We start from the raw sequence: 288,358 nt of genomic DNA on the forward strand, positions 1-288,358 counted from the left end.
TGCCCCCCCCCCACCACCAATGGGTGCATACTGAGTCCCCTACTGTACTCACTAAATACCCATCACTGCATCACCAAACACCAGACTAATGCCATTTACAAGTTCGCTGACGACACCACCATAGTCGATCGAATCTCAAATGGCGACGAAACAGACTACAGAAGGGAGGTGGAATACCTGGAAAATTGGTGCACTGAGAACAACCTAGCTCTCCATACTGGCAAAATCAAGGAACTCATTATTAACTTTCGGTAGGATGTTACTCATGCACCCCTACACATTAACAGCACAAAGGTGGAACAAGTGGAGAGTATCAAGCTCCTGGGAGTGGTCACTAACAACAAGCTTTCTTGGATTTTTCATATGGACGCACTGGTTACAAAGGTTCAACAACACACAGCTGAGGAAATTTGACATGACGGCGAATACCCTTGCGAACTTTTATAGGTGGGCTATCGAGAGCATTCTGTCCAAATGTATCACTACCTGGAATGGCAACTGTACCATTCAAGATCGGAGATGATTACAGAGAGTGGTGAACTTGGCCCGGACAATCGCAAAGGCCAACCTCCCATCTATAGAATCCATCTACCAGGCCCGCTGTCAAGGAAAGGCCGCCAGCATTCTCAAAGATCCATCCCACCCTGGCAATGTTTTTTTACAGCCTCTACCATCTGGGAGAAGGTACAAAAACCTGAACACACGCACCAGCCGGTTTTGTAACAGTTTCTACCCTACTGTTGTTAGAATACTGAATGGACTCACGAACTCTTAACATTCGCCTGTACCTGTGGTTCTGTTTTACCGCTGTTTACCTATTATTTATTATCTATGTTACTTAACACTGTGATCTGCCTGTATTGCTCACAAGACAGATTTCCACTGTGCCTCAGTACATGTGACAATAAATTCAGTTCAATTCCTTACAAAAGTCGCCTAACAAATGGCCTGTACATGGCATCCCAGCTCCTCGACTCAATGCACTGACCAATAAAGGCAAATGTACCGAATGCCTTATTCACTATCCTGTCTATCTGTGACTTCACCTTCAAGAGAACGTGAACCTTCTGCATATTCTTGTGCTCAGAATGAGGTTTCTGCATGGAATTCCAACCCACAGCACTGCTCACTGTGTTGGATTACCTCTGATTGCCGCCACTTGCACCTTGTACCTGCCAACGGGTCAGCCATTCAGAGTGACAGCTGTTTCACATAGACATTCCTGATGCAGGGCTTATGCCTGAACTGTCAATTCTCCTGCTCCTCGGATGCTGTCTGATCTTCTGTGCTTTTCCAGTAGCATACTTTTTGACTCACATGGTGCACTGCCACCAATCCTCCTCTGTCTAGGGCCTGTATAATATCGCCATGGTCTATACAAAAGACACACTAGAACATAGAACATAGAACAATACAGCACAGAACAGGCCCTTCGGCCCACGATGTTGTGCCGAACTTCTATCCTAGATTAAGCACCCATCCATGTACCTATCCAAATGCCGCTTAAAGGTCGCCAATGAATCTGACTCTACCACTCCCACGGGCAGCGCATTCCATGCCCCCACCACTCTCTGGGTGAAGAACCCACCCCTGACATCTCCCCTATACCTTCCACCCTTCACCTTAAATTTATGTCCCCTTGTAACACTCTGTTGTACCCGGGGAAAAAGTTTCTGACTGTCTACTCTATCTATTCCTCTGATCATCTTATAAACCTCTATCAAGTCACCCCTCATCCTTCGCCGTTCCAACGAGAAAAGGCCGAGAACTCTCAACCTATCCTCGTATGACCTACTCTCCATTCCAGGCAACATCCTGGTAAATCTTCTCTGCACCCTCTCCAAAGCTTCCACATCTTTCCTAAAGTGAGGCGACCAGAACTGCACACAGTACTCCAAATGTGGCCTAACCAAAGTCCTGTACAGCTGCAACATCACCTCACGACTCTTGAATTCAATCCCTCTGCTAATGAACGATAATACTCCATAGGCCTTCTTACAAACTCTATCCACCTGAGTGGCAACCTTCAAAGATCTATGTACATAGACCCCAAGATCCCTCTGTTCCTCCACCTGACCAAGAACCCTACCATTAACCCTGTATTCCGCATTCTTATTTGTTCTTCCAAAATGGACAACTTCACACTTGGCAGGGTTGAACTCCATCTGCCACTCCTCAGCCCAGCTCTGCATCATATCTAAGTCCCTCTGCAGCCGACAACAGCCCTCCTCACTGTCCACAACTCCACCTATCTTTGTATCATCTGCAAATTTACTGACCCACCCTTCGACTCCCTCATCTAAGTCATTAATAAAAATTACAAACAGCAGAGGACCCAGAACTGATCCCTGCGGAACTCCACTTGTAACTGGACTCCATGCTGAATATTTACCATCTACCACCACTCTCTGACTTCGACCGGTTAGCCAGTTTTCTATCCAATTGGCCAAATTTCCCTCTATCCCATGCCTCCTGACTTTCCGCATAAGCCTACCATGGGGAACCTTATCAAATGCCTTACTAAAATCCATGTACACTACATCCACTGCTCTACCCTCATCCACATGCTTGGTCACCTCCTCGAAGAATTCAATAAGACTTGTAAGGCAAGACCTACCCTTCACAAATCCGTGCTGGCTGTCCCTAATCAAGCAGTGCCGTTCCAGATACTCGTAAATCCTATCCCTCAGTACCCTTTCCATTACTTTGCCTACCACAGAAGTAAGACTAACTGGCCTGTAATTCCCGGGGTTATCCCTATTCCCTTTTTTGAACAGGGGCACAACATTCGCTACTCTCCAGTCCCCTGGTACCACCCCCGTTGCCAGTGAAGACGAGAAGATCATTGCCAACGGTACTGCAATTTCCTCTCTTGCTTCCCACATAATCCTAGGATATATCCCGTCAGGCCCGGTTAATATCAGTTAACAAGATATCTCACTGCAGGATAGGAATAAATTTATTGTTTACATTACTAATCAGGCATAGGAACGGGGACTCTCAGGAACTTTCGAGGATATATGCTCCCTATGAAGGCTATTGTAGAACTCGCTGTCTCTACCCACACACTATGGATACAATAATGACATCATTACAATGGGAAGAGCTCAATGTAGCATTAACCTTTAATCCTTCAGAGCAATTACCTCAAACAACACACGTTTCTTTGAAATAAATTCTATGTGCAAGTTTTCATACCATCATAGAGTCATAGAGGCCTACAGCATGGAGACAGGCCCTTCGGCCCAAACTGGTCCATGCCGACCAAAACGTTCATCCACACTAACCACAATTCCCTGCACTTGGCCCATATCCTTCTAATCCTTTCCTATCCTTGTATTTGTCCAAATGCCTTTTAAATGTTGTTAATGTACCTGCCTCAACCACTTCCACTGGCAGCTCATTCCATATGCGTACCACCATCTGTGTAAAATAGTTGCTCCTCAGGTTCCCTTTTATTCCTTCCCCTCTAATGTTAAACTGATGCCCTCTAGTTCTCGATTCCCCAACTTTGGGAAAAAGACTGAGTGCACTCACTCTATCTGTGTCTGTCATGGCCTTATACACTTCTACAAGATGCCCCCCTCAGTCTCCAACACTCTAAAGAAAAAAATGTCCTATCTTGTCCAGCCTCTCCCTATAATTCAGAGTATTGACTCCTGAGAACATTATTATAAATTTCTTCTGCACTCTTTCCAGTTTAATAACATCCTTCCTATAAAGAGGTGACCAAAACTGAACACAATACTCCAAGTGCAGCCTCAGTAATGTTTCGTACAACTGCAACATAACTTCCCAACCTCTGAACTCAATGCCCTGACGAAAAGCCTCCTTCGCTGCCCTGTCTACCTGGGACTCCATGTCAGTGAACTGTGAACCCGAACTCCAAGATCCCCCTGTTCCACTACTCTCTTTAAGGCCCTACCGTTTACCATGAAACACATACTAGATTTGACTTTCCAAAATGCAAGACCTCACACTTATCCATATTAAGCTCCATTTACCATTTCTCGGCCCACTTCCCCAGTTGATTAAGGTCCTGCTGCAATCTCTAATACCTTCCTCACTGTCCACGATACTTCCTATTTTAGAGTCATCAGCACACTTACTAATTATGATGAAGGGCTTTTGCACGAAACGTCGATTTCAAAGCTCCTTGGATGCTGCCTGAACTGCTGTGCTCTTCCAGCACCACTAATCCAGAAACTTACTAATCATGACTTGTACATTCACACCCAGATCATTGATATAGATAACAAACAGTAATGGGCCCAGCACCAATCCCTGAGGCACTCCAATAGTCAGAGGCCTCCAGTTCGACAAGCATCCTTCCATTATTGCCCTCTGCTTCCTACCATCAAGCTAATTGTGGATCTCCCTGGATTCCATGGGACCTAACCTTCCAGAGCAGCCTACCAGATGGAACCTTATTAGATTAGATTAGATTACATTACACTACAGTGTGGAAACAGGCCCTTCGGCTCAACAAGTCCACACTGACCCGCCGAAGCGCAACCCACCTCTACATTTACCCCTTACCTAACACTACGGGCAATTTATCATGGCCAATTCACCTGACCTGCACATCTTTGGACTGTGGGAGGAAACCGGAGCACCTGGAGGAAACCCACGCAGACACAGGGAGAACATGCAAACTCCACACAGCCTGAGGCGGGAATTGAACCCAGATCTCTGGTGCTGTGAGGTAGCAGTGCTAACCACTGTGCCACTGTGCCGCCCAGAAAAGGCCTTACTGAAATCCAAATAGTCTATGTCTACCGGTCTGCCCTCGTCAACCTTCCTGGTCACTTCATCAAAGAGCTCTAACAAATTTGTGAGACATTATCTCCCACACTCAAAGCCATGCTGATTACTCCTAATCAAACCCTGCCTTTCCAAATTCAAGTATATCTTATCCTTCAGAATCTTCACAAGTAACTTACCTACCACTTACTGATCTATAGTTTCAAGGTTTTTCTTTGCAGCCCTTCTTGAATAAGGGCAAAACATTCACTGTCTTCCAGTCTCCAGGACCTCACCCACGACTAACTTTGATGCAAATACATCAGCCAGGGCCCCCGCAATTTCTTCTCTCATCTCTTGCAGTGTTCTTGGATATATCTGGTCAGGACCAGGAGCTTTATCTACCTGCATACATTCTCATACTTCCAACACCTCCTCTACTGTGATATCAACTATCCCCAAGATATCACCACTAACTTCCCCAAGTTCCCAAATCTCCATGTCTTTCTCCACAGTAAACACAGAGGTGAAATATTCATTGAGAACCCCGCCCATCTCCTGCGGTTCCACACACATGTCCACTTTGGTCCTTGAGGGGCCCCATTCTCTCTTTAGTTATTCTTTTTTCTTTAATTTACATAAAGAACCTCTTTGGATTCACCCTAATCTTCTCAGCCAAGGCTATCTCATGCTCCCTTTTCACCCTCCTGATTTCCTTCTTCATTCGATTTCCTTTCATTGCTGTATTGGAGTCATAAAGTCATAGAGATGTACAGCATGGAAACAGACCCTTCAGTTCAACCCGTCCATGCCGACCAGATATCCCAACCCAATCTAGTCCCACCTGCCAGCATCCGGCCCATATCCCTCCAAACCCTTCCTAGTCATATACCCATCCAAATGCTTCTTAAATGTTGCAATTGTACCAGCCACCACCACTTCCTCTGGCAGCTCATTCCATACATGTACCACTCTCTCTGTGAATTTGTTGCCCCTTAGGTCTCTTTTATATCTTTCCCCTCTCACCCTAAACCTATGCCCTCTAGTTCTGGACTCACCAATCCCAGGGAAAAGACTTTGTCTATTTATCCTATCCATGACCCTCATAATTTTGTAAACCTCTATAAGGTCACCCCTCAGCCTCCAACACTCCAGGAAAAACAGCACCAGCCTGTTCAGCCTCACCCTATAGCTCAAATCCTCCAACCCTGGCAACATCCTTGTAAATCTTTTCTGAACCCTTTCAAGTTTCACAACATTCTTCTGATAGGAAGGAGACCAGAATTGCTCACAATATTCCAACAGTGGCCTAACCAATGTCCTGTACAGCCGCAACATGACCTCCCAACTCCTGTACTCCATATTCTGACCAATAAAGCATGCCAAACATCTTCTTCACTATCCTACCTACCTGTGACTCCACTTTCAAGGAGCTATGAACCTGCACTCCAAGGTGTTCAATTAAACTCCTGTAATCCCTGTGTACCTCCAGGGATTCCCTTGATCCCAGATTCCTTCTTTTTTCTAGTTAAACCTCGATACCTCAATATTTTTGCCTACGTGATAGCCGATCGATATCTTCTAGCAATGTACAGATTCCATCCTTATCACCAAACACATGAGTAAGTGTGAATCTTCTGTGAACCTCTTAATTATGTTCTCTACAATTGAACCTGTCATTGACATACACAGTTTGCCATCTGGGACCTTATTCAAAGGCTTGTTAAAATCAATGTGGACAAAATCAAATATTCAAAGTAATTTTTCTCCTCAAAATGCTGAAGCACGTTAGTAAGACATCAGACCTTTCCTAACAAATCAATGTTGGCAGCTCCTGATTCATTTTTGCCTCTCTAAACGATGTCATGTCAAAATATTTTCCAATAATTTCCCCATCATTGGCGATGTCTGTTTGGCCTGTAATTACTCAGTCTCAGCCTTTCTACCTTTTATAAAACAATGGGACAGCATTTCTATGTTCCAACTCTGTGGCTCAGATGGCTGGATAACTGGTTTTGATACAAAATGATAATTGCAGCCCAGCTTCAATTCAGTCTTTGATTGAGGTCTCTGTGAAGGTTTTGCATGACGTGTGGTGACCCACAAATAAAAATCACCACTGGTTGTCCCTCTCTGATAACAGAATTGCCTCTGGGACAATGGTGACTTTCACTTCACTTCTTTGTCATTAGAGAGGATTGAAAATCATTGTTGAAGCTACAGTTGTTGCTTCATTTACCAACCTGGAAGACATTTCATCAGGTTGTAATAGTTATCTATTTTCAAAGATGCTAAATACATTTCTTCTCTCACTACACAGGGTGGCATGGTGGCTCAGTGGTTAGCACTGCTGCCTCACAGCGCCAGGGTCCCAGGTTTGATTCCAGCCTTGGGAGAATGTTTATGTGGAGTTTGCACTTTCTCCCTGTGTCTGCATGGATTTCCTCCCACAGTCCAAAGATGTGCAGGTCAGGTGAATTTGCCATGCTAAATTGCCTGTTGTGTTAGGCAGTGGGAAATGGGTCTGGGTGGGTTGTTCTTCGGAGGGTTGGTGTGAATTTGTTGGGCCGAAGGGCCTGTTACCACACTGTAGGGAATCTAAACTATACCATTCAATATTTCACTGTTCTCATCTGTAACTACAGTGCATCATCTTGTTCTTTTATGATGTGAAAGCATTCATCTTCCATCTCCACACACAAGTTCACTTTCTTAGTCTCTAATATGTCCTACTCTTTCATTACACTTTCCACCAAGGGTCCTTAGACAACACCTTCCAAACACATGACCACGGCCAATCTAGGAGGGTAAGGGCAGTAGATACATGGGAGCATGGAACCACCTGCATGTTCCTCACCAAGAGACTCACTTTCCTGATTTGGACTGTTCCTTCAGTGTCGTGGGGTCAAAATCCTGTAAGCCCCTCTTTAATGGCTTTGTGCACCTATCTACAGCACATGGACTGCAGCAGTTCAAGAAGGCAGCTCACCTCTGCATTCTCAAGGGCAGCTAGGGATGGGCAATGAATGCTGATCTTGCCAGTGAAGCCCACATTGCACAAATGAATAAAACATTTTGTCCCTTTCTCTTTATCGACTGATACCACATTTTTGGATTTTATTTTATTTATCTGTTTTCTTCCTGGGAGCATATTTGTTCTGAACCTTCTCTATTTTCCTGAATGTCTGCTTTAAATCTTTCAATCCTTGCCAAAGCTGGGGGGGGTTTGAGCTTCCGGGAAAGGCTGAATAGGCTGGATCTGTGTTCCCTGGAGCATTGGAGGCTGAGGGGTAACCTTATAGAGGTTTATTAAATCATGAGGGGCATAGATAGGGTAAATAGACAAGGTCTTTTCCCTGGGATGGGGGAGTCCAGAACTAGAGGGCATAGGGTTTAGGGCGAGAGGGAAAAGATATAAAAGAGACCTAAGGGGCAACCTTTTCACGCAGAGGTGTATGGAAGAGGAAGTTATGCAGGCTAGTCCAATTACAGCATTTAAAAGATATCTGGATGGGTATATGAAAAGGAAGGGTTTAGAGGGATATGGGCCAAGTGCTGGCAAATGGGACTAAATAATTTAGGATATCTGGTCGGCATGGATGAGTTGGACCGAAGGGTCTGTTGCTGTGCTGTACATCTCTATGACTCTATGACTCTAAGGGACCTGAAAGTTTCTGTTTCCTGTCCCCTGTTGCCAAATCACATTTCAGTTTTAAAACTTGTCCTTTTCCCTAGTTTGAAACACATTTTTGAGCTATGCCTGCCCTTTTTCCTGTGGCCATCTTTCCCCAAGCCCCAAGTTTGAATCCACAATATGGTGTTGACCAAAGCATTTGTTATGTTCTTTCCTTCAAAGTGAGCACGGCTGGTTAAGTCAGCATTTAATGCCCACCCTCAGTTGGCCTTGTATTGTGTCAGAGGATAATTGAGAGTTAACCACGTTGCTGTGGTCCTGGAGTCATATGTAGGACAGGCCAGGTAAGGATGGCAGATTTCCTTCCTTAGAGGGTATGCATGAACAGATGGTTTTTCACTGTTTTCATAATCACCATTAGATTAACTTTTAGTGCCAGATTTTCTTTCCTTCATTGAATTCAAATTTCATCATATGAAGTGGAAGGATTTGTATTCATGTTGCTAGGGGCCCAAGAATGCTCATCCAGTGACTTCAGCACCACACCACTGCTTCTCCACTGCTCCCTAGCTGGCTGGGACATTGCTTACCTGGTTACATTCTTATCCATTTTAACATATCCAGAGAATCACTTGCAATGGTTTCTCTCTCACCACTGTACCGTCTCATTTAGTGATATTACTCTACTCCCAATAAGATCCATCCTCAGCTTTCTCCTTTTACATACTGCTCCTTAAAAAAAATGACACAAAAAGTCTCAGAGTCCACCTTTGCCCCCAGTCTGATCTCATCAGGATATCCCACAACTCCTCCAATAATTCCATCCCTCCAATAATTTTAATGTCCAAAATGGTCTCAAATTGCCCTATCTATATCCTTTCCTCCATTCCCACGCTCCAGCCAAGTATCAGTGTTTCTCTAATTCGTTCTCTTCAAACTTAGCCATTCTGCCAATGATGACCATGTCTTCACATGCCTGGATGCTAAGGTCTTGAATTTCTCCTTAACCCTCCCAGCTTCTCTCCTCCTTTTTTTAAATTGCAGGGAATGCAGCTGTTGTATGGGTGAAACAGGCCATTTGGCCTGTCATGTCTACACCAGGTCTCCAACCGAGGTTCACCCCCTGATCCTCTGCCTATAGCCTTGCCTAAACTTCCTGGTCGGACATCAAGCCAATTCCCTTTTGTAAGTCTTGACTAATCTGCCACCATCACACCTACCAGACGCTAAGCACTCACTGTGTGAAACAATTATTCACCACATCACTATTGCTTCTTTTACCAATCACATTGAAGCTTTCAACCATAAGACCATATGACCATACGACATAGGAGCAGAGGCCATTCAGCCCATCGAGCCTGTTCCACCATTCAATCATGGCTGATAAATTTCTTAACCCCATTGTCCAGCCTTCTCCCTGTAATCCTTGATCCCCTTAATACTCAAGAGCCTATCAGTCTTTAATACAATCTCTAGAGTGTGGAAACAGGCCCTTCAGTCCAACAAGTCCACACCAACCCTCCGAAGAGTAACCCACCCAGACCCATTCCCGCTACTTATCTCTGACTAATGCATCTAACCTACACATCCCTAAACACTATGGGTAATTTTGCATTTCCAATTCACCTAAGCTGCACATCTTTGGATTGTGGGAGGATAGAGCCGAAAATGTGTTGCTGGAAAAGTGCAGCAGGTCAGGCAGCATCCAAGGAGCAGGAGAATCAACGTTTCGGGCACGAGCCCTTCTTCAGGGGGCTCCTCATTGTGGGAGGAAATCGGAGTACCCAGAGAAAACCCACGCAGACACAGGGAGAATGTGCAAACTTCACACAGACAGTCACCCAAGGCTGGAATCGAACCTGGGTCCCTGGTGCTGTGAGGCAGCAGTGCTAACCACTGAGCCACCGTGTCACCCCAGTCATAAATACATTCAATGACCTGGCCTCCACAGCCTTCTGTGGCAGTGAATTCTATTGATTCACCACTCTCTGGCTGAACAAGTTTTTCCTTATCCCCGTTCTTAAGGGTCTTCCCTTTACTTGAAGGCTGTGCCCTCGGGTCCTAGTCTCTCCTACTAATGAAAACTTATGGGTGGCATGGTGGTACAGTGGTTAGCACTGCTGCCTCACAACGCCAGAGACCTGGGTTCAATTCCTGCCTCAGGCAACTGTCTGTGTGGAGTTTGCACATTCTCCCTGTGTCTGCGTTGGTTTCCTCTGGGTGGTCCAATTTCCTCCCACAGTCCAAAGATGTGCAGGTTAGATGAATTGGCCATGCTAAATTACCCGTAGTGTTAGGTGAAAGGGTAAATGTAGGGGAATGAGTCTGGGTGGGTTGCTCTTTGGACAGTTGGTGTGGATTTGTTGGACTGAAGGGCCTGTTTCCACACTGTAAGTAATCTAATCAAAACATCTTCCCAACATCCACTCTGTCCAGGCCATTTAGTATTCTGTATAATTCAATTAGATTCCCCCTACCACCGCGCAACCCCCCTCCCCCCCACCCCATCCTTCTAAATTCCATCAAGTATAGACCCAGAGTGCTCAAACATTCCTCAAATGTGAAGCTTTTCCTTCCTGCGACCATTCTTGTGAACCTCCTCTGTACACACTTCAGGGCCAGTACATCCTTCTTGAGATATGGGGCCCAAAACTGTGCACAATATTCCAAATATCGTCTGACTAGAGCCTTATATAGCCTCAGAAGTACATCCTTGCTTTTATATTCAAGTCTTTTTGATTTTCAGGGTCTCCTTTTAATTCTTATATTTCTCCTTTAGTATATAATGAAATTGTTTAGTAATATTACCTTCTGTTATTTGTGTTGACATATGGGGGATTTAAGCACAATCAGGAGTAAAATCAGAAAAATATAGGTATCATCTCTATTCCACTGAACCTTAACACCACAACAAACAATTTAAAAAATCAATTTCCTGAACAAAACAGTGTATAGAAATAATACATAGGTTAGAAACAACATTTTTTTTGGAAAACGTAACTGAGACGGATTTCTATATGCAAAACTTTATCACATTAAACACATTGATGATGTCATGTTTGTCTCTAACAGTCACTGTTGAACCCTAACCCTAACCTCAATTAATTCACTGCACGTGTGACCCTTTGAGATATGACCACACATAAATACAAATTGTTACGAAAAGAAACTGGGGTGGCACAGTGGCTCAGTGGTTAGCACTGCTGTCTCACACTGCCAGGGACCTAGATTCTTAGTCAGTGTGGAATAGAATAGAATCCCTACAGTGTGGAAACAGGTCACTTGGTTCAACAAGTCCACACCGACCCTCCGAAGATTAACCCATCCAGACCCATTCCCCATTGCTCTACATTTACCCCTGACCAATGCACCTAACCTGTGCATTTCTGGACATTGGACCATTTAACATGGCCAACTCACCTAGCTTGTATATACTCGGATTGTGGGTGAAAACCCACGCAGATGTAGGGAGAATGTGCAAACTCCACACAGACAGTGACCCGAGGCTGGAATCAAATGCAGATCCCTGTCACTGGGAGGCAGCAGGGCTAACCACTGTGGAGTTTGCATATTTTCCCCGTGTCTGTGTGGATTTCCTCCGAGTGCTCCGGTTTCCTCCCACAATCCAAAGATGTGCAGGTCAGGTAAAATGGCTGTGCTAAATTCCGATAGCATTCATGGATGTGTAGGCTAGTTGCATTAGTCAGAGCTATAGGGTAGGGGAATGGATCTGAGTGGGTTACTCTTTGGAGGGTTGGTGTGGACTTGTTGGGCCGAAGGGCCTGTTTCCACACTGTTCAGTAGTAAATTATCCATGGAAATATAGTAACTCAGAACAGGATTAGCTATTTGGGCCCTTCAAGCCTACTCCACCACTCAATAGGATCACAGCCTGTATCCTGTATATTAATCTCTGAATTAGTGGTGCAGGAAGAGCACAGCAGTTCAGGGCGCATCCAAGTAGCTTCGAAATCGACGTTTCGGGCAAAAGCCCGAAGCTCCTTGGATGCTGCCTGAACTGCTGTGCTCTTCCAGCATCACTAATCCAGAATCTGGTTTCCAGCATCTGCAGTCATTGTTTTTACCTCCTGTATATTAATGTCACATTATTGCTTTCTCCCCATGCCCTTGAAGACTTTAAAATCTAAATTTTTTTTGAATTCTTTCCTGAATATATTCAGTGAGTAAACCTCCCTAGCGTTCTGTGGCTGAGAATTCCACAGGTTTACTGTCCTTTGAGTGAAAAATTGTTTCTTCAGCTTAGTCCTAAGTGTTCTATCCCATCATTCTAGACTCCCCAACCAGGAAAAACATCTGCATTTCATCTAGTCCATCCAAACCTTGTTAGAGTTTCATACATTCTAATCAGATCCCATCTCATTCTTCTAAACCCTAGTGAATACCAGGTCCAGTTTAACTGGTATTTCCTTGCAGGACAGTCCTGTCTTCCCAATCTCAACTGAGTGAACCTCCTCTGCACCCCTCTTTGATAAGTGAATCCTTTCTTAGGTAGGGAGACCACAGCTGCACACATTATAACAGTGTGGTCCCACGAAGGCTCTGTGTAACTGTGCTCTTACAATTGACATAATGTTTATTATTATTCATTACATGCACCCCCTCATGGTATTGCCTGAATTGATGTGGCCTTAAACTAGAAATTCCACACATATTTGCAAGTAACTCTAAGTAATTCTAAGCAAGTAGCTTAGAATTCCATTGGTGGTCAATTTAAAATTGCTTTCTTCCCCTTGGGACCCTAACGCCCCTCAACTCTATTTTCCTGTCATTTCCTATAAACCCTTACTGACTAAAAATCATTTTATTTCCTCACTGATTAAATATCGGTCTACCTCAGCCTTGAATATACTTAATAAGCCAGATTTAACGTTCCACAGATTCACAACTCTCTGAGAGAAGAAATTCCTCCTCACTTCTGTCTTAAACAGACAACTCTTTATTCTGAGATCATGCCCTCTGGTCCTAGACTCCCCTCCTCAAGAGGGAAACAACCTCTCAGCATTGAACCTATCAAGTCCTGTAAGAATTACATTTCAATAGAGTTACCTTTCATTATAAATCCCAATGACCCAAACTACACAACATCTCCTCACAGGACAGAGCCTCCGGACCTGTTAAAAAATCTTGTGAACTGCCTACAATGCCGATGTATCTTTATTTAAATAAGGGGCCCAAAACTGCTCACAGCATCCAGTTGTAGTCTGACTAGTGCCTTGTTCTTTTTTTTTACAGAACTTCCTTTCAATCCTTTGATGCAAAAAGTCAACATTCGATTTGTAGCAAGACAACATTGCAGAGGAGAGTGGGCCCAGGAGGGGGGAGGCTGATACACGTGGGGTAGAGACTGAGCCCAGCGCAGGGGAGAGTTCAAGCCCAGTGAGGGGGGAGGGAGAGAGATTGAACCAGTGAGGGGGGAGGGGGAGGGGGAGAGATTGAGTCCAGTGTGGGGGGAGGGATTGAGCCCAGTGTGGGGGGAGGGATTGAGCCCAGTGAGGGGGGAGAGATTGACCCAGTGACGGGGGAGAGGGAGGGGGAGAGATTGACCCAGTGTGGGGGGAGGGATTGAGCTCAGTGAGGAGGGAGGGATTGAGCCCAGTGAGGGGGGAGAGATTGACACAGTGTGGGGGGAGGGATTGACCCAGTGTGGGGGGAGGGATTGAACCTGTGAGGGGGGAGAGATTGACCCAGTGAGGGGGGAGAGATTGAGCCCAGTGTGTGAGATAGAGCCCAGTGAGAGGGGAGAGATTGACCCAGTGAGGGGGAGAGATTGAGCCCAGTGTGTGAGATAGAGCCCAGTGAGAGGGGAGAGATTGACCCAGAGTGGGGGGAGAGATTGCGCCCAGTGAGGAGGGACAGTTTGTGCCCAGTGAGGCGGAGGGATTAAGGCCAATGAGGGGGGAGGAGGAGGGATTGACCCCAGAGTGGGGGGAGGGATTGCGCCCAGTGAGGGGGGAGGAATTGAGCCCAGTGTGGGGGGAGGGATTGAGCCCAGTGAGGGGGGAGAGATTGAGCCCAGTGAGGGGGGTGGGATTGAGTCCAGTGAGGGGGGAGGGATTGAGCCCAGTGAGGGGGGAGGGATTGAGCCCAGTGAGGGGGGTGGGATTGAGTCCAGTGAGGGGGGAGGGATTGAGCCCAGTGAGGGGGGAGGGATTGAGCCCAGTGAGAGGGTGAGAGATTGAGCCCAGTGTGGGGGGAGGGATTGAGCCCAGTGAGGGGGTGAGAGATTGAGCCCAGTGAGGGGGGAGGGATTGAGCCCAGTGAGAGGGGAGCGATTGAGCTCAGTGTGGGGGGAGAGATTGAGCTCAGTGTGGGGGGAGAGATTGAGCCCAGTGTGGGGGAAGCGATTGAGCCCAGTGTGGGGGGAGGGATTTAGCCCAGTGAGGGGAGGGGGGAAGAGATTGAGCCCAGTGAGGGGGGAGGGATTGAGCCTAGTAAAGTGGGAGGGATTGAGCCCAGTGTGGGAGGAGAGATTGAGTCCAGTGAGGGGGGAGAGATTGAGCCCAGTGAGAGGGGAGGGATTGACCCAAGTGTGGGGGGAAAGATTGAGCCCAGTGTGGGGGGAGAGATTGAGCCCAGTGAGAGGGGTGGGATTGAGCCCAGTGAGGGGGGAGAGTTTGAGCCCAGTGTGGGGGGAGGGTTTGTCCCAGTGAGGGGGGAGAGATTGACCCCAGTGAGGGGAGACGGATTGAACCCAGTGTGGGGGAGTGATTGAGCCCAGTGAGGGGGACGGGTTGACCCCAGTGTGGGGGGAGAGATTGAGAACAGTGAGGGAGGAGAGATTGACCCCAGTGTGGGGGGAGAGATTGAGAACAGTGAGGGAGGAGAGATTGAGCCCAGTGTGGGGGGAGGGATTGAACCCATTGAGGGGGGAGGGATTAAGCCCAGTAAGGGGGGAGAGTTTGAGCCCAGTGAGGGGGGAGAGATTGAGGCCAGTGAGGAGGGAGGGTTTGACGCCAGTGAGGGGGGTGGGATTGAGCCCAGTGAGGGGGAAGGGATTGAGCCCAGTGTGCGGGTGTGATTGAACCCAGTGTGGGGGGAGAGATTGACCCAGCGAGAGGGGAGGGATTGAGCCCAGTGTGGGGGGAGAGTTTGAGCCCAGTGTGGGAGGAGGGTTTGACCCAGTGAGGGGGGAGAGATTGACCCCAGTGAGGGGGGATGGATTGAACCCAGTGTGGGGGAGTGATTGAGCCCAGTGAGGGGGAAGGGGTTGACCCCAGTGAGAGGTGACGGATTGAACTAGTGAGGGGAGAGAGGGAGAGATTGAGCCCAGGGTGGGGGGAGGGATTGACCCCAGTGTGGGGGGAGGGATTGAGCCCAGTGAGGGGGGAGAGATTGAGCCCAGTGAGGGGGGAGGGATTAAGCCCAGTAAGGGGGGAGAGTTTGAGCCCAGTGTGGGGGGAGGGATTAACCCAGTGAGGGGGGAGACATTGACCCCAGTGTGGTGGGTGAGAGATTGAGCCCAGTGAGGGGGAAGGGATTGACCCAGCGAGAGGGGAGGGATTGAGCCCAGTGTGAGGGGAGAGATTGACCCAGTGAGAGGGGAGAGATAGACCCCAGTGTGGGGGGAGAGATTGAGCCCAGTGTGAGGGGAGAGATTGACCCAGTGAGGGGGGAGAGATTGACCCTAGTGTGGGGGGAGAGATTGAGCCCAGTGTGGGGGGAGGGATTGAGCCTAGTGTGGGGGGAGAGATTGAGCCCAGTGACGGGGGAGAGATTGAGCCCAGTGTGGGGGGAGGTATTTAGCCCAGTGAAAGGGGGAGGGAGAGATTGAGCCCAGTGAGGGGGGAGGGATTGACCCTCGTAAGTGGGGAGGGATTTAGCCCGGAGTATGAGGAGGGATTGCGCCCCGTGAGGTGGGAGGGGTTGACCCCAGTGTGGGGGAAGAGATTGAGCCCAGTGAGGGGGGAGAGATTGAGCCCAGTGAGGGTGGAGGGATAGACCCTAGTGTGGGGGGAGAGATTGAGCCCAGTGTGGGGGGAGGGATTGAGCCCAGTGACGGGGGAGAGATTGAGCCCAGCGAGGGTGGAGGGATTGACCCTAGTGTGGGGGGAGAGATTGAGCCAAGTGTTGGGGGAGAGATTGAGCCCAGTGTGGGGGGAGGGATTGAGCCCAGTGAAGGGGGAGGGATTGAGCCCAGTGAAGGGGGAGAGATTGAGCCCAGTGAGGGGGGAGAGATTGAGACCAATGAGGGGGGAGAGATTGAGCCCAGTGTGGGCTGAGGGATTGAGCCTAGTGAGAGGGGAGAGATTGCGCCCAGTGTGGGGGGAGACATTGAGCCCAGTGTGGGGGGAGGGATTGAGCCTAGTGAGAGGGGAGAGATTGAGCCCAGTGTGGGGGGAGAGATTGAGCCCAGTGAGGGGGGAGAGATTGAGACCAATGAGGGGGGAGGGTTTGACCCAGTGAGGGGGGGGAGATTGACCCCAGTGAGGGGGGAGAGATTGACCCAGTGAGAGGGGAGAGATAGACCCCAGTGTGGGGGGGAGAGATTGACCCCAGTGTGGGGGGAGAGATTGAGCCCAGTGAGGTTGGAGGACTTTAGCCCAGTTAGTGGGGGGGGGAAGAGATTGAGCCCAGTGAGGGGGGAGTGATTGAGCCCAGTGAGGGGGGAGAGATTGAGCCCAGTGTGGGGGGAGGTATTTAGCCCAGTGAAGGGGGGAGGGAGAGAATGAGCCCAGTGAGGGGGGAGGGATTGACCCTCGTAAGTGGGGAGGGATTTAGCCCGGAGTATGAGGAGGGATTGAGCCCCGTGAGGTGGGAGGGGTTGACCCCAGTGTGGGGGAAGAGATTGAGCCCAGTGAGGGGGGAGAGATTGAGCCCAGCGAGGGTGGAGGGATTGACCCTAGTGTGGGGGGAGAGATTGAGCCCAGTGTGGGGGGAGGGATTGAGCCCAGTGAAGGGGGAGAGATTGAGCCCAGTGAGGGGGGAGAGATTGAGCCCAGTGTGGTGGGAGGGATTGAGCCTAGTGTGGGGGGAGAGATTGAGCCCAGTGACGGGGGAGAGATTGAGCCCAGCGAGGGTGGAGGGATTGACCCTAGTGTGGGGGGAGAGATTGAGCCCAGTGTTTGGGGAGAGATTGAGCCCAGTGTGGGGGGAGGGATTGAGCCCAGTGAAGGGGGAGGGATTGAGCCCAGTGAAGGGGGAGAGATTGAGCCCAGTGTGGGGGGAGGGATTGAGCCTAGTGAGAGGGGAGAGATTGCGCCCAGTGTGGGGGGAGAGATTGAGCCCAGTGTGGGGGGAGGGATTGAGCCTAGTGAGAGGGGAGAGATTGAGCCCAGTGTGGGGGGAGAGATTGAGCCCAGTGAGAGGGGAGAGATTGAGCCCAGTGTGGGGGGAGAGATTGAGCCCAATGAGGGGGGAGAGATTGACCCCAGAGTGGGGGAAAAGGAAGAGTGATTGAGCCCAGTGTGGGGGGAGAGATTGAGCCCAGTGATGGGGGGAGGGTTTGACCCAGTGAGGGGGGGGAGATTGACCCCAGTGAGGGGGGACAGATTGAGCACAGTGTGGGGGGAGAGATTGAGCCCAGTGTGGGGGGAGAGATTGAGCCCTGTGTGGGGGGAGGGTTTGACCCAGTGAGGGGGGAGGGATTGAGCCCAGTGTGGGGGGAGGGATTAACCCAGTGAGGGGGGAGACATTGACCCCAGTGTGGTGGGTGAGAGATTGAGCCCAGTGAGGGGGAAGGGATTGACCCAGCGAGAGGGGAGGGATTGAGCCCAGTGTGAGGGGAGAGATTGACCCAGTGAGAGGGGAGAGATAGACCCCAGTGTGGGGGGAGAGATTGAGCCCAGTGTGAGGGGAGAGATTGACCCAGTGAGGGGGGAGAGATTGACCCTAGTGTGGGGGGAGAGATTGAGCCCAGTGTGGGGGGAGGGATTGAGCCTAGTGTGGGGGGAGAGATTGAGCCCAGTGACGGTGGAGAGATTGAGCCCAGTGTGGGGGGAGGTATTTAGCCCAGTGAAAGGGGGAGGGAGAGATTGAGCCCAGTGAGGGGGGAGGGATTGACCCTCGTAAGTGGGGAGGGATTTAGCCCGGAGTATGAGGAGGGATTGCGCCCCGTGAGGTGGGAGGGGTTGACCCCAGTGTGGGGGAAGAGATTGAGCCCAGTGAGGGGGGAGAGATTGAGCCCAGTGAGGGTGGAGGGATAGACCCTAGTGTGGGGGGAGAGATTGAGCCCAGTGTGGGGGGAGGGATTGAGCCCAGTGACGGGGGAGAGATTGAGCCCAGCGAGGGTGGAGGGATTGACCCTAGTGTGGGGGGAGAGATTGAGCCAAGTGTTGGGGGAGAGATTGAGCCCAGTGTGGGGGGAGGGATTGAGCCCAGTGAAGGGGGAGGGATTGAGCCCAGTGAAGGGGGAGAGATTGAGCCCAGTGAGGGGGGAGAGATTGAGACCAATGAGGGGGGAGAGATTGAGCCCAGTGTGGGCTGAGGGATTGAGCCTAGTGAGAGGGGAGAGATTGCGCCCAGTGTGGGGGGAGACATTGAGCCCAGTGTGGGGGGAGGGATTGAGCCTAGTGAGAGGGGAGAGATTGAGCCCAGTGTGGGGGGAGAGATTGAGCCCAGTGAGGGGGGAGAGATTGAGACCAATGAGGGGGGAGGGTTTGACCCAGTGAGGGGGGGGAGATTGACCCCAGTGAGGGGGGAGAGATTGACCCAGTGAGAGGGGAGAGATAGACCCCAGTGTGGGGGGAGCAGGAGGTATTGACCACAGTGTGGAGGTAGGGATTGACCCCAGTGTGGGGGGAGAGATTGCGCCCAGTGAGGGGGGAGAGATTGAGCCCAGTGAGGGAGGAGGGATTGAGCGCAGTGAGGGGGGAGAGGGAGGGATTGACCCCAGTGTGGGGGGGAGAGATTGACCCCAGTGTGGGGGGGAGAGATTGACCCCAGTGTGGGGGGAGAGATTGAGCCCAGTGAGGTTGGAGGACTTTAGCCCAGTTAGTGGGGGGGGGAAGAGATTGAGCCCAGTGAGGGGGGAGTGATTGAGCCCAGTGAGGGGGGAGAGATTGAGCCCAGTGTGGGGGGAGGTATTTAGCCCAGTGAAGGGGGGAGGGAGAGAATGAGCCCAGTGAGGGGGGAGGGATTGACCCTCGTAAGTGGGGAGGGATTTAGCCCGGAGTATGAGGAGGGATTGAGCCCCGTGAGGTGGGAGGGGTTGACCCCAGTGTGGGGGAAGAGATTGAGCCCAGTGAGGGGGGAGAGATTGAGCCCAGCGAGGGTGGAGGGATTGACCCTAGTGTGGGGGGAGAGATTGAGCCCAGTGTGGGGGGAGGGATTGAGCCCAGTGAAGGGGGAGAGATTGAGCCCAGTGAGGGGGGAGAGATTGAGCCCAGTGTGGTGGGAGGGATTGAGCCTAGTGTGGGGGGAGAGATTGAGCCCAGTGACGGGGGAGAGATTGAGCCCAGCGAGGGTGGAGGGATTGACCCTAGTGTGGGGGGAGAGATTGAGCCCAGTGTTTGGGGAGAGATTGAGCCCAGTGTGGGGGGAGGGATTGAGCCCAGTGAAGGGGGAGGGATTGAGCCCAGTGAAGGGGGAGAGATTGAGCCCAGTGTGGGGGGAGGGATTGAGCCTAGTGAGAGGGGAGAGATTGCGCCCAGTGTGGGGGGAGAGATTGAGCCCAGTGTGGGGGGAGGGATTGAGCCTAGTGAGAGGGGAGAGATTGAGACCAGTGTGGGGGGAGAGATTGAGCCCAGTGAGAGGGGAGAGATTGAGCCCAGTGTGGGGGGAGAGATTGAGCCCAATGAGGGGGGAGAGATTGACCCCAGAGTGGGGGAAAAGGAAGAGTGATTGAGCCCAGTGTGGGGGGAGAGATTGAGCCCAGTGATGGGGGGAGGGTTTCACCCAGTGAGGGGGGGGAGATTGACCCCAGTGAGGGGGGACAGATTGAGCACAGTGTGGGGGGAGAGATTGAGCCCAGTGTGGGGGGAGAGATTGAGCCCTGTGTGGGGGGAGGGTTTGACCCAGTGAGGGGGGAGGGATTGAGCCCAGTGTGGGGGGAGAGTTTGAGCCCAGTGTGGGGGGAGGGTTTGACCCAGTGAGGGGGGAGAGATTGACCGCAGTGAGGGGGGATGGATTGAACCCAGTGTGGGGGTGTGATTGAGCCCAGTGAGGGGGAAGGGGTTGGGCCCAGTGAGGGGGGAGAGATTGAGCCCAGTGAGGGGGGAGGGATTGAGCGCAGTGAGGGGGGAGAGGGAGGGATTGACCCCAGTGTGGGGGGGAGAGATTGACCCCAGTGTGGGGGGGAGAGATTGACCCCAGTGTGGGGGGAGTGATTGAGCCCAGTGAGGTTGGAGGACTTTAGCCCAGTTAGTGGGGGGGGGGGAGAGATTGAGCCCAGTGAGGGGGGAGAGATTGAGCCCAGTGTGGGGGGAGGTATTTAGCCCAGTGAAAGGGGGAGGGAGAGATTGAGCCCAGTGAGGGGGGAGGGATTGACCCTCGTAAGTGGGGAGGGATTTAGCCCGGAGTATGAGGAGGGATTGAGCCCCGTGAGGTGGCAGGGGTTGACCCCAGTGTGGGGGAAGAGATTGAGCCCAGTGAGGGGGGAGAGATTGAGCCCAGCGAGGGTGGAGGGATTGACCCTAGTGTGGGGGGAGAGATTGAGCCCAGTGTGGGGGGAGGGATTGAGCCCAGTGACGGGGGAGAGATTGAGCCCAGCGAGGGTGGAGGGATTGACCCTAGTGTGGGGGGAGAGATTGAGCCCAGTGTTGGGGGAGAGATTGAGCCCAGTGTGGGGGGAGGGATTGAGCCCAGTGAAGGGGGAGGGATTGAGCCCAGTGAAGGGGGAGAGATTGAGCCCAGTGAGGGGGGAGAGATTGAGACCAATGAGGGGGGAGAGATTGAGCCCAGTGTGGGCTGAGGGATTGAGCCTAGTGAGGGGGGAGAGATTGCGCCCAGTGTGGGGGGAGACATTGAGCCCAGTGTGGGGGGAGGGATTGAGCCTAGTGAGAGGGGAGAGATTGAGCCCAGTGTGGGGGGAGAGATTGAGCCCAGTGAGGGGGGAGAGATTGAGACCAATGAGGGGGGAGAGATTGACCCCAGAGTGGGGGAAAAGGAGGAGGGATTGAGCCCAGTGTGGGGGGAGAGATTGAGCCCAGTGATGGGGGGAGGGTTTGACCCAGTGAGGGGGGGGAGATTGACCCCAGTGAGGGGGGACAGATTGAGTACAGTGTGGGGGGAGAGATTGAGCCCAGTGTGGGGGGAGAGATTGAGCCCTGTGTGGGGGGAGGGTTTGACCCAGTGAGGGGGGAGAGATTGACCCCAGTGAGGGGGGACGGATTGAACCCAGTGTTGGGGAGTGATTGAACCCAGTGTGGGGGGAGGGTTTGACCCAGTGAGGGGGGAGGGATTGACCCCAGTGAGGGGGGATGGATTGAACCCAGTGTGGGGGTGTGATTGAGCCCAGTGAGGGGGAAGGGGTTGAGCCCAGTGAGGGGGGAGAGATTGAGCCCAGTGAGGGGGGAGGGATTAAGCCCAGTAAGGGGGGAGAGTTTGAGCCCAGTGTGGGGGGAGGGATTAACCCAGTGAGGGGGGAGAGATTGACCCCAGTGTGGTGGGTGAGAGATTGAGCCCAGTGAGGGGGGAGGGTTTGACCCCAGTGAGGGAGGTGGGATTGAGCCCAGTCAGGGGGAAGGGATTGACCCAGCGAGAGGGGAGGGATTGAGCCCAGTGTGAGGGGAGAGATTGACCCAGTGAGAGGGGAGAGATAGTCCCCAGTGTGGAGGGAGCAGGAGGTATTGACCACAGTGTGGAGGCAGGGATTGACCCCAGTATGGGGGGAGAGATTGCGCCCAGTGAGGGGGGAGAGATTGAGCCCAGTGAGAGGGGTAGGGATTTAGCCCAGTGAGGGGGGAGAGGTTGAGCCCATTGCGGGGAGAGAGATTGAGGCGAGTGAGGGGAGAGGGGTTGACCCCAGTGAGGGGGGAGAGATTGAGCCCAGTGTGGGGGGAGAGATTGAGCCCAGTGAGGGGAGAGAGATTGAGCCCAGTGTGGGGGGAGAGATTGACCCCAGTGAGGGGGGAGGGATTGAGCCCAGTGTGGGGGGCGGGATTGAGCCCAGTGTCGGGGGAGAGATTGAGCTCAGTGAGAGGGGAGAGATTGAGCCCAGTGAGGGGGGAGAGATTGAGCCCAGTGTGGGGGGAGAGGTTGATCCCGGTGAGGGGGCAGAGATTGAGCCCAGTGAGGGGGGAGGGATTGAGCCCAGTGAGGGGGGAGTGATTGAGCCCAGTGTGGGGGGAGAGATTGAGCGCAGTGAGGGGGGAGAGATTGAGCCCAGTGTAGGGGGAGGGTTTGAGCCCAGTGTGGGGGGAGCGATTTACCCAGTGATGGGGGAGAGATAGACCCCAGTGTGGGAGGTGAGAGATTGAGCCCAGTGTTCGGTGTGAGGGGGAGATTGAGGCCAGTGGGTGGGGAGAGATTGAGCCGAGTGAAAGGGGAGAGATTGAGACCATTGCAAGGGGAGACTTAGCTCTCGTGGGGAGTGTGGACAATTGTGGGGAAGTCCACCTGCAGGCCCATGGCTAAAGAAGTCCTGTAATTTTTTTTCCTACTTTATACTTTGAAAGACTGTAATGGAAGGGGAGGGAGGTGTCCGAGATGGTCCAGGTGTATTTGAGGTCGGGGTGAAAGGTGATAGTGAAGTTTAACCTCCTTGTGATAGCATAAGGTGCTGCTGATACAGTCATCAATGTATCTATCCACTCCACCCTTCTCTTGGACCTATCACAATCACCCCCCAACTTCATCCAGGAGAAAGGGTGGACTGTAGATGCTGGAGATTAGAGTCTAGAGTGTGCTGCTGGAAAAGCACAGCAGGTCAGGCAGCATCCGAGGAGCAGGAAAATCAACATTTCGGGCAAAAGCCCTTCATCCCCACCTTCATCCAGCTATCACATTCCCAGCTACTCTCCCACCAGCCCCAACCCCTTTCCATATCTCTCAGCACCCCTCCCCCCCCGCCCACAAGCCTGATGAAGAGCTACGCCCGAAACGTCGATTCGCCTGCTCCTCAGATGCTGCTGTGCTTTTCCAGTACCACACTCTCAACTCTGATCTGCAGCATCTGTAGTCTCCACTTTCGCCTATCAGATTCGCCTATCAGTCCAAAGAAGACCTGATTCCTGAGAAAGATGCTCAGGTAGTGATTGAAACAGAAGTTCAGAATTAGCACGTTCTAAAAGGAGAACATCAACTTCACAGAATATCAATAGAGCCACTCAGTCTTTAAGGTACAAAATTAGAAACAACATACATAAGAAATCAATACAACAGGTAAAACAGGCACAACACAAAAAACCCTCCTTAGTCCTATGAAGCAAAGAAACTTTATCAGGTCAGACAGTGCCCAACTATTGAAATTGAAAGCTTTCTCTGTCACACAATAGGTCACTTTCAGGAAAGGCACAGACATGTGACACAGTTTCAGAAAAGCAAGACACCTACACAAAGAGATTCATGTGGTACAACAGAAAGTGTTACTAATGGAAATAAGTTTTCCACACCTTACACTTTGGCAAGCCAATATTATTGTCAATGATCATCTCACAAGTTCCAAGTTAGACACAGGGGTGAGCCTCACTATATTATCAGATAGAAAGCCATATTTAAGAAAATACTGTACTATCTGCACTCTACAACACTGCAACTACATGGGCCAGGAGGCCTAAGATTAAAGATATGTTACAAGCAACTCACCAATACAGGGACAGCACATAGAAGAAAATCTGTACACATTACAATAACGAATTCTCGTTCTAGCGTAGGAAGGCATTAATCTTCTTCAAATGGAGGAAGGAGCTAACGCATATTCAGTTAAGGAATATCAGGAAGGTGAAGAACCTATCAAAGTATATTCAGTGAAAGATTTTATAGAACTATCTAGACTCAGGGCAGAACCTTATCCATCAAGATTTTGGCATCAGAAATTTACTTCATATTGTCAATGAAATGGGAACCTGTGATTATACTGGCTTCAAATATTTTCCACTGCTATTGTACTCAGGGTATAAGAACTAGCAACATTTATGAAGAAAAAATAAGCAGTGTGATGGCCAGTAAACAGAACAGAGCCAATTGGTGAATCTATAATGATGTACCTCAAAGTGCCACACGGCTTGGTGAACAAATAGATCTGGTAAATTCAAGGCTGACCTTAGACACTGAAGTGATTCAGACAATATGAGTTCAAGCAGAACATTTCACCTGATCTCTTTATGAAGAATCCTCAATCACTGTGACAGAGGTCAACAAGCACTCTTCAATTAGCAGAATGAAGGGAATCACCCAGTTTAAAGAGATCTGGGGCTATCAGAAGAAGAATCAAAGGCAAAGGTCTTTACTATCCAGTTGCTAGCCTTCCAGTTCCAATCAGGAAATATTATGAGAGAATAATGGAACCTTCAGCTTACCTGTATTTTTAAATCAGAGACTCACAGGAGATGAGCTCATAGTAAATGCAATTATGTAAACAAATGTATTGTATTAATAATGGAAAAGAAGCTGAGGGGCAGGGGAATGTTTTATGTGGGTCTGAAAGGATTTGAAAGGGTTAACAGATAAAAATGCCAGAGCATCATTATAAGTACTATGATAATTTCATATATGCTTGTGGGTATGACACCTCAAAAGAGTGAGACATAACACTCCTTCAAGTCCCTGTGACAATGTCTAACATAGCTATGTAATCTGTAACTAGTTGCCTACTAGCAGTAAAATATGTGATGTTAATTACAAAACTCACTTCCAGTTGGTTTTATTAACTCATAGGATGTAGGATTCACTATCTAAGCCAGCATTTATTGCCAATTACTAATTGCCCAGTGGGCAGTTAAGAAACAACTACATTGCTGTGTAGAATCAAATGTAGGTCAGACCAGGTAAGGATGGCAAATTTCCTTCTCAAAAATACATCAGAGAAGCAGGTGGATTTTTCCTGACATTCAATAATTATTTCATATTTCCAGATTATTATTGATTCAAATTCCACCATCTGTCATGGCGGGATTTGAACGCAGGTCCCAGAACATTACCTGAGTCTTTGGATGTATAGTCCAGCGATGGTGTAACTCTAAATGTACTAGACCAAACAGTCTCTGTGATTTCCTATATTCAAGACGATGACAGTAGCAACCTGTATTCATGGCCACTGCTCACCCAGTGGACTCAGCATGACCTTTCCACAGAACGGGAGATAATAATGCGCAAAATAATATTTTTAACAGGAAGAATAAAGAAAGGCAATACAAACTAAAGTATGCAATTATAAAGAAACATGCAGTAACAGAAAGAACTGGGTGTATATGTAAGTAAATCATTGATGGAGAGAGGACAGATTAAGGAATGACTAAAAATGCATACAGCATCCTGGACTTCATAAACAGATCAAACATCCAGATAGTATAGTGCAAGTTCACAAGAGACAATGACAACATCAACTGAAGACAATCCTGCAGACCATGCTTTGGGTAGGCTGAAAATACCTCAGAGAGGTTGCAGAAAAGAGAAGAGAATAATTCCAGACTGAGGGACTTCAGCAAGATGGCCAAACTGGAGAAATTCTACTCAGACAAGGTTGAGATGAGATTGAATGGAAAATCACCAGAGGGCTGGATAGGATACTTAAAGAGAAGCTGTTCATATTAGTGAGAAAGATGAGAAGTGGAGGACATCAATCTAAGGTGAGTGGTAAAAGAAACAAATAGGATGCGAGAAAACGTCCTGTTACTCAAAAGTGATCAGGATCTGGAATGCACAGCCACATAGTGTGGTAGAGGCAGGTTTAATCATAGCTTTCACATCGGAACTCACACACCTGAAGGGAAAATATCTGGGGCAAAGGCAGGTCCTGAGGACGTGGATCAGTAACACCAGCTATGCTGTTCTTACACAGAGCTGGCTAAAGCTCTCTGTCATCCTGTAACCTTTCTAAAATCCCCTCAGGCTCAAAGGGCAAAAGAGGTGGACTAAAGTTTGAATGAACTTCATTACTATGGCAGAAACTGACTTAAAGTGCGCAGAACCGGATTAATTTATGAGAAACTGAACTAAAGTGTTAAGAACCAAGCAAATGTTTGATGAACAGGAACTGTCCATGTGTGAAAAACTGGACTAAAGGCTGGATCTGTTTGAGAAGGTCTTGGCTGATCTGTGATAAATTGGTCTAATGTGTGAAGGAACTGAATTAAATTGGAACTGACCTAATATTTGACTAACTGTTCTAATGTGGGAAGATCTAGACTAATGTTTGAAGAAATGGAATAATGTGTGAGCAAGTGTTATTAATATGTGAAGGAACTGAACTAATGTAGAAGTTATTGAGATAATGCACACAGATCGTTATTAACATGGGAAAGATATTTTTATTTGTGAAATTTGAGAATTGCTGGCATAGTCAGCATTTATGGCACACCCCTCATTACTGTCCTTACCTGGTCTGACCTCCATGTGACTCCAGGCCCGCAGTGACTCTGAACAATCTTCTGAAATGGCCTAGCAAGCTATATGGCTGTATCAATCTGTTACAGAGTCTGAACAAAAGAATGAAACTAAATGGAACATACACAATAACCTAGGCACCAGAAACAACAACAAATCAAAACCTGCTGCCTCTGCAAAGTCTCCTTAATTACATCTGGGAGGATTCAATCTGCCAAAATTGGGAGAACTGCCCTCAGACTAATCAAGCCTGATACAATCACACTCATGGAATCAGACTTTGGTCAATACAATTGGAAAGCTGGTGGTTTGAAAGTTCTCAATATTGACTCAATACCTTACAGTGTCTTGTGACACATGGTTAAAAATGGACAAGGAAACATCAGAGAGACATATAGAATAAAAATGGGCCCATTGACCCACCATGTCTACACTGACCAATGAACACCAAACTACACTAATCCCATTTACCTGCACTTTGGTCCCCTGGCATTTTAAGTGTTTATCCAGATGCTTCTTGAATATTGTGTGAGTCCCTGCTTCCAATACTCTCTCGGGCAGCATCTTCCATATTTCTCCCACTCTCTGGGTGAAAACATTCTTCTCAGATCCTCCCAAAACCATTTGCTCCTCACCTTAAACATATGCCTTCTGGTCGTAGGCACGTCTAACATGGAGAAGAGACTCTCACAAACCACCCTGCCTATACCTCTCGTAATTTTGTATACCTCAGTCAGGCTGACTGTTCTCCTCTATGTTGAACTCGACTTGGAGGTAGCACTGAGGGGCTGGGGTAAGACCCAGAATGCACTTTGCATGGGGGATATCAATGTCCATCACCCAGACTGGCTTGGTAACACCACTACTGACTGGGATAGTCAGGTCCTAATGGACTAGACCTGTAACAAGTGGTGAAGGAGCCAACAAAATGCGATGAACGATAGTAATGTGTGAAGAACTATACCAAAATGCGAAGTAAATAGGCTAGTGTGAGAATATAAAGAATAGGTCAAAATGTGAAAGAACTGCAATAATGGAAGACCAATCCAATTAAAGGATTCAGACTGGAACTATTGTGTGGTAAACAGAACTAAGGTGATAAGGATGGACCATTTGATAAAAACTGAACTGTAGATGTGAAGGGAATCAGTTAATGTGCAGAGTAAGTTCTAATACAATTGAAATGTGATGAAATGGGAGAATGCACAAAGGAAGGGAGTCAGTGTCTGAAGGAATAGCCCCACAAGCTTCATTCCTGATGAAGGGCTTATGCCCGAAATGTCGACTCTCCTGCTCCTCGGATGCTGCCTGACTGGCTGTGCTTTTCCAGCGCCACACTCTTGATTCTGATCTCCAGAATCTGCAGTCCTCACTTTCTCCTAGTCGTATGAAGGACTAGGCTAATCTTTGAAGAAGTTGAATAATTTGTGAAAAACAAGGAATGGATTAATGTATGAAAAATTAATGTGTGAGGAATTAGCCTAAATGGAGTGTGATGTAGCAGCCTGGTAAAAATAGGAAAACAGAACATATTTAAGAAAACACAAGATCTTTAAATGTTGATGTTCAAACAGATCTGAGTGCAATCCTACAAGGGCCTGAAAATTAGTATGGAGGTACAGCAGACAATTTAGAATGAAATTACATTCTGAGCTTTATTACACAAGACTGGAGTACGAGAAGATAAAGTATTGTTACCATTGTATAAGGCTTAAGACCATTACACCATAAGACATAGGAGCAGAAATTAGGCCATTTAGCCCATCAAGTCAGCTCCACCATTCGATCATATTCTCCTGCTTTCTCCCTGTATCCCTTGGTCTCCTGGATACTCAAGAACCTATCTAGCTCAGTCTTAAATATACTCAATGGGCCTGGCCTCCACAGCCTTCTGTGACAGTGAATTCCATCGATTCACCACACTCTGACTGAAGAAGGTTCACCTTATCTCCATTCTAAAAGGTGTTTCCTTTACTCTAAGGCTGGGCCCTCGGGCCCTAGTCTCTTCCACCAATCTTCCCAACATCCAGTCTGTCCAAGCCATTCAGTATTCATTAAGTTCCATTAGATCCCTTCCTCATCCTTCTAAACTCCAATCAGTATACACCCAGAGTGCTTCGGTGACAGTACATTTGGAGGACTGTGCACGATATTAGACTCTTTGTCCAATGAAGTCTAATGAAATCTTGGAGGGACTACAACAAGAGTGTACCTGAGGGGCTCCTGTGCTGAGAATGTTATCTATGAAGATCGATTAGGTGAAATGGGTTTAGTCTCTTTGGCATTTCAAAGGATGAAAGGTGATCGATTTGAAACACACAAGATTCCGAAGAGAAGTGACTGGTTAGGTGCTGAGAAGTGCTTCGTTGGAAAATCTGCAAGATGGGTATCACCACTGAATATATTTAGGGCTAGGATTGTCAGATTCCTGATCGTCAGGGAATCAAGGGATATCGGGATTGGGCAAGAAAATAGGGTAGAGACAGAAGAGAACCAATGCTGCACTTGCCAACAGAGCAGTCTCGACAGGCCAAATGGTCCACTCCTGCTCCAATTTCTTATGTTCTTAGAGTATGAAGGCACTGGAGTTTTGAGGTACTTCAAACTTAAAGGCTAGGTAAGAATTGACCTAATGTGTGCACGATCTGGGGCAATTGCACTAAACTACGCAACCAAATGAGTTTGCGAAGAACTGAACTAATGTATGAAGAATTGGACTAACACGTTACAAAGTAGGCTACTTTGTGAAGGGTTGGACTACAATTTGAAGAATTGAATCAATTTGTGAAGAACTCAAATACTGTGTTAGGAACTGGAGTGAAACATGTAAAAACTTGGACTAACACATTAGGAGTTGGACCAATGTATGATGGATGTGTAGTTAAGTGTGAAGAAAGGATTGAACTACAATTTTGGAACATATTTTAGAACCAGAATAAAATGTGAAGAATTGAACTGAGTTATGAAAACCAGGCTCATGTTTTAAGAATTAGACAAATGTATGAAGGGACTAGGCTAAAATGTGACAATGCAAATTTCATAGCTGAGGCGATAAGGAACTGAAATAAAATGTGAATAACTGAACTAATTGGTGAAGAAACTGACCAAAAGCATGAAGGAATAGTCTTAAGTCTGACATGGAATAACTTGGTTCTGTTGTCTGAAGAATGGTTTGACATGTAAATAAAACAGGACGACTTGGCAACAAATTGGATTGAGATTTAAGGAACTGGTTTAATTAATCACAAGCTGTCTTTAAGAGTGAAGAAGTAGGCTAATGTTTGAAATATTGAACGAGAGTTTGGAAATGAACTTAAAAGTGACAAACTGACCTGATGTGTGAGGAACTGAACTAATTTGTAATGAAGTGGATTATCATGCGAAGAATCGGGGCCGAGGAGTTAGAAACTGGAGCACTTTGTGAGCACATGGAACTATATGGGAAAAATTGGATTAATGTGTGATGGAACTGTAGTAACGTGTGAACTAGTAAGTCTGATTTGGGGGAACAGGATCAATTTATGAAGAATTTGACTGAAGCGTCTGATTGAACTAGATTAAGGTGTGAAGAAATAAGTAAGTATGGAATGGACTCTGATCAAGAGGATGAGAGAAGTGGGCTGTTCTTTAAGGGACCTGCGAATGTATGAAGAGCTACACTAACCTGTATAACAACTGCACTAAACTGTGAGAAACTAGAGCCAAGAGCCATAGCCACAGTTGTAACATTTAAAAGACATTTCGGTAAGTACATGAATAAGAAATGTTTGGAGGGATATGAGTTGAGAGTGTGTTGCTGGAAAAGCACAGCAGTTCAGGCAGTATCCGAAGAGCAGGAGAATTGACGTGAAAGGCTCCTGCCTGAAACATCGATTTTCCTGCTCCTCGGCTGCTGCCTGACCTGCTGTGATTTTTGAGCAACACACTGTCCACTCTGATCTCCAGCATCTGCAGACCTCCCTGTCTCCTGGAGGGATATGGGCCAAGTGCAGGCCGGTGGGACGGGTTTAGTTTGGGATTATGGGCTGGTTGGACTGAAGGGTCTGTTTCTGTGATGTACGACTCTATGACTTTTATGACTCTATATGAAGAGCTGCACCAAAGTGTGAGAAACTGGAATAAAGTGATAAATGAGGAAAATGTGAAGAAACTGGATCAAATGTGAAAGACTGGAGTGGAAAGGAAAGGACTGATGAACAATCCTGATTTGTTACCACAAAATGTGCAAAATATTTGGACTAATGTGCAAAGAACCTTGTTAATGCATGAAGGACTGGCCTCGTGCCTGGAGAGCTGGGTTAAGGTAACTGGACTCACTGGTGAAGAAATGGAACCAATGTGTGGGAGGAACCAATGTGGTAGGAATAGTTGTGAAAGTGTGAGAAACTAGAGTAGTTTGTGAGAAACTAGATAAATCATTTAATCATACAATAGCGAAGAGGCCTTTCAGCCCATGAAGTCCATGCCATCCCAGGTTCTAGCACTAGGCCCATAGCTTTGAATATTAGGACCCCTCAAGTGTTCATCCAAGTACTTTATGAAGGTTGTGAGATTACCTGTCTCAACCATCTTCCCAGGTAGTGCATCCCAGATCCCCCCCCACAACCCTATGAGTGTAAAGCTCTTTCTACAAGTCCCCTTTAAATGTCCTGCCTTTGACTTTCACAGAGTGCATCCTTGTTCTTGACCCTTTAACCGAGTGGTTGGAAATGTGAGGCAGTTGCGCGGAGGTGTGAAGAGTCGGAGTGTTATTTGAGGAACTGAACTGGAGTCAGAATCAGAGAATGGTTGCACCATTGAAAGAGGCCATTCAGCCAGCTGTGTCAGTACTTCCCATAGGGTCCTCCCATTTCTTCCCCTGCAGGCACTAATCCATTTCATTCTAAAATTCACAATTGAACCTGGACCCACCACACTTTCAGATTGTATTTTCCAGATCCTAATTCCTCCCTTTGTAAAATAAGGCAGTCTTCTTGTCACCCTTTGTCCTTTCAGCAACAACTTCCAATCATGGCCATGGGTTCTTTACCTTTCCACAATGAGCAAAATCTCCTCTCTATCCATTCCATCCTGACACCTTGTGTTCTTGCATAACCTTGTTGAATATTCTGTCAATTTCCTCGTATCTAACACCCACAATCATCAATCTATCCATGTAACTGAAGTATGTCAACTTGGAACCAATCTGATAGATCTTTTCAGCACCCCTAAAACCATCACATCCTTCCTGAAATGTGGTGCTCAAAGTTGGAGTCAAAGCTCTAATTGAGATTGAACTATTTTAGCAAAGGTTCATCCTAATTTCCTTGCTCTTACACTCTATGCCTCCATTTATAAAGCGCAGGATGCCTTGTTCATCAACTTCTCAACCTGTCCTGACACTTTCAGTTGTTTATATACAGATATGTCCAAGGCCCACTGCTCCTATACATCACCTTTAGAATTACATAAAGTCATAGAGATGTACAGCATGGAAACAGACCCTTCGGTCCAACTCATCCATGCCGACCAGATATTCCAACCCAATCTAGTCCCACCTGCCAGCACCCGGCCCATATCCCTCCAAACCCTTCCTATTCATATACCCATCCAAATGCCTCTTAAATGTTACAATTGTACCAGCCTCCACCACTTCCTCTGGCAGCTCATTCCATACCCGTACCACCCTCTCCGTGAATTTGTTGCCCCTTAGGTCTCTTTTATATCTTTCCCCTCTCACCCTAAACCTATGCCCTCTAGTTCTGGACTCCCCCCACCCCAGGGAAAAGACTTTGTCTATTTACCCTATCCATGCCCCTCGTGATTTTATAAACCTCTATAAGGTCACCCCTCAGCCTCCAACATTCCAGGGAAAACAGCCCCAGCCTGTTCAGCCTCTCCCTGTAGCTCAAATCCTCCAACCCTGGCAACATCCTTGTAAATCTTTTCTGAACCCTTTCAAGTTTCACAACATCTTTCCGATAGGAAGGAGACCAGAATTGCACGCAATATTCCAACAGTGGCCTAACCAATGTCCTGTATGGCTGCAACATGACCTTCCAACTCCTGTACTCAATACTCTGACCAATAAAGGAAACTATACCAAACACCTTCTTCACTATCCTATCTACCTGTGACTCCACTTTCAAGATCCTTCACTTGATACTGTTTCTCATTATTCATCCAACCAAACTTCAAACTTTTCTGTATTAAATTTCATCTGCCTTATGACCGCCCATTTTGCCAGTTCATCTGTGTCCTACCACTATCCTCCTTAGAGTTCAAATACTTCCAAGATTTTGGTCATTAGTAAATTTTTTAATTCTGGCCTGTACGTCCAAGTCTAGATTATCCACAAAGATCCAGAGAAACAGAGATCCTAATGTTGGTCTCTCGGGGACATCAATTATGTCTTCCACCGGTCTGAAATGCAACTATTCATCACTACCTTGTTTCCTTGCCCACAATTAACTTTGTATCCACTGCCACTGTCCCCTTGTCCTCTGTCCATGGGCTTTAACTTTACTGATAGCCCTACTCTGTGGCACTTCATCAAATGTCTTTAAGAAGCTGATATACATCACAAAATCTTGATTAGCATTAACAACTCTACCTGGTATCACATGAAACAAACCTCTATAAAGTTACTTCAACATAATTTGCCTTCAACAAATCTGTGCTGACGTTCTTTAAATATTTCACACTTGTCCAAGTAGCTGTCAACTTTGTTCCAAAGTCAGAAGTCACACGACACCAGGTTATAGTCCAACAGATTTATTTGAGGTCACAAACTTCTGGAGCACTGCTCCTTCATCAGGTGAAGTTCATTTCTGACTTTGTCTACCCCAGTCCAACGCCGGCCCCTTAACAACTTTGTTCCTGTTTATTGTCTGTAATATGTTTTGCAATATTAAATCTAAACTAGTCTGCACCTGCTGTGTTTACCATTACCAAGGATGTCATATTGGCAGCTTTCCGGATGACTAGCATACTCTATTTTTTCTGGAGGACTGAAAGATTATGTCCACTGTCTTTTCAACATCTCCCTCACTTTCCTCGGTCACCTTGGTTGCTTCCCATCTGACCATGTGCGCAACAAAGTGTGACTGAAGTGTGAGCAGCTAGATTAATGTGTGATGGATCTGCACCACAGTGTCAGGGAATTCGAGTGATATGTAACAACTGGACTTCAATTGTGGAACGGGATCAGTGCATGAAGAGCTGAAAGCACGTGAAGAACCAAATTAAGCCGTGAGAAATCAGTGGGAAAGGGTGAGCAACTGTTCTGGTGTGCACAGAATAGGACTTCTACCGTGAAGAATTTGAATGATGTGTTAGGAACCAGAATACTTTGTCAGTAGGTTGGGCCAAATTGGATACATGCCAGTTGGAACTTTTACAAAGTGTGAAGGATCTGGATGAGTAAGAAACCAGTCTAATGTTTAGATAAACTGGTCAAATGTATGCAGGGACTGGTCTGACATCTGACGGGTCGGACTAATATGTGCAGAAACTGGAGTAAAGTGTGAGTAACTGCACTAAAATGTGGACAACTTGATCCATACTTGAAAAACTGAATCCATTTGCAAAGAACTGGATTAAGGTGAGAGGAATAGGATCAGTTTGCAAAAAGTTTGTCTGATGTGTTAAGAATGGGAGTAAAGCCTAAAGATTTGGACTAACATGTAAAGGATTGGATGGAAATACAACAGAACAATATACAGTGTAAAGAACTGTGCAAATTTGTGAAGGAATTAAACTCATGTGAAGATGAACGAATGTGCAAAGAAACTGGACTAAAATGTGATTGATGTGATGGAGAAACTGCAATAAGGTCTGAAGGACTGAAGTATGAAAGACTGAGATGTATCACAGGCCAGAATGCAGTAGTCTTACCCATCAACCAGAGAGTCAGAGCGTCCCCAGCCCTTGAAACAAGGATTAAATTTATCTTATTCCAACAATTAGTCACCTGAAGCTGCTTCCAGCCTTCTGAGGCTACATGTCCCACCTAGCCAGGTGGACTGACTATTGGTGAGGTCAACTGAGGGCTGTATTGCATTGCCAACATTAAACAAGTGGGTGACAGAGAGAACGTGAAGGGTTTAATGGGAGTTGCAGTAACAGGAGGGGGTCTTCCCAAGAGGCCAGCTGGAAAGACCTCTGTAGGTGACAGCCTCCCAATGATAACGCCTCAAGGTGGGCTCGCCTTCCTCAATGACAAACTGCTTCCCACCTGTGCCATGCTAAAGTACCAGCTGCAGCCAGGGAGAGGTCATTATTTAACACACAAGGCTCTCCATTGGCCTAAAAGTTCAAGGGCCGTTCACCATTGCCCTCACCACTGGTAAAACACTAAAGGAACCAGATACTGATGGGTATTATAAACCCCACAACATCTCCCCATGTCCCACCTAATTGTTATTTCCCAACCTACCTTCCATTGAAGAATACAATCCTAACCGTGATATCACAGGGTGGTTACAGTACAGAAGGAAGCCATTCAGCTCACTCTAGCCATGCTGACACTCTGCAAAAGCAACTCAATTGGTCCCATTGCTTTGCCATTTCTCTGTCACCTCTTATCTCCCCCCCCTAATCAGGTGCCAATCCCATTCCATTTTGAGAACCATAATTGAATCTGCTTACATCATTTTCAACCTTTTGTGGAAATACACCACCCAGGTTCCATTGCCCCTGTACGTCCTATGGATTTTGGACATCCAGGTGCACTTGCATCCCTTTTGTTATGTTAAATCAGCCAAACCAGACAAACAGAAGATTGGACTTAACAAATCTGTGCTGACTTTCCAAAGTAGTTCACATATATCAGTGTCTTGTGGAACAAATGCTAGTGGCCCCACTGCTAGGCTCAACTTCCCACCTGAAGAAGGGCCCATGCCCGAAACGTCGATTCCTGAAGAAGGGCTCATGCCCGAAAAGTCGATTCTCCTGCTCCTTGGACACTGCCTGACCTGCTGCGCTTTTCCAGCAACACATTTTCAGCTCTGATCTCCAGCATCTGCAGTCCTCACTTTCTCCTCAACTTCCCACCCTACTTCCCACCCACCCTGGAAGTCTGATCAGGTTGGTTTATAAAAAGGAATTTAGTTTTGTTACAAATTGGCATTACCAAAAGTCTAGGCTGAGGAACTGGAGGAAAACTGATGGAACTGAGCTAATTTGTAAATAAGTGTTGAGATTAGAGTGGGGCTGGAAAAGCACAGCAGATCAGGCAGCATCCGAGGAGCAGGAAAATCGACGTTTTGGGCAAAGGCTCTTCATCAGGAGTCCTCACTTTCTCTTAATTTGTAAATAATCTTGAGGATGGAGAGATAATGATTAAATGGACTAATGTGTGAAGAGCTGAACTCAATGTGCAACATTGGACTAAAGTCTGTTGGAACCTTACAAATGTGTGAATGAACTGTATTAATGTTAAGGAACTGGACCAGTTCAGGAAGGAACTTGAATAGGATCTGAAGCAAATGGATAAGATACTGCCTGAATTGGATTGTAAGTGAAAAGCAATTGGACTAATATATGATGAACTAGACCTGTCAGTGTAGAAACTGGGTTAAGTGAAGGGGATTTGGATTAAAGTGTAAAGGAACTGCATTTACGTGCACAGACTAGGAATAATGTGGATTGAAGCTCAGCTAACTTGCAAGGAATTGGATTTAAAGATCAATTCACTGGGTAAGGCATGAAGGAGCTGAAATCATTTTTGAAGAATTAAGCTGAAGGGCAGGGTATTATTCTAACTCATGCATTAGGAACTGTCCTAAGAATAACGTTGATCTTAGATTAAAATAAATGCTCAGCCCAACATTGTGGGTCTAAGGGCCTGTACTGTGCTCCACTGTTTGATGTTCTATGTTCTATGTGAGGAACAGCACACAATAGGACACACTAGACAGGTGTATGAAGAACTGCACTGGTGCTGCTTTAGAATTAAACTGCGAGGAACAACTCATGGACGATACGGTGGCTCAGTGGTTAGCACTGCTGCCTTATAGTACCAGGGACCTGGGTTCGATTCCAGCCTCAGGTAACTGTCTGTGTGGAGTTTGCACATTCTTCCCGTGTCTGCGCGAGTTTCCTCCCACAGTCCAAGGATGTGCAGGTCAGGTAGTTTGGCCATCCTAAGTTTCCTCAAAATGTGCAGGTTAGCCATGGGGATAAGGTGGGAGAGCTGGGTTTGGGTGGGATGTGTTTTGGAGGGTTGATGGAGACTCAATGCGCTGAGTAGCCACTTCCTGCACCATAAGGATTCCATGATTCAAAGGGGAATCCATCTGTGAACTAGGCTAAGGACTAAAGAACTGAACTGAAGCACAAGAAATTATCCTGATCTATGAGGAAATGCATTACTTTGTAACAAACTGCACTAATATGCCAGGGATATCAACTCAATGGGAAGAATTGGGTAAATGTGTGAAGAGCTGGAATCGTGTGTACAGAAACTGGAATAAACTGTGGAAAACTACATTCTGCTAAAAGGGACAACACTGAGTCTGGTACTGAGGAACGTGACGTATCAAGGAACCAAGTGTCTGTGAGTTACTTGAGTAAGAGTAATCATTGTTTCATAAGATTTAGCCATGCAAAAAAACAGAAGGACCGATCTAGAGTAGAATTCTTTAAAATTAAAGAAGTTTCACTTCAATAGGATGAGAGGAAATTGAGCCAGGGCAAATCCAAAGCAAACAATGGAAAGATTCTGAAGGAAAAGAAATCTCCATTTAGAGAGGCACATTTTGGTCAAGTATATCAGGGGGACATAACGTCTAAAAAATCTGGTTGAATGTTTTAAAGCAATCTGTGTAGATGAAGTTGTTTATATGGATTTCAGTAAGACCTTCGACAATGTCTCACACAGGCAGCTGATAAAGAAGGCAAAATCGATTGGGATCCACGGTAACTTGGGAGGTTGGGTCCAAACTTGGCTTAATGGCAGGAGACAGAAGGCTGTTTGTGACTGGAGGCTGGTATCCAGTGGCGTTCCACAGTGATCAGTGAGGATTGCAGATACTGGAGATTAGAGTCGAGAGTGTGGTGCTGGAAAAGCGCAGCAGGTCAGGCAGCATCCGAGGAGCAGGAGAATCGACATTTTGGGCATAAGGCCTAATGATTCTCCTGCTCCTCGGATGTCGTCTGGCCTGCTGTGCTTTTCCAGCACCACACTCTCAACACTGGGTGCCTTACTGTGTTTTATACACATATGTGTATATATAAAATATACAGATGAGAATGTAGGCGGGTGGGGTGTGATAAGTAGGTGACATGAAGATTGGACAGGTGCCTGACAGCAAGGAAAGTCTTAGGTTACAGAAGAACATAAACAGATTGGTCAGACAGGAAGATCACTGCCAAATAGAATTTACCTCTGGTAAGTGTGAGGTGATGCACTTTGGCAGAATTAACAAGACAAGGGAGTACTCAGGACAAGAGGAAACTCAGAGAAACAGAGAGATCTGTTTGTCCACAGATCCCTGAAAGCAGCAGGACAGGTTAAAAGGATGGTTATAGAACATAGAACAATACAGCACAGAACAGGCCCTTCGGCCCATGATGTTGTGCCGAACATTTGTCCTAGCTTAAGCACCCATCCATGTACCTATCCAATTGCCGCTTAAAGGTCACCAATGATTCTGACTCTGCCACTCCCACAGGCAGCGCATTCCATGCCCCCACCACTCTCTGGGTAAAAAACCTACCCCTGACATCCCCCCATACCTTCCACCCTTCACCTTAAATTTATGTCCCCTTGTAACACTCTGTTGTACCCAGGGAAAAAGTTTCTGACTGTCTACTCTATCTATTCCCCTGATCATCTTATAAACCTCTATCAAGTCACCCCTCATCCATCGCCGTTCCAATGAGAAAAGGCCTAGCACTCTCAACCTATCCTCGTACGACCTATTCTCCAGTCCAGGCAACATCCTGGTCAATCTCCTCTGCACCCTCTCCAAAGCTTCCACATCTTTCCTAAAGTGAGGCGACCAGAACTGCACACAGTACTCCAAATGGTTGAGAAAGCGTACAAGACCCTTGCCTTTATTGGTAAAGTTATAGATTATAAGAGCAGGGAGGTGATGTTGGAGCTGAACAGGATTTTAGTGAGGCCACAGCTGGAATACTGTGTGCAGTTCTGGTCGTCACATGATAGGATGTGATAGGGCCTGGAAACGGTGCAGAGGAGATTCAGCAAATGTTGCCTGAGATGAAGCATCTTAGCCACGATAAGAGGTTGGATTAGCTCAGATAGTTTTTCTTTGGAGCAGAGAAGGTTGAAGGAGGACCTGATAAAGGTGTACAAGATTCTGAGGGACATGGGCAGGGTGAATAGAAAGCAACTGCTCCCCTTCTTGAAAGGTCAACAACAAAGGAGAAAAGCTGGAGGTTTAGAGGGGTCTGGGGGAAACCATGTTTTTACCCAGAGGGCTTTGGATTTCATTGTCTGTGAGTGTAGCTGAGGTGGATAACCTCACAATCTTTAAAAAAATACTTGAAGTGTTACAACAGTCGAGGCTATGGGTCAAGTGTTGGAAAATGGGACTAGTGTAGATTTAATGTATTTTGGGGAGTGCAGATTCGATGGGCCAAAGTACCTCTTCTGTACAATATGATTCAATGATTCAATGGTTTAGAAGGGGGGATGAGGAATACAGTAATGGAACAATGGATAATCTTTAAGAAAGCGATGCTTACGGTACAGGTAAGATAGGTTCCAATAAAAGGAAAGACCCAAGAAGCCAAATCCAGGATGACAAAGGAAATAAAACAAGAATTATGCATGTCAAGTGAATTTTTGAAGCAAGAATTAAGATTAGATTACTTACAGTGTGGAAACAGGCCCTTCGGCCCAACAAGTCCACACCGACCCTCTGAAGAGCAACCCACCCAGACCCATTCCCCTACACCTAACACTGCGGGCAATTTAGCATGGCCAATTCACCTAAGCTGCACATTTTTGAATTGTGGGAGGAAACCGGAGCACCCGGAGGAAACCCACACAGACACAGGGAGAATGTGCAAACTCCACACAGTCAGTCGCCTGAGGCAGGAATTGAACCCAGGTCTCTGGCACTGTGAGGCAGCAGTGCTAACCACTGTGCCACTGTGCCACCCCAATTAAACAAAGCACAATAATTTTAAAAGGGGAATATAATAACGAAAATAACATTGGCAAAGAGACAATACAACAATAGAACTGTAGAATCATAGAATCCCAACAATGTTGAAGCAGGCCATATGGCCCATTGAATCCACAGTGACCCTCCAAAGATCATCTCATCCAGAAAGCCCTCACACCCTATCACTGTGAACTGGAATTTCCAATGGATAATTTACTTAACTATACAACTGAGGCATTATGGGCTGAGGTTAAAAACAGGAAAGGAGAGGTCACCCTGTTGGGAGTTTTCTATAGGCCTCCGAATAGTTCAGAGATGTAGAGGAAAGGATAGCAAAGATGATTCTCAATAGGAGTGAGAGAGACAGGGTAGTTGTCATGGGGGACTTCAACTATCCAAATACTGACTGGGATCACTATAGTACGAGTACTATAGATGGGTCAGTTTTTGTCCAATGTGTGCAGGAGGGCTTCCTGACACAGTACGTAGACAGGCCAACAAGGGGTGAGGCCACATTAGATTTGGTACTGGGTAACGAGCCCGGCCAGGTGTTAGACTTGGAAGTAGGTGAGCACTTTGGTGATAGTGATTGCAATTCTGTTATGTTTACTTTAGTGATAGAAAAGGATAGGTGTATACCACTGGGCAAGAGTTACAGCTGGGGGTAAGGCAATTACGATGCGATTAGGCAAGATTTAGGAAGCATAGGAAGGGGAAGGAAACTGCAGGGGATGGGCACATTAGAAGTGTGGAGCTTATTCAAGGAAACGCTCCTGTGTGTCCTAGATAAGTATGTACCTGTCAGGCGGGGAGGAAGCTGCAGAGCGTGGGAGCCGTGGTTTACGAAGGAAGTGGAATCTCTGGTCAAGAGGAAGAAGAAGGCTTATGTTAGGATGAGATGTGAAGGCTCAGTTAGGGCACTTGAGGGTTACAAGGTAGCCAGGAAAGACCTAAAGAGAGAGCTCAGAAGAGCCAGGAGGGGACATGAAAAGTTGTTGGCGGATAGGATCAGGGTAAAACCTAAGGCTTTCTATAGGTATTTAAGGAATAAAAGAATAACGAGAGTAAGATTAGGGCCAATCAAGGATAGTAGTGGGAAGTTGTGTGTGGAGTCAGAGGAGATAGGGGAAGCACTAAATGAGTATTTTTTGACAGTATTAACTCTAGAAAACGACAATGTTGTCGAGGAGAATACTGAGATACAGGCTACTAGACCAGGTGGGATTGAGGTTCACAAGGAAGAGGTATTAGAAATCCTGCAGAGTGTGAAAATAGATAAGTCCCCTGGGCCGGATGGGATTTATCCTAGGATCCTCTGGGAAGCCAGGGAGGAGATTGCCGAGGCATTGGCACTGATCTTTAAATCATCATTGTCTACAGGAATAGTGCCAGAAGACTGGAGGATAGCAAATGTGGTTCCCCTGTTCAAGAAGGGGAGTAGAGACAACCCTGGTAATTATAGACCAGTCAGCCTTACTTCAGTTGTTGGTAAAGTGTCGGAAAAAGTTATGAGATGGGATTTATAATCATCTAGGAAAGAATAATTTGATTAGGGATAGTCAGCACGGTTTTCTGAAGGGTAGGTTGTGCCTCACAAACCTTATTGAGTTATTTGAGAAGGTGACCAAACAGGCAGATGAGAGTAAACCAGTTGATGTGGTGTATATGGATTTCAGCAAGACGTTTGATAAGGTTCCCCACAGTAGGCTATTGTACAAAATGCGGAGGAGTGGGATTGTGGGAGATATAGCAGTTTGGATCAGTAATTGGCTTGCTGAAAGAAAACAGAGGGTGGTGGTTGATGGGAAATGTTCATCCTGGAGTCCAGTTACTAGTGGTGTACCGCAAGGGTCGGTGTTGGGTCCACTGCTGTTCGTCATTTTATAAACGACCTGGATGAGGGCGTAGAAGGGTGGGTTAGTAAATTTGCAGATGACACTAAGGTCGATGGAGCTGTGGATAGTGACGAAGGATGTTGTTGGTTACAGAGAGACATTGATAAGCTGCAGAGCTGGGCTGAGAGGTGGCAAATGAAGTTTAATGCGGACAAGTGTGAGGTGATTCACTTTGGTCGGAGTAACCGGAATGCAAAGTACTGGGCTAATGGTAAGATTCTTGGTAATGTCGATGTGCAGAGAGATCTCGGTGTCCATGTACACAGATCCTTGAAAATTGCCACCCAGGTTGACAGGGTTGTTAAGAAGGCATACAGTGTTTTAGCTTTTATTAATAGAGGGATCGAGTTCCAGAACCATGAGGTTATGCTACAGTTGTACAAAACTCTGGTGCGGCCGCACTGGAGTATTGTGTACAATTCTGGTCACCGCATTTTAAGGAGGATGTGGAAGCTTTGGAAAGGGTGCAGAGGAGATTTACTAGGATGTTGCCTGGTATGATGGGGAGGTCTTACGAGGAAAGGCTGAGGGACTTGAGGCTGTTTTCATTGGAGAGAAGAAGGTTGAGAGGTGACTTACTAGAGACATATAAGATAATCAGAGAGTTAGATAGAGTGGACAGGGAGAGCCTTTTTCCAAGTATGGTGACGGTGAGCACGAGGGGGCATAGCTTTAAATTGAGGGTGATAGATATAGGACAGATGCCAGAGGTAGTTTCTTTACTCAGAGAGTAGTAAGGTTGTGGAATGCTTTGCCTGCAATGGTAGTAGATTCGCCAACTTTAAGTGCATTTAAGTCGTCATTAGATAAGCATATGGACGTACATGGAATAGTGTAGGTGGGATGGGCTTCAGATTGGTATGATTGGTTGGCGGAACATCAAGGGTGTACTGCGCTGTAATGTTCTATGTTCTATGTTCTATCTCTGGACACTATTGCCAATCAACCTAATCTGCACACCCTTTGTCGTTAACATAAATGGTGACTCCAAACTTTCCTCCCAGCATGTAAACAGTAAGCAGGTTCTAGGAGTTGGGGGAGTGAAACCTATAAATAAGTCCAGAAGATGTAAAAGCAGGAGTAGACCATTCACTAATCAAGTCTACTCCACCATTCAATGAGATGGTGAGTGGTCTGATAACCGTCAACTCTATTTTCCTGCCTTAACTCCATAACCTTTGATTCCCTCACTGATCAAAAATCTATCTATCTCAGCCATGAATATACAGGGAAAAAGAAAATGATGCATATTTAGAGGCATAAAGCAAGACTCAAATGGTAAATTTGTATTGGTATTTGAAATGGAAAAGAAGACTGACAAAATATTGGGAGAGTTGAATGGTCAAAACAATAGATGGGGAGGAATCAACGATGAAGGTGTATTGTTAGGACTGCCAATAAGTCGAGTAGATAAATCACCTTGTCAGGGGGCCAGATAGTGGGATTATCCAGACCTATCAAGTTGTTACCTCATTAGGCCTCATGTGAGGTCCAGCCAGAACAACTGCATTCACAAGTTCCATCTCGGAGATGGAGGCTCCATCTCTTTCCTATTCATTTTCTTGGACAGCCTGTCAGGAAATTCCAAAATTTGATCCCAGATGAGACTCCATGTCAACCCCGGGTCAGATGCTAATTAGACTTTCTGTTTATCCTGAGTCAGACTCCCGGTCTAACCCGGGTTAGAGACTCACTGTCTAGCCAAGATTAGAGACTCCTGTTTATCCTGGGTCAGACTCCCTGTCTAGACTAGATGAAAGACTCCCTCCCTGTCTGTCTGGAGATGGTGATAATGATATTAATGTCAATTTAAAACAGAAGTCCTCCCAATGGGATGGTTTCTGTGTGAGAGTGAAAGTGGCAGTAATTACAGAGCTGAGAATGATCCAAATCCAACACCACTGCAAAAAGAAAACTTGCCAATAAAATGCCAGCTGGGCACAGCAACTCCGGCTGCCCCTGCCTCAAACAGCAACCAACTGATCAGAGAAATGTCTGTAAGAGACTGAAAGGGAGAGAGCTCAGTCCGCCCAGGCTGCAGGAGCTGCTGCTGTGCCGATGAGGGGCTGGGAAACGCTGCCTCATCCCAGCCGCTGCTCGCCTTCCAGCCAGATGGTACTGTGAATCGGAGTGGTTCCTGCTCTGGGGGAGGGAGGCAGGGAGGGGGCTGCAGCCTCAGTCCGTGTAGATGATAAATCCCGAAAACGTGCTGTACTTGTTGTAGTTGCCCCCGTGAGCTTTGCCACCGTCCAGTTTGATGTATACCTCATCCCCCGCGTCCAAGTGCAGAATGACACTGTTACTGGCGTAGTCATAGTTCTGGTCAGCATCCTGGGCAATGGCACTGGAGCGGACCTGAGAAAGGAATGGATTGGGTCAGGGCCATCAGCCATACTGGGTCTGGGCACAGAGGCAGGACAGGGGGGATCAGAGGGAGAGTAAGGGAGTAGTGCAACAGACAGAGAGGGAGACAAGGTCAAATTCTGAGAGACATTGAGGTAAAATGAAATATGAGAAGGAGCTCACAATGGAGAGAGGAGACTACAAACAACAGAGATAAGAGACAGTGAACAAGGGAGAGAAAAGAGAGTGAACGAGGGAGAGAGAAGACAGTAAACAAGGGAGAGAAACAACCGTGAACAGCGGAGTGAGGAGACAGTGAACAAGAAAGAGAGAGAAGACAGAGAACAAAGGAGAGAGGAGACAGTGAGCAATGGAGAGAGGAGACAGTGAACAAGGGAGAGAGGAGACAGTGAACAACAGAGAGAGGAGACAGTGACGAGAGAGAGAAGATAGTGAACAGTGGAGAGAGGAGACAGTGAACAAGGGAGAGAGGAGACAGCGAACAAGAGAGAGAGAAGACAGTGAACAAGGGAGAGAGGAGACAGTGATCAGGGAAGATCGGAGACAGTAAACAACGGAGACAGGAGGCAGTGAACAAGGGAGAGAGGAGATACCAAACAAGGGAGAGAGGAGACAAAAACAAGGGAGAGTGGAGTCAGTGAACAAGGGAGAGTGGAGACAGTGAAGAAGGGAGAGAGAAGACAGAGAGCAACAGAGAGAGAGGACACTGAACAACGGAGAGAGAAGACAGTGAACAAGGGAGAGAGAAGACAGTGAACAAGGGAGATCGAAGACAGTGAACAGCTGAGAGAGGAGAAAGCGAACAAGGGAGAGAGAAGACAGCAAACAAGGGAGAGAAACGACCATGAACAGTGGAGTGAGGACAGAGTGAACAAGAGAGAGAGAAAACAGTGAACAGCGGAGAGAGGAGACAGTGATCAAGGGAGATCAGAGACAGTGAACAACGGAGAGAGAAGACAGAGAGCAACGGAGAGAGGAGACAGTGAACAACAGAGAGGAGAAAGTGAAAAAGGGAGAGAGGAGACAGTGAACAAGGGAGAGAGAAGACAGTGAACAGCGGAGAGAGGAGACAATGATCAAGGGAGATCGGAGACAGAGAACAACGGAGAGAGAAAGAAACAGAGAACAACGGAGAGAGGAGACAGTGAGCAACGGAGAGAGGAGACAGTGAACAAGGGAGAGAGGAGACAAAGAACAAGGGAGAGAGGAGACAGTAAACAAGGGAGAGAGAAGACAGTGAAAAAGGAGGAGAGGAAACAGTGAACAAGGGAGAGAGAAGACAGTGAACAAGGGAGAGAGAAGACAGTGAACAGTGGAGAGAGGAGACAGCAAACAAGAGAGAGAGAAGACAGTGAACAGCGGAGAGAGAAGACAGTGAACAAGGGAGAGTGGAGACAGTGAACAAGGGAGAGAGAAGACAGTGAACGACGGAGAGAGGAGACAGTGAACAAGGGAGAGTGGAGACAGTGAACAAGGGAGAGAGAAGACAGTGAACAATGGAGAGAGGAGACACCAATCAAGGGAGAGAGGAGACAAAGAACAAGGGAGAGTGGAGTCAGTGAAAAAGGGAGAGAGAAGACAGAGAACAACAGAGAGAGAAGACAGTGAACAACGGAGAGAGCAGACAGTGAACAAGGGAGAGAGAAGACAGCGAACAAGTGAGAGAAAAGAGAGTGAACAAGGGAGAGAGAAGACAGTGAACAGCAGAGAGAGGAGACAGTAAATAAAAGAGAGAGGAGACTGAGAACAAGGGTGCGAGGAGACAGTGAACAACGGAGAGAGGACGCAGTGAACAAGGGAGAGAGAAGACATAGAACAAGAGAGAGGGGAGGCAGTGAACAAGGGAGAGAGAAGACAGAGAAAAATGGACAGAAAAGTGACTGAAAAGGGAGAGAGAAGACAATGAACAGCGGAGAGAGGTGGCAGTGAACAAGGGAGATCAGAGACAGTGAATAATGGAGAGAGGAGACAGCATACAAGGGAGAGAGGCGACAGTAAACAAGGGAGAGAGAAGACAGTGAACAGAGGAGATAGGAGACAGTGAACAAGGGAGATCGGAGACAATGAACAACGGGGAGAGAAGACAGAGAACAATGGAGAGAGGAGACAGTGAGCAATGGAGGGAGTAGACAGTGAACAAGAGAGAGAGGAGAAAGTGAACAATGGAGAGAGGAGACAGTAAACAACAGAGAGAGGAGACAGTAAACAACAGAGTGAGAAAACAGTGAACAGGGGACAGAAGAGACGGTGAACAAGGGAGAGAGGAGACAGTGAGCAATGGAGAGAGGAGACAGTGAACAACAGAGAGAGGAGACAGTAAACCAGAGAGTGAGAAGACAGTGAACAGGGGAGAGAAGAGACAGTGAACAAGGGAGAGAGGAGACAGTGAACAAGGGAAAGAGGAGACAGTGAACAAGGGAGAGAGGAGACAGCGAACAAGGGAGAGAGGAGCCAGTGAACAAGGGAGATAGAAGACAATGAACAGCGGAGAGAGGAAACAACGAACAAGGGAGAGAGGAGACAGTGAATAATGGAGGGAGGAAACAGCGAACAACGGAGAGAGGAGACAGTAAACCAGGGATAGAGAGGACAGAGAACACAAGCGAGCGGAGACAGTGAACAAGGGAGAGAGAAGACAGAGAAAAATGGACTGAAAAGTGACTGAACAAGGGAGAGAGAAGACAGTGAAGAACGGAGAGAGATGACTGTGAACCAGGGAGCGAGAAGGCAGTGAACAATGGAGAGAGGAGACACCAATTAAGGGAGAGAGGAGACAAAGAACAAGGGAGAGTGGAGTCAGTGAAAAAGGGAGAGAGAAGACAGAGAACAACAGAGAGAGAAGACAGTGAACAACGGAGAGAGCAGACAGTGAACAAGGGAGAGAGAAGACAGCGAACAAGTGAGAGAAAAGAGAGTGAACAAGGGAGAGAGAAGACAGTGAACAGCAGAGAGAGGAGACAGTAAATAAAAGAGAGAGGAGACTGAGAACAAGGGTGCGAGGAGACAGTGAACAACGGAGAGAGGACGCAGTGAACAAGAGAGAGAGAAGACAGAGAAAAATGGACAGAAAAGTGACTGAAAAGGGAGAGAGAAGATAGTGAACAGCGGAGAGAGGTGGCAGTGAACAAGGGAGATCGGAGACAGTGAATAATGGAGAGAGGAGACAGCGTACAAGGGAGAGAGGCGACAGTAAACAAGGGAGAGAGAAGACAGTGAACAGAGGAGATAGGAGACAGTGAACAAGGGAGATCGGAGACAATGAACAACGGGGAGAGAAGACAGAGAACAATGGAGAGAGGAGACAGTGAGCAATGGAGGGAGTAGACAGTGAACAAGAGAGAGAGGAGAAAGTGAACAATGGAGAGAGGAGAAAGTAAACAACAGAGAGAGGAGACAGTAAACAACAGAGTGAGAAAACAGTGAACAGGGGACAGACGAGACAGTGAACAAGGGAGAGAGGAGACAGTGAGCAATGGAGGGAGTAGACAGTGAACAAGAGAGAGAGGAGAAAGTGAACAATGGAGAGAGGAGAAAGTAAACAACAGAGAGAGGAGACAGTAAACAACAGAGTGAGAAAACAGTGAACAGGGGACAGACGAGACAGTGAACAAGGGAGAGAGGAGACAGTGAGCAATGGAGAGAGGAGACAGTGAACAACAGAGAGAGGAGACAGTAAACCAGAGAGTGAGAAGACAGTGAACAGGGGAGAGAAGAGACAGTGAACAAGGGAGAGAGGAGACAGTGAACAAGGGAAAGAGGAGACAGTGAACAAGGGAGAGAGGAGACAGTGAACAAGAGAGAGAGGAGACAGCGAACAAGGGAGAGAGGAGCCAGTGAACAAGGGAGATAGAAGACAATGAACAGCGGAGAGAGGAAACAACGAACAAGGGAGAGAGGAGACAGTGAATAATGGAGGGAGGAAACAGCGAACAAGGGAGAGAGGAGACAGTAAACCAGGGATAGAGAGGACAGAGAACACGAGCGAGTGGAGACAGTGAACAAGGGAGAGAGAAGACAGAGAAAAATGAACAGAAAAGTGACTGAACAAGGGAGAGAGAAGACAGCGAACAAGTGAGAGAAATGACCGTGAACAGTGGAGTGAGTAGAGAGTGATCAAGAGGGAGAGAAGACAGTGAACAGCAGAGCGAGGAAACAGTGAACACGGGAGATCGGAGACAGTGAACATCGGAGAGAGGAGACAGTGAGCAATGGAGAGAGTAGACAGTGAACAATGGAGAGAGAAGACAGTAAACAAGGGTGAGAGAATTTAGGGAACAAGTGAGAGAAAAGAGAGTGAACGAGGGAGAGAGAAAACCGCGGACAAGAGAGAGAAATGACCGTGAACAGCGGAGTGAGGAGAGAGTGAACAAGAGAGAGAGAAGACAGTGAACAGGGGAGAGAGGAGACAATGATCAAGGGAGATCGGAGACAGAGAACAACGGAGAGAGAAAGAAACAGAGAACAACGGAGAGAGGAGACAGTGATCAATGGAGAGAGGAGACAGTGAACAACGGAGAGAGAAGACAGTACACAAGGGAGATCGGAGAAAGTAAAGAAGGGAGAGAGGAGACAGTGAAGAAGGGAGAGAGGTGACTGTGGACAAGGGAGAGAGGAGACAGTGAACAAGGGAGAGAGGAGACAGTTAACAAGGGAGAGAGGAGACAGTGAAAAAGGGAGAGAAAAGAGAGTGAAAAAGGGAGAGAGAAGAGAGTGGACAAGGGAGAGAGGAGACCGTGAGCAACGGAGACAGAAGACTGCGAACAATGGAGAGAGAAGACAGTGAAGAAGGGAGAGAAGAGACAGTGAACAAGGGAGAGAAGAGAAAGTGAACAATGGAGAGAGGAGACAGTGATCAAGGGAGATCAGAGACAGTGAACAACGGAGAGAGAAGACAGAGAGCAACAGAGAGAGGAGACAGTGAACAACAGAGAGGAGAAAGTGAAAAAGGGAGAGAGGAGACAGTGAACAAGGGAGAGAGAAGACAGTGAACAGCGGAGAGAGGAGACAATGATCAAGGGAGATCGGAGACAGAGAACAACGGAGAGAGAAAGAAACAGAGAACAACGGAGAGAGGAGACAGTGAGCAACGGAGAGAGGAGACAGTGAACAAGGGAGAGAGGAGACAAAGAACAAGGGAGAGAGGAGACAGTAAACAAGGGAGAGAGAAGACAGTGAAAAAGGAGGAGAGGAAACAGTGAACAAGGGAGAGAGAAGAGAGTGGACAAGGGAGAGAGGAGACCGTGAGCAACGGAGACAGAAGACTGCGAACAATGGAGAGAGAAGACAGTGAAGAAGGGAGAGAAGAGACAGTGAACAAGGGAGAGAAGAGAAAGTGAACAATGGAGAGAGGAGACAGTGAACAAGGGAGAGCGGAGACAGTGAACAAGGGAGAGCGGAGACAGAGAACAATGGAGAGAGGGGACAGTGAACAAGGGTGAGAGAATTTAGGGAACAAGTGAGAGAAAAGAGAGTGAACGAGGGAGAGAGAAGACAGCGGACAAGAGAGAGAAATGACCGTGAACAGCGGAGTGAGGAGAGAGTGAACGAGAGAGAGAGAAGACAGTAAACAGTGGAGAGAGGAGACAGTGATCAAGGGAGATTGGAGACAGTGAACATCGGAGAAAAAGAAACAGTGAACAACGGAGAGAGGAGACAGTAAACAAGAGAGTGAGAAGACAGTGAACAGGGGAGACATGAGACAGTGAACAAGGGAGAGTGGAGACAGTAAACAAGAGAGTGAGAAGACAGTGAACAAGGGGGAGAGGAGACAGTGAACAAGGGAGAGTGGAGACAGTGATCAAGGGAGAGAGGAGCCAGCGAACAAGGGAGAGGAAGAGACAGTGAACAAAAGTGAGAGAAGACATCGAGCAACGAAGAGAGAAGACAGTGAATAAAGGTGGGAGCAGACAGTGACCAAGGGAGAGAGGGGACAGTGAACAACGAGGAGAGAAGACAGTGAACAACGGAGAGAGAAGACAGAGAACAATGGACAGAGGAGACAGTGAACAAGGGTGAGAGAATTTAGGGAACAAGTGAAAGAAAAGACAGTGAACGAGGGAGAGAGAAGTCAGTGGACAAGAGAGAGAAATGACCGTGAACAGCGGAGTGAGGAGAGAGTGAACAAGAGAGAGAGAAAACAGTGAACACCGGAGAGAGGAGACAGAGATCAAGGGAGATTGGAGACAGTGAACATCGGAGAGAGAAAGAAACAGAGAACAACAGAGAGAGGAGACAGTGAGCAATGGAGAGAGGAGACAGTGAACAACAAATGAGAGAGGAGACAGTAAACAAGAGAGTGAGAAGATAGTGAACAGGGGAGATATGAGACAGTGAACAAGAGAGAGAGGAGACAGTGAACAAGGGAGAGAGGAGACAGTGAACAAGGGAGAGAGATGACAGTGAACAAGGGAGATAGAAGACAGTGAACAAGGGAGAGAGGAGACAGCGAACAAGGGAGAGACGAGAAAGTGAACAAGGGAGAGAGGAGACAGTGAACAAGGGAGAGAGAAGACATAGAACAAGAGAGAGAGGAGACAGTGAACAAGGGAGAGAGACAGAAACAGAAAACAACGGAGAGAGGAGACAGTAAACAAGAGAGTGAGAAGACAGTGAACAGGGGAGAGATGAGACAGTGAACAAGGGAGAGAGCAGACAGTAAACCAGAGAGTGAGAAGACAGTGAACAGGGGAGAGAAGAGACAGTGAACAAGGGAGAGAGGAGACAGTGAACAAGGGAAAGAGGAGACAGTGAACAAGGGAGAGAGGAGACAGTGAACAAGAGAGAGAGGAGACACCGAACAAGGGAGAGAGGAGCCAGTGAACAAGGGAGATAGAAGACAATGAACAGCGGAGAGAGGAAACAACGAACAAGGGAGAGAGGAGACAGTGAATAATGGAGGGAGGAAACAGCGAACAAGGGAGAGAGGAGACAGTAAACCAGGGATAGAGAGGACAGAGAACACGAGCGAGTGGAGACAGTGAACAAGGGAGAGAGAAGACAGAGAAAAATGAACAGAAAAGTGACTGAACAAGGGAGAGAGAAGACAGTGAAGAACGGAGAGAGATGACTGTGAACCAGGGAGCGAGAAGATAGTGAACAATGGAGAGAGGAGACAGTGAACAAGGGAGAGAGATGACAGTGAACAAGGGAGATAGAAGACAGTGAACAAGGGAGAGAGGAGACAGCGAACAAGGGAGAGACGAGAAAGTGAACAAGGGAGAGAGGAGACAGTGAACAAGGGAGAGAGAAGACATAGAACAAGAGAGAGAGGAGACAGTGAACAAGGGAGAGAGACAGAAACAGAAAACAACGGAGAGAGGAGACAGTAAACAAGAGAGTGAGAAGACAGTGAACAGGGGAGAGATGAGACAGTGAACAAGGGAGAGAGCAGACAGTAAACAAGGGAGAGATGAGACTGTGAACAAGGGAGAGAGAAGACAGTGAACAAGGGAAAGAGGAGACAGTGAACAAGGGAGAGAGGAGACAGTGAACAAGAGAGAGAGGAGACAGCGAACAAGGGAGAGAGGAGCCAGTGAACAAGGGAGATAGAAGACAATGAACAGCGGAGAGAGGAAACAACGAACAAGGGAGAGAGGAGACAGTGAATAATGGAGGGAGGAAACAGCGAACAAGGGAGAGAGGAGACAGTAAACCAGGGATAGAGAGGACAGAGAACACGAGCGAGTGGAGACAGTGAACAAGGGAGAGAGAAGACAGAGAAAAATGAACAGAAAAGTGACTGAACAAGGGAGAGAGAAGACAGCGAACAAGTGAGAGAAATGACCGTGAACAGTGGAGTGAGTAGAGAGTGATCAAGAGGGAGAGAAGACAGTGAACAGCAGAGCGAGGAAACAGTGAACACGGGAGATCGGAGACAGTGAACATCGGAGAGAGGAGACAGTGAGCAATGGAGAGAGTAGACAGTGAACAATGGAGAGAGAAGACAGTAAACAAGGGTGAGAGAATTTAGGGAACAAGTGAGAGAAAAGAGAGTGAACGAGGGAGAGAGAAAACCGCGGACAAGAGAGAGAAATGACCGTGAACAGCGGAGTGAGGAGAGAGTGAACAAGAGAGAGAGAAGACAGTGAACAGGGGAGAGAGGAGACAATGATCAAGGGAGATCGGAGACAGAGAACAACGGAGAGAGAAAGAAACAGAGAACAACGGAGAGAGGAGACAGTGATCAACGGAGAGAGAAGACAGTACACAAGGGAGATCGGAGAAAGTAAAGAAGGGAGAGAGGAGACAGTGAAGAAGGGAGAGAGGTGACTGTGGACAAGGGAGAGAGGAGACAGTGAACAAGGGAGAGAGGAGACAGTTAACAAGGGAGAGAGGAGACAGTGAAAAAGGGAGAGAAAAGAGAGTGAAAAAGGGAGAGAGAAGAGAGTGGACAAGGGAGAGAGGAGACCGTGAGCAACGGAGACAGAAGACTGCGAACAATGGAGAGAGAAGACAGTGAAGAAGGGAGAGAAGAGACAGTGAACAAGGGAGAGAAGAGAAAGTGAACAATGGAGAGAGGAGACAGTGATCAAGGGAGATCAGAGACAGTGAACAACGGAGAGAGAAGACAGAGAGCAACAGAGAGAGGAGACAGTGAACAACAGAGAGGAGAAAGTGAAAAAGGGAGAGAGGAGACAGTGAACAAGGGAGAGAGAAGACAGTGAACAGCGGAGAGAGGAGACAATGATCAAGGGAGATCGGAGACAGAGAACAACGGAGAGAGAAAGAAACAGAGAACAACGGAGAGAGGAGACAGTGAGCAACGGAGAGAGGAGACAGTGAACAAGGGAAAGAGGAGACAGTGAACAAGGGAGAGAGGAGACAGCGAACAAGGGAGAGAGGAGCCAGTGAACAAGGGAGATAGAAGACAATGAACACGGAGAGAGGAAACAACGAACAAGGGAGAGAGGAGACAGTGAATAATGGAGGGAGGAAACAGCGAACAACGGAGAGAGGAGACAGTAAACCAGGGATAGAGAGGACAGAGAACACGAGCGAGCGGAGACAGTGAACAAGGGAGAGAGAAGACAGAGAAAAATGGACAGAAAAGTGACTGAACAAGGGAGAGAGAAGACAGTGAAGAACGGAGAGAGATGACTGTGAACCAGGGAGCGAGAAGACAGTGAACAATGGAGAGAGGAGACACCAATTAAGGGAGAGAGGAGACAAAGAACAAGGGAGAGTGGAGTCAGTGAAAAAGGGAGAGAGAAGACAGAGAACAACAGAGAGAGAAGACAGTGAACAACGGAGAGAGCAGACAGTGAACAAGGGAGAGAGAAGACAGCGAACAAGTGAGAGAAAAGAGAGTGAACAAGGGAGAGAGAAGACAGTGAACAGCAGAGAGAGGAGACAGTAAATAAAAGAGAGAGGAGACTGAGAACAAGGGTGCGAGGAGACAGTGAACAACGGAGAGAGGACGCAGTGAACAAGAGAGAGAGAAGACAGAGAAAAATGGACAGAAAAGTGACTGAAAAGGGAGAGAGAAGATAGTGAACAGCGGAGAGAGGTGGCAGTGAACAAGGGAGATCGGAGACAGTGAATAATGGAGAGAGGAGACAGCGTACAAGGGAGAGAGGCGACAGTAAACAAGGGAGAGAGAAGACAGTGAACAGAGGAGATAGGAGACAGTGAACAAGGGAGATCGGAGACAATGAACAACGGGGAGAGAAGACAGAGAACAATGGAGAGAGGAGACAGTGAGCAATGGAGGGAGTAGACAGTGAACAAGAGAGAGAGGAGAAAGTGAACAATGGAGAGAGGAGAAAGTAAACAACAGAGAGAGGAGACAGTAAACAACAGAGTGAGAAAACAGTGAACAGGGGACAGACGAGACAGTGAACAAGGGAGAGAGGAGACAGTGAGCAATGGAGGGAGTAGACAGTGAACAAGAGAGAGAGGAGAAAGTGAACAATGGAGAGAGGAGAAAGTAAACAACAGAGAGAGGAGACAGTAAACAACAGAGTGAGAAAACAGTGAACAGGGGACAGACGAGACAGTGAACAAGGGAGAGAGGAGACAGTGAGCAATGGAGAGAGGAGACAGTGAACAACAGAGAGAGGAGACAGTAAACCAGAGAGTGAGAAGACAGTGAACAGGGGAGAGAAGAGACAGTGAACAAGGGAGAGAGGAGACAGTGAACAAGGGAAAGAGGAGACAGTGAACAAGGGAGAGAGGAGACAGTGAACAAGAGAGAGAGGAGACAGCGAACAAGGGAGAGAGGAGCCAGTGAACAAGGGAGATAGAAGACAATGAACAGCGGAGAGAGGAAACAACGAACAAGGGAGAGAGGAGACAGTGAATAATGGAGGGAGGAAACAGCGAACAAGGGAGAGAGGAGACAGTAAACCAGGGATAGAGAGGACAGAGAACACGAGCGAGTGGAGACAGTGAACAAGGGAGAGAGAAGACAGAGAAAAATGAACAGAAAAGTGACTGAACAAGGGAGAGAGAAGACAGCGAACAAGTGAGAGAAATGACCGTGAACAGTGGAGTGAGTAGAGAGTGATCAAGAGGGAGAGAAGACAGTGAACAGCAGAGCGAGGAAACAGTGAACACGGGAGATCGGAGACAGTGAACATCGGAGAGAGGAGACAGTGAGCAATGGAGAGAGTAGACAGTGAACAATGGAGAGAGAAGACAGTAAACAAGGGTGAGAGAATTTAGGGAACAAGTGAGAGAAAAGAGAGTGAACGAGGGAGAGAGAAAACCGCGGACAAGAGAGAGAAATGACCGTGAACAGCGGAGTGAGGAGAGAGTGAACAAGAGAGAGAGAAGACAGTGAACAGGGGAGAGAGGAGACAATGATCAAGGGAGATCGGAGACAGAGAACAACGGAGAGAGAAAGAAACAGAGAACAACGGAGAGAGGAGACAGTGATCAATGGAGAGAGGAGACAGTGAACAACGGAGAGAGAAGACAGTACACAAGGGAGATCGGAGAAAGTAAAGAAGGGAGAGAGGAGACAGTGAAGAAGGGAGAGAGGTGACTGTGGACAAGGGAGAGAGGAGACAGTGAACAAGGGAGAGAGGAGACAGTTAACAAGGGAGAGAGGAGACAGTGAAAAAGGGAGAGAAAAGAGAGTGAAAAAGGGAGAGAGAAGAGAGTGGACAAGGGAGAGAGGAGACCGTGAGCAACGGAGACAGAAGACTGCGAACAATGGAGAGAGAAGACAGTGAAGAAGGGAGAGAAGAGACAGTGAACAAGGGAGAGAAGAGAAAGTGAACAATGGAGAGAGGAGACAGTGATCAAGGGAGATCAGAGACAGTGAACAACGGAGAGAGAAGACAGAGAGCAACAGAGAGAGGAGACAGTGAACAACAGAGAGGAGAAAGTGAAAAAGGGAGAGAGGAGACAGTGAACAAGGGAGAGAGAAGACAGTGAACAGCGGAGAGAGGAGACAATGATCAAGGGAGATCGGAGACAGAGAACAACGGAGAGAGAAAGAAACAGAGAACAACGGAGAGAGGAGACAGTGAGCAACGGAGAGAGGAGACAGTGAACAAGGGAGAGAGGAGACAAAGAACAAGGGAGAGAGGAGACAGTAAACAAGGGAGAGAGAAGACAGTGAAAAAGGAGGAGAGGAAACAGTGAACAAGGGAGAGAGAAGAGAGTGGACAAGGGAGAGAGGAGACCGTGAGCAACGGAGACAGAAGACTGCGAACAATGGAGAGAGAAGACAGTGAAGAAGGGAGAGAAGAGACAGTGAACAAGGGAGAGAAGAGAAAGTGAACAATGGAGAGAGGAGACAGTGAACAAGGGAGAGCGGAGACAGTGAACAAGGGAGAGCGGAGACAGAGAACAATGGAGAGAGGGGACAGTGAACAAGGGTGAGAGAATTTAGGGAACAAGTGAGAGAAAAGAGAGTGAACGAGGGAGAGAGAAGACAGCGGACAAGAGAGAGAAATGACCGTGAACAGCGGAGTGAGGAGAGAGTGAACGAGAGAGAGAGAAGACAGTAAACAGTGGAGAGAGGAGACAGTGATCAAGGGAGATTGGAGACAGTGAACATCGGAGAAAAAGAAACAGTGAACAACGGAGAGAGGAGACAGTAAACAAGAGAGTGAGAAGACAGTGAACAGGGGAGACATGAGACAGTGAACAAGGGAGAGTGGAGACAGTAAACAAGAGAGTGAGAAGACAGTGAACAAGGGGGAGAGGAGACAGTGAACAAGGGAGAGTGGAGACAGTGATCAAGGGAGAGAGGAGCCAGCGAACAAGGGAGAGGAAGAGACAGTGAACAAAAGTGAGAGAAGACATCGAGCAACGAAGAGAGAAGACAGTGAATAAAGGTGGGAGCAGACAGTGACCAAGGGAGAGAGGGGACAGTGAACAACGAGGAGAGAAGACAGTGAACAACGGAGAGAGAAGACAGAGAACAATGGACAGAGGAGACAGTGAACAAGGGTGAGAGAATTTAGGGAACAAGTGAAAGAAAAGACAGTGAACGAGGGAGAGAGAAGTCAGTGGACAAGAGAGAGAAATGACCGTGAACAGCGGAGTGAGGAGAGAGTGAACAAGAGAGAGAGAAAACAGTGAACACCGGAGAGAGGAGACAGAGATCAAGGGAGATTGGAGACAGTGAACATCGGAGAGAGAAAGAAACAGAGAACAACAGAGAGAGGAGACAGTGAGCAATGGAGAGAGGAGACAGTGAACAACAAATGAGAGAGGAGACAGTAAACAAGAGAGTGAGAAGATAGTGAACAGGGGAGATATGAGACAGTGAACAAGAGAGAGAGGAGACAGTGAACAAGGGAGAGAGGAGACAGTGAACAAGGGAGAGAGATGACAGTGAACAAGGGAGATAGAAGACAGTGAACAAGGGAGAGAGGAGACAGCGAACAAGGGAGAGACGAGAAAGTGAACAAGGGAGAGAGGAGACAGTGAACAAGGGAGAGAGAAGACATAGAACAAGAGAGAGAGGAGACAGTGAACAAGGGAGAGAGACAGAAACAGAAAACAACGGAGAGAGGAGACAGTAAACAAGAGAGTGAGAAGACAGTGAACAGGGGAGAGATGAGACAGTGAACAAGGGAGAGAGCAGACAGTAAACCAGAGAGTGAGAAGACAGTGAACAGGGGAGAGAAGAGACAGTGAACAAGGGAGAGAGGAGACAGTGAACAAGGGAAAGAGGAGACAGTGAACAAGGGAGAGAGGAGACAGTGAACAAGAGAGAGAGGAGACACCGAACAAGGGAGAGAGGAGCCAGTGAACAAGGGAGATAGAAGACAATGAACAGCGGAGAGAGGAAACAACGAACAAGGGAGAGAGGAGACAGTGAATAATGGAGGGAGGAAACAGCGAACAAGGGAGAGAGGAGACAGTAAACCAGGGATAGAGAGGACAGAGAACACGAGCGAGTGGAGACAGTGAACAAGGGAGAGAGAAGACAGAGAAAAATGAACAGAAAAGTGACTGAACAAGGGAGAGAGAAGACAGTGAAGAACGGAGAGAGATGACTGTGAACCAGGGAGCGAGAAGATAGTGAACAATGGAGAGAGGAGACAGTGAACAAGGGAGAGAGATGACAGTGAACAAGGGAGATAGAAGACAGTGAACAAGGGAGAGAGGAGACAGCGAACAAGGGAGAGACGAGAAAGTGAACAAGGGAGAGAGGAGACAGTGAACAAGGGAGAGAGAAGACATAGAACAAGAGAGAGAGGAGACAGTGAACAAGGGAGAGAGACAGAAACAGAAAACAACGGAGAGAGGAGACAGTAAACAAGAGAGTGAGAAGACAGTGAACAGGGGAGAGATGAGACAGTGAACAAGGGAGAGAGCAGACAGTAAACAAGGGAGAGATGAGACTGTGAACAAGGGAGAGAGAAGACAGTGAACAAGGGAAAGAGGAGACAGTGAACAAGGGAGAGAGGAGACAGTGAACAAGAGAGAGAGGAGACAGCGAACAAGGGAGAGAGGAGCCAGTGAACAAGGGAGATAGAAGACAATGAACAGCGGAGAGAGGAAACAACGAACAAGGGAGAGAGGAGACAGTGAATAATGGAGGGAGGAAACAGCGAACAAGGGAGAGAGGAGACAGTAAACCAGGGATAGAGAGGACAGAGAACACGAGCGAGTGGAGACAGTGAACAAGGGAGAGAGAAGACAGAGAAAAATGAACAGAAAAGTGACTGAACAAGGGAGAGAGAAGACAGCGAACAAGTGAGAGAAATGACCGTGAACAGTGGAGTGAGTAGAGAGTGATCAAGAGGGAGAGAAGACAGTGAACAGCAGAGCGAGGAAACAGTGAACACGGGAGATCGGAGACAGTGAACATCGGAGAGAGGAGACAGTGAGCAATGGAGAGAGTAGACAGTGAACAATGGAGAGAGAAGACAGTAAACAAGGGTGAGAGAATTTAGGGAACAAGTGAGAGAAAAGAGAGTGAACGAGGGAGAGAGAAAACCGCGGACAAGAGAGAGAAATGACCGTGAACAGCGGAGTGAGGAGAGAGTGAACAAGAGAGAGAGAAGACAGTGAACAGGGGAGAGAGGAGACAATGATCAAGGGAGATCGGAGACAGAGAACAACGGAGAGAGAAAGAAACAGAGAACAACGGAGAGAGGAGACAGTGATCAACGGAGAGAGAAGACAGTACACAAGGGAGATCGGAGAAAGTAAAGAAGGGAGAGAGGAGACAGTGAAGAAGGGAGAGAGGTGACTGTGGACAAGGGAGAGAGGAGACAGTGAACAAGGGAGAGAGGAGACAGTTAACAAGGGAGAGAGGAGACAGTGAAAAAGGGAGAGAAAAGAGAGTGAAAAAGGGAGAGAGAAGAGAGTGGACAAGGGAGAGAGGAGACCGTGAGCAACGGAGACAGAAGACTGCGAACAATGGAGAGAGAAGACAGTGAAGAAGGGAGAGAAGAGACAGTGAACAAGGGAGAGAAGAGAAAGTGAACAATGGAGAGAGGAGACAGTGATCAAGGGAGATCAGAGACAGTGAACAACGGAGAGAGAAGACAGAGAGCAACAGAGAGAGGAGACAGTGAACAACAGAGAGGAGAAAGTGAAAAAGGGAGAGAGGAGACAGTGAACAAGGGAGAGAGAAGACAGTGAACAGCGGAGAGAGGAGACAATGATCAAGGGAGATCGGAGACAGAGAACAACGGAGAGAGAAAGAAACAGAGAACAACGGAGAGAGGAGACAGTGAGCAACGGAGAGAGGAGACAGTGAACAAGGGAAAGAGGAGACAGTGAACAAGGGAGAGAGGAGACAGCGAACAAGGGAGAGAGGAGCCAGTGAACAAGGGAGATAGAAGACAATGAACACGGAGAGAGGAAACAACGAACAAGGGAGAGAGGAGACAGTGAATAATGGAGGGAGGAAACAGCGAACAACGGAGAGAGGAGACAGTAAACCAGGGATAGAGAGGACAGAGAACACGAGCGAGCGGAGACAGTGAACAAGGGAGAGAGAAGACAGAGAAAAATGGACAGAAAAGTGACTGAACAAGGGAGAGAGAAGACAGTGAAGAACGGAGAGAGATGACTGTGAACCAGGGAGCGAGAAGACAGTGAACAATGGAGAGAGGAGACACCAATTAAGGGAGAGAGGAGACAAAGAACAAGGGAGAGTGGAGTCAGTGAAAAAGGGAGAGAGAAGACAGAGAACAACAGAGAGAGAAGACAGTGAACAACGGAGAGAGCAGACAGTGAACAAGGGAGAGAGAAGACAGCGAACAAGTGAGAGAAAAGAGAGTGAACAAGGGAGAGAGAAGACAGTGAACAGCAGAGAGAGGAGACAGTAAATAAAAGAGAGAGGAGACTGAGAACAAGGGTGCGAGGAGACAGTGAACAACGGAGAGAGGACGCAGTGAACAAGAGAGAGAGAAGACAGAGAAAAATGGACAGAAAAGTGACTGAAAAGGGAGAGAGAAGATAGTGAACAGCGGAGAGAGGTGGCAGTGAACAAGGGAGATCGGAGACAGTGAATAATGGAGAGAGGAGACAGCGTACAAGGGAGAGAGGCGACAGTAAACAAGGGAGAGAGAAGACAGTGAACAGAGGAGATAGGAGACAGTGAACAAGGGAGATCGGAGACAATGAACAACGGGGAGAGAAGACAGAGAACAATGGAGAGAGGAGACAGTGAGCAATGGAGGGAGTAGACAGTGAACAAGAGAGAGAGGAGAAAGTGAACAATGGAGAGAGGAGAAAGTAAACAACAGAGAGAGGAGACAGTAAACAACAGAGTGAGAAAACAGTGAACAGGGGACAGACGAGACAGTGAACAAGGGAGAGAGGAGACAGTGAGCAATGGAGGGAGTAGACAGTGAACAAGAGAGAGAGGAGAAAGTGAACAATGGAGAGAGGAGAAAGTAAACAACAGAGAGAGGAGACAGTAAACAACAGTGAGAAAACAGTGAACAGGGGACAGACGAGACAGTGAACAAGGGAGAGAGGAGACAGTGAGCAATGGAGAGAGGAGACAGTGAACAACAGAGAGAGGAGACAGTAAACCAGAGAGTGAGAAGACAGTGAACAGGGGAGAGAAGAGACAGTGAACAAGGGAGAGAGGAGACAGTGAACAAGGGAAAGAGGAGACAGTGAACAAGGGAGAGAGGAGACAGTGAACAAGAGAGAGAGGAGACAGCGAACAAGGGAGAGAGGAGCCAGTGAACAAGGGAGATAGAAGACAATGAACAGCGGAGAGAGGAAACAACGAACAAGGGAGAGAGGAGACAGTGAATAATGGAGGGAGGAAACAGCGAACAAGGGAGAGAGGAGACAGTAAACCAGGGATAGAGAGGACAGAGAACACGAGCGAGTGGAGACAGTGAACAAGGGAGAGAGAAGACAGAGAAAAATGAACAGAAAAGTGACTGAACAAGGGAGAGAGAAGACAGCGAACAAGTGAGAGAAATGACCGTGAACAGTGGAGTGAGTAGAGAGTGATCAAGAGGGAGAGAAGACAGTGAACAGCAGAGCGAGGAAACAGTGAACACGGGAGATCGGAGACAGTGAACATCGGAGAGAGGAGACAGTGAGCAATGGAGAGAGTAGACAGTGAACAATGGAGAGAGAAGACAGTAAACAAGGGTGAGAGAATTTAGGGAACAAGTGAGAGAAAAGAGAGTGAACGAGGGAGAGAGAAAACCGCGGACAAGAGAGAGAAATGACCGTGAACAGCGGAGTGAGGAGAGAGTGAACAAGAGAGAGAGAAGACAGTGAACAGGGGAGAGAGGAGACAATGATCAAGGGAGATCGGAGACAGAGAACAACGGAGAGAGAAAGAAACAGAGAACAACGGAGAGAGGAGACAGTGATCAATGGAGAGAGGAGACAGTGAACAACGGAGAGAGAAGACAGTACACAAGGGAGATCGGAGAAAGTAAAGAAGGGAGAGAGGAGACAGTGAAGAAGGGAGAGAGGTGACTGTGGACAAGGGAGAGAGGAGACAGTGAACAAGGGAGAGAGGAGACAGTTAACAAGGGAGAGAGGAGACAGTGAAAAAGGGAGAGAAAAGAGAGTGAAAAAGGGAGAGAGAAGAGAGTGGACAAGGGAGAGAGGAGACCGTGAGCAACGGAGACAGAAGACTGCGAACAATGGAGAGAGAAGACAGTGAAGAAGGGAGAGAAGAGACAGTGAACAAGGGAGAGAAGAGAAAGTGAACAATGGAGAGAGGAGACAGTGATCAAGGGAGATCAGAGACAGTGAACAACGGAGAGAGAAGACAGAGAGCAACAGAGAGAGGAGACAGTGAACAACAGAGAGGAGAAAGTGAAAAAGGGAGAGAGGAGACAGTGAACAAGGGAGAGAGAAGACAGTGAACAGCGGAGAGAGGAGACAATGATCAAGGGAGATCGGAGACAGAGAACAACGGAGAGAGAAAGAAACAGAGAACAACGGAGAGAGGAGACAGTGAGCAACGGAGAGAGGAGACAGTGAACAAGGGAGAGAGGAGACAAAGAACAAGGGAGAGAGGAGACAGTAAACAAGGGAGAGAGAAGACAGTGAAAAAGGAGGAGAGGAAACAGTGAACAAGGGAGAGAGAAGAGAGTGGACAAGGGAGAGAGGAGACCGTGAGCAACGGAGACAGAAGACTGCGAACAATGGAGAGAGAAGACAGTGAAGAAGGGAGAGAAGAGACAGTGAACAAGGGAGAGAAGAGAAAGTGAACAATGGAGAGAGGAGACAGTGAACAAGGGAGAGCGGAGACAGTGAACAAGGGAGAGCGGAGACAGAGAACAATGGAGAGAGGGGACAGTGAACAAGGGTGAGAGAATTTAGGGAACAAGTGAGAGAAAAGAGAGTGAACGAGGGAGAGAGAAGACAGCGGACAAGAGAGAGAAATGACCGTGAACAGCGGAGTGAGGAGAGAGTGAACGAGAGAGAGAGAAGACAGTAAACAGTGGAGAGAGGAGACAGTGATCAAGGGAGATTGGAGACAGTGAACATCGGAGAAAAAGAAACAGTGAACAACGGAGAGAGGAGACAGTAAACAAGAGAGTGAGAAGACAGTGAACAGGGGAGACATGAGACAGTGAACAAGGGAGAGTGGAGACAGTAAACAAGAGAGTGAGAAGACAGTGAACAAGGGGGAGAGGAGACAGTGAACAAGGGAGAGTGGAGACAGTGATCAAGGGAGAGAGGAGCCAGCGAACAAGGGAGAGGAAGAGACAGTGAACAAAAGTGAGAGAAGACATCGAGCAACGAAGAGAGAAGACAGTGAATAAAGGTGGGAGCAGACAGTGACCAAGGGAGAGAGGGGACAGTGAACAACGAGGAGAGAAGACAGTGAACAACGGAGAGAGAAGACAGAGAACAATGGACAGAGGAGACAGTGAACAAGGGTGAGAGAATTTAGGGAACAAGTGAAAGAAAAGACAGTGAACGAGGGAGAGAGAAGTCAGTGGACAAGAGAGAGAAATGACCGTGAACAGCGGAGTGAGGAGAGAGTGAACAAGAGAGAGAGAAAACAGTGAACACCGGAGAGAGGAGACAGAGATCAAGGGAGATTGGAGACAGTGAACATCGGAGAGAGAAAGAAACAGAGAACAACAGAGAGAGGAGACAGTGAGCAATGGAGAGAGGAGACAGTGAACAACAAATGAGAGAGGAGACAGTAAACAAGAGAGTGAGAAGATAGTGAACAGGGGAGATATGAGACAGTGAACAAGAGAGAGAGGAGACAGTGAACAAGGGAGAGAGGAGACAGTGAACAAGGGAGAGAGATGACAGTGAACAAGGGAGATAGAAGACAGTGAACAAGGGAGAGAGGAGACAGCGAACAAGGGAGAGACGAGAAAGTGAACAAGGGAGAGAGGAGACAGTGAACAAGGGAGAGAGAAGACATAGAACAAGAGAGAGAGGAGACAGTGAACAAGGGAGAGAGACAGAAACAGAAAACAACGGAGAGAGGAGACAGTAAACAAGAGAGTGAGAAGACAGTGAACAGGGGAGAGATGAGACAGTGAACAAGGGAGAGAGCAGACAGTAAACCAGAGAGTGAGAAGACAGTGAACAGGGGAGAGAAGAGACAGTGAACAAGGGAGAGAGGAGACAGTGAACAAGGGAAAGAGGAGACAGTGAACAAGGGAGAGAGGAGACAGTGAACAAGAGAGAGAGGAGACAGCGAACAAGGGAGAGAGGAGCCAGTGAACAAGGGAGATAGAAGACAATGAACAGCGGAGAGAGGAAACAACGAACAAGGGAGAGAGGAGACAGTGAATAATGGAGGGAGGAAACAGCGAACAAGGGAGAGAGGAGACAGTAAACCAGGGATAGAGAGGACAGAGAACACGAGCGAGTGGAGACAGTGAACAAGGGAGAGAGAAGACAGAGAAAAATGAACAGAAAAGTGACTGAACAAGGGAGAGAGAAGACAGTGAAGAACGGAGAGAGATGACTATGAACCAGGGAGCGAGAAGATAGTGAACAATGGAGAGAGGAGACAGTGAACAAGGGAGAGAGATGACAGTGAACAAGGGAGATAGAAGACAGTGAACAAGGGAGAGAGGAGACAGCGAACAAGGGAGAGACGAGAAAGTGAACAAGGGAGAGAGGAGACAGTGAACAAGGGAGAGAGAAGACATAGAACAAGAGAGAGAGGAGACAGTGAACAAGGGAGAGAGACAGAAACAGAAAACAACGGAGAGAGGAGACAGTAAACAAGAGAGTGAGAAGACAGTGAACAGGGGAGAGATGAGACAGTGAACAAGGGAGAGAGCAGACAGTAAACAAGGGAGAGATGAGACTGTGAACAAGGGAGAGAGAAGACAGTGAACAAGGGAAAGAGGAGACAGTGAACAAGGGAGAGAGGAGACAGTGAACAAGAGAGAGAGGAGACAGCGAACAAGGGAGAGAGGAGCCAGTGAACAAGGGAGATAGAAGACAATGAACAGCGGAGAGAGGAAACAACGAACAAGGGAGAGAGGAGACAGTGAATAATGGAGGGAGGAAACAGCGAACAAGGGAGAGAGGAGACAGTAAACCAGGGATAGAGAGGACAGAGAACACGAGCGAGTGGAGACAGTGAACAAGGGAGAGAGAAGACAGAGAAAAATGAACAGAAAAGTGACTGAACAAGGGAGAGAGAAGACAGCGAACAAGTGAGAGAAATGACCGTGAACAGTGGAGTGAGTAGAGAGTGATCAAGAGGGAGAGAAGACAGTGAACAGCAGAGCGAGGAAACAGTGTACACGGGAGATCGGAGACAGTGAACATCGGAGAGAGGAGACAGTGAGCAATGGAGAGAGTAGACAGTGAACAATGGAGAGAGAAGACAGTAAACAAGGGTGAGAGAATTTAGGGAACAAGTGAGAGAAAAGAGAGTGAACGAGGGAGAGAGAAAACCGCGGACAAGAGAGAGAAATGACCGTGAACAGCGGAGTGAGGAGAGAGTGAACAAGAGAGAGAGAAGACAGTGAACAGGGGAGAGAGGAGACAATGATCAAGGGAGATCGGAGACAGAGAACAACGGAGAGAGAAAGAAACAGAGAACAACGGAGAGAGGAGACAGTGATCAATGGAGAGAGGAGACAGTGAACAACGGAGAGAGAAGACAGTACACAAGGGAGATCGGAGAAAGTAAAGAAGGGAGAGAGGAGACAGTGAAGAAGGGAGAGAGGTGACTGTGGACAAGGGAGAGAGGAGACAGTGAACAAGGGAGAGAGGAGACAGTTAACAAGGGAGAGAGGAGACAGTGAAAAAGGGAGAGAAAAGAGAGTGAAAAAGGGAGAGAGAAGAGAGTGGACAAGGGAGAGAGGAGACCGTGAGCAACGGAGACAGAAGACTGCGAACAATGGAGAGAGAAGACAGTGAAGAAGGGAGAGAAGAGACAGTGAACAAGGGAGAGAAGAGAAAGTGAACAATGGAGAGAGGAGACAGTGATCAAGGGAGATCAGAGACAGTGAACAACGGAGAGAGAAGACAGAGAGCAACAGAGAGAGGAGACAGTGAACAACAGAGAGGAGAAAGTGAAAAAGGGAGAGAGGAGACAGTGAACAAGGGAGAGAGAAGACAGTGAACAGCGGAGAGAGGAGACAATGATCAAGGGAGATCGGAGACAGAGAACAACGGAGAGAGAAAGAAACAGAGAACAACGGAGAGAGGAGACAGTGAGCAACGGAGAGAGGAGACAGTGAACAAGGGAAAGAGGAGACAGTGAACAAGGGAGAGAGGAGACAGCGAACAAGGGAGAGAGGAGCCAGTGAACAAGGGAGATAGAAGACAATGAACAGCGGAGAGAGGAAACAACGAACAAGGGAGAGAGGAGACAGTGAATAATGGAGGGAGGAAACAGCGAACAACGGAGAGAGGAGACAGTAAACCAGGGATAGAGAGGACAGAGAACACGAGCGAGCGGAGACAGTGAACAAGGGAGAGAGAAGACAGAGAAAAATGGACAGAAAAGTGACTGAACAAGGGAGAGAGAAGACAGTGAAGAACGGAGAGAGATGACTGTGAACCAGGGAGCGAGAAGACAGTGAACAATGGAGAGAGGAGACACCAATTAAGGGAGAGAGGAGACAAAGAACAAGGGAGAGTGGAGTCAGTGAAAAAGGGAGAGAGAAGACAGAGAACAACAGAGAGAGAAGACAGTGAACAACGGAGAGAGCAGACAGTGAACAAGGGAGAGAGAAGACAGCGAACAAGTGAGAGAAAAGAGAGTGAACAAGGGAGAGAGAAGACAGTGAACAGCAGAGAGAGGAGACAGTAAATAAAAGAGAGAGGAGACTGAGAACAAGGGTGCGAGGAGACAGTGAACAACGGAGAGAGGACGCAGTGAACAAGAGAGAGAGAAGACAGAGAAAAATGGACAGAAAAGTGACTGAAAAGGGAGAGAGAAGATAGTGAACAGCGGAGAGAGGTGGCAGTGAACAAGGGAGATCGGAGACAGTGAATAATGGAGAGAGGAGACAGCGTACAAGGGAGAGAGGCGACAGTAAACAAGGGAGAGAGAAGACAGTGAACAGAGGAGATAGGAGACAGTGAACAAGGGAGATCGGAGACAATGAACAACGGGGAGAGAAGACAGAGAACAATGGAGAGAGGAGACAGTGAGCAATGGAGGGAGTAGACAGTGAACAAGAGAGAGAGGAGAAAGTGAACAATGGAGAGAGGAGAAAGTAAACAACAGAGAGAGGAGACAGTAAACAACAGAGTGAGAAAACAGTGAACAGGGGACAGACGAGACAGTGAACAAGGGAGAGAGGAGACAGTGAGCAATGGAGGGAGTAGACAGTGAACAAGAGAGAGAGGAGAAAGTGAACAATGGAGAGAGGAGAAAGTAAACAACAGAGAGAGGAGACAGTAAACAACAGTGAGAAAACAGTGAACAGGGGACAGACGAGACAGTGAACAAGGGAGAGAGGAGACAGTGAGCAATGGAGAGAGGAGACAGTGAACAACAGAGAGAGGAGACAGTAAACCAGAGAGTGAGAAGACAGTGAACAGGGGAGAGAAGAGACAGTGAACAAGGGAGAGAGGAGACAGTGAACAAGGGAAAGAGGAGACAGTGAACAAGGGAGAGAGGAGACAGTGAACAAGAGAGAGAGGAGACAGCGAACAAGGGAGAGAGGAGCCAGTGAACAAGGGAGATAGAAGACAATGAACAGCGGAGAGAGGAAACAACGAACAAGGGAGAGAGGAGACAGTAAACCAGGGATAGAGAGGACAGAGAACACGAGCGAGTGGAGACAGTGAACAAGGGAGAGAGAAGACAGAGAAAAATGGACAGAAAAGTGACTGAACAAGGGAGAGAGAAGACAGCGAACAAGTGAGAGAAATGACCGTGAACAGCGGAGTGAGGAGAGAGTGAACAAGAGAGAGAGAAGACAGTGAACAGGGGAGAGAGGAGACAATGATCAAGGGAGATCGGAGACAGAGAACAACGGAGAGAGAAAGAAACAGAGAACAACGGAGAGAGGAGACAGTGATCAATGGAGAGAGGAGACAGTGAACAACGGAGAGAGAAGACAGTACACAAGGGAGATCGGAGAAAGTAAAGAAGGGAGAGAGGAGACAGTGAAGAAGGGAGAGAGGTGACTGTGGACAAGGGAGAGAGGAGACAATGAACAAGGGAGAGAGGAGACAGTTAACAAGGGAGAGAGGAGACAGTGAAAAAGGGAGAGAAAAGAGAGTGAAAAAGGGAGAGAGAAGAGAGTGGACAAGGGAGAGAGGAGACCGTGAGCAACGGAGACAGAAGACTGCGAACAATGGAGAGAGAAGACAGTGAAGAAGGGAGAGAAGAGACAGTGAACAAGGGAGAGAAGAGAAAGTGAACAATGGAGAGAGGAGACAGTGATCAAGGGAGATCAGAGACAGTGAACAACGGAGAGAGAAGACAGAGAGCAACAGAGAGAGGAGACAGTGAACAACAGAGAGGAGAAAGTGAAAAAGGGAGAGAGGAGACAGTGAACAAGGGAGAGAGAAGACAGTGAACAGCGGAGAGAGGAGACAATGATCAAGGGAGATCGGAGACAGAGAACAACGGAGAGAGAAAGAAACAGAGAACAACGGAGAGAGGAGACAGTGAGCAACGGAGAGAGGAGACAGTGAACAAGGGAGAGAGGAGACAAAGAACAAGGGAGAGAGGAGACAGTAAACAAGGGAGAGAGAAGACAGTGAAAAAGGAGGAGAGGAAACAGTGAACAAGGGAGAGAGAAGAGAGTGGACAAGGGAGAGAGGAGACCGTGAGCAACGGAGACAGAAGACTGCGAACAATGGAGAGAGAAGACAGTGAAGAAGGGAGAGAAGAGACAGTGAACAAGGGAGAGAAGAGAAAGTGAACAACGGAGAGAGGAGACAGTGAGCAACGGAGAGAGGAGACAGTGAACAAGGGAGAGAGGAGACAAAGAACAAGGGAGAGAGGAGACAGTAAACAAGGGAGAGAGAAGACAGTGAAAAAGGAGGAGAGGAAACAGTGAACAAGGGAGAGAGAAGAGAGTGGACAAGGGAGAGAGGAGACCGTGAGCAACGGAGACAGAAGACTGCGAACAATGGAGAGAGAAGACAGTGAAGAAGGGAGAGAAGAGACAGTGAACAAGGGAGAGAAGAGAAAGTGAACAATGGAGAGAGGGGACAGTGAACAACGAGGAGAGAAGACAGTGAACAAGGGAGAGCGGAGACAGAGAACAACGGAGAGAGGGGACAGTGAACAAGGGTGAGAGAATTTAGGGAACAAGTGAGAGAAAAGAGAGTGAACGAGGGAGAGAGAAGACAGCGGACAAGAGAGAGAAATGACCGTGAACAGCGGAGTGAGGAGAGAGTGAACGAGAGAGAGAGAAGACAGTAAACAGTGGAGAGAGGAGACAGTGATCAAGGGAGATTGGAGACAGTGAACATCGGAGAAAAAGAAACAGAGAACAACGGAGAGAGGAGACAGTAAACAAGAGAGTGAGAAGACAGTGAACAGGGGAGACATGAGACAGTGAACAAGGGAGAGTGGAGACAGTAAACAAGAGAGTGAGAAGACAGTGAACAAGGGGGAGAGGAGACAGTGAACAAGGGAGAGTGGAGACAGTGATCAAGGGAGAGAGGAGCCAGCGAACAAGGGAGAGGAAGAGACAGTGAACAAAAGTGAGAGAAGACATCGAGCAACGAAGAGAGAAGACAGTGAATAAAGGTGGGAGCAGACAGTGACCAAGGGAGAGAGGGGACAGTGAACAACGAGGAGAGAAGACAGTGAACAACGGAGAGAGAAGACAGAGAACAATGGACAGAGGAGACAGTGAACAAGGGTGAGAGAATTTAGGGAACAAGTGAAAGAAAAGACAGTGAACGAGGGAGAGAGAAGTCAGTGGACAAGAGAGAGAAATGACCGTGAACAGCGGAGTGAGGAGAGAGTGAACAAGAGAGAGAGAAAACAGTGAACACCGGAGAGAGGAGACAGAGATCAAGGGAGATTGGAGACAGTGAACATCGGAGAGAGAAAGAAACAGAGAACAACAGAGAGAGGAGACAGTGAGCAATGGAGAGAGGAGACAGTGAACAACAAATGAGAGAGGAGACAGTAAACAAGAGAGTGAGAAGATAGTGAACAGGGGAGATATGAGACAGTGAACAAGAGAGAGAGGAGACAGTGAACAAGGGAGAGAGGAGACAGTGAACAAGGGAGAGAGATGACAGTGAACAAGGGAGATAGAAGACAGTGAACAAGGGAGAGAGGAGACAGCGAACAAGGGAGAGACGAGAAAGTGAACAAGGGAGAGAGGAGACAGTGAACAAGGGAGAGAGAAGACATAGAACAAGAGAGAGAGGAGACAGTGAACAAGGGAGAGAGACAGAAACAGAAAACAACGGAGAGAGGAGACAGTAAACAAGAGAGTGAGAAGACAGTGAACAGGGGAGAGATGAGACAGTGAACAAGGGAGAGAGCAGACAGTAAACAAGGGAGAGATGAGACTGTGAACAAGGGAGAGAGAAGACGGTGAAAAAGGGAGAGAGAAGACAGTGAAGAAGGGAGAGAGAAGACAGTGAACAAGGAGGGAGAGAAGACTGTGAACAAGGGAAAGAAAAGAGAGTGAACAAGGGAGAGAGGAGACAGCGAACAAGGGAGAGGAGAGACAGTGAACAAGGGGGAGAGGAGACACTGAACAAGGGAGAGAGGAGACAGTGAACAAGGAAGAGAGGAGACAGTGAACAAGGGAGAGAGAAGACAGTGAACAAGGGAGAGAAGAACAGTGAACAAGGGAGAGAGAAGACAGAAAACAAGGGATAGAGGAGACAGTGAACAAGGGAGAAAGAAGACAGTGAACAAGGGAGAGAAGAGACAGTGAACAAGGGAGAGAGGAGACAGTGAACAAGGGAGAGAGAAGACGGTGAAAAAGGGAGAGAGAAGACAGTGAAGAAGGAAGAGAGAAGACAGTGAACAAGGGAAAGAAAAGAGAGTGAACAAGGGAGAGAGGAGAGAGTGTACAAGGGAGAGAAGAGACAGTGAACATGGGAGAGAGGAGACAGCGAACAAGGGAGAAAAAAGAGAGTGAAAAAGGGAGAGAGAAGACAGTGAGCAACGGAGACAGAAGACTGCGAACAAGGGAGAGAGAAGACAGTGAAGAAGGGAGAGGAAGATACAGTGAACAAAAGTGAGAGAAGACATCGAGCAATGAAGAGAGAAGACAGTGAACAAAGGCGGGAGCAGACAGTGACCAAGGGAGAGAGGGGACAGTGAACAACAGGGAGAGAAGACAGTGAATAGCGGAGAGACGAGACAGTGAACAAGAGAGAGAGAAGACAGTGAACAATGGGGAGAGAAGACAGTGAACAAGGGAGAGAGAAGACAGTGAACAACGGAGAGAGAAGACAGTGAACAAGGGAGACAGAAGACAGAGAAAAATGGACAGAAAAGTGACTGAACAAGGGAGAGAGAAGACAGATAACAATGGAGAGAAGAGACAATGAACAAGGGAGAGAGAAGACAAAGAACTATGGAGAGAGGAGACAGTGAACAAGGGTGAGAGAATTTAGGGAACAAGTGAGAGAAAAGAGAGTGAACGATGGAGAGAGAAGTCAGCGGACAAGAGAGAGAAATGACCGTGAACAGCGGAGTGAGGAGAGAGTGAACAAGAGAGAGAGAAGACAGTGAACAGCGGAGAGAGGAGACAGTGATCAAGGGAGATCGGAGACAGTGAACATCGGAGAGAGAAAGAAACAGAGAACAACGGAGAGAGGAGACAGTGAGCAATGGAGGGAGTAAACAGTGAACAAGAGAAGAAGGAGAAAGTGAACAATGGAGAGAGGAGACAGTAAACAAGAGAGAGAGGAGACAGTAAACAAGAGAGTGAGAAGACAGTGAACAAGGGACAGAAGAGAAAGTGAACAAGGGAGAGAGGAGACAGTGAACAAGGGAGAGAGGAGACAGTGAACAAGGGAGAGAGGAGACAGTGAACAAGGGAGAGAGGAGGCAGTGAACAAGGGGGAGAGAAGACAGTCAACAAGGGAGAGAGAAGACAGTGAACAGGGGAGAGAGAAGACAGTGAACAAGGGAGAGGTGACTGTGAACAAGGGAGACAGGAGACAGTGAACAAGGGAGAGAGGAGACAAAGAACAAGGGAGAGAGGAGACAGTGAACAAGGGAGAGTGGAGTCAGTGAACAAGGAGGGAGAGAAGACTGAACAAAGGAAAGAAAAGAGAGTGAACAAGGGAGAGAGGAGAGAGTGTACAAGGGAGAGAAGAGACAGTGAACAAGGGAGAGCGGAGACAATGAACAAGGGAGAGAGAAGACAGTGAACAAGGAGGGAGAGGAGACTGCGAACAAGGGAAAGAAAAGAGAGTGAACAAGGGAGAGAGGAGAGAATGTACAAGGGAGAGAAGAGACAGTGAACAAGGGAGAGAGGAGACAGCGAACAAGGGAGAGAAAAGAGAGTGAAAAAGGGAGAGAGAAGAGAGTGGACAAGGGAGAGAGGAGACCGTGAGCAATAGAGACAGCAGACTGTGAACAAGGGAGAGAGAAGAGAGTGAACAAGGGAGAGAGGAGAGAATGTACAAGGGAGAGAAGAGACAGTGAACAAGGGAGAGAGGAGACAGCGAACAAGGGAGAGAAAAGAGAGTGAAAAAGGGAGAGAGAAGAGAGTGGACAAGGGAGAGAGGAGACCGTGAGCAATAGAGACAGCAGACTGCGAACAAGGGAGAGAGAAGACAGTGAGCAAGGGAGAGAGGAGATAGTGAACAAGAGAGAGAGAAGACAGTGAACAGCGGAGAGAGGAAACAGTGAACAAGGGAGATCGGAGACAGTGAACATCGGAGAGAGGAGACGGTGAACAACGGAGAGAGAAGACAGTGAACAAGGGAGAGCGAAGACAGAGAACAAGGGAGAGAAGAGACAGTGAACAAGGGATAGAGAAGACAGAGAACTATGGAGAGAGGAGACAGTGAACAAGGGTGAGAGAATTTAGGGAACAAGTGAGAGAAAAGAGAGTGAATGAGGGAGAGAGAAGACAGCGGTCAAGAGAGAGAAATGACCCTGAACAGCGGAGTGAGGAGAGAGTGAACAAGAGAGAGAGAAGACAGTAAACAGTGGAGAGAGGAGACAGTGATCAAGGGAGATCGGAGACAGTGAACATCGGAGAGAGAAAGAAACAGAGAACAACGGAGAGAGAAGACAGTGAGCAATGGAGGGAGTAGACAGTGAACAAGAGAGAGAGGAGAAAGTGAACAATGGAGAGAGGAGACAGTAAACAACAGAGAGAGGAGACAGTAAACAAGAGAGTGAGAAGACAGTGAACAGGAGAGAGAAGAGACAGTGAACAGGGGAGAGAAGAGACAGTGAACAGGGGAGGGAGAAGACAGTGAACAAGGGAGAGGTGACTGTGAACAAGGGACAGAGGAGACAGTGAACAAGGGAGAGAGGAGACAGTGAACAAGGGAGAGTGGAGTCAGTGAACAAGGAGGGAGAGAAGACTGTGAACAAAGGAAAGAAAAGAGAGAGAACAAGGGAGAGAGGAGAGAGTGTACAAGGGAGAGAAGAGACAGTGAAGAAGGGAGAGCGGAGACAATGAACGAGGGAGAGAGAAGACAGTGAACAAGGAGGGAGAGGAGACTGCGAACAAGGGAAAGAAAAGAGAGTGAACAAGGGAGAGAGGTGAGAGTGTACAAGGGAGAGAAGAGACAGTGAACAAGGGAGAGAGGAGACAGCGAACAAGGGAGAGAAAAGAGAGTGAAAAAGGGAGAGAGAAGAGAGTGGACAAGGGAGAGAGGAGACCGTGAGCAACGGAGACAGAAGACTGCGAACAAGGGAGAGAGAAGACAGTGAGCAACGGAGAGAGGCGACAGCGAACAAGGGAGAGAAGAGACAGTGAACAAGGGAGAGAGGAGATAGTGAACAAGAGAGAGAGAAGACAGTGAACAGCGGAGAGTGGAGACAGTGAGCAATGGAGATAGAAGACAGTGAACAAGGGAGATCGGAGAAAGTAAACAAGGGAGAGAGGAGACAGTGAAGAAGGGAGAGAGGAGACAAAGAACAAGGGAGAGAGGAGACAGTGAACAAGGGAGAGTGGAGTCAGTGAACAAGGAGGGAGAGAAGACTGTGAACAAGGGAAAGAAAAGAGAGTGAACAATGGAGAGAGGAGAGAGTGTACAAGGGAGAGAAGAGACAGTGAAAAAGGGAGAGCGGAGACAATGAACAACGGAGAGAGAAGACAGTGAACAAGGAGGGAGAGGAGACTGTGAACAAGGGAAAGAAAAGAGAGTGAACAAGGGAGAGAGGAGAGAGTGTACAAGGGAGAGAAGAGGCAGTGAACAAGGGAGAGAGGAGACAGCGAATATCGGAGAGAGGAGACAGTGAACAAGGGAGACAAAAGAGAGTGAAAAAGGGAGAGAGAAGAGAGTGGACAAGGGAGAGAGGAGGCAGTGAGCAACGGAGACAGAAGACTGCGAACAAGGGAGAGAGAAGACAGTGAGCAATGGAGAGAAGACACCGAACAAGGGAGAGAAGAGACAGCGAACAAGGGAGAGAGGAGATAGTGAACAAGAGAGAGAGAAGACAGTGTAGAAGGGAGAGAGAAGACAGTGAACAAGGGAGAGAGAAGACAGTGAACAAGGGATGGGGGAGACAGTGAGCAAAAGTGAGAGAAGACATCGAGCAACGAAGAGAGAAGACAGTGAATAAAGGTGGGAGCAGACAGTGACCAAGGGAGAGAGGGGACATTGAACAATGGGGAGAGAAGACAGTGAACAAGGGAGAGAGAAGACAGTGAACAATGGAGAGAGGAGACAGTGAACAAGAGAGAGAGGCGAAAGTGAACAATGGAGAGAGGAGACAGTGAACAAGGGTGAGAGAATTTAGGGAACAAGTGAGAGAAAAGAGAGTGAATGAGGGAGAGAGAAGACAGCGGTCAAGAGAGAGAAATGACCCTGAACAGCGGAGTGAGGAGAGAGTGAACAAGACAGAGAGAAGACAGTAAACAGTGGAGAGAGGAGACAGTGATCAAGGGAGATCGGAGACAGTGAACATCGGAGAGAGAAAGAAACAGAGAACAACGGAGAGAGAAGACAGTGAGCAATGGAGGGAGTAGACAGTGAACAAGAGAGAGAGGAGAAAGTGAACAATGGAGAGAGGAGACAGTAAACAACAGAGAGAGGAGACAGTAAACAAGAGAGTGAGAAGACAGTGAACAGGAGAGAGAAGAGACAGTGAACAGGGGAGAGAAGAGACAGTGAACAGGGGAGGGAGAAGACAGTGAACAAGGGAGAGGTGAATAACAGAGAGAGGAGACAGTACACAAGAGAGTGAGAAGACAGTGAACAGGAGAGAGAAGAGACAGTGAACAAGGGAGAGAGGAGACTGTGAAAAAGGGAGGGAGAAGACAGAGAAAAATGGACAGAAAAGTGACTGAACAAGGGAGAGAGAAGACAGTGAACAGCGGAGAGAGGAGACAGTAAACAAGGGAGATCAGAGACAATGAACAATGAAGAGAAAATACAGAGAACAACGGAGAGAGGAGACAGTGGGCAATGGAGAGAGGAGACAGTGAACAACAGAGAGAGGAGACAGTAAACAAGAGAGTGAGAAGACAGTGAACAGGGGAGAGAAGAGACAGTGAACAACGGAGAGAGGAGACAGTGAACAACAGAGAGAGGAGACAGTGAATAATGGAGAGAGGAGACAGCAAACAAGGGAGTGAGGAGAAAGTAAATAAGGGAGAGAGAAGACAGTGAACCAGGGAGAGACAAGACAGAGAACAAGGCAGAGAGGAGACAGTGAGCAATGGAGAGAGGAGACAGTGAACAACAGAGAGAGGAGACAGTAAACAAGAGAGTGAGAAGACAGAGAACACGAGAGAGCGGAGACAGTGAACAAGGGAGAGAGGACACAGTGAACAAGGGAGAGAGAAGACAGTGAACAATGGAGAGAAGAGACAGCGAACAAGGTAGAGAGGAGACAGTGAACAAGTGAGAGAGAAGACAGCGAACAACAGACAGCGGAAACAGTGAATAAGAAGAGAGAGAAGACAGTGAATAAGGGCGAGAGGAGACAGTGAACAAGGGAGAGAGAAGACAGTGAACAACGGAGAGAAGAGACAGCGAACAAGGTAGAGTGGAGACAGTGAACAAGTGAGAGAGAAGACAGTGAACAACAGACAGCGGAAAGAGTGAATAAGAAGAGAGAGAAGACAGTGAACAAGGGAGAGAGAAGACAGTGAACAAGAGAGAGCCGAAACAGTGAACAGTGGAGTGAGGAGAGAGTGAACAAGATAGAGTGAAGACAGTGAACAGCAGAGCGAGGAGACAGTGAACAAGGGAGAGAGGAAACAGAGAACAACGGAGAGAGAAGACATTGAACAAGGGAGAGAGGAGACAGTGAACAAGGGAGGGAGAAGACAGAGAACAAGGGTGAGAGGAGACAGTGAACAAGGGAGAGAGCAGACAGTGAACAAGGGAGAGAGGAGACAGTGAACAAGGGAGATAGAAGACAGTGAAGAAGGGAGATCGGAGAAAGTAAACAAGGGAGAGAGGAGACAGTGAAGAAGGGAGAGAGGTGACTGTGAACAAGGGAGAGAGGAGACAGTGAACAAGGGAGAGACGAGACAGTGAACAAGGGAGAGAAAAGAGAGTGAACGAGGGGGAGAGAAGACAGTGAACAGTGGAGAGAGGAGAGAGTGAACAAGGGAGATCGGAGACAATGAACAACGGAGTGAGAAGACAGAGAACAACGGAGAGAGGAGACAGTGAGCAAGAGATAGAGGAGAAAGTGAACAATGGAGAGAGGAGATAGTGAACAACAGAGAGAGGAGACAGTAAAAAAGATAGTGAGAAGACAGTGAACAGGGGAGAGACAAGACAGTGAACAAGGGAGAGAGAAGAAATAGAACAAGAGCGGAGACAGTGAACAACGGAGAGAGAAAGAAACAGAAAACAACGGAGAAAGGAGACAGTAAAAAAGAGAGTGAGAAGACAGTGAACAGGGGAGAGATGAGACAGTGAACAAGGGAGAGAGCAGACAGTGAACAAGGGAGAGAGGAGACAGTGAACAAGGGAGATAGAAGACAGTGAACAAGGGAGAGAGAAGACAGTGAACAGTGGAGAGACGAGACTGTGAACAACGGAGAGAGAAGACAATGAAGAAGGGAGAGAGGAGAGAGCGAACAAGGGAGAGAAGAGACAGTGAACAACGGAGACGGAAGACAGTGAACAAGGGAGAGAAGAGACAGTGAACAAGGGAGAGTGGAGACAGTGAACAAGGGAGAGAGAAGACAGTGAACAAGGAGGGAGAGAAGACTGTGAACAAGGGAAAGAAAAGAGAGTGAACAAGGGAGAGAGGAGAGAGTGTACAAGGGAGAGAAGAGACAGTGAACAAGGGAGAGAGGAGACAGCGAACAAGGGAGAGAAAAGAGAGTGAAAAAGGGAGAGAGAAGAGAGTGGACAAGGGAGAGAGGAGACAGTGAACAACGGAGACAGAAGATTGCGAACAATGGAGAGAGAAGACAGTGAAGAAGGGAGAGAAGAGACAGCGCACATGGGAGAGAAGAGACAGCGAACAAGTGAGAGAGGAGACAGTGAACAATGGGGAAAGGAGAGAGCAAACAGGGAAAAGAGGAGCCAGTGAACAAGGGAGAGGAAGAGACAGTGAACAAAAGTGAGAGAAGACATCGAACAACGAAGAGAGAAGACAGTGAACAAAGGTGGGAGCAGACAGTGACCAAGGGAGAGAGGGGACAGTGAACAACGGGGAGAGAAGACAGTGAACAGCGGAGAGACAAGACAGTGAACAAGAGAGAGAGAAGACAGTGAACAATGGACAGAGGAGACAGTGAACAAGGGTGAGAGAATTTAGGGAACAAGTCAGAGAAAAGAGAGTGAACGAGGGAGAGAGAAGACAGCGGACAAGAGAGAGAAATGACCGTGAACAGCGGAGTGAGGAGAGAGTGAACAAGAGAGAGAGAAGACAGTGAACAGGGGAGAGAGGAGACAATGATCAAGGGAGATCGGAGTCAGTAAACATCGGAGAAAATGAAACAGAGAACAACGGAGCGAGGAGACAGTAAACAAGAGAGTGCGAAGACAGTGAACAGGGGAGACATGAGACAGTGAACAAGGGAGAGAGGAGACTGTGAACAAGTGAGATTGGAGACAATGAACAACGGAGTGAGAAGATAGAGAACAACGGAGAGAGGAGACAGTGAGCAATGGAGAGAGTAGACAGTGAACAAGAGAGAGAGGAGAAAGTGAACAATGGAGAGAGGAGACAGTAAACAAGAGAGTGAGAAGACAGTGAACAGGGGACAGAAGAGACAGTGAACAGGGGACAGAAGAGAAAGTGAACAAGGGAGAGAGGAGACAGTGAACAAGGGAGAGAGGAGACAGTGAACAACCGAGAGAGGAGACAGTGAACAAGGGAGATCGGAGAAAGTAAACAAGGGAGAGAGGAGGCAGTGAAGAAGGGAGAGAGGTGACTGTGAACAAGGGAGAGGGAAGACAGTGGACAAGGGAGAGGTGACTGTGAACAAGGGAGAGAGGAGACAGTGAACAAGGGAGAGAGGAGACAGTGAAGAAGGGAGAGAGGTGACTGTGAACAAGGGAGATTGGAGACAATGAACAACGTAGTGAGAAGACAGAGCAGAACGGAGAGAGGAGACAGTGAGCAATGGAGAGAGTAGACAGTGAACAAGGGAGAGAGGAGAAAGTGAACAATGGAGAGAGGAGACAATGAACAACAGAGAGAGGAGACAGTAAACAAGAGAGTGAGAAGACAGTGAACAGGGGACAGAAGAGACAGTGAACAGGGGACAGAAGAGAAAGTGAACAAGGGAGAGAGGAGACAGTGAACAAGGGAGAGAGGAGACAGTGAACAAGGGAGAGAGGAGACAGTGAACAACCGAGAGAGGAGACAGTGAACAAGGGAGATCGGAGAAAGTAAACAAGGGAGAGAGGAGACAGTGAAGAAGGGAGAGAGGTGACTGTGAACAAGGGAGAGGGAAGACAGTGGACAAGGGAGAGGTGACTGTGAACAAGGGAGAGAGGAGACAGTGAACAAGGGAGAGAGCAGACAGTGAAGAAGGGAGAGAGGTGACTGTGAACAAGGGAGATTGGAGACAATGAACAACGTAGTGAGAAGACAGAGAAGAACGGAGAGAGGAGACAGTGAGCAATGGAGAGAGTAGCCAGTGAACAAGGGAGAGAGGAGAAAGTGAACAATGGAGAGAGGAGACAATGAACAACAGAGAGAGGAGACAGTAAACAAGAGAGTGAGAAGACAGTGAACAGGGGACAGAAGAGACAGTGAACAGGGGACAGAAGAGAAAGTGAACAAGGGAGAGAGGAGACAGTGAACAAGGGAGAGAGGAGACAGTGAACAAGGGAGAGAGGAGACAGTGAACAACCGAGAGAGGAGACAGTGAACAAGGGAGATCGGAGAAAGTAAACAAGGGAGAGAGGAGGCAGTGAAGAAGGGAGAGAGGTGACTGTGAACAAGGGAGAGAGGGGACAAAGAACAAGGGAGAATGGAGTAAGTGAAAAAGGGAGAGAGAAGACAGTGAACAAGGAGGGAGAGAAGACTGTGAACAAGGGAAAGAAAAGAGAGTGAACAAGGGAGAGAGGAGAGAGTGTACAAGGGAGAGAAGAGACAGTGAACAAGGGAGAGAGGAGACAGTAAACAAGGGAGAGAAAAGAGAGTGAAAAAGGGAGAGAGAAGAGAGTGGACAAGGGAGAGAGGAGACAGTGAACAACGGAGACAGAAGACTGCGAACAATGGAGAGAGAAGACAGTGAAGAAGGGAGAGAAGAGACAGCGAACACGGGGGAGAAGAGACAGCGAACAAGGGAGAGAAAAGACAGTGAACAATGGGGAAAGGAGAGAGCAAACAGGGAAAAGAGGAGCCAGTGAACAAGGGAGAGGAAGAGACCGTAAACAAAAGTGAGAGAAGACATCGAACAACGAAGAGAGAAGACAGTGAACAAAGGTGGGAGCAGACAGTGACCAAGGGAGAGAGGGGACAGTGAACAACGGGGAGAGAAGACAGTGAACAGCGGAGAGACGAGACAGTGAACAAGAGAGAGAGAAGACAGTGAACATGGGTGAGAGAATTTAGGGAACAAGTCAGAGAAAAGAGAGTGAACGAGGGAGAGAGAAGACAGCGGACAAGAGAGAGAAATGACCGTGAACAGCGGAGTGAGGAGAGAGTGAACAAGAGAGAGAGAAGACAGTGAACAGTGGAGAGAGGAGACAGTGATCAAGGGAGATCGGAGTCAGTAAACATCGGAGAAAATGAAACAGAGAATAACGGAGAGAGGAGACAGTAAACAAGATACTGAGAAGACAGTGAACAAGGGAGAGAGGAGACAGTGAAGAAGGGAGAGAGGTGACTGTGAACACGGGAGAGAGGAGACAGCGAACAAGGGAGAGAAAAGAGAGTGAAAAAGGGAGAGAGAAGAGAGTGGACAAGGGAGAGAGGAGACAGTGAGCAACGGAGACAGAAGACTGCGAACAAGGGAGAGAGAAGACAGTGAAGAAGGGAGAGAAGAGACAGTGAACAAGGGAGAGAAAAGACAGTGAACAAGGGAGAGAGGAGACAGTGAACAATGGGGAAAGGAGAGAGCGAACAGGGAAGAGAGGAGCCAGCGAACAAGGGAGAGGAAGAGACAGTGAAAAAAAGTGAGAGAAGACATCGAGCAACGAAGAGAGAAGACAGTGAACAAAGGTGGGAGCAGACAGTGACCAAGGAAGAGAGGGGACAGTGAACAACGGGGAGAGAAGACAGTGAACAAGGGAGAGAAGAGACAGTGAACATGGGAGAGACAAGACAGTGAACAAGAGAGAGAGAAGACAGTGAACATGGGAGATAGAAGACAGCGAACAAGGGAGAGAAAAGACAATGAACAAGTGAGAGAGAAGGCAGTGAACAAGGGAGAGAAAAGACAGTGGACAAGGGAGAGAGGAGACAGTAAACAAGGGAGAGAGAAGAGAGAAAACAAGGTAGAGAGGAGCCAGCGAACAAGGGAGAGAGAAGAATGTGAACAAGAGGGAGAGGAGACAGTGAGCAATGGAGAGAGCTGACAGTGAACGAGAGAGAGAGAGAGGACAGTGAACAATGGACAGAGGAGGCAGTGAACAAGAGAAAGAGAAGACATTGAACAATGGAGAGAGAAGACACCAAACAAAAGTGAGAGAAGTCATCGAGCAACGGAGAGAGAAGACAGTGAACAAAGGTGGGAGCGGACAGTGAACAAGGGAGAGAGGGGACAGCGAACAACGGAGAGAAGAGACAGTCAACAAGGGAGAGAGGAGACAGTAAACACGGGAGAGAGAACACAGTAAACAAGGGAGAGAGGAGACAGTGAACAAGGCAGAGAGAAGGCAGTGAACAAGGGAGAGAGGAGACTGTGAACAAGGGAGAGAGGAGAGAGTGAACAAGGGAGGGAGGAGACAGTGAACAAGGGTGAGAAGAGACAGTGAACAATGGAGAGAGGAGACAGCGAACAAAAGTGAGAGAAGACATCAAACAACGGAGTGAGAAGACAGTGAACAAAGGTGGGAGGCGACTGAGAACAAGGGAGAGAGACGACTGTGAACAAGGGAGAGAGGAGACAGTGAAAAAGGGAGCGAGGGGACAGCGAACAAGGGAGAGAAAAGAGAGTGAACAAGGGAGAAAGAAGAGAGTGGACAAGTGCGAGAGGAGACCGTGAGCAACGGAGACAGAAGACAGTGAACAAGGGAGAGAGGAGACAGTGAACAAGGGAGAGAGAAGACAGTGAACAAGGGAGAGAGGAGAGCGCGAACAAGGGAGAGAGAAGACAGTGAACAAGGGAGAGAGAAGACAGTGAACAACAGAGAGAGAAGACAGTGAACAAGGGAGAGAGGAGACAGTGAACAAGGGAGAGAGGAGACAGTAAACAACAGAGAGAGAAGACAGTGAACAAGGGAGAGAGGAGACAGTGAATAAGGCTGAGAAAAGACAGCGAACAAGGGAGAGAAGGGACAGCGAACAAGGGAGAGAGGAGATAGTGAACAAGGAGAGAGAAGACAGTGAACAAGGGAGATCGGAGACAGTGAACAATGGAGAGAGGAGACAGAGAACAAGAGAGAAGAGACAGTAAACAAGGGGGAGAGAAGACAGCGAACAAGGGAGAGAAATAACTGTGAACAGTGGAGTGAGGAGAGAGTGAACAAGAGAGAGAGAAGACAGTGTACAGCGGAGACATGAGACAGTGATCAAGGGAGAGAGGGGACAGTGAACAAGGGAGAGAGGAGGCAGTGAACAACGGAGATCGGAGACAGAGAACAACGGAGAGAGGAGACAGTGAACAAGGGAGAGAGGAGACAGTGAACAAGGGAGAGAGGAGACAGTGAAGAAGGGAGAGAGGTGACTGTGAACAAGGGAGGGAGGAGACAGTGAACAAGGGAGAGAGGAGACAGTGAACAAGGGAGAGAGGTGACTGTGAACAAGGGAGAGAGGAGTGAGAGAAGACTGTGAACAAGGGAAAGAAAAGAGAGTGAACAAGGGAGAGAGGAGAGAGTGTACAAGGGAGAGAAGAGACAGTGAACAAGGGAGAGAGGAGACAGTGAACAAGGGAGAGAAAAGAGAGTGAAAAAGGGAGAGAGAATAGAGTGGACAAGGGAGAAAGGAGACAGTGAACAAGGGAGACAGAAGACTGAGAACAAGGGAGAGAGAAGACAGTGAAGAAGGGAGAGAGGAGACAGTAAACAAGGGAGAGAAGAGACAGCGAACAAGGGAGAGAGGAGATAGTGAACAATGGGGAAAGGAGCGAGCGAACAGGGAAGAGAGGAGCCAGCGAACAAGGGAGAGGAAGAGACAGTGAACAAAAGTGAGAGAAGACATCGAGCAACGAAGAGAGAAGACAGTGAACAAAGGTGGGAGCAGACAGTGACCAAGGAAGAGAGGGGACAGTGAACAACGGGCAGAGAAGACAGTGAACAACGGTGAGAGGAGACTGTGAAAAATGGAGAGAGAAGACAGTGAACAAGGGAGAGAAGAGACAGTGAACAAGGCAGAGAGGAGACAGTGAACAAGGGAGATCGTAGAAAGTCAACAAGGGAGAGAGGAGACAGTGAAGAAGAGAGAGAGAAGACAGTGAACAAGGGAGAGAAGAGAGAGTGAACAAGGGAGAGAGGAGACAGTGAACAAGGGAGAGAGGAGACTGTGAAAAATGGAGAGAGAAGACAGTGAACAAGGGAGAGAAGAGACAGTGAACAAGGCAGAGAGGTGACAGTGAACAAGGCAGAGAGAAGACAGTGAACAACGGAGAGTGGAGACTGTGAAAAATGGAGAGAGAAGACAGTGAACAAGGGAAATCGGAGAAAGTAAGCAAGGGAGAGAGGAGACAGTGAAGAAGAGAGAGAGGAGACAGTAAACAAGGGAGAGAGAAGACAGTGAACCAGGGAGAGAGAAAACAGAGAACAAGAGAAAGCGGAGACAGTGAACAAGGGAGAGATAAGACAGAGAAAAATGGACAGAAAAGTGACTGAACAAGGGAGAGAGAAGACAGTGAACAGCGGAGAGAGGAGACAGTAAACAAGGGAGATCAGAGACAATGAACAATGAAGAGAAAAGACACAGAACAACGGAGAGAGGAGACAGTGAGCAATGGAGAGAGTAGACAGTGAACAAGAGAGAGAGGAGACAGTAAACAAGAGAGTGAGAAGACAGTGAACAGGGGAGAGAAGAGAGAGTGAATAATGGAGAGAGGAGACAGTGAACAAGGGAGGGAGGGGACAGTGAGCAACAGAGAGAGGAGACAGTAAATAAGAGAGTGAGAAGATAGTACACAGGGCAGAGAGGAGACAGTGAACAAGGGAGAGCGGAGGCAGCGAACAAGGGAGCGAGGAGACAGTGAACAAGAGAGGAGACAGTGAACAAGGGAGAGAGGAGACAGTGAACAAGGGAGAGAGGGGACAGTGAACAAGAGAGAGAGAAGACAGTGAGCAACGGAGAGAAGTGACAGTGAACAGCAGAGAAAAGACACAGTGAACAGCAGAGAGAGAAGATAGTGAACAACAGAGAGCAGAGACAGTGAACAAGAGAGAGAGAAGACAGTGAAAAAGTGTGAGAGAAGACAAAGAACAAGGGAGAGAGGAGACAGTGAACAAGGGTGAGAGAAGACAATGAACAAGAGAGAGACAAGACAAAGAACAAGGGAGAGGGGAGACCGTGAACAAGGGAGAGAAGAGACAGTAAACAAGGGAGAGAAGAGACAGTGAACAAGGGAGAGAGGAGTCAGTGAGCAAGGGAGAGAGAAGACAGTGAACAAGGGAGAGAGGAGACAGTGAACAAGCAGGAAAAGGAGAGAGCGAACAAGGGAGATCGGAGGCAGTGAACAATGGAGAGAGGAGACAGTGAACAAGAGAGAAGAGACAGTAAACAAGGGGGAGAGGAGACAGTGAACAAGGGAGAGAAAAGACAGTGGACAAGGGAGAGAGAACACAGTGAACAAGGGAGAGAAGAGTCATTAAACAAGGGAGAGAGGAGACAGTGAACAAGGGAGGGAGGAGACAGTGAGCAAGGGAGAGAGGAGACAGTGAACAAGGGAGAGAGGAGACAATGAACAAGGGAGAGAGAAGCAAGTCAACAAGGGAGTGAGGAGAGAGTGAATAAGGGAGAGAGGAGACAGTGAATAAGGGAGAGAGGAGACAGTGAACAAAACTGAGAGAAGACATCGAGCAACAAAGAGAGAAAACAGTAAACCAAGTGGGGAGCAGACAGTGAACAAGGGAGAGAGGGGACAGTGATCAACAGAGAGACGAGGCAGTGAACAAGGGAGATAGAAGACAGTGAACAAGAGAGAGAGAAGACAGTGAACGATGGAGAGAGGAGACACCGAAGAAAAGTGAGAGAAGACATCTTGAAACAGAGAGAGAAGACAGTGAAAAAGGGGGAAAGGAGAGAGCTAATAAGGTCGAGAGGAGCCAGCGAACAAGGGAGAGAAAAGAGAGTGAACAAGGGAGAGAGAAGACAGCAAACAAGGAAGAGAGAGGACAGTGAACAATGGAGAGTGGAGACAGGGAACAATGCAGAGAGAAGACAGTGAACAAGGGAGAGAAAAGACAAAGAACAAGGGAGAGATGACACAGTGAACAAGGGAGAGAGAAGACAGCAAACAAGGGAGTGAAAAGACAGCGGACAAGGGAGAGAGGAGACAGTGAACAAAAGTGAGAGAAGACATCGAACAACGGAGAGAGAAGACAGTGAACAAAGGTGGGAGCAGAAAGTGAACAAGGGAGAGAGGCGACAGTGAACAACGGAGAGAGAAGACAGTGAACAAGGGAGAGAGAACACAGTGAACAAGGGAGAGAGGAGACAGTGAACAAGGGGGAAAGGAGAGAGCGTACAAGGTAGAGAAAAGAGAGTGAACATGGGAGAGAGAAGACAGCACACAAGGGAGAGAGAAGACAGTAAACAAAGGAGAGAGGAGACAGTGAACAAGGGAGAGAAAAGACAGTGGAAAAGGGAGAGAGGAGACAGTAAACAAGGGAGAGAGGAGACAGTGAACAAGGGAGAGAGGAGACAGTGAACAAGGGAGAGAGAAGACAGAAAACAAGGGAGAGAAAAGATAGTGGACAAGGGAGAGAGGAGACAGTAAACAAGGGAGAGTGGAGGCAGTGAACAAGGCAGAGAGGAGACAATGAACAAGGGAGAGAGAAGACAGTGAACAAGAGAGAGAGAAGACAGTCAACAATGCAGAGAGGAGACACCGAACAAAAGTGAGAGAAGACATCAAGCAACGGAGAGAGACGATTGTGATCAAGGGAGAGAGAAGACAGTGAACAAGGGAGACAGGAGACTGCGAACAACGGAGACAGAAGACAGTGAACAACAGAGAAAGAAGACAGTGCACAAGGGAAAGAAAAGAGAGTGAACAAGAGAGAGAGAAGACAGCGAACACAGGAGAGAAAAGACAATGAACAAGTGAGAGAGAAGGCAGTGAACAAGGGAGAGAAAAGACAGTGGACAAGGGAGAGAGGAGACAGTAAACAAGGGAGAGAGAAGACAGTGGACAACGGAGAGAGGAGACAGTGAACAATGGAGAGAGAGAGGACAGTGAACAATGGACAGAGGAGGCAGTCAACAAGAGAGAGAGAGGAATGTGAACAAGAGGGAGAGGAGACAGTGAACAAGGGAGAGAAAAGACAGTGGACAACAGAGAGAGGAGACAGTGAACAATGGAGAGAGAGAGGACAGTGAACAATGGACAGAGGAGGCAGTGAACAAGAGAGAGAGAAGACATTGAACAATGGAGAGAGAAGACACCGAACAAAAGTGAGAGAAGTCATCGAGCAACGGAGAGAGAAGACAGTGAACAAAGGTGGGAGCGGACAGTGAACAAGGGAGAGAAGGGACAGCGAACAACGGAGAGAAGAGACAGTCAACAAGGGAGAGAGGAGACAGTGAACAAGGCAGAGAGAAGACAGTGAACAAAGGTGGGAGGCGACTGTGAACAAGGGAGAGAGACGACTGTGAACAAGGGAGAGAGAAGACAGTGAACAACGGAGAGAGGAGACAGTGAACAAGGGAGTGAGGGGACAGCGAACAAGGGAGAGAAAAGAGAGTGAACAAGGGAGAAAGAAGAGAGTGGACAAGTGCGAGAGGAGACCGTGAGCAACGGAGACAGAAGACAGCGAACAAGGGAGAGAGGAGACAGTGAACAAGGGAGAGAGAAGACAGTGAACAACGGAGAGAGAAGACAGTGAACAAGGGAGAGAGGAGACAGTGAACAAGGGTGAGAGAAGACAGTGACCAAGGGTGAGAGAAGACAGCGAACAAGGGAGATCGGAGACAGTGAACAATGGAGAGAGGAGACAGAGAACAAGAGAGAAGAGACAGTAAACAAGGGGGAGAGAAGACAGCGAACAAGGGAGAGAAATGACCGTGAACAGTGGAGTGAGAAGAGAGTGAACAAGAGAGAGAGAAGACAGTGAACAGCGGAGACATGAGACAGTGATCAAGGGAGAGAGGGGACAGTGAACAAGGGAGAGAGGAGGCAGTGAACAACGGAGATCGGAGACAGAGAACAACGGAGAGAGGAGACACTGAACAAGGGAGAGAGGAGACAGTGAACAAGGGAGAGAGGAGACAGTGAAGAAGGGAGAGAGGTGACTGTGAACAAGGGAGGGAGGAGACAGTGAACAAGGGAGAGAGGAGACAGTGAACAAGGGAGAGAGGTGACTGTGAACAAGGGAGAGAGGGGACAAAGAACAAGGGAGAGTGGAGTCAGTGAACAAGGGAGAGAGAAGACAGTGAACAAGGAGTGAGAGAAGACTGTGAACAAGGAAAAGAAAAGAGAGTGAACAAGGGAGAGAGGAGAGAGTGTACAAGGGAGAGAAGAGACAGTGAACAAGGGAGAGAGGAGACAGTGAACAAGGGAGAGAAAAGAGAGTGAAAAAGGGAGAGAGAAGACAGTGGACAAGGGAGAAAGGAGACAGTGAACAAGGGAGGCAGAAGACTGAGAACAAGGGAGAGAGAAGACAGTGAAGAAGGGAGAAAAGAGACAGCGAACAAGGGAGAGAAGAGACAGTGAACAAGGGAGAGAAGAGACAGCGAACAAGGGAGAGAGGAGATAGTGAACAAGGGAGAGAGGAGACAGTGAACAAGGGAGAGAAAAGACAGTGAACAAGGGAGAGAGGAGACAGTGAACAATGGGGAAAGGAAGAGACAGTGAACAAAAGTGAGAGAAGACATCGAGCAACGAAGAGAGAAGACAGTGAACAAAGGTGGGAGCAGACAGTGACCAAGGAAGAGAGGGGACAGTGAACAACGGGGAGAGAAGACAGTGAACAACGGTGAGAGGAGACTGTGAAAAATGGAGAGAGAAGACAGTGAACAAGGGAGAGAAGAGACAGTGAACAAGGCAGAGAGGAGACAGTGAACAAGGGAGATCATAGAAAGTCAACAAGGGAGAGAGGAGACAGTGAAGAAGAGAGAGAGAAGACAGTGAACAAGGGAGAGAAGAGAGAGTGAACAAGGGAGAGAGGAGACAGTGAACAAGGGAGAGAGGAGACTGTGAAAAATGGAGAGTGAAGACAGTGAACAAGGGAGAGAAGAGACAGTGAACAAGGCAGAGAGGTGACAGTGAACAAGGGAGAGAGAAGACAGTGAACAACGGAGAGTGGAGACTGTGAAAAATGGAGAGAGAAGACAGTGAACAAGGGAGATCAGAGAAAGTAAGCAAGGGAGAGAGGAGACAGTGCAGAAGGGAGAGAGGAGACAGTAAACAAGGGAGAGAGAAGACAGTGAACCAGGGAGAGAGAAAACAGAGAACAAGAGAAAGCGGAGACAGTGAACAAGGGAGAGATAAGACAGAGAAAAATGGACAGAAAAGTGACTGAACAAGGGAGAGAGAAGACAGTGAACAGCGGAGAGAGGAGACAGTAAACAAGGGAGATCAGAGACAATGAACAATGAAGAGAAAAGACAGAACAACGGAGAGAGGAGACAGTGAGCAATGGAGAGAGTAGACAGTGAACAAGAGAGAGAGGAGACAGTAAACAAGAGAGTGAGAAGACAGTGAACAGGGGAGAGAAGAGACAGTGAATAATGGAGAGAGGAGACAGTGAACAAGAGACAGAGGAGACAGTAAACAAGGGAGAGAGAAGACGGTGAACGAGGGAGAGAGAAGACAGCAGACAAGGGAGAGATACGACTGTGAACAGCAGAGTGAGGAGAGAATGAACAAGAGAGAGAGAAGATAGCGAACAGCGGAGTGAGGAGAAAGCGAACAATGGAGAGAGGAGACAATGAACAAGGGAGAGAGGGGACAGTGAACAACAGAGAGAGGAGACAGTAAACAAGAGAGTGAGAACACAGTGCACATGGGAGAGAGGAGACAGTGAACAAGGGTGAGAGGAGACAGTGAACAAGGTAGCGAGGAGACAGTGAACAAGAGAGAAGACAGTGAACAAGGGAGAGAGGAGACAGCGAACAAGGGAGAGAGGAGACAGCGAACAAGGGAGAGAGGAGAAAGTGAACAACAGAGAGAGGAGGCAGTGAACAAGGGAGATAGAAGACAGTGAACAAGGGAGAGAAGAGACATTGAACAACAGGAGGCAGTGAACAAGAGAGAGAGGAGACAGTGAACAAGGGCGAGAGGAGACAGTGAACAAGGGAGAGAGAAGACAGTGACCAAGGGAGATAAGAGACAGTGAACAAGGGAGAGAGGTGGCAGCAAACAAGGGAGAGAAACGACCGTGTACAGTGGAGTGAGGAGTGAGCGAACAAGAGAGAGAGAAGACAGTGACAGCGGAGCGAGGAGACAGTGAACAAGGGAGATTGGAGAAAGTGAACAACGGAGATCGGAGACAGAGAACAAGGAAGAGAGGAGACAGTGAGCAATAGAGACAGTAGACAGTGAACAAGGGAGAGAGAAGAAAGTGAAAAAGGGAGAGAGAAGAGAGTGGACAAGGGAGAGAGGAGACCGTGAGCAACGGAGACAGAAGACTGCAAACAAGGGAGAGAGAAGACAGTGAAGAAGGGAGAGAAGGGACAGAGAACAAGGGAGAGAGGAGATAGTGAACGAGGAGAGAGAAGACAGCGAGCAAGGCAGAGGGGAAACAGTGAACAAGGGAGACAGAAGGCAGTTAACAAGGGAGAGAAGAGACAGTGAACAATGGGGTAAGGAGAGAGCAAACAAGGTAGAGAAGAGCCAGCGAACAAGGGAGAGGAAGAGACAGTGAACAAAAGTGAGAGAAGACATCGAGCAACGAAGAGAGAAGACAGTGAACAAAGGTGGGAGCAGACAGTGACCAAGGGAGAGAGGGGACAGTGAACAACGGGGAGAGAAGACATTGAACAAGGGAGAGAGAAAACAGTGAACAAGGGAGAGAGAAGACGGTGAATGAGGGAGAGAGATGACAGCAGACAAGGGAGAGATACGACCGTGAACAGCGGAGTGAGGAGAGAATGAACAAGAGAGAGAGAAGACAGTGAACAGCGGAGAGAGGAGAAAGTGAACAATGGAGAGAGGAGACAGTGAACAAGAGAGAAGACAGTGAACAAGGGAGAGAGGAGACAGCGAACAAGGGAGAGAGGAGACAGCGAACAAGGGAGAGAGGAGAAAGTGAACAACGGAGAGAGGAGGCAGTGAACAAGGGAGATAGAAGACAGTGAACAAGGGAGAGAAGAGACATTGAACAACGGAGTAACAAGAGAGAGAGGAGACAGTGAACAAGGGCGAGAGGAGACAGTGAACAAGGGAGAGAGAAGACAGTGACCAAGGGAGATAAGAGACAGTGAACAAGGGAGAGAGGTGGCAGCAAACAAGGGAGAGAAACGACCGTGTACAGTGGAGCGAGGAGAGAGCGAACAAGAGAGAGAGAAGACAGTGACAGCGGAGCGAGGAGACAGTGAACAAGGGAGATTGGAGAAAGTGAACAACGGAGATCGGAGACAGAGAACAAGGAAGAGAGGAGACAGTGAGCAATAGAGAGAGTAGACAGTGAACAAGGGAGAGAGAAGAAAGTGAAAAAGGGAGAGAGAAGAGAGTGGACAAGGGAGAGAGGAGACCGTGAGCAATGGAGACAGAAGACTGCAAACAAGGGAGAGAGAAGACAGTGAACAACAGAGAGAAGGGACAGAGAACAAGGGAGAGAGGAGATAGTGAACAAGGAGAGAGAAGACAGCGAGCAAGGCAGAGGGAACACAGTGAACAAGGGAGACAGAAGGCAGTTAACAAGGGAGAGACGAGACAGTGAACAATGGGGAAAGGAGAGAGCAAACAAGGTAGAGAGGAGCCAGCGAACAAGGGAGAGGAAGAGACAGTGAACAAAAGTGAGAGAAGACATCGAGCAACGAAGAGAGAAGACAGTGAACAAAGGTGGGAGCAGACAGTGACCAAAGGAGAGAGGGGACAGTGAACAACGGGGAGAGAAGACAGTGAACAAGGGAGAGAGAAGACGGTGAATGAGGGAGAGAGAAGACAGCAGTCAAGGGAGAGATACGACCGTGAACAGCAGAGTGAGGAGAGAATGAACAAGAGAGAGAGAAGACAGTGAACAGAGGAGAGAGGAGAAAGTGAACAATGGAGAGAGGAGACAGTGAACAAGGGAGAGACGAAACAGTGAACAAGGGAGAGAGGGGACAGTGAGCAACAGAGAGAGGAGACAGTAAACAAGAGAGTGAGAAGACAGTGCACAGGGCAGAGAGGAGACAGTGAACAAGGGAGAGAGGAGACAGTAAACAAGGGAGAGAGAAGACAAAGAACAAGGCAGAGAGGAGACAGTGAACAAGGGAGAGAGGAGACAGTAAACAAGGGAGAGAGAAGACAAAGAACAAGGCAGAGAGGAGACAGTGAACAATGGAGAGAGGAGACAGTGAACAAGAGAGAGAGAAGACAGTGAACAAGGGAGAGAGGAGACAGTGAACAAGGGAGCGAGAAGACAAAGAACAAGGGAGAGAGGAGACAGTGAACGAGGGAGAGAGGAGACAGTGAACATGGGAGAGAGGAGACAGTGAACAAGGGAGAGAGGAGTCAGTGAGCAAGGGAGAGAGGAGACTGTGAACAAGGGAGAGAGGAGACAGTGAGGAAGGGAGAGTGAAGACAGTGAACAAGGGAGAGAGTAGACAGTGAACAAGGGAGAGAGAAGACAGTGAACAAGGGAGAGAGAAGACAAAGAACAAGGGAGAGAGGAGAGAGTGAACAACGGAGAGAGGAGGCAATGAACAAGGGAGAGACAATACAATGAATAAGGGTGAGAGGAGACCGTGAGCAACGGAGACAGAAGACTGCGAATAAGGGAGAGAGAAGACAGTGAACAAGGGTGAGAGGAGACAGTGAAAAAGGGAGAGAGAAGACAGTGAAAAAGGGAGATCGGAGACAATAAATAACGGAGAGAGAAGACAGAGACCAACGGAGAGAGGAGACAGTGAGCAATGGAGGGAGTAGACAGTGAACAAAAGAGAGAGGAGAAAGTGAACAAGGGAGAGAGGAGACAGTAAACAAGAGAGTGAGAAGACAGTGAACAGGGGACAGAAGAGACAGTGAACAAGAGAGAGAGGAGACAGTGAGCAATGGAGAGAGGAGACAATGAACAACAGAGAGAGGACACAGTAAACAAGAGAGTGAGAAGACAGTGAACAGGGGACAAAAGAGACAGTGAACAAGAGAGAGAGGAGACAGTGAACAAGGGAGAGAGGAGACTGTGAACAACGGAAAGAGGAGACAGTGAATAATGGAGGGAGGAGACAGTGAACAACCGAGAGAGGAGACAGTAAACAACAGAGTGAGAAGACAGTGAACAGGAGAGAGAAGAGACAGTGAACAAGAGAGAGAGGAGACAGTGAATAATGGAGGGAGGAGACAGCGAACAAGGGAGAGAGAAGACAGTGAACAAGGGAGAGAAGAGACAGTGAACAAGGGAGAGAGGAGACAGAGAAAAATGGACAGAAAAGTGACTGAACAAAGGAGAGAGACGACAGTGAACAGCGGAGAGAGGTGGCAGTGAACAAGGGAGAGAGGAGACAGTGAACAAGGGAGGGAGTAGACAGTGAACAAAAGAGAGAGGAGAAAGTGAACAATGGCGAGAGGAGACAGTGAACAAGTGAGAGAGAAGACAGCGAACAACAGACAGTGGAAACAGTGAATAAGAAGAGAGAGAAGACAGTGAACAAGGGCGAGAGGAGACAGTGAACAAGGGAGAGAGGAGACAGTGAACAACGGAGAGAGGAGACAGTGAGCAATGGAGAGAGTAGACAGAGAACAAGGGTGAGAGGAGACAGCGAACAAGGTTGAGAAAAGAGAGTGAAAAAGGGAGAGAGAAGAGAGTGGACAAGGTAGAGAGGAGACAGTGAGCAACGGAGACAGAAGACTGCAAACAAGGGAGAGAGGAGACAGTGAACAAGGGAGAGAGAAGACAGTGAAGAAGGGAGAGAAGAGACAGCGAACAAGGGAGAGAAGAGACAGCGAACAAGGGAGAGAGGAGATAGTGAACAAGGGGAGAGAAGACAGTGAGCAAGGGAGAGGGAAAACGGTGAACAAGGGAGAGAGAAGGCAGTGAACAAGGGAGAGAAGACACAGTGAACAAGGGAGAGAGGGAACAGTGAGCAACAGAGAGAGGAGACAGTAAAGAAGAGAGTGAGAAGATAGTGCACAGGGCAGAGAGGAGACAGTGAACAAGGGAGAGCGAGGCAGCGAACAAGGGAGCGAGGAGACAGTGAACAAGGGAGAGAGGAGACAGTGAACAACGGAGAGAAGTGACAGTGAACAGCAGAGAGAAGACACAGTGAACAGCAGAGAGAGAAGACAGTGAACAACAGAGAGCAGAGACAGTGAACAAGAGAGAGAGAAGACAGTGAAAAAGGGAGAGAGAAGACAAAGAACAAGGGAGAGAGGAGACAGTGAACAAGGGTGAGAGAAGACAATGAACAAGAGAGAGAGAAGACAAAGAACAAGGGAGAGAGGAGACAGTGAACAAGGGAGAGAAGAGACAGTAAACAAGGGATAGAAGAGACAGTGAACAAGGGAGAGAGGAGTCAGTGAGCAAGGGAGAGAGGAGACAGTGAACAAGGGAGAGAGGAGACAGTGAACAAGGGAGAGAGAAGACAGTGAACAAGTGAGAGAGGAGACAGTGAACAAGCAGGAAAGGAGAGAGCGAACAAGGGAGATCGGAGGCAGTGAACAATGGAGAGAGGAGACAGTGAACAAGAGGGAAGAGACAGTAAACAAGGGGGAGAGGAGACAGTGAACAAGGGAGAGAAAAGACAGTGGACAAGGGAGAGAGAACACAGTGAACAAGGGAGAGAAGAGACAGTAAACAAGGGAGAGAGGAGACAGTGAACAAGGGAGGGAGGAGACAGTGAGCAAGGGAGAGAGGAGACAGTGAACAAGGGAGAGAGGAGACAATGAACAAGGGAGAGAGAAGCAAGTCAACAAGGGAGTGAGGAGAGAGTGAACAAGGGAGAGAGGAGACAGTGAATAAGGGAGAGAGGAGACAGTGAACAAAACTGAGAGAAGACATCGAGCAACAAAGAGAGAAAACAGTAAACCAAGTGGGGAGCAGACAGTGAACAAGGAAGGGTACAGCGATCAACAGAGAGATGAGGCAGTGAACAAGGGAGAGAGAAGACAGTGAACAAGAGAGAGAGAAGACAGTGAACGATGGAGAGAGGAGACACCGAAAAAAAGTGAGAGAAGACATCTTGAAACAGAGAGAGAAGACAGTGAAAAAGGGGGAAAGGAGAGAGCTAATAAGGTCGAGAGGAGCCAGCGAACAAGGGAGAGAAAAGAGAGTGAACAAGGGAGAGAGAAGACAGTGAACAAGGGAGAGAAGAGACAGTGAACAAGGGAGAGAGGAGACAGAGAAAAATGGACAGAAAAGTGACTGAACAAAGGAGAGAGACGACAGTGAACAGCGGAGAGAGGTGGCAGTGAACAAGGGAGAGAGGAGACAGTGAACAAGGGAGGGAGTAGACAGTGAACAAAAGAGAGAGGAGAAAGTGAACAATGGCGAGAGGAGACAGTGAACAAGTGAGAGAGAAGACAGCGAACAACAGACAGTGGAAACAGTGAATAAGAAGAGAGAGAAGACAGTGAACAAGGGCGAGAGGAGACAGTGAACAAGGGAGAGAGGAGACAGTGAACAACGGAGAGAGGAGACAGTGAGCAATGGAGAGAGTAGACAGAGAACAAGGGTGAGAGGAGACAGCGAACAAGGTTGAGAAAAGAGAGTGAAAAAGGGAGAGAGAAGAGAGTGGACAAGGTAGAGAGGAGACAGTGAGCAACGGAGACAGAAGACTGCAAACAAGGGAGAGAGGAGACAGTGAACAAGGGAGAGAGAAGACAGTGAAGAAGGGAGAGAAGAGACAGCGAACAAGGGAGAGAAGAGACAGCGAACAAGGGAGAGAGGAGATAGTGAACAAGGGGAGAGAAGACAGTGAGCAAGGGAGAGGGAAAACGGTGAACAAGGGAGAGAGAAGGCAGTGAACAAGGGAGAGAAGACACAGTGAACAAGGGAGAGAGGGAACAGTGAGCAACAGAGAGAGGAGACAGTAAAGAAGAGAGTGAGAAGATAGTGCACAGGGCAGAGAGGAGACAGTGAACAAGGGAGAGCGAGGCAGCGAACAAGGGAGCGAGGAGACAGTGAACAAGGGAGAGAGGAGACAGTGAACAACGGAGAGAAGTGACAGTGAACAGCAGAGAGAAGACACAGTGAACAGCAGAGAGAGAAGACAGTGAACAACAGAGAGCAGAGACAGTGAACAAGAGAGAGAGAAGACAGTGAAAAAGGGAGAGAGAAGACAAAGAACAAGGGAGAGAGGAGACAGTGAACAAGGGTGAGAGAAGACAATGAACAAGAGAGAGAGAAGACAAAGAACAAGGGAGAGAGGAGACAGTGAACAAGGGAGAGAAGAGACAGTAAACAAGGGATAGAAGAGACAGTGAACAAGGGAGAGAGGAGTCAGTGAGCAAGGGAGAGAGGAGACAGTGAACAAGGGAGAGAGGAGACAGTGAACAAGGGAGAGAGAAGACAGTGAACAAGTGAGAGAGGAGACAGTGAACAAGCAGGAAAGGAGAGAGCGAACAAGGGAGATCGGAGGCAGTGAACAATGGAGAGAGGAGACAGTGAACAAGAGGGAAGAGACAGTAAACAAGGGGGAGAGGAGACAGTGAACAAGGGAGAGAAAAGACAGTGGACAAGGGAGAGAGAACACAGTGAACAAGGGAGAGAAGAGACAGTAAACAAGGGAGAGAGGAGACAGTGAACAAGGGAGGGAGGAGACAGTGAGCAAGGGAGAGAGGAGACAGTGAACAAGGGAGAGAGGAGACAATGAACAAGGGAGAGAGAAGCAAGTCAACAAGGGAGTGAGGAGAGAGTGAACAAGGGAGAGAGGAGACAGTGAATAAGGGAGAGAGGAGACAGTGAACAAAACTGAGAGAAGACATCGAGCAACAAAGAGAGAAAACAGTAAACCAAGTGGGGAGCAGACAGTGAACAAGGAAGGGTACAGCGATCAACAGAGAGATGAGGCAGTGAACAAGGGAGAGAGAAGACAGTGAACAAGAGAGAGAGAAGACAGTGAACGATGGAGAGAGGAGACACCGAAAAAAAGTGAGAGAAGACATCTTGAAACAGAGAGAGAAGACAGTGAAAAAGGGGGAAAGGAGAGAGCTAATAAGGTCGAGAGGAGCCAGCGAACAAGGGAGAGAAAAGAGAGTGAACAAGGGAGAGAGAAGACAGCAAACAAGGAAGAGAGAGGACAGTGAACAAGGGAGAGTGGAGACAGGGAACAATGCAGAGAGAAGACAGTGAACAAGGGAGAGAAAAGACAAAGAACAAGGGAGAGATGACACAGTGAACAAGACAGAGAGAAGACAGCAAACAAGGGAGTGAAAAGACAGCGGACAAGGGAGAGAGGAGACAGTGAACAAAAGTGAGAGAAGACATCGAACAACGGAGAGAGAAGACAGTGAACAAGGGAGAGAGGGGACAGTGAACAAGGGAGAGAAAAGACAGTGGAAAAGGGAGAGAGGAGACAGTAAACAAGGGAGAGAGGAGACAGTGAACAAGGGAGAGAGGAGACAGTGAACAAGGGAGAGAGAAGACAGAAAACAAGGGAGAGAAAAGACAGTGGACAAGGGAGAGAGGAGACAGTGAACAAGGGACAGAGGAGACAGTGAACAAGGGAGAGAGAAGACAGAAAACAAGGGAGAGAAAAGACAGTGGACAAGGGAGAGAGGAGACAGTAAACAAGGGAGAGTGGAGGCAGTGAACAAGGCAGAGAGGAGACAATGAACAAGGGAGAGAGAAGACAGTGAACAAAAGAGAGAGAAGACAGTCAACAATGCAGAGAGGAGACACCGAACAGAAGTGAGAGAAGACATCAAGCAACGGAGAGAGACAATTGTGATCAAGGGAGACAGAAGACAGTGAACAAGGGAGACAGGAGACTGCGAACAACGGAGACAGAAGACAGTGAACAACAGAGAGAGAAGACAGTGCACAAGGGAAAGAAAAGAGAGTGAACAAGAGAGAGAGAAGACAGCGAACACAGGAGAGAAAAGACAATGAACCAGTGAGAGAGAAGGCAGTGAACAAGGGAGAGAAAAGACAGTGGACAAGGGAGAGAGGAGACAGTGAACAAGGGAGAGAGAAGAGAGAAAACAAGGTAGAGAGGAGCCAGCGAACAAGGGAGTGAGAAGACAGTGGACAACGGAGAGAGGAGACAGTGAACAAGAGAGAGAGAGAGGACAGTGAACAATGGACCGAGGAGGTAGTGAACAAGAGAGAGAAAAGACAGTGGACAAGGGAGAGAGGAGACAGTAAACAAGGGAGAGAGAAGAGAGAAAACAAGGTAGAGAGGAGCCAGCGAACAAGGGAGAGAGAAGAATGAGAACAAGAGGAAGAGGAGACAGTGAACAAGGGAGAGAAAAGACAGTGGACAACGGAGAGAGGAGACTGTGAACAATGGAGAGAGCTGACAGTGAACAAGAGAGAGAGAAGACATTGAACAATGGAGAGAGAAGACACCGAACAAAAGTGAGAGAAGTCATCGAGCAACGGAGAGAGAAGACAGTAAACAAAGGTGGGAGCGGACAGTGAACAAGGGAGAGAGGGGACAGTGAACAAGGGAGAGAAGAGACAGTCAACAAGGGAGAGAGGAGACAGTAAACACGGGAGAGAGGAGACAGTGAACAAGGCAGAGAGAAGGCAGTGAACAAGGGAGAGAGGAGACTGTGAACAAGGGAGAGAGGAGCCAGCGAACAAGGGAGGGAGGAGACAGTAAACAAGGGTGAGAAGAGACAGTGAACAATGGAGAGAGGATACAGCGAACAAAATTGAGAGAAGACATCAAACAACGGAGAGAGAAGACAGTGAACAAAGGTGGGAGGCGACTGTGAACAAGGGAGAGAGGAGACAGTGAACAACGGAGAGAGGAGACAGTGAACAAGAGAGCGAGGGGACAGCGAACAAGGGAGAGAAAAGAGAGTGAACAAGGGAGAAAGAAGAGAGTGGACAAGTGCGAGAGGAGACCGTGAGCAACGGAGACAGAAGACAGCGAACAAGGGAGAGAGGAGACAGTGAACAAGGGAGAGAGAAGACAGTGAACAACGGAGAGAGAAGACAGTGAACAAGGGAGAGAGGAGACAGTGAACAAGGGAGAGAGGAGACAGTGAACAACAGAGAGAGAAGACAGTGAACAAGGGAGAGAGGAGAGAGCGAACAAGGGAGAGAATGGACAGCGAACAAGGGAGAGAGGAGATAGTGAACAAGGAGAGAGAATACAGTGAACAAGGGAGAGAGGAGACAGTGAACAAGAGAGAGAGAAGCCAGTGAACAAGGGAGAGAGGAGTCAGTGAATAAGGCTGAGAAAAGACAGCGAACAAGGGAGAGAAGGGACAGCGAACAAGGGAGAGAGGAGATAGTGAACAAGGAGAGAGAAGACAGTGAACAAGGGAGAGCGGAGACAGTGAACAAGGGAGAGAGGAGACAGTGAACAAGGGAGAGAGAAGAGAGTGAACGAGGGAGAGAGGAGCCAGTGAACAAGGGAGAGAAGAGACAGTGAACAAGGGAGAGAGGAGCTAGTGAACAATGGAGTGAGGAGACACCGAACAAAACTGATAGAAGACATCAAGCAACGGAGAGAGATGACTGTGAACAAGGGAGAGAGGAGACAGCGAACAAGGGAAAGAAAAGAGAGTGAACAAGGGAGAAAGAAGAGAGTGGACAAGGGAGAGAGGAGACCGTGAGCAACGGAGACAGAAGACTGCGAACAAGGGAGAGAGAAGACAGTGAACAACGGAGAGAGAAGACAGTGAACAACGGAGAGAGAAGACTGGGAACAAGGGAGAGAGAAGACAGTGAACAAGGGAGCGTGGAGACAGTGAACAAGGGAGACTGGAGACAGTGAACAAGGCAGGGAGAAGAAAGAGAACAAGGGTGAGAGAAGACAGTGAAAAAGGAAAAGAAAAGAGAGTGAACAAGAGAGAGAGAAGAAAGTGAACAAGAGAGAGAGGAGACAGCGAACCAGGGAGAGAGGAGACAGTGAACAAGGGAGACAGGAGACAGCGGACAATAGTGAGAGAAGGCATCAAGAAATGGAGAGAGGAGACAGTAAACAAGGGAGAGAGGAGATAGTGAACGCGGTACAGAGAAGACAGCGACCAAGGGAGAGAGATAACAGCAAACAAGGGAGAGAGAATACAGTGACCAAGGGAGAGAGAAGACAGTGAACAAGGGAGAGAGAAGACAGCGAACGAGGGAGAGAGGAGACAGTGAACAAGGGAGAGAGGAGCCAGCGAACAAGGGAGAGAAAAGCGAGTGAACAAGGGAGAGAGAAGGCAGCAAACAAGGGAGAGGGTAAACAGTGAACAAGGGAGAGAGAAGACAAAGGACAAGGTAGAGATGAGACAGTGAACAAGGGAGGGAGCAGACTGTGAACAAGGGAGAGAGAAGACAGTGAACAACGGAGAGCGAAGACAGTGAACAAGGGAGAGAGGAGACTGCGAACAAGGGTGAGTGGAGACAGTGAACAAGGCAGGGAGAAGACAGAGAACAAGGGTGAGACAAGACAGAGAAAAAGGGAAAGAAAAGAGAGTGAACGAGAGAGAGAAGACAGCACGCAAGGGAGAGAAAAGACAGTGAACAAGTGAGAGAGGAGAGAGTGAACAAGGGAGAGAGGAGACAATGAACAAGGGAGAGAAGAGACAGTGAACAAGAGAGAGAGAAGACAGTCAACAATGCAGAGAGGAGACACCGAACAAAAGTGAGAGAAGACATCAAGCAACGGAGAGAGAAGACAGTTAACAAGAGAGAGAGGAGTCAGTGAATAAGGGTGTGAGAAGACAATGAACAAGAGAGAGAGAAGACAAAGAACAAGGGAGAGAGGAGACAGTGAACAAGGGAGAGAAGAGACAGTAAACAAGGGATAGAAGAGACAGTGAACAAGGGAGAGAGGAGTCAGTGAGCAAGGGAGAGAGGAGACAGTGAACAAGGGAGAGAGGAGACAGTGAACAAGGGAGAGAGAAGACAGTGAACAAGTGAGAGAGGAGACAGTGAACAAGCAGGAAAGGAGAGAGCGAACAAGGGAGATCGGAGGCAGTGAACAATGGAGAGAGGAGACAGTGAACAAGAGGGAAGAGACAGTAAACAAGGGGGAGAGGAGACAGTGAACAAGGGAGAGAAAAGACAGTGGACAAGGGAGAGAGAACACAGTGAACAAGGGAGAGAAGAGACAGTAAACAAGGGAGAGAGGAGACAGTGAACAAGGGAGGGAGGAGACAGTGAGCAAGGGAGAGAGGAGACAGTGAACAAGGGAGAGAGGAGACAATGAACAAGGGAGAGAGAAGCAAGTCAACAAGGGAGTGAGGAGAGAGTGAACAAGGGAGAGAGGAGACAGTGAATAAGGGAGAGAGGAGACAGTGAACAAAACTGAGAGAAGACATCGAGCAACAAAGAGAGAAAACAGTAAACCAAGTGGGGAGCAGACAGTGAACAAGGAAGGGTACAGCGATCAACAGAGAGATGAGGCAGTGAACAAGGGAGAGAGAAGACAGTGAACAAGAGAGAGAGAAGACAGTGAACGATGGAGAGAGGAGACACCGAAAAAAAGTGAGAGAAGACATCTTGAAACAGAGAGAGAAGACAGTGAAAAAGGGGGAAAGGAGAGAGCTAATAAGGTCGAGAGGAGCCAGCGAACAAGGGAGAGAAAAGAGAGTGAACAAGGGAGAGAGAAGACAGCAAACAAGGAAGAGAGAGGACAGTGAACAAGGGAGAGTGGAGACAGGGAACAATGCAGAGAGAAGACAGTGAACAAGGGAGAGAAAAGACAAAGAACAAGGGAGAGATGACACAGTGAACAAGACAGAGAGAAGACAGCAAACAAGGGAGTGAAAAGACAGCGGACAAGGGAGAGAGGAGACAGTGAACAAAAGTGAGAGAAGACATCGAACAACGGAGAGAGAAGACAGTGAACAAGGGAGAGAGGGGACAGTGAACAAGGGAGAGAAAAGACAGTGGAAAAGGGAGAGAGGAGACAGTAAACAAGGGAGAGAGGAGACAGTGAACAAGGGAGAGAGGAGACAGTGAACAAGGGAGAGAGAAGACAGAAAACAAGGGAGAGAAAAGACAGTGGACAAGGGAGAGAGGAGACAGTGAACAAGGGACAGAGGAGACAGTGAACAAGGGAGAGAGAAGACAGAAAACAAGGGAGAGAAAAGACAGTGGACAAGGGAGAGAGGAGACAGTAAACAAGGGAGAGTGGAGGCAGTGAACAAGGCAGAGAGGAGACAATGAACAAGGGAGAGAGAAGACAGTGAACAAAAGAGAGAGAAGACAGTCAACAATGCAGAGAGGAGACACCGAACAGAAGTGAGAGAAGACATCAAGCAACGGAGAGAGACAATTGTGATCAAGGGAGACAGAAGACAGTGAACAAGGGAGACAGGAGACTGCGAACAACGGAGACAGAAGACAGTGAACAACAGAGAGAGAAGACAGTGCACAAGGGAAAGAAAAGAGAGTGAACAAGAGAGAGAGAAGACAGCGAACACAGGAGAGAAAAGACAATGAACCAGTGAGAGAGAAGGCAGTGAACAAGGGAGAGAAAAGACAGTGGACAAGGGAGAGAGGAGACAGTGAACAAGGGAGAGAGAAGAGAGAAAACAAGGTAGAGAGGAGCCAGCGAACAAGGGAGTGAGAAGACAGTGGACAACGGAGAGAGGAGACAGTGAACAAGAGAGAGAGAGAGGACAGTGAACAATGGACCGAGGAGGTAGTGAACAAGAGAGAGAAAAGACAGTGGACAAGGGAGAGAGGAGACAGTAAACAAGGGAGAGAGAAGAGAGAAAACAAGGTAGAGAGGAGCCAGCGAACAAGGGAGAGAGAAGAATGAGAACAAGAGGAAGAGGAGACAGTGAACAAGGGAGAGAAAAGACAGTGGACAACGGAGAGAGGAGACTGTGAACAATGGAGAGAGCTGACAGTGAACAAGAGAGAGAGAAGACATTGAACAATGGAGAGAGAAGACACCGAACAAAAGTGAGAGAAGTCATCGAGCAACGGAGAGAGAAGACAGTAAACAAAGGTGGGAGCGGACAGTGAACAAGGGAGAGAGGGGACAGTGAACAAGGGAGAGAAGAGACAGTCAACAAGGGAGAGAGGAGACAGTAAACACGGGAGAGAGGAGACAGTGAACAAGGCAGAGAGAAGGCAGTGAACAAGGGAGAGAGGAGACTGTGAACAAGGGAGAGAGGAGCCAGCGAACAAGGGAGGGAGGAGACAGTAAACAAGGGTGAGAAGAGACAGTGAACAATGGAGAGAGGATACAGCGAACAAAATTGAGAGAAGACATCAAACAACGGAGAGAGAAGACAGTGAACAAAGGTGGGAGGCGACTGTGAACAAGGGAGAGAGGAGACAGTGAACAACGGAGAGAGGAGACAGTGAACAAGAGAGCGAGGGGACAGCGAACAAGGGAGAGAAAAGAGAGTGAACAAGGGAGAAAGAAGAGAGTGGACAAGTGCGAGAGGAGACCGTGAGCAACGGAGACAGAAGACAGCGAACAAGGGAGAGAGGAGACAGTGAACAAGGGAGAGAGAAGACAGTGAACAACGGAGAGAGAAGACAGTGAACAAGGGAGAGAGGAGACAGTGAACAAGGGAGAGAGGAGACAGTGAACAACAGAGAGAGAAGACAGTGAACAAGGGAGAGAGGAGAGAGCGAACAAGGGAGAGAATGGACAGCGAACAAGGGAGAGAGGAGATAGTGAACAAGGAGAGAGAATACAGTGAACAAGGGAGAGAGGAGACAGTGAACAAGAGAGAGAGAAGCCAGTGAACAAGGGAGAGAGGAGTCAGTGAATAAGGCTGAGAAAAGACAGCGAACAAGGGAGAGAAGGGACAGCGAACAAGGGAGAGAGGAGATAGTGAACAAGGAGAGAGAAGACAGTGAACAAGGGAGAGCGGAGACAGTGAACAAGGGAGAGAGGAGACAGTGAACAAGGGAGAGAGAAGAGAGTGAACGAGGGAGAGAGGAGCCAGTGAACAAGGGAGAGAAGAGACAGTGAACAAGGGAGAGAGGAGCTAGTGAACAATGGAGTGAGGAGACACCGAACAAAACTGATAGAAGACATCAAGCAACGGAGAGAGATGACTGTGAACAAGGGAGAGAGGAGACAGCGAACAAGGGAAAGAAAAGAGAGTGAACAAGGGAGAAAGAAGAGAGTGGACAAGGGAGAGAGGAGACCGTGAGCAACGGAGACAGAAGACTGCGAACAAGGGAGAGAGAAGACAGTGAACAACGGAGAGAGAAGACAGTGAACAACGGAGAGAGAAGACTGGGAACAAGGGAGAGAGAAGACAGTGAACAAGGGAGCGTGGAGACAGTGAACAAGGGAGACTGGAGACAGTGAACAAGGCAGGGAGAAGAAAGAGAACAAGGGTGAGAGAAGACAGTGAAAAAGGAAAAGAAAAGAGAGTGAACAAGAGAGAGAGAAGAAAGTGAACAAGAGAGAGAGGAGACAGCGAACCAGGGAGAGAGGAGACAGTGAACAAGGGAGACAGGAGACAGCGGACAATAGTGAGAGAAGGCATCAAGAAATGGAGAGAGGAGACAGTAAACAAGGGAGAGAGGAGATAGTGAACGCGGTACAGAGAAGACAGCGACCAAGGGAGAGAGATAACAGCAAACAAGGGAGAGAGAATACAGTGACCAAGGGAGAGAGAAGACAGTGAACAAGGGAGAGAGAAGACAGCGAACGAGGGAGAGAGGAGACAGTGAACAAGGGAGAGAGGAGCCAGCGAACAAGGGAGAGAAAAGCGAGTGAACAAGGGAGAGAGAAGGCAGCAAACAAGGGAGAGGGTAAACAGTGAACAAGGGAGAGAGAAGACAAAGGACAAGGTAGAGATGAGACAGTGAACAAGGGAGGGAGCAGACTGTGAACAAGGGAGAGAGAAGACAGTGAACAACGGAGAGCGAAGACAGTGAACAAGGGAGAGAGGAGACTGCGAACAAGGGTGAGTGGAGACAGTGAACAAGGCAGGGAGAAGACAGAGAACAAGGGTGAGACAAGACAGAGAAAAAGGGAAAGAAAAGAGAGTGAACGAGAGAGAGAAGACAGCACGCAAGGGAGAGAAAAGACAGTGAACAAGTGAGAGAGGAGAGAGTGAACAAGGGAGAGAGGAGACAATGAACAAGGGAGAGAAGAGACAGTGAACAAGAGAGAGAGAAGACAGTCAACAATGCAGAGAGGAGACACCGAACAAAAGTGAGAGAAGACATCAAGCAACGGAGAGAGAAGACAGTTAACAAGAGAGAGAGGAGTCAGTGAATAAGGCTGAGAAAAGACAGCGAACAAGGGAGAGAGAAGACAGCGAAAAAGGGAAAGAAAAGACAGTGAACAAGGGAGAGAAAAGACAGTGCACAAGGGTGAGAGGAGACAGTGAACAATGGGGAAAGGAGAGAGAAAACAAGGTAGAGAGGAGCCAGCGAACAAGGGAGAGAGGAGACAGTGAACAAGAGAGAGAAAAGACAGTGGACAAGGGAGAGAAAAGACAGTGAACAAGGGAGGGAGGAGACAGTGAACAAGGGAGAGAGGAGACAGTGAACAAGAGAGAGAGAAGACAGCGAACAATGGAGAGAGGAGACAGTGAACAAGGAGAGAGAGAAAAAATTGAACAATGCAGAGAGGAGACACCGAACAAAAGTGAGAGAAGACATCAAGAAACAGAGAGAGGAGACAGTGAACAAGGGAGAGAGGAGACAGTGATCAAGGGAGAGAGGAGATAGTGAACATGGGACGGAGAAGACAGTGAACAAGGGAGAGAGGAGACAGTGAACAAGGAGGAAAGGAGAGAGCTAATAAGGTCGAGAGGAGCCAGCGAACAAGGGAGAGAAAAGAGAGTGAACAAGGGAGAGAGAAGACAGCAAACAAGGGAGGGTAAAGACAGCGGACAAAGGAGAGTGGAGACAGTGAACACGGGTGAGAGAAGACAGTGAACAAGGGAGAGAGAAGACAGTGAACAAGGGAGAGAGGAGACAGTGAACAAGGGAGGGTAAAGACAGCAGACAAAGGAGAGTGGAGACAGTGAACACGGGTGAGAGAAGACAGTGAACAAGGGAGAGAGAAGACAGTGAACAAGGGAGAGAGGAGACAGTGAACAAGGGAGGGTAAAGACAGCAGACAAAGGAGAGTGGAGACAGTGAACAAGGGAGAGAGGAGACCGTGAACAAGGGAGAGAGGAGACTGTAAACAAGGGAGAGAGGAGACAGTGAACAAGGGAGAGAGGAGACAGTGAACAAGGGAGTGAGGAGACACCGAATAAAAGTGAGAGAAGATATCAAGCAACGGAGAGAGACGACTGTGAACAAGGGAGAGGGGGGACAGCAAACAGCGGAGAGAGGAGACAGTGAACAAGGGAGAGAGAAGACAGTGAGCAAGGGAGAGAGGAGACTGTGAACAATGGAGACAGAAGACAGTGAACAACGGAGAGAGAAGACACTGAACAACGGTGAGAGAGGACAGCGAAAAAGGGAAAGAGAAGACGGTGAACAAGGGAGGGAGGAGTCAGTGAATAAGGCTGAGAAAAGACAGCGAACAAGGGAGAGAAGGGACAGCGAACAAGGGAGAGAGGAGATAGTGAACAAGGAGAGAGAGGAGATAGTGAACAAGGAGAGAGAGGAGTCAGTGAATAAGGCTGAGAAAAGACAGCGAATAAGGGAGAGAAGGGACAGTGAACAAGGGAGACTGGAGACAGTGAACAAGGGAGAGAGAAGACAGTGAAAAAGGAAAAGAAAAGAGAGTGAACGAGAGAGAGAAGACAGCAAACAAGGGAGAGAAAAGACAGTGAACAAGTGAGAGAGAAGGCAGTGAACAAGCGAGAGAGCTGACAGTAAACAAGAGAGAGAGAGGACAGTTAACAATGGAGAGAGGAGACACCGAACAAAAGTGAGAGAAGTCTCGAGCAATGTAGAGAGGAGACAGTGATCAAGGGAGAGAGGAGATAGTGAACACGGGAGAGAGAACACAGTGAACAAGGGAGATCGGAAACAGTGAACAAGGGAGAGAGAAGACAGTGAACAATAGAGAGAGGAAACAGCGAACAAGAGAGAGAGAAGAAAGTGAACAAGAGAGAGAGGAGACAGCGAACATGGGAGAGAGAAGACAGTGAACAATAGAGAGAGGACACAGCGAACAAGAGAGAGAGGAGACAGTGAACAAGGGAGAGAGAAGACAGTGAACAATAGAGAGAGGACACAGCGAACAAGAGAGAGAGGAGATAGTGAACAAGGGAGAGAGAAGACAGCAAACAATGGAGAGAGGAGACACTGAACAAAAGTGAGAGAAGACATCAAGAAATGGAGAGAGGAGACAGTGAACAAGGGAGAGAGGAGACAGTGATCAAGGGAGAGAGGAGATAGTGAACACGGGAGAGAGAAGACAGCGAACTAGGGAGAGAGATAACAGCGAACAAGGGAGATCGGAGACAGTGAACAACGGAGAGAGGAGACAGTGAACAAGGGAAAGAAAAGAGAGTGAACAAGGGAGAAAGAAGAGTGTGGACAAGGGAGAGAGGAGACCGAGCGCAACGGAGACCGAAGACAGTGAACAACGGAGAGAGGAGACAGTGAACAACGGAGAGAGAAGACAGTGAACAAGAGAGAGAGGAGTCAGTGAATAAGGCTGAGAAAAGACAGCGAACAAGGGAGAGTGGAGACAGTAAACAAAGCAGGGAGAAGAAAGAGAACAAGGGAGAGAGGAGACAGTGAACAAGGGAGAGATGAGACAGTGAACAAGAGAGAGAAAAGACAGCAAACAAGGGAGTGAAAAGACCGTGGACAAGGGAGAGAGGAGACAGTGAACAGGGGAGAGAAGAGACAGTAAACAAGGGAGAGAGGAGACAATGAACAAGGGAGAGAGAAGGCAGTGAACAAGGGAGAGAACAGATAGTGGACAAGGGAGAGAGGAGACAATGAACAAGGGAAAGAGGAGACAGTGAACAAGGGAGAGAAGAGACAATGAACAAGGGAGAGAGGAGACAGTGAAAAAGGGAGAGAAAAGACAGTAAACAAGGGAGAGAGGAGACAGTGAACACTGGAGAGAGGAGACAATGAACAAGGGAGAGAGGAGACAATGAACAAGGGAGTGAGGAGACACCGAACAAAAGTGAGAGAAGACATCAAGCAACGGAGAGAGACGACTGTGAACAAGGGACAGAAGAGACTGCGAACAACGGAGACAGAAGACAGTGAACAACGGAGAGAGAAGAGAGTGAACAAGAGAGAGAGAAGACAGCAAACAAGGGAGAGAAAAGGCAGTGAACAAGTGAGAGAGGAGACAGTGAACAAGGGAGAAAGGAGACAGAGAACAAGGAGGAGAGGAGAGAGAAAACCAGGTAGAGAGGAGCCAGCGAACAAGGGAGAGAGGAGACAGTGAACAAGGGAGAGAGAAGACAGTGAACAATGGAGAGAGGAGACACCGAACAAAAGTGAGAGAAGACCTCAAGAAACGGAGAGAGGAGACAGTGAACAAGGGAGAGAGGAGACAGTGATCAAGGGAGACAGAAGACAGCGAACAAGGGAGAGAGGAGACAGTGAACAAGAGAGGGAGAAGACAGTGAACAAGGGAGCGAGAAGACAAAGAACAAGGGAGAGAGGAGACAGTGAACAAGGGAGAGAGGAGACAGTGAACATGGGAGAGAGGAGACAGTGAACAAGGGAGAGAGGAGACAGTGAGGAAGGGAGAGTGAAGACAGTGAACAAGGGAGAGAGTAGACAGTGAACAAGGGAGAGAGAAGACAGTGAACAAGGGAGAGAGAAGACAAAGAACAAGGGAGAGAGGAGAGAGTGAACAAGGGAGAGAGGAGACAGTGAACAAGGGAGAGAGGAGTCAGTGAGCAAGGGAGAGAGGAGACAGTGAGGATGGGAGAGTGAAGACAGTGAACAAGGGAGAGAGTAGACAGTGAACAAGAGAGAGAGAAGGCAGTGAACAAGGGAGAGAGGAGACTGTGAACAAGAGAGGGAGAAGACAGTGAGGAAGGGACAGTGAAGACAGTGAACAAGGGAGAGTAGACAGTGAACAAGAGAGAGAGAAGGCAGTGAACAAGGGAGAGAGGAGACTGTGAACAAGAGAGGGAGAAGACAGTGAACAAGGGAGCGAGAAGACAAAGAACAAGGGAGAGAGGAGACAATGAACAAGGGAGTGAGGAGACAGTGAACAAGGGAGAGAGAAGACAGTGAACAAGGGAGAGAGAAGACAAAGAACAAGGGAGAGACGAGAGAGTGAACAAGGGAGAGAGGAGACAGTGATCAAGGGAGACAGAAGACAGCGAACAAGGGAGAGAGGAGACAGTGAACAAGAGAGGGAGAAGACAGTGAACAAGGGAGCGAGAAGACAAAGAACAAGGGAGAGAGGAGACAGTGAACAAGGGAGAGAGGAGACAGTGAACATGGGAGAGAGGAGACAGTGAACAAGGGAGAGAGGAGACAGTGAGGAAGGGAGAGTGAAGACAGTGAACAAGGGAGAGAGTAGACAGTGAACAAGGGAGAGAGAAGACAGTGAACAAGGGAGAGAGAAGACAAAGAACAAGGGAGAGAGGAGAGAGTGAACAAGGGAGAGAGGAGACAGTGAACAAGGGAGAGAGGAGTCAGTGAGCAAGGTAGAGAGGAGACAGTGAGGATGGGAGAGTGAAGACAGTGAACAAGGGAGAGAGTAGACAGTGAACAAGAGAGAGAGAAGGCAGTGAACAAGGGAGAGAGGAGACTGTGAACAAGAGAGGGAGAAGACAGTGAGGAAGGGAGAGTGAAGACAGTGAACAACGGAGAGAGAAGAGAGTGAACAAGAGAGAGAGAAGACAGCAAACAAGGGATAGAAAAGGCAGTGAACAAGTGAGAGAGGAGACAGTGAACAAGGGAGAAAGGAGACAGAGAACAAGGAGGAGAGGAGAGAGAAAACCAGGTAGAGAGAAGCCAGCGAACAAGGGAGAGAGGAGACAGTGAACAAGGGAGAGAGAAGACAGTGAACAATGGAGAGAGGAGACAACGAACAAAAGTGAGAGAAGACCTCAAGAAATGGAGAGAGGAGACAGTGAACAAGGGAGAGAGGAGACAGTGATCAAGGGAGACAGAAGACAGCGAACAAGGGAGAGAGGAGACAGTGAACAAGAGAGGGAGAAGACAGTGAACAAGGGAGCGAGAAGACAAAGAACAAGGGAGAGAGGAGACAGTGAACAAGGGAGAGAGGAGACAGTGAACAAGGGAGAGAGGAGACAGTGAGGAAGGGAGAGTGAAGACAGTGAACACGGGAGAGAGTAGACAGTGAACAAGGGAGAGAGAAGACAGTGAACAAGGGAGAGAGAAGACAAAGAACAAGGGAGAGAGGAGAGAGTGAACAAGGGAGAGAGGAGACAGTGAACAAGGGAGAGAGGAGTCAGTGAGCAAGGGAGAGAGGAGACAGCGAACAAGGGAGAGAGGAGACAGTGAACAAGAGAGAGAGAAGACAGTGAACAAGGGAGCGAGAAGACAAAGAACAAGGGAGAGTGAAGACAGTGAACAAGGGAGAGAGTAGACAGTGAACAAGGGAGAGAGAAGACAGTGAACAAGGGAGAGAGAAGACAAAGAACAAGGGAGAGACGAGAGAGTGAACAAGGGAGAGAGGAGACAGTGAACAAGGGAGAGAGGAGTCAGTGAGCAAGGGAGAGAGGAGACAGTGAACAAGAGAGAGAAAAGACAGTGGACAAGGGAGAGAAAAGACAGTGAACAAGGGAGAGAGGAGACAGTGAACAAGGGAGAGAGGAGACAGTGAACAAGAGAGAGAGAAGACAGCGAACAATGGAGAGAGGAGACAGTGAACAAGGAGAGAGAGAAAACATTGAACAATGGAGAGAGGAGACACCGAACAAAAGTGAGAGAAGGCATCAAGAAACAGAGAGAGGAGACAGTGAACAAGGGAGAGAGGAGACAGTGATCAAGGGAGAGAGGAGATAGTGAACATGGGACAGAGAAGAGAGTGAACAAGGGAGAGAAGAGACCGTGAACAATGGAGAGAGGAGACAGTGAACAAGGAGGAAAGGAGAGAGCTAATAAGGTCGAGAGGAGCCAGCGAACAAGGGAGAGAAAAGAGAGTGAACAAGGGAGAGAGAAGATAGCAAACAAGGGAGGGTAAAGACAGCGGACAAAGGAGAGTGGAGACAGTGAACACGGGTGAGAGAAGACAGTGAACAAGGGAGAGAGAAGACAGTGAACAAGGGAGAGAGGAGACAGTGAACAAGGGAGGGTAAAGACAGCAGACAAAGGAGAGTGGAGACAGTGAACAAGGGAGAGAGGAGACCGTGAACAAGGGAGAGAGGAGACTGTAAACAAGGGAGAGAGGAGACAGTGAACAAGGGAGAGAGGAGACAGTAAAAAAGGGAGAGAGGAGACAGTGAACAAGGGAGAGAGGAGACAGTGAACAAGGGAGTGAGGAGACACCGAATAAAAGTGAGAGAAGATATCAAGCAACGGAGAGAGACGACTGTGAACAAGGGAGAGGGGGGACAGCGAACAACGGAGAGAGGAGACAGTGAACAAGGGAGAGAGAAGACAGTGAGCAAGGGAGAGAGGAGACTGTGAACAATGGAGACAGAAGACAGTGAACAACGGAGAGAGAAGACACTGAACAACGGTGAGAGAGGACAGCGAAAAAGGGAAAGAGAAGACGGTGAACAAGGGAGGGAGGAATCAGTGAATAAGGCTGAGAAAAGACAGCGAACAAGGGAGAGAAGGGACAGCGAACAAGGGAGAGAGGAGATAGTGAACAAGGAGAGAGAGGAGATAGTGAACAAGGAGAGAGAGGAGTCAGTGAATAAGGCTGAGAAAAGACAGCGAATAAGGGAGAGAAGGGACAGTGAACAAGGGAGACTGGAGACAGTGTACAAGGGAGAGAGAAGACAGTGAAAAAGGAAAAGAAAAGAGAGTGAACGAGAGAGAGAAGACAGCAAACAAGGGAGAGAAAAGACAGTGAACAAGTGAGAGAGAAGGCAGTGAACAAGCGAGAGAGCTGACAGTAAACAAGAGAGAGAGAGGACAGTTAACAATGGAGAGAGGAGACACTGAACAAAAGTGAGAGAAGTCTCGAGCAATGGAGAGAGGAGACAGTGATCAAGGGAGAGAGGAGATAGTAAACACGGGAGAGAGAACACAGTGAACAAGGGAGATCGGAAACAGTGAACAAGGGAGAGAGAAGACAGTGAACAATAGAGAGAGGACACAGCGAACAAGAGAGAGAGGAGATAGTGAACAAGGGAGAGAGAAGACAGCAAACAATTAAGAGAGGAGACACCGAACAAAAGTGAGAGAAGACATCAAGAAACAGAGAGAGGAGACAGTGAACAAGGGAGAGAGGAGACAGTGATCAAGGGAGAGAGGAGATAGTGAACACGGGAGAGAGAAGACAGCGAACAAGGGAGAGAGATAACAGCTAACAAGGGAGATCGGAGACAGTGAACAACGGAGAGAGGAGACAGTGAACAAGGGAAAGAAAAGAGAGTGAACAAGGGAGAAAGAAGTGTGTGGACAAGGGAGAGAGGAGACCGTGCGCAACGGAGACCGAAGACAGTGAACAACGGAGAGAGGAGACAGTGAACAACGGAGAGAGAAGACAGTGAACAAGAAAGAGAGGAGTCAGTGAATAAGGCTGAGAAAAGACAGCGAACAAGGGAGAGTGGAGACAGTAAACAAAGCAGGGAGAAGAAAGAGAACAAGGGAGAGAGGAGACAGTGAACAAGGGAGAGATGAGACAGTGAACAAGAGAGAGAAAAGACAGCAAACAAGGGAGTGAAAAGACCGTGGACAAGGGAGAGAGAAGACAGTGAACAGGGGAGAGAAGAGACAGTAAACAAGGGAGAGAGGAGACAATGAACAAGGGAGAGAGAAGGCAGTGAACAAGGGAGAGAAAAGACAGTGGACAAGGGAGAGAGGAGACAATGAACAAGGGAAAGAGGAGACAGTGAACAAGGGAGAGAAGAGACAGTAAACAAGGGAGAGAGGAGACAGTGAAAAAGGGAGAGAAAAGACAGTAAACAAGGGAGAGAGGAGACAGTGAACACTGGAGAGAGGAGACAATGAACAAGGGAGAGAGGAGACAATGAACAAGGGAGTGAGGAGACACCGAACAAAAGTGAGAGAAGACATCAAGCAACGGAGAGAGACGACTGTGAACAAGGGACAGACGAGACTGCGAACAACGGAGACAGAAGACAGTGAACAACGGAGAGAGAAGAGAGTGAACAAGAGAGAGAGAAGACAGCAAACAAGGGAGAGAAAAGGCAGTGAACAAGGGAGAAAGGAGACAGAGAACAAGGAGGAGAGGAGAGAGAAAACCAGGTAGAGAGGAGCCAGCGAACAAGGGAGAGAGGAGACAGTGAACAAGGGAGAGAGAAGACAGTGAACAATGGAGAGAGGAGACACCGAACAAAAGTGAGAGAAGACCTCAAGAAACGGAGAGAGGAGACAGTGAACAAGGGAGAGAGGAGACAGTGATCAAGGGAGACAGAAGACAGCGAACAAGGGAGAGAGGAGACAGTGAACAAGAGAGGGAGAAGACAGTGAACAAGGGAGCGAGAAGACAAAGAACAAGGGAGAGAGGAGACAGTGAACATGGGAGAGAGGAGACAGTGAACAAGGGAGAGAGGAGACAGTGAGGAAGGGAGAGTGAAGACAGTGAACAAGGGAGAGAGTAGACAGTGAACAAGGGAGAGAGAAGACAGTGAACAAGGGAGAGAGAAGACAAAGAACAAGGGAGAGAGGAGAGAGTGAACAAGGGAGAGAGGAGACAGTGAACAAGGGAGAGAGGAGTCAGTGAGCAAGGGAGAGAGGAGACAGTGAACAAGGGAGAGAGGAGACAGTGAGGAAGGGAGAGTGAAGACAGTGAACAAGGGAGAGAGTAGACAGTGAACAAGAGAGAGAGGAGACAGTGAACAAGGGAGAGAGGAGACTGTGAACAAGAGAGGGAGAAGACAGTGAACAAGGGAGCGAGAAGACAAAGAACAAGGGAGAGAGGAGACAATGAACAAGGGAGTGAGGAGACACCGAACAAAAGTGAGAGAAGACATCAAGCAACGGAGAGAGACGACTGTGAACAAGGGACAGACGAGACTGCGAACAACGGAGACAGAAGACAGTGAACAACGGAGAGAGAAGAGAGTGAACAAGAGAGAGAGAAGACAGCAAACAAGGGAGAGAAAAGGCAGTGAACAAGTGAGAGAGGAGACAGTGAACAAGGGAGAGAGAAGACAGTGAACAATGGAGAGAGGAGACAACGAACAAAAGTGAGAGAAAACCTCAAGAAACGGAGAGAGGAGACAGTGAACAAGGGAGAGAGGAGACAGTGATCAAGGGAGACTGAAGACAGCGAACAAGGGAGAGAGGAGACAGTGAACAAGAGAGGGAGAAGACAGTGAACAAGGGAGCGAGAAGACAGTGAACAAGGGAGAGAGGAGACAGTGAACAAGGGAGAGAGGAGACAGTGAACATGGGAGAGAGGAGACAGTGAACAAGGGAGAGAGGAGACAGTGAGGAAGGGAGAGTGAAGACAGTGAACAAGGGAGAGAGGAGTCAGTGAGCAAGGGAGAGAGGAGACAGTGAACAAAGGGAGAGAGAAGACAGTGAACAAGAGAGAGAGAAGACAGTGAACAAGGGAGAGAGTAGACAGTGAACAAGAGAGGGAGAAGACAGTGAACAAGGGAGCGAGAAGACAAAGAACAAGGGAGAGAGGAGACAGTGAACGAGGGAGAGAGGAGACAGTGAACATGGGAGAGAGGAGACAGTGAACAAGGGAGAGAGGAGACAGTGAGGAAGGGAGAGTGAAGACAGTGAACAAGGGTGAGAGTAGACAGTGAACAAGGGAGAGAGAAGACAGTGAACAAGGGAGAGAGAAGACAAAGAACAAGGGAGAGAGGAGAGAGTGAACAAGGGAGAGAGGAGGCAATGAACAAGGGAGAGACAATACAATGAATAAGGGTGAGAGGAGACCATGAGCAACGGAGACAGAAGACTGCGAACAAGGGAGAGAGAAGACAGTGAACAAGGGTGAGAGGAGACAGTGAACAAGGGTGAGAGGAGACAGTGAACAAGGGAGAGAGTAGACAGTGAACAAGGGAGAGAGAAGACAGTGAACAAGGGAGAGAGAAGACAGTATACAAGGGAGATAGAAGACAGTGAACAACGGAGAGAGGAGACAGTGAACAAGGGAGATCGGAGACAATGAATAACGGAGAGAGAAGACAGAGACCAACGGAGAGAGGAGACAGTGAGCAATGGAGGGAGTAGACAGTGAACAAAAGAGAGAGGAGAAAGTGAACAATGGAGAGAGGAGACAGTGAACAACCGACTGCGAATAAGGGAGAGAGAAGACAGTGAAGAAGGGAGAGAAGGGACAGAGAACAAGGGAGAGAGGAGATAGTGAACAAGGAGAGAGAAGACAGCGAGCAAGGCAGAGGGAAAACAGTGAACAAGGGAGACAGATGGCAGTTAACAAGGGAGAGAGGAGACAGTGAAAAATGGGGAAAGGAGAGAGCAAACAAGGTAGAGAGGACACAGTGAACAATGGGGAAAGGAGAGAGCAAACAAGGTAGAGAGGAACTAGCGAACAAGGGAGAGGAAGAGACAGTGAACAAAAGTGAGAGAAGACATCGAGCAACGAAGAGAGAAGACAGTGAACAAAGGTGGGAGCAGACAGTGACCAAGGGAGAGAGGGGACAGTGAACAAAGGGGAGAGAAGACAGTGAACAAGGGAGAGAGAAAACAGTGAACAAGGGAGAGAGAAGACGGTGAATGAGGGAGAGAGAAGACAGCAGACAAGGGAGAGATAAGACCGTGAACAGCAGAGTGAGGAGAGAATGAACAAGAGAGAGAGAAGACAGTGAACAGCGGAGAGAGGAGAAAGTGAACAATGGAGAGAGGAGACAGTGAACAAGGGAGAGAGGAGACAGTGAACAAGGGAGAGAGGGGACAGTGAGCAACAGAGAGAGGAGACAGTAAACAAGAGAGTGAGAAGACAAAGAACAGGGCAGAGAGGAGACAGTGAACAATGGAGAGAGGAGACAGTGAACAAGGGAGAGAGGAGACAGTAAACAAGGGAGAAAGAAGACAAAGAACAGGCAGAGAGGAGACAGTGAACAATGGAGAGAGGAGACAGTGAACAAGGGAGAGAGGAGACAGTAAACAAGGGAGAGAGAAGACAAAGAACAAGGCAGAGAGGAGACAGTGAACAATGGAGAGGGGAGACAGTGAACAAGAGAGAGAGAAGACAGTGAACAAGGGAGAGAGGAGACAGTGAACAAGAGAGGGAGAAGACAGTGAACAAGGGAGCGAGAAGATAAAGAACAAGGGAGAGAGGAGTCAGTGAGCAAGGGAGAGAGGAGACAGTGAACAAGGGAGAGAGGAGACAGTGAGGAAGGGAGAGTGAAGACAGTGAACAAGGGAGAGAGTAGACAGTGAACAAGGGAGAGAGAAGACAGTGAACAAGGGAGAGAGAAGACAAAGAACAAGGGAGAGAGGAGAGAGTGAACAAGGGAGAGAGGAGGCAATAAACAAGGGAGAGACAATACAATGAATAAGGGTGAGAGGAGACCGTGAGCAACGGAGACAGAAGACTGCGAACAAGGGAGAGAGAAGACAGTGAACAAGGGTGAGAGGAGACAGTGAACAAGGGAGAGAGAAGACAGTGAACAAGGGAGATTGAAGACAGAGACCAACGGAGAGAGGAGACAGTGAGCAATGGAGGGAGTAGACAGTGAACAAAAGAGAGAGGAGAAAGTGAACAATGGAGAGAGGAGACAGTAAACGAGAGAGTGAGAAGACAGTGAACAGGGGACAGAAGAGACAGTGAACAAGGGAGAGAGGAGACAGTGAGCAATGGAGAGAGGAGACAATGAACAACAGAGAGAGGACGCAGTAAACAAGAGAGTGAGAAGACAGTGAACAGGGGACAGAAGAGACAGTGAACAAGAGAGAGAGGAGACATTGAATAAGGGAGAGAGGAGCCAGTGAATAAGGGTGATAAAAGACAATGAACAGCAGAGAGAGGAGACAGTGAACAAGAGAGAGAGAAGACAGTGAACAATGGAGAGCGGAGACAGTGAACAAGAGAGATAGAAGACAGTGAACAAGGGAGAGAGGAGACTGTGAACAACAGAAAGAGGAGACAGTGAATAATGGAGGGAGGAGACAGTGAACAACAGAGAGAGGAGACAGTGAACAAGGGAGAGAAGAGACAGTGAACAAGGGAGAGAGGAGACAGAGAAAAATGGACAGAAAAGTGACTGAACAAAGGAGAGAGACGACAGTGAACAGCGGAGAGAGGAGACAGTGAACAAGGGAGGGAGTAGACAGTGAACAAAAGAGAGAGGAGAAAGTGAACAATGGCGAGAATCGACAGTGAACAAGTGAGAGAGAAGACAGCGAACAACAGACAGCGGAAACAGTGAATAAGAAGAGAGAGAAGACAGTGAACAAGGGCGAGAGGAGACAGTGAACAAGGGAGAGAGGAGACAGTGAACAACGGAGAGAGGAGACAGTGAGCAATGGAGAGAGTAGACAGAGAACAAGGGTGAGAGGAGACAGCGAACAAGGTTGAGAAAAGAGAGTGAAAAAGGGAGAGAGAAGAGAGTGGACAAGGTAGAGAGGAGACCGTGAGCAACGGAGACAGAAGACTGCAAACAAGGGAGAGAGGAGACAGTGAACAAGGGAGAGAGAAGACAGTGAAGAAGGGAGAGAAGAGACAGCGAACAAGGGAGAGAAGAGACAGCGAACAAGGGAGAGAGGAGATAGTGAACAAGGGGAGAGAAGACAGTGAGCAAGGGAGAGGGAAAACAGTGAACAAGGGAGAGAGAAGGCAGTGAACAAGGGAGAGAAGAGACAGTGAACAAGGGAGAGAGGAGATAGTGAACAATGGGGAAAGGAGAGAGAGAACAAGGTAGAGAAGAGCCAGCGAACAAGGGAGAGGGAAAACAGTGAACAAGGGAGAGAGAAGGCAGTGAAAAATGGAGAGAGGAGACAGTGAACAAGGGAGAGAGGGAACAGTGAATAAGGGAGAGAGGAGACAGTGAACAACGGAGAGAAGTGACAGTGAACAGCAGAGAGAAGACACAGTGAACAGCAGAGAGAGAAGACAGTGAACAACAGAGAGCAGAGAGAGTGAACAAGAGAGAGAGAAGACAGTGAAAAAGGGAGAGAGAAGACAAAGAACAAGGGAGAGAGGAGACAGTGAACAAGGGTGAGAGAAGACAATGAACAAGAGAGAGAGAAAACAAAGAACAAGGGAGAGAGGAGACAGTGAACAAGGGAGAGAAGAGACAGTAAACAAGGGAGAGAAGAGACAGTGAACAAGGGAGAGAGGAGTCAGTGAGCAAGGGAGAGAGGAGACAGTGAACAAGGGAGAGAGGAGACAGTGAACAAGGGAGAGAGAAGACAGTGAACAAGTGAGAGAGGAGACAGTGAACAAGCAGGAAAGGAGAGAGCGAACAAGGGAGATCGGAGGCAGTGAACAATGGAGAGAGGAGACAGTGAACAAGAGAGAAGAGACAGTAAACAAGGGGGAGAGGAGACAGTGAACAAGGGAGAGAAAAGACAGTGGACAAGGGAGAGAAAACACAGTGAACAAGGGAGAGAAGAGACAGTAAACAAGGGAGAGAGGAGACAGTGAACAAGGGAGGGAGGAGACAGTGAGCAAGGGAGAGAGGAGACAGTGAACAAGGGAGAGAGGAGACAATGAACAAGGGAGAGAGAAGCAAGTCAACAAGGGAGTGAGGAGAGAGTGAACAAGGGAGAGAGGAGACAGTGAACAAAACTGAGAGAAGACATCGAGCAACAAAGAGAGAAAACAGTAAACCAAGTGGGGAGCAGACAGTGAACAAGGGAGGGTACAGCGATCAACAGAGAGACGAGGCAGTGAACAAGGGAGAGAGAAGACAGTGAACAAGAGAGAGAGAAGACAGTGAACGATGGAGAGAGGAGACACCGAAAAAAAGTGAGAGAAGACATCTTGAAACAGAGAGAGAAGACAGTGAAAAAGGGGGAAAGGAGAGAGCTAATAAGGTCGAGAGGAGCCAGCGAACAAGGGAGAGAAAAGAGAGTGAACAAGGGAGAGAGAAGACAGCAAACAAGGAAGAGAGAGGACAGTGAACAAGGGAGAGTGGAGACAGGGAACAATGCAGTGAGAAGACAATGAACAAGGGAGAGAAAAGACAAAGAACAAGGGAGAGATGACACAGTAAACAAGACAGAGAGAAGACAGCAAACAAGGGAGTGAAAAGACAGCGGACAAGGGAGAGAGGAGACAGTGAACAAAAGTGAGAGAAGACATCGAACAACGGAGAGAGAAGACAGTGAACAAGGGAGAGAGAAGACAGAAAACAAGGGAGAGAAAAGACAGTGGACAAGGGAGAGAGGAGACAGTGAACAAGGGACAGAGGAGACAGTGAACAAGGGAGAGAGAAGACAGAAAACAAGGGAGAGAAAAGACAGTGGACAAGGGAGAGAGGAGACAGTAAACAAGGGAGAGTGGAGGCAGTGAACAAGGCAGAGAGGAGACAATGAACAAGGGAGAGAGAAGACAGTGAACAAGAGAGAGAGAAGACAGTCAACAATGCAGAGAGGAGACACCGAACAGAAGTGAGAGAAGACATCAAGCAACGGAGAGAGACGATTGTGATCAAGGAAGAGAGAAGACAGTGAACAAGGGAGACAGGAGACTGCGAACAACGGAGACAGAAGACAGTGAACAACAGAGAGAGAAGGCAGTGCACAAGGGAAAGAAAAGAGAGTGAACAAGAGAGAGAGAAGACAGCGAACACAGGAGAGAAAAGACAATGAACAAGTGAGAGAGAAGGCAGTGAACAAGGGAGAGAAAAGACAGTGGACAAGGGAGAGAGGAGACAGTAAACAAGGGAGAGAGAAGAGAGAAAACAAGGTAGAGAGGAGCCAGCGAACAAGGGAGTGAGAAGACAGTGGACAACGGAGAGAGGAGACAGTGAACAAGAGAGAGAAAAGACAGTGGACAAGGGAGGGAGGAGACAGTAAACAAGGGAGAGAGAAGAGAGAAAACAAGGTAGAGAGGAGCCAGCGAACAAGGGAGAGAGAAGAATGTGAACAAGAGGAAGAGGAGACAGTGAACAAGGGAGAGAAAAGACAGTGGACAACGGAGAGAGGAGACTGTGAACAATGGAGATAGCTGACAGTGAACAAGAGAGAGAGAAGACATTGAACAATGGAGAGAGAAGACACCGAACAAAAGTGAGAGAAGTCATCGAGCAACGGAGAGAAAAGACAGTGAACAAAGGTGGGAGCGGACAGTGAACAAGGGAGAGAGGGGACAGTGAACAAGGGATAGGGGGGACAGCGAACAACGGAGAGAAGAGACAGTCAACAAGGGAGAGAGGAGACAGTAAACACGGGAGAGAGAACACAGTAAACAAGGGAGAGAGGAGACAGTGAACAAGGCAGAGAGAAGGCAGTGAACAAGGGAGAGAGGAGACTGTGAACAAGGGAGAGAGGAGCCAGCGAACAAGGGAGGGAGGAGACAGTAAACAATGGAGAGAGGATACAGCGAACAAAATTGAGAGAAGACATCAAACAACGGAGGGAGAAGACTGTGAACAAAGGTGGGAGGCGACTGTGAGCAAGGGAGAGAGACGACTGTGAACAAGGGAGAGAGAAGACAGTGAACAAGAGAGCGAGGGGACAGCGAACAAGGGAGAGAAAAGAGAGTGAACAAGGGAGAAAGAAGAGAGTGGACACGTGCGAGAGGAGACCGTGAGCAACGGAGACAGAAGGGACAGCGAACAAGGGAGAGAGGAGAAAGTGAACAAGAGAGAGAGAAGACAGTGAACAAGGGAGAGAGAAGAGAGTGAACGAGGGAGAGAGGAGCCAGTGAACAAGGGAGAGAAAAGACAGTGGACAAGGGAGAGAGGAGCTAGTGAACAATGGAGTGAGGAGACACCGAACAAAACTGATAGAAGACATCAAGCAACGGAGAGAGATGACTGTGAACAAGGGAGAGAGGAGACAGCGAACAAGGGAAAGAAAAGAGAGTGAACAAGGGAGAAAGAAGAGAGTGGACAAGGGAGAGAGGAGACCGTGAGCAACGGAGACAGAAGACTGCGAACAAGGGAGAGAGGAGACAGTGAACAACGGAGACAGAAGACAGTGAACAAGGGAGCGTGGAGACAGTGAACAAGGGAGACTGGAGACAGTGAACAAGGCAGGGAGAAGAAAGAGAACAAGGGTGAGAGAAGACAGTGAAAAAGGAAAAGAAAAGAGAGTGAACAAGAGAGAGAGAAGAAAGTGAACAAGAGAGAGAGGAGACAGCGAACCAGGGAGAGAGGAGACAGTGAACAAGGGAGACAGGAGACAGCGGACAATAGTGAGAGATGGCATCAAGAAATGGAGAGAGGAGACAGTAAACAAGGGAGAGAGGAGATAGTGAACGCGGTACAGAGAAGACAGCGACCAAGGGAGAGAGATAACAGCAAACAAGGGAGAGAGAATACAGTGAACAAGGGAGAGAGAAGACAGTGAACAAGGGAGAGAGAAGACAGCGAACGAGGGAGAGAGGAGACAGTGAACAAGGGAGAGAGGAGCCAGCGAACAAGGGAGAGAAAAGCGAGTGAACAAGGGAGAGAGAAGGCAGCAAACAAGGGAGAGGGTAAACAGTGAACAAGGGAGAGAGAAGGCAGTGAACAAGGGAGAGAGAAGACAAAGGACAAGGGAGAGATGAGACAGTGAACAAGGGAGGGAGCAGACTGTGAACAAGGGAGAGAGAAGACAGTGAACAACGGAGAGCAAAGACAGTGAACAAGGGAGAGAGGCGACTGCGAACAAGGGTGAGTGGAGACAGTGAACAAGGCAGGGAGAAGACAGAGAACAAGGGTGAGACAAGACAGAGAAAAAGGGAAAGAAAAGAGAGTGAACAAGAGAGAGAGAAGACAGCAAGCAAGGGAGAGAAAAGACAGTGAACAAGTGAGAGAGGAGAGAGTGAACAAGGGAGAGAGGAGACAATGAACAAGGGAGAGAGATGACACAGTGAACAAGGGAGAGAGAAGACAGTTAACAAGAGAGAGAGGAGGCAGTGAATAAGACTGAGAAAAGACAGCGAACAAGGGAGAGAGAAGACAGCGAAAAAGGGAAAGAAAAAACAGTGAACAAGGGAGAGAAAAGACAGTGCACAAGGGTGAGAGGAGACAGTGAACAATGGGGAAAGGAGAGAGAAAACATGGTAGAGAGGAGCCAGCGAACAAGGGAGAGAGGAGACAGTGAACAAGAGAGAGAAAAGACAGTGGACAAGGGAGAGAAAAGACAGTGAACAAGGGAGAGAGGAGACAGTGAACAAGGGAGAGAGGAGACAGTGATCAAGGGAGAGAGAAGATAGTGAACATGGGACAGAGAAGACAGTGAACAAGGGAGAGAAGAGACAGTGAACAGTGGAGAGAGGAGCCAGCGAACAAGGGAGAGAAAAGAGAGTGAACAAGGGAGAGAGAAGACAGCAAACAAGGGAGGGTAAAGACAGCGGACAAAGGAGAGTGGAGACAGTGAACACGGGTGAGAGAAGACAGTGAACAAGGGAGAGAGGAGACAGTGAACAAGGGAGAGAGAAGAGAGTGAACGAGGGAGAGAGGAGCCAGTGAACAAGGGAGAGAAAAGACAGTGGACAAGGGAGAGAGGAGCTAGTGAACAATGGAGTGAGGAGACACCGAACAAAACTGATAGAAGACATCAAGCAACGGAGAGAGATGACTGTGAACAAGGGAGAGAGGAGACAGCGAACAAGGGAAAGAAAAGAGAGTGAACAAGGGAGAAAGAAGAGAGTGGACAAGGGAGAGAGGAGACCGTGAGCAACGGAGACAGAAGACTGCGAACAAGGGAGAGAGGAGACAGTGAACAACGGAGACAGAAGACAGTGAACAAGGGAGCGTGGAGACAGTGAACAAGGGAGACTGGAGACAGTGAACAAGGCAGGGAGAAGAAAGAGAACAAGGGTGAGAGAAGACAGTGAAAAAGGAAAAGAAAAGAGAGTGAACAAGAGAGAGAGAAGAAAGTGAACAAGAGAGAGAGGAGACAGCAAACCAGGGAGAGAGGAGACAGTGAACAAGGGAGACAGGAGACAGCGGACAATAGTGAGAGATGGCATCAAGAAATGGAGAGAGGAGACAGTAAACAAGGGAGAGAGGAGATAGTGAACGCGGTACAGAGAAGACAGCGACCAAGGGAGAGAGATAACAACAAACAAGGGAGAGAGAATACAGTGAACAAGGGAGAGAGAAGACAGTGAACAAGGGAGAGAGAAGACAGCGAACGAGGGAGAGAGGAGACAGTGAACAAGGGAGAGAGGAGCCAGCGAACAAGGGAGAGAAAAGCGAGTGAACAAGGGAGAGAGAAGGCAGCAAACAAGGGAGAGGGTAAACAGTGAACAAGGGAGAGAGAAGGCAGTGAACAAGGGAGAGAGAAGACAAAGGACAAGGGAGAGATGAGACAGTGAACAAGGGAGGGAGCAGACTGTGAACAAGGGAGAGAGAAGACAGTGAACAACGGAGAGCGAAGACAGTGAACAAGGGAGAGAGGAGACTGCGAACAAGGGTGAGTGGAGACAGTGAACAAGGCAGGGAGAAGACAGAGAACAAGGGTGAGACAAGACAGAGAAAAAGGGAAAGAAAAGAGAGTGAACAAGAGAGAGAGAAGACAGCAAGCAAGGGAGAGAAAAGACAGTGAACAAGTGAGAGAGGAGAGAGTGAACAAGGGAGAGAGGAGACAATGAACAAGGGAGAGAGATGACACAGTGAACAAGGGAGAGAGAAGACAGTTAACAAGAGAGAGAGGAGGCAGTGAATAAGGCTGAGAAAAGACAGTGAACAAGGGAGAGAGAAGACAGCGAAAAAGGGAAAGAAAAAACAGTGAACAAGGGAGAGAAAAGACAGTGCACAAGGGTGAGAGGAGACAGTGAACAATGGGGAAAGGAGAGAGAAAACATGGTAGAGAGGAGCCAGCGAACAAGGGAGAGAGGAGACAGTGAACAAGAGAGAGAAAAGACAGTGGACAAGGGAGAGAAAAGACAGTGAACAAGGGAGAGAGGAGACAGTGAACAAGGGAGAGAGGAGACAGTGATCAAGGGAGAGAGAAGATAGTGAACATGGGACAGAGAAGACAGTGAACAAGGGAGAGAAGAGACAGTGAACAGTGGAGAGAGGAGCCAGCGAACAAGGGAGAGAAAAGAGAGTGAACAAGGGAGAGAGAAGACAGCAAACAAGGGAGGGTAAAGACAGCGGACAAAGGAGAGTGGAGACAGTGAACACGGGTGAGAGAAGACAGTGAACAAGGGAGAGAGAAGACAGTGAACAAGGGAGAGAGGAGACTGTGAACAAGGGAGAGAGAAGACAGTGAACAAGGGAGGGTAAAGACAGCGGACAAAGGAGAGTGGAGACAGTGAACAAGGGAGAGAGGAGACCGTGAACAAGGGAGAGAGGAGACAGTAAACAAGGGAGAGAGGAGACAGTGAACAAGGGAGAGAGGAGACAGTAAACAAGGGAGAGAGGAGACAGTGAACAAGGGAGAGAGGAGACAGTGAACAAGGGAGTGAGGAGACACCGAACAAAAGTGAGAGAAGACATCAAGCAACGGAGAGAGATGACTGTGAACAAGGGAGAGGGGGGACAGCGAACAACGGAGAGAGGAGACAGTGAACAAGGGAGAGAGAAGACAGTGAGCAAGGGAGAGAGGAGACTGTGAACAATGGAGACAGAAGACAGTGAACAACGGAGAGAGAAGACACTGAACAACGGTGAGAGAGGACAGCGAAAAAGGGAAAGAGAAGACGGTGAACAAGGGAGGGAGGAGTCAGTGAATAAGGCTGAGAAAAGACAGCGAACAAGGGAGAGAAGGGACAGCGAACAAGGGAGAGAGGAGATAGTGAACAAGGAGAGAGAGGAGATAGTGAACAAGGAGAGAGAGGAGTCAGTGAATAAGGCTGAGAAAAGACAGCGAACAAGGGAGAGAAGGGACAGTGAACAAGGGAGACTGGAGACAGTGAACAAGGGAGAGAGAAGACAGTGAAAAAGGAAAAGAAAAGAGAGCGAACGAGAGAGAGAAGACAGCAAACAAGGGAGAGAAAAGACAGTGAACAAGTGAGAGAGAAGGCAGTGAACAAGCGAGAGAGCTGACAGTAAACAAGAGAGAGAGAGGACAGTTAACAATGGAGAGAGGAGACACCGAACAAAAGTGAGAGAAGTCTCGAGCAATGGAGAGAGGAGACAATGATCAAGGGAGAGAGGAGATAGTGAACACGGGAGAGAGAACACAGTGAACAAGGGAGATCGGAAACAGTGAACAAGGGAGAGAGAAGACAGTGAACAATAGAGAGAGGACACAGCGAACAAGAGAGAGAGAAGAAAGTGAACAAGAGAGAGAGGAGACAGCGAACATGGGAGAGAGAAGACAGTGAACAATAGAGAGAGGACACAGCGAACAAGAGAGAGAGAAGACAGCAAACAATGGAGAGAGGAGACACTGAACAAAAGTGAGAGAAGACATCAAGAAATGGAGAGAGGAGACAGTGAACAAGGGAGAGAGGAGACAGTGATCAAGGGAGAGAGGAGATAGTGAACACGGGAGAGAGAAGACAGCGAACTAGGGAGAGAGATAACAGCGAACAAGGGAGATCGGAGACAGTGAACAACGGAGAGAGGAGACAGTGAACAAGGGAAAGAAAAGAGAGTGAACAAGGGAGAAAGAAGAGTGTGGACAAGGGAGAGAGGAGACCGTGCGCAACGGAGACCGAAGACAGTGAACAACGGAGAGAGGAGACAGTGAACAACGGAGAGAGAAGACAGTGAACAAGAGAGAGAGGAGTCAGTGAATAAGGCTGAGAAAAGACAGCGAACAAGGGAGAGTGGAGACAGTAAACAAAGCAGGGAGAAGAAAGAGAACAAGGGAGAGAGGAGACAGTGAACAAGGGAGAGATGAGACAGTGAACAAGAGAGAGAAAAGACAGCAAACAAGGGAGTGAAAAAACAGTGGACAAGGGAGAGAGGAGACAGTGAACAAGGGAAAGAGGAGACAGTGAACAAGGGAGAGAAGAGACAGTAAACAAGGGAGAGAGGAGACAGTGAAAAATGGAGAGAAAAGACAGTAAACAAGGGAGAGAGGAGACAGTGAACACTGGAGAGAGGAGACACTGAACAAGGGAGAGAGGAGACAATGAACAAGGGAGTGAGGAGACACCGAACAAAAGTGAGAGAAGACATCAAGCAACGGAGAGAGACGACTGTGAACAAGGGACAGAGGAGACTGCGAACAATGGAGACAGAAGACAGTGAACAACGGAGAGAGAAGAGAGTGAACAAGAGAGAGAGAAGACAGCAAACAAGGGAGAGAAAAGGCAGTGAACAAGTGAGAGAGGAGACAGTGAACAAGGGAGAGAGGAGACAGTGAACAAGGGAGAGAGAAGACAGTGAACAATGGAGAGAGGAGACACCGAACAAAAGTGAGAGAAGACCTCAAGAAACGGAGAGAGGAGACAGTGAACAAGGGAGAGAGGAGACAGTGATCAAGGGAGACAGAAGACAGCGAACAAGGGAGATCGGAGACAGTGAACAACGGAGAGAGGAGACAGTGAACAAGGAGGAAAGGAGAGAGCTAATAAGGTCGAGAGGAGCCAGCGAACAAGGGAGAGAAAAGCGAGTGAACAAGGAAGAGCGAAGACAGCAAACAAGGGAGGGTAAAGACAGCGGACAAAGGAGAGTGGAGACAGTGAACACGGGTGAGAGAAGACAGTGAACAAGGGAGAGAGGAGACAGTGAACAAGGGAGAGAGGAGACTGTGAACAAGGGAGAGAGGAGACAGTGAACAAGGGAGAGAGAAGACAAAGAACAAGGGAGAGATGAGGCAGTGAACAGGGAGAGAGAAGACAAAGAAGAAGGGAAAGAGGAGACAGTGAAGAAGGGAGAGAGAAGGCAGTGAACAAGGGAGAGAAAAGACAGTGAACAAGGGAAAGAGGAGACAGTGAGCAATGGAGAGAAAAGACAGTGGACAAGGGAGAGGGGAGACAGCGAACAAAAGTGAGAGAAGACATCGAACAACGGAGAGAGAAGACAGTGAACAAGAAAGAGGGGGGACAGCGAACAATGGGGAGAGAAGACAGTGAACAGCGGAGAGACGAGACAGTGAACAAGGGAGAGAGAAGACAGTGAACAATGGGGAGAGAAGAAAGTGAACAAGGGAGAGAAGAGACAGCGAACAAGGCAGAGAGGAGACAAAGAACAAGGGAGAGATGAGACAGTGAACAAGGGAGAGAGGAGACAGTGGACAAGGGAGAGAGGAGACGGTGAACAAGGGAAAGAGGAGACAGTGAACAAGGGAGAGAAGAGACAGTGAACAAGGGAGAGATGTGACAGTGAACAAGGGAGAGTGAAGACAGTGGACAAGGGAGAGAGGAGACAGTGAACAAGGGAAAGAGGAGACAGTGAACAAGGGAGAGAAGAGACAGTGAACAAGGGAGAGAGGAGACAGTGATCTAGGGAGAGACAAGACAGTGAACACTGGAGAGAGGAGACAGTGAACAAGGGAGAGAGAAGACAGTGAACATGGGAGAGAGGAGACAATGAACATGGGAGAGAGGAGACAGCGAACAAAAGTGAGAGAAGACATCAAACAACGGAGAGAGACGACTGTGAACAAGGGAGAGAGGAGACTGCGAACAATGGAGTCAGAAGACAGTGAACAACGGAGAGAGAAGACAGTGAACAACGGAGAGAGAAGACAGTGAACAAGGGAGAGAAAAGAGAGTGAACAACGGAGAAAGAAGAGAGTGGACAAGGGCGAGAGGAGACCATGAGCAACGGAGACAGAAGACAGTGAACAAGGTAGAGAGGAGCCAGCGAACAAGGAAGAGAGGAGACAAAGAACAAAAGTGAGAGAAGACATCGGGCAACGAAGAGAGAAGACAGTGAACAAGGGAGAGAGGAGAAAGTGAACAAGGGAGAGAGAAGGCTGTGAACAAGGGAGAGAGAAGACAGTGAACAAGGGAGAGAGGACAAAGCAAACAAGGGAAAGAGGAGACAGTGAACAAGGGAGAGAGGAGCCAGCGTTGAAGGGAGAGAGAAGACAGTTAACAAGGGAGATCAGAGAGAGTAAACAAGGGAGAGAGAAAACAGCGAACAAGGGAGAGAGAATACAGAGAACAAGGGAGAGAAGAGACAGTGAACAAGGGAGAGAGGATACAGCGATCAAGGGAGAGAGAAGACAGTGAACAAGGGAGAGAGAAGACAGTGAACAAGGGAGAGAGAAGACAGTGAACAAGAGAGAGAGAAAAACGACAGTGAACAATGGACAGAGGAGAAAGTGAACAAGGGAGAGAGAAGGCTGTGAACAAGGGAGTGAGAAGACAGTGAACAAGAGAGAGAGAAGACAGCAAACAATGGAGAGAGGAGACAGTGAACAAGGAGGGAGACAAGACATTGAACAATGGAGAGAGGAGACACCAAAGAAAAGTGAGAGAAGGCATCAAGAAACGGAGAGAGGAGACAGTAGACAAGGGAGAGAAAAGACAGTGAACAAGGGAGAGAGGAGCCAGTGAACAAAAATGAGAGAAGACATCGAGCAACGAAGAGAGAAGACAGTGAAGAAAGGTGGGAGCAGACAGTGAACAAGGGAGAGAGGGGACAGCGAACAACGGAGAGAGAAGACAGTGAACAAGGGAGAGAGGGGACAGCAAACAATGGAGTGAAGACATTGAACAATGGAGAGAGGTGACAGTGAACAAGGGAGAGAGAAGATGTGAACAAGAGAGAGAGAAGACAGGGAATAATGGACAGAGGAGACAGTGAACAAGAGAGGGACAAGACTGTGAAAAAGGGAGAGTGGAGACAGTGAACAAGGGAGAGAGGACAAAGCAAACGAAGGGAGAGAGGAGACAGTGAATAAGGGAGAGAGGAGACAGTTTACAAGGGAGATCAGAGAGAGTAAACAAGGGAGAGAGATAACAGCGAACAAGGGAGAGAGGAAACAGTGAACAGGGGAGAGAGGAAACAGTGAACAAGGGAGAGAAGAGACAGTGAACAAGGGAGAGAGGAAACAGTGAACGAGGGAGAGAAGAGACAGTGAACAAGTGGGAGAGGACACAGCGAACAAGGGAGAGAGGAGACAGTGAACACGGGAGAGAGGAGACAGTGAACAACGGAGAGAGGAGACACTGAACACCAGAGAGAAAAGACAGCGAACAAGGGAGATCAGAGACAATGAACAAGGGAGAGAGAAGACAGTGAACAAGGAAGAGGGGAGACAGTGAACAATGGAGAGAGGACACAGCGAACAAGGGAGAGAGGAGACAGTGAACAGGGAGAGAGAAGACAGTGAACAAGGGAGAGAGGATACAGTGAAAGAGAGGGAAGATAGTGAACAAGGGAGAGAGGAGTCAGTGAAAAAGAGAGAGAGAAGACAGTGAACAATGGTGAGAGGACACACCGAACAAAAGTGAGAGAAGACAGTGAACAAGTTAGGGAGGAGACAGTGAACAAGGGAGAGAGGAGACACTGAACAAGGGAGAGAGGACACACCAAACAAGAGAGAGAGGAGACAGTGAACAGGGAGAGAGAAGACAGTGAACAAGGGAGAGAGAAGACAGTGAACAAGGGAGAGAGAAGACAGTGAACAAGTGAGAGAGGATACTGCAAACAACGGAGACAGAAAACAGTGGACAACAGAGGGAGGAGACAGTGAACAAGGGAGAGAGGGAAACAGAGAACAATGGGGAGAGAAGACAGTGAACAAGGGACAGAGAAGACAAAGAGCAAGGAAGAGAGGAGACAGTGAACAAGAGAGAGAGGAGACAGTGAACAAGAGAGAGAGAAGACAGTGAACAAGGGAGAGAGGAGACAGTGAACAAGGGAGAGAGGGGACAGAGAACAATGGGGAGAGAAGACAGTGAACAAGGGACAGAGAAGACAAAGAGCAAGGAAGAGAGGAGACAGTGAACAAGAGAGAGGAGACAGTGAACAAGAGAGAGAGAAGACAGTGAACAAGGGAGAGAGGAGACAGTGAACAAGAGAGAGAGAAGACAGTAGACAAGGGAGAGAAAAGACAGTGGACAATGGAGAGAGGAGACAGTGAACAAGGGAGAGAGGAGACAGTGAACAAGGGGAAAGGAGAGAGCAAACAAGGTAGAGCGGAGACAGCGAACAAGGGAGAGAGAAGACAGTGAACAAGGGAGAGAGAAGGCAGTGAACAAGGGAGACAGAAGACAAATAACAAGGGAGAGAGGAGACAGTGAACAAGGGAGAGAGGAGACAGTGAAAAAGGAGAGAGGAGACAGTGAATAAGGGAGGGAGGAGACAGTGAACAAGGGAGAGAAAGGACAGCGAACAAGGGAGAGAGGAGAGAGTGAACCAGAGAGAGAGACGATAGTGAGCAATGGAGAGTGGAGACACCGAACAAAAGTGAGAGAAGACATCGAGCAACAGAGAGAGAAGATAGTGAACAAGGGAGAGAGGAGACAGTGAACAAGGGAGCGAGGAGACTGTGAACACAAGTAGAGAAGACATTGGGCAACGGAGAGAGAAGACAGTGAAAAAGTGAGAGAGGAGACAGTGAACAAAGGAGAGAGAAGGCAGTGAACAAGGGAGACAGAAGACAAATAACAAGGGAGATCAGAGACAGTGAACAAGGGAGAGAGGAGACAGTGAACAAGGGAGAGAGGAGACAGTGAACAAAGGAAAGAGGAGACAGTGAATAAGGGAGGGAGGAGACAGTGAACAAGGGAGAGTGGAGACAGTGAACAAGGGAGAGAAAGGACAGCGAACAAGGGAGAGAGGAGAGAGTGAACCAGAGAGAGAGACGATAGTGAACAATGGAGAGAGGAGACACCGAACAAAAGTGCGAGAAGACATCGAGCAACAGAGAGAGAAGATAGTGAACAAGGGAGAGAGGAGACAGTGAACAATGGAGAGAGGACACACCGAACAAAAGTGAGAGAAGACAGTGAACAAGTTAGGGAGGAGACAGTGAACAAGGGAGAGAGGAGACACTGAACAAGGGAGAGAGGACACACCAAACAAGAGAGAGAGGAGACAGTGAACAGGGAGAGAGAAGACAGTGAACAAGGGAGAGAGAAGACAGTGAACAAGGGAGAGAGAAGACAGTGAACAAGTGAGAGAGGATACTGCAAACAACGGAGAAAGAAAACAGTGAACAACAGAGGGAGGAGACAGTGAACAAGGGAGAGAGGGAAACAGAGAACAATGGGGAGAGAAGACAGTGAACAAGGGACAGAGAAGACAAAGAGCAAGGAAGAGAGGAGACAGTGAACAAGAGAGAGAGGAGACAGTGAACAAGAGAGAGAGAAGACAGTGAACAAGGGAGAGAGGAGACAGTGAACAAGGGAGAGAGGGGACAGAGAACAATGGGGAGAGAAGACAGTGAACAAGGGACAGAGAAGACAAAGAGCAAGGAAGAGAGGAGACAGTGAACAAGAGAGAGGAGACAGTGATCAAGAGAGAGAGAAGACAGTGAACAATGGAGAGAGGAGACACCGAACAAAAGTGCGAGAAGACATCGAGCAACAGAGAGAGAAGATAGTGAACAAGGGAGAGAGGAGACAGTGAACAATGGTGAGAGGACACACCGAACAAAAGTGAGAGAAGACAGTGAACAAGTTAGGGAGGAGACAGTGAACAAGGGAGAGAGGAGACACTGAACAAGGGAGAGAGGACACACCAAACAAGAGAGAGAGGAGACAGTGAACAGGGAGAGAGAAGACAGTGAACAAGGGAGAGAGAAGACAGTGAACAAGGGAGAGAGAAGACAGTGAACAAGTGAGAGAGGATACTGCAAACAACGGAGACAGAAAACAGTGGACAACAGAGGGAGGAGACAGTGAACAAGGGAGAGAGGGAAACAGAGAACAATGGGGAGAGAAGACAGTGAACAAGGGACAGAGAAGACAAAGAGCAAGGAAGAGAGGAGACAGTGAACAAGAGAGAGAGGAGACAGTGAACAAGAGAGAGAGAAGACAGTGAACAAGGGAGAGAGGAGACAGTGAACAAGGGAGAGAGGGGACAGAGAACAATGGGGAGAGAAGACAGTGAACAAGGGACAGAGAAGACAAAGAGCAAGGAAGAGAGGAGACAGTGAACAAGAGAGAGGAGACAGTGAACAAGAGAGAGAGAAGACAGTGAACAAGGGAGAGAGGAGACAGTGAACAAGAGAGAGAGAAGACAGTAGACAAGGGAGAGAAAAGACAGTGGACAATGGAGAGAGGAGACAGTGAACAAGGGAGAGAGGAGACAGTGAACAAGGGGAAAGGAGAGAGCAAACAAGGTAGAGCGGAGACAGCGAACAAGGGAGAGAGAAGACAGTGAACAAGGGAGAGAGAAGGCAGTGAACAAGGGAGACAGAAGACAAATAACAAGGGAGAGAGGAGACAGTGAACAAGGGAGAGAGGAGACAGTGAAAAAGGAGAGAGGAGACAGTGAATAAGGGAGGGAGGAGACAGTGAACAAGGGAGAGAAAGGACAGCGAACAAGGGAGAGAGGAGAGAGTGAACCAGAGAGAGAGACGATAGTGAGCAATGGAGAGTGGAGACACCGAACAAAAGTGAGAGAAGACATCGAGCAACAGAGAGAGAAGATAGTGAACAAGGGAGAGAGGAGACAGTGAACAAGGGAGCGAGGAGACTGTGAACACAAGTAGAGAAGACATTGGGCAACGGAGAGAGAAGACAGTGAAAAAGTGAGAGAGGAGACAGTGAACAAAGGAGAGAGAAGGCAGTGAACAAGGGAGACAGAAGACAAATAACAAGGGAGATCAGAGACAGTGAACAAGGGAGAGAGGAGACAGTGAACAAGGGAGAGAGGAGACAGTGAACAAAGGAAAGAGGAGACAGTGAATAAGGGAGGGAGGAGACAGTGAACAAGGGAGAGTGGAGACAGTGAACAAGGGAGAGAAAGGACAGCGAACAAGGGAGAGAGGAGAGAGTGAACCAGAGAGAGAGACGATAGTGAACAATGGAGAGAGGAGACACCGAACAAAAGTGCGAGAAGACATCGAGCAACAGAGAGAGAAGATAGTGAACAAGGGAGAGAGGAGACAGTGAACAATGGAGAGAGGACACACCGAACAAAAGTGAGAGAAGACAGTGAACAAGTTAGGGAGGAGACAGTGAACAAGGGAGAGAGGAGACACTGAACAAGGGAGAGAGGACACACCAAACAAGAGAGAGAGGAGACAGTGAACAGGGAGAGAGAAGACAGTGAACAAGGGAGAGAGAAGACAGTGAACAAGGGAGAGAGAAGACAGTGAACAAGTGAGAGAGGATACTGCAAACAACGGAGAAAGAAAACAGTGAACAACAGAGGGAGGAGACAGTGAACAAGGGAGAGAGGGAAACAGAGAACAATGGGGAGAGAAGACAGTGAACAAGGGACAGAGAAGACAAAGAGCAAGGAAGAGAGGAGACAGTGAACAAGAGAGAGAGGAGACAGTGAACAAGAGAGAGAGAAGACAGTGAACAAGGGAGAGAGGAGACAGTGAACAAGGGAGAGAGGGGACAGAGAACAATGGGGAGAGAAGACAGTGAACAAGGGACAGAGAAGACAAAGAGCAAGGAAGAGAGGAGACAGTGAACAAGAGAGAGGAGACAGTGATCAAGAGAGAGAGAAGACAGTGAACAATGGAGAGAGGAGACACCGAACAAAAGTGCGAGAAGACATCGAGCAACAGAGAGAGAAGATAGTGAACAAGGGAGAGAGGAGACAGTGAACAATGGTGAGAGGACACACCGAACAAAAGTGAGAGAAGACAGTGAACAAGTTAGGGAGGAGACAGTGAACAAGGGAGAGAGGAGACACTGAACAAGGGAGAGAGGACACACCAAACAAGAGAGAGAGGAGACAGTGAACAGGGAGAGAGAAGACAGTGAACAAGGGAGAGAGAAGACAGTGAACAAGGGAGAGAGAAGACAGTGAACAAGTGAGAGAGGATACTGCAAACAACGGAGACAGAAAACAGTGGACAACAGAGGGAGGAGACAGTGAACAAGGGAGAGAGGGAAACAGAGAACAATGGGGAGAGAAGACAGTGAACAAGGGACAGAGAAGACAAAGAGCAAGGAAGAGAGGAGACAGTGAACAAGAGAGAGAGGAGACAGTGAACAAGAGAGAGAGAAGACAGTGAACAAGGGAGAGAGGAGACAGTGAACAAGGGAGAGAGGGGACAGAGAACAATGGGGAGAGAAGACAGTGAACAAGGGACAGAGAAGACAAAGAGCAAGGAAGAGAGGAGACAGTGAACAAGAGAGAGGAGACAGTGAACAAGAGAGAGAGAAGACAGTGAACAAGGGAGAGAGGAGACAGTGAACAAGAGAGAGAGAAGACAGTAGACAAGGGAGAGAAAAGACAGTGGACAATGGAGAGAGGAGACAGTGAACAAGGGAGAGAGGAGACAGTGAACAAGGGGAAAGGAGAGAGCAAACAAGGTAGAGCGGAGACAGCGAACAAGGGAGAGAGAAGACAGTGAACAAGGGAGAGAGAAGGCAGTGAACAAGGGAGACAGAAGACAAATAACAAGGGAGAGAGGAGACAGTGAACAAGGGAGAGAGGAGACAGTGAAAAAGGAGAGAGGAGACAGTGAATAAGGGAGGGAGGAGACAGTGAACAAGGGAGAGAAAGGACAGCGAACAAGGGAGAGAGGAGAGAGTGAACCAGAGAGAGAGACGATAGTGAGCAATGGAGAGTGGAGACACCGAACAAAAGTGAGAGAAGACATCGAGCAACAGAGAGAGAAGATAGTGAACAAGGGAGAGAGGAGACAGTGAACAAGGGAGCGAGGAGACTGTGAACACAAGTAGAGAAGACATCGGGCAACGGAGAGAGAAGACAGTGAAAAAGTGAGAGAGGAGACAGTGAACAAAGGAGAGAGAAGGCAGTGAACAAGGGAGACAGAAGACAAATAACAAGGGAGATCAGAGACAGTGAACAAGGGAGAGAGGAGACAGTGAACAAGGGAGAGAGGAGACAGTGAACAAAGGAAAGAGGAGACAGTGAATAAGGGAGGGAGGAGACAGTGAACAAGGGAGAGTGGAGACAGTGAACAAGGGAGAGAGGAGACAGTGAACAAAGGAAAGAGGAGACAGTGAATAAGGGAGGGAGGAGACAGTGAACAAGGGAGAGTGGAGACAGTGAACAAGGGAGAGAAAGGACAGCGAACAAGGGAGAGAGGAGAGAGTGAACCAGAGAGAGAGACGATAGTGAACAATGGAGAGAGGAGACACCGAACAAAAGTGCGAGAAGACATCGAGCAACAGAGAGAGAAGATAGTGAACAAGGGAGAGAGGAGACAGTGAACAATGGAGAGAGGAGACAGTGAACAAGGGAGAGTGGAGACAGTGAACAACGGTGAGAAAAGACAGCGAACAAGGGAGAGAAAGGACAGCGAACAAGGGAGAGAGGAGAGAGTGAACCAGAGAGAGAGACGATAGTGAACAATGGAGAGAGGAGACTGTGAACACAAGTAGACAAGACATCGGGCAACGGAGAGAGAAGACAGTGAAAAAGGGAGAGAGGAGACAGTGAACAAAGCAGAGAGAAGGCAGTGAACAAGGGAGAGAGAAGGCAGTGAACAAGGGAGGGAGGAGACAGAGAACAAGGGAGAGAGGAGACAGTGAACAAGGGAAAGAGGAGACAGTGAACAAGGGAGAGAGAAGGCAGTGAACAAGGGAGAGAGGAGACAGTGAAAAAGGGAGAGAGGAGACAGTGAACAAGGGAGAGAGGAGACAGTGAACAACGGAGAGAGGAGACAGTGAACAAGGGAGAGAGAAGGCAGTGAACAAGGGAGGCAGGAGACAGTCAACAAGGGAGAGAGGAGACAGTGAACAAGAGAGAGAGAAGACAGTGAACAATGGAGAGAGGAGACCGTGAACACGAGAGTGAGAAGACAGTGAACAATGGAGATTTGAGACAGTGAACAAGGGAGAGGAAAGACAGTGAACAAGGGAGAGAGGAGACAGTGAACAAGGGAGAGCGGAGACAGTGAACAAGAGAGAGAGAAGACAGTGAACAATGGAGAGAGGAGACAGTGAAAAAGAGAGAGAGAAGACAGTGAACAATGGAGAGAGGAGACACCGAGCAAAAGTGAGAGAAGACATCGAGCAACGGAGAGAGAAGACAGTGAACAAGGGAGAGAGGAGACAGTGAACAAGGGAGAGAGAAGAAAAAGAACAAGGAAGAGAGGCGATGGTGAACAAGGGAGAGAGGAGACACTGAACAACGGAAAGGGAAGACAGCGAACAAGGGAAAGACGAGACAGTGAACAAGAGAGAGAGAAGACAGTAAACGATGGAGAGAGGTGACACCGAACAAAAGTGAGAGAAGATAGTGAACAAGGGAGGGAGTAGACAGTGAACAAGGGAGAGAGGAGACAGTGAACAAGGGAGAGAGGGGACAGCAAACAATGGAGAGAAGACATTGAACAATGGAGAGAGGTGACAGTGAACAAGGGAGAGAGAAGATGTGAACAAGGGAGAAAGGAGACAGTGAACAAGAGAGAGAGAAGACAGTGAATAATGGACAGAGGAGACAGTGAACAAGAGTGAGAGAAGACTGTGAAAAGGGAGAGTGGAGACAGTGAACAAGGGAGACAAGGACAGCGAACAAGGGAGAGAGGAGAGAGTGAACAAGAGAGAGAGGAGACACCGAACAAAAGTGAGAGAAGACATCGAGCAACAGAGAGAGAAGATAGTGAACAAGGGAGAGAGGAGACAGTGAACAAGGGAGCGAGGAGACAGTGAACAAGGGAGAGAGGAGACAGTGAACAATGGAGAGAGGAGACAGTGAACAAGGGAGAGTGGAGACAGTGAACAACGGTGAGAAAAGACAGCGAACAAGGGAGAGAAAGGACAGCGAACAAGGGAGAGAGGAGAGAGTGAACCAGAGAGAGAGACGATAGTGAACAATGGAGAGAGGAGACTGTGAACACAAGTAGAGAAGACATCGGGCAATGGAGAGAGAAGACAGTGAAAAAGGGAGAGAGGAGACAGTGAACAAAGCAGAGAGAAGGCAGTGAACAAGGGAGAGAGAAGGCAGTGAACAAGCGAGGGAGGAGACAGAGAACAAGGGAAAGAAAAGACAGTGGACAAGGAAGCAAGGAGACAGTGGACAAGGGAGAGAAAAGACAGTGGACAATGGAGATCGGAGGCAGTGAACAACGGAGAGAGGCGACAGTGAACAAGGGAGAGAGGACAAAGCAAACAAGGGAGAGAGGAGACAGTGAACAAGGGAGAGAGGAGCCAGCGTTGAAGGGAGAGAGAAGACAGTTAACAAGGGAGATCAGAGAGAGTAAACAAGGGAGAGAGAAAACAGCGAACAAGGGAGAGAGAATACAGAGAACAAGGGAGAGAAGAGACAGTGAACAAGGGAGAGAGGATACAGCGAACAAGAGAGAGAAGACAGTAAACGATGGAGAGAGGTGACACCGAACAAAAGTGAGAGAAGATAGTGAACAAGGGAGGGAGTAGACAGTGAACAAGGGAGAGAGGAGACACTGAACAACGGAAAGGGAAGACAGCGAACAAGGGAAAGACGAGACAGTGAACAAGAGAGAGAGAAGACAGTAAACGATGGAGAGAGGTGACACCGAACAAAAGTGAGAGAAGATAGTGAACAAGGGAGGGAGTAGACAGTGAACAAGGGAGAGAGGAGACAGTGAACAAGGGAGAGAGGGGACAGCAAACAATGGAGAGAAGACATTGAACAATGGAGAGAGGTGACAGTGAACAAGGGAGAGAGAAGATGTGAACAAGGGAGAGAGGAGACAGTGAACAAGAGAGAGAGAAGACAGTGAATAATGGACAGAGGAGACAGTGAACAAGGGAGAGTGGAGACAGTGAACAATGGTGAGAAAAGACAGCGAACAAGGGAGAGAAAGGACAGCGAACAAGGGAGAGAGGAGAGAGTGAACCAGAGAGAGAGACGATAGTGAACAATGGAGAGAGGAGACTGTGAACACAAGTAGAGAAGACATCGGGCAACGGAGAGAGAAGACAGTGAAAAAGGGAGAGAGGAGACAGTGAACAAAGCAGAGAGAAGGCAGTGAACAAGGGAGAGAGAAGGCAGTGAACAAGGAAGCAAGGAGACAGTGGACAAGGGAGAGAAAAGACAGTGGACAATGGAGAGAGGAGACAGTGAACAAGGGAGAGAGGAGACAGTGAACAAGCAGGAAAGGAGAGCGCGAACAAGGGAGATCGGAGGCAGTGAACAACGGAGAGAGGAGACAGTGAACAAGGGGAAGAGGAGACAGTGAACAAGGGAGAGAGAAGGCAGTGAACAAGGAAGAGAGGAGACAGTGAAAAAGGGAGAGAGGAGACAGTGAACAAGGGAGAGAGGAGACAGTGAACAACGGAGAGAGGAGACAGTGAACAAGGGAGAGAGAAGGCAGTGAACAAGGGAGGCAGGGGACAGTCAACAAGGGAGAGATGAGACAGTGAACAAGAGAGAGAGAAGACAGTGAACAATGGAGAGAGGAGACCGTGAACACGAGAGTGAGAAGACAGTGAACAATGGAGAGAGGAGACAGTGAACAAGGGAGAGGAAAGACAGTGAACAAGGGAGAGAGGAGATTGTGAACAAGGGAGAGCGGAGACAGTGAACAAGAGAGAGAGAAGACAGTGAACAATGGAGAGAGGAGACAGTGAACAAGGGAGAGAGGACAAAGCAAACGAGAGAGAGAGGAGACAGTGAACAAGGGAGAGAGGAGACAGTTTACAAGGGAGATCAGAGAGAGTAAACAAGGGAGAGAGATAACAGCGAACAAGGGAGAGAGGAGACAGTGCACAAGGGAGAGAGAAGGCAGTGAACAATGGAGAGAGGAGACACCGAAGAAAAGTGAGAGAAGACATCAAGCAACGGAGAGAGAAGACAGTGAACAAGGGAGATCAGAGACAGTAGACAAGGGAGAGAGGAGACAGTTAACAAGGGAGAGAGGAGACATTGAACAAGGGAGAGAGAAAGCAGTGAACAAGGGAGATTAGAGACAGTGAACAAGGGAGAGAGGAGAGAGTGAACTAGGGAGACCAGAGACATTGAACAAGGTAGAGAGATAACAGTGAACAAGTGAGAGAGAAGACAGTGAACAACGGAGAGAGAAGACAGCGAACAAGGGCAAGAGGAGACAAAGAGCAATGAAGAATGGAGACAGTGAACAAGGGAGAGAGAACACAGTGAATAAGGGAGAGAGAAGACAGTGAAAAAGGTAGAGAGAACACAGTGAACAAGGGAGAGCAGAGTCAGTATACAAGGGTGAGAGAAGACAGCGAACAAGGGAGAGAGGAGACAGAGAAGAAGGGAGAGAGAAGACAGTGAACAAGGGAGAAAGGAGACAGTGAATAAGGGAGAGAGGAGACAGTAGGCAAGAGAGAGAAGAGACAGTGAACAAGGGGAAAAGGAGAGGGCGAACAAGGTAGAGAGAAGCCAGCGAACAAGCGAGAGAAAAGAGAGTGAACATGGGAGAGAAAAGAGAGTGAACAAGTAAGAGAGAAGACAGCCAACAAGGGAAAGAAAAGACAGTGCACAAGGGAGAGCGGAGACAGTCAACAAGGGAGAGAGAAGAGAGTGAACATGGTGGAGAGCAGCCAGCGAACTAGGTGGAGAGGAAACAGTGAACAGGGGAGAAAGGAAACAGTGAACAAGGGAGAGAAGAGACAGTGAACAAGGAAGAGAGGAAACAGTGAACAAGGGAGAGAAGAGACAGTGAACAAGTCGGAGAGGACACAGCGAACAAGGGAGAGAGGAGACAGTGAACACGAGAGAGAGGAGACAGTGAACAACGGAGAGAGAAGACACTGAACAAGGGAGAGAGATGACAGTGAACAACGGAGAGAAAAGACAGCGAACAAGGGAGATCAGAGACAGTAAACAAGGGAGAGAGGAGACAGTGAACAAGGGAGAGAGGACACAGCGAACAAGGGAGAGATGAGACAGTGAACAGGGAGAGAGAAGACAGTGAACAAGGGAGGGAGGAGACAGTGAACACGAGAGAGAGAAGACAGTGAACAATGGAGAGAGGATACAGTGAAAGAGAGGGAAGACAATGAACAAGGGAGAGAGGAGTCAGTGAAAAAGAGAGAGAGAAGACAGTGAACAATGGTGAGAGGACACACCGAACAAAAGTGAGAGAAGACAGTGAACAAGTTAGGGAGGAGACAGTGAACAAGGGAGAGAGGAGACACTGAACAAGGGAGAGAGGACACACCAAACAAGAGAGAGAGGAGACAGTGAACAGGGAGAGAGAAGACAGTGAACAAGGGAGAGAGAAGACAGTGAACAAGGGAGAGAGAAGACAGTGAACAAGTGAGAGAGGATACTGCAAACAACGGAGACAGAAAACAGTGAACAACAGAGGGAGGAGACAGTGAACAAGGGAGAGAGGGGACAGAGAACAATGGGGAGAGAAGACAGTGAACAAGGGACAGAGAAGACAAAGAGCAAGGAAGAGAGGAGACAGTGAACAAGAGAGAGAGGAGACAGTGAACAAGAGAGAGAGAAGACAGTGAACAAGGGAGAGAGGAGACAGTGAACAATGGAGAGAGAAGACAGTAGACAAGGGAGAGAAAAGACAGTGGACAATGGAGAGAGGAGACAGTGAACAAGGGAGAGAGGAGACAGTGAACAAGGGGGAAAGGAGAGAGCAAACAAGGTAGAGTGGAGACAGCAAACAAGGGAGAGAGGAGACAGTGAACAAGGGAGAGAGAAGGCAGTGAACAAGGGAGACAGAAGACAAATAACAAGGGAGAGAGGAGACAGTGAACAAGGGAGAGAAAGGACAGCGAACAAGGGAGAGAGGAGAGAGTGAACCAGAGAGAGAGACGATAGTGAGCAATGGAGAGTGGAGACACCGAACAAAAGTGAGAGAAGACATCGAGCAACAGAGAGAGAAGATAGTGAACAAGGGAGAGAGGAGACAGTGAACAAGGGAGCGAGGAGACTGTGAACACAAGTAGAGAAGACATCGGGCAACGGAGAGAGAAGACAGTGAAAAAGTGAGAGAGGAGACAGTGAACAAAGGAGAGAGAAGGCAGTGAACAAGGGAGACAGAAGACAAATAACAAGGGAGATCAGAGACAGTGAACAAGGGAGAGAGGAGACAGTGAACAAGGGAGAGAGGAGACAGTGAACAAAGGAAAGAGGAGACAGTGAATAAGGGAGGGAGGAGACAGTGAACAAGGGAGAGTGGAGACAGTGAACAAGGGAGAGAAAGGACAGCGAACAAGGGAGAGAGGAGAGAGTGAACCAGAGAGAGAGACGATAGTGAACAATGGAGAGAGGAGACACCGAACAAAAGTGCGAGAAGACATCGAGCAACAGAGAGAGAAGATAGTGAACAAGGGAGAGAGGAGACAGTGAACAATGGAGAGAGGAGACAGTGAACAAGGGAGAGTGGAGACAGTGAACAACGGTGAGAAAAGACAGCGAACAAGGGAGAGAAAGGACAGCGAACAAGGGAGAGAGGAGAGAGTGAACCAGAGAGAGAGACGATAGTGAACAATGGAGAGAGGAGACTGTGAACACAAGTAGACAAGACATCGGGCAACGGAGAGAGAAGACAGTGAAAAAGGGAGAGAGGAGACAGTGAACAAAGCAGAGAGAAGGCAGTGAACAAGGGAGAGAGAAGGCAGTGAACAAGGGAAAGAGGAGACAGTGAACAAGGGAGAGAGAAGGCAGTGAACAAGGGAGAGAGGAGACAGTGAAAAAGGGAGAGAGGAGACAGTGAACAAGGGAGAGAGGAGACAGTGAACAACGGAGAGAGGAGACAGTGAACAAGGGAGAGAGAAGGCAGTGAACAAGGGAGGCAGGAGACAGTCAACAAGGGAGAGAGGAGACAGTGAACAAGAGAGAGAGAAGACAGTGAACAATGGAGAGAGGAGACCGTGAACACGAGAGTGAGAAGACAGTGAACAATGGAGAGAGGAGACAGTGAACAAGGGAGAGGAAAGACAGTGAACAAGGGAGAGAGGAGACAGTGAACAAGGGAGAGCGGAGACAGTGAACAAGAGAGAGAGAAGACAGTGAACAATGGAGAGAGGAGACAGTGAAAAAGAGAGAGAGAAGACAGTGAACAATGGAGAGAGGAGACACCGAGCAAAAGTGAGAGAAGACATCGAGCAACGGAGAGAGAAGACAGTGAACAAGGGAGAGAGGAGACAGTGAACAAGGGAGAGAGAAGAAAAAGAACAAGGAAGAGAGGCGATGGTGAACAAGGGAGAGAGGAGACACTGAACAACGGAAAGGGAAGACAGCGAACAAGGGAAAGACGAGACAGTGAACAAGAGAGAGAGAAGACAGTAAACGATGGAGAGAGGTGACACCGAACAAAAGTGAGAGAAGATAGTGAACAAGGGAGGGAGTAGACAGTGAACAAGGGAGAGAGGAGACAGTGAACAAGGGAGAGAGGGGACAGCAAACAATGGAGAGAAGACATTGAACAATGGAGAGAGGTGACAGTGAACAAGGGAGAGAGAAGATGTGAACAAGGGAGAAAGGAGACAGTGAACAAGAGAGAGAGAAGACAGTGAATAATGGACAGAGGAGACAGTGAACAAGAGTGGGAGAAGACTGTGAAAAGGGAGAGTGGAGACAGTGAACAAGGGAGACAAGGACAGCGAACAAGGGAGAGAGGAGAGAGTGAACAAGAGAGAGAGGAGACACCGAACAAAAGTGAGAGAAGACATCGAGCAACAGAGAGAGAAGATAGTGAACAAGGGAGAGAGGAGACAGTGAACAAGGGAGCGAGGAGACAGTGAACAAGGGAGAGAGGAGACAGTGAACAATGGAGAGAGGAGACAGTGAACAAGGGAGAGTGGAGACAGTGAACAACGGTGAGAAAAGACAGCGAACAAGGGAGAGAAAGGACAGCGAACAAGGGAGAGAGGAGAGAGTGAACCAGAGAGAGAGACGATAGTGAACAATGGAGAGAGGAGACTGTGAACACAAGTAGACAAGACATCGGGCAACGGAGAGAGAAGACAGTGAAAAAGGGAGAGAGGAGACAGTGAACAAAGCAGAGAGAAGGCAGTGAACAAGGGAGAGAGAAGGCAGTGAACAAGCGAGGGAGGAGACAGAGAACAAGGGAAAGAAAAGACAGTGGACAAGGAAGCAAGGAGACAGTGGACAAGGGAGAGAAAAGACAGTGGACAATGGAGATCGGAGGCAGTGAACAACGGAGAGAGGCGACAGTGAACAAGGGAGAGAGGACAAAGCAAACAAGGGAGAGAGGAGACAGTGAACAAGGGAGAGAGGAGCCAGCGTTGAAGGGAGAGAGAAGACAGTTAACAAGGGAGATCAGAGAGAGTAAACAAGGGAGAGAGAAAACAGCGAACAAGGGAGAGAGAATACAGAGAACAAGGGAGAGAAGAGACAGTGAACAAGGGAGAGAGGATACAGCGAACAAGAGAGAGAGAAGACAGTAAACGATGGAGAGAGGTGACACCGAACAAAAGTGAGAGAAGATAGTGAACAAGGGAGGGAGTAGACAGTGAACAAGGGAGAGAGGAGACACTGAACAACGGAAAGGGAAGACAGCGAACAAGGGAAAGACGAGACAGTGAACAAGAGAGAGAGAAGACAGTAAACGATGGAGAGAGGTGACACCGAACAAAAGTGAGAGAAGATAGTGAACAAGGGAGGGAGTAGACAGTGAACAAGGGAGAGAGGAGACAGTGAACAAGGGAGAGAGGGGACAGCAAACAATGGAGAGAAGACATTGAACAATGGAGAGAGGTGACAGTGAACAAGGGAGAGAGAAGATGTGAACAAGGGAGAGAGGAGACAGTGAACAAGAGAGAGAGAAGACAGTGAATAATGGACAGAGGAGACAGTGAACAAGGGAGAGTGGAGACAGTGAACAATGGTGAGAAAAGACAGCGAACAAGGGAGAGAAAGGACAGCGAACAAGGGAGAGAGGAGAGAGTGAACCAGAGAGAGAGACGATAGTGAACAATGGAGAGAGGAGACTGTGAACACAAGTAGAGAAGACATCGGGCAACGGAGAGAGAAGACAGTGAAAAAGGGAGAGAGGAGACAGTGAACAAAGCAGAGAGAAGGCAGAGAACAAGGGAGAGAGAAGGCAGTGAACAAGGAAGCAAGGAGACAGTGGACAAGGGAGAGAAAAGACAGTGGACAATGGAGAGAGGAGACAGTGAACAAGGGAGATCGGAGGCAGTGAACAACGGAGAGAGGAGACAGTGAACAAGGGGAAGAGGAGACAGTGAACAAGGGAGAGAGAAGGCAGTGAACAAGGAAGAGAGGAGACAGTGAAAAAGGGAGAGAGGAGACAGTGAACAAGGGAGAGAGGAGACAGTGAACAACGGAGAGAGGAGACAGTGAACAAGGGAGAGAGAAGGCAGTGAACAAGGGAGGCAGGGGACAGTCAACAAGGGAGAGATGAGACAGTGAACAAGAGAGAGAGAAGACAGTGAACAATGGAGAGAGGAGACCGTGAACACGAGAGTGAGAAGACAGTGAACAATGGAAAGAGGAGACAGTGAACAAGGGAGAGGAAAGACAGTGAACAAGGGAGAGAGGAGATTGTGAACAAGGGAGAGCGGAGACAGTCAACAAGGGAGAGAGAAGAGAGTGAACATGGTGGAGAGCAGCCAGCGAACTAGGTGGAGAGGAAACAGTGAACAGGGGAGAAAGGAAACAGTGAACAAGGGAGAGAAGAGACAGTGAACAAGGAAGAGAGGAAACAGTGAACAAGGGAGAGAAGAGACAGTGAACAAGTCGGAGAGGACACAGCGAACAAGGGAGAGAGGAGACAGTGAACACGAGAGAGAGGAGACAGTGAACAACGGAGAGAGAAGACACTGAACAAGGGAGAGAGATGACAGTGAACAACGGAGAGAAAAGACAGCGAACAAGGGAGATCAGAGACAGTAAACAAGGGAGAGAGGAGACAGTGAACAAGGGAGAGAGGACACAGCGAACAAGGGAGAGATGAGACAGTGAACAGGGAGAGAGAAGACAGTGAACAAGGGAGAGAGGAGACAGTGAACACGAGAGAGAGAAGACAGTGAACAATGGAGAGAGGATACAGTGAAAGAGAGGGAAGACAATGAACAAGGGAGAGAGGAGTCAGTGAAAAAGAGAGAGAGAAGACAGTGAACAATGGTGAGAGGACACACCGAACAAAAGTGAGAGAAGACAGTGAACAAGTTAGGGAGGAGACAGTGAACAAGGGAGAGAGGAGACACTGAACAAGGGAGAGAGGACACACCAAACAAGAGAGAGAGGAGACAGTGAACAGGGAGAGAGAAGACAGTGAACAAGGGAGAGAGAAGACAGTGAACAAGGGAGAGAGAAGACAGTGAACAAGTGAGAGAGGATACTGCAAACAACGGAGACAGAAAACAGTGAACAACAGAGGGAGGAGACAGTGAACAAGGGAGAGAGGGGACAGAGAACAATGGGGAGAGAAGACAGTGAACAAGGGACAGAGAAGACAAAGAGCAAGGAAGAGAGGAGACAGTGAACAAGAGAGAGAGGAGACAGTGAACAAGAGAGAGAGAAGACAGTGAACAAGGGAGAGAGGAGACAGTGAACAATGGAGAGAGAAGACAGTAGACAAGGGAGAGAAAAGACAGTGGACAATGGAGAGAGGAGACAGTGAACAAGGGAGAGAGGAGACAGTGAACAAGGGGGAAAGGAGAGAGCAAACAAGGTAGAGTGGAGACAGCAAACAAGGGAGAGAGGAGACAGTGAACAAGGGAGAGAGAAGGCAGTGAACAAGGGAGACAGAAGACAAATAACAAGGGAGAGAGGAGACAGTGAACAAGGGAGAGAGGAGACAGTGAACAAGGGAGAGAGGAGACAGTGAACAAAGGAGAGAGGAGACAGTGAATAAGGGAGAGAGGAGACAGTGAACAAGGGAGAGAAAGGACAGCGAACAAGGGAGAGAGGAGACAGTGAATAAGGGAGAGAGGAGAGAGTGAACCAGTGAGAGAGACGATAGTGAACAATGGAAAGAGGAGACACCGAACAAAAGTGAGAGAAGACATCGAGCAACAGAGAGAGAAGATAGTGAACAAGGGAGAGAGGAGACAGTGAACAATGGAGAGAGGGGACAGTGAACAAGGGAGAGTGGAGACAGTGAACAACGGTGAGAAAAGACAGCGAACAAGGGAGAGAGGGGAGAGTGAACCAGAGAGAGAGACGATAGTGAACAATGGAGAGAGGAGACTGTGAACACAAGTAGAGAAGACATCGGGCAACGGAGAGAGAAGACAGTGAAAAAGGGAGAGAGGAGACAGTGAACAAAGCAGAGAGAAGGCAGTGAACAAGGGAGGGAGAAGGCAGTGAACAAGGGAGGGCGGAGACAGAGAACAAGGGAAAGAAAAGACAGTGGACAAGGAAGAGAGGAGACAGTGGACAAGGGAGAGAAAAGATAGTGGACAATGGAGAGAGGAGACGGTGAACAAGGGAGAGAGGAGACAGTGAACAAGCAGGAAAGGAGAGATCGAACAAGGGAGATCGGAGGCAGTGAACAACGGAGAGAGGAGACAGTGAACAATGGAAAGAGGAGACAGTGAACAAGGGAGAGAGAAGGCAGTGAACAAGGCAGAGAGGAGACAGTGAAAAAGGGAGAGAGGAGACAGTGAACAAGGGAGAGAGGAGACAGTGAACAATGGAGAGAGGAGACAGTGAACAAGGGAGAGGAAAGACAGTGAACAAGGGAGAGAGGAGACAGTGAACAAGAGAGAGAGAAGACAGTGAACAGTGGAGAGAGGAGACCGTGAACACGAGAGTGAGAAGACAGTGAACAATGGAGAGAGGAGACAGTGAACAAGGGAGAGGAAAGACAGTGAACAAGGGAGAGAGGAGACAGTGAACAGTGGAGAGAGGAGACCGTGAACACGAGAGTGAGAAGACAGTGAACAATGGAGAGAGGAGACAGTGAACAAGGGAGAGGAAAGACAGTGAACAAGGGAGAGAGGAGACAGTCAACAAAGGAGAGAGGAGACAGTGAACAAGGGAGAGAAAGGACAGCGAAAAAGGGAGAGAGGAGACAGTGAATAAGGGAGAGAGGAGAGAGTGAACCAGTGAGAGAGACGATAGTGAACAATGGAAAGAGGAGACACCGAACAAAAGTGAGACAAGACATCGAGCAACAGAGAGAGAAGATAGTGAACAAGGGAGAGAGGAGACAGTGAACAATGGAGAGAGGAGACAGTGAACAAGGGAGAGTGGAGACAGTGAACAACGTTGAGAAAAGACAGCGAACAAGGGAGAGAGGAGAGAGTGAACCAGAGAGAGAGACGATAGTGAACAATGGAGAGAGGAGACTGTGAACACAAGTAGAGAAGACATCGGGCAACGGAGAGAGAAGACAGTGAAAAAGGGAGAGAGGAGACAGTGAACAAAGCAGAGAGAAGGCAGTGAACAAGGGAGAGAGAAGGCAGTGAACAAGGGAGGGCGGAGACAGAGAACAAGGGAAAGAAAAGACAGTGGACAAGGAAGAGAGGAGACAGTGGACAAGGGAGAGAAAAGATAGTGGACAATGGAGAGAGGAGACGGTGAACAAGGGAGAGAGGAGACAGTGAACAAGCAGGAAAGGAGAGATCGAACAAGGGAGATCGGAGGCAGTGAACAACGGAGAGAGGAGACATTGAACAATGGAAAGAGGAGACAGTGAACAAGGGAGAGAGAAGGCAGTGAACAAGGCAGAGAGGAGACAGTGAAAAAGGGAGAGAGGAGACAGTGAACAAGGGAGAGAGGAGACAGTGAACAATGGAGAGAGGAGACAGTGAACAAGGGAGAGGAAAGACAGTGAACAAGGGAGAGAGGAGACAGTGAACAAGAGAGAGAGGAGACAGTGACCAAGAGAGAGAGAAGACAGTGAACAATGGAGAGAGGAGACCGTGAACACGAGAGTGAGAAGTCAGTGAACAATGGAGATTTGAGACAGTGAACAAGGGAGAGAGGAGACAGTGAACAAGGGAGAGCGGAGACAGTGAACAAGAGAGAGAGAAGACAGTGAACAATGGAGAGAGGAGACAGTGAAAAAGAGAGAGAGAAGACAGTGAACAATGGAGAGAGGAGACACCGAGCAAAAGTGAGAGAAGACATCGAGCAACGGAGAGAGAAGACAGTGAACAAGGGAGAGAGGAGACAGTGAACAAGGGACAGAGAAGACAAAGAACAAGGAAGAGAGGCGATGGTGAACAAGGGAGAGAGGAGACACTGAACAACGGAAAGGGAAGACAGCGAACAAGGGAAAGACGAGACAGTGAACAAGAGAGAGAGAAGACAGTAAACGATGGAGAGAGGTGACACCGAACAAAAGTGAGAGAAGATAGTGAACAAGGGAGGGAGTAGACAGTGAACAAGGGAGAGAGAAGACAGTGAACAAGGGAGAGAAGAGACAGTGAACAAGGGAGGGAGGAGACAGTGAACAAGGGAGAGAGGAAACAGTGAACAAGGGAGAGAGAAGACAGTAAACAAGGGAGAGAGTAGAGAGTGAACCAGAGAGAGAGACGATAGTGAACAATGGAGAGAGGAGACTGTGAACACAAGTAGAGAAGACATCGGGCAACGGAGAGAGAAGACAGTGAAAAAGGGAGAGAGGAGACAGTGAACAAAGTAAAGAGAAGGCACTGAACAAGGGAGAGAGAAGACAGTGGACAAGGGAGAGAAAAGACAGTGGACAATGTAGAGAGGAGACAGTGAACAAGGGAGAGAGGAGACAGTGAACAAGGGGAAAGGAGAGAGCAAACAAGGTAGAGCGGAGACAGTGAACAAGAGAGAGAGGAGACACCGAACAAAAGTGAGAGAAGACATCGAGCAACGGAGAGAGAAGACAGTCAACAAGGGAGAGAGGAGACAGTGAACAAGGGAGAGAGGATACAGTGAAAGAGAGGGAAGACAGTGAACAAGGGGGAGAGGAGACAGTGAAAAAGAGAGAGAGAAGAAATTGAACAATGGAGAGAGGAGACACCGAGCAAAAGTGAGAGAAGACATCGAGCAACGGAGAGAGAAGACAGTCAACAAGGGAGAGAGGAGACAGTGAACAAGGGAGAGAAGATACAGTGAAAGAGAGGGAAGACAGTGAACAAGGGAGAGAGGAGTCAGTGAAAAAGAGTGAGAGAAGAAAGTGAACAATGGTGAGAGGACACACCGAACAAAAGTGAGAGAAGACAGTGAACAAGGTAGGGAGGAGACAGTGAACAAGGGAGAGAGGAGACACTGAACAAGGGAGAGAGGAGACTGCGAAGAACAGAGACAGAAGACAGCGAACAAGGGAGATCAGAGACAGTGAACAAGGGAGAGAGATAACAGCGAACAAGGGAGAGAGAATACAGTGAACAAGGGAGAGAGGAGAAACTGAACAAAAGTGAGTGAAGACATCGAGCAACGGAGAGAGAAGACAGTGTACAAGGGAGAGAGGAGACAGTGAACAAGGGAGAGATGATACTGCAAACAACGGAGACAGAAGACAGTGAACAACAGAGGGAGGAGACAGTGAGCACCGGAGAGAGAAGACACTGAACAAGGGAGAGTGGAGTCAGTGAACAAGGGTGAGAGAAAAGAGTGGACAAGGGAGAGAGGAGACAGTGAACAAGGAAGACTGGAGACAGTGAACAAGGGAGAGAGGAGACAGCGAACATAATTGAGAGAAGACATCAAGCAACGAAGAGAGAAGACAGTGAAGAAAGGTGGGAGCAGACAGTGAACAAGGGAGAGAGGAGACAGTGAACAATGGAGAAAGGACACAGCGAACAAGGGAGAGAGGAGTCAGTGAACAAGGGAGAGAGAAGACAGTGAACAAGGGAGAGAGGAGACAGTGAACAAGGGAGAGAGGAGACAGTGAACAAGGGAGAGAGGAGTCAGTGAACAAGGGAGAGAGAAGACAGTGAACAATGGAGAGAGGAGACAGAGAACAAGGGAGAGAGAAGGCAGTGAACAAGGGAGAGAGGAGACAGTGAACAAGAGAGAGAGGAGACAGTGACCAAGAGAGAGAGAAGACAGTGAACAATGGAGAGAGGAGACCGTGAACACGAGAGTGAGAAGTCAGTGAACAATGGAGATTTGAGACAGTGAACAAGGGAGAGGAAAGACAGTGAACAAGGGAGAGAGGAGACAGTGAACAAGGGAGAGCGGAGACAGTGAACAAGAGAGAGAGAAGACAGTGAACAATGGAGAGAGGAGACAGTGAAATAGAGTGAGAGAAGACAGTGAACAATGGAGAGAGGAGACACCGAGCAAAAGTGAGAGAAGACATCGAGCAACGGAGAGAGAAGACAGTGAACAAGGGAGAGAGGAGACAGTGAACAAGGGACAGAGAAGACAAAGAACAAGGAAGAGAGGCGATGGTGAACAAGGGAGAGAGGAGACACTGAACAACGGAAAGGGAAGACAGCGAACAAGGGAAAGACGAGACAGTGAACAAGAGAGAGAGAAGACAGTAAACGATGGAGAGAGGTGACACCGAACAAAAGTGAGAGAAGATAGTGAACAAGGGAGGGAGTAGACAGTGAACAAGGGAGAGAGAAGACAGTGAACAAGGGAGAGAAGAGACAGTGAACAAGGGAGGGAGGAGACAGTGAACAAGGGAGAGAGGAAACAGTGAACAAGGGAGAGAGAAGACAGTAAACAAGGGAGAGAGTAGAGAGTGAACCAGAGAGAGAGACGATAGTGAACAATGGAGAGAGGAGACTGTGAACACAAGTAGAGAAGACATCGGGCAACGGAGAGAGAAGACAGTGAAAAAGGGAGAGAGGAGACAGTGAACAAAGTAAAGAGAAGGCACTGAACAAGGGAGAGAGAAGACAGTGGACAAGGGAGAGAAAAGACAGTGGACAATGTAGAGAGGAGACAGTGAACAAGGGAGAGAGGAGACAGTGAACAAGGGGGAAAGGAGAGAGCAAACAAGGTAGAGCGGAGACAGTGAACAAGAGAGAGAGGAGACACCGAACAAAAGTGAGAGAAGACATCGAGCAACGGAGAGAGAAGACAGTCAACAAGGGAGAGAGGAGACAGTGAACAAGGGAGAGAGGATACAGTGAAAGAGAGGGAAGACAGTGAACAAGGGGGAGAGGAGACAGTGAAAAAGAGAGAGAGAAGAAATTGAACAATGGAGAGAGGAGACACCGAGCAAAAGTGAGAGAAGACATCGAGCAACGGAGAGAGAAGACAGTCAACAAGGGAGAGAGGAGACAGTGAACAAGGGAGAGAAGATACAGTGAAAGAGAGGGAAGACAGTGAACAAGGGAGAGAGGAGTCAGTGAAAAAGAGTGAGAGAAGAAAGTGAACAATGGTGAGAGGACACACCGAACAAAAGTGAGAGAAGACAGTGAACAAGGTAGGGAGGAGACAGTGAACAAGGGAGAGAGGAGACACTGAACAAGGGAGAGAGGAGACTGCGAAGAACAGAGACAGAAGACAGCGAACAAGGGAGATCAGAGACAGTGAACAAGGGAGAGAGATAACAGCGAACAAGGGAGAGAGAATACAGTGAACAAGGGAGAGAGGAGAAACTGAACAAAAGTGAGTGAAGACATCGAGCAACGGAGAGAGAAGACAGTGTACAAGGGAGAGAGGAGACAGTGAACAAGGGAGAGATGATACTGCAAACAACGGAGACAGAAGACAGTGAACAACAGAGGGAGGAGACAGTGAGCACCGGAGAGAGAAGACACTGAACAAGGGAGAGTGGAGTCAGTGAACAAGGGTGAGAGAAAAGAGTGGACAAGGGAGAGAGGAGACAGTGAACAAGGAAGAGTGGAGACAGTGAACAAGGGAGAGAGGAGACAGCGAACATAATTGAGAGAAGACATCAAGCAACGAAGAGAGAAGACAGTGAAGAAAGGTGGGAGCAGACAGTGAACAAGGGAGAGAGGAGACAGTGAACAATGGAGAAAGGACACAGCGAACAAGGGAGAGAGGAGTCAGTGAACAAGGGAGAGAGAAGACAGTGAACAAGGGAGAGAGGAGACAGTGAACAAGGGAGAGAGAAGGCAGTGAATAAGGGAGAACGGAGACAGTGAACAAGGGAGAGAGGAGACAGTGAACAAGGGAGAGAGGAGACAGTGAACAAGGGAGAGAGAAGGCAGTGAACAAGGGAGAGAGAAGGCAGTGAACAAGGGAGAACGGAGACAGTGAACAAGGGAGAGTGGAGTCAGTGAACAAGAGAGAGAGGAGGCAGTGAACAAGGGAGAGAGAAAACAGTGAGCAAGGGAGAGCGGAGTCAGTGAACAAGGGAGAGAGGAGACAGTGAACAAGGGAGAGAGGAGACAGTGAACAAGGGAGAGTGGAGTCAGTGAACAAGAGAGAGAGGAGACAGTGAACATGAGAGAGAGAAGACTGTGAACAAGGGAGAGAGGAGACAGTGAACAAGGGAGAGAGGAGACAGTGAACAAGGGAGAGAAAAGACAGTGGACAAGGGAGAGAGGAGAGAGCGAACAATGGACAGAGGAGAAAGTGAACAAGAGAGAGAGAAGACTGTGAACAAGGGAGAGAGGAGTCAGTGAACATGGGAGAATGCCAGAAACATCCAGTATAGGAGGAGGAGTTAGATATTCATAGTGTCACAGATTTGGATAACAGGCATTTCAGCCCAACTTATATTAAGGAGAGGCTGAACAGACTGTTGATATTTTCCCTGGAGCGTTGGAGGCTGAGGGGTGACCTTATTGAGGTTTTTAATATCGAGGTTGTGTGCAGCATGGTTGCACAGTGGTTAGCACTGCTGCCTCACAGCACCAGAGACGTGGGATCACTTCCTGCCTCAGGCGACTGACTGTGTGGAGTTTGCACCTTCTCCCCGTGTCTGTGTGGGTTTGCTCTGATTTCCTCCCACTGTCCAAAAATGTGCAGGTTAGGTAAATTGTCCGTAGTGTTAGATGTAGGGGAATGGGTCTGGGTGGGTTCGCTTTCGGCAGGTTGGTGTGGACTTGTTGGGCCGAAGGGCCTGTTTCCACACTGTAAGTAATCTTAAAAAAAAAGTCACTACTCTGAGATTGTTATCACTGTTCTCTCAGGGCATGGGTAGCATAAATAGACAAGGTTGTTTTTTTTAACCAAGTGAGAGAATTTAGAACTCGAGGGCATAGGTTTAAGATGAGAGGAGAAAGATTTAGAAGGAGCAACATTTTCAAACAGAGGATGGTGCATGTATGGAATGAGCTGCCAGTGGAGGCTGGTACAATTACAACATTTAAAAGGCATCTGGATGGGGACAGGAATAGGCAGGGTTTACAGGGATATGGGCCGAGTGCAGAAAAATGGGACTAGATTAGGTTCGGACACCTGGAGCATGGACAAGTTGGTTGGCTCATGACAGATCCTCAATCTTAACTCCAACCCCCTGCTCTCTCTCCCCACACCCCTTGATGCCTTTAGTGTCCAGAAATCCCTCTAATACATTCTTAAACACTTTCAACACCTGTCTCCAACACCTTCTGTGGTTGAATATCCTACAAGTTCACCATCCTCAAAGTGAAGGCATTTCACCTTGTCTCATCTGAAATGGCCTGTCTCATACTCTGAGATTGTTACCACTGTTCTCTCAGCCCCCTCTCCCCAGGCCAGGGGAATTTAACAATCCCTCCATCCACTCTCTCCAGCCCTGTCAGAATTTTAGATAGTTCAATGAGAATCACCCTCAATTTCTACACTACAGTGAGTGCACACCCAGTCAACTCAATCTCTACTCATTTGACAAACCTATTGTCCCAAGAATCAATTTGGTGAATTCTTGCTGTTTCAATAATACTGTCATTCTGTTTTTCCTATCAAAGTGAGTAACTTCACATTTATGCACATTACACTGCATCTGTCATTTACATGGCCATACTCAACTTGTCTAAATTGCCTTGAAGCCTCTTTACTTCCTCTTCACACACACAATCCCACCTAGTTTTGATACTTCAGCTAACTGGGAGAATTATGTTGGAAATAGCTGTGGTTCAAGCATTGATTCCTGTTGTACCCCACTTGTCACTGCTTACTATTCTGAGAAAAAGCCTATTTTATGCCTGCGCTCTGCTCCCCAATTCTCAAGGCGAAAGTGAGGACTGCAGATGCTGAGGATGAGAGTCAAGAGTTTGGTGCTGGAAAAGAGCAGCAGCTCAGGCCGCATCCGAGGATCAGGAGAATTAATGTTTCGGGCATAAGCCCTTCAACAGGAATGAGGCTGCGGGCTTTGGGGGTGAAGAAATAAATGGGAGGGGGCTGGGGCTGGGGGGAAGGTAGCTGAGAGTACAATAGGTGGATGGAGGGGACCTATTACACTCTCAGCTACCTTCCCCCAGCCCCACCCCCCTCCCATTTATTTCTTCACCCCCAAAGCTCACAGCCTCATTCCTGATGAAGGGCTTTTGCCTGAAACATGATTTTCCTGCTCCTCGGATGCTGCCTGACCTACACAATTCTCAATCCAGGCTAGCACATTACCATGTACTTTAATTTATGCATTAACCTCTTAAGGGGAACTTATCAGAAGCTTCCTGACATTCAAATAGCTCATTGCCACTGACTCTATTTGATTAGTTATGCCATCAAGAACTCCAGTAAGCTTGGCAAACATGATTTCCCTTTCATAAACCTGTGCTATCTCGAAACATAGAAGATAGGAGCAGGGAGAGGCTATTCAGCCCGGCAATCCTGCTCCACAATTTATCATGATCATGGCTGATCATCCAACTCAATATTAGAGTGTTGCTGGAAAAGTACAGCAGGTCAGGCAGCATCCGAGGAACAGGAAAATTGACATTTCAGGCAGGAGCCCTTCATCAGGAATGAGGCTGGGAGCCTCGGGGGCGGAGAGTTAAATGGGAGGGGGGTGGGGCTTGGGGAAAGGTAGCTGAGAGTGCAATAGGTGGTTGGGGGTTGGGGGGTGAAGGTGATAGGTCGGAGAGGGGGGTGGAGCGGATAGGTGGGAAGGATGATGACAGATGGGACAGGTCATGAGGGTGGTGCTGAGCTGGAAGGTTGGAACGGGGGGTAAAGTGGGGGAGGGGAAATGAAGAAAATTGATGCCATGGGGTTGAAGGGCTCTGAGGTGGAAGATGAAGCAATCTTCCTCCAGGCGTCAGGTGGTTAGGAACTGGTGATGGAGGCCCTTGGCGGAGTGGGAGGGGGAGTTGAAATGTTGGGCCACAGGGTGGTATGGTTGATTGGTGCTGGTGTCCCAGAGATGTTCCCTAAAGTGCTCTGTGAGGAGGCATCCAGTCTCCCCAATGTAGAGGAGACCGCATCGGGAGCAACGGATACAATATATGATATTGATGGATGTGCAGATGAAACTTTGATGGATGTGGAAGGCTCCGTTAGGGCCTTGGATGGAGATGAGGGAGGAGGTGTGGGTGCAGGTTTTGCAGTTCCTGCGGTAGTAGGGGAAGGTACTGGGAGGGGAGAGAGGGCTGTCGGGGAACGTGGACCTGACCAGGTAGTCACGGAGGGAATGGTGTTTACGGAAAACAGATAGGGGTGGGGAGGGAAATGTATCTCTGGTGGTGGGGTCTGTTTGTAGGTGGTGGAAATGGCGGAGGATGATGCAACGCATACAGAGGTTGGTAGGGTGGAAGGTGAGGATTGGGGGGGGGGGTGCTGTCCTTGTTGCGGCTGGAGGGGTGGGGTTTGAGGGCGGAGGTACGGGATGTGGATAAGATGTGTTGGAGGGCATCATCACCCACGTGGGAGGGGAAATTGTGATCTCTAAAGAAGGAGGCCATCTGGTGTGTTCTGTGGTGGAACTGGTCCTCCTGGGAGCAGATACAGCAGAGGCGGAGGAATTGGGAATACGGGATGGCATTTTTGCAGGAGGTAGGGTGGGAGGAGGTGTAATCAGGGTTGCTGTGGGAGTCTGTGGGTTTGTAGAAAATGTCAGTGTTAAGTCGGTCATCGTTGACGGAGATGGAGAGGTCAAGGAAGGGGAGGGAGGTGTCAGAGATGGTCCAGGTGAATTTAAGGTCGAGGTGGAATGTGTTGATGAAGTTGATGAACTTTTCAACCGCTTCGTGGCAGCATGAGATAGCATCAATGCAGCCCTCAACATAGCGGAGGAAGAGGTGGGGAGTGGTGCTGGTGTACCTACAGAAGATTTAACGTAGCTGACAAAAAGACAGGCAGAGCTGGGGCCCATACAGCTGCTCATGGCTACCCTTTTCTTCTGGAGGAAGTGGGAGGATTTGAAGGAGAAATTGTTGAGGGTGAGGACTCCACGTGAATTTAAACTTGCGGTGGAATGTTCCAGGAATCAACCCTACCCCATGGCCGAATATTTCGGCTCCCCCTCCCACTCTGCTGAGGACATGCAGTTCCTGGACCTCCACCATTGTCACGACCACAACACCTGATGCCTGGAGGAAGAACGCCTCATCTTCTGCCTCAGGACCCTTCAACCCCAGGGCATCAATGTGGACTTCACCAGTTTCCACATTTCCCCTCCCCCCCCCCACCTTAGCCCAGTTCCAACCTTCCAGCTCAGCACTGTCCTCATGACCTGTCCTACCTGCCAATCTTCCTTCCCACCTGTCCACTCCACCCTCCTCTCTGACCTATCACCTTTACTCCCACTTCCATCCACTTATTGCAGCTACCTTCCCCCCCAGCCTCACCCCCCTTCCATTTACCTCTCCGCCCCCGAGGCTCCCAGCCTCATTCCTGATGAAGGGTTTTTGTCGAAACGCGATTTTCCTGCTGCTCGGATGCTGCCTGACCTGCTGTGCTTTTCCAGCACCACTCTAATCTTGACTCTAATCTCCAGAACTGCAGTACCCACTTTTGCACTGTCCAACTCAATAGCCCAATCCTGCTTTCTCCCCATAACCTTTGATCCCATTTGTCCCAAGTACTTTATCTAGCCACCCCTTGAACACATGTTGATTGCATCTATTCCCGTTGATATTTTCTAAGTGCCTTGATATCGCCTTCTTTGCAATAATCTGTAATATTTTACCTAATACTGTGAGGTGAACCGAACTGTAATGCCCTGTATTCTCGTCCCATCCCTTTTTAAACAGCAGGATTGCATATGTCATTCTGCAATCTGAAAATGTGTTGCTGGAAAAACGCAGCAGGTCAGGCAGCATCCAAGGAGCAGGAGATTCGACATTTTGGGCACGAGCCCTTCTTCAGGAATGATTCCTGAAGAAGGGCTGATGCCCGAAACGTCGATTCTCCTGCTCCTTGGATGCTGCCTGACCTGCTGCGTTTTTCCAGCAACACATTTTCAGCTCTGATCTCCAGCATCTGCAGTCCTCACTTTCTCCTCATTCTGCAATCTGCCAGGATTGTTCCAGAATCCAGACAAATGTGAGGAGTGAAGAGCCGGGAGAGAGGATATTAGGGAGAGATTGACCTTGTGTGTGACAGAGAGAACAGATTACAAGAGGGAAAACCAAATAGAGATGACATGGTAAGTTAAGGGAATGTGAGGTAAAGAGCGACTGAGAGAAAATGAAAGTCAGTGAAAGATAGAGTTAGAAAAGACAAAGGGAAGCAAGAAAGTGCAAGGCAGAGAGCGCAGTGAGAGTGTGGGGCACAGACAAGATGGAAAAAAATCAGGCAGAGAGAGACAGAGAAACAGAAAGAATAAGATCAAGACAGAGAGAGAAGCAATGACACATAGAGACACAGGTGGACCGTGAGCAAGAAAGAGAGGCTTACACACTGACACACTCACATACACTGATAGACACTTTCATATACACACACAGACACACTGAAACACACACAGACACACTCTCAAACACACACTGACACACTCTCATACACACATATACACACACTCCCATACACATGCACTGAGGCGAGAGAGGCAGCAAACAAGGACAAAGCATGAGGGAGAGGCAGAGTTAGAATGAGGCAGTGAGGGGACAGTGAGGGGGCAGTGAGGGTCAGTGAGGGGGCAGTGAGGGTCAGTGAGATACAGACAATGAGTGAGGCAGCGAGATCCGAATGAGGAGCTGCCAGAAACAGATGGGAGAGTGATTGAATGAGAGAACAGAGAGAGTGAGAGAAACTGTGAACAGAGTAGTGAAAATACACGGGAAGAGACAGAGCCCGAGAGTGAATAGACTTGGAGAGAACAAGAAAAAAAAACAACTCACTCTAACAGACACTGGGAAGGGAAGGAGCAGAGCTAGAGAGTGAACAGGAGACTGAGAGAAGGAAATACAGAGGCGAAATTAGCTCAGGAACAGAAATTCGGCTCAGCTGCGTTTCTATTGCACCAGGTGGTATCCCGGAGACTCTCTGACAGTCAGCACATGAGAAGAAGAGAGGTACACGGTGGCGGGAGACACAGGTCAGGGTAAGGGGGAGATGATCAGGAGAGAGAGGGAGTTCCAGCCCCTATGTGAGTGTGTGTGTGTGTGAGAGAGAGAGAGAGACAGACAGAGGGTGAATTCTGTCCCGCTCAGTCGGAACAGGAGTTTCTGAAATGTTTCCTGAAGTCGGGAGTGAGAGAGTCGCAGCCACAGAGTCAGCGAAAGACGCCGGGAGTCGGGAGCACCGGAGGATATCCGCCCGCCAAGGCTCCCCCGATCAGGCGCTCAGAGGCACCGCTTTCCAGCAGTCACTGTAACTCCGGGAGGGAGACTCAATATCCCCAGGGAGGGACGGAGACAGACAGACAGAGAGAGAGAGAGAGCGAGAGAGAGAGAGGGAGACAGACTGAGAGAGAGAGAGACAGACAGACAGAGACAGAGTGAGAAATAGAGAGAGAGACAGACAGAGAGAGAAAGAGAGAGAGAGAGAGAGACAGAGAGAGAAATAGAGAGAGATAGACAGACTGAGAGAGAGAATTAGAGAGAGGGAGACAGACTGAGAGAGAGAGAGAGAGACAGACAGACAGAGACAGAGTGAGAAATAGAGAGAGAGACAGACAGAGAGAGAAATAGAGAGAGAGAGACAGAGAGAGAAATAGAGAGAGAGACAGACAGAGAGAGAAATAGAGAGAGAGAGAGACAGAGAGAGAAATAGAGAGAGATAGACAGACTGAGAGAATTAGAGAGAGAGAGACAGACTGAGAAAGAGAGAAAGAGAGAGTGAGAAATAGAGAGAGATAGACAGACAGACAGAGACAGAGACAGAGAGAAATAGAGAGAAAGAGGGGCAGAGAGAGAGAGAGCCAGAGTGCGGGATGGAGGGGAGGGAGGGAGTCACGGCGGGATGGGGGGGGGGGGTGGGTGGCTGCCGTGTGGACCATTGCCAAAAGGGGAGGATAAGTGATATGATGGGGATGGGGATGGGGACGGGAGATGGAGGTGCCAGGAGAGGGGGGGGGGGGGGGGGGCACTGCGCTCTGATAATCCTCCCAGCCATCGCCTCTGCCGCTTTCCCCTGACCCTCTCTCACTGACAGTTCCCCTCACACACACCCCCTTCCCCATCCAGATCCCCTCTCCCCTTCACATCCATAGCCCTAACCCTCTCTCCCACCCTCTCCTCCTCACTCACTGTCCCTCACCACTTTCTCTGTACTCATCACCCCCCCCCCCCGCCCTGTGTCCGCCCCCTCCTACGACGCCCACCCTCCCTGTGCCCTGTGCAGTGGGGAGGTGAGGGAAGAGTGCAGGGTACTGAGACAAGGTGGGGCTGCAGAGGCAAGGAGTGAGGTCAGGGGAGGGGAGTTAAGGGGCGGGGAGAGAAGGGGGTTTGGGGGAGGGGAGGGGAAGGGGAGTAGGGGCAGGGGGTTCAGGGGAGTGGGGGAGGGGAGGGGGGAAAAGGAGAGGGGCTTCACGGGAGGGGAGGAGGTTCAGGGGGAGCATGGGGAGGGGGAGGGGAGCAGGGGAGGGAGAGCGGGGGGGGGTTTAGGGGAGGGGAGGGGATTTAGGGGGACGGGGAGCGGGTTAGGGGGAGCCAGGGAGGGAGAGTGGGGAGGGGGTTTAGGGGAGGGGAGGGGTTTTAGGGGAGGGGGTTTGGGGAGGGGATTTAGGGGGAGGGGGAGCAGTGGGAGCGGGGAAGCAGGTTAGGGGAGGAGGGGAGAGAGAGCAGGGGAGGGGGTTTAGGGGAGGGGAGGGGAGGGGGAGCGGGTTTGGGAGGAGGGGTAGGAGGAGTGGGAGCAGGGGGAGGGGAAGGGGAGCAGGGGAGGGGAGGGGGAGTAGGGGAGGGGGAGTGGGGGAGCAGTTTAGAGGATCAGGGGAGGGGTTTAGGGAAGGGGAGGGGATTTAGGGCGAGTGGAGGGGGAGCAGGCAGTGCGGACCGGGGGGGGGTGTGAGGGGGGGGGGGGGGATCCCCGGGTAGGGGAGGTGTGCTCCCGCTTACCTGGCCGTTCTTACAGAGGTCTGCCCACATGCTGGTGCCGTCCCCCCCCCTCATAAGGACGTGGTAGGTGAAGAAGTAGGTGCCGGGGATGGAGCAGGTGAACTTGCCACTCCCTCCGTCGTAGTGGTTGCCCAGGTTGGTCACCACGTCGTCAAACCGCAGGATCTCGTAGCCTTCGTGAGGGTTCCTCAGTCCGGCGTAGAAAGCCACCCTGGGCACCGTGCTGTAGGTGGCAGCGCTGATAGCCCCCGTCCCAGGACCAGGAGTACCAGGCGGCCCGGGTCTACCCGCTTCACCCTTCTCCCCGGCCGGACCCACTGGCCCCGGGGCACCTCTGTGCCCGGGGGGTCCCGGTGCCCCTGGTCTCCCGGGACGTCCCGGTTCCCCCCGGGGACCCTGCAGCAAGGTGGAGGGGGGGAGTGCCAACTCCTTCCCCACCCCCCGGGCTTCCACCGGACCCGGGCTGGAGCTGGGCTGATCGGCCAGGTAAGGCTGGCACACCATCCGGCAGGTGCCCAGCATCTCATAGTGGGCAGCCGTGCCCAGGGAGCTGACCAGCACTGGGATGACCGTTACCAGCAGTAAGACCATGGCTACCCCGAGAGCGGCCGCCGCTAGCGCCTTGCGGCTGATGTTGAACCGCTGGTTCCGGGGCTCGCTGCGGGATTGCCGCCGCTCCGGCGTTCCCCGAACCGACCGAATCTTGGTGGTTCAGCTCCCGCTGCTCTCCCCGCTGCAACCGGCCAGACAGGCTGCACTCAGTGCACACTCACCCTCCCTCACATCCTCCCTCTCTCACTTATATAGCACACCCACCCCCCCCCCCCCTCCCTCCCCCCACTCCCAAAGGCTGAGCGCAACTGCATCTGAATGGAGGCGAAAACTTGCCCGTCCCTCTGAGCTCTCTGACTGTCTGCAATCCAGCCCGCATCTCAATGTCCCACTGGAGAGGGACCACACACACACACACACACACACACACAAACTCACAGGCAGAGATATCGCAGGGAGCAAACTCACACACAGACAGAGATATCACAGGGAACAAACACACACACGCAATAGGCAGAGATATCGCAGAGAACAAACCTACACACACACACACAGGCAGAGATATCACAGGGAACAAACACACACACACACACACACTCACTCACAGACAGAGATATCACAGGGAACAAACACACACACACAGGCAGAGATATCACAGGGAACAAACTCACACACACACACACACACAGAGGCAGAGATATCACAGGGAACAAACTCACACATAGACACACACACACACACACAGGCAGAGATATCACAGGGAACAAACACACACACACAGGCAGAGATATCACAGGGAACAAACTCACACATAGACACACACACACACACACACACACAGGCAGAGATATCACAGGGAACAAACTCACACATAGACACACACACACACAGGCAGAGATATCACAGGGAACAAACACACACACACAGGCAGAGATATCACAGAGAACAAACCCACACACACACACACACACAGGCAGAGATATCACAGGGAACAAACACACACACACAGGCAGAGATATCACAGGGAACAAACTCACACAAAGACACACACACACACACAGGCAGAGATATCACAGGGAACAAACACACACACACAGACAGAGATATCACAGGGAACAAACTCACACATACACACAGGCAGAGATATCACAGAGAACAAACACACACACACACAAGAGGCAGAGATATCGCAGGGAACAAACACACACACACACACACACAGGCAGAGATATCACAGGGAACAAACACACACACAAGGCAGAGATATCGCAGGGAACAAACACACACACACACACAGGCAGAGATATCACAGGGAACAAACACACACACACACACACACAGGCAGAGATATCACAGAGAACAAACCCCCACACACACACACACACACATACAGGCAGAGATATCACAGGGAATAAACTCACACACACACACAGGCAGAGATATCGCAGGGAAAAAACTCACATGCACAGGCAGAGATATTGCAGGGAACAAACTCACACACACAGGCAGAGATATCACAGGGAACAAACACACACACACACACAGGCAGAGATATCGCAGGGAATAAACACACACGCACACAGACAGGCAGAGATATCACAGGGAACAAACACACACACAGGCTGAGATATCACAGGGAACAAACTCACACACACACAGAGGCAGAGATATCACAGGGAACAAACACACACACACACACACACATAGGCAGAGATATTGCAGGGAACAAACACACACACACAGAGGCAGAGATATCACAGGGAATAAACTCACACACACACACACAGGCAGAGATATCGCAGGGAACAAACTCACACACACAGGCAGAGATATTGCAGGGAACAAACTCACACACACAGGCAGCGATATCACAGGGAAAAAACAAACACACACACACACACACACAGGCAGAGATATCGCAGGGAATAAGCACACACACACACACACACAGACAGGCAGAGATATCACAGGGAACAAACACACACACATACACATACACACATAGGCAGAGATATCACAGGGAATAAACTCACACACACGCACACACACAGGCAGAGATAACACAGGGAACAAACTCACACACACACACACACACACAGGCAGAGATATCACAGGGAACAAACTCACACACACACACACACACACACACAGAGGCAGAGATATCGCAGGGAACAAACTCACACACGCACACAGGCAGAGATATCGCAGGGAACAAACTCACACACACACGCACACACACACAGAGGCAGAGATATCGCAGGGAACAAACTCACACACGCACACAGGCAGAGATATCGCAGGGAACAAACTCACACACACAGGCAGAGATATTGCAGGGAACAAACTCACACACACAGGCAGCGATATCACAGGGAACAAACAAACACACACACACACACACACACAGGCAGAGATATCGCAGGGACTAAGCACACACACACACACACAGACAAGCAGAGATATCACAGGGAACAAACACACACACATACACACACACACACAGGCAGAGATATCACAGGGAATAAACTCACACACACGCACACACACAGGCAGAGATATCACAGGGAACAAACTCACACACACACACACACGCACACAGTGGCAGAGATATCGCAGGGAACAAACTCACACACGCACACAGGCAGAGATATCGCAGGGAACAAACTCACACACACACACACACAGGCAGAGATATCACAGGGAACAAACTCACACACACACACACACACAGGCAGAGATATCACAGGGAACAAACTCACACACACACACACACACACACAGGCAGAGATAACACAGGGAACAAACTCACACACACACACAGGCAGAGATATCACAGGGAATAAACACACACACAGACAGAGATATTACAGGGATCAAACACACACACACACACACACAGGCAGAGATATCACAGGGAACAAACTCTCTCTCACACACACACACACACACACACACACATACACAGGCAGAGATATCACAGGGAACAAACTCTCACTCTCTCACACACACACACACACACACACACAGGCAGAGATATCACAGGGAACAAACACACACACAGGCAGAGATATCACAGGGAACAAACTCACACACACACACACACACAGAGAGGCAGAGATATCACAAGGAACAAACACACACACACGCACACAGGCAGAGATATCGCAGGGAACAAACTCACACACACACACACACACAGGCAGAGATATCACAGGGAACAAACTCTCACTCTCACACACACACACACACACAGGCAGAGATATCACAGGGAACAAACACACACACAGGCAGAGATATCACAGGGAACAAACTCACACACACACACACACACACACACACAGAGAGGCAGAGATATCACAAGGAACAAACACACACACACACACACAGGCAGAGATACTGCAGGGAACAAACACACACACACAGGTAGAGATATCACAGGGAATAAACTCACACACACACACACACAGGCAGAGATATTGCAGGGAACAAACTCACACACACAGGCAGCGATATCACAGGGAACAAACAAACACACACCCACACACACACAGGCAGAGATATCGCAGGGAATAAGCACACACACACACAGACAGGCAGAGATATCACAGGGAACAAACACACACACATACACACACACACACAGGCAGAGATATCACAGGGAATAAACTCACACACACGCACACACACAGGCAGAGATAACACAGGGAACAAACTCACACACACACAGGTAGAGATATCACAGGGAATAAACTCTCTCTCTCACACACACACACACACATACCACGGGGAACAAACTCACTCACTGTGTCTTCCTGACCAGGCAGCTCCAGCCCTCAAACGGTTAGTTTTTTAAAATTAATATTGTGCAAAAGGCAGACCAGACTGAATTCGATTAGGACTGTGTTTGGAATTTGGGAAAATAATATCAGTGTCATGGAGATGTAGAGAAACAGACCCTTTGATCCAACTAATCCATGCTGACCAGATGTTCTGAATTAATCTAGTCCCACCTGCCAGCACCCGGCCCATATCCCTCCAAACCCTTCTTATTCATACAACCATCCAGATGCCTTTTAAATGTTATAATTGTACCAGCCTCCACCACTTCCTCTGGGAGCTCATTCCATACACGCACCACCGTCTGTGTAAAAAAGTTGCCCCTTAGGTCCCCTTTATATCTTTGCCCTCTCACCCTAAACCTATGCCCTCTAGTTCTGGACTCCCCCACCCCAGGGAAAAGACTTTGTCTATTTACCCTATCCATGCCCCTCATTATTTTATAAACCTCTATAAGGCCACCCCTCAGCCTCTGACACTCCAGGGAAAACAGCCCCAGCCTGTTCAGCCTCTCCCTTTAGTTCAAACCCTCCTTTAGTTCAACATCTTTGTAAATCTCTTCTGAACCTTTATGTTGAATCAAACAGAGAGAAACACAGCAGGTCCTGGCAGCTTCGATAGAGAAAGAGCTTGTTTTGAGTTGGGTTAGTTCTTCAGGTCCAAACAAGAGTCATACAAGACCCAAGACGTTACCTCAGCCTCTCTCTCTCTCTCTCTCTCTCTCTCTCCACAGAAGCTGGGAGACCTGCTGATTTTCTCCAGCATTCTTCCTGTTCCAGATTTTTAGCATCAACGGTATTTTGTCTTGGCTTGACATTTGATTGATTCGGTCTCAGTCTATGAGAATCACACGCTGGGCCAGTATTTACTCCCTCCACAATCACAAACCACTGCAGTCCATGCCTGTGAGTGCTCACTGGCTGCTGTCTGTCTTATTACCTTCACTATCTGAGGGGTGGCCAATGGACGAGACATTGTACCGTCATCAGTGAACATCTCCCTATTGCTGAACTTATGATGGAGAGAAGGTCATTGGTAAAGCAGCTGAAGATAGTAGATGTAGTTCCAAGTCAGCATGGTGTATGGCCAACAGGACAATTGTTAACAGTTGTGTTCCTCTTCAGTTCCCAGCTTTCTCCTTCTCAGTTATAAGATGTTGTAAGTTTGGAAGGTACTATCAAGGATGCTTAGTGAGGTGCTGTGGTGTATCTTGTAGACATCTGTTACTGCACATCAGGAAGGAGCAAAGGTTCAAGTTGGTGATGGGAAACCCAAGAGGGTTGCTTTGTCCTGGATGGTGTAGAGCTCCTCGAGTGTTGTTGGAGCTGCACTCATTCAGGCAAGTGGGGAGTATTCCATTATGCTTCTAACTTGTGCCTTGTAGATGGTGGACAGGCTTTGGCGAGTCAGGAATTGGATTCCTCTCTACAAAATCTTGGCATCTGACCTGCTGTTGCAGCAACAATATTTATATGGCAAGTCCAGCACAACCTCTGTTAATGGTAACCTCCAGGATATTGAGAGTAGGGGATTCAGCAATGGAAATGCCTTTTAATGTTGAGGGATGGTGCTTAGATCCTCTCTTATTGGAGGCAGTTGTTGCTCAATATGTATATGGCATGAATATTACTTGCTGATTTTCAAACCAGGTCTGTGTATAGTTTAGGTCTTGTGCATTTTGACGTAGACTGCTTCAGTATCTGAGCAATCGTGAATGATGCTGAGCTCTGTGCAGTCATCAGTAAATGCCCCCACTTTAAATTTCATGATAAAGGGAAGGTCAATGATGAAGCAGCTGAAGATGGTTGGGGCTAGGACACTATCCTGAGGAGCTGAAATAGCTGACCTCTGACAACCATAACCATCTTCCTGTGGGCCTGGTGGGATGCAAGCAGTGGAGAGCTCCCTCCCCAATTCCGAGTGACTTCAGTTTTGGTCGGGATCCCCGTTCCGCCATTTCGGTAAATATGTTCATGCTTTTAGTCGATTAACAGTTTCAGAAAAATGTCAACAAGAACACAGCAACAGTTTGTGTTTATGTTGTAGCTTTAATGTAGTCAAGTACTCCTTCAGTACTTCACCGGAGCATTGCAGACACAAATCAATACAGTGGAGCTGTTAGTCTAAGAGAATGACTTTGCAGGAGGGAAAGGGTAGGGAGGCAGAGGTGTTAGAGAGGGAATGTCGTGAGTTAGGGCCCAGGCAGCTGAAGGCACAGCCATAATGGTGGATTAATGAAAATTAGGATGCACAGGAGACCAACATTTTGAGAACTTACTGTACAATGTCTTTCACAACTTCAGGTCATTGCAAAGTGCTGCATACTAATTAAATGCTTGTGAGGCGTTGTACCAACGTGACAGCCAATTGGTGCACAGCAAGTTTCCGCATGACCCACCTTGAAGATCATACAGAGACCAAAGGGTTAACCTTGTAGAATTAGCAATGACTTATAGTCTCAGGAGAAATGGTAATATCTGATTTCTCAATGTACGGAAGCTGTTTAAAACCACTTGTCATGCACTAAGGAATATGACACAGTGTTATTGTAGTAGGGAAGGCATTGTGAGAAATCCTCTGCTCATTTATCACTGCCACTTCTACCCATCACCTGTCCACTTTCCTTTTTTGTTTGTTTTGTTCAGTGGCTATGGTCTCTTGGGTGTAGCTCAGCTCTGTGCAAGGCCAGGCCTTTCATCCATTTATCAACATCCTTTAGCCCACCCTTTTGAGATTGATTTTTATATTATTTATTGCTGTGAAGTGACCAGTGGCAGATCGGGGTCTGTGATGGAGATTAAACACTGTTGACATGCTGCATACTAATATACACCACTGTCTGAATACAAGACCATACGATATGATCAATTCCCTGGCTGCTGTTTTTCACAGAATCAAAACATTAATGATCTGTTATTATTATTAATGCCTCATTCACCACCCAGCATATTCCTCCTCTATCTTCTGCTTGTTTCATTTTAATTTTGTTTTTGGTCAGCAATCTGTCCTTGAAAACTGATCCCACTCAATTTACCCCTGAGCACTGACAGGATGAATCAAGGGAACCTGTTCATGCAATTTGTTCATTTTACTTTGTTCTGCCTTTTCCATGCTGAAGGCGCTGACACTTGTGAGTTCATGAATCTACGATGCCACGTCACTCTCCAGAACCATTCCCAGTCACTCTTCATATAAACTTGGTTGTTCATGGGGCTAGATCCAGCCCGCCCAATTCACTTCTCACCCAACATCCTTATGCATGCATATTCCAGCAGGAGTCACTGCTAGAGTCCTGGAGCAAAATCAATGCTTTATGATTCTCTTTTAAACTGTGGCTATTGTAGCTCGTTATATCTCTACTGCCAGCACCCAGGCTGAAACTGTATACTCAACCCTAATAGATAGGAAACACACATTCTGGAACAATTACCGAGTTTAGACCATGGAAAAATGCTTAACATTGCATGTGACAACTGTTCAGAAAAATGAAAAAGAAACTAATGGAAACATTTGTAAACGATTTGCAGCGTTTAACGTTGGTGATTGACCTACTGACTAATAACAATTAATGAGTCTAACACATTATTACAGAACAGAAAATGTGAAACAGGAAGATGTTCTCAGACTATCAGCTGTTAAATATTTCAAAGAAAGAATTGCAGAATAGAAGGGCAGTTAACATAAAAAGGAACACAAAGATCTTCAATTAAATTGGTCAATTTATTGAGTATAGGAGTTGGGAAGTCATGTTGCAGCTGGACAGATAATTGGTTAGGCAACGTTTGGAATACTGTGTGCAATTCTGGTCTCCTTGCTACAGGAAGGATGTTGTGAAACTTGAAAAGGTTCAGAAATGATTTACAAGGATATAACCAGGGTTGGAGGGTTTGAGCTACAGGGAGAGGCTGAATAGACTGGGGCTGCTTTCCCTGGAGTGTCGGAGGCTAAGAGGTGACTTTATAGAGATTTATGAAAGGGCATGGATAAGGTAAATAGACAAGGTTTTTTTTTCCCCACAGTGCAGGAGTCCAAAACTAGAGGGCACAGGTTTAAGGTGAGAGGGGAAAGATTTAAAAGGAACCTAAGGGGCAACTTTTTCGTGCAGAGGGTGGTGCGTGTATGGAATGAGCTACCAGAGGATGTAGTGGAGGCTGGTACAATTACAACATTTGAAAGGCATCTGGATGGGTATATGAATAGGAAGGGTTTAGAGGGACATGGGATAAAATGCTGGCAAATAGGATTAGACTTATTTAGGATACCTGGTTGACATGGACGAGTTGGACCGAATGGTCTGTTTCTGTACTATATATCTCTATGACGCTATGATTCGAAATGTAACTAATAAATGGGTAATAAGATCTGGGGCGAAGTTCATTAGGGACAATGGATGTGTTAATCATTTTAATATATTTTGCATTTATGGCTATTAAAGAATGTAATCAGAAGTGGTCTAGATTCTGTGTTCAGAGTTCATTGGGTGATATGAAGGTGGAGTATGAGGAATGTTTGTTTTGGATGTGGAGTAGAACCAGCTCCTGCCAGCTAACGGTTCAGCGTAGCTTGCTGCCACTAAATCTCAACTCTACACTCTTTGAAAATAAAACATTGAATGGCTTCACCACCAAACCAGAACACCAATGGAAACTTATAAAGCAACAGATGCAACCTTATCAACATTAAATGCCCTCTGATCCCTCTGATGCCCAACGATCATGAAAGGTCTGTACTGTGTCAGTGGACTCTGCCTACTCCCTCTCCTTGGACACCGAGGTGAGGATATAACCCACCGAGGGTGGAGACAGTCAGGTACTGCCCCCCACTCCATGGCCCGATGCCTGGAACTGTTGATGACCACTTTGACCATGCCAGGGAGCAAGGTCATGAGAAGTTAATCCTACTTTCCCTCTTGTGCCTGTTTGGTTAACAGTGGTAGAGGATGAACCAGTAGTAAGTCTTAATGGGAAGAAGTTCCTGTCTTACCAAGATTGTTATTGCATGATAGCAATTAGGTACAAGTTAGATTGGCCAGTTGGGTTTTATTACTAAAGGCTGTAAGGAGATGCTGTTGCCAACATCAGAATCTCAGGTTAGGCTCCTCTTTTCCCACTCAAGATCGTATGACACCATCAGATCAGGGAGAGCTTAATGCGGTCTTCAACAACTACCCTTTCATAGAATCATACAGCATGGAAACAGACCCTTCACTCCAACTAGTCCATGCTAACCATGTTCCCAAACTAAACTAGTCACAGCTGCCTGGACATGGCTCTCCCATATCCCTCCAAAATCCTATTTATGATTTTATCCAAATGCCTTTGAAATGTTGTAAATGTACCTGCGTCCGCCAGTTCCTCTGGCAGTTCATTCCACACACAAACCACTCTCTCTGTGTCAACAAGCTGCCCCACATGTCCTTTTTAAATCTTTCTCCTCTCACCTTCAAAATATGCCCCTAGTTTTGAACTTCTCCACTGTAGGGAAAAGACCCTTGTCATTCACCTTATCTCTGCCCCGTATGATTTTAGAAACATCAAAAATATCTTCCTTCAGCCTCCTATACTCCAGTGAGAAAAGTCCTAGCCTTTCCAGTCTATGTTATATATCTCAAATCCTCCATTCCCAGCAATATTCAGAACCATTATACAATCACTGAGACCAAAGAGAACAATTCTGACCAAAGTCAGCAGCTAGTTTCATTCATTGGCTATCTTCTGAGAAAACAAACACATTTGTTACTGAACTAGCCATTAAAGTGGGCAAAGCTACAGCAGAAGATACTTGGTGCCCATGACCCTTCTCTCCAAAGCAACTGGCATTGTCCGTATTTAATGAGTTAATAAAGGTTTTCCACATAAAGTAGAAATTGTATCCAATTGTTGTTTTGTGTCATTGATACCTGGAGTACAAGATCTGAATCTGGTAGACCAGTCAGAGTCCCGTTCACCAATCTTACAAAAATGATAATGTTGGAGACATTGAGTCAGATGAGAATGATGGTTTGTATCTGCACTTCCTTAGGAAGGAGAAGTTGACAAAATATCTATGGAAGCAGTGACGGTGAAGGTAATGGATGGGATGAAAACGGACAGGAAAGATCTGCTGGGATCATAGAAATGTTACAGCACAGAATTAGACCACTCAGCCCATCACGACTGCACTAGATTAGAAAATATGACCTGGCAGGTCCAGATGGCTTACATCTGAGGTTATTGGAGGAAATGGGGTTGGAGATGGCAACGTGGCCTGCCATAAACTTCTGATCTTTCTGAGATATGGCAGAGATACCAGAAAATTGGAAGGTGGTAAGTTTTTGAAAAAATTATGGACTAAGAGTTCTAGCAAATGCAGATGGTCAGTTTAACATCAGTGGTGGGTACAGTACAGAAAAGGCCCTTCGACCCATCAAGCCGAATTACCAAAGATACATCACTATGATGCTAAGGTGTTAGAAATATTAATCATGGAAAATAGATAACAGACTTGTGGGCAGGTTGAAGTTAATTAAGGTGAGCCAACATGAATTTGTGAAAGATAGATTGTGTTTATACAAATGACAAAAAGTAGTGGACTCAGCACCGATCCTTGTGGTACTCCACTGGTCACAGGCCTCCAGTCTGAAAAACAACCCTCCACCACCACCCTCTGTCTTCTACCTTTGGGCCAGTTCTGTATCCAAATGGCTAGTTCTCCCTGTATTCCATGAGAACTAACCTTGCTAACCCACCTCCCATGGGGAATCTTGTCAAACACCTTACTGAAGCCCATCTGGTCACATCTACGGCTCTGCCCTCATCAATCCTCTTTGTTACTTCTTCAAAAAACTCAATCAAGTTCTTGAGACATGATTTCCCAAGCACAAAGCCATGTTGACTATCCCTAATCAGTCCTTGCCTTTCCAAATACATGTACATCCTGTCCCTCAGGATTCCCTCCAACAACTTGCCCACCACTGAGGTCAGGCTCACTGGTCGATAGTTCCCTGGCTTGTCCTTACCACATTTCTTAAATAGTGGCGCCATCTTAGCCAATTTCCAGTTCTTCTGGCACCTCACCTGTGACTATCAATGATACAAATATCTCAGCAAGAGGCCCAGCAATCACTTCTCTAGCTTCCCACAGAGTTCTAGGGTACACCTGATCAGGACCTGGGGATTTATCCACTTTTATACATTTCAAGACATCCTGCACTTCCTCCTCTGTGATCTGGACATTTCTCAAGATGTCACTATCTATTTCCCTACAGTCTATATCTTCCACATCCTTTTCCACAGTAAACACTGACGCAAAATACTTGTTTAGTATCTCTCCCATCTCCTTCGGCTCCACACAAAGGCCTCCTTCCGATATTTGAGGGGCCCTATTCTCTCTGTCATTACCCCTTTTATCCTTAATGTATTCGTAAAAATTCTTTGGCTCTTCCTTAACCCTGCCTGGGTATGGTCCAAAAGTCTCTAAACTTTTCCTATTCATTAACCTACCCAAATGTCTTATAAACGTTGTAACTGTACCTGCATCCATCACGTTCTCTGGCAGATAATTCCACACACAAAGCACTCTCTGCGTAAAAACAAATTGCTCCCATGTCCTTTTTAAATCTTTCTCCTCTCACCTTAAAAATATGTTGCTTAGTTTTGAGCTCCTCCACCCTGGAGAAAAGACCCTTCTCATTCACTTTATCTCTGTCCCTCATGATTTTATAAACGTCAAAAAGATCTCCCTTCAACTCCCTCTGCTCCAGTGACAAAGGTCCCAATCTTTCCAGACTATTTTTATATCTCAAACCCTCAATTCCTGACAACATTCTGGTAAATCTTTTCTGAACCCCTTCCAGTTTAATAATATTCTTCCTATAACAGGGTGACCAGAACCTCATACAGTACTCCAGAAGAGACCTCACCAACATCCTGTATCAATTGAGTTGGAGTTTATTGGCAATGAGGCTGTTGCAAAGTTTGACAATCTATCATTGCAAAAGGAAATTGGAAAGGCAGTTAAGGGAAACAAGCAACACAGGGGTCCATGGTGTGTAGGGATTTGAGATTGACTAGATTGCTTATTGGAGCAAGATTGTGCACTGGATGGGCTGAATGGCCCCCTTCTATGACATTAAAAAAATGGCAACACAGTGAAAAGTTAAAAAGTACAAACACTTTATTTTAATTTACTTAGCAGTAATTTTATATCTTCTGGCTCAACTTAATATTTCACTAAAGAATCTCCAAAAGCACAGCACATGAAAGGTCTAAACCTTGATAGTGTTCTGCTGAAGTAAGATTGAAGGTAGGGGATAATTGGGCCTTAGTGTGCAATTGTAATCCACTCGTTTTTTTAAAAGTCATGCCCTCTGACCTTTATTGCAGCACAGAAATAAACTTTGCAACATTGGTTCTTCGATGAGAGTGGAAGTGTGATCTGTGACTGCAAGAAACTGTTATGTAATGCACAGTAAAGCGAATCATCCCAAGAGAACTGTATTTCCAGGCTTTTAAACAAACTTGTTAATATCTTGTTATAGAGTCACAGAGTCATAGAGATGTACAGCATGGAAACAGACCCTTCGGTCCATGCCGACCAGATATCCCAACCCAATCTAGCCCCACCTGCCAGCATATCCCTCCAAATTATTCATATACCCATTCAAATGCCTCTTAAATGTTGCAATTGTACCAGCCTCCACCACATCCTCTGGCAACTCATTCCATACACGTACCACCCTCTGCGTGAAAAAGTTGCCCCTTAGGTCTCTTTTATATCTTTCCCCTAAACCTATGCCCTCTAGTTCTGGACTCCCCGACCCCAGGGAAAAGACTTTGTCTATTTATCCTATCCATGCCCCTCATAATTTTGTAAACCTCTATAAGGTCACCCCTCAGCCTCTGATGCTCCAGGGAAAACAGCCCCAGCCTGTTCAGCCTCTCCCTGTAGCTCAGATCCTCCAACCCTGGCAACATCCTTGTAAATCTTTTCTGAACCCTTTCAAGTTTCACAACATCTTTCCGATAGGAAGGAGACCAGAATTGCACGCAATATTCCAACAGTGGCCTAACCAATGTCCTGTACAGCCGCGATATGACCTCCCAACTCCTGTACTCAATACTCTGACCAATTTTGGGGTAGCGCGGTGGCACAGTGGTTAGCACTGCTGCCTTACAGTGCCAGAGACCTGGGTTCAATTCCCACCTCCAGCAACTGACTGTGTGGAGTTTGCACATTCTCCCTGTGTATGCATGGGTTTCCTCCGGGTGCTCCAGTTTCCTCCCACAATCCAAAAATGTGCAGTTTAGGTGAATTGGCCATGCTAAATTGCCCATAGCATTAAGTGAAGGGGTAACTGTAAGGGAATGGGTCTGGGTGGGTTGTACTTCAGCAGGTCGGTGTGGACTTGTTGGGCCGAAGGGCCTGTTTCCACACTGTAAAATAATCTAATCTAATCTAAAGGAAAGCATACCAAACGCCTTCTTCACTATCCTATCGACCTGTGACTCCACTTTCAAAGAGCTATGAACCTGCACTCCAAGGTCTTTTTGTGCAGCAACACTACCTAGGATCTTACCATTAAGATTTGCTTTCTCAAAATGCAGCACCTTGCATTTATCTGAATTAAACTCCATCTGCCACTTCTCAGCCCATTGGCCCATCTGGTACAGATCCTGTTGTAATCTGAGGTAACCCTCTTTGCTGTCCACTACACCTCCAATTTTGGTGTCATCTGCAAACTTACTAACTGTACCTCTTATGCTCGCATCCAAATCATTTATGTAAATGTCAAAAAGTAGAAGAACCAGCACTGATCCTTGTGGCACTCCACTGGTCACAGGCCTCCAGTCTGAAAAACAACCCTCCACCACCACCCTCTGTCTTCTACCTTTGAGCTAGTTCTGTATCCTAATGGCTAGTTCTCCCTGTATTCCATGAGATCTAACCTTGCTAATCAGTTTCCCATGAGGGACCTTGTCAAACGCCATACTGAAGTCCATATAGATCACATCTAATGCTCTGCCCTCATCAATCTTCTTTGTTACTTCTTCAAAAACTCAATCAAGTTTGTGAGACATGATTTCTCATGCACAAAGCCATGTTGACTATCTCGAATCAGTCCTTGCCTTTTCAAATATGTGTACATCCTATCCCTCAGGATTCCCTCCAACAACTTGCCCACCACCGAGGTCAGGCTCACCTGTCTATAGTTCCCTGGCTTGTCCTTACCACCCTTCTTAAACATGGCACCACGTTAGCCAACCTCCAGTCTTCTGTCCCCTCACCTGTGACTATCGATGATACAAATATCTCCGCAAGAGGCCCAGCAATCACATCTCTAGCTTCCCACAGAGTTCTCGGGTACACCTGATCAGGTCCTGGGGATTTATCCACCTTTAACCCTTTCAAGACATCCAACACTTCCTCCTCTGTAATCTGGACATTTTGCAAGATGTCACCATCTATTTCCCTACAGTCTATATCTTCCATGTCCTTTTTCACAGTAAATACTGATGCAAAATATTCATTTAGTATCTCCCCCATTTTCTGTGACTCCACACAAAGGCTGCCTTGCTGATCTTTGAGGGGCCCTATTCCCTCCCTTGTTACCCTTTTGTCCTTAATATATTTGTAAAAACCCTTTGGATTGTCCTTAATTCTATTTGCCAAAGCTATCTCATGTCCCCTTTTTGCCCTCCTGATTTCCCTCTTAAGTATACTCCTACTGCCTTTTTTCTCTTCTAAGGATTCACTCGATCTATCCTGTCTATACCTGACATATGCTTCCTTCTTTTTCATAACCAAACCCTCAATTTCTTTAGTCATCCAGCATTCCCTATACCTACTAGCCTTCCCTTTCACCCTGACAGGAATATACTTTCTCTGGATTCTTGTTATCTCATTTCTGAAGGCTTCCCATTTTCCAGCCGTCCCTTTACCTGCGAACATCTGCCTCCAATCAGCTTTCGAAAGTTCTTGCCTAATACCGTCAAAATTGGCCTTTCTCCAATTGAGAACTTCAACTTTTAGATCTGGGCTATCTTTTTCCATCACTATTTTAAAACGAATAGAATTATGTCATGAGTCGAAGTAATTGACATTCCTCAAATTTGTTTCATTTCTGAGGGGTATATTATTACGGAAGAATAACCTGCTGTGAATATTCTTTGGTGGCAAAGATGAATGCCTGTATTCAAAAACATGATTGAAGCAAACTAAAGAGACTACAATAGTATTTGAGTTTGTGTTCACTTTATTTGTTCCATATTGTACAGATGAGTGATTAATGAGTGTCAAAGCATCTACTCAGGCACTCCCTCAGGATTAAGGCTGATCTCCTTCCACTTGTTGGTCCTGGGGTGACCAAACAGTCCTGTCTTAGTTCCAGACACCCTTCAACAGGTGGGGCAGGTGATGTTTGCTGAAACAACGCAATCTAAATAATTATCCCTCCCCTTGCAGTATTGTCCGATGTGCTGCCTTTGGAATGAGACATTAAACCAAGTCGCCTCCCTTCTCTCAGCTGGATGTAAAAGAATCAATGGCACCAGTACAAGAAAATCAGGAGGGTTATATCCAGTATGCTAGTCATTTACCCTCAAACATCATCTCTAAAAGAAAATCAGGCCATCACATTGTTAAACAAGGACAGATTGGTTAGTACATTTCCTACATTACAACAATGACTGCATTTAATGTCAAAGGTTTCATTGACCATAAAGTGCTTTAGGAAGTCCTCAGGTTGTGAAAGGCAGTATATAAATGCAGCTTGAAAGAACCAAGTATTGTTGACTCCCTTCTTTTGCTACAGATTGAACTAATTTAGTGTGGTATGGTGGCTCAGTGGTTAGCACTGCTGCCTCCCAGCGCCATGGACCTGGGTTTGATTTCAGCTTTTGGAGACTGCCTGTGTGGAGTTGGTTGGTACATTCTCCTCGTGTTTCCAGATGCTCCAGTTTTCTCCCACCGTCCATAGATGAGCAGGTTAGTTCAATTCAGCTATGCTAAGTTGTCTGTGGTGTCTAGGGATGTGCAGGCTTGGTGGATTGGACATTCTAAATTACCCATAATGTTCAGGGATATGTGGGCCAGGTAGATTAGCCTTGAGTAATGCAGGGTTACAGGTATATTTGGGATGCTCTTTGAGGAGTTGATGTGGACTCAAATGGCCTTTTTCTGCTCTGTAGGAATTATATGATTCTAAATTGGATATTTTCCTTGGTAAAGCATGTGCTCTTTTATGTCAAATAAATTTAATTTCTTCACTCCTGGCCTTACTGGTATGAGTTCAAGCATAGCTTTTAAAATCAAGGTATCCTGTGCGGGGGTTTTTAATAGCAGTTAATGTTAGATTCATGTAGTGACTCTCTCCTGTTGTTGAGCTGGGGAATTTGTCCTGAGCATCTTCCTGGCAACCAAAGTGAAGATATTTAACTGAAGTCAAGATAGTTTCAACTGTGCACCAAAATTGTTTGGTTTCCACTTGACTGTCATTTTCATTTTGAACTTGGGAGTTCAGTCGTCCAACCAAAATCCAGAAATGCCCATGTCTTGATACAGAAAAGGAGCTGTTTTGCTCAATCTGGAGATTGAAAGGGAACAGTCTCAACATCATTTAAAACGTGGTTAGGATATTGTCTCCAAGAACAATAGTTTGTAAAGTGGTATGGTTCTGAGCCATTCTGTATATTCCAACCTGCTCATATTGGAATTATTCCAAATACTGTTCGTTTTACCTGAAAAATTTTTAAAAGTCTCTGAAATTAAAAAAAAGTGGAGAATGTTAATCAAAGTCAATGCCAGATGTAGCTAAATTCCTTTAAGAGCTTCATCACTCATAGAGCTGCCCTTGTACAGTGAGATCTTAGCTCATTCAAAGTCAAAATGAATATATTATTATGGTTAAATAGAGCTCCAGCTTTTTTTTCAAGGCTGTATCATGTGTTGAGATGAAAGGGATTCAGATCTTAGCAGTGTAGAACAGATTCAAATGTCATAATTATCCCAGCAATTGTTCTGCTGCGTCAGTGGAAAGTCAGCATTGCATGGGCTTTCTGATCTTAGTGAGAAAATGTAGGTGTGTTGCCAAGCCAAGCCAGCCTCAGACTTCCACCTTTAATGGAAGGTGCTTCTCAGGTGTCTGTAGATTGAGGTCTTGTGCAGCAATGAAAGTGCCCACTGAACAGCAGAAGCAAAATACAACGTGGCTGCCTGAAGCCTCAGACCTGTGCCCAGCAATTGCAGGGATGTGTTCAATGCCTGAGTCTACCATGGGGCCTCTACTGTGCCCATGTTCTCAACATGGTGCAGACCTTCTACTGATCTCTGCTGGGAACCAAGGTATGAAAGTAATGTAGTGATGGATGGGGGGGGGGCCTCACAAAATCATCACCACAAAAACTGGTCACCTCTCAGCAACTGTTAAATATTGCCCAAAACCCATTCTCATGACCCCCACTCCCAATTCCGAGTCATTTACTCTTCTTTCATTCCTATGCAGTGTAAATGTAGGTTTCCCCATGAATTGCCATTCTAGCAAGTTTGCCTAATGTGTGAAAGATGAGAAGCTTTGACAAAATATGCCTTTTTTTTAAGTAATAAGCAAAGTCATTTTTGACATTAAAATGATTAATGAGTCAATAATGTGAGTGAAACAACTTTCAATTAAACAGAGTCAACTGTATTTCTCAATCATGAAGTTTCTTATCTGACTTGGTTGTTAATAGCAGCGTAATTGGAGTTCTGGAGTGCTGAGTGAATGATGCTCATCTGATGGATGCTCCAATTGATTGCTCTCCCATCTGTGAAGCTACTGAGTAAGGCGGTTATCAGCACATAAGCACAAGTATCTCTGGGCAGTATCATTCTCCTTCATCACAAACAATTCAATTAGTCTGCACTATCAGTGAGACTGTGACATTCTCATCACTGTGTTACCGTCTTGGCCCAGAGATTAGCTGGCTGGTTTTCCAGGTGCTTCACAGTTTTCAATGACCCCAAAATGGCAGGCACAAAGCACCTGCTTAACCTCTGCTGTCCTACATTCAGTCCCCGTCATGTTAGAAAAGAATTTGGGACAGTGGATGATGACATTCTCCGGGAGTGGTATATGTGATTTTTGATTCAATCCCATTCTTAGGTCACAGCCCCTTCCCAACCAATCACTCATTCTTCAAAACAAAACAAATATCAAAGAAATTACCAATGGGCAGATTTGGACTGCCTAGCCCTTCCGAAAACATTTCTGATACCAACCTACCAGAGACTTGCATCTGTTGCTTAGTTAAGTAATTACCAGTAGCACCATCGCCCTTTCATGCATGACTAACTGTGATTAACAGCAGAGCCCAACTCAAACAAAATCCCTGAACCAACTACATACCAAACCCAACTAACCCAAGAGAACCCAACCACTGCCCAAATTGAGACATAACCCTCACCCACCACCACAATCCAGCTACTCCCTCAGCGCATAAACCTTCTCCTCCCACCAAACCAACTACACAGCTAACTCACTCCCCCCAATCCCTGCATCTCCCGCATCACTATACACTAGCAGATCTGATTCACTGCCTATCCAAACAGCAGTAATTCTGATAGTACAGTACTCCTCAGTGCTTTTATAAACTAATGCAAGAGAATTACAGGCTGGACAGAACAGATGCTCATGCAGATGACACTAAAGTCGGTGGAGTAGTGGACAATTTGGAAGAATGTTACAGGTTGAAGTGTTCAGCCATGGAGCAGTGGGGTCGCTTCATGTAGGTGTCCCAGAGATGTACTTTGAAAAGATCTGCACCCTGTCTCCCTGATGTAGAGGAGACCACATCAGGAGCAATGGATACAGTAGATGACGTGTGTGGAAGTACAGGTAAATTTCTGTCGTTTGTGGAAGGATCTTTTTGTGCCTTGGAGGGGGGTGAGGGGGGAGGCGTGGGAGCAGGTTTTGCACTTCCTGCGGTGGCAGGGGAAGGTGCCGGGAGTGGAGTGAGGGCTGATGGAGGGAGGGCATGGATCTAACAAGGGAGTCGCAGAGGGAATAATCTCTCTGGAATGTTGATAGGGGTGGAGAGGGAAATATATCCCTAGTGGTGGGGTCTGTTTGTACGTGGCAGAAGTGGCGGAGGATGATGCGACGTATATGGAGGTTGGTTGGGTGGAAGGCGAAAACCGGGGGTGAGGGGGGCAGGTGCTGTCCTTGTTGTGGTTGGAGGACTGGGGTTCAAGGGTGGAGATGCGGGAAGTGGAGGAGATGCACTGGAGGGCATCATCGACCATGTGGGAGGGGAAATTGCAGTCTTTGAAGAAAGCTATCTGGGATTTTCTGTGGTGGAATTCATCATCCTGGGAAGAGATGCGGCAGAGGCGGAGGAGTCGGGAATGAGGGCATTGTCAAAGTCGGACAAGGGCATAGATACGGGCATAGTCTTTGAATCATAAAACTATAGAACACAGAAACAGACCTTTCATTCCAACTCCTTCATGCTGACCAGATATCCCAAATTATTTAGTCCCATTGGATGTAGGTTTGCTTGCTGAGCTGGAAGGTTCATTTCCAGACGTTTTGTTACCCTACTAGGTAATATCTTCAATGGGCCTCAGGCGAAGTGATGCTGAAAATTCCTGCTTTCTATTTATAGGTTTGGGTTTCTTTAGATTGGTGATGTCATTTCCTGTGATGTTATTTTCTGTGGTAAAATCACTTTCTGTTCCTTTTCTCAGGGGGTGGTAGATGGAGTCTAACTCGATGTGTTTGTTGATAGAGTTCCGGTTGGAATGCCATGCTTCTAGGAATTCTCATGTGTGTGTCTGTTTGGCTTGTCCTAGGATGGATGTGTTGTCGCAGTCGAAGTGGTGTCCTTCCTTATCTGTATCCGAGGATACTAGTGAGAGAGGGTCATGTCTTTTTGTGGCTAGTTAGTGTTTATGTATCCTGGTGGCTAGTTTTCTGTCTGTTTGTCCAATGTAGTGTTTGTTACAGTTCTTGTATGGTATTTTGTAAATGACATTAGTTTTGCTCATTGTCTGTATCGGGTCTTTCAAGTTCATTAGCTGCTGTTTTAGTGTGTTGGTGGGTTTATGTGCTACCATGATGCCAAGGGGTCTGAGTAGTCTGGCAGTCATTTCCGAGATGTCTTTGATGTAGGGGAGAGTGGCTAGGGTTTCTGGACATATTTTGTCTGCTTGTTTGGGCTTGTTGCTGAGAAATCGATGGACTGTGTTCATTGGGTACCCATTCTTCTTGAATACCCTTTATAGGTGATTTTCCTCTGTGCTACAGTGTGTGATGGATCACTGAAATAACGTTCTGATGCAGCTTCATTTGTGGGTGTTGGGATGATTGCTTCTGTAGTTCAATATTTGGTCCGTATGTGTTGTTTTCCTGTAGACGCTGGTTTGAAGTTCCAATGGCTGTTCGCTCTGCTGTGACATCTAGGAATGGCAGTTTGTTGTTGTTATTCCTCCTCTTTGGCGAATTTGATGCCAGTAAGGATATTATTGATGGTCTTGAAGGTTTCCTCTCATTTGTTTCATTTAGTGATGACAAAGGTGTCATCAACATAGCGGACCCAGAGTTTGGGTTGGATGGTCAGCAGAGCTGTTTGTTCGAGTCTCTGCATTACTGCCTCTGCTAAGAACCCTGATATCGGAGATCCCATGGGTGTTCTGTTGGTTTGTCTGTAGGTTTTGTTTTTGAAGGTGAAGTGTCCACTAGCTTGATGATACTGTTCTTGTTGATGAAGGTAGTGGTGTTTGGTGTATGTGTCTTTGGGTCTTCTAATAGTGTAGTCAGTTTTTCCTTGACCAGGTTAATGTTGATTGGTGTAAACAGGGCTGTTACATCAAAGGAGACCATTATTTCATCCTCTTCTATCTTCGTGTCTTTGATGGTCTTCAGGAATTCTTGGTTGGAGTGGATGGAGTGGCGTGAGTCTTCTACTAAGTGTTTTAGTCTTTGGTGTAGCTCTTTGGCCAGTCTGTCAGTTGGTGTTCCAGGTTAGTGAGACTAAGGATCTGAGGGGGGCTCCTGGTTTGTGAATTTTGGGTAATCCATAGAAGCGTGGTGTATTGGGTCCGTCTGGTTTCATTTTTTGGAAGTTGGTCTCATTTATTTCTCCAGATTTCTGAAGTTTTTTGAGTAGGGCTGTGATTTGGTTCTCTCGTTGTGGGGTCAGGTCTATTACCACCTGTTGATAAGTGTTGGTAGTGCGTTCACTTTTTCAATGTCGTCTCTTCGATTTAGAATGACTGTCAAGCGTCCTTTGTCTGCAGGTTAGATAACAATGTTTTTTTTTAGTATTTCTAGTGCCTCCCTTTCTTGTGTATTAAGTGTGTTTCCTTCCTTTTTCTGCTTAATGTCGGTGTGACTACCCGTCTGATGGTTTGCTGGGTTTGTTCTGTGAGTTGGTTGTCTTTTATTGTTGAAGGTAAAAACAATGACTGCAGATGCTGAAAATCAAATACTGGATTAGTAGTGCTGGAAGAGCCCAGCAGTTCAGGCAGCATCCAACGAGCAGCGAAATCAACGTTTCGGGCAAAAGCCCTTGATTTCGCTGCTCGTTGGATGCAGCCTGAACTGCTGTGCTCTTCCAGCACCACTAATCCAGTATATGTCTTTTATTGTTGATCTAATGCTGCTAAGAAATCTTTCTTGTCCGCATCCTGGAAGTTGTAATTTAATCCTCTTACTAAGATGGCTTTTTCAGTGTCTGTTAAGGTTCAGTCAGATAAGTTTTTTATCCATGCTTCTGTGTTGTCAGTGTTGTTACTTTGTGTAAGTTTATCTAGCTTTTTCTGCAAATCTAGTTTGTTTCATTTTCTATGTTTGTCACTGTCTAATATCTATGGTTTGTTGTACTGTGTCTATCCACTCATGGTCTGTTGCATGACTGAGTAAAGATTTTTGATACAAATTTTCCTGGTTGTATTTACGGAGTTGGTTGTGGGCATCATTAATCATTTCTCTAAACATTCTGTGGCTGTTTTGCTCTGCTATTCTTATGGCTAGTGGGGTGTTAAGGGGAGGTTTGTATTGAAGACAATTAGATAGTACCTGTTTCCTGAGGCATTCATGCAGGAAGTACAGCTGTTTGCGGGTGGCACTCAGTCGGATGGCATTCATTTCCCATTTTTGGGCTAGTTTTAGTGCATTGCGCCCAAAGGTCTTAGCGGGTTTTGAGAGTTTTAAGCTGTCTTCGTAAGACTCTGGTGTCTTCTCTCTTACTGATATCAGAGTCATGTGATCAGCTGGAACACCATGATTTACATAAATCTCATTATATTACTATTCAATGTTGAATTGTTCATTATTACTTTGCTGGGGCTGTTGGGAATGACCCCACCATGCCTACTGAAAAAAGACATATAGATTAGTATTAATTCCTTCATGTCTGGCAGCCAAATTGCTGGTTAAGCAGCTTGAGCCGATTAAGTTGGTAAAGGATTGTTATAACATTGTGTAAAGCTTCCTTCAATCAACTCTATGACATTATCTGACAACTTTAGGACTACTTAGGTATTCATCATGAACCCAAAAACCAATATAGTCCTTCCCTGTTCAAGGTTCAGAGGTCAAAAGTCATCCCTTTCACCTCATTTCATGTCCATGCCATCTTGGACAACTGCATCCACTGCGACATCATCATTCTGACCCCATGGCTATGCTTGGTACTCCAGAAGCTTGACAAGATGGCAGCTTAATAATTGCTCAGATAAATGGATGAATTTTTAAAAGAATTGGCAATTCTGCTTCCTGACTGAAATGTCAGGGACAGGTGTACATCAGATTACCCAACAAACTCCAAATTGACCTTAAAACTGTTTGGTTGGTTGTTGGCTCAAGGCATGGCTTGTGTTCCCCATCGGGGAAGAAGTCCCAATCATGAGACCTGCTAGCCAATCAAAAGGCCAGCAGCTCTCGACCAAAAATGCCAGGAAACGTGGTGGCCGCTGCTGACACAGCAAGACATCCTCAACAATGATCTCAACACGGGAATTTAAAATTCTCTGCTATGGTCACTTTGACAAGCCCCAGTAAAGGGAAGGGGAGAGGACCAGGTGTGGGTGTGTGAGACAGGAGACAGGAATACTATGGGAGGTGTAGGGGAGGGGTACTGGTCCGTCAGGAACAAGTATCTGAATGGGAAGGAAGTCGTGTCAGACATCAAGGTGGCACCTTGGCAGCTTCACCCCAAGTGGTGTGACCAATTTCTGCTGATGCTGGAATTCCAGCAGAAGCATGAGGAGGTCACCAATTAACCATTTAAATGCCCCAATTGGCCAGAGTTGCCAACACCACCCCCGCCGTTAGCAAAATACCAAAGAGGGCATCATCACTACCATCACAGTATTAAATTCTATGGCACTGCAAAGCCCTATCATTCTGTTCTGGATCCATTGTATTCTATCCTCTGGTATTATCCATATCATCTTGCATGAAATGTCCATATCTCAAACTGGTTTGAGTTCAAAGGAAAACCATCTATCAGCACCTTATTTGCCAATTTAAGCCAGGGAAGAAGAGAACATTTTTTTTAACAGATTCATGAGTCTTTGGAACTCTCTTCTTCAAAAGGTGGGGGAAGCTGAGATCTTAGAAACATCAAATCATAGAGGTGTACAGCAGACGGTCCAACTCAGCCAGCACTGACCCACATCCCTCTAAACCCTACCTATTTATATACTCATCCAGATGCCTTATTGAATAACTTTAAAGTAGAGCTAGATAGATTCTTGATATGGAAGAGGCTGGAGGTTGATACGGTAGGGTTGGGGGGTGTGGGGGGTGTGGGGCGGGGCGGGTGAAGTGGGGAGGGGAGGTCCGGAATATGGAGTCATCAGATCAGCCATGATCTTGCTGAACGGGCATACCGACTCCCATTCCTAATTCATATGCATTCAGGGACCTTTATAGTGGTCACAACGTTTGTTTTATTCCCAACTTTTCAAAGATAACTACACAGGCTTGTACTTGATTAGAGTCAGTTTAACAACAGTCAATTCTCTCGAGAATTTTCTTTAAAGTCATTCCTATGTTATTTGAAATAGTCTAGCAATTTATTAGTTTTCTTCCAGAGGTCTGCTTTTGGCACATTCCCTCCCCATCTCCCACGCACAGCCTACCTATCTTTAGTATTTATATGCTCTGTAATATATTTTTCTTCATAATCTTGTTTTTAATCTCAACTACACCTCAAGCTTTCTATGAAGCCTTGTTAACTCCAGAGTATTTTACCGAAAGGTTAGTCTCAATTTATTCTCCTATTTCTCAGAATGTTTCATTTTTACCTTGAGTCTAGCCATTCATCTTTCACCTGCCACCTTATTAATGAGGTCAATGTGGCCCAATTAACCACCACCTTCAGCGTTTTCAGAGCTAGCTCTATATCATCCCTCTTCATAGTTTCAGACTTATTTAAGTGTGTGTTCTTGAACTGCTACAGGGTGGGAACAATGTTATTATTGGACAGTGTGTGATCAGTCAGATATTATGCCATTACTTCCAGTTCATTAGCAGGGTGCCGACATTCTGATATCTCAATCTGGGAGGGCTTTTTAGCTCAAATGGTGGGCCAGACTGTGGGCTTATGGCTCCTGTAGAACACTATATCCATTAAACTAAGATTTTCCCTTTTGTGGTAAAAGCATGGTGGGCAAACATGTTTGATGGTATCAACTCCATTACCACTGCCTGGGAGAAGTTTTCCCATGCTATTTTGATTAAATATACAAACATTTAAATTCTGACACATTTGAACAGATTAGGGTCATTTTTCCCTTGGCTGAAGGTTCCAGAAAAAATGGTCAAGGTCTCAGGATATGCGGTCGGCCATTTTGGACTGGGACGAGGAGGAATAAGCAGGTTACCTGATGAGGAAAGGCTGGACAGGCTAGGCCTGCTTTCACTGGAGTTTGGAAGAATCAGTAATGACTTAATCGAAACAGTTAAGGAGACTTGACTGGGTGATGTTGATAGGGTGCTTCATCTTGTGGGTGAATCTAAAACTCAGGGTCAGAGTTCAAAAAATAATAGATGTACATTTGAAACAGATGAGGATGCATTTTGTTTCTCTCACAGAGTTGAATGGCCATCTTCTGCTCTTATTTCCATGTTTCTATCTTCTGCTTTTCACCTCATTAATTATGCAAATGTGATGATGAGCATATGACTTGTTAAGTTCTGTATTAAGCGAGATAGAAGTTACCCAGATGATGCATCCTCTCACCCTACTTCCTGAGAGGACTCCATTCCATTCTCCCAGTTTCTCCATCTCTGGTGCATCTGTCCAATGGTGCCACTTTCCATTGGGGTGGAGGGGTGTCTCTGAGATGTACAGTTTTTACTTAACCAAGGATTCTCCAGCACCTTAGTTAACAGGGCCCTTAGCCATCCCCAACCCATTTTCTGTTCCTGTGCCCTCATCCCCTTCCCCTCCATTCCATAACACTCACCCTTGTCCTGTCCTCACTTATCACCCCACCAGCAATCACATCCAAAGAATCATAAATCACTATTTCCACTGCCTCCAATAGGATGCCACCACCAGACACATATTTCCGTACCCTTATTTGGCAGTGTGCTGCAGGGACCGCTCCCTCTGGGACACCCTGGTCCACTCCTCCTCCAGTCCCAATACCTCCCCATAGCCCCACAGTATCTTCCCTTACAACTGCAGGAAGTGTAACACCTGCCCATTTACTTCCTCCCTTCTCATTATCCAAGTCCCAGACACACCTTCCAAGTGAAGCAGAGATTTACCCTCTTGTCACTCAATTTGGTCTACTGTTCTTGCTGCTCACAATGTGGTCTTGTCTACGCTGGGGAGATGGTACGCAGACTGGGTGACCATTTTGCAGAACACTTACATTCTGTTGCAAAAATGACCCTGAGCTTCCAGGTGCGTACCACTTTAACACACCACCCTGTTCCCTGGTCAACATCTCTCCCTCAGGCTTGCTGCCGTGAAGATGGAAAACCTACATCTCATTTTCACCTTGGGGACTCTACAGCCTTCTGCACTCAATACTGAGTTCAGTTATTTTCGAGCCTGAACACCTTCCTCTGTGTCCTTTAAACACCCTCACACTCCAGGCCCTGTCATGTCTGGCCTACTTTGGGCACAGCCAGCCCTTTGTCACCTACCTATGGTCCCCATTCTTGTTTCAGGGAGCATGCTATCATCCATCTCTTTATCTCCCTAACTGCTACCGTCTCTATATAGGCTCCATCTCTGCTTACACCCCACCTTCATATATACCATCTTTTCCTGGCTACCAACACTTCTGAAGAAGGGCCACTGGACTGAAACATTGGCTCTGCTTTCTCTTCACAGAGGCAGCCAAACCTGTCGAATTCTTCCAGAAATTTCTGCTTTTGTTTCAGGCAGAAGAGCTCATCACTGCAGGGATCTTTATGGCTTCCACCCTGCCTGCACTATATTTAACGTCCAGCCAGGAATGACCCTTCAGACTGTAGTATTTTACTTGTCTTTGAAGTCGCAACACAAGATGCCCAAGAAATCTAAGCAAGTCTAATGTCAATGGGAAGCAATCTTGAGGCTATGCTGGATGGGTGGTGGTGAGGTCAATTCTTTTCTGAAAGAGACCACTCACTGGACTCAGCCAGCACAGGGATATATTGGAATGAATCAGTGCTATGTCCACCATTAAAAGGACAGTGAGCAGTGCAGAAAGAAGATTAATGGAAGAGTTTGAGGCATCACCTTATCTTTGCTACCTCCAACTCACTCTAACTCTGCCATTGCACATACTCCATGTTAAGGTCAATGGACCAAGAAAGTTGACATGACAATTATCAGATCTAATCTGGCATGGTATAGTGGCTCACAGTGCCAGAGACCTGGGTGACTGTATGTGGACTCTGCACATTTTCCCCGTGTCTGTGTAGGTTTCCTCCCACAGTCCATGCACCTGTAGGTTAGGTGGATTGACCATGCTAAATTGCCAATAATGTCCAGGGATGTGTGGGTAAAATGGATTAGCCATGGGGAATGCAAGGTTACAGGAATAGGATCAAGGAATAGGGTCTGATGGGGACACAGTTCAGAAGGTCGTTATGGGCTGACTGGCCTGCTTCCACATGGTAGAGAATTACTTGCATGAGTCATTGGTAACCAAAAGATCTGATAGGCTGGCAGCACTGCCAGACAACATTAGCCACAGTTGCCTGATTTTACTTTATACTCATTTAGAGAATACGTTTACTTTCCTTTCAACTAGTTTGCATCAGTGTTTACTGTGGAGAAGGATATAGAAGATCTAGAATGTGGGGAAATAAGTAGCGATGTCTTGATAAGTGTCCGCAGAGGTGGAGGCGCTGGATGTCTTAAAACACAAAAAGGTGGATTATTTGCCAGGACCTGATCAGATGTACCCTAAAACTCTGTGGGAAGCTAGGGAAATGATCGCTGGGCCCCTTGTTGAAATATTTGGTTCATCAATAGCCACAGGTGAGGTGCTGGAAGACAGGAGGTTGGCTAATGTGGTGGCACTATTTAAGAAAGGTGGTACTCATTCAAAGGTAGAAGACAGAGGGTGGTGGTGGAAGGTTACCTTTCAGACTGGAGGCCTGTGACCAGCAGAGTGCCACAAGGATCGGTGCTGGGTCCACCGCTTTTTGTCATTTGTATAAATGATTTGGATGTGAACATTGGAGATATGGTTATCAAGTTTGCAGATGACACCAAAATTGGAGGTGTAGTGACATTGAAGAAGGTTATCTCAGATTACAACAGGATCTTGACCAGATGGGCCAATGGGCTGAGGAGGGGCAGATGGAGTTTAATTTAGATAAATGTGAGGTGCTGTGTTTTGGAAAAGCAAATCAGGGCAGCACTTATATACTTAATGGTAATGTCTTGGACAGTATTGCTGAATAAAGAGACCTTGGAGTGCAGATTCATAGTTCCTTGAAAGTGGAGTTATAGGTAGACAGGATAGTGAAGAATGCTTATGTTATGCTCACATTTATTGGTCAGTGCCTTGAGTACAGGGGTTGGGAGGTCATGTTGCGGCTGTCCGGAATGTTGGATAGGCCACTGTTGGAATATTGTGTGCAATTCTCATTTTCCTCCTATCTGAAGGATGCTGTGAAACTTGAAAGGGTTCAGAAAAGATTTGCAAGGGTTGTTGGAGGGTGTGAGCTACAGGAAGAGGCTGAATAGGCTGGGGCTGTTTTCCATGGAACATTGGAGGCTGAGGGGTGACCTTATAGAGGTTGATAAAATCAAGAGGGGCATAGATAAGATAAATAGACAAAGTCTTTTCCCTGGGGTTGGGGAGTCCAGAACTAGAGGGCATAGGTTTAGGATAAGAGGGGAAAGGTTTAAAAGGGACCTAAGGAGGAAAATTTGTGTTTGGAAGAAGCTGCCAGAGGAAGTGATGGAGGCTGGTACAATTGCAACATTTTAAAGACATCTGGATAGGTATATGAATAGGAAGGGTTTGGAGGGATATGGGTCAAGAGCTGGCAAATGGGACTAGATTAGTTTAGGATATTTGATCAGCACAGACGAGTTGGACTGAAGGGTTTGTTTCCATGCTGTACATCTCTCTGACTCTATGACTAAATACTTCTATTAATATTTTGCTCTGTCAGTCTGCTCTTCTGTTAATAGTTCAATCCAGTTTTAAATGCACAGCTTATACCTTATCCTTCATTCAAAGTCAGCTTTAGTTCAGTTTTAAACTTTGGTTTCCCCTTTTCAAACTTTCTGTCAAATTCTATCATGTGTTAGTGTTTGCAAAGTACTGCCTTACTGTCACATTGGCTCGTTAATCATTACTAAATCCAATATGACCTGATCTTAAGTTGGTTCTAATTGTTTCAGAAAACTGTATTTCAGAAATTCATTACCTTCACAACTTGAGGTGATTAACATCTTGCAGCCAAACTGAAAACTAAAATGTTCCATTATAACTGTTTGGTCTTGGATGCATTCTTACCCATTCTTCATATTTATTCATCTCACGAGTACATCACTGATGTCAGGAGGTCCACAGACAGATTCTTACACCCTTTGCTGTTTCTTGACTATGTGTTCAATGGTGCTGTTTCCTGCCCAGCCAGACCAATATCCTTCTTTTCAACTCCAACAACACTTTCCCATCCTATGCCTGAATTAATGGAATTGGCCATCTCTTGTATATTCAAATTTGACTTTCTTTCCATAACAAGTTTCTGAAGATACAAACTGGTAGCAGTGTACCAAAGGGAAACAGGCATCTTGGTATTAAAGAAACAAAGCAAGCAACTAGGAATAATCTAAATATGTGGGAAATACCCAGCAGGTCAGGAAATATCTGTAGAGACAATACAGAGGAACCTTGATTATCCGGCATTCAATTATCCGAATATCAGATTATCCAGCAAGATCGCAAAGTCCCGATGCTTGGCTAAACTATTTTATCCGGCATTTGAGTATCCAGCATTCAATTAACAGAACAAAATACTCCCCACTCATGTCCTTCAGATAATCGAGATTCCTCTGCAACAGCAACTGAGTTAGCCTTTAGTAAATCAAACTGAAAGATCAAAAAAAAAACTCGGGGACTGAGCTCAAATTTGAGTCTGTGAATTTAAGGTCAAATGAGAAGCAAAAAGTGAAATAAAGACTGGATTAAGTGGGAAACATACAAAGTTAACAGATATTCTAAGATCGAGATTTCTAATATTTCTAATAAAATTTAACTCTGAAGATATCTGAGATTCTGGACTTGTAACAAAAGCAGGAGTAGGCCATTCAGCCTGTTCTATAATATCATGGCTGATCTACCCCGGGCCTTAACTCCACTGTTGTTCCCATGTCTCATAGCTCTCAACTCCCAGAGATTTCAGAGATCTATCCATCTCGTCTTTAACTACTCTCAGTGATCTAATCTCCATAAATCTCTGGGTTGAGAGTTCTGGACATACACTATCATCTTGGAGAAAAGATTATATTGCATCTCAGTTTTAAATGAGTGTCCCCTTATTCTGTAGCTATGTCCCCCACTAGTGGAAACATCTTTCCATCATTTACCCTGTCAACTCCTCTCAGCATCTATTATGCATGAATAAAATTTTTCTAAACTCTGTTGAATAAAGGCCTAACCTGTTTAGCTGTTCTGGGGAAGTCGAAACTTTCATCCCAGGATCAGCCCAGTAAATATCTTTGAAATGCCTCCCATACTAAAAGCCTCTTTCTTAAATATGGGGATCAAAACTGTACACAGTATTTCAGGTACAACTTCACTAAAACTGCGTACATTTGTAAAAAGACTATCTTCTGTAAGCTAACTGATCCCCAATCCATGTGAGTACATTATTTCTAATATCATGAGCAATAACTTTTTTTGTGACACCTTATTGAACATTTTCTGAAAATCCAAATATGCTACATCTACCATTTCCCCTTTATCAACTCTGTTTGTTATACCATCAAAGATCACTATAAAATTTGTTCAGCATGATTTCCCTTTCACAAAACTACATTTGCTCTGTTTGATTAGTTTAAGCTTTTCTAAATGTCCTTTCCTTTCTTCCTTTATTATGGAATATAACATTATCCCCACAAAAGACGTTAGGTTGACTGGCCTATAGTTTCCTGCTTTCTGTTTCCCTTTTTCTTTTAACATGGGCATCATATCCGTGGTTTTCCAATTGATGGACCCGTCCTTGAATCCAGTGAGTTCACTAATGCATTCACTACAGTTGCAGTATCTTCCTATAAAAATCTTGGATGCAGGCCATCAGATCCTGGCAATTTGTCCACCTTCAGTCTTGTTAGTTTGTCAAATAATGGGGTAAGGGGCTGATTCAGTTGCATAGAAAATGATGGAAAAACTTAAAAGGTGGTAGGGGGGAGTTCAGTAGTGGTTATTAAAGTGACCAGAATAGGTAATAGGACAGAGTGTATTCAAGGGGGCAGGAATCTAACTTCAGGGACAGCAGTTAAGGGGACAATGATCAGAAGGGGGCTAACAACACAGGATTGAATGTGTTGTACTTAAATGCACAAAACAAGGTAAATGGGTTTGTAGCAGATTGAAATTGTTGGGTATGATGTTGTGGGTATGACAGAGATGTGGCTGCAAAATGTTCAAAGCTGGGAACTAAGGATGTATGTCTGATCGAAAGGACAGCAGATGGGCAGAATTGCTTTGTGAGTAAGAAATAAAATTAAATTGGTAACAAGAAGTGATATGAAGTCAGGAGGTGTAGAATCTGTCTGGGTGGAGTTGAGGAACCACAAAGTAAAGTAGACCACAAAGTAAAGTTGTGTTTAGTTCACCTAGCAGTAGTCAGGATGTGGGAAGAAAATAAATCTGGAGATCGAAAAGGACTATCACAATCATCATGGGGGAGTTCAATAAGCAGGTGGACTTGGAAAATCAGGTTGGTATCTAATTCTGAGAAAATGAATTTGTGGAATGTCTACGGGATTTTTTTTTGGAACAGCTTGAGACAAACTTGATGAGGGAGCTGAAGATGAAGGAACTCTCTCCGGGACAGTGACCATAATATGAGGGAATTCACCCTGCAGCCCGAGAGGGAGAAGATGGAATCAGATGTAACGGTATTACAATTGAGTAAACCCAATTCCAAAAACCTGAGGGAGGAGCTGGCCACAGTTGTTTGGAAGTGGAGCCCAGCAGGGAAGATGGAAGAGCAACAATGGCAAGGATTTCTGGAGGTAATTCAGGAGGGGTAGCAGAAATTCATCCCCAGGAAGAAGAAACATTTGAAGGGGAGAATGAGGCAACAAGATCTGACTAGGGATGTCAGGGACAGCAGAACAGTGAAAGAAGAATGTGGTGAAGGTTAGTAGGAAGCTAAAGGATTGGGAATACTTTAAATAACAACAGAGGTTAACCAAAACAAAAACAACAGGGGAGGAGATGAAATATGAGTAAAATAAGTTAGTAATTTTAAAGAAGATTGCTTTTTTTTAGCTATATTAAAGGAAAGGGAAAGACAAGAGTAGACATTAGATCATGAAAACAAAGCTTGAGAAGGCGTAATGGGGAACAAAGGAATGACAGACGAACGTTGCACTAATCTTCCTAGTGGAAGACACCAGCAACATACTAGAACTTCAAAAGAGTCAGGGGTAGAGGTGAGCGCAGTGACTATCATTAAGGAGAAAATGCTGGGGAAGCTGAAAGATCAGAAAGTGGATAGACCAGATGGACCACCCCAGAGTTTTGAAGGAGTTAGTGGGGCAGATTGTGGAGGCTTTGGTGGTGATCTTTCAGAAAACACTGGAATCAGGGAGGGTCCAAAAGGACTGGAAAATGGCTAATGTAACACACTTGTGTAAGAAGGGAAGGAGGCAGAAGAAGAGGCAGGAAATTATAGGCCGGTTCGCCTGACCTCAGTCATTGATAAGATTTTCGGGTCCAGTATTGAGGATGAGATTGCAGAGTACTTGGAAGAGCATGGTAAAATAGGGCTGAGTCAGTGTGGTTTGGTCAAAGAGAGGTCATGCCTGACAAATCTGTTAGAATTATTTAAGAAGTTAACAAGCAAGTTAGATAAAGGATAGCCAGTGGACATGATCTCGTTGGATTTCCAGAAGGCCTTTGACAAGGTGAGTCACAGGAGGCTGTTAAATAAGACAAGAGTCCATGGTGTTAGGGGCAAGTTACTGGCATAGATAGAGGATTGGCTGACTGGCAGAAGGCAGGTAGTGGGGATAAAGGTGTCATTTTCAGGGTGACTAATGGAGTTGTGCAGGGGTCAGTGTTGGGACACAGATATTCACATTATACCTTAACGATCTGGACAAAGGAACTGAGAGTGTTGTTGCTAAGTTTGCAGATGTCACAAAGAGAGGTGGAAGGACAGATAGTGTTGAGGAAGCAGGGAGGCTACAGAAAGACTTGGACAGATTAGGAGAGTGTGCTAAGAAGTGGCAGATGAAAGATAACACGGGGAAGGGTGAGGTCATGCACTTTGGTTGAAAGAATAGAGGCATAAATGATTTTCTAAATGGGGAAAGGCTTCAGAAATCTGAAGCACAAAGGAACTTAGGAGTTCTAATTCAGGATTCTCTTAAGGATAACATGCAGGTTCATTTGGCAGTCAGGAAGGTAAATGCAATGTTACCATTCATTTCAAGAGGGTTAGAATATTAGAGCAGAGATATACTGCTGAGTCTGTATAAGGTTCTGGTCAGACCATATGTGGAATATTGCAAGCAGTTTTGGGCCCCATATCCATGGAAGGATGTGCTGGCATTGGTGGGGGGTGGGGGGATGAGAGGTCCAGAGGAGGTTTACAAAAATTATCCCGGGGATGAAGGATTTATCATATGAGGAACGTTTGAGGACTCTAGGTCTGTACTCAATGGAGTTCAAAAGGCTGAGGGGGGACCTGACTGAAACTTACAGAATAATGAGAGGCCTGGTTCGAGTGGATATGGAGAAGATGTTTCCGCTAGTAGGAGAGACCAGGACCTGAGGGCACAGCCTCAGAGTGAAGGGATGACCATTTAGAATTGAGATGAGGAGGAATTTCATCAGCCAGAAGATGGGGAATCTGTGGAACTCATTGCTGCATAAGGCTGTAAAGACCAAGTCATTGCATGTGTTTCAGACAGAGATAGATAGGTTCTTGATTAGTAAGGGGATCAAGGGTTAGGGGGAGAAAGCAGGAAGTAGACAAACATATCAGCCATGATTGAATGATGCACCAGACTTAATAGGCCAAATGGCTTAATTCTTCCCCTTTATCTTATGGTCTAAATACTTTGTCCCTCATGATAAAAAGTATTGGACAACTTTTCCTCCCATTAGCACTTTGCTCTCTCTTTGGGATGTTTATAGTATCCTCCTCCATGAAGACCAAAGCAAAACATTCATTTAACTTATTTGCTGTTTCTATCTTCTCTGTTAACAATTCACCAGATGCATTGTCCAAGGGTTCTGCACACACAACCACTTTAACTGCTCCCTTCCTTTTTATGTGTCCACAGGAAGATCATAGTCTTTGTTTCTATGTTTCTTGCCAATTGACTTTCATGATCAATTTGACTGCTTTTTAATAGCCTTTTTTACTCATTCATTGTTGGTTCCTAAAAAAATTCCAATTTTCTGGCTATCACTAGAGTTTGTGACTTTGTTTCATTAGATTTTGACTGGATGCTTTGCTTGACTTCACTTGTTAACCACAGGCAGTTCATCCTTCTCATCTCCTCCTTCTTAACCAGAGAATAAGTTTTGCTGAGCCTTGCAAAATAGCTGTTTAAATGTCTGACTATGCTGTTTTATTGACCTTTTTCTTAGTCTGGCTTCCCAGCCCAATTTATAGAACTCTTTCTTCACATATCTGTAATACTTTTGCCTTTATTTAAAGGTGAGGACGTTGTTTTGTGAGCCAAGTTCCTGTCCCTGGAAGCGAATTTGAAATTCTACTGTGTTGTGATCACTGCCTACTGCAGAATCATTAACTACCTTCCTGGATTGAAAACCGTTTGTTCTCTGATCCTGGAGCAGTTGTGCAATGTACTGCTCCATGGAACTATCCCTGATGCACTCTACTAATTCATCTTCTGTTACACTTACACATTTGATTTGTCAGCCAATACACAGATTCAAATCACCCCTGACGGTTATAGTACCCTTCATACATGGCTTCATTATTTTCTGATTTATAATTTGTCAAACAATACTGCAACACTTGGGGCCAAGCAACAGCTCCCACAATGACCTCTTTTCCATGATATTCCTCATTTCCATCCAAACTGATCCCACCTCATAATCCCTTGTACCTGTATCATTAATCATCACTGCAATGTTATCTTCCATTGATAACAAAGCTACCCTGCCTCATTTTCCTTTTTGTCTATTTTCCAGAACATTGAATAGCCTGGAATCCCTAGTCCTGGTCAGCTACCATCATGTTTCTGTAGTAGCTGCCAAGTCATATTTGTTTATTTCTGTTGTATTGGCACAGTGAACTGAACGGCCTATTCCTGTGTTCTAGGGGCAACTTAGCACGGCCAGTTCACCAAACCTGCACATTTTTGGAGTGTGGGAGGAAACCGGAGCACCCGGAGGAAACCCACGCAGACACGGGGAGAATGTGAAAACTCCACACAGTCAGTTGCCTGAGGTGGGCATTGCTCATAGTGTTAGGTGAAGGGTTAAAGGTTGGGGAATGGGTCTTGGTGGGTTGCTCTTCAGAGGGTCAGTGTGGACTTGTTGGGTCAAAGGGCCTGTTTCCACACTGTAAGTAATCTAATGTTAAAGGATGGTGATGCCAATGTTCAGTCATCTTAGGAGCTGTTTGAACTCACTAGAATATTGTGTTAGCCTTTTAAACTTGACCAGTGAGGTCAGCTCAATAAATAAAGTCATTTTCTAGATAAATCATTCCTGTATAACTACTGATAAACAGACTGAAAGTGGAACACTCCCTTTAAAGAGGGAAATGTGTAAACCTTACCTGACTCCAGACACACAGCAACATGGTTGACTCACCTGCTGAGTGGGTAGTTAGGGATCGGCAATTAATGTCCCATATTCATGAATGCATAAAAAGAAACCTTACCCCACCCATACCAGTTGGCTAATCAGGTGCTGCGCTGCCAAGTCAGTCTCATTCTAATTAATACTCACCAACCAGGCTGCATGGTTTGTATGTCAGTGCTGTGCAGGGATGACAATAGTTAATGCTTGTGGAGCAGATTTTATTTATAGTGGTTCAGATCTTCCGACATTTCTGTTTATTTCTGCTTTCACTCCCCAGGCTTAACCAGTCAAGCATAGTAGGCATCAATAATAAACACACTCAGATCAAACACGGGACAGTTTGGTATTACATACAGTGTGAACCTGGATGAGTACAAGTGACCATATTATTTCTGAAAGTTTGCTAATCGGTCTGAAAACCAAGATCTGGACCTGACTTTGTGAATAAACCTTAAGTAACTGCAGTCCCCCTCAGGATGTCACCCTACATCAAGCTCCAGCCCCGAACCTCATCAGCTTTTTAAGAAAAAAGTGTACAGTTTTGGGAATTCATGGAGTTACATAACCTTGCTTTGCCCAGTGCAGAGAGATTAAGTGAATGTTTTATGGAGTGAGATCACCCTGTCATGTTCTCCTACATTCACAGGGAAATGGCTTATTCAAATTCAAGCTCTTCAAATGAACTGCTTTCATATCCCCAGTAGCTGTTCTGTCAGTCATTCCCAAATCGTGCATGCTACACAAACTGGCTCCAGTCAACTGGAAGGGATACTTGAAATGTCAGAGCAAAAGTGAAGACTTTAATTAGGAGCAGTCATGCTTGATCACAGCTGAACCCCTGTTTACATTTATAACCCTTTGAGCAAAGTGCTGAGTTCTGACTGAGTAATGGCTCTTCAATTAGACGGTGGAGAATGTATCCTAGATTTCTGTAACGTGCACAACCTTGTTGTTTGGAATCAATTACTGAACCTGCAGACTTCTGTACTGGCCATTCCTGTTATCCTCAAGTCACTCTCCATGTTCAGGATTTACTCATTCAGCCACTAAAGTAAAGGTAAAACCACTGGGTCCTTCCAGATCATGGGGCTGCTTCCCTTATTAGAGAGAGAGAGAGAGAGAGAGAGAGGTGGTGGTGGTTTAACCTGAGGTTCACTGCACCTCAGGCAAGAGAAGAGACTGAGGTCCTTCATGATAACCTCAGCCCAGTGCAGGAATTGAACCTATCGCTCTGCAACACAAAGAAACCGAGATAACTGAGTCCCAGCTCAGCTACTCCAGCAGACTTGTGACTTCAGCCTTTGCTAGAACTGCTCTATCATACAGTCATAGAGTCATAGAGATGTACAGCACAGAAACAGACCTTTCGTTCCAACCCGTCCATGTCGACCAGATATCCTAACCCAAACCCACCTGCCACCACCCAGCCCATATCCCTCCAAACCCTTCCTATTCATATACCCATCCAAATACCTTTTAAGTGTTGCAATTGTACCAGCCTCCACCCCATCCTCTGGCAGCTCAATCCATACACATACCACCCTCTGCTTGAAAATGTTGCCCCTTAGGTCTCTTTTATATCTTTCCCCTCTCACCCTAAACCTATGCCCTCTAGTTCTGGACTCCCTGACCCCAGGGAAGAGACTTTGTCTATTTATCCTATCCATGCCCCTTATAATTTTATAAACCTCTATAAGGTCACCCCTCAGCCTCCAACGCTCCAGGGAAAACAGCCCCAGCCTGTTCAGACTCTCCCTTATAGCTCAAACCCTCCAAACCTGGCAACATCCTTGCTTTACACAGAGAGTTGTGAGAGCATGGAATGCGATGCCAGCAGCAGTTGTGGGGGCAGGGTCATTGGGGACATTTAAGAGACTCCTCGACATACATATGGTCACAGAAATTTGAGGGTGCATACATGAGGATCAGTGGTTGGCACAACATCGTGGGCTGAAGGGCCTGTTCTGTGCTGTACTGTTCTATGTTCTATGTTCTAAATCTTTTCTGAACTCTTTCAAGTTTCATAATATCCTTCCAATAGGAAGGAAACCAGAATTACACACAATATTCCAACAGTAGCCTAACCAATGTCTGTACAGCTGCAACATGACCTCCCAACTCCTGTACTCAATACACTATCCTCTAGTGAACTCGACTATCAAGGAGCTATGAACCTGCATTCTAAGGTCTCTTTGTTCAGCAACGCTCCCCAGGACTTTACCATTAAGTGTATAAGTCCTGCTAAGATTTGCTTTCCCAAAATGCAGCACCTCACATTTATCTGAATTAAACTCCATCTGCCACTTCTCAGCCCATTGGCCCATCTAGTCCAGATCCTGTTGTAATCTGAGGTAACCCTCTTCACTGTCCACTACACCTCCAATTTTTCAGTCATCTGCAAACGTACTAACTATACCTCAGTGATAGCCAATAATGTAGAGATGAGAGAGAGGGTGGGGGTAGTAAGGTCATGGATGAAAAGAGAGGAAAGAATCAGAGACACACTGTGAATCTGCAAAGAGACAGAGACAAAGAGAGAGTGAGGACAATAAAAAGAGGGTGAAAGAGGGACAGATTGATAGAGGAAGTAAAATAGAGGAGGGATGGGGGAAATAAAGTGGACAGAGACAGAGCAAGGTAGATAGCAGAAGAGAAAGGAAAAGAGGGTGAGACAGAAAAGGAGAGCATGAAAGACATGTAGAGGTATATCAGAAGGAAGGCAGACCCAAGGAGGCAGGCTCAGATGGAGAGATGTTGGGTTGCCATGTCAGAGGACGTACTGGTAGACTCCTGCCACTTGGCCTTTTTACTAACAGCTCAGCAGCCCACTGGCTGGAGGTGGAGAAGCCATCACAACCCCAACTGATTGGCATTTTCTGAGGCTGCTAGGGTTTTGGTGGGGGTAAAGCAGTCACTGCCTGTGATTCCCTCTCTGATTTCTGGGGCCTGCCTGCCTCTAAAAGGACCTTTCACATGAGGGTGCTCCAACATGGACGCGTCTCCCCTCACTCTCTTTGCATTCTCCTGTCTTGGTCATCGCCAAGATGGCTGCCTCTGCAATCCTGTGAGTCACCCTGGCTCAGGATAGGCTCAGGACTTCCACTGAGTCCCCAAGGCTAGGACTCACTCACTTCTGACCAAATTTCAATCAAGGGTGAGAAGTTTGGAGCTATAGAGTCAAACAGACCATTCAGTCCAACCAGTCCATGTTCCCAAACTAAATTAGTCTCACCTGCCTGCTCCTGGCCCAACACCCTTCCAAACATTTTTTATTCATGTATTTATCCAAGTGTCTTTTAAATGCTGTTGCAGTACCTGCATCCATCACTTCCTCGGAAAGTTCATTCCACACATGATCCACTCTCTATGCAAGAAAGCTGTACCTCATGGTTTTTTTTCAAATCATTCTCTCACCTTGAAATTTACCCTGTAGTGTTGACATCCCCCCACCCAAGGGAAAAGATACCTGCTATACATCTTATCTACATTCCTCATGATTTTATAAACCTCCCTCAACCTCCTACGCTCCAGGGAACAATGTCCCAGCCTATCCAGCCTCTCCCCATAACTCAAACCCTCCATTCCCATAAGAGTTCAATCTCTTCTGAATCCTCCCCAGTTTATTAATAATAATAATAATAACAAAACGGTGATGATGCTTGACAAATATAGTAGAGGATGAAATGAAAGGAATTAATAAGGGGGAGCCAGTGGATGTGATTTATTTGGAATTTCAGAAGGCTTTCAATAAGATCTCACATAAAAGATTAGCATTTAACATGAACGTACACTGGGATTGGGGTAGTGTATTGACATAGATAGAGAACTAGTTAACAGAGAGGAAAAAGAGAATCAGGATAAACAGGCAGAGACCAATGAGGTGTCACAGGGATCAGTACTTTGAAGCCCAGCCAATCATCATACGGATTCATGATTTAGATGAGCAAACTAAATATTGTATTTTCAAGTTTGCAGATGAACAAAGGAGGGTGAACTGTGAGGCGGATGCACTGATACTTTAGTATGCTTTAAACAGGCTAAGTTGGCAAATGCATGGCAGGTACAGTATAATGTGCATAACTGTGAGGTTATCTACTTTAGCAGCAAGTACAGGAGGGTAGATTATTATCTGAATGACAATAGTTTGAGAAAGGGGGAGGTGTACCAAGGTCTAGGTACCCTTATACACCAATCTCTAAAGGTAAGCATGCAGGTGCAGCAGGGAGTGAAGAAGGCAAATGGTATGTTGGCTTTCATAGCGAGAGGATTCAAGTACAAGAGCAGAGATATAAAGTCGTACAGCATGGAAATAGACCCTTCGGTCTTGCAAGGATGCCTGCCTTGAAGAAGTTTTCCTCCTCTCTCTACAAGAATCTCAGGGAGTCCTTCTCCCACTGCAACTCCCAGATCATTTCCTCTGCCCTGAAGCTCTTCCAGCTCAGCACTGTCCCCATGACTTGTCCTACCTGCCTACCTCCTTTTCCATCTATCCACTCCACCCTCCTCCCTGACCTATCACCTTCATCCCCTCCCCCACTCACCTATTGTACTCTATGCTACTTTCTCCCCACCCCCACCCTCCTCTAGCTTATCTCTCCACCCTTCAGGCTCTCTGCCTTTATTCCTGAATAAGGACTTTTGCCCGAAACGTCGATTTCGAAGCTACTTGGATGCTGCCTGAACTGCTGTGCTCTTCCAGCACCACTAATCCAGAATCTGGTTTCCAGCATCTGCAGTCATTATTTTTACCTTCGGTCCGACTAGTCCATGTTGAACATAGTCCCAGATTAAACTAGCCCCACCTGCCTCTTCCTGGCCCATATCCTTCCAAACCTTTCCTGTTCATGTGTCCATCCAGATGTCTTTTAAACGTTATAATTGTACCCACATCCACCACTTCCTCAGGAAGTTCATTCCACATGCAGATCTTGCTATAATTGGTGAGACCACACCTTGGAGTACTGTACACAGTTTCCTTTTTGGTCTCCTTACCCGAGGAAGGATGTTTTGGTGATGGAGGGAGTGTAGCAAAGGTTTCCCAGCATGATGCCTGGGAATGGCAGGACTGACGTATGAAGAAAGACTGGATTGGTTAGGACCATATTCACCAGAATTTCAAAGAATAGGTGACGGGGGATCTCAAAGAAACCCATTCAAATTCTAACAGGACTAGACAAGGTAAACACGGGAAGGAGCAAATTATTGCAGATGCTGGAATCTATTTTACACCTCCCCACGTGCCCTGCCTCAGCTATTGCATAAATACTGGCCCTTCCACTCTTTACTCTAGTTTTGATGAAGAAACTCGAAACGTTAGCTTGCTCTCTCTCCATAGATGCTGCCTGACCTGCTGTGACCTCCAGCATTTGCTGTTTTAAAAACAGCAAGGATGTTCCCGATGAGCAGTGAGTCCAGAACCAGACCAGACTAAGGGTATGGGTAGGCCATTTAGGGCTGGCATGAGGAGGAGAGTGGGGACCCTGTGGAATTCTCTGCCACAGAAAACAGTTGATATCAAAGCATTGAATGTTTTCAAGGAGTTAGATATAAATAGAAGTCACGTGACACCAGGTTATAGTCCAACAGGTTTATTTGAAATCATAAGCTTTCAGAGTGCTTCCCCTTTGGTAGTGTGTGTAAGGGGACATGTATCTGTGGGGCATTTGGGTGGGGGGCATATGTGTGTATGGGAGCGTGTGTTTATGGGGCATCTGTGTATGGGAGCATATGTATTGGGGCGTGTGTGTGGGCACGTGTGAGTATGGGGCATGTGTGTATGGGGCATGTGTGTATGGGAGCATGTGCGTTGGGGGCATGTGTGTATGGGGACATGTGTGTGGGCATGTGTGTATGGGGACATGTGTGTGGGCATGTGTGTATGGGGCATGTGTGTGTGGGGGGCATGTGTGAGTGGGCATGTTTGTGTATGGGGCATGTGTGTAGGACATGTGTGTGGGGGGCATGTGTGTATGGGATAGGTGTGTGTGGGGATATGTGTGGGAGGCATGCGTGTGGGGGGCATGTGTGTGTGGGCATGTTTGTGTGGGGCATGTGTGTGTAAGGGGACATGTATCTGTGGGGCATTTGGGTGGGGGGCATATGTGTGTGTGGGAGCATGTGTATATGGGGCATGTGCGTGTATGGGCATGTGTGTGTGGGGACATGCATGTGTGGGCATGTGTATGGCCATGTGTGTGGGGTGTGTGTGTGTGTGTATGGGGGCATGTGTGTGTGGGCATATGAGTGTGTGCATGTGTGTAGGGCGGCATATGTGTTGGGGAGCATGTGTGTATGGGCATGTGTGTATGAGGACATTGTGTATGGGGCATGTGTGTGGGGGCATGTGTGTGTATGGGGGCATGTGTGTGGGGGGCATGTGTGTGGGGGGCATATGTGTGTTGTGGCATGTGTGTGTATGGGGGCATGTGTGTGGGGGGCATGTGTGTGGCCATATGTATGTATGGGGGCATATGTGTATGGGGGCATGTGTGCGTGGGCATGTGTGTATGGGGACGTGTGTGTGGGCCCTGTGTGTGTGGGCCGTGTGTGTATGGGCATGTGTGTATGAGGACATTGTGTATGGGAGCATGTGTGTATGGGGACGTGTGTGTGGGCCCTGTGTGTGTGGGCCGTGTGTGTATGAGGACATTGTGTATGGGAGCATGTGTGTATGGGGAATGTGTGTGTATGGGGCATGTGTGTGTGGGCATGTGTGTGTGGGCATGTGTGTGGGCATGTGCGTGTATGGGAGCATTAGACAATAGACAATAGACAATAGGTGCAGGAGTAGGCCATTCTGCCCTTCGAGCCTCCACCACCTTCAATATGATCATGGCTGATCATCCTTAATCCTTAATCAGTATCCTGTTCCTGCCTTATCTCCATAACCCTTGACTCCACTATCTTTAAGAGCTCTATCCAACTCTTTCTTAAATGAATCCAGAGACTGGGCCTCCACTGCCCTCTGGGGCAGAGCATTCCACACAGCCACCACTCTCTAGGTGAAGAAGTTTCTCCTCATCTCTGTCCTAAATGGTCTACCCCATATTTTTAAGCTGTGACCTCTGGTTCAGCACTCACCCATCAGCGGAAACATGTTTCCTGCCTCCAGAGTGTCCAATCCTTTTGTGTTTGTGGGCATCTGTGTGTATGGGGCATGTGTGTGGGGGGCATGTGTGTGGGACATGTGTGTGGGGCATGTGTGTGTATGGGGGCATGTGTTTGTGGGCATGTGTGTGGGGGGTATGTGTGTGGGGCATGTGTGTGGGCCATGTGTGTGGGGGGCATGTGTGTGTATGAGGACATGTATGTGTGGGCATGTGTGTGTATGGGGCATGTGTGTGTATGGGAGCATGTGTGTATGGGGCATGTGTGTGTATGGGGCATGTGTGTGTATGGGAGCATGTGTGTATGGGGCATGTGTGTGTATGGTGCATGTGTGTTTGGGACATGGGTGTGTGGGCATGTGTGTGTGGGCATGTATGTGTGTGGGCATGTGTGTGTGTGGGGCATGTGTGTATATGGGACCATGTGCGAGTGGCACATTTGTGTGTGGGCATGTGTAAGGGGGCATGTGTGAGTGTGGGCATGAGTGTGGGAGACCCGCGTTCAATTCCCACCTCAGGCGACTGACTGTGTGGAGTTTGCACGTTCTCCCCGTGTCTTCGTGGGTTTCCTCCGGGTGCTCCAGTTTCCTCCCACAGTCCAAAGATGTGCAGGTCAGGTGAATTGGTCATGCTAAATTGCCCGTAGTGTTAGGTAAGGGGTAAATGTAGAGGTATGGGTGGGTTGCGCTTCGGCGGGGCGGTATGGACATGTTGGGCCGAAGAGCCTATTTCCACACTGTAAGTAATCTAATCTAATCATGCGTGTGTGGGGCATGTGTATGGGTGGCATGTGTGTGTGGGCATATGAGTGTGGGCAAGTGTGTGGGACATGTGTGTGGGGGCATGTGTGTGTGGGCTTGTGTATGGGGGCATGTGTGTGGGGGGCATGTGTGTGCAATGGGGCATGTGTGTGGGGGACATGTGTGTGGAGGGGCATGTGTGTGGGGGGTATGTGTCTGTGGGCATGTGTATGGGGGGATGTGTGTGTATGGGGGGATGTGTGTGTGGGGTGGCATGTGTGTATGGGGACATGTATGTATGGAGAAAGTGAGGACTGCAGATGCTGGAGATCAGAGCTGAAAATGTGTTGCTGGAAAAGCGCAGCAGATCAGGCAGCATCCAAGGAACAGGAGAAGGGCTCATGCCCGAAACGTCGATTCTCCTGCTCCTTGGATGCTCACATGTATGTATGGGGCATGTGTGTATATGGGGCATGTGTGTATGGGGCATGTGTGTATATTAGATTAGATTACTTACAGTGTGGAAACAGGCCCTTCGGCCCAACAAGTCCACACCGCCCCACCGAAGCGTAACCCACCCATACCCCTACATCTACCCCTTACCTAACACTGCGGGCAGTTTAGCATGGCCAATTCACCTGACCTGCACATCTTTGGACTGTGGGAGGAAACCGGAGCACCCGGAGGAAACCCACGCAGACACGGGGAGAACGTGCAAACTCCACACAGTCAGTCGCCTGAGGCGGGAATTGAACCTGGGTCTCCGGCGCTGTGAGGCAGCAGTGCTAACCACTGTGCCACCGTGCCGCCCACATATGCGGGCGTGTGTGTGGACATGTGTGTGTAGGCATGTGTGTGGGGCATATGTATGGGACATGTGTGTATGAGGACATGTGTGTATGTGGCATGTGTTTGTATGGGGACATATTGTATGGGGCATGTGCGTGGGTGGATGTGTGTGTATGGGGCATGTGTGTTTGGAACATGTGTGTGGGCATGTGTGAGGGGCATGTGTGTGGAGCATGTGTGTGCGCATGTGTGTGTATGGGGGATGTGTGTGGGGGGCATATGTGTGTGGGCGTGTGTGGGCATGTGTGTGGGGGGCATGTGTGTGGGAATGCATGTGTGGGCATGTGTTTGGGGGGCATGTGTGTGTGGGGCGTGTGTGGGGGGCATGTGTGTGGGAATGCATGTGTGGGCATGTGTTTGGGGGGCATGTGTGTGTGGGGCGTGTGTGGGGGGCATGTGTGTGGGGATGCGTGTGTGGGGGGAATGTGTGTGTGGGCATGCGTGTGTTGGCATTTGTGTGTGGGCATGTGTGTGGGCATGCGTGTGTTGGCATTTGTGTGTGGGCATGTGTGTGGGCATGCGTGTGTGGGCATGTGTGTGGGGAGCATGTGTGTGGGGGGCATGTGTGTGTGGGCATAAGTGTGGAGGGCATGTGTGTGGGCATGCATGTGTGGGCATGCATGTGTGGGCATGTGTGTGTGGGCATGCGTGTGTGGGCATATGTGTGGGGGGCATGTGTGTGGGCATATGTGTGGGGGGCATGTGTGTGTGGGCTTGTGTGTGGGGGGCACGTGTGTGTGGGCATGAGTGAGGGGGGCATGTGTGTGTGGGCATGTGTATGGGGGCATGTGTGTGTGGGCATGCGTGTGGGGGGCATGCATGTGTGGGCATGTGTGTGTTGGCATGTATGTGGGGGGCATACATGTGTGGGCATGTGTGTGGGGGTGCGTGTGTGGGGGGCATGCATGTGAGGGGCATGCATGAGTGGGCATGCGTGTGGGGGGCATGCATGTGTGGGCATGCGTGTGTTGGCATGTGTGTGGGGGTCATGCGTGTGTGGGCATGCATGTGTGGGCATGTGTGTGGGGGCATGCGTGTGTGGGCATGTGTGTGTGGGCATGTGTGTGTGGGCATGCGTGTGTGGACATGAGTGTGTGGGCAAGTGTGTGGGGGGCATGTGTGTGTGGGCATGTGTGTGGGGGGCATGTGTGTGTGGGCATGTGTGTGGGGGGGGGAATGTGTGTATGCGGCATATGTGTGGGGGCATGTGTGTGGGCGGCATGTATGTGTGGGTATATGTGCGTATAGGGCATGTGTGTGGGGGGCATGTGGTTGGGGGCATATATGTGTATGGGAGCATGTGAGTATGGGGCATGTGTGTGTATGGGGCATGTATGTGGGCATGTTTGTGTATGGAGAATGTGTGTGCATGGGGGCATGTATGTGGGGGGCATGTATCTGTGGGCATGTGTGTGTGGGCATGCATCTGTGGGCATGTGTATATGGGGCATGTGTGTGTATGGGGCAAGTGTGTATGGGGACATGCATTTGTAGGCATGCGTGTATCAGGACATGTGTATGTGGGCATGTGTGTGGGGCATGTGTGTATGGGGACATGTATGTATGGGGCATGTGTGTGTGGGCATGCGTGTATGGTGTATGGGGGCATATGTGTGGGCATGTGCATACGGGGACATGTGTGTGTGGGGCATGCTTGTGTATAGGGGCATGTGTGTGTGGGCATGCATCTGTATGCTGGCATTTGTGTGGGGGGCATGTGTGTGTTTGGGGCATATGTGTGTATGAGCATGTGCGTGTATGGGGCGTGTGTGTGCATGGGGGCATGTGTGTGCATGGGGGCATGTGTGTTGGGGGCATGCGTGTGGAAGGACATGCGTGTGTGGGCATGTGTGTGGGGGCATGTGCGTGTGGGCATGCGTGAATGGGGCATGTGTGCGTGTGTGGGCATGTGTGTATGGGGAGATGTGCGTGGGGCATGTGTGTATGGGGACATGTGTGTATGGGGACATGTGTGTATGGGGACATGTGCGTGGGGCATGTGTGTATGGGGACATGTGCGTGGGGCATGTGTGAGTATGGGGCATGTGTGTGTGTGTGCGGGTATGGGGGCGCGTGTGTGGGCATGTGTGTATGGGGACATGTGTGTATGGGGACATGTATGTATGGGGGCATGTGTGTGTGGGCATGCGTGTGTATGCGGGCATGAGTGTGGGCATGTGTGTGGGGCAGGTGTGTGTATGGGGCATGTGTGTGGGCATGTTTGTGTGTGCATGTGTGTGTGGGCATGTGTGTGTGTGCATGTGTGTGTGGGCATGTGTGTGTGTGCATGTGTGTGTGGGCATCTGTGTGTGGGCATGCGTGGGTGGGCATGTGTGTGGGTAGAATGTGTGGGTGGGGCATGTGTGTAGGCATGTGTATGTGGGCATGTGTATGTGGGGATTGTGTGTATGGGGCATGCATGTGCGGGCATGTGTGTATGGGGCATATGTGTGTATGGGGCATGTGTGTGTATGGGGCATGTGTGTGGGCATGTTTGTGTGCGCATGTGTGTGTGGGCATGTGTGTGTGTGCATGTGTGTGTGGGCATCTGTGTGTGGGCATGCGTGGGTGGGCATGTGTGTGGGGAGAATGTGTGGGTGGGGCATGTGTGTAGGCATGTGTATGTGGGCATGTGTATGTGGGGATTGTGTGTATGGGGCATGCATGTGCGGGCATGTGTGTATGGGGCATATGTGTGTATGGGGCATGTGTGTTAATGGGGCATGTGTGTGTACGGGGCATATATGTGTATGATGCAGGTGTGTATGGGGTCATGCGTGTGTGGGCATGTGTGTATGGGGACATGTGTGTGGGGGGCTTGTGTAAGTGGACATGTATATGTGGGCATTTGAGTGTATAGGGCATGTATGTGTGACGCATGTGGTTGGGGGGCATATGTGTGTATGGGAGCATGCGTGTGTGGGCGTGTTTGTATGGGGCATGAGTGTGGGACATGTGTGTATGGGTCATGTGTGTGTGGGCATGTGTGTATGGGTCATGTGTGTGTGGGCATGTTTGTATGGGGCATGAATGTGGGGCAGATGTGTGTGGGCATGTGTGTGGGGGCATGTATGCATGGGCATGTGTGTGTATAGGGCATGTGTGTGTGGGCATGTGTATGGGGGCATGTGTGTGTGGGCATGCATATGTTGGCATGCATGTGTGGGCATGTGTGTGGGGGGCATGCGTGTTTGGGCATGTGTATGGGGACGTGTGTGTGGGCATGTGTGTGGGGCATGAGTGTGGGCATGAGTGTGTGGGCATGTGTGTGTAGGGGGCATGTGTGTATGGGGACATGTGTGTGGGGCTTGTGAAAGGGGACATGTATATGTGGGCATTTGAGTGTATAGGGCATGTATGTGTGAAGCATGTGTTTGGGGGCATATGCGTGTATGGGAGCATGTGTGTATGGGGCATGTGTGTGTACGGGGCATGTGTGTATGGGGACATGTGTGGGGGGGGCTTGTGTGTGTAAGGGGACATGTATGTGTTGGCATGTGTGTGTATAGGGCAAGTGTGTGGGGGGCATGTGTTTGGAGAGCATCTTTGTGTAAAGAGATATGTATGTGTGGGCATGTGTGTATAGGGCATGTGTGTGGGGGGCATGTGGTTGGGGCATGTGTGTGTATGTGGGCATGTGTGTGTGGGCATGTGTATATGGGGAGATATGTGCGTGGGCATGTGTGTGTGGGCACGTGTGTGGAGGCATGTGTGTGGGGGCATGCGTGTGGGGGGCATGTGTTTGGGGGGCATGTGTGTGTGGGGGCATGTGTGTGTGGGGGCATGTGTGTGTGGGCATGTGTATGGGGACATGTGTGTATGGGGGCATGTCTGTGGGGGGCATGTGTGTGCAATGGGGCATGTGTGTGGGGGAATGTGTGTGGGGCACGTGTGTGGGGGGTGTGTGTGTGGAGGTGCATATCTGTGGGACATGTGTGTGTGTGGGCATGTGTATAGGAGCATGTGTGTATGGGGCATGTGTATGGGAGCATGTGTGTATGGGGCGTGTGTGTATGTGGCATGTGTGTAAGAGGGCATGTGTGTGTATGCAGGCATGTGGGCATTTGTGTGTATAAGGCATGTATGTGTGACGCATGTGGTTGGGGGGCATATGTGTGTATGGGAGCATGTGTGTGTGCGGGGCATGTGTGTATGGGGACATGTGTGTGTGGGCATGTGTGGGAGGGTCATGTGTGTATTGGGGCATGTGTGTATGGGGACATGTGTGGGGGGGGCTTGTGTGTGTAACGGGACATGTATGCGTGGGCATTTGTGTGTATAGGGAATGTATGTGTGATGCATGTGGTTGGGGGCATATGTGTGGATGGAAGCATGTGTGTATGGGGCATGTGTGTGTACGGGGCATGTGTGTGTGTGCATGTGTGTATGGGGGCATGTGTGTGTGGGGACATGTCTGTGGGGCATGTATGTGTATGGGAGCGTGTGTAATGGGCATGTGTGTGTATGAGGCATGTGTGTATGGGGACATGCGTGTGTGGGGACATGTGTGTGGGGCATGTGTGTGTATCGGGCATGTGTGTATGGGGACATGCGTGTGTGGGCATGTGTGTGTATGGGGCATGTGTGTGTATGGGAGCATGTGTGTGTGGCCATGTGTGTGTATGGGGCATGTGTGTGGGACATGTGTGTGTATGGGGCATGTGTGTGTATGGGAGCATGTGTGTGTGGCCATGTGTGTGTATGGGGCATGTGTGTGGGACATGTGTGTGTATGGGAGCGTTTGTGTGGGCATGTGTGTGGGATGTATGTGCAGCATGTGTGTGTGGGTGTGTGTGTATGGGGCATGAGTGTGGGGCATGTGTGTGTGTGGGGCATATGTGTGTGGGCATATGTGTGTGTTTGAGGCATGTATGTGTATGGAGGCATGTGTGTGTGAGCATGAGTGTGTGTGAGCATGAGTGTGTGTGGGCATGTGTGTGGGGGGCATGTGTGTGTATGGGGCATGTGTGTGTGGGCATGTGTGTGGGGGGCATGTGTGTGTATGGGGCATGTGTGTGTATGGGGGCATGTGTGTGTGTGGGGCATGTGTGTGTGGGCATGTGTGTGTTTGAGGCATGTATGTGTATGGAGGCATGTGTGTGTGAGCATGAGTGTGTGTGGGCATGAGTGTGTGTGGGGCATGTGTGTGTGGGCATGTGTGTGTGGGGGACATGTGTGTGGGGGGCATCTGTGTGGGGCATGTGTGTGTGTGGGGCATGTGTGTGTATGGCGCATGTGTGTTTGGGCATGTGTGTGTATGGGGGCATGTGTGTGTGTGTGTGTGTGTGTGTGTGTGGGCATGGGGGCAAAGGGGCTTGCCAGAATTTGTACTCTGTGTCTTCAGAAATATTAAGTGTCAAATCAGGACAACGCTCTGTTGCTGGAACAGCATGCTACTACACATAGTCCCACCTCAGCAGTAAAAAACTGAAATTCTGAGAGAACTGTGAAAATCTACCAAAAGACATTTCACAAACAATACAAAACAGAAACCGTGGACAGGTCAGTCTGGGCTGGGGGAGAGCACTCATCATCAATTATATGACACTTCAGAGCAACTTCCATTGAGGAACCTGTCGCCAGCTGCATTCAACAATTGAGGTCCAGGCCGCAGGTCTGCCATTGATGACCAATATTCTAACCATACCCAGGAGCAGATGCAAATTATTAAAAAAACTTGCATTTATATAGCACCTTTCATGACAACAGGACATCCAAAACTCTTTGCAGCCTATGAAGTGAAAATTTGAAATACAATTGCTACTTAAATGTAAGAAACTTGGAAGTCAGTTTGAACAAATCAGGTTTCTATAAACAACAATGTGATAATGATCACATCGGCAGGGTATTAAGGGACAAACATGGCCCAGGACATCAGCAATAATTCTGCATTTATCTTCAAAGTTTCACAATGAAATCATTGACATCCATTCGAAAGGAAGGTGGAACTTCAGTTTTATAACTCGTTCACCAACAATGCAGCGCTCTGTCAGTACTGCACTGCCGTATCAATGTAGCTTTTGATGTAGGAACTGGTACTGAATGGTACAGCCTCCAGGTTCACTAGCACAATTGTTAACAACCAGGCTGTGGGCAAAGGTCCTGCTATATTTGCCCATCAAACATTCTCAGCATGGGTTAGAAATGTATCGAAGACCTTTCAGTACAACTCAGATTTAGATTCAGATTCAGAAGTCCTTCTGTCCCAACTACTGGAACCAGCCTGAATCTTTAAGGATAAGTCATACATCATAAAATAAAAGTACCTCATTCTGGAAATTCATCTCCTGTTGAGTAATGAGACAACCACCTGCCTGGGTAACATTGATTCTGAAAGAAGAAAAAGACTTGTCTCATCTGCTTCCCATTAACTTCTGATGTGAAACCACATTCCCACATTTCCCATTGCAGAATCCCAATGAGCTGGAGAGTTCAGAACTAAATGGCGTCCCTTTGGCTGCAGCTTTAATTTCAGAAAATTCTGACAGTTCCTGAATACCACCATAATATAATCTCCAAACATACAGAACGCCTCTGAGCTACATGAAAAAAAAATCTCTAACTCAGTTATTGAGCATTAGCACCAACTGGACATATTGAAGCACAGATTTCTGTCACTCTGTAGTCTGGGGAGCCTAAGTGACTGGATTAGTCCAGCTACAATCAGCCCTGCGTCCTACACAGCATCAGCAATGGCCAGTACTGCTCCCCTTTCTGCCAAAATGCACGCAGTCCCAAAACAAAACTTTTTTTGTAGAAACAGGAAAGAATTCTGCATGCACTGAGAGACTGACCCCTCTACTCCCCCAATAATGTCCCCATCAAAACTCTCAGGACAGTTACAGCATGGGGTTAGATACAGAGTGAAGCTCCTTCTACACTGTCTCCCATCCAACACTCCCAAGGACAGGGACGACACAGGGTTAGATACAGAGTAAAGCACCTTCTACACTCTCCCCCATCCAACACTCCCAGGTCAGGGCCAGCACAGAGCTTATGGGTGAGAATTGGCTAGCAATGAGGGAGTCAGAGAGAGGAACAGAGTATGTGAGTGGTAGAGAATGTGTGAGTTAGAGAAAGAAGGAAAGTGTAAATGAGAAAGAGGGTGAGAACGTGTAAGTGGGAGAGGGAGAGTTAACTGTGAGACTGAGAGTCAGCTGCACAGACTGACATACACACACAGGTACATACACACAGACACACATATATACATAGATATATACAGGGAGAAAGCAAGGACTGCAGATGCTGGAGATCAGAGTCAAGAGTGTGCTGCTGGAAAAGCACAGCAGGTTAGGCAGCATCCGAGGAGCAGGAGAATCAACGTTTCAGGCATACGCCCTTCATCAGGATCGAGGCTTTTAGATTAGATTAGATTAGATTACTTACAGTGTGGAAACAGGCCCTTCGGCCCAACAAGTCCACACCGCCCCGCTGAAGCACAACCCACCCATAACCTTACATCTACCCCTTACCTAACACTACGGGCAATTTAGCATGGCCAATTCACCTGACCTGCACATCTTTGGAGTGTGGGAGGAAACCGGAGCACCCGGAGGAAACCCACGCAGGGTTGTGGGGCAAGTGGGCTGAGAGATAAATGGGAAGGAGGGGTTGGGGGAAGGTAGCTGAGAATTCAATAGTTAGATGAAGGTGGGTGGGAAGGTGATAAGTCGGAGAGGAGGGTGGAGTGGATATATGGGAAAGACGATGGACAGGTCAAGAGGTGAGTGCTGAGTTGGAGGCTTGGGACTGGGATAAGGTGGGGGGGGAAGGGAAATGAGGAAACTGGTGAAATCCACATTGATCCTGTGTGGTTGCAGGGTCCTGAGGCAGAAGATGAGGCGTTCTTCCTCCAGGTGTGGGGTGGTTAGGATTTGGCGATGGAGGAGGCCCAGGTAAACACACACATGCATATACACACATGCACATACACAGACACACACAAACACACACACACATACATGTGTATGCACACAAAGACAGATAGATAGGCACACACTCACACATGCACAGACAGGCACACACACACGTGTACACACACATTCACATAAACATGTATATATACACATACACATACATACACAGATAGACAGACAGGCAAACACACACACATGTAAATACACACATTCACCTACACACACATACACACACACACACACATACACACACAGACAGACAGGCACACAGACACACACCTACACAAAACCGATGTACACACACACTCTCCACCTTCTCCTGTCTCCAAACGTGACTGCAAGAAGAACCAACATCATCAGAGGTTCTCTGATCAGATAGGTCACACTTCTGTCTTAGTTTTCAGTCTTGAGAGGTTGAGAAGTTTTTGCTCAGTGTGTCCTTTATGTTTTCTGCACACATCAGCTTTATTTTGACTTTTATATTTAATGCTGTACCAAAGCTTATCTGTCTGAAATTTGCTCATTGTCTTCTTGAGTAAGAAGTGGAATTGAAATATGGCTCTTCATGCTCAAAGGTTACCTGACCCTGTCACATTCTCATCAAATGCCTCAGGAGTTTCAGCACCTGACTGGTCTTTGGGATGGCCTACAATGCATCCCTCTTCCATCCTACATGTATCCCCAAGCCAAAGCTTTCTTGCTTGATCACTGTCAGCATATTTGTCTTGAATGAACAGTTTACTTGGGTACTGTCTCTCCATGTGATGCTGAGGATGCATTGTAACAGCGGAGATGGAAGCTGTTGAACCTGATTGTTTACTAGTGGTAAGTTGTCTAGGTTTTGCTGTCACACACCAACATACTGAAGGTACAGGAGGTGGACAGAAGCATCTTGGCATTTGCTTCAGTTTATTGTTTTTTCCCACTGCCTGTTTTGTAAGTCAGCCAAACTCAACAACTCTCTGTCTCACTTCACTGATGCTGCCAGACCTGTTGAGTTTCTTCAGCTTTGAATCATCTCCATAAGGTGTCTCCAAGCAATCTTTGTTCTGGTTTCTTCTTTTTCCAAACATCAATGCTGCAGTTTCACGGCTAAATGGGACACAGACTTTGTCATAATCATCTGGTGAGCTGTCGGGAGGAAGTGACTTGGAGAATTTCTGACGTAGATAGTTATCCCTTGCGTGTGGAGTGTTGCTCGGCAGAGCTTCTATGGTTGAATATCCACTCTGCTGCTGACAAGTGAGTGAGTGCAATCCGCATTGCGATAGGTAGAAGTGTAGAGAATGCTGAATGGATTATGTTTTCAGGTAACTATCAGACCAAATGGTACCAGTGGGTAGATCCCACTTGGCATCATGCCAACTTGTGCTGATACCTGGCCAGGGTAAAGATACTGATAATGCAAAGTCTGTGCTGCACATGACATTCTAACAACTATGTTCATCCATCTCACCACTGCCATGAGGAACAGGACCCATTTCGAAACTCAGCCAGACCCAACTCACGAGTTAGATATAGAGTTATTCATAGGGTCATAGAGATCTACAGACAGAGAAAGACCCATTGGGTCCATGCCAGTCAAAAACAATCATATAAGTATTCTAATTTCATTTTACAGCTCTTGGCTCACAGCTCTGTACACCCTGGCAAGACAATTGCAATTTAAATACTTCGTCACTGCCTCTCCTACCCTTACAGGCAGTGAGCTCCGGATTCCCACCACCCTCTGGGTGAGAAAGATTTTCCTGACATCTCCTCTAAACCTTCTGCCCCTGACCTTAAATCGATCTCCCTGGTCATTGATTCTTCATTGAATTCCATACATCTCAAGTACACAGTGGTAGAGTCTCTACATCTGAGACAGGAGGCTCGGGTTCAAGTCCCACTTGTCCCTGAGATGTATGAGAGCATCTCAGGGCAAATAGATAAGGAAAACATCAGATTACATCTCCGTCATATCTCCCCTAGTCTTCCTACGGAAAACAGCCCTAGTCTGTTCAATTGCTCTTCATCACTGCATTTCTCCAGCCCAGGCAACCTCCTGCTAAATGTCCTCTGCACCCTCTCCAGTGCAATCACATCCCTCTTACAATGTGGATTCCAGATCCGCACTCTAGCTGTTGCCTAACCAACATTTTATTCAGTTCCAGCATAACCTCTCTGCTCTTAATCACTCTCCACTTCCACCATCCCTGCAAATACACCAGGGCACTAGCTTAATATTCTAGATGTTTTGAACTGTTTTATTTTGAACTCTTAAATTCAGAAATTGAGAATGAGAATTGACCCAGGGATGAATCTTACAATTACTATCCACCTCTTCCTCATTCCAGGAGGAAATAGCCCCAAATTGGGAAGAAAGAGTCAATATAGTCATAGAGTCATACAGCACAAAAACAGATCCTTCATAATCCCAAAGTAAACTAGTCCCACCTGCCTGCTCCTGGACCATATCCCTCCAAACCTTTCCTGTTCAGGTACATAACCAAATGTCTTTTCAATGCTGTAATTGGACCTGTAATTGGACTTCCTCTGGAAGTTCATTCCACGTGTGAACCACCCTCTGGGTAAAAGGTCTGCCCCTTATGTCTTTTTTTAAAATCTCTCTTCTCTCACATTAAAAACATGCCTATAAGTCTTGAAATCCCCATCCAAGGGAAAAGACAACCACCATTAGCTCTATCTATACCCATCATTATTTTATAAACGTCTGAAAGGCTAAGTTGTCAGATACCTAACATTTGGCTGCTCATGACTGACATAGACAGCATACTGACTCTGATTGCCCTGTTCGCCAAAGTCTAGGACATTAATACAATCAGGAAGAGGAACTTCAAATCTTCCTCCAGACCAAAAATCATTCATTAAACAGCATGGGCCGGCACAGTGGCTCAGTGGTTAGCACTGCTGCCTCACAGCACCAGGGACCCGGTTCAATTCCCACCTCGGGCGACTGTCTGTGTGGAGTTTGCACATTCTCCCCGTGTCTGCGTGGGTTTCCTCCGGGTGCTCTGGTTTCGTCTCACAGTCCAAAGATGTGCAGGTTAGGTGGATTGGCCATGCTAAATTGTCCATAGTGTTAGGTGCATTAGTTGGGGTAAATGTAGGGAAATGGGTCTGGGTGGGTTGCTCTTCAGAGGGTCAGTATGCACTTGTTGGGACGACTGGCCTGTTTCCATACTGTAGGGAATCTAATCTAAATACTACTGTCTATTTCTAGTCACCCATTAATTTGTATCCAAGTTGCTGCAGTCCTTGAGTTATAATATTGTCCACAAGTCTATTCCATGGCACTTTATCACAAGCCTTCTGGAGTACCAGGTATATCACATCCACAGCATTACTCTCACTAACATCCTCTGTTACTTTATTTAAGAAAAACATCCAGCAAGTTAGCTAAAGGTGAGCTGTAGTTCCAAGATGAAAGAGAGCTATGCTCTCAGAAGTATCTAATTAGCTGTTCTTCAGACAAAAGGCGAAGTGATTCATAATGCCATGAGGAAGGATTAAAGGACACCATTGTACAAATCAAATTACAGGTTCCTAGAATGTCACTGAATATTAGCTATCGTTTAGTGTTTGCCTCGATTCAGGAGAGACAGAGATCCTGGAGGCCAAATGGTTCACCACAGAGAAATCTATACATTCGTCAGGCTCAGAAAGGACTATAATTTCTGGGGAGTTAAAAGTGGTTGGAAAAGTCTCTTAATGTGAGGTGGGGGACTTTCTCTGGGAAAAGAAAATCTCCCTGTGATTGCAGGTTACCAGGCTGGGAAAGGAAGAGACCTTGGGACTGAAGAATGACTTTGAATAGATTCTAGGAAAATTGAATGTCTGCATAAAGGACTAGGTTACAGCATGTTTGTGAAGTTTTTTTTTCCTAGTTGGGATAATGATAAGAATGAGTTATTCCTTTCCATGTTTTTAAAAATATTTTGTCTATGAAGAAATTGTTTAGTTAGTAGCATTTTTTTTACTGTAAATATCTAAAATGTAAAATCTTGGCTCTTTATTCTTTAGCTATTAACTGGAGGCTCACAGCTCTTTAAAGTTTATTGCTTTCTTTGGTTATCTTAACATCTACAAGGATGTCAAAGGCTATAGGATGGGGTGGTGGCTGATAGGAAAGTGGACCGAAGGTCACAATAAGACAAGTGATTACCTTATGTTATAGACTAGGCCAGACCACTCAAAACAGTCTTAAGCAGGCAGCCCAGACCATAGCTTTGCAATCTGTTTCAGTATGTGTATAGTGAAAATTATCCAGAGTAAGTTAGCAAGGTTGACTACCTGGTTAAAAATAGATAAAAAAACTTTATTCACAAAATTACGCAATGAAACACAAAGAACAGAATAAAGAACCCCTACAGAACTCAGTCTATCCAAGCTAGACTTAATTATGCTGTTCTGAATATACACAACAGTCCCAATAAGCAACCCCTCCTAGAAACCAGTATAAATGAAGGGAACAGATGCTTACAGGTTGAAGTTAGAAGGGCAGAGAGAGTTTGTTTCCACACAACTCACTGTTGAACTCCCAATTACTTCTGGACTGAACTAAACTGCTCAGTTAGAGAGCTGACCACTCCCCTTTCATTATACAGGTCACTTCTTAAACATGACCATTCTGCCCTGAAGACTCTTCTGTACGCATATAAACAAAAAGGCCTCTCAGTACCCTTTAATCTCTGTACCAAACCAGAATAATTGGCACCAGGAGCAGTTTATTATCCTTCTGAAAAAAATCCAAGGACATTGTATCCCTGATTATGGATTACTGGTGCTGGAAAAGCACAGCAGTTCAGGCAGCATCCGAGGAGCCTGAACTGCTGTGCTCTTCCTGCACCACTAATCCAGAATCTGGTTTCCAGCATCTGCAGTCATTGTTTTAACTATTGTATCCTTGAGAAAAGGAACAGCTTTTAGGAAAAAAGGAACTAACTTTGTGACACCTCCCCCCCCTTAAAAAAAGAAACCATCATTACCAAAAGATGGCTTCATTTTTAAAGCTCTTCAAAAAGCCGGTTAGTCGTCTAAACACACATACACACTATAGTAACTATAAACATGCAAATATGCACAACCACATGCAAATTCAGGCTGTGGCACACCTGCCACCGAATGCCCCGTATCTCTTTCGAGTCTCGATAACGCATCGGCAATCACGTTCTCCCGACCTGCCACCTGCACAATTGTCACACTGAATGGCTTCAACAACAAGCTCCATCAAAACAGGCTGGCAGTTTTGTCCTTCAATTTGTCCACAAATGTCAATGGGTTATGATCAGTCTATACGATTGTCTCAGATGCATTGCTGGTAATCTCAATACTGAAATGTTGTAAGGTCAACACCAAGCTTAAAATCTCTTTCTCCACTGTTCCTCTTGAGGAACGTTCAACTTCCTGGAAAAATACCCAATGTGTCTTTCTATTCCCTCACCATCCTCCTGCAGGAACATTGCACCGACAACCACATCACTGGCATCGATAGGCACCTTGAAATCCCGTGTGGCTAATATTGGGGCAGTGGTTACATAATTTTTAGGCTGTCAAATGCCGTTTGACAGTCTGCTGTCCACTGAAACTTCTTGCCATTTTTTAACAATTCAGTGAGGGGAGCAGCCACACTCCTGAAGTTCAGCACAAATTTTCAATAAAACCCATTCAACCCCAGGAACCGTGTGACAAATTTCCCAATTACTTTCGTTTTTGCATCCTGTGGGGCCAGTTATCCAGGTCCAATTACGTGGCCCAGGAAGGTGACTTGGGCTTTGGCAAATTCACTTTTAGCCAGGTTTACCACCAAGCCTGCCATTCAAAGTCAATCTAACAAGTCCAATAAATGCTGTAACTGTTCCTTCCATGAGTGACTAAAAACCACCAGGTCATCAATATATACCACACAGTTGGGTAATCCAGCAATGACCTTATTAGTCAGTCTCTGAAATGTGGTTGGAGCGTTTTTCATACCAAATGGCATGACTTTGAACTGAGATAGTCTATTTGATGTTACAAAAGCTAAAATTGCCTTTGCTCTCTCTGACAGAGGTATTTGCTAGTAGCCTCTGAGCAAGTCCAACTTAGAAATGTATGCTGTTTGTCCCACTTTTTTGACACAGTCCTCCAACCGTGGAATTAGATATGGATCAGGCTTTGTAATGGCATTGACTTTGCAATACTGGATTAGTGGTGCTGGAAGAGCTGTGAACTGCTGTGCTCTTCCAGCACCACTAATCCAGTATTTGATTTTCAGCATCTGCAGTCATTGTTTTTACCTTATTGACTTTGCAATAGTCCACACATAACCATTGGGTACCGTTTGGCTTTGGCACCATGACTATGGGTGTGCTTGAATCATTGCAACTTACTTTGATTAGGGCATCTTGGAACATGCACACTATCTTCTTCTGAACTTGTGCCAACTTTAGAGGGTTATGCCTATGAAGATGATGCTTAATCGGAGCAGTGTCTCCTACATCTACATCATGGACCATTAGGTTAGTACTTGCCATGTTATTTGAGACCTTTTTTGATCAAATAAATGGCACAGTGAAGGAGCAAATAGATAAACATCTTTAGCTGTGTTAAACTGATTGAATTACAGCAAAAAGATGAGAACCTACAACAGTTATATCAAAAGGCATTGACAAAGAAGGAAAGTGAATTCATCCCTGTGTGTTATTACTTAACAAAAGATGTCATAATGATGAAATGGAGATCATCTCACATTCAAACAGATGAGAAATGGGCAGAGATTCATCAGATTGTTTTGCCAGTAGGTTATAGAAAGGAGGTGCTGCGAGTGATGCATGAGCTAACATTTGGAGGTAATTTAGGAGTAAGGAAAACATAGGTTCAAATACAAAGACAATTTTACTGGCCTGGACTACACAAAGATGTAGTTGATTTTTGCCAGGTGTGCTATACATGTCAGCTAATTGAAAAATCATAGCCAGTAATAAAACCTGCACCTTTAATATTAGATTAGATTACATTACAATGTGGAAACAGGCCCTTCGGCCCAACAAGTCCACACCGACCCACCGAAGAGCAACCCACCCATGCCCCTACATTTACCCCTTACCTAACACTATGGGCAATTTAGCACGGCTAATTCACCTGACCTGCACATCTTTGGATTGTGGGAGGAAACCGGAGCACCCGGAGGAAACCCACGCAGACACAGGGAGAATGTGCAAACTCCACACAGTTAGTCGCCTGAGGCGGGAATTGAACCCGGGTCTCAGGCGCTGTGAGGCAGCAGTGCTAACCACTGTGCCACCGTGCCACCCACAAATATATATTTCACCATTTGAGGAACCTTTCACAAGAGTCTTGATTGATTGCGTAAGACCCCTCCCTCAAACAAAAAGTGGGAATAAGTATTGATTAAAAATAATGGAAGCGTCAACTAGATTTCCAGAGGCAACCCCATTATGCAAAATCACAACAAAAAAGGTTGTAAAACAGTTACTTAAATGTTTTACTTGATATGGGCTGCCAAGAGAGATCCAGTCAGATCAAGGGTCAAACTTCATATCCAAACAATTCAGGAAGGTTATCGATAGCTTGGGAATAAAACAATTCAAATCTACTGAATACCATCCAGAATCGGAGGGAGTGCTATAGAGATGGCATCAAACATTGATGTTGAGGGCTTATTGTCAGGATTATCCAGATGACTGGGATAAGGGAGTTCTGTTTGTACTTTTTGCGATCAGAGATGCACCGAATGAATCGACCAAATTCAGTCCATTGGAATTAATTTTTGGGTATGAAGTAAGAGGACCATTAAAATTGATTAAGGAGAAATTAATAGGTCAGAATTTAGAGATCACCCATTTGGACTATGTGCCAAATTTTAGAGGATGGTTAAATAAGAGCTGGAGAGTTGGCTAGACACCATTTAAAAGTATCACAGCATACAATGAAAGAGGAAACCAATAATAATTTAAAAATTCATGACTTTGCAATTGGGGATATAATATTGGTGTTACTTCCAGGAACAGGTGAGCCATTAAAAGCAAGGTTTAGTGGACTGTATCTAATTGAGAGGAAATTGAGTGAGGTGAACTACTTGATAACGATTCCAGACAGGAAGAAATCTCACAGAGTGTGTCATGTGAAAATGCTCAAAAGGTATATTAATAGGAAAGGAAAGCAAGAAGAGAAGATGTTAATGACTACAGCACAGAAGGAAGAGCCGAGTTCAGAGGAGTCTGAATTGGACATTCCTCAAATCAAATTGGACAATGAGGAAGTTGTCAAGTATTGGGATAAATTATTGAGTTACCCCCAACAAGAAAATCAAAATGACCCTAAAGAATTATTACTATCCCATGGTGAGATATGCAGAAATAAATTGCCATGTCAACTTCCTTATTTGTGCCTTTTGATTTCTCCTGCTTCAACTTGTGATCACACAATCAGGAAAAATTCCTGGAAAAACATTCTTTATGTCTTCAGTTGCCTGCGTCTCCGCTGGCTTTTCAACTGGAGTAGGCAGCATGCCTACCGGTGAAACAGCTATGTCATTAGCAAGGGCAAATTGTATTCCTGGAGCTGAGGGTTTGTCCAGTAGTCCGACCACAAATTCTCCACTCTTCACTGGTCTCTTTAGCCTCACTTTACAAAATTGAGCACTTTTTATCTCACCATAAGACCATAAGACCATAAGACCATAAGACATAGGAGTGGAAGTAAGGCCATTCGGCCCATCGAGTCCACTCCGCCATTCAATCATGGCTGATGGGCATTTCAACTCCACTTACCTGCATTCTCCCTGTAGCCCTTAATTCCCCGAGACAACAAGAATTTATCAATCTCTGCCTTGAAGACATTTAGCGTCCCGGCCTCCACTGCACTCTGCGGCAATGAATTCCACAGGTCCACCACTCTCTGGCTGAAGAAATGTCTCTGCATTTCTGTTCTGAATTTACCCCCTCTAATTCTAAGGCTGTGTCCATGGGTCCTAGTCTCCTCACCTAACGGAAACAATTTCCTAGCGTCCACCCTTTCCAAGCCATGTATTATTTTGTACGTCTCTATTAAGTCTCCCCTTAATCTTCTAAACTCCAATGAATACAATCCCAGGATCCTCAGCCGTTCCTCATATGTTAGGCCTACCATTCCAGGGATCATCCGTGTGAATCTCCGCTGGACATGTTCCAATGCCAGTATGTCCTTCCTGAGGTGTGGGGACCAAAACTGGACACAGTACTCCAAATGGGGCCTAACCAGAGCTTTATAAAGTCCCAGTAGCACAATGGTGCTTTTATATTCCAACCCTCTTGAGATAAGTGACAACATCGTATTCGCTTTCTTAATCACAGACTCAACCTGCATGTTGACCTTTAGAGAATCCTCGACTAGCACTCCCAGATCCCTTTGTACTTTGGCTTTACAAATTTTCTCACCGTTTAGAAAGTAGTCTGTGCTTTTATTCTTTTTGCCAAAGTGCAAGACCTCACATTAGATTAGATTACTTACAGTGTGGAAATTGGCCCTTCGGCCCAACAAGTCCACACCGCCCCGCTGAAGCGCAACCCACCCATACCCCTACATCTACCCCTTACCTAACACTACAGGCAATTTAGCATGGCCAATTCACCTGACCTGCACATTTTTGGACTGTGGGAGGAAACCGGAGCACCCGGAGCAAACCCACGCAGACATGGGGAGAATGTGCAAACTCCACACAGAGTCGCCTGAGGCGGGAATTGAACCTGGGTCTCTGGCGCTGTGAGGCAGCAGTGCTAACCACTGTGCCACCATGCTGCATTTGTTCACGTTGAATTCCATCAGCCATTTCCTGGACCACTCTCCCAAACTGTCTAGACCCTTCTGTAGCCTCTCCACTTCCTCAGTACTACCTGCCTGTCCACCTAACTTCGTATCATCGGCAAGCTTCGCTAGAATGCCCCCAGTCCCTTCATCCAGATCATTAATATATAATGCGAACAGCTGTGGCCCCAACACTGAACCCTGCGGGACACCGCTCGTCACCGGCTGCCATTCTGAAAAAGAACCTTTTATCCCCACTCTCTGCCTTCTGTCAGACAGCCAATCCTCAATCCATCCCAGTAGCTCACCTCGGACACCATGGGCCCTCACCTTGCTCAGCAGCCTCCCGTGTGGCACCTTATCACAGGCCTTTTGGAAGTCTAGATAGACCACATCCACTGGGTTTCCCCAGTCTAACCTACTTGTCACCTCTTCAAAGAATACCAACAGGTTTGTCAGGCACGACCTCCCCTTACTAAATCCATGTTGACTTGTTCTAATCAGACTCTGCTCTTCGAAGAATTTAGAAACCTCATTCTTAACGATGGATTCTAGAATTTTACCAACAACCGAGGTTAGGCTAATTGGCCTATAGTTTTCCATCTTTTGTCTTGATCCTTTCTTGAACAATGGGGTTACAATAGCGATCTTCCAATCATCTGGTACTTTCCCTGACTCCAGTGACTCTTGAAAGATCTCAACTAATACCTCTGCTATTTCCTCAGCCACCTCTCTCAGAACTCTAGGATGTATCCCATCGGGGCCAGGAGATTTATCAATTTCAAGGCTTTTTAGCTTTTCTCGCACTATCGCTTTTGTAATGACAACCATACTCAACTCAGCCTCCTGACTCCCTTTAATTGTTGGGATATTACTCCTGTCTTCCACTGTGAGAACTGACGCAAAGTACTTGTTAAGTTCTCCTGCCATTTCCTTATCTCCCATCACTAGGCTTCCAGCATCAGTTTGAAGTGGCCCAATGTCTACTTTTGTCTGTCGTTTGTTTCTTATGTATTGAAAGAAATTTTTACTATCATTTCTAATATTACTGGCTAGCCTACCTTCATATTTGATCCTCTCCTTTCTTATTACTCTCTTTGTTATCCTCTGTTTGTTTTTGTAGCCTTCCCAATCTTCTGATTTCCCACTGGTCTTGGCCACTTTATAGGATCTCTCTTTTTCTTTAATACATTTCCTGACTTCCTTTGTCAGCCATGGCTGTCTAATCCCTCCCTGGATAATCTTTCTTTTCTTGGGGATGAACCTCTGTACAGTGTCCTCAATTATACCCACAAACTCCTGCCATTTTTGCTCTACTGTCTTCCCCGAGAGCCTCTGCTTCCAGTCTATTTTTGTCAGTTCCTCTCTCATGCCCTCATAATTACCTTTATTTAACTGTAACACCATTACATCCAATTTTGCCTTCTCTCTTTCAAACTGCAGACTGAACTCTACCATATTATGATCGCTGCTTCCTAAGGGTTCCCTTACTTTAAGATCTTTTATAAAGTCTGGTTCATTGCAAAGTACTAGGTCCAGAATAGCCTGCTCCCTTGTCGGCTCCATGACAAGCTGTTCCAAAAAGCCATCCTGTAAGCATTCCATGAATTCCCTTTCTTTGGATCCATTTGGCAACATTATTTACCCAATCCACCTGCATATTGAAGTCCCCCATGATCACTGTGACCTTGCCTTTCTGACATGCCTTCTCTATTTCCCGGTACATGTTGCGTCCCTGGTCCTGACCACTGTTAGGAGGTCTGTACACAACTCCAATTATGGTTTTTTTGCCTTTGTGGATCCTCAATTCCACCCACACAGACTCCAAATCATCTGACGCTATGTCATTCAATACCATAGATTTAATATTGTTCTTAACTAACAAGGCAACCCCACCCCCTCTGCCGACCTCCCTGTCTTTTCGATAAGTTGAAAATCCTTGGAGGTTTAACTGCCAGTCCTGACCCCCCTGTAACCAAGTCTCTGTGATGCCTACCACATCATAATCATTTACTATTATCTGTGCCATTAGTTCATCTGCTTTGTTATGAATGCTACGAGCATTCAGGTAAAGCGCCTTAATGCTAACTTTCTTATCCTCTTATCTCTTATCCTCCCATTAGAGATATTGGAAGTCATATGATGTCCTAAGTTATCCTTGCTTTTTTCTGCATTCCCAGTCTGCCTCAATTTTAAATCCGCCTGGACACATGCTATCCTGCTGCTTGTCTTTCCATTTAATGCCATACTCCCTGTCGCTTTCACTTTCCCTTCCCCCCAACTCAGAAGTTTAAAGTCCTACTGACCACCTTATTTATCCTCTTCGCTAGAATATTGGTACCTGATCGGTTCAGGTGGAGACCATCCCAATGGTACAAATCCCCCCTGTATGAATTCCTGTTACCTTTTCTGACAACAGTCCCTCAGGAGTCCATATCTCCTCATCCTTCAGCATCACAGTCCGAGAGGATTCTGTGTCCCTTAATATTGTAACCTCTTTACCTGCTACTCCTGGCCTTTGTGAATAAACTTTACCCTTGCAGGTATTTTTCTAAGCAGATCTGGCACTTCCTTCTTAACCAACCTCTGATCATCTTGTACATTCTGAGGCAGTTGTCTAACTTCCCTTGTGCTTTTTGTTAGAGTCCAACTAAACTTCCAGGCTTGTCTGCTTTTCCTACTTCTGGTTTTCTCCCAGCCCACCAAATTTGTGGGGCCCACTTTATTACAATGAAAACACTGGAGCTTTTTAACTTCTTTGTCCCCCTCAAGGGTTTCCTTTTTACCCTGTGGTAAATTATCCTTAAGATCTTCACTGAGATCTACCTTTCCCTTTCCATGTGAGGATTTCTCTTTGCCCCAATTTCTATCCCTCATGGACTGAAATTGATTCTATGAGTCAAACCGTGTTTTATGAATCAGCTCATAACCATCAGCCACTTCAGCTGCTAACCTTGCTGCTTTAACTCTCTGCTCTTCCAAGGGAAGCAGCATGGAAAGCACGGTAACTCAGTGGTTAGCACTGCTGCCTCACAGCACCAGGGTTCCAGGTTCGATTCCAGCCTTGGGTGACTGTCTGTGTGGAGATTGCACATTCTCCCTGTGTCTGCGTGGGTTTCCTCTGGGTGCTCTGGTTTCCTCCCACAGTCCAAAGATGTGTAGCCATGTTAAATTGCCCATAGTATTAGGTGCATTACTTAGAGGGAAATGAGTCTGGGTGGGTTACTATTCGGAGGGTCAGTTTGGGCTGAAGGGCCTGTTTCCACACTGTAGGTAATCTAATCTAATGAGTTTGCCTACTTCAGGCAGTGGATTTTTAAATTTCTCCAAAATAATTACCTCTCTAAGGGCATCATAGATTTGCTCGACTTTTAAAGCTCTTATCCATCTATCGAAATTACTCTGTTTGGCCCTTTCAAACTCAGTATAGGTTTGACCATTATCCCTTCTTAGATTCCTAAACTTTGTCTGTTGGGTTCTGGTACAAGCTCATATGCACTTAAAATGGCTTTTCTCACCTCCTCATACTCCCCAAATACATCCTCTGATCGTGATGCGAATACCTCACTCGCCCTACCAACAAGTTTCATTTGGATCAACAAAACCCACATCGCCACTGGCCACTGCATTTGTTTAGCCACCTTTTCAAATGAGATGAAAAAGCCATCCTCATCCTTCTCATCGAACTATAGGCAATGCTTGAACATTCTTAAACAGTTTCTCACTAGGCCTCTGACTACCAGGGGCTTGCTCATCCTCACTCTCTTCCTCACTAAGCCTTGCCTCAGCCTTTATCTCCAGCCTTTTAAGCTGACTTTTCTCTTTAAGCGTCAGTTTTTGAAGTTCAAAGGTTCTCTCTTTTTCTTTCTCTTCTGCTTTTAATCGTAACTCAAACAGTTTCATTTCTGCTGCCCTTTCCTTATCTCCCGCCTCTAACTCAAGCTGCTTCATTTGCAATTGAATTCTTGCCGTCTCGACAGATTGGAGAAAGTGAGGACTGCAGATGCTGGAGATCAGAGCTGAAAATGTGTTGCTGGAAAAGCGCAGCAGGTCAGGCAGCATCCAAGGAGCAGGAGAATCGACGTTTTGGCATGAGCCCTTCTTCAGGAATGAAGAAGCCCTGAAGAAGGGCTCATGCCCGAAATGTCGATTCTCCTGCTCCTTGGATGCTGCCTGACCTGCTGCGCTTTTCCAGCAACACATTTTCATCTCCACAGATTGTGATGGCTTCTCCAGCAATGCTGAGCTACTGCTGTTATTATCTCTCCTTCCCTCACAGAAGCAGGCAGTTCCAATTCCACTTTCTCTGCTTATTCCTGCAACTTGGTGGTCTTCATCTTTTGCAAAACTTCCAAAGTCACTGCATCCACTTCCAGAAAACTTTTGGTGACTGAAAGAGCCGTTACTAACCCAAGCTTTGTCTACCCACCCAAACCAACACCAGAAATAAAGACACTTGCACCTCCCACTCACTGTTTAAAATCACGCAAAGAGCCCCCAGTCTGTCATGGACTAGGTCAAACCACTCAAAACATTCTTAAGCAGGCAACCCAGACCATAACTTTGCAATTTGTTTCAGTAAAAGTACAGTGAAGATTACCCAGGGCAAGTTAGTGAGGTTGACTATCAGGTTAAAAACAGACAAAAATTTATTCACAAAATTACACAATGAAACACAAAGAACCAATAAAGGAACCCTACAGAACTCAGTCTATCCAAACTAGACTTAATTATGTTGTTCTGACTACACACAAAAGCCCCAGTAAGCAAAACCTCCCAGAAACTAGTATAAATGAAGGGAACAGATGCTTACAGGTTGAAGTTAGAAGGGCAGAGAGAGTTTGTTTCCACACAACTCACTGTTCAACTCCCAACTAGTTCTGGACTGAACTAAACTGCTCAGTCAGAGAACAGACCACTCCCCTTTCATTATACAGGTCACTTCCAAAACATGACCACTTTGGCCTGAAGTCTCATCTGTTTGTATCTAAATAAAAAGCCTCTCAATACCTTTTAATCTCTGTACCAAACTAATTGGTACTAGGAGCTATTTTATTACCCCTTTGAAAAAAAACCAAGGACATCGTATCCTTGAGAAAAGGAACAGCTTTTCGAAAAAAGGAACTGGCTTTGTAACATTTATGAAATGGCAGTATGACCTCAAGGCCTATTCCTGTCCCTATTTCTCATGATTTTATGTTCAATGCAGAAGAGCTCATTATCCAGTGGATAATTCATTCATGCACCTGAGAATTTTTTTCTATTTTGACAGTGCTGGTTAACCTTTAAAGAAAAAAATCAATCATTACATTAGACACATGTTTAACTTATCATACAACATTGCACCATGAAATGTAAAGTCATCAGACAGCTTTTGAAATTGCCCGCCAAAACGTTCCTGACTCCTGATTGGTGCTCTTCTGTCACTCATGACACCTTTGAGCCACTTGATCACAGCATCCTCAACGTCTAGCCCAACCCTACCGTCGCTATGGGCAGGTGGTGAGAGAGAGTCTAAAATAAGACTACTGCAATGCAGCCAATGAAGTGAGGACTGCTGCTCACGGGCTTGAGATGTTCACCTCGATTGTAATTGCTGCCCACTTGAACAGAGTTGGCAATACCAGAGTCAGAACATGCCCATGATACAGCCACCCTGATATGGATTGACTCCTCTTCTGGATGGGAAAATCTAGCCCTGGACATTATGGATTGGTTTAAAAAGAGAGTTTTAAGATTGAGGTTGTGCTAGAACAACAACCAGTGCAGGGCATGGAGCACCGGAGTGAGGTAGGAGACATGCAGAAGGCTTTATGGAGGGTGGAAAATGGGAAATCAGAACAAGTACAGCTCAATTTAAATGTGAGTTAGACCACACTTGGCTACACTTGGAATATTGTGTCCAGTTCTGGTCGCCTCATTGTGGAAGGACGTGGAAGCTTTAGAGAGGGTGCAGAGGAGATCTACCAGGATGCTGCCTGGACTGGAGGGTATATCTTATGGAGAAAGGTTGAGGGAGCTCGGACTTTTCTAATTGGAGTGAAGAAGGATGAGGGGTGATTCAATAGAAGTGTGCAAGATGATGAGAGGCTTAGATAGTGTGGATAGCTTTCCATGGTGGAAATGGCTATCACAAAGCAGAATAATTTTAAAGTAATTGGAGGAAGGTTTAGGGGAGATGTCAGAGGAAGGTTCTTTATTCAGAGAGTAGTAGGTGTGCCAGCGGTGGGAGTAGAGCCAGAGACATTGGGAACATTTAAACCACTCTTGGATAGGCACATGGATGATAGTAAATGAAGGGCATGCAGGTTAGCCTGATCATAGAGTAGGGTAAAAGGTTGGCAGAACATCACGGGCCGAAGGGCCTGGACTGTGCTGCACTGTTCTATATTCTATGAAAGGTAAATCTCCTTCTAGACTGCCCCACTCATAATATCTAGGGCAGGTGTATTAGAAGATTATAAAATCTCTTGGCTCTGTGAATTTATGATTAGCTTAGATTGTCTCCAAATCGTCTGTCAGAGGTTGCAACATGCTTTTTCAATCAATTAGACATTTGTTCAGCTTGAATGGGTTCTGAAAGCAGCTTGACTTTCTGTATAAAGACACAACCCAGTTGCCATTTTTACCAGCAAAGTTTGAATGAAGGGAGACTTTCATTTCAAGTTTGAATGAAAGTAGCAAAGAGGGAGAATTCAGTCAAATGTATCTCACTGACCTACAATCAGTAAACAATGCAATGCTTACCTTAGGTTTCTCAGTCTAGGCTCATGTTCTGGCCAAGCGACAACTCATCACTCCTCACAAAGTTACTCAGAGGACTGAGTAGCTTGGATAAGAACAGGATAAAGTCAGGAATGTCCTTTTCTTTCCATGTCTGTTAAAGCTCTGATTGATCCAACACTGCAGAGTGAACCATTTATCATTTTGAGCTGGTGACAAGTTTCTTGCCATAGCTTGTTTAATCACACTTGATTAATGATATAACTCAGAATAAATTGTTCTCAATTGTCTGGAGTTGGCAAAATGTTTGTAAGAAGTTGTAATAAATGTCATTAATTGGGATGTGATTCATGCTTTAATCAGAAAGAATAGCAAGGTCCAGTTGATCCTGACCCACCTCTGCCTTACTGTACCTCAGGTGAATATTTGAATCAAAGCCAAAGTCTCCTGGATGTGTTGACAAGATTCTGGATTCTAATAAAAAAGAATGAAACATGTGTCAAACACAGCTGCAGCTCAGCTTTCACAGTGAGTGTCAGTCCTGGGTTGTTAAACATTAATCCTGTTCATGGCTGATGTATCAGTAGGGAATAGGTAAGATGTATAGAACTAATATAAGCATCACCCTAAACCAATAGATACATTAAGGTAGCAAGATCACAGAGAGACAACAAATAAAATAATTCTAAAGGGGAGACAGGAGGAGATGGTCTTATGTTTATTTACCAAAATTATTGAAACTGGTAGGACAGACTGAGTTCACAGTTAAAATGCAGATGAGATTCTTGGCTATTAAATGAGCTATTAAATGAAGCAGTGACAGTGAATGTTCTCAGAACAAAAAAAGGGGTCATTGAATCATACAGTCGTAGAGTAATAACAGCACAGAAACAGACCCTTTGGTCGAACCAGTCCCTGCCAATCATGTTCCCAACCTAATCTAGTCCCAACTGCCTGCACTTAGCCCATATGTTTCTTAGTCATGTACTTACCTCAATGTATTTTAAATGTTGTAACTGTACCTCACAATTTCCCCTTTTCAGAGCCTTTTAATGTTATTTCTTTGCCACAGAGGGAGAGAATGGAAACTTGTTTGTAGGCTTCTCAAACTCGAGCAGCCTAACTGTTCACTTCTATCAGTTCTGTCATAAAACTACTTTTAGACCCAGTCCAGAAGCAATTGCTGGGCAGTTCAACGAAAGGCACTTTGGTGACAACTCGTCTCTCAAATCCGGGTTCTGTAAAAGTTACTTGCCTCTTGTGAAACTAGTGTGTGAACACTACATAGTTCCTTCGAATTGTAACAAAGCTGTAAAAGTCGAGATTCCTGTTTCCCAGTTTATACTTCCAAATGAAACATGTGTAGTCTTACATCCGTCAATCTTTCTCTTTTATTCCTGCTAGAAAACTTTTGTCTGTCTGTCACTCTGTCTGTCCCTTTTCCTTTTTATTTTAGCCAGTCACATTATACAATTTGTTCTTTGCTACTTTCAGAACAGTCTAAACTCGAATGCATAAATTTCACTGATTATTGAGAACCGATAGTGACACTGCAGGAATCTGAACTGTCAGACATTATGTGGCTCAGCACTGTCTTTCCGTCACTGTGGTCCTCTGTATAATGTGAATCATCTTTGGTCAGAAATACATTGCACACGTGCCTCTGGCTTTAGTAGGGATTCCCTGAATAAACATGATAATTAATAAATAAATACAGAGTGAAGCTTGTGACCTCATCCCTTCATGGTGGCTGTCAAGTAGAAGAAAAATCTGCTCCAGGAAACTGTAAGAAGTTAACACAAAAACTGTTGGAGTACTCTTACACAAAAAAATCATCTTTATGCTAGGATCCTCCAGCCAGATGTGACCAAAAGGCTTTTGACATATCTCACTTAACTGGAAACCTGTAGCTGCTGCAGCAGACAGAACATTGTAACATTTGCTCTCTGGTATAAATACAAGAAGAGCTGTGTGCCATTCGGTCCCTTAAGTCTCTTCTGCTATCGAATAGATCACGGCTGGTCTCTTAATTCTATCAACTCATCTCACTTCCATAACTCTTAGTTCTATTACTGGACACAAGTCCAGCAATGTCAATCTGAACAGTTTCATTTGACACCCTCTCAGTCTCCCCTCTCCAGACTATAGAGAATCCAATGAATAGATTCACTGGCACCAATCTTTCTTGTCCATGCTTATGATACCATATGTGGTAAGATACCCAATCAAAGACTTTGGCAGAAGGCAAATTCAATCTTGATGAACAACAAGTAAGTTTATTACGTACTACTTAATAGCTAGTATGTTGTATTTGCAATAAATGGTGCCCCTTTGTGTGAAGTCAGGCTCAACTTCAAACTACATATTACTGGGTCTGAAACACAACTGCTCCACAACTTAGAGATGAACAGGAGGTTGGAAGAATACAGCAAACCAGGCAGCATGTTCTTCCAGCCTCCTGCTTGCCTGCTTTGGACTCGCGGTATTTTTTGTCCCTAACACAACTTTGAGACATCTGAGGAAGTGCAACATCAGACCAGGAAACCTTTTGCCACCCCAAGAACAGTTCTGTCTCTCCACTGTTTCGGATTCCTAATGTTTTACATGACAGAGAGCACCAACGTTGAAAAGACAAAGTAAAGCCAAGACATCGCATTTGAATTTAAACACTCAGTTTTAGTTGCTCCTTTGATAGCTAGATGTGAGTATCCTGAGAAAGGATATAAAATCACGGAACCCTACAGTGTGAAAGCATGTCACTCAGCCCATCGACTCTGCACTGACCCCCTGAACAGATCCTATCCCCATAAACCTGCATTTCCCATGGTTAATCCACCTAACCTGCACATCTTTGGATTGTGGGAGGAAACCGGAGCACCCAGATTATGCAGACACGGAGAGAATGTGGCAAAATCCACACAGACAGTCGCCTGAGGCACGAATCGAACCCATGCCCCTGACGCTGTGAGGCTGCAGTGCTAACCACTGAGACACTGTGCTGCCCTGAGGAAAGAAATACAGAAGACAAGACTTGTATTTATCTTTAAATCTTGAAACTGAGGTGTAATGTCACTTGACTGGCTATCCACAATGCCAGGCTAGTGCTCCAGAGGTATGTGCTTAAATCCGATTGTGACAACTGTTGCAATTTGAGTTATATTAAATGTGATTGCGTGTGGTTTGGTCCAGGCTAGTTTGGCAGTCTCTGCTACAAAGGAAGAGTGGGCAGAAAAATGTATGGTTCAGTGGTCTCTCTTTCTCTGGCCCTCGTATCAATCAGCTAAACAGTTTGTTCCTCCTAACTCATGTCCCCAGAACATGACCCTGGGTTTCTGGATTGCTAGTCCAATAACATTCCCGATACACAGTCACCATCCTTGGGTCACCGTCCTTGGGTCACCTTCCTTGGGTGAGCTGGAAGGTATCACAGCCAAGTCTCCTCTAATTCGCTCATGCACACAGAAATAAACTTTCAACACAAAAACCTACAAAAGGAATAATTGGAAATCGGCAATCTAGCTGTGTGAGACAATTTGGAAAAAGTGACCATAATATGATGGAATTCTTAATTAAAATGGAGAATGACATAATTGATCCTGAGATGAGGGTCCTAGATCTATATAAAGGAAGGGTATGACTACTGAGTTGGCAATGATGAATTGAGAAACATTACTTAAAGGGAAGACAGTGGATAGGCAATGGCAAACAGTTAAAGAGTGCATGGAAGAACTGGAGCAACTGATTCATTTCTGCTTTGTATAAAACTAAAGTGGGAAAGATACTCCAGCCGTGACTAACGAGAGAAATTAGGGGTGGTATTAGATCCAAGAAAGGGACATATAGGTCGTTATGGGAGAATACACATTTTGTTAAGATGAATTGACAATAATGATTAGATTAGATTAGATTCCCTACAGTGTGGAAACAGGCCCTTCAGCCCAACCAGTCCACACCGACCCTCCGAAGAGTAACCCACCCAGACCCATTTCCCTCTGACTAATGCACCTAACACTACGGGCAATTTAACATGGCCAATTCACCCTGACCTGCACATCTTTGGACTGTGGGAGGAAACCGGAGCACCCGGAGGAAACCCACGCAGACACGGGGAGAACGTGCAAACTCAATGTGATTGACAAATTATGGAAGCAGTTTGGATAATGTGAATTTTCTACTGAACGGGAATAGTGATTTTTTTTATTAGTGATCTTCTACACCATGATTTTCTAGAACGGTTTTCTGTAGCGTGAGGCTGCTGAGGGACACAACTGTTGAGTTATAGTAGAATAGCCTGTACTAAGTTGCCAAAAAGAGCAGTAGACCTGAGGATTGGGAGCAGTTTAGATTTCAACAAAGGAGAAAGTAAGGGATTGATTAAGAGGGAGAAAATGGAAAAAGAGGATAAGCTTGCAGGGAACATACAAACTGATTCTAAATGCTCTGAAATGTATGTGAAAAGAAAAACATTAGTGAAAATCAATATAGGTCCCTTACAATCAGAAACAGAGGAAGTTGTAATAGTGAACAAAAAGATAGCAGACCAATTAAAGGCATATTTTGATTCTGTCTTCACAAAAAAAGGACACAAATAATTATCAGAAATGTTGGGGAGTACAGTATCTAATGAGAGGGATGGATCAGAGAAAATCCATATTTGTAGGGAAATGAAGTTGGGAAAACTGCTTGGATTAAAGGTCAATACATCCCGAGGGTCTAATAATCTGAATCCCAAAGAATGTAAATAAAATGGTTTAGATTAGATTTAGATTACATTACAGTGTGGAAACAGGCCCTTTGGCCCAACAAGTCCACACCGACCCGCCGAAGCGCAACCCACCCATACCCCTACATCTACCCCTTACCTAACACTATGGGCAATTTAGCATGGCCAATTCACCCGAGCTGCACATCTTTGGACTGTGGGAGGAAACCGGAGCACCCGGAGGAAACCCACGCAGACACGGGGAGAACGTGCAAACTCCACACAGTCGCCTGAGGCGGGAACTGAACCCGCGTCTCCGGCGCTGTGAGGCAGCAGTGCTGACCACTGAGCCAGCGTGCCACCCACGTTGTTCTAGAACTAACGCTTCATTGGTAGTCATCTTCCAAGATTCTATAGACTCTAGAACAGTTCCTACAGATTAGAGAGTAGATAAAATAAACTTTCTATTTTAAAAAAAAGGAGGCAAAGAGAAAACAGAATTATAGACTGGTCAACCTGGCGTCAGTAGTAGGGAAAATGCTGGGGTTCATGATAAGAAATTTATTAGCAGAAAACTTGGAAAGCAGTCACAGGATTGGACACAGATAGGTTTATGAAGGGGAAATCATGCTTGACAAACCAATTGGAATTTTTCAAGCAGGTAACTAACAGAACATACCAGGGGAGCCAGTGAATGTAGCATACTTGGGTTTTCAGAAGGCTTTCAACAAGGTCCCACATAAAAGATTAGCATGTATCACAAAGGTGCATGGGATTGGAGGTAATGTACTGACAGGATGGCAGCACTGCTGCCTCACAGCACCAGGGACCTGGGTTCAATTTCAGCTTTGGGTGTGTGGAACTTGCACATTCTCCCCATATCTACCTTGGGTTTCCTCTAGGTGCTCCAGTATCCTCCCACAGTCCAAAGATATACATGTTATGTAGATCAGCCATCCTAAATTACCCTGTAGTGCTCAGGGGTGTGCAAGCTTGGTGGATTAATCATGAGAAATGTGGGATTACAAGGATAGGGCAGAGGGCTGAGTCTGTGTGGAATGGTCTTCGGACAGTTGGTGAAGTCTCAATAGGATTCCATACTGTAGGGATTCTGTCATTATATAAACGATTTGGATGTGAACAGAGGAGATATGGTTAGTAAGTTTGCAGATAATAGCTACATTGGAGATGTAGTGGACACCAAAGTAGGTTACCTCAGAGTACAACAGGATCTTGATCAGATGGGTCAATGGGCTGAGGAGTGGCAGATGGAGTTTAATTTAGATAAATGAGAGGTGGTGCATTTTGGAAAAGCAAATCAGGACAGAACTTAAACACGTAATGGTAAGGTCCTGAGCAGTGTTGCTGAATAAAGAGACCTTGGAGTGCAGGTTCAAAAGTTCCTTGAAAATGGAGTTGTAGGTAGACAGGATAATTCAGAAGGTATTTGGTATGCATGCCTTTATTGGTCAGAGTATTGAGTACAGGAGTTGGGAGGTCATGTTGCGGCTGTACAGGACATTGGTTAGGCCACTGTTGGAATATTGTGTGTAATTCTGGTCTCCTTCCTATCGGAAAGATGTGATGAATCTTGAAAGGGTTCAGAAAAGAGTTACAAGGATGTTGCCAGGGTTGGAGAGTTTGTGCTCTAGGCTGAATAGGTTGGGCTATTTTCCCTGGAGCTTTAGGGGCTGAAAGGTGACCTTATAGAGATTTATAAAATCATGACAGGCATGGACAAGGTAAATGGATAACATCTTTTCCCTGGGGTGGGGGAGTCCAGAAGTAAGGGCATGGGTTTAAGGTAAAAGGGGAAAGATTTAAAAGTGACCTAAGAAGCAATTTTTTCAAACAGAGGGTGGTGTATGTCTGGAATGAGCTGCCAGAGGAATTGATAGTGGCAGGTACAATTACATCATTTAAAAGGCATTTGAATAGGTATATGAAGGGTTCAGAGGGATAGTGGCCAATTACTGACAAGTGGAATTAGATTTATCAAGGATATTTGTTCTGCATGGACAATTTGGACTAAAGGGTCTGTTTCCATGCTGTACAGCTCTATGTCTCTATAACTGTTTGACAGACAAGCAACAAAGTGTCAGAATAAGTGGGTCTTTTTCTGAATGGCAGCTGTATTAGTGGGATCAGTGCTTGGACCCCAGCAATTCACTGTGTATTAATGATTTACAGTAAATGAGGGAACTAAGCATAATACCTCCAAGCTGGGAGGGAGGGTGAGTTATGAGGAGGATGCAGAAATGCCTCATTGTGATTTTGACAGGTTGAATGAGTGGGCAAATGCATGGAAGATGAATTATAACGTGAATAAATATGAGGTTATATAATTCAGTAGCAATAACAGAAAAACAGATGCTTATCAGAATATGGTAGATTGGGAAAGGTGGGGGGTGCAATGAGACCTCTATGTCCTTGTACACCAGTCACTGAAAGTAAGCATAAAGGTGCAGCGTACAGTGAAGAATTGGGATGTTGGCCTTCCTAGTGAGAGGATTCAAGTACAGGAGCAGGGACGGCTTGCTGCATTTGTACGGGATCTTGGTGAGACCACACCTGGAGCATCGTGAACAGTTTTGGTCTCTTTATCTGAGGAAGGATGGTCTGACTATGGAGGCAGTTGCAACAAAGGTTTACCAGACTGATTCGTGGAATGGCAGGACTGACGTATGAATCAGGTAGAATTATAATCATTGGAATTCAGAAGAAAGTGGGGGAATCTTCTAGAAACCTAGAAAATTCTAACAGGACTTGACAAGATAAGAGCAGGAAGAAAGTTCCTGATGACAGAGCAATCCAGAACCAGGGTTTCATGGTCTGAGGACACCGGGAAATGAGATGAGGAGAAATGACGTCACCCAGAGAGTGGGGAGCCTGTGGAATTCTTTGCCACAGAAAGCAGCTCAGGGTAGAACTTTGAGTGTTTTCAAGGAGTTAGACATAGGCCTTAGGGCTGGGAGTACGGGATGAAAGTGGCAACAAGACAGAGATTTGGATGATCAGAGATTATATTGAATGGCAGAGCAGGCTCCATGGGTGAATAACTCACTCCTGCTTCTATGTTCTATTTTTCTAAATAGACATATGATAAGCTCACATAAACTTCTACACATATGCTCATTCACACAAATATACTGCATACATACACTACACACAGACACACAGACACACACACACACACACACACAGACACATGCGCACACACACACACACACACACACACACAGACACACACACAGACACACGCACACAGACACAGACACACAGACACACAAACAGACACACACACAGACATACACACAGACACAGACACACACACACAGAGACACTCACATATACACACACAGACACACACATAAACACAGACGCACACACAAACAAATTCACACACAGACAAACACACACACACACATACACACACAGACACTCACATATACACACACAGACACACACACAAACACAGACGCACACACAAACAAATTCACACACAGACAAACACACACAGACACATACACACACAGACACTCACATATACACACACAGACACACACTGACACACACACACTCACACACACACAAAGAGACACACACACACTCACATATACACACAGACATATACACACAGACACAGACACACACACACACATAGACACATACATTGACACAAACACAGACCCACACGCACAGACACACTCACACAGACACTACACACCACAGACACACACTACCTTTTTTACACAGAGGGTGGTATGCCTATGTGGAAATGGTTGAGGTGGGGACATTAACAACATTTAAAAGGCATTTGGACAAATACACAGATAGGAAAGGGTTAGAAGGATATGGGCTAAATGCAGGGAAATGGGGTTAGCATGGATGGACATTTTGGTCAGCATGGATACACACACACACACACACACACGCACCAACAACAAATGTACAAACATGCTATACACACATACAGATACAGAGGCCTGGATATTTGCTGTCAGCAGATGCATGCAGTGCTGGGACATTTCCCACTTCCTCAATCCTGAGCCAGGAGAGCGTGACTCTGAACTTCATTCAATGGGGCGGAGATCCCTGGGGGCCAGAACGCATGCCAAGGCTGGTACCTGGGGAGGTGAAGTGAGCCAAAGGCCAGTCTCACTGCACTGACACTGTGATGTAAGAAACATCATAAAACCAAAGCAAATCTTCAGAACTCCCCATTCCTCATCCATGCTAACTCAGACCATCCCATATCCATTACCAAACTTCCATCACCCTTTGCACTTAGCATGCTAATCTCTTTGTGCATCCCCATAGCCTGTTATAGCCATTATGCCATTTAATGCCAAATCAAACCCCCCAACCACACATTTCCGTTGTACATACCAAGCCACCCCACCAATGGGAGACCTCAGGACCCATGGAAGAATGAAAGAAAATAGCATCGAGCGCAGATTTCACTAAATTGGAAAAAACCTCTCATTCATAAAATCTCATTTCATACATTAACATTCCTTCAACTACATAATGCTTAGATCACTAAAACTTCCAGATGAGTGATTTATACGAGCAGATGTCTCAGGGAAACAGCGTGCAGAAAATGTGACACATATTTCCAAAAATGTTAGGTGCTGTGTTTGTGAGTGGGATCAATAATTTTGGGGTTTGTCTGCCATGTCCAGCCAAGGGGTGGGGTTGGGGGAGGGAGCGGGGAAACCATGATAAACCAGCGGAGATCTTTGAGAAGGTTATTAGCATAGGTTGTAAATAGATGATTACTCAGCAGCATTCCCATGCACTCCACTAGTTACAGCCATTCAACTTCAAAATGCTCCATTTATCCACGCTTTCTGCTTTCTGTCCATCAGCCAATTCTCCATCTATGTGACTGGGTTAACCTGATGCTGCACTGTATGAAATATGACATTACAGAACATGATTATAAGTGCATTGAATTCCTCTGTAACTGCCAAGGATGTGACCATTGGGTCTTTGGGATTTTACACCCTCAGCTTTCATCAATACCTTTTCTTTGATATTAATTATGTGAACTTTCACCTAAGTCCTGAGATTAGGCTCTGCTCTTCTCGATGTACTGTCACGGCACTATGGGGAGGACCGCCCTCAAAGTCAAACCCCACGATTCCACGAGTTCTTGTTCATGTGAAATGTGACCGATTTGATCTCTGGAATGGTTGATGTCTGACTATGGCCTGTGTCTATAATAAAAGAAATTTCTGTCAGGTTTCAGCAATGAACAATAAAACAAGGAAATATATTTATGACAAGTGCATTTATATGTGGCAAAATGGATGATTAATTATTAATATGCAAACTTAATTGATACCCCCTTTTAAATCCAAAACACACATACATTTTCTTGACACATTGGATGGACAAGAGAAATTGGACAAACAATTCTTGCAGGAATATTGTTGCCCACAAACAGTTGTTAAATAAGCACAATGCCTGTGGACCAAGGTCCAAACTAAAAGAGAAAACTTCTTCACAGTTGTCATAGAAGCATTAAGCACGGAAACAGGCCTTTCAGTCTAACTCGTCCACACTGAAGTTTCCTAAATTGAACTAGTCTCATTTGCCTGCGTTTGACCAATATCCCTCTAAACCTTTGCTATTCATGTACCTGTCCAAATGTCTTTTAAATGTTCTAATTGTACTTCCTCTGACAGCTTGTTCCATACACATACCCCCCTCATTGTGAAAAGGTTACCCCTCAGGTCCCTTTTAAACCTTTCCCATCTCACCTTAAACCTATGCCCTCTAGTTGTGGACCACCCCTTCCTTGAGAAAAATACCTTGCCTATTTATCCTATCCATGTCCCTCATGATTTTATAAACCTCTATAAGGTCACCCCTCAGCCTCCGACAATCCATGCAGAAAGTCCCAGTCAAGCCAACCTCTCCTTATAATTGAAACACTTTAGCCTCAGTATCATCCTAGACAATCATTTTTCCACCGTTTCCAGTTTTATAACATCTTTCCATAGCAGAGTGACCACAATTGCGAGCATTACTCCAAATGTGACCTTACTAATGTTTTGTAAAGCCTGAACCTGGCATCCCAACTCCTGCTTTTTACTGATAGAATCATGTTGTTGGGCACACACACAGACACACACACACACAGACACACATACACAGACACACAGACACACACACACACACACACTCACACAGACACACACACAGACACACACACACACACACACACACAGAGACACACATACACAGACACACACACACAGACACACACACACACACACACACGCACACACGCACACACACACTCAAAACAAAAGCCGACTACTGCCATGTCAAGATCGCATGGACACTATAGACATTCCAAAGGTTAATATTAAACAAAGCCACGTGCTGGCTTTTAGCCGAGCATTCATTTGCCAGATTCTGTGGCAATGGAGAATTGATGACTGGGAAAGGTCTGTGAACTGGTGAGTCCCTGGTCAGGAATCTGCAGGCAAGTGTCTGATGCATGAAGCTTGTTGGCCAGCAATGTTAGGACAGAGGTGTCTCTGTACAGCAACCCCTGTGACTGAGGATACTCTGTGCTCACCCCAAATGGAGACACAGCTTTGTAGTCAAAAGAACAAAATATCCAAATTTTGCAACTTGGAATATTAGATCATTCGTGTGAAATCTCCAAAGTGGCTGTCTAGTGAGAAGAATGGCAAATCACATCACATCAACTATCCCAAGACATCAGATTGACCCTCTGATGGCGAGGGGGCAAGTACATCAGAATCATTGTAGTGTGGAAGCAGATCATTTGGCCCATTGAGTCCACAGCGATCCTCTGAAGAGCATCTCACCCACTCCCTATCCCTGTACCCCACATTTCCCACGGTTAACCCACTTAGCCTGCACACTATGGGGCAAGTTAGCACTTAACCTATACACCTTAGGACTGTGGGAGGGAGCCAGAGCACCCGGAGAAAACCTACGCGGACACTGGGAGAATGTGCAAACTCCACCCAGACAGTTGCCCGAGGCTGGAATCGAGCCCAGGACCCTGGCACTGTGAGGCAGCAATGCTAACCACTGAGCCACTATGGCACATTCTATAGTAGAGGAAAGACTGACAGCAACTCTTATACTGATGGATTTAGATTTGCAATGTGATATAGGGCTTGAGATGCACTGTCTGAATTCCCCAGTTGTGTATAAGTTGAAGGCTCATGTTTAGCTGTCCCCTAATCAATATGCTGCCAGTATTAGCACTTGACACTTGACTCTGATAAAGATGCTCAGAAAAGTCCTTCTCTGACTTTGATGAAGTTGCCACAGCAATCCCTAAAGAAGAAATTATCATTGTTCTGGGGGATTTAAACACACCGCCAATGCTGGAGATCAAAAATACAAACAGAAATTGCTGGAGAAACTCAGGAGGTCATAGTAACATCTGTGGAGAAAGAAAACCAAGGTATTTATAGCCTAGTGTGGCTCTTCTTCTTTAACACTTCTCTGAGCTTATTTCCTTTGAGTTTTGAAGAAGTATTGTATCAGACTGAAAGAGGTATTGTGCATCTTAAAATGTATTCAGGGAAGTAAGTTCCCAAGTGGGCGGCACGGTGGCACAGTGGTTAGCACTGCTGCCTCACAGCGCCAGAGACCCGGGTTCAATTCCCGCCTCAGGCGACTGACTGTGTGGAGTTTGCACATTCTCCCCGTGTCTGTGTGGGTTTCCTCCGGGTGCTCCGGTTTCCTCCCACAGTCCAAAGATGTGCAGGTCAGGTGAATTGGCCATACTAAATTGCCCACAGTGTTAGGTAAGGGGTAAATGTAGGGGTATGGGCGGGTTGCGCTTCGGCGGGTTGGTGTGGACTTGTTGGGCCGAAAGGCCTGTTTCCATGCTGTAAATGATCTAATCTAATCTCAGGCGACTCTCTGTATGGAGCTTGCAAGTTCTCCCTGTGTCTGTGTGGGTTTGCTCTGGTTTCCTCCCACAGTACAAAGATGTACAGGTTAGGTGATTTGGCCACGCTAAATTGCCCGTAGTGTTAGGTAAGGGGTAAATGTTGGGGAATGGGTGGGTTGCGATTCAGAGGGTCGGTGTGGACTTGTTGGGCCGAAGGGCCTGTTTCCACACTGTAAATAATCTAATGTTCTGATGGGATCTATCACAGGATATTGAGGGCAGCAAGAGAACAAATTGCTGGAGTATTGACAGGCAGATTTGTATCCCCTTTGATTAGCGATAGACAGCATGGGTTTGTGTGGAGGAGGTCATGCTTCACTAACTTGATTGAGTTTTCTGAGGAGGTGACGAAGATGATTGAGGGAAAAGTGATTGGTGCTGTCTACATGGACTTCAGTAAAGCCTTTAACAAGGCCCCTCAGGGCAGACTGGTACACAAGGTGAAGTCACATGGTATCAGGGGTGAGCTGGCAAGGTGGATACAGAACTGGCTCAGTCATAGGAGACAGAGGGTAGTAATGGAAGGATCCTTTTCGGAATGGAGTGCTCTGACTAGTGGTGTTCCACAGGGATTGGTGCTGGGACCTCTTCTCGTGGTCTCCGTAAATGTTTTGTAGGAAAATGTTGCTGGTCTCATTAGTAAGTTTGCGGGTGATACAAAGATTGGTAGAGTGCGGATAGTGAGGAGGATTGTCAGAGGATACAGCAGGATACAGATCAGTTGGAGATGTGGACAGTAATACGGCAGGTGGAGTTTAATCCAGACAAATGTGAGGTTGGAAGGTCACGTACAGGTGGAAATTATACAGTGAATGGCAGTACTCTCAGGAGTATTGATATGCAGAGGGATCTGGGTGTGCAGGCCCACAGATCACTGTAGGTGGCAGCGCGGGAAGGTAAGGTGGTAAAAAAGGCCTACGGCATGCCTGCCTTCAATGGAAGGGGCATTGAGTATAACGACAGACAAGTTATGCTGCAGCTTTATGGAACTTTAGTTAGGCCTCACTTGGAATATTGCGTACAGTTCTGGTCACCACACTTCCAGGAGGATGTGCATGCTTTGGAGAGGGTACAGAAAATGTTTACCAGGATGTTGCCTGGTGTGGGGGATTTTAGCTTTGGTGAAAGGTTGGACAGACTAGATTTGTTTTCACTGGAACACAGGAGATTGAGGGCGACCTGACAGAAGGTTATAAGATTGTGAATGGCATTGTTAGAGTGGAAAGTGGGAGGCTTTCTCCCAGGTTGGAGGCATCAGTTACCAGGGGACACAGGTTCAAGGTGAGAGGGGGGAAGTTTAAAACAGATGCATGAGGCATGTTTTTCACACAAAAGATGGCGTCTGGAACACACTGCCAGAGGAGGTTAGTTAAAGAGCACATCACATCATCCAACTCCACCTATGGGTTGCAAGGAAAAAAACTCTCCTTAGCTTTAGGTATTTAGCAATCTAACTTCCACTTTCCAATATATCGTCCAAAGGAAACATTTGTGGTCCTTGCATCAGATGAATTCTGGCCTGGACTCATTTCACTGAATATCCTGTTCCTGTTGTCTAACCAATCTTGTTGACTAATCTTTTTAGTCAACATGATTGAGACAGTGGGTATCCTGTTACAATTTATTATGGGAAATGCAGCATGGAAAGATGCCACCCGGGAATGTCCACATTTCCCTAACAATGTCTCCCCAATCCTGTGCAAAGAGCAGACAGGCTACGGGAGAATTACATACATTTCTCAAATGTTTAGCGTTTATAGCAACTGACAAGATCGACAAATGGTGGACAAATGCCACTTGACGTGAACTGGCCTGATTGCGAAGAGAACAGCAAATATTAGAAATGGTCTCATAGAAACTAACAGACATGACACACTGTCATTTAAAAAAAGTTGAGAGAGGAAAATTTATGGGAGATCTTTAATCGGGTTAGCCTAATATCTGTTGTTGCTAGAGTAATTACTAGAGTCTATAATGAAGAATGATGGTGGTTAAACATCTTTAAAACTTTTAGCTGATCAAAATGCAGATTTTTAAATGCTATGTCATGCCTGACAAATCTGGCTGAATGTTTTGAGGGAGCGATAAAAGTCGTGCCGAGGGGAATGTCTGTAGATATCAGACTTTATATGGACTTTAGCAAGCACTTGATGCAATTCCCTCATTAAAGTTTGTAAATTAAAGTTAAGACCCAATGAATTGAAGGAAAGTCATTGAGCAGATTGCTAAATACCTAAAGCTAAGGAGAGTTTTTTCCTTGCAACCCATAGGTGGAGTTGGATGATGTGATGTACTCTTTAACTAACCCTTAATTTAGCCCACACCCTAGACTAGGTTAGATTAGATTAGTCACAGTGTGGAAACAGGCCCTTCGGCCCAACAAGTCTACATCGACATTCCGAAGAGCAACCCACCCAGACCAATTCCACTACATTTGTCCCTTCACCGGGTTCAATTCCCTTCACCTAATACTATGGGCAATTTAGCATGGCACAGTGGTTAGCACTGCTGCCTCACAGCACCAGAGACCCGGGTTCAATTCCCACCTCGGGCAACTGCCTGTGTGGAGTTTGCACATTCTCCCCGTGTCAGCGCGGGTTTCCTCCGGGTGCTCCGGTTTCCTCCCACAGTCCAAAGATGTGCAGGTCAGGTGATTTGGCCATGCTAAATTGCCCATAGTGTTGGGTAAATGTAGGGGAATGGGTCTGGGTGGGTTGCTCTTCGGAGGGTCGGTGTGGACTTGTTGGGCCGAAGGGCCTGTTTCCACACTGTAAGTAATCTAATCTAATCTAGATTATGTTAATGTTTGGCACAGTAAGGTTGAGACCAGAAAACGTTGAGTTAAGGAAAGTGTGCTGAGAAACAGGCTTTGGATTTGCCTTTTCAGTCAGTTTCCACAGACCTGTAAGGCAGTGCACTCAGATATCCAAAAGCCTGAACACAAGAAACATCTCTTAGACTCTCTTCCTCTGAGCGACAAAGGTAGTGGTCAAGGACTCTGGAAAAACTAGGATTATTTGGTCAATTATTGAGTCGAAGAATCATGTTGCCATCACTAAAACAAAATGTAAAGAACTGCGAGAGACAACTCGTCTCACCTTTGTGGTGTGGATTCTTGATCAACAGAATGTGTTGCTTCCTCTGACTATGTTTTTTCCCTCCATTGTATTTGGACACAAACATTTTGTGTTTTCATCCACTTGAAAATGAGTTTGTGGATTTTGTGTTTTAAAGGGGCACAGTTTAAGTTGTGTTGTAATTATTTTCTCTCTATGTGTAAAATAATATGTTTGCAAGGCAATGAGGTATTTTCTTGTTATTGATGAAACTTGGTGTTAATTACCTTTGTTCTAGAAAGCAATCAAAGTCAGACAAATTGATCACCTTGCTGGCATTAGTTGGGTAATTACACGTTTGTGATGGCTTGTCAAACAGAAGGCTGTAATTATAGGTGAACTCTTCCCATTGGAGTTGTGATGCCAAATCTCTTCTTCTACTTCTGCATCTAGCCCTCTATTTCCTTCTCCTTAAACTAATGTTCCATTAAATGTATAAAATCTATGCTATTCCTTGCAATTTTGAGTTCCACATTTGCAGCACTCTCAGTGAAGAAGCTCTACTGAATACCCTATTGGTATCTTATATTGGCAGCCTCTAGTTTTGCTCTCAAGTGGAAACATTCTGTCTCGCATTGTACTCATAAACTGCTTATAATTTTTTTAAAAATACTTCTATTAGCTCAGAACCTGAGGCTTCTTTCTTCAACAGTAGATTTTCCTGACAGGTCTAGTCTAAATTTGTAAACCTTGACATCCTTTCCCATACCTCTGTATCCTTGTTATGGTATGGTGACCAGAAATATATACGATACTTTAAGTGTGGTCTAATCAAGGTTGGTTACAAGCTGTGTACAACATCTCTTCTTTCCAATTCGCTCCTTCTGTAAATCTATCATTGCTTTGCTTTTGTTCTGGCCTTAGTTCCTTTTCTCCCAACTTTTAATGATTTCTGTATTTGTGCCCCTCTACCCAATTTAGATTCATGTTTTCAAGTAATATGTGATCCCCTTATTTTCCTGACCAACGTAATATTCCAGACTTAACTGTCTTGTTTGAAAACAAGTGTCAGAAACAGTGCCTGCTGTTAACTAACTTGCTGTTAACTAATCTACTGTTAACTAACCTGCTGTTAACTAATCTATTGTTAACTAACCTGCTGTTAACTAAGCAAAGAGAAGCGAACACCTAAAGGACTTGAGTTTGATCAAAGTGTCTGTTTCCATGCTGTATATCTCTATGACTCGATGACTTGAAAAGATCAGTTCAAGAAGGTACAGCAAAGTACGGGTGAGGTGACAAAAGACTGGAGAATAACCAATGATGTTCCTTTGTTCAAGAAGGGAAACAGGGATTATTCAGGAAATTATAGGTCAGTGACATATGCATCAGTGATAGGGGAATTATTGGAGAAGGTCTTATGGACAGGATTTACCTACTTTTGGGGAAAAGAAATACCCTTGTTAGGGATAATCAATACAGCTTTGTGCGGGGTATGTCTTGTCTGATAAACTTCATTGGCTTTTTGAGGAAGTGACAAAGCTGATTGAGGGTAAGGCAGTGGATGTTTTCTACATGGACTCTAGCAGGGCCTTTGACAAGTCCCTTGTGGCAGGCTGGTTCAGAAAATCAAATCGCATAGAATCTGAGGTGAGTTAGTAAATAGACGGGAAAAATTGGCTTAATCGTAGAAGACAGAGAATAGTTGTGGAGGGATGTTTATCTGAATGGTGATCTGTGATCAGTTTGTTCTTCAGGGACCACTCACTGCTATCCATGTGCATGTCCAGCAGTCGCTTAAATGTCCCCAATGACTCTGCTTCCACCACAGCTGGCAACCCATTCCATACATTCACAACTCTCTGCGTAAAGAACCTAACTCTGATGTCTCCTCTATACCTTCCACCTAATATCTTCAAACTATGACTTCTCGTACCAGTCAATCCTGCCTTGGGGAAAAGTCTCTGGCTATTGACTCTATCTATTCCACTCATTATTTTGTAAACCTCAATCAGGTCTCTTCTCTTCCTCCTTCTACCCAGAGAGAAAAGTCCAAGCTTATTCAACCTCTCTTTATAAGGCAAGCCCTCCAGTCCAGGCATTATCCTGGTAAACCTTCTTTGCACCCTCTCCAAAGCCTCTGTATCTTTCCTATAGTAGGGTGACCAGAACTGGACACAATATTCCAAGTGTGGTCTCACCAGGGACTTGTAGAGCTGCAGCAAAACCTTGCAGCTCTTAAACTCGATCCCCCTGTTAATGAAAGCCAAAACACCATATGCTTTTTTAACAACCCTATCTACTTGGGTGGCAACTTTGAGGGATCTATGTACTTGCACACCCAGATCCCTCTGTTCCTCACTCTACCAAGAATCCTGTCTTTAATCCTATATTCAGCATTCGAGTTCGACCTTCCAAAATGCATCACTTCACATTTATCCAGGTTGAACTCCATCTGCCATTTCCCAGCCCAGCTCTGCATCCTGTCTATGTTGCACTGCAGCCTGCAGTAGCCCGCGATACTATCGACAATACCTCCAATCTTTTAAGGTGAGAGGGAAAAGTTTAAAAGAGATGTGAGAGGCATATGTTTTACACAGTGGGTAATAGGTGCTTGGAAAACACTACCAGAGGAGTGGTAGAAGCAGATAAGATAGCAAAGTTTAAGAGGCACTTAGACAGACATATGAACAAGCAGGGAATAGGAGTCCTGTGCAGGCAGATGGGATTAGTTTAGAATGACATCATGGTTGCAGTAGAGATGTTGGGCTGAAGGGACTGTTCCTGTGCTGTACTGTTCTGTTTTAAAGTTACTGCCATTCTTTTATACCCATTATCTGGCACAGAGACAATCAAGTGATGCTCAGTTTATGTGGGAGAAATTAACATTGAGTATATTTTAGCGTGAAGCCTGGGTTATTTGGAAATGCCATCATTTTTACCTCATTAACATTTACAATTCAGGTTTCTTAATGTTTCTGACATATGAGAAATACGCTTCATTCATCTTCAGGGGTCGTAGTTTAAAAGCAAAGGGGTCACCCTCTTCAAACAGACATGAGGAAAAGAAAATTCTCTCTGAGGATTGTGAGTCTTTGAAATTCTCTTCGTCAAAAGATAGTGGATGAAGAATATTTAAATATTTTTGAGGAGATGAAAGATAAGGTTGTGTTTGTGTTGAACCTAAGGAAAGATATTAAATAAATACTTAGCAGCCGGTTTTACTGTTGGAGGACTCAGGGAAATAAATATTGATATTTGAAAACAGTGCATGCTACAGAACAGGAAGTGTTGGAGGTCTTAGAAAATAAAGGTGCATAAAACTGCAGGAGCTGATCTAGTGTATCCCAGGAAATTGTGGGAAGTTAGGGAGGAAATTATGGGGCCCCGAGCAGAAACATTTGTATCATCTGTAACTATGGTTAAGGTGCTGGATTACTGGAGAGTTGGCTTTGTTTAAGAAGGGAAGTAAGGAGAACCTATAGACCTCTGAGTCTGATTTCAGTGGTGAGTAAGTTGTTGGAGAATTCTAAAAGATAGGATTAATATGCATGTGGAGAGGCAAGGACTGTTTGGAGACAGTCAGCATGGGTTTGTCTGAGGGAAGTCTCACAAACTTTGATAGAGTTTTTTTGAGGAAGTAACTGAGAAGGTCGTTGGGGGCAGCGGTAGACATTGTTTACTTGGACTTCAGTAGAGACTTTGACAAGGTTCCGCGTGGTAGACTACTTAAGGTTAGACCACACAGGACTCAGGGTGAGCTTGTCAACTGGATACAAAATTGGCTTAACCGCAGGAGGCAGAGAGTGATGGTGGAGGGTTGGTTATCAGACTGAGGTCTGTTGCCAGTGATGTACCACAGGGACTAGTGCTGAGTCTACTTTTATTTGACATTCATATAAATGACATTGATGAGAATATAGAAGGCATTGTTAATAATTTTGCAGATGACACCAAGATTGATTGACAGTTAGAAAGGTTATCTAAGATTTACAAAGAGATCTTGAATAATTGGGTCAGTTGGATAGAGTCTAATTTGGATAAAGTATTGCATTTTGGTAAAATAAACAAGGGCAGGACTTCGACAACTAAAGGTTGGGCCTTGAGTAACATCACCATCCCTCCAGAACTACCCCTGTCTGAGGATGAAAGATCAGTCCTCAGCAGAGGCCTCACCTTCATTCCCCTACGGTCTCGGATTAACGAGTTCAACATGCAGCGTGACATCGAACAATTCTTCCGCTGCCTTCACCTCCGTGCCTACTTCTCCAACCAAGATACTTGCCCACCCTCTGACGACCCCTTCTCTTGCCTCCAACTCACCCCATCCACCTGGACACCCCGTGCTGGCCTCTTACCCGCCCTCGATCTCTTCATAGCCAACTGCGCCGTGATATTAACCACCTCAACTTCTCCACCCCTCTCACCCACTCCAACCTCTCACCCTCGGAACGTGCAGCCCTCCACTCCCTCCGTTCAACCCAAACCTCACTATCAAACCAGCAGACAAGGGAGGCGCGGTAGTAGTTTGGCGCACCGACCTTTACACCGCTGAGGCTAAACGCCAGCTCGCGGACACCTCCTCCTACTACCCCCTTGACCATGACCCCATCTCCCACCACCAAACCATCATCTCCCAGACCATCCAGAACCTCATCACCTCAGGGGATCTCCCATCCACCTCCTCCAATCTCATAGTCCCACAACCCCATACCGCCCGTTTCTACCTCCTGCCCAAAATCCACAAACCTGACTGCCCCGGCCGACCCATTGTCTCAGCCTGCTTCTGCCCCACCGAACTCATCTCTGCATACCTCGACACGGTCCTGTCCCCCTTAGTCCAAGAACTCCCCACCTACGTTCGGGACACCACCCACGCCCTCCACCTCCTCCATGATTTTCACTTCCCCGGTCCCCAATGCCTTATCTTCACCATGGACACCCAGTCCCTGTACACCTCCATCCCCCATCACGAAGGACTCAAAGCCCTCCGTTTCTTCCTTTCCCGCCGTACCAACCAGTACCCTTCCACTGACACCCTCCTTTGACTGACTGAACTGGTCCTCACCCTGAACAACTTCTCTTTCCAATCCTCCCACTTCCTCCAAACCAAAGGAGTAGCCATGAGCACCCACATGGGCCCCAGCTATACCTGCCTCTTCGTAGGATATGTGGAACAGTCCATCTTCCGCAGCTACACTGGCCCCACCCCCCACCTTTTCCTCCGCTACATCGATGACTGTATCGGCGCTGCCTCGTGCTCCCACGAGGAGGTTGAACAGTTCATCCACTTTACTAACACCTTCCACCCCGACCTCAAATTTACCTGGACTGTCTCAGACTCCTCCCTCCCCTTTCCTAGATCTTTCGGGCGACCGAATCAACACAGACATTTACTATAAACCGACCAACTCCCACAGCTACCTAGACTACACCTCCTCCCACCCTGCCCCCTGTAAAAACGCCATCCCATATTCCCAATTCCTTCGTCTCCGCCGCATCTGCTCCCAGGAGGACCAGTTCCAATACCGAACAACCCAGATGGCCTCCTTCTTCAAAGACCGCAATATCCCCCCAGACGTGGTTGACGATGCCCTCCACCGCACCTCCTCCACTTCCCGCTCCTCCGCCCTTGAGCCCCGCCCCTCCAATCGCCACCAGGACAGAACCCCACTGGTCCTCACCTACCACCCCACCAACCTCCATATACAGCGTATCATCCGCCGTCATTTCCGCCACCTCCAAACGGACTCCACACCAGGGATATATTTCCCTCCCCTCACCTATCAGCGTTCCGAAAAGACCACTCCCTCTGTGACTCCCTTGTCAGGTCCACACCCCCCACCAACCCAACCTCCACTCCCGGCACCTTCCCCTGCAACCGCAAGAAATGCAAAACTTGTGCCCACACCTCCCCCCTTACTTCCCCCCAAGGGATCCTTCCATATCCGCCACAAATTCACCTGCACCTCCACACACATCATTTACTGCATCCGCTGCACCCGATGTGGCCTCCTCTATATTGGGGAGACAGGCCGCCTACTTGCGGAATGTTTCAGAGAACACCTCTGGGACACCCGGACCAACCAACCCAACCACCCCGTGGCTGAACACTTCAACTCCCCCTCCCACTCCACTAAGGACATGCAGGTCCTTGGACTCCTCCATCGCCAGACCATAGCAACACGACGGTTGGAGGAAAAGTGCCTCATCTTCCGCCTGGGAACCCTCCAACCACAAGGGATGAACTCAGATTTCTCCAGTTTCCTCATTTCCCCTCCTCCCACCTTGTCTCAGTCAAATCCCTCGAACTCAGCACCACCTTCCTAACCTGCAATCTTCTTCCCGACCTCTCCGCCCCCGCCCCACTCCGGCCTATCACCCTCACCTTGACCTCCTTCTACCTATCGCATTCCCAACGCCCCTCCCCCAAGTCCCTCCTCCCTACCTTTTATCTTAGCCTGCTGGACACACTTTCCTCATTCCTGAAGAAGGGCTCATGCCCGAAACACCGATTCTCCTGCTCCTTTGATGCTGTCTGACCTGCTGCGCTTTTCCCGCAACACATTTTTCAGCTCTGATCTCCAGCATCTGCAGTCCTCACTTTCTCCTTGAGTAACATTGTAAAACAAAAGTCCGGTTCAAATTCATACAGAGTTCAGGTACATAATTCTTTAAAATATGCATCACATTAGGTTAAGAAGGTGTTTTGCACGCTTACTTTCATTACTCCAACCTTGGAGTATTGGGTTTGGGATGTCATGTTGACCTTTTACAGGACGTTGGTGAGGCCTCTTCTAGAGTACTGTGTGCCCTGTTATTAAACTGAAGAGGGTTCAGAAGAAACTTCCCAGGATGTTGCTGGAGATGGAGGGTTTGGGTTATAAGGCGAAGCTGGATAGGCTAGGCCTTTTTCTATTGGAGTGCAGGAGGTTGAGGATTGACTATACAGAGGTTTAAATCAACGAGGTAAAAACAGAGGTTAATAAAATCATGAGGGTACCAATAAGGGCGAATGGCAGATATCCTTTCCCTAGGTTGGGAGATTTCAAGACTGGGGGCTTTTTTTAAGGTGAGAGGAAAAAGACTTGAAAAAGACTTTAAAAAGATGAGGGGCAATTTGCCAACATCTATAGCCTGTCTTGGAAACAAATCTCTTTCAAAAATGTCAAAATATTCATATTCTTGGGAGCACTCTTGAATGTACCTGCTCATCTAGTGCAGACACTAAAGGCTTGTACTCCATTTCAATGACAAATTATATGGTCTAAAAATCTCTTGTGAGTCCAGCGAGCTTCTTTTTCAATCACAGAATATTGTGAATTTGTACCAGATAATGTTCTTGATGCAGAATGGCCAGGTTTGTGATGCACATTGACTACTGCTCTTAGTCTGTAGTCCCAGAGAGTTTTGGTGAGAACAGCTCAGAGGGGAAAGGGCACTCAATTATTGAAGATTGAGTCCTGGGATATTGTAACTCTGAAATTCATTGGAACATTACAGATCAGGGGTGACATGGTGGCTCAGTAGATAGCACTGCTGCCTCACAGCATCAGGGACTGGAGTTTGATTCCACTCTCAGGTGTGGGTGGAGTTTGCATGTTTGCCCTCCATGAGCGCAGATTTGCTCTTGATTCCTCCCACAGTCCAAAGATAGGTGCATTAGCCATGGGAAAGACAGGTTACAAGGATAAGGTGGGGGGATGTGTCTGGATGGGTTGCTTTTCGAAGGGTCGGTGTGGACTCAATGGGCTGAGTGGCCTGTTTCCACACTATAAGGGCTAAGCCATTTCATTGTTGTCTTTATGTCTGACCTTATTTAATCTTTGTGCTGCCCTATATCCTGGGCTTCAAACTTCGGTCAGCCTCTTTAATAATTAGTGTGTTCTTCTGCCATAGATTGAAGGGGGTCCCAGGGCTGACAAGTTCAACACAGATGCATTTCAATAACACAGGGCATATTCATTTTCACTCTGGTCTGCATTGTAATACTGTTTTTCTGAAGGCCCACTGTGTAATTCTGACAGTGAACATCAGTCAGTGTTGAGTTCTTTTGATTGATTAGTCCTTAAAGCAGACTGTTTCCATGTCAGAGATAGGAATGTGTGTCCTGCTAATTTGAAGATGCCACAAGTGAAACTGATTGGGGAAATATGCTGTGAGGGCTGAAGAAGCTTCACTGGGCCATTCATTTCCCTGAAAGCCCCTGGTTCATCAATCTGTCCCTGTCAGCTGCTGTGAAACAAAAACAACACAGACTAGGTGGTGATGGATAATGAAGCTGCACTGTCAGCTTTATTTCTCTAACAATGTTGAGGGAGGCTGAGTGGGGGGACGGTGAAGCACAAGCCAAAGTTGGCCTGTCATTAACAGTGAGTGGCTGTCTACTTGGAACACCCTTGTTCAATGCTGTAACCACCCTCTTCTGGCTCATCCCCACCCACAGTCCCCAACCCATGTTTGTTGCCCTCATTTCCAGATTAAACAAGTCTGACAATAAGTCTTGGCTGGAACCAGGTGGTGACCCCCAACTGAGAGTGCTGCATTTACAGAAAAGAAGCAATCATACAATCCCCTCGGTGTAGTTTGACCTTATTTCTGACCACAAGCAGTGTGTGCTTATCTCCAATAGACACAACCCCTGTGGTAACAGCACTCATTAGGCAGCTGGTATCAAGTTGGAGCATAGCCAGCTCTCCCAGCACTGATCATCCTCTCCTCCCATTCCCTTCACCACTCCCCTCTTCTCCCACGTTTTGCTCCTGCCTCTCTCTATTTTCCTTTCCCCATTCCTCCCATCTACCTCTTGTCCTTCCAGTTCCTCCTCTGTCTTTCCTAAGTTGCTGTTTCCCATGTTTATCTTCTTTGTTTTGCCCATCAGCCTGGTGGTTTTAGGTAGGACAGATCAGGTGCCATCCCCTGTGCCAATGCATTTGTATCCCAATGCGTGGCACGGTGGCTCAGTGGGTAGTGCTGATGCCTCACAGCACCAGGGACCCAGGTTTGATTTCAGCCTCAGGTGACTGTCTGTGTGGATTGTGGTGTTTGCACATTCTCCCCGTATCTGCACGGATTTCCTCTCGCTGTTCCAGTTTCCTCCCCATGCCCAAAGATGTACAGGTTGGGTGGATTGGCCATGTTAAATTGCCGAGGCAAAAGTGGTGACTGCAGATGCTGGAGATCAGAGTCTAGATCAGAGTGGTGCTGGAAAAGCACAGCAGGTCAGGCAGCATCCGAGGAGCAGGAAAATCGACGTCTCGGGTAAAAGTCCTTCATCAGGAAGCATTTCAAAAACCCTTCCACCACTCTAGCCTAGGCCCATGCTAAATTGCCCCAGTGTCCAGGAATGTGCAGGCTGGATGGATTGGCCATGGGAATTGTGGGCTTACAGGGATGGGTCTGGGTGGGATGATCTTCGGAGGGTTGGTGTGGACTTAATGGGCTGCATGGCCCGTCGTGAGGAAGGGCCACTCGACCCAAAACGTTAACTTTGATTTCTCTCCACAGATGATGCCAGACTTGCTGAGCTTTTCCAGCAATTTCTGTTTTTGTTACTTTAAATTTTTATTGATTTGAAATGTGCATCACACACAGAGCGCACTCTACAGCTAGGAATCCACAGATTAGCCCACTATTGCCCTTCTAATGAGTGTTTACTGGACATAGTGTAGGGAGACCATTGTTCTGTAACTAACCCTGTGTTGTCCCTGTCCTGGGAGTTTTTGATGAGGACAGTGTGAAGGGTGATTTTCTCTGTATCTAACCCATTGTGGGTCCTGTCCTGGAAGTGTTTAATGAACACAGTCCGAAGGGAGATTTTCTCTGTATCTAACCCATTGTGGGCCTTGTCCTGGGAGTGTTTAATGAACACAGTCCGAAGGGAGATTTTCTCTGTATCTAACCCATTGTGGGCCTTGTCCTGGGAGTGTTTAATGAACACAGTCCGAAGGGAGATTTTCTCTGTATCTAACCCATTGTGGGCCCTGTCCTGGGAGTGTTTAATGAACACAGTCCAAAGGGAGATTTACTCTGTATCTAACCCATTGTGGGCCCTGTCCTGGGAGTGTTTAATGGGTATGTTTCGAGGGGGCTTTACTTTCTGGTTATGTTTACTTAAACGAGTAGAGGATGCTTCACTTTCAGCTTTGCTCTCAATCAAGCCCGATGCTGTACCTGGCCTGGGAATGCATGATGTAGATGGTGCAGAGGGAACTTTACCTTCTGTTTAGAAGTGTAGAGGGAGCTTGACTCTGTATCTAACCCCATGCTATCCCTGTCCTGGGAGTGTTTGATGGAGACAGTGTCAAGTGACATTTACTTCGTCCTTCAGTTTACAAGAGTCTAGGAAACTTAACTCTGTATCTAACCTCCTGCTGTACCTGATTTCGGAATGTTTGGTTGGACAATGTCCAGGTTAAGAGTTTATATACAGTTTAAGAGTAGCTGAAGCTTGGCTTTCTATCTCACAATGTGCTATCCCTGTCCTGAGAGTGTGTGGTGGAGACAGTGGAAGGGAACATTACTTTCAGTTTAGGAGAGTAGAGGGAGCTTTACTCCACAGTTTGCTCCGCATTTTGCTAATGTAATAGCAAAATTAAAGGTAACGTTAGAGAAAAGGGAAGACCCTTTAGAACAGATATTGGGAGAACCTTCTTCAGCCAGAGAGTGGTGAATCGATGGAATTCACTGCCACAGAAGACTGTGGAGGCCAGGCCCATTGAGTAGATTTAAGATGGAGATAGATAGGTTCTTGATTTCCAAGGGGAGAAAAGGTTATAGGGAAAACGCTGGAAAATGAGGTTGAAAAACCTATCAGTCATGATTGAATGGTAGAGTAGACTTGATGGGCTAAATGGCCTAATTCCTATTCTTATCTCAAATAGTGTGATGGGATGAGCTGATGGCCTGACTCAGACTGCATTGTGAACTGGATTACACTCATGTAACTACATGAACCCTTTGTGATGTTTTTGTGAGATACGATTGGCAGAGGCCCTAGCTACAGCTGCTGATGGTTATAGTAAGAATATCTCACAGACTGGTTGAGATAATTTTCTTGTATATTCAACCATCAAGTCCAGTGGGAGTTTGTCCTTGATGTTTGAGGATATAAATCACATGCATGGCAGTAATGGGTTCTGTGCAGATGATGGAGCCTCTGATTTTAATTTCCAAGAAAACATTAAAAGTGCTGAAGGTGTCCTCTAATGAGTCAGAGATGTGCTCTATGTTTCCGTGGTGAGCTGGGTGGTGAATGAGCTAGTTGTCACCCTGAATACTATCTCAGTGGAGTTTACAGTGCCCTTTTGTACCAGCGTTCCCTTGAATGCCAAACACAGAGACAGACACCTGTGGAGATGAAAGTATCTGGAAACCTAGAAGTCCAACTCTGGTGGGACTCAGACCCTGAAACAGCTTCCCCATCATTGAATAGAGAGCCATTTCACTATCCACTGCACCAGAGTGTCACTTTAAAGTGGAACAAGGTGTGTGCGTACTGACAAACAGACAGACAGATGTACACGCTGCTATAGAGAGGACATCCTCAGCACTACCTCAACAGTGTGAGCTAACCAGCAACCACAACTCACTCTGCTTAATGATGGCTGTAGTCATTGCTGAAGATTCCTGAAGAAGGGCTTATGCCCGAAACATTGATTCTCCTGCTCCTCGGATGCTACCTGACCTGCTGTGTTTTTCCAGCACCACATTTTTCAACTCTGGTCTCCAGCATCTGCAGTCCACACTTTCTCCTGTAGTCATTACAGACCCAAAGAAAGAAACATTTCAATCAGGTGAGAACTCAAGAGCCAGAACAAATTGCTGGATCCCTCCTTCACAGCACAGTGGCTCAGTGGTTAGCTCTGCTGCCTCACAGCGCTAGGGACCCAGGTTCCATTCCAGCCTTGGGCAACTGTCTGTGTGGAGTTTGCACATTCACTCTGCATCAGTGTGTATTTCCTGCCACAATCCAAAGATGATGCGCAGGTTAGCTGGATTGGTCATGCTAAATTGTCCCCTAAGGCCCAGGGATGTGCAGGCTAGGTGGATTGGTCATGGCAAATGTGGCGTTACAGGGATGGGGTAGGGGCAGTGTTGGGTCTGCCATGGAATACACTGCAGAGGGTAGGTGCATACTTGATGGGCTGAATGGCCTCTATCTGCACTGCAGGGACTCTATGATTCAAAATAAAATCCTATTGTCAGAATCCTAGAAAACCACACCAGCACCAGAACTCCATTTAATGAGATTTCGACAACCAGCCCCAGTATTAATGAATAACTTGGATTTATCCTTTTAATGATTTTGCTTGATGGGGTCTCTTTTATAAGAGGTGGTCTTATCCTCAGGGTGCTTTTTAATGAGAGACACTCACTGTCAGGACTGTTCCTAATGTGAGAGTATCATCAACAGGATGACTTTTAAAGTGGAGATTTCACATCAGGGCAGCTGTGGAATGCTGACTTTGGGGAAAGAACAGTTAGGAAGAAATCTTGGGGTCAGTTAGAGGCTTTACGCTAAATATACTTTTCATTCGGTTTTTATTGTTGGTTTCTTGAATCTTTACATAACCAATGAGAGTTGTGGTTCAGTTTTATGCAACATTGCCCATAGTATTAGGTGAAAGTGAGGATTGTAGATGCTGGAGATTAGAGTCGAGAGTGTGGTGCTGGAAAAGCACAGCAGGTCAGGCAGCATCTGAGGAGCAGGAGAGTCAACATTTCAGGCACAAGCCCTTCATCAGGAATGCGGCTTGTGGGGCCTTTTGCCCGAAATGTCAATTCTCCTGTTCCATAATATTAGGTGCACTAGTCAGGGGTAAATATAGGGTAGGGGAATGGGTATGGGTGGGCTACTCTTCGGAGGGTCAGTATGGTCTTGTTGAGCCGAAGGGCCTGTTTCCATACTGTAGGGAATCTAATCATTTAATCCTGTGTGAGGTTTGAGCAGGTGCTGGAGAGTAACCATGGGCTGGGGGGAAGGTGGGGTTAGGTTGTGGGGTGGGGGGAGGATATACTCACTGGAAGGGTAGTAAGTATGAAGGATTGGGATATTGGACTGTACAGTGATTGGAGATAGTGCTGTGGAATGAGAGGGGACTTGGGGTGGAGGCTGATGGGCTGCGGCTGGGGTAATCATAATGAGCTGGGGTGGGAAGGAAAGGCTGTGAGGTGTGGCTATGAGGGGAGGAGTAGTTTAGGAGAGGTGGGATTCTCACTGAGCTGGCTCTGCTCTCCTTGCCCCCATTTTGTGTTGGAGCCTGAGCTATGGGAAAATTGGAGATTGGGTTGCTGATCCTCACTGGTCGTTGGGATAGGGAGGAGGGAAATACATCCAAGCTTGTTTCCCAGCTCAGCACCCTGAGATTCCTGTTGAGGGTTAATGTGTAACAGCAATGAACCTATATGCCCTGGAGCTTAGAAGAATGTGAAGTGATCTCATTGAGATATACAAGAATCTGAAGGGGGCTGACAGGGTAGATACTGACAGATTGTTTCCTTAGAATCCCTACAGTGTGGATGCAGTCCATTCAGTCCATCAAGTCCACGGCAAACCCCTCAAAAACCAGACCTTCCCCATCTCGGTAACCCTGCATTTCCCATGGCTGATCTACCCAGCCTGCATATCTCTGGACACTATGGGCAATTTATCGTGGCCAAACCATCTAACCTGCACATCTTTGGACCCAAACAGGAGACCTGAGTACCCAGAGGGAACCCACACAGACACAGACAGAATGTGCAAACTCCACACAGACAGTCGCCCGAGTCTGGAATCAAACCCAGGTCCCTGGCCCTGGGAGGCAGCAGTGCTAACCACTGAGCCACCTCTTGGTTCAAGAACCTGGAACCTTGGGTGAGCATGAGCAGTCAATTATTTAGAATTGGAAAGAGGAGGAAATTCTTCATCAGAGCATTGTGAATCTTTGGAATTTTCTATCCCAGAGATCTATCCCACAGCTGTGTGTCTCACAGCCTTCAATTGCCCACCAAAATCTCCTGTTATCCCTCAGTCAAAATGATCGTTTGATATCTGACTTGTGATTGGTCAATATCTCTGGAATCCAGCAAAATGGCTGCACCTTCAGCGGTCTGTGATCTCAGCATTCTGGAGAGGTTTCTGAGCCCAACAGAACAAGAATGGAATGAGTTGACACAGCTTAATCAAAGAGTGTGGTGCTGGAAAAGCACAGACAGTCAGGCAGCATCCGAAGAGTAGGAAAATCGATGTTTTGGGCATAAGCTCTTCATCAGGAATAGTCTTGTGAGCCATGGTGGGGGGGGGGGGGGGTGCTGCGTTGAGAGATAAATGGGAAGTGGGTGAGGCTGGGTGAAAGGTAGCCGGGAATGTGATAGGTAGATGAAGGTGGGGGTAATGGTGATAGGTCAGAGAGGAGGGTGGAGCAGTTAATGATCCAATTCCCTTTCAAAAATTACGTGGAGGCCATTCGGCAAACATGAGAGTTTCATTAACTCAAATTCACTGTAAAGTGATTGATGAATTCAGGATACTGTTTCTGAAGTGCAAACTTTTAAAACATGTGTTGGCTGTAACATGATTATATCACCAAATCTTTAAGCACAGTGTCTAAAACACGATGTTTCCATAATGGTGGGTCACAGAGGAATGAAATCATTACATTATGGAAGTACTAACTGTATTCCTCCAACATGTTACCCAGTGGTGCATACTACATCCTGAGTGTTTACTGTGTAAAATATCTTTCCTCACATTGTTTTTTTCCCAAACAACTTAATCCTGTACCATTAGCTCTCAACTCTTCAGCAACAGGACAATCTCTCTCTGTCCAGGCCCCTGGTGATTTTTAAACACCTTGATCAAACCTCCTTCAAAGTGAGTATCCCATCTGAGAAATATCACCTTGAACATCGCACTGCCCCCACAGTTGAACATTGGACTGTCAGCTTGGATTTGTGTGGCCAAGGTGCTACCTTAGGACTTGAACACAGAACTGTCTGATTCAGGCACATTGCTGTTACCAACTGTACCAAACCTAACAGTAATCTGAAACACTTGCAAAAAGAATCATTCAAGGACCATTAACTCTTATTAGCTTTCTTTTTAACTACCTTTGGATAGCACCCAGAATTCTTGCCTTCTGTAGGAAAGAAAGTACTAGATGGGCTTAGTGTCACTTTGGATTCAGAAACTCAGTCTGAACAGAGGGGCTCCTGGTAATGTCCCTCCCTCTGAGCCAGGCAACCCAGGTTCAAGTTCCATCTGCTCCAGAGGTGAGCAGATTGATTAGAAAATATCTAAAATGTACGGATGATAGCGCGGAGGGAGTGAGAATTGAATGGGCAGACACTACTCCAAAATCTCATGTGTGAGGTGAGTTGGGTTTGGGAGGTAAATGAACATGACAATGCTGGGTGAAGTTGACAGAAAAATGTAAAATACTATCCATAGGAAGTACCAGTGACGTTGTAACCATCGGGAAAGATTGAACAGAGTGAGGCTCTTTTCCCCAAAGCCAACAAGGCTAAAATGAGTTACCTGATCGAGGTATTTAAAGTGAGGAAAAGGTTTGACAGACTTGAGGTTTAGGAAATATTTCTACCTGTGGAAAGGATCAAAATCAGGTACCATAAGTATAAGGTAGTCTACAATGAGGGAGTTCAAGAGAGGGAGTTCCTTTATTCAGGGAATGGATCATCACTATGACCAGGTGCGGTTGAGATGTCTTGTAGTTAAGATAAAATGAGATAAACCACATGAGGAAGGGAGGAATCCAGGACACACAGACAGATCGAGAGGAGCTACAGTCACAGGGGGCTCATGTGGTACATAGAAACCAGCATGGATTAGTTAGGGGAATGGCCTATACTACGCAAACTATGATGTGGAGGTGCAGGTGTCAGACTGGGGTAGACAAAGTTAAAAATCAGACAATACCCATTATAGTCCAACAGGTTTATTTGGAAGCAGTAATTTTCAGAGCACTTGCTCCTTCGTCAGGTAGTTAGTGGGGCAGGACCATAGGACACAGAATTTATAGTACAAGATCACAGTGTCATACAACCAATGCAACTCGAACAAACCTAGATTAAAGACTTGACAGCAATCTAGATTTGTTCAATGTGTCACATCAGTCGTGATGTATTGAACAATAAACTTTTTAAAGTGACAGCATTGTCATACAGCCAACTGTTAAACGGGCTGTTGGTGGATCAGTTTAGGTCAATGAATCAATGTGAACCAAACAGCCCTTATCAACCCCACTGTACTATTAAGAGTGGTTGTCATATCTAGGATTCTTCTGTCATAGAGGGGGAAAGTTCAAAGGAGATATGACAGGCAAATTGTTTTACACAGAGAGTGGTCAGCATCTGGATGGTGGTGAGGCAGATACGATCGGGGCGTTTAGGGGGCTTTTAGAGAAGCACATGGATATGAAAGGGATGGAGGGATATGGACCGAGGGCAGGCTGAAGGGATTAGTTTCATTTGGCATATTGTTCGGCACAACATCGTGGGCCAAAGGGCCTCTTCCTCTGCTGTACCGTTCTCTGCTCTCAAGAGTACCAATAAATGCTGACCTAGCTAGCAGCACCTTCTTCCCAAGAGTGAATCATTTAAAAAAAAGCAGTTTGGGGGCATCTCGCTTTCACTGGAACCAACAGCTGATCTGACAATGCTCCTGGGTACCTCTGTAACCTGGTTAACCACGTCACTCGTTGGGGTTACAGTGAAATGTGGGGCCAAGCTGAAGCAGAAGTGAGGCTGGTCCGCCTTACAGTTTTCCTTTCTTGGGTCAGCTCACCCAGAACATCATTGAGCAGCAAAGCTACAGGGAAGAAAGAGTGGGTCCTCACATTGTCCCCTTGGAAGTCAGGAGAAACCTCACATTTCTTGGACGATCGCTCCTCCATTTGGTATCACCTGTGAGGGTTTCTCAGTGGAGGAATGACCATGAGGGGTCACCTAGCTGATGACGTTACTGCTTCAATTGTAACCTGTTGAAAGTTTGTATTCCATCATTTCCATTGGGAACAGAAAGAGGATGGGTGTCAGCATTCAGACCACTCTGTTTATTATTGGTTCTGATGTGATGGTCCTTATTGATCACAGGTTTCACTGAATGTGGCAGATTAAGGTCAGGATTGAGGCTTTGGCTGCATTCCAGTCTAACTCGATCCATCAAAGAAACAGTGTCAGGAGATGACGGGGTTGTGAAGTTTGTCCTGTTGATTATTGTGATCACCTCCTGCTCAATACTGGATTAGTGGTGCTGGAAGAGCACAGCAGTTCAGGCAGCATCCTTCATCAGGGCTTTTGTCCGAAACGTTGATTTCGCTGCTCGTTGGATGCTGCCTGAACTGCTGTGCTCTTCCAGCACCACTAATCCAGTATTTGCTTTCCAGCATCTGCAGTCATTGTTTTTACCTCCTGCTCAATGTCTGGTCTTAGCGGCAGTGCACAACGGGTGGGATTTTAGAATTAGATACAACTGGCTATTGCACAAACCAAGAGGAACACTAGTCGTTACCAACTACAAACAACAAGAGGGTCAGGTCAGTTGCAGCTGAATGCTGTTCATCTTCCGGCCTTGTTAGTAACATAGCTTCTTCAGGGGCAGGTTTTTAATTGTTGGATTTAATAAACTGAAAACGCTGAACAGGGTGAAATGATGTTGTTGCACAATATTTGAAAGCCTTTGCAGCAAATCAGGAATTTCTACTTGACGTTTCTGCTCTCGCAATGACTCTCAGAGGTTAGTTCTGCTCTGCACTGAGAGTGGATAGCCAGTGTGTTTCCACAGTGCTGTGATAGCCCCCAGCAACAGGCCTCTGAAGAGGCATGTAACAACCTCTAACAACCCCGACGCCCTCGAGCAACACTTGCCATGAACTGCCCAACAAAGCTCCGACCTCAATCTGTGAATAACTTGCAACTTCCAATGTGTAGCCTGGAGTTTCTGATTGGCTACAGTTAGTGCTGTGAATGATTGACAGCTTGCTGGGCAGGCCTTTGAGGTGCAGTATTACTCTGAGTAGGGTGTGCCTATGTATCAGGAAAACGTCACTCAATGTGCCAACCGAAGGAAGCGCTGAGGGCTCGCTTTTAACCCTACTGTGCTGCTGGAATGTCGAGGGGGTGGGGGGCATTTATAAAGAACTTGAATTTCAGCCTTCTCTCACTGTCACAAAAATGAACCTTTTACAGGCAAATTGCCCCCAAGGCTGGAAATCTCCTGGAATTACACAAACCCAGACTCTGTCACTGCAACAGGATGTGATTGGATTTTCCCCAAGTTCAGAGCAGGGTGAGAATCACAGCTTCCTTATCAGACTGGGCCCACTATGCCTCACACCTCCAGGAGGAGCCCATCCCACCCTTTCTCTCCCAGGAGAGACTCCTGAATCCCACTCCTACCTGGACCTGAAGGCCAGCAGAAAGCTAGGAGGTACCAGAGCTTCATAGAATAGAATAGACCGTCCTTTATCGTCACATATACTCCTGTACAGAAGGATCGGAGTACCGTGAAAAGTTTACAAAACCACCTGTTTTGGCACCATCTTAGTTACAAAGTTTCTTGTGCAAATCTTTGATACACAAAGAGGAATAAAAAAGAAAAGTAGTTGCATTACTTTACAGTGATAGGTAGTGTAAGTTAGAAACATGACATAGTTAACAGGATTGGCTTTACAGTCAGATAATCAAATTACAAATAAACACTACATTGCAGTAGTGCAGGGGCTTTTCCATGTTGTCTGACTGCCCCGTGCCAGACCCCAGTTTAGTAACCGACCTTTCTCTGCTCCAGGTCTCCAGCCTGCTCCCCACTGGCTCTGAGCTGCCCCATGGGAAGTTTGCACCAACACTCAGCTCCCGGTGCCGACCTCCACACAGGGGCTCATCACACCCAGGAAAGGCAAGAGATCTGGTAGTGGCTATAGTGGCTCAACACTTCAACTCCCCCTCCCACTCCACCAATGACATGCAGGTCCTTGGCCTCCTCCATCGCCAGACCATAGCAACACGACGGCTGGAGGAAGAGCACCTCATCTTCCGTCTAGGAACCCTCCAACCACAAGGGATGAACTCAGATTTCTCCAGTTTCCTCATTTCCCCTTCCCCCACCTTGTCTCAGTCCCAACCCTCGAACTCAGCACCGCCTTCCTAACCTGCAATCTTCTTCCTGACCTCTCCGCCCACTCCAGCCTATCACCCTCACCTTGACCTCCTTCCACCTATTGCATTCCCAATGCCCCTCCCCCAAGTCCCTCCTCCCTACCTTTTATCTTAGCTTGCTGGACACACTTTCCTCATTCCTGAAGAAGGGCTGATGCCCGAAACATCGATTCTCCTGTTCCTTGGATGCTGCCTGACCTGCTGCGCTTTTCCAACTACATATTTTCAGCTCTGATCTCCAGCATTTGCAGTCCTCACTTTCTCCTCGAAAATTTAACAAAGGCCTGGTATTATTTACTTAATCATATTGTGTTGTCTCTTCGTCAAAATAACTTTCCTTCAGTCCTGAACACTGGACACAATCTCCAGATGGGTCTAGCCAAGACTTTATACAGCTTGCTCCCCTTTTTAATGTAGCCATGACCATACTCCACCGTGAAGTGAAGGTTTCAACTACATTTTTACTCCCTGGGGATTTTCTGAAATTGCATAAGGAGCTCTGTCCTGGTGATGTCAAGTAAGATTGAACCTGAGCCCTAATCATAGAATCCCCATGGTGAGGAAACAGGCAATGTGTTCCATCAAGTCCACACCGACCCTCCAAAGAACAACCCATCCAGACCCACCACCCCCCTTACCCTATTCCCATAACTCTGCATTTTCCATGGCCAATCCACCCGAACCACCCATCCAACCCACACAGACCCAGGCAGAATGTGTAAACTCTACACAGACAGTCTCTCAAGGCTGGGATTGAAAGTGGGTCTCTGACACTGTGAAGCAGCGGTGTTAACCACTGAGCCATCAGGATAACCCTATGTGTAGGATCCCAGAGAAACTTTCTCACCCAGTTTCTAAAGTTAATAAATGTTACCAAATGCTTCTCAAAGTGGATTCAACAACTGGACAAAGATTTAACATGAGGATCAACATAAGAGCCCGGAGCAGGAGTAGGCCACCTGGCCCCTCCAGCCTACACCCCCATTCCATTGGATCATGGCTGATCTGTTCATGGCCTCGGCTCCTCTTACCTGCCCTCCCACCATATCCCTTAATTCCTTCATCGTTCAAAACAAATCTACCTTAGCTTTAAAAACATCTACTGTGGAAGCGTCAACTCCTCACTGGGCAGAGAATTCCACAGATTCACAACCCTCTGGGTGAAGAAGTTCCTTCTCAATTCAGTCTGAAATCTGCTCCCCCTAATTCTGAGGCTATACCCTCTTGTCCTAGTTTCACCTACCAGTGGAAACATCCTCTCTACTTCTATCTTATCTATTCCTTTCAACTTTGGATGTTTCAAAAATATCTCCCCTCATAGAACATGGAACATTGAACATGACAGCGCAGTACAGGCCCTTCAGCCCTCGATGTTGCACCGACCTGTGGAACCAATCTGAAGCCCATCCAACCTACACTATTCCATTCTCATCCAAATGTCTATCCAATGACCGTTTAAATGCCCTTAGGGTTGGCGAGTCTACTACAGTTTCAGGCAGTGCATTCTCTGAGTAAAGAAACTACCTCTGACATCTGTCCTATATCGATTACCCCTCAATTTAAAGCTATGTCTCCTTGTGCGAGCCATCACCATCCAAGGATAAAGACTCTCACTGTCCATCCCTATCTAACTCTCTGATTATCTTATATGTCTCTATTAAGCCACCTCTCAACCTTCTTCTCTCTAATGAAAACAGCCTCAAGTCCCTCAGCCTTTCCTCGTAAGACCTCCCCATCATACCAGGCAACATCTTAGTAAATCTCCTCTGAACCCTTTCCAAAGCTTCCACATCCTTCCGATAATGCAGTGGCCAGAACTGTACGCAAACTCCAAGTGCAGCCGCACCAGAATTTTGTACAGCTGTAGCATGACCTTGTGTCTCTGAAACTCAATCCCTATACAAATAAAAGCTAACACACTGTATACCTTCTTAACAACCCTATCAACCTGGGTGGCAACTTTCAGGGTTATATGTACTGAGATCTCTCTGCTTATCTACACTACCAAGAATCTTACCATTAGCCCAGTACTCTTTATTCCTGTTGCTCCTTCCAAAGTGAATCACCCCACACTTTTCCGCATTAAGCTCCATTTCCACCTCTCAGCCCAGCTCTGCAGCTTATCTATGTTCCTCGGTAACCCACAATAGCCTTCGACACTATCCACAACTCCACCGACCTTCATGTCATCAGCAAATTTACTAACCCACTCTTCTACGCCCTCATCCAGGTCATTTATGAAAATGACAAACAGCAGTGGCCCCAAAACAGATCCTTGCAGTACACCATGAGTAACTGAACTCCAGGATGAACATTTTCCATCAACCATTTCCCATTTCCCATCTTTTCTCAGCTAGCCAATTTCTGATCCAAACCATCAAATCACCCTCAATCTCATACCTCTGTATTTTCTGCAATAGCTACCATGGGGAACTATATAAAAGGCCTTATTGCAATCCATATACACTACATCAAACACTTTACCCTCATCCTCTTATTTCGTCACCATTTCAAAGAACTCAATAAGGTTTGTGAGGCTTGACCTGTCCTTCACAAAACCGTGTTGACTATCCCTAATCAACTTATTGCTCTTTAGATGATTATAAATCCTATATCTTATAACATTTTCCAACACTTTACCCACAATCAAAGGAAGGTTCACTAGTCTATAATTACCAGGGTTGTCCCTATTTCCTATCTTGAACAAGAGGACAACATTTGCTATCCTCCAGTCTTCAGGCACTATTCCTGTAGATAATGACGACATAAAGATCAAAGCCAAAGGCTCTGCAATCTCCTCCCTGGTTTCCCAGAAAATCCTAGGATAAATCCCATCTGGCCCAGAGGACTTATCTGTTTTCACACTTTTCAGAATTACTAACACTTCCTGACAAACCTCAATCCCGTCTAGTCTAGTAGCTTATATCTCAGTATTCTCCTCAACAACTTTGTCTTTTTCAGTGTGAATACTGACAAAAAATGTTCATCTAGCGCTTCCCCTAGCTCCTTGGACTCCACGCACAACTTCCCACTATTGTCCTTGATTGGCCCTAATCTTTCTCTAGTCATTCTTTTATTCCTGACATACCTACAGAAAACTTCAGCATTTTCCTTGATCCTATCTGCCAATGACCTCTGACATCCCCTCCTGGCTCTTCTTAGTTCGGTCTTTAGATCTTTCCTGGCCAACTTGTAACTCTCAATCCTCTAAGTTCCAATGAATGTAATCCAAGTCTACTCAGTCTCTTCTCATAAACCAACCCCCTCAACTCCAGAATCAACCGAGTGAACCCTCTCTGCCCCCTGCCAGCACCAGGACATCCTTTCTCAAATGAGGAGACCAAAACAGTATCCAGGGGTGGCCCCACCAGCACCCTGTACAACTGCAACATAACCTCCCTGCTTTTAAACTCAATCCCTTTAGCAATGAAGGACAAAATTCCATTTGCCTTCCTAATTACTTGTTGTACCTGCAGACCAACCTTCTGTGATTCATCCACAAGGACACCCAGGTCCCTCTGCACAGCAGCATGCTACAAACTTTTACTGTTTATGTAATAATCCTGTTTCCTGTTACTCCTACCAAAATGGACGACTTCACGTTTATTAACATTATACTCCATCTGTCAGACCTTTGCCCACTCACTTAAACCATCTATGTCCCTTTGCAAAAGTTTTACAATTCTCTGCGTACTTTGCTCTACTGCTCATCAGCAAACCTTGACACACTACACATGGTCCTCAACTCCAAATCATCTGTATAGATTGTGAATAATTGCGATGCCAACACTGATCTCTGAGGTATACCACTAGTCACTGTGCCAACCAGAATAGCACTCAGTTATCCCCACTCCTTGCTTCCTGTTGGGTAACCAATCCTCTATCCATGCTAATACATTGCCTGTGACGACTTGCATCTTTATCTTATGCAGCAGTCTCCTGCGCGGCACCTTGTCAAATGCTTTCGGCTCGATATGAAGACAGGTCGAGTATTTTCATTAGAAAGATGGAGGTTGAGGGGGACCTGATTGAGGCCTACAAAACCATGAGAAGTGTAGACAGGGTGGATAGCAAAAAGCTTTTTCCCCAGAGTGGGGGGACTGAATTACTCAGTCACAAGTGAGATTGGAAAGGTTCAGGGGAGATATATGGGTGGTGGATGCCTGAAACACATTGTCAGTGGACGTGGTAGAGGTGGGCACGATAGCATCATGTAAGATGGATCTAAACAGAATGGGCAGGGAACAGAAGGATACAGATCCTTAGAAAATAGGTGACAGGTTCAGATAGAGGATCTGCATTGGTGCAGGATTGGAGGGCCGAAGGGCCTGAAGGACCTGCTGTAATTTTTTTGTTCTTTGAAATCTAGGTACATCACATCTACTGGGTCTCCATTATCCACCATGCTCGTAATGTCTTCATAGAATTCCAGTGGAGAAAGTGAGGACTGCAGATGCTGTAGATCAGAGCTGAAAATGTGTTGCTGGAAAAGCGCAGCAGGTCAGGCAGTATCCAAGGAGCAGGAGAATCGACGTTTTGGGCATGAGCCCTTCTTCGGGAATGAGGAAAGTGTGTCCAGCAGGCTAAGATAAAAGGTAGGGAGGAGGGACTTGGGGGAGGGGCGTTGGAAATATGATAGGTGGAGGGAGGTCAAGGTGAGGGTGATAGGCCAGAGTGGGGGTGGGGGCAGAGAGGTCAGGAAGAGGATTTCAGGTTAGGAAGGCGGTGCTGAGTTCGAGGGATTTGACTGAGACAAGGTGGAGGGAGGGGAAATGAGGAAACTGGAGAAATCTGAGTTCATCCCTTGTGGTTGGAGGGTTCCTAGACGGAAGTTGAGGCGCTCTTCCTCCAGCCGTCGTGTTGCTATGGTCTGGCGATGGAGGAGTCCAAGGACCTGCATGTCCTTAGTGGAGTGGGAGGGGGAGTTGAAGTGTTGAGCCTCGGGGCGGTTGGGTTGGTTGGTCCGGGTGTCCCAGAGGTGTTCTCTGAAACGTTCCGCAAATAAGCGGCCTGTCTCCCCAATATAGAGGAGGCCACATCGGGTGCAGCGGATGCAGTAAATGATGTGTGTGGAAGTGCAGGTGAATTTGTGGCGGATATGGAAGGATCCCTTGGGGGGAAGTAAGGGGGGAGGTGTGGGCGTGAGTTTTGCATTTCTTGCGGCTGCAGGGGAAGGTGCCGGGAGTGGAGGTTGGGTTGGTGGGAGGTGTGGACCTGACGAGGGAGTCACGGAGGGAGTGGTCTTTTCGGAACACCGATAGGGGAGGGGAGGGAAATATATCCCTGGTGGTGGGGTCCATTTGGAGGTGACAGAAATGACGACAGATGATGCGATGTATATGGAGGTTGGTGGGGTGGTAGGTGAGGACCAGTGGGGTTCTGTCCTGGTGGCGATCGGAGGGGTGGGGCTCAAGGGCGGAGGAGCGGGAAGTGGAGGAGATACGGTGGAGTTAGTTCACTGGAATTCCAGTGGGTTAGTTAAGCATGACCTGCCCTTTATAACCCCATGCTGCATCTGCCCAATCAGACAATTTCTATCTAGATGCCTTGCTATTGCTTCCTTAATTGTAGATTCAAGCTTGAATCTGGTTAGAAGTTAAGCCTCCCCATTGCTGACTACCTCCTTTTTTAAAACAGTGGCGTCAAAATTGCTGCTTTCCAATCTGCTGGGACTGCCCCAGAGTCCTACCATCTCATTTAGTATTCTGGGATGCAGTCCATCAGGGCCAAGAGACTTGTCTACCCTTAGCTCCATTAGCTTGCACAACGCTACCCCCTTAACATAGAAGTCATGTTATAACTAGCTGCTGAATCTGGCATTGTTCTGGCTAAGTATCTGTTGCATTGAGTTTTTTTGGAAAGTTTGTCTCCACAAGGCCCGGTGAGGTTTCTTGCCGTACCTTCGAGGAGAAAGTGAGGACTGGCAGATGCTGGAGATCGGAGCTGAAAATGTGTTGCTGGAAAAGCGCAGCAGGTCAGGCAGCATCCAAGGAGCAGGAGAATCGACGTTTCGGGCATGAGCCCTATTTTCAGCTTCTTTCTGTACCTTACCAACCTTACCTCGTTAATAACTGAACCAACCATCTGGTATCCCTCCGATCCTATTCTAGCTCCATCTAGTTCCATGCACCTAGTTGGCACTAGGTTGTCACTGACCTGGATGGCCATTCACTTAAAAGACCAACTAACCCGGTGGCTGTGCCACCTTGGAAAGGACACTGGGCACTCAGATGAGCTCTGGCATTCCAAAGCTGCCCTGCTCACTAACGGACATGACGGAAAAGGGGAAGGTGGTGCCGCAATTTTCCAACAGGGATATAGATGTCCTGGTGAAGCGTGTGGTGCAGAGGAGGGGTATCCCTATTCAGGAGGAGCAGCAGAGGAGACCCTGCTAGCCTGATGTGAGGTACCAGCTGGTTCCATGCAGTCTCAATGACATAGATTAGATTAGATTACAGTGTGGAAACAGGCCCTTCGGCCCAACAAGTCCACACCGACCCGCCGAAGAGCAACCCACCCATACCCCTACATTTACCCCTTACCTAACACTACAGGAAATTTAGCATGGCCAATTCACCTGCCATGCACATTTTTGGACTGTGGGAGGAAACCGGAGCACCCGGAGAAAACCCACGCAGACACGGGGAGAACATGCAAACTCCACACAGTCAGTCGCCTGAGGCGGGAATTGAACCTGGGTCTCTGGCGCTGTGAGGCAGCAGTGCTAACCACTGTGCCACCGTGCTGCCCACAGTGGCAGACAGAAACTGCCAGAAATGCCAGCGACACAGAGCGATCTATCGCCCAGCCCCTTCAGTCCATCAAATTGCACTGGTCGAAAGCAACCACCTATCTATTTTTCCAGCACTTTAGCCATTGCCTTGTATGCATTGGCTTTGCAAGTGAATATTGAAATCCTTCTTCAATATTTCAGTGTTTCCACCTCCCCCACACTCACAGGCAGTGAGTCCCCCCTCCCACCATCCTCTGGGTGACATCTCCTTGAAGCCTCCTGCCCCTTCCCTGAAATCTATGCTCCATTGATCCTTCCATCAAGGGATTAAGTTCCTCCCTGCCTACCCTGTCCAACATGTCATCCCTTGACCTCCTCTGCTCGAGGGAAAACTATCCCAGTCTGTCCTATCTCTCTTTACAACGGAAACCCTCCAGCCCAAGCAACATCGTGGTAAATCTCCACTGCATCCTCTCCAGTGCAATTACATCTCTCCTGTAATGTGCATTTCAGAACCTGCACACACAGTACTCTAGCTGTCGTCAAATAAATGTTTTATACACTTCCAGCATCACCTTTCTGCTCAGTATTAGCCTTGACTAATAAAACTCGGTGTACCATAAGCCTTTTAATCACTTTAATCGACCTGTCCTGATACCACAAGGGACTGCTGACCATGTACACCATGGTCATTCTGACCCCCAGTGTGTGTCAGGGCCATGATGAGGTCAATGACCTTCCCTGCTTTGCCAGGCCATGCAGCACCATCTTCTCTCTGCTACCCCGTGCTTTCTCTATTCCTGCTCCTCCACCCACTTCCCAGCACATCTCATGCTCTGGCACACTCTACATTGTCTACATACAACCATGGAGTCATAGGATCATACAACACAGAAACAGACTCTTCAGCCCATACAATTCATGTCGACCATAATCCCAAACTAAACTAGTCCCACCTGCCTGCTCCTGGCCCATATCCATCCAAACATTCCTTATTAATGTATTTATCCAAATACATTGTCCCTCCCTTGCTCTCCCTCCACCCTGTCCCCAGCCATTCACTTTGCGTGGCCTGTGTGCTTCCCACTTACTCTCTCAGAATACCTCAGCACCATGCCACCACCTGCTCCAGCTGTGCCAGCCACTTTCAGCTCTCTCAATCCTCCCTTCTCTCTCATTGCAGAAGCCAATGGCCCACAATAGGACAGAAGGAGCCCTCTTGGTTGGAGGAGTGCCCAACATTAACCCCTCAGGCCTGACCAGGAGAGGATCCTGGTCCAGGTTGGAGAAGACTAGGACCACTCCAGTGGAGATGTCAAGACATGTTCCATCAACCGAGTAAATTCCACTCTATGTTCCATTAACCCTGCTGTCAATGCCATTTATTACATATCATGTAACCATTTCCATTTGCACCTTCTCCATTCTGTCTCCTTGCAGGTATCATCGGGATGTCTACCTCCTCCATGGAGAAACAGCTAGTTCCTGGACCTCTGAGGAAGCATCAGCAATGCTGCCTCCTGTACCTTGACCAGCCCAGATACTGACCCTTTGGTGGGAACATTAGCCTTAGATAGTGTGGGAGCACAATCTGCTCAGCAGCTCACTGTGAGAGCTCCACAGCTGGTGAGGGAGATGTGCCCCAGGTGGCTGGCATTGGGAGGGTGGTCAGAGACTGGGCACCTGCTCAGGCCCAGGCAGGAGAGGAGCCTGTGGTGTTGACAATCAGGTACTTCACCCACATGCACAGGGAGGGCCAGGGGCAGCAGGCTGGGCTGTGGGACACAATGGCCCTCATTGGCCAGAAGCTACAGCAGAGCAGACAGTCATGTGACCATCCAGTTGCCTCCATGTACAGGTTGATGGTTGCCATGGAGAACCAGGCCCAGCTCCCACTGGGTTTGCTGGAGAGAAACACACACCTACACCCCATTGTCCGGGCACTGGGCCTCAGGATCAAAGGCACATGGAAGGGGGCAGTGGGGAGGCAGGAAACTGTGACCCCAGTCCAAGTGCCCCATCCTCACAAAGAGACCAGGCACTGCCACGGGGCACACAGCCAGAGGAGGAACCACACACAGGCCCCTTGGCTGTTTCCACTCAGGACACTGCAGGGATACCCAGGCCCTCCACCCACCCTGTGCCTGTCCCTATCTATACCCAGCATGTTCAAACTGAGGAAGATCTGCTTCCTTTGGCAATTGCACCCTCATACATGTGTGCCTCATCCAGACACAGCGTTTCCCACACAATCCTTCAGGGTCTGGATCTAGGTTTGCTTGCTGAGAAGGTTCGTTTTCAGATATTTCGTCACCATACTAGGTAACATCTTCAGTGAGCCTGGAGTTCCCTTGGGTCGGTGATGTCATTTCCTGTGGTGACATCATTTCCTATGGTGGCGTCATTTCCTGTTCTTTTTCTCAGTAGGTGGTAAACAGAAACCAAGTCAATGTGTTTGTTGATAGAGTTCCGGTTGGAATGCCATGCTTTTAGGAATTCTAGTGCATTTCTCTGTTTGGCTTGTCCTAGGATGGATGTGTTGACCCCTCCAGGGTCAAGAGGCTCCAGTGCTGAGCAGGCTCCCTTGGGCCTGTGTGCAGACCTACTCTGAGACGTAGGATGAGGGTGAGAGAGAAGGAAATCTACTGAGGCAATGTTGGTAACACCAGTGACATCACACTGAGTATGAAGTCTCTCAGATTTACAGATGTGATTCCATTTTGCATCACATCTACCTGTTTGAGTACCAATGTAGTCTTGATTTCAACTGTGCCAGCATTTTGTCCAAATTCACCCAGCCACACAGGATGTCTGTGCTGATAGCCTGCTGCACCATGTGGAGGTAAAACGAGCAGGGGGTCTTCCCTACCTGGCATGACTGTGTGAATTGGCACAGCATGGCAAGACAGAGTAGGGAAGCTGTTAGCATCCAGGTGAGTGAGGAAGACAACAAGTGAGCATGCCCTGAAATGCAGCCCGGTCCAATCACAAGCTGGTTCCTGTCCGTGCACAAACTGCAGCAATGCTAGTTGCTGGGACGGCCTACACTTCCAGAGCAGCCTACGCGTGCATCAGTGAGGATGGTCATGGGGGTTGGGGGGGATGTGGTTGGCAGATGTTAGATGGCAATGTCAGTGGGAAGCATGTGGTTTGTGCCCGAGGATTGTGCCTTGACAGTCATAGAGTCCTACAGCACTGAGACAAGACCTTTGGCCCAAGCTGGTCCATGCCGTCCAAAATGCCCACCCACGCTGTTTGGTGTTGAACAACATGGAGACTCCTCATAGCTGAAGTCACTGGGTTCCTGCTCGGACTTCCACATCAGGAATTCTCGATATCCATCTTACTTGGCACGTTTGGTAAAATAGAAAACTGAGTATGAATGAGGGAGGGTGTAACAAGCAATAATCCCCTTGGAATGGCACCTGACTACTATCTAAGTCAGTGGTTTTCAACTGGTGTGTCCCAACCATGTGAGACATGTGCCACAGAATTATCCAGAAGCATTGCCACTTTAGACCAAAAGACCATAAGACACAGGAGTAGAAGTTAGGCCATTCAGCCCATCGAACCTGCTCCACCATTTAGTCATGGTTGATAAGTTTCTCAACCCCATTCTCCCACTTTCTCCTCATAACCCTTGATCCCCTTGATACTCAGGAATTTATCTCTCTCCATCTTAAATATACTCAATGACCTGGCCTCCACATCCTTCTGTGGCAATGAATTCCATAGATTCACCACTCTCTGGCTGAAGAAGTTTCTCCTTATCTCCATTCTAAAAGGTTCCCTTTACTCTCAGGCTGTGTCCATGGGTCCTAGTCTCTCCGACCAACGGAAACATCTTCCCAAAGTTGAGATCACATCCATGCTTGCAATCTCCTCTGGAATCTCAGTGCCTTTTAATGAAGACAGTATCTTTCGGGCTGTCACCAGGAACCCCCATCAACCACAAGCCCAAGCCTTCAGAGCCACACATGCGCAGGGCTCCCGAGATAGTGCCTGTGGTACATGGAGGCAAGTGAGTGCACTGTAGAATTGTTTGTCTGATCAAAGTGCGCCTTCGTACCGAAAAGATTTGGGAAGCACGGATCTAGACAGAATCTTGTCTTACCGTGATTTCCAACTTGACGACATTATGAAAGTCCCTTCTGTGGGCCACTGAGGAGTGGGCTGCAGAGGCAGGAGTACTCAGCACAGCCCCATACTCCCTTCTTACCCCAGACTGACGAGAAATAGAGCAAACTGTGCATAGCCCTGGCAGACGGTGTTCAAAAGAACTCCGTGGCTGATAGAGAATAAACCTTGTACCCATCAATCTTCTCCGCATCTCATTAGAACCAGCCTCTCCTGGGATGGTGATGTTTGAGATGTTGTTGAGATAACATTTTTCAAACCTTCAAGGAAAGTGACATGTATGATTGCAAAACAAAATCTGTTTGAAAAGAGAAGCCAGTAATGGAATAGGTTGAGTTTTGTATAAATTAGAGCAATGTTTTTACCACTCACTGCCTTCTGACAAACCTTTGGTCTGGGCAAAATAACAGAAAAAAGCTCTCCAAAAGGCAATTACCAATGACAGGTAACCACACACAAATATCATCCACACAGAGGGTCAGAATAAATAAATATTTTCAAGGATATTTATCACTTTTTACCATGTGAGTGATACAATATGAAAACAGGGAGACAATCTTAAAAGTTATGTGGAGTCTTAGTTAGACCACATGTGAAATATTTCACATGGTTCTCACTTTTTAAATACACAATCTCAAAATCCTAGAAAACATGTACTAAATAAATTATTTCCAAAGATATTAACAGAGGAGTCAGGCAACATGACACTCCTCCCCAGAGGAATGACCAACTCTGATACAACAACAACTTGGATCTACATAACACCTTCACCTTCATGGAAACTCCCATGGCATCTCACGTAGCCATAGTAAAGTAATTGGCAATGAGCCACATCGAGAGTTATTGTCTAATGACAATAAGTTTGACCAAAAAGCTTTATTTTGAGGACTCTCTTAAAAAGGAAAGTAAGATAAAGAACTGGAGAGATGTTATAGTCAAAAAGTGTGGTGCTGGAAAAGCACAGCAGGTCAGGCAGCATCCGAGGAGCAGGAGCAGGAGTATTGAAGGGCTTATGCCCGAAACATTGACTCTCCTGCTCCTTGCATGCTGCCTGACCTGCTGTGCTTTTCCAGTGTCACACTTTTCAACTCTGACTCTGTAGCATCTGCAGCGCTCAGTTTCTCCTGGAGAGATGTTATGCCTCACCCAGGAGACACGCTGGAAATGAAGTCCCCACTACTCCTAGAGACAGCACACAACTTCAACATTAGATAAAAGTATGCAAAACTCCCCAATACTTTTATATTTTAGACCCCGGGGGAAAGAAAATATTCTACAGGTTTCTGTACTTAACAGGGATTACAACAAAGTAGATGCTAGTGAACAATTATCAATCATTGACATATAACTTTATTAGGTAAAATTATATTGTCCTTATAAACCTCCCCCTACACACAGACACACACAGCCACAGACACACACACAGATACACACACACAGACACACAAATACACACACACACACTCAAATACACACACACACACAGAAACTCAGACAAAACCATGGGTCGTATGGACAGAGGGAAAAGACTAGGGAAGCAGGTCAATGGTCCTTGTCAGTAAATTTTGTTGAGATAAACCTTTTCGCTTGTCAGGATATGCTGGTCCTTGACCTTCCTTTTTGAGCAACTATCACTTGCTTGCAAGAGGCACAGGGTGACTGGTCCACATTTATTGGTTAAAAACCTTAACTTACAGAAACCAATGTTTACTTCCTACAGAGATAAGTACAACACTTTTCCTTTCCACGTGGCTTCTGGCCAAACATTGACTGCCCCAAGCTGTTCAGTTCCTCAGGAGACAAACACACAGCTGTGAGTAGGCAAGTGGCCTTTGTTATCAGTAACTAGTCACCATTTCACAGCCCAATCAGCTACATGCTGCTGGCCGAAACTCCCTCCCCCTCCGCTCCAGCTCATCTGCAGTAACCTCTCCCACTGCTTGAACAAGTAGCTGTGTAAACAGCACTTATAATGAGTGTCAGGTAACTTGCTTTTTTTTTCAAAAAAAAACCAGCAGCAACCCTTTCCATCATCTTTGGTTTTTAAAAGTCCTTTTCCCATTTCACCTCGTAATCAAAACTGCAGAAAAATAAATTAAAAGGTATGGGCTCCGTTACTGAAATGAGGGTGGAATTATTAAAATCAGGAATATTTAAGAGCTCAGAATTAGAAGAGTACAGATCTGTCCAAGGGTTGCAAAACTGGAAGAGATTACAGAGACAGCAACGGGCAAGACCATGGACAAATTGGAGGAGTTGAGGCCCGAAGTAAGAAAGAATTCAACAATGGGTTCAGCAGCATAGAACTGGGCCAGCCAGGAATGTGGGGGATGTGATGGAAACTGGTATGTGTACAAGCTCTTTAAAATCACAAGTCAGTTTGAGAAGTGACAATGTGAACCCAATGTATGACAAAATAGAAGGAGCATTACGCCAAACTCTACTTGTTCTTGGAGTGTTTGATAAAGACAGTGTGGAGGGAGTGTTAATCTGTATCTAACCCCACAGTGTCCCTGTCCTTGGAGTGTTTGATAAGGACAGTGTGAAGGGAGTGTTAATCGTATCTAACCCCACACTGTACCTGTTCTGGGAGTGTTTGATAAGGACAGTGTGCGAGATAAGTGGCTGTCCAGCCCCATCTACGGCACTTTTTATTTCCCTTCCCAGGAACAAAGACACGGAGGAGTCTGTCCAAAACTTTTTCATTCAACTTTGCAAAGTCGGGTGCTGTTCCCAAAGGTACACACACACAAGCATAGTAATCTCCACACATTATATACATGTATATGTGGGCTGGGTTTACTACTGCTGCCTTGACCAACGAGTGCTCGGATTCCCCACTGTTTTCCTTATTTGGGTTCTGGTGCCTGGGATTCTTTTATCATTCACTTGGCCAATCAGTGTTTGAGCTTCCCGTTCTTCCCTTATATGGATGATGTTGTACAACTGTGGTTAAGGGCGGCCTCTCAACTATCGAGGAAAGCTGTTACAACTGTTTCATTCATATAAACGTGGGGGAGGTCCGGCAACAGTTGAGTGCCTGCTTGTGTTTACTATGAGGTAGAAAAGACTAAAAGGCAGCTAACCGTTTAAAAATTACACTACCCCCTACAAATCCCCCGTGTCTTTTCTTACGGCCTGTAATTTTTCAACCGTAAGTTTCTTCTCCAGGGCATTTAATAACTCCCGAGCTTGTTCATCAAACTGCCCTTCTCTAATACTACCCCCGCCCAAGAGGGATTCACGTTGTTCCATCTCGAGATTTATTCGTTCAACCTGCCCATAGGGAACATCCTTCTTAGTAAGGGCGGTTTCGATCAGTCGTTGAGTTAATCCACGGACACAGGGAATAACGCAACACCCAAGGGCAGTGAGTACCCCTGCCATCACTATACATGAGACAAGAAAGGGAACGACCACCCCCGTCCATTTACCGAACCAAGCTTCCAACCAGTCCGTGAGGCCAGAGTCGATGCCCGAGTTTTCGGCCAGTTCGTCCGCCAATGTGGTGAGTCCATCCAGGGCGCGGGTGATGGACCCATCAGGGGCTGTGTTGTTGGGGATGAAAGTGCAGCACTGAGTGCCTATCATGACACAAACACCCCCCTTCTCTGCCAACATCATGTCTAAGGCCAACCTATTTTCCCACGCCATCCTACTAGTGGCGTCCAGTTGTTCTGCTATTCCTTTCACTACATCCCGGGTATAATTAATGAACCTCTGCTGATTGTAGTAAATATAATTAATCCAATCCACGTTCTTATTGATGGTCACCCACCAGAACAGTGACGACTCAAAACCCGCCGCTATCTGGTTCCTAGCCTTGTATTCGTCAGGAACACCCCTGGGGACCCCTATGGCATCTAAATATATGTTATCATCGAAAGAGGTCTCCAAAGCTCTCTCAGTTCTTCCACTAGAATGGGGTTGCTCTTGTTTTTCGAATGCCAGGGTGAATGGGATGGCCAATTGAACGATCGCACAAGTGCCCGTCCATTTTTGGGGCAGGGTCGGTCGCAGAACCCTCCCACCACAGTACCACCAGAGGTCTGCCCTAGGTACATGAATGTGGGAGTAATTCCCGCCCCCGGTAGTTTCATTGACCAGCCAGATTGATCCGCTGCACTTGTCAAATGTCCCCACATCGTCGTCCCACTGTAGTCCCGTCCGAGAGACGCAGGCCTGGTGCGTACCCGTTACCCCTGAGAATGATGGCGGGCGGGGCGCCCCCTCAGACCTGACGGGGGGAAACTTCAAACTCAAGGGTCGACAAGTGGGGTCGTTCCAGGCCTCTCGGTCCTGGTACAGCCTTATCATGCAGTCCATGGCTCGTGGGTGTTTCTCCCATCCCAGCGGGAATGGGACCACCTGAGGGTTAGGGCGGGCACTCGTGCATGCGTAGCAATCACTCTTTTTCATGCTCCTCACAGTATATTTGACCCATTCCATCCAGGCATTCGCCTCCCCGTATCCCGTTTCTATTTCAAAGGTCTTTTCCAAATCCGTTGTCTCAATTATTCTAATCTTTTCCTGCTTATCAGTGGTGGATGAGCCCCCAGACTCAGCTTCAATGACCGTGATATACGTGCAGCACAGCTGCATCCCCCTCCATCCTGCCTGGCCCCCAACTCTAATACCCAGTATTGTTCTATTAAGTCTCGCCTCGTTCTTTTCCAAGTTCTTTATGGTCAGATAAAGCGGATTGCACTGATTCTGCCCACAATCTCGTCCAGGGGTGATGGGATCACGGACAACTGACACCATAGCCTGGACCCCGGGGGCTGGAGGCCTACTTAGGCCTTCCCTACCATACAATTGTAATACTAACGTCTGACCCTGGAATCCCCTTTCTCTCTCTAGATTCTGCTTAGTTTGATTCAGTTGACTTTTAGTCCTACAGGGCACCAACTCACATAGGTCTAAGCTAAGTGTCTGTGTTGATTGGTTGGCAAGCACGGAGATGGTGAACCACTGACGGTCCTCTGCTTGTTTTAACCAGAGGCCAAATTGGGTAACACGCACACTATGACCCAGCCCAAGGACAATGGCATAGCAAGTTAACAATACGATTGACCGCATTTTGTCGCGACACCCGTAGCCCGAGGGCACAGTTCCTTTAGACTCGCCAAAGTCCGATTAGTTCGTTCTCAGAGTCTCTGTTCCTTAGATGCCTTTGTCAGAGAGGTTCGTTCGTCCTCCGTCGGTTGTGGCACTGGTCCCTTGACTCGAGTGTAATGTGTCCAGCCCTTTTCGGCCGTACGGACAGCCGTTTCGGTCGTCAAAAGTACCAGGAAGGGACCGTCCCAAGTTGGTTCGAGGGTACGCTGCTTCCAGCTTTTAATCAGGACCCACTGACCCGGCTTGACGGTGTGCACCGCAAACTCGAGGGGCGGCGTCTGTGCCAAAAGTCCCTGTTGGCGTAAACGAGATAGAGCAGACCCCAGAGCCACCACATATTTTTGCACAAACATATCCCGAGACTCAAATACAGGAGGTTCCCCCTTCGGCCCATGGAACGGGAGGCCAAATAACATTTCGAAAGGGGAGACGCCCAAATCCCGCCTTGGCTGGGTGCGAATTTGCAACAGGGCAAGGGGTAGGCATTTGGTCCAAGGCAGGCCGATTTCACTAGTGAGCTTGGTTAGCTGCTTTTTGATGGTCTGGTTCATTCTTTCGACCTTGCCCGAGGAGGAGGGATGCCAGGGGGTGTGCAAATCCCAGTCAATCCCCATTGCTTGCACTACATTCTGGAGGACGGTCGAGGTGAAGTGGCTCCCCTGGTCAGAGTCAATAGCGCGGGGTAGCCCAAATCGTGGGATGATTTGCTCGAGTAGAATCTTGCTAACCTGAGTTGCCGTTGCCGTGGTAGTGGGGAAAGCTTCCACCCATCCTGTCAGGTGATCTACCACTACTAATAGGTACTTCAGGCGACCTATGGGGGGGAGCTCAGTGTAATCTACCTGGATATACTCAAACGGCCTATAGACTGGACTCCTACCCCCTTGTCTTGCATGCTGCCGCAGCCCCCTTTTGTTAATCTTTCGACATGTTATGCAATCTCCTGTGACCTGCTTGGCTACTGTGTACAGACCAGGGTGAGCATATCGGCGCAGGAAGGCATCACACAGTGCCTGGGCGCCCCAGTGACCCCCTTGGTGTAAACGGGCAATAATGTCCCGCGTCAACGGTCGATTTAGTAGCTGGCGGCCATCAGGTAAGGTCCACTTGCCTTCCCTATCCTTTGTACCCCCCAGAGACGCGAGAAGAGTTTCTTCTTTGTCAGTAAACGTGGGCACTTCGGTAATTTCGGATATCTGTGGAATCCTTACCAGGCAGTTTATTACTTCCTTCCCCATCCCAGCCAATTTTGCCTGTTCATCTGCCAATTGATTCCCCAGGGTCTCTATTTTATCGTCTTTCTGGTGTCCTTTCACATGTACTACAGCAATCTCTTGTGGCAGCAACAAATCCTCCAAGATCATGGCTACTAGTTCCTCGTGGACCAACTCCTTTCCTCTACTATTTATCATTCCCCTTTCTTTCCAGATCTTCCCAAAGGTGTGTACTACCCCAAAGGCATACTTAGAGTCAGTGTAGATTGTCCCGGTTATTCCCTTTAAATTCCTCAGAGCCCGGTGCAAGGCGTACAATTCGCACGTTTGTGCCGACCAGGCATTCGGTAGCCGTCCACTTTCCACTAATTCCCAACCAGTCTCACTAATGACTGCATAACCGTTGTGTCTCTTCCCATCTATCACTCGAGAGGACCCATCAATGTACCACCGCCTTCCTGCATGTAAGGGGGTATCCCTCAGATCTTCCCTCACTTTACTCTGGTACTCTATTATGTCTGAACAGCAGTGTTCCAGTTCCTCCTCCCCTTCCCCTTTCCAAAGAAAGTCCGCCGGGTTCTGGCAGCCCCCGACTTCTATTCGGAGGTCTTCTCGGTCTAACAATATGGCTTCATATTTCAGAATTCTCGAGTCAGTCAGCCACCTCCCGGCCTTCTGATTCAGAATAGTTCTAACCTGGTGGGGAGTAGTGACTGTCAAGGGGGCCCCGAAAGTCAACTTCCTGCTTTCCTCTACCAGCTTTGCCGTGGCTGCCACCGCTTGGACACACTCCGGCCACCCTCGGGAGACTGGATCCAGAATTTTTGACAGGAAAGCCACGGGCTTCCTTTTACCCCCCCAGTCCTGGGTCAATACTCCAAGAGCGGTTCCCTTTCTGGAGTTCACAAAGAGGCGAAATGTCTTACTAAAATCCGGCAAGCTTAAAACAGGTGCGGCCATCAATTTTCCTTTTAGGATTTCAATTAACTTTTTCTCCTCCTCCTCCCATTTTATTCTGTTGGGTGCCTCCTCAATGAGTTTTAGATACAAGTCTTTAGTAAGGGGGGGCATAGTCGTCTATCCATAACCGACAATAGCCTAAGAGTCCCAAGAACTTCCGCAACTCCCTCTTGGTCGTTGGGAGGCCTAGTTCGATTATTGCCCGCACTCTTTCCGGACTTATTCGTTTCTGTCCCTGGCTTATCAAGTGTCCCAGGTACTTAACCTCTTTCTCGACATATTGGAGCTTCTTCTGACTCACTCTTAACCCCTTCTCAGCTAGGTAATTTAACAGGGCATTAGTCCCAAGTAGGACGTCCTCCTCCGCCGGTCCGGATAAAAGGAGATCGTCCACGTATTGTATAAGCTTAAGGGCCGGGGACAAGGTTAGTCCCTCCAATAATTGTTCCAGAATCTGCCCGAACAGAGTCGGGGACTCAGTGAATCCTTGGGGGAGTACGGTCCACCTGTACTGTTGTTTTCTGCCAGTATCAGGATCCTCCCATTCAAAAGCAAAAAGATCCCTACTGTCCTTGTCCAGGGGACACGCCCAGAAGGCATCCTTTAAGTCGATAACACTAAACCAGCCGTGGTCCGGGGGGATTCGCCCCAGAATAGTGTATGGGTTCGGTACCACAGGGTGCCGTACTTGGACAATTTTATTTACTTCCCTTAGGTCTTGGACCATTCGGTAGCTCCCATCCGACTTCCGGACCGGCAGGATTGGGGAATTGTATCGTGACATACAGGGCTCTACCAATCCATCTTTTATTAGGTCTTCCATAACTGTCTTCAGGCCCTGCCTCCCTTCCCAAGAGATGGGGTATTGGCGCACTCTGACGTCGGGGCTCTGGGGCTTTAATTTTACCTCCACAGGTCGAATTGCGAGTCCCCCCCGGTTCCCTTTGGCGACCCAAACCCTAGGGTCTATCTCTGTCAATCGGGACTCACTAAGGTATGACATGGTAACGGCTAATTCTTCCTCTTCTCCCACTTCTATTCGCAATCCGAAACGGACTATCAAATCCCGTTCCAACAACCCATAGGGAAGATGGGGGAGGTAAAGGAGTTCCACTTGGAGTTCCTCCTCCTCCAGCCGCAAGGGTTGTGGTTCGAATATTTTCGCATTAAAAACCCCACCCTTAACTCCTGAAATGTTTAATGTTTTACCTTGGAAGCCAACCCCCCTCGGATGGAGGGGAATTGAGGACCTGCCAGCGCCTGTGTCAACTAAGAAGGTAACATCTTGTCTAAATGGGCCCACCCGTAAATTTACCAGGGGTTCTTGGTAGGCCCGTGTTCCGATCCTCCCCTGACTTCCCTAATCCATTTGTTCACACTCCATTTCATACATCCCTTCTCTTTCCCTTTTAAACTCGGGACAATCCCTTTTGAAGTGTCCCAGTTTCCCGCAATGGTAACATCCGGCCTTCTGAGGGCGCTCAATTCCATAAGATCCTCCTCTCTCACTTCTGCCCCGTCTTGCTTCTCTCCCTCTCCAACTTTTCTTCGACGTTCCTCTTTCCACCCCATAATCTCCCTCCCCCATTCCGGTGGACTTACAAGCTTCCCGTACGGCTGCCACCATCATTTTTGTCTTATGTTTCTCCCTTATTACATCCCTCTGAACGTACACCTTCTGTGCTTCCCGTAATAATTCTGCAACATCCTTTTCAGCCCAATCCTCCACTTTCTGTAATTTCTTCTGAATGTCAGGCCATGACTTAGTTACAAAATGCACCTTAAGCATGCTCTTGCCTATTTCCCCGTCGGGGTCTAAACCTGAATACTTTCGCATGGACTCCCGCAAACGGTCTAAAAACTCACTCGGGGATTCATCCTTTTTCTGTCCAACTTCAAATGCTTTTGCTAAATTCCGCTGTTTGGGCACGCAGGTTTGGATTCCCCTGATTATAAGGCTTCTGAGGTCTGTCATATTGGCCCTTCCCCCCGCGTCGTTATGATCCCACCGGGGGTCCTCTAAGGGGTACTTCTGCTCTCCACGCTGAGGGCCGTCCTGATGCTCCCTATCCCAAATGGCCATTGCACTATTCCGGATCATAACAATTTCATCGTAATTAAATAGTATTCTCATCATGGCCTGCAGTTCAGCCCATGTGTATATACTGGGCCCCAGAAATTGGTCCAGTTGTATTCCCACACTGAGGGGGTCGTCCAGTAGACGGGGTAGTTCATTACGGAGATGCCGGATATCCCCAGAATTTAAAGGTTGTACTACGAACCCGGTCCGTTCGTTCCCAAACGGCACCTCTCGTAAGGGGTTCAGCTGTTCAATATTGTCACTCCTCCCAGCTCTCAATCCCTCTTCTCGACCTCTCCGCATCTCGAGTCGGACTGATTTCCTAGTGCCTGGGGTGAGTTCTGTGCCCCCTCCTGTACCCCCCCCAGCAGTCCCTTCCTCACTGGTCGTAGCCTGCTGGGACTCGGAATTATCCATCGCAGGAGGGAGCTCCGCGCTGGACGCCTGGTCGTGCGCGGGTGGTATATACGGGGGCGGGGAAGACGGTGGCAAACCGTCGGTGAGGATGTCCCAAGACTTCTGGGGCTTCCTCGGGTCTGTTTGGGGAATCAGAGGATAGAGACGCGTGGGACTCTCGCCGTCTCCCGCCAACCAGGCGGCGGCATATTTGCTCTCCTCTGGGTCAAACGGTTGTTTTCTGTTAACATATACATTTAGGATTTGACACACCCAGTCTTCATCAGACCCATACTCGGGCCAAACTACCGAGGGGGCGCGGATAGGTTCTTTGGTCCATATAAAACAACAATATTTTATCATGGTCTCTTTCTTTAAGTCCTTCGTTCTACTACTGTCCGTCCATAGACTTAACTTCCGACCTAATGGACTATCGGGGGGTATTTCTTTCCCATTTGCAGTCTTCCCTGACTTTTCCTTAGTAAATCTAGAAGTCTGATTTCCCATGGTTTATCTTCGGTCCTGGTCTTAAACGCCCAAAGCGTTTTCACAGATGACCGTCAAAACCACAATTTCCCGTGGTTTATCTTCAGTCCTGGTCTTAAACGCCCAAAGCGTTTTCACAGATGACCGTCAAAACCACGATTTCCCGTGGTTTATCTTCAGTCCTGGTCTTAAACGCCCAAAGCGTTTTCACAGATGACCGTCAAAACCACGCGGCCAACAAGGAAGAACAAAAGAATCTCTTACCTTGATCCGTGCACGGAGTTGTCTGGCCTTTTTAAATGTGTGTACCCCCGTGTATAGTCACTAACCGGTCGTCCCAGCACTCGTCCGTGTGTTCCTTTTCCAGGATTCAAAATTATTTTTAAATGAGCCGGGTCACATCGTCTCTTGGCCGACGGCCAACGGACCAAGCCGATCAGTGAGAAGTATAAATATATACTAGACGCGTCTTTGTTGTAATCAGGCTTGATCCGTGAGCCGAAGAGACTGCCCCCCCCGGCAATAATTATTTCATCCCGGACGAGCCCCCAATTGTGCGAGATAAGTGGCTGTCCAGCCCCATCTACGGCACTTTTTATTTCCCTTCCCAGGAACAAAGACACGGAGGAGTCTGTCCAAAACTTTTTCATTCAACTTTGCAAAGTCGGGTGCTGTTCCCAAAGGTACACACACACAAGCATAGTAATCTCCACACATTATATACATGTATATGTGGGCTGGGTTTACTACTGCTGCCTTGACCAACGAGTGCTCGGATTCCCCACTGTTTTCCTTATTTGGGTTCTGGTGCCTGGGATTCTTTTATCATTCACTTGGCCAATCAGTGTTTGAGCTTCCCGTTCTTCCCTTATATGGATGATGTTGTACAACTGTGGTTAAGGGCGGCCTCTCAACTATCGAGGAAAGCTGTTACAACTGTTTCATTCATATAAACGTGGGGGAGGTCCGGCAACAGTTGAGTGCCTGCTTGTGTTTACTATGAGGTAGAAAAGACTAAAAGGCAGCTAACCGTTTAAAAATTACACTACCCCCTACAACAGTGTGAAGGGAGTGTTAATCTGTATCTAACCCCACGCTGTACCTGTTCTGGGAGTGTTTGATAAGGACAGTGTGAAGGAAGTATTAATCTGTATCTAACCCCACACTGTACCTGTTCTGGGAGTGTTTGATAAGGACAGTGTGAAGGGAGTGTTAATCTGTATCTAACCCCTCGCTGTACCTGTTCTGGGAGTGTTTGATAAGGACAGCGTGAAGGGAGTGTTAATCTGTATCTAACCCCACACTGTACCTGTTCTGGGAGTGTTTGATGGAAACTTTGTAAAGGCTGCTTTAGTTTCAGTTTCTTGTAACCCTGTGCTCTGCCTGTCATGGGCCTGTTTTACAGGGACAGTGCACAGAGGGGTTAACTTGCAATGTAAACATGTAGAATGAGCTTTACTCTGCATCAAACCCCATGCTGTGCCTGTCATGGGAGTGTTTGCTGGGGACAGTGTCGAGGAGCTTTAGTTGCATTTTTAAAGTGTAGAAGTGGCTTTACTCTGTAAGTAACCCCATGCTGTTCCTGACCTGGGAGTGTTTGATGGCGACAGTGTAGAGCAAGCTCTAATTTCAATTTAAATGAGTAGTGTGAGCTTTAATTTGTCTATAACCCTATAGTGTATCTGTCCTAGGAACAAAATGTAGTGTGGGCTTTACTCTGTATCCAACAGGTGTTCGACAATGGACAAGAACAATGGAGTGGGATGAACAAGTTGGATTTTGAAAGGGTCAGTGCACAGGCACTGGGCTGAATGGCCTTCTATATCATTTATTTAGAATCCATTCTATTCTCAAATTCAATGTCTGATTTATTATGTTTGATCCCAAAACACATTGAATTCATTGACCATTTCTACTGCAGAAATAACTTTGAAGTACTCATACTTATAAATGTTCAGTTTTTTTAAAAAGCAGACAGTTTTTAAAAGTTGGAAAAAAAGGACCTGGAACAGAACTTGGTCATTGATATTTGAGATTTGATTTATTTATTGTCACGCGTATCTTTTGACAAAGATTTTTGTATAACTTATAAATTTTGTATAAATTAGAGCATCTTAATTGACAAAGGGATCTTAAAACACAGAAAAGTAACCAAAACATGGAATTCAAAGTTTGGGAGAAGATTTGTAGCTCGGGTGCTCGTTGTTGTGGTTGTGTTCGCCGAGCTGGGAATTTGTGTTGCAGACGTTTCGTCCCCTGTCTAGGTGACATCCTCAGTGCTTGGGAGCCTCCTGTGAAGCGCTTCTGTGATCTTTCCTCCGGCATTTGTAGTGGCCTGTCTCTGCCGCTTCCGGTTGTCAGTTCCAGCTGTCCACTATAGTGGCCGGTATATTGGGTCCACTCATCCACAGATTCAATCAATAAGCACATCGACCTGAACTGACAACCAGAAGCGGCAGAAACAAATCATAATAAATGTCGGAGGAAACATCACAGAAACGCTTCACAGGAGGCTCCCAAGCACTGAGGCTGTCCCCTAGACAGGGGACGAAACATCTGCAACACAAATTCCCAGCTCGGCGAACAGAATCACAACAAACACATGGAATATAAAGGCAGAAAAGTGAAGAGATTATAAACAAGTGTTCACCTTGTCAGTCCTTCTTGTTGTGTGCTCCATCGTGGGCCATGGGGCTAGTGGCCAGGAACGAGTCTCCTTCATTGTGTTGCCCAGGGGAGGCAAGCTGGCCACTCTTTGGTGCCATCCCCTTCACTGACCCCCTCGTCGCTGTGAGTCCTCGATGGACCTCGCCAATGCAGATGCCACCAATGCCACCGGCTACTGCACCGTCCCAAACTCACCTCCACCACCATCACCGTGAGTCCACTCAGGGCCCACCTCGCCAACGCAGCCGCAGCTGGCGCTGCCGGGTCTCGTACCAGACTCCAACCTGCCATCTCTGTGAACTCTGTGCCGGATGCCGACACCGTCGGGAAAACCAGGCTGGCCTCCGCTGTAGCTACCATGAGCCAGCCCTGAAACTGCCTCCACAATGCAGAAGCTGCCAGCAACCCAAACCCACCTCCAACACCATCATCACTGACCTGTGCCACTGGTCCTACTCACCATCACCGCGACTGAGCTCGTCACCCAGAGGTAAGTAAAAGAAAACAGAATAAAAACTGAGAGAGAAATAAAAAAGAAATGAAAAGAAAAGCAGAAAGAATGGTCAAACCCTGGTCTCAGAGGTCTATTCCATTGCCATCTTAGACATAACACCATAAGGTATAGGAGCAGAAATTAGGCCATTCAACCCATCAAGTCTGCTCCACCATTCAATCAGGGCCGATAAGTTTCTCAACCCCATTCTCCCACTTTCTCCCCATAACTCTTGACCCCTTTGACAATCAAGAACCTACCTACCTCAGCCTACCTCAGCCTACCTCAGCCTTAAATCTATTCAATGACCAGGCCTCCACAGCTTCCTGTGACAGTGAGTTTCATAGTTGCCCCACTCTCTGGCTGAAGAAGTTTCTCCTTATCTCCATTCCAAAAGATCTTCCCTTTAGATTAGATTACTTACAGTGTGGAATCAGGCCCTTCGGCCCAACAAGTCCACACCGACCCGCCGAAGCGCAACCCACCCATACCCCTACATTTACCCCTACACATAGCACTACGGGCAATTTAGCATGGCCAATCCACCCTAACCTGCACATCTTTGGACTGTGGGAGGAAACCAGAGCACCCGGAGGAAACCCACGCAGACACGGGGAGAACGTGCAAACTCCACACAGTTAGTCGCCTGAGGCGGGAATTGAACCCGGGTCTCTGGTGCTGTGAGGCAGCAGTGCTAACCACTGTGCCACCGTGCCGCCCCTAAGGTTGTGCCTTCGGGCCCTAGTTTCGCCCACCAATGGAAACATCTTCCCAACATCCACTCTGTCCAGGCCATTCAGTAATCTGTAAGCTTCTAATAGATCCCCCCCCCCCACCCCCCCATCCTTCTAAACTCCATTGAATATGGACACACAGTCCTCAAACCTTTTTACATATGTTAAGTTTTTTATTTACCGGATTGTCCAGGTGGTAATGTTATTTTCCTAAAAGCTATGACTAAGGGTCATGTATCAGTAAGCAGTAAACTTCAAGGCAGCAAAAATGAAGACTGCAGATCCTGGAAACCAGAGTTTATATCAGAGTGGTGCTGGAAAAGCACAGCAGGTCAGGCAGTATCCGAAGAGCAGGAAAATCAACGTTTTGGGCAAAAGCCCTTCATCAGGAATAGAGGCAGGGAGCCTCCAGGGTGGAGAGATGAATGAGGGGGGTGGGGGGCAGGGGAGCTGAGGAGAAGGTAGCCAAGAGTACAATAGGTGAATGGGGGTGGGGATGGAGGTGATAGGTCAGAGGGGAGGGTGAAGTGGATAGGTGGGAAGGGGGATTGACAGGTAGGACAGGTCATGAGGACAGTGCTGAGCTGGAAGGCTGGAACTGGGGTGAGGTGGGGGGGGGGAAATGAGGAAAGTGGTGAAGTCCACATTGATACCCTGGGATTGAAGTGTTCCGAGGCGGAATATGAGGCGTTCTTCCTCCAGGCGTCGGGTGGTGAGGGAGCGGT

The 288,358-nt window shown here is 47.2% G+C and overlaps 1 protein-coding gene across 1 annotated transcript; it reads right to left on the reverse strand.

The window, feature by feature from the left end:
- Nucleotides 1-37,993: 37,993 nt before the first annotated feature.
- LOC140465938 (C1q-related factor-like) lies at nucleotides 37,994-159,531 on the reverse strand. Its single transcript, XM_072561921.1, has 2 exons — nucleotides 158,776-159,531; nucleotides 37,994-44,186 (listed from the first exon to the last, which is right to left on the reverse strand). The coding sequence occupies exons 1-2, from the start codon at nucleotides 159,364-159,366 to the stop codon at nucleotides 44,007-44,009; spliced, it is 771 nt and encodes a 256-aa protein (XP_072418022.1). The 5' UTR covers nucleotides 159,367-159,531; the 3' UTR covers nucleotides 37,994-44,006.
- Nucleotides 159,532-288,358: the final 128,827 nt, after the last annotated feature.

This window comes from Chiloscyllium punctatum, chromosome 42, assembly GCF_047496795.1.
Source record: "Chiloscyllium punctatum isolate Juve2018m chromosome 42, sChiPun1.3, whole genome shotgun sequence".
Classification (NCBI taxonomy): Eukaryota; Metazoa; Chordata; class Chondrichthyes; order Orectolobiformes; family Hemiscylliidae; genus Chiloscyllium; species Chiloscyllium punctatum.

Excerpts from the sequence above, each read along its gene's own strand:
- LOC140465938 (XM_072561921.1), bottom strand. The coding sequence starts at position 159,366 with ATGGTCTTACTGCTGGTAACGGTCATCCCAGTGCTGGTCAGCTCCCTG. Across the intron at positions 44,187-158,775 it reads ACCTCTGTAAGAACGGCCAG|GTCCGCTCCAGTGCCATTGC; the intron begins GTAAGCGGGAGC and ends TTCCTTTCTCAG.